Below are 288,358 nucleotides of genomic sequence, written 5' to 3'. Positions count from 1 at the left end.
TACTTTTAAGGTTGACGCGGAACACTGTCTGTGTGCTGAACACCCATGATGTCGCTACTTGTATTTACACGTTTCCGATTGTAATCATCCCACTCCGCCCTCAGGATCGACGTAGATATGGTAGCAACCACGCTGGGAAAAGTTAGCAGAGGCTGAAGGCAGCACAATCGAAATGCACTAAAGTGTGGTCAGGTGAACAAGTCACTTGTGAAGGTTGTTGCTTGCCAGGCACATGGTCCCGCCTGCAGGACAGCTCTCACCTATCAAGTGCTGCCAACCGATTTGTTTAAAGAGTAAAAATGAATAAATACAAAAAAGCCAATTGATGCGAGCAAGCTGAGTTAAATTACTCATTCGCTACTCAGTATGCAATTTCCAACTACAATTGCTTTCCCGTATGTTTCCCCTCGATTCGTTATCTCCTAGGTAATCCAAATAAACTAAATATCGTGAATGTGCGCAGAAGTCATACCATTTTGTAAGCATGCGCAGCGGTTGCAGAGAATTGTATATATGGTGTTGTCTAACGTGTAAATGTTGTACGAAACATGCCACACTTCCTATGATACCTAAAATAACTGCGAACAGTTGCCCTCTAATAAAATACGCACTGAGCGCCGACACTTATATAACCGAGGACTGGTACTCCAACAAAATATTTCTCGGCATAAAGACTTTATTTCTTGTTGCTGCGCTAGTTGACGTCGTACCTAGCTTCATAACAAATCATAGTTTGTTATGCATGAGATGACCTTCACTTTGTAATTTTAGTACAACAGCTATACAAAGTTCAACGTTCGTCTTTTAGATCACCGCGATGTGGAGCTTCTTTCCTGAACCTTGTTTGCTTAACTTCGCTGCGAAACACTGCCCCTGCGTTCTTATAAACATGAAAAGGCATGACATTATACTGGTAGTTATAAATATTTGTGGAGCCCTTAGATGTCCCATTCACAATATCCAAGCGAATCGCAAAATCTAGCGAAATTACGGCTCAGGGACACGCGCGTGCAATGTACCCGAAAATGTATTTAGTTGGCCCCTTTCACGGACAAAGTAAGCTGACTGCTGAACTTATCATAATGATACCAGAAGTGAGGTAACGAACGAAGTTACCACTACGCTTTCAAACAGAATGCGTACGCATTTACTACTCCGACATGTGCTGAGCTCACCGCTGAACTACTTTTCCAGCTTGATTGCGTCTCCGAGGTTCATAATATTTTTGAAACTTCCTCCTCTCCTTGGAAACACATGACGTCATTACTGAGGCAAACACTTTTGGTTTCCTCCAAGCTTTGAGCAGCAAAAAGAAAGGACTTCAAGACAGAAAACACGGTGCGATGAACAAGCCTGCAAAATTCTCAGCGAAAACAATACTAAACTCATTTACCAAGTGCCGAAACAGAACTCTAGCTTGAACATAATAGGCAGTAAAGCGACAATTCAAAGTCGCGAGCATTGGTTGCACGCCAACAGACAAAGTGACAGGAATGTTTTGCCTTAGCTTCTGTCAGGCGCCAACTTAAGTAAGCGTGCGGAGAAAAGTGACGTGGAAATGTCCTCAATATAGGCCTATTGTCTCAGTCAGCTTGACCTCTGCCTAACATGGAATTTCCACAATTTTTAGCAGCTCTCACGTGACACCCACCAATACACCATATAAAGCAGAGCAAAAATTTTCCGGTGGCTACTTACTGTGACTGTTTGGAAAAACTGCTGTACAACCAAGGCCTGCGAGGAAAAAATGGCACGTAATCAATTGAAAGTCTGGTACGATAAAAACATGCAGATCTGATGTCAATCTCAGAATTTGTCTTAAGTTAACATTTGTTGAGCGTTGAATTAAAGCTACAATACTACATGTTAAGCGTACAGTATTATTTTTTCACCATATAGAACGTGTAGTCTAACGCACGGTTATGTACATGGGATGCACATGTCGAAACTATATTGTAATGCAATGTTTATGCGCTCCACAATTATAAAGCCAGGTAGAAATGTGAACGCAGAATAAGGGCGGATTTATGCTGTGCGACGTCGAATCAGTGAGGTCATGATGGCTAAGGCGATGTTTAATGTTTGTGGAAGGAAGAATTGAGTGGATATGTATGTACTAATAAATGCCACACATAAGGAAGCGCATGTAGGTTTGCTATATCCTTGTAACCAAGGGGCATATACCCAGTGCTGCCCACCGTGAATTCCCTTGAATGGCCTGTTTTTTTAGACGAGAAGAAAGGAGGTTAACACAGGGGCCCGTTTTTTATTAGTCATGTCATAAGAAGCCAACAAACACTGACACCAAAGGCAACATGGGGAAATTACTTGTGCTTAATAAATGAAATAAAGAAACGACAAAATAATGGAAATGAAAGTGGATGAAAAAACAACTTGCCGCAGGTGGGAACCGAACCCACAACCTTCGCATTTCGGGTGCGATGCTCTACCAGTTGAGCTACCGTGGCGCCGTTTTCCCATCCACTTTCTTGGGAATTTATGTGTCCTAGTAGAACCCTGGCAGTGTTAGCCAGGGCCACCACTCACAGACCTAGACGGCGGACGTGGAACGTACTTTTCTACCGCAGGCGTCATGAGAACGTGATCTTTTTGGGTGAAGGCGACTGGTCAATAAACCCACGCATGCTAGCTGAAGGTATCGATGTTGCCGCATTCGAGAACCTCGTTATGTTATAAACGAGAAGAAAGGAGGTTAACCGAGGGGCCCGTTTTTTATTAGTCATATCATAAGAAGCCACCAAACACTGACACCAAAGACAACATAGGGGATATTACTTGTGCTTAATAAATGAAATAAAGAGACGATAAATTAATGTTGTTTTTTGTTTTAAATAAAATAGGTTGTTTTTTCATCCACTTTAATTTCCAATAATTTATCGTTTCTTTATTTCATTTTTAAGCACAAGTAATTTCCCCTATGTTGTCCTTGGTGTCAGTGTTCGTTGGTTTCTTATGATATGACTGTTTTCTTTAGAGGTATGTAAGATTAGATCTCACATTTGCAAGTTTCATGCTGCTGCGTGATCACGTGACGTAGTTAGGTAGAGCCCGATCCGATGCACCCAACCACCGTGCAAAAGTATGGTGGTAGGCAAAGAAAGGTTGACTTTAATAGCAACTTGGCACGACAATGTATGTGATGCTATAGATATATAGATCTGTACGACTATAAATATATACGAGGCCGCGCTACCTCTGCGACGACACATACCTGATTCGGGTGTGTTCCCACGCATGTCGATGCCGTGGTGTTCAAGCACTGCGAGTAAATGTCTACATCAGTAAAAAGGGATTGTTGGACGAATATGTGCAATATCGCAGCTACGAGACACAGCGGTAAAACGAAAGTGGAACCAGTTGTAAAGTATTGGACAAGGGCTCACCTAGAAATTGATCGTTTATTGAGCAACCACATTCATACGCACTAAAACGGCCTCCTTGCACGACCAGACAATGATTTATCAATCAAAGAAAACAAAATTCATAGAAAGCTACTAGTTCCTTCGATTAACTCAGGTTCACAAATGTTTCATCGATGCAATGCAACTCATTTCTATTGAACGCGAAATGTGCCACTGTCTTCTTTTTTTTTTTTGCTAATAGTGTAATCTTGCGAAAAAGCTACGCGCAAGGTCAGTCGTGCCTCATCGTAACCTTGGCTTGCCATGAGTTGAAGTAGGTTCGAAAAGTATGTGGCGCGCAGTTGTTTTTTCAACACCCTGGATACTTCGTCGGGATTGTGCAAGCATCCCCGGGAACAACAAGAACCCGCCTTGTCAAAACAGAGCCTCCAAGCTAATCACGCCAAGACTTTCGTGCCTCGGAGTTCTCTATGCGATCGCGCAATCGTTTGGTAAGCAATACATTGTGCACACAAGGTGCCGTGTAAATTATAAGGGCGTGACAACGTAGTGCCACTGTCAGCATTAAGAGCTTGCTCACTTGCGACAGCCTTGTACCGACTATATGGAATGCACGAGGCTTTTTCACAATATTGAAACGTTAGGAACTGTGCGGACACAGTGGTGCATGAAATATCGGATGCATTTAGACACATCATATTTTACAGTCACTGTCAACAAGAATGCCAGACAAAACTACAGTCATAAATCTCCGCGTAAACCTGCAGCTACGCAAGCATTTGGCTTTTTTGGAGGTTTTACGTCCTATCATTATCATCAAAAGCTGCCATTCACTATTTTGATTATCGTCCATTTTTATAAGCGCTATTGTAGAGGAATGGCTGCTACGCATTATAACTGTGACTCTTGTTCTTTCGAAAACTACAGGATTGGTGAGCAAGCGTAATGCGTATTCCTCCATTTTACCAAGCATAGCAATTCACTCCTCGACAGCGTCTAGTTACCCATCTACGCCGAGATGTGCAGTGCACCTAAAGACAGTTAATTTGGACGGCACCCACTCTTCCAATGTTGAACTCGCTGGGGAATTGGAGGACGACCGGCGCTCCGCACATCACCTCGCCTGCAACGCTCAAGCCCGTGCAGTCTCCCAGTGGCAGGAAAGCGGTGGCGACGTCAATCATGGGCCCAAATATGCCGCCGAAAAGGCTCTTGCCGACCTTGGACACTGTGCCCACCATGCCGCCAACGCTCTTGCAGAGTGAGTAGATGGCGTTGACCAGAGGACCTAACAGACACATGGAAGGTACGCGAAACAGAAAAAAAATAATGCAGATCCAACCGCACATGTTGCAATCTTGTGTACGCAATGCTTTAGTCGAGCTGTAAAATTTAAATATATATATATGTATATAAGACTGGTCATCATATACATCGTGGGGTGCAGTGTAGCGATCACTTGCATGCCCAGCATGAAGGCGAGGCGCGGCGATCCCGAATACTTCATCGTCATTTCTGCAATTTCGTTGCGCTGAAGCAGCTTCCTCCCGCCCATTTGTGTAATACCTCCGTGAGGGCCGTCAGGAATGAATAGTATTATGTTCTGCACACTCGATGTCGAGAAAGAACCAATATAAGCATATTTGCTAGTTGGTTGGTTATGCTGGATGAACTTAAGGCGCAAAGCGGAGCACGGACTGATGCTTCCCTCCGTGTAACATTCTTCGCTGTAACCACTTTCAAAGACGCAAGGACAATCATTGCGAGCAAGTGCTTGTGTGCTAGGAGTTGATCGTTTAAATAAAAATGGGCTTCATTTATAAGCTGCCGTTTGGTTCAACTTGTGCATTCTCAACGCTTCGATCGTAACATAACGCCAGCGCCATAGGTTTTAATGTCCGTCATGGTATAGGCTCTACGACAAGCTCTTCCGTATTGAAGAAAGGTGAAGGTTTGAACCCAATATGTGTTTTCATAAGTGGTCACCGAGACGCAGTTACATTCCTCTTGCGTCGTTATTACGTTTTTGAGCGCATATATACATTCTGGACTTGAGGGAGGCAGTCAGCTACGCCCAAGGCGTGCTCGGTCCATAGGAAATTGAGAAGTGGGGAACGTGCTTATAAAGTAAGAAAGTGAGTCAGCGCCGAAACAGAGATAGCTAACCAATGTTTAGTGTACTTACGGGACACTACACTTGTAGCGCTTAGACAAGAGCGCATTTTACAGGTGTTTTTTTTTTCTTTACTATAACAACTGTGAATGATTAGCTGTCCTTTCTTGAGGAAATGCCCATGATCACATGTTATCTTTCGTTCTTTTTTTTCGTGCGATGCGTCACATGTGATATCGTTAAGAAATGTGTGTCTTTTGCAAACTACTGTATGTGTGCGGAAGCCTTTGTCAGGCGCACGGAGCGCTATTTACTTCTGTGCTTTGTGTATTTTTGCGCTAAAAACACACAGAAAGATACTACTACTGCTGCTACTACTACTACTACTACTACTACTACTACTACTACTACTACTACTACTTCTACTCCTCCTCCTCCTCCTCCTCCTACTACTACTACTACTACTACTCATACTACTACTACTACAACTACTAGTACTACAACTACTACGATATTAGCTTCTTCGCCTGGCTGACGTGTCACCACGTTCAGGTTGAACATAGCTGCTAGATTGCTGTGGTGATATGCTCAAGGCGTACCCAGTGAACGGTTCAAGACTCACCGTATCCAAATCGTTGCAGCACTTCGGTAACAATGCCTTCTAGTAGAAACAGCTGGGATCCAATATCGAAGTTTGTGATCCCTTTGACAGCGCACTGAAAATCGATAGTACAGAATAGGTTAATTCATTTTTTAAAGATTGTCCAATAACTTCTAGTGAGCTACTAATTAGTTGCCTTGGGTAAATTACGTTATTATTTAAATTTTTTTCATTAACAGTAACTGTTACAAAGCGTTCGTTATTAGCAGTTAAGGTCTATAACCTCGCTCAACGTGATGACATGAAAATTCTTGGGATATAGTTCGAGGCCAAGTGATAACGGATATTTAAAGTTATTATAGGCATTCAGGCCGTATTTCCCCTGTGATGTAAGATAAAGCGGTGAGGAATTGCCGGACGATTGGCCTGCATGCAAAGCTGTAGCTGCTTTTGCATGCAAATGTGCTATTTTATTAAAGCTCTCTTGTTTTGAGGCTTCGTAGAGATCTTCCGTCTCGTTAAGTGTAAAGTGCGACATTTTTCTGGGTCGCTTTACCCATATGCCCCCCCCCCCCCCCCCCCCCCCAGACAGCGATGCATTCTATGTAACATGTAGTTGGTTCTTTAAATAATGACTGGTCAGACTTTAGTGCTCCATCGAATAGAAAACAATCCGTTATTTTCGAAGGGTCTTGTTACATCAAGGTCGCCCACTTCATTACTCTAGCTTCCTGGTAATCGTAGAAGAAACTATTAGATTTACGACGACATGCTAAGCAGACAAAATTACGAGTGCAGTCATTCTAGTTGTAAGCTCCTCAATGAAACTTACTTTTCATACTCAGAGCTTTCAGATGAGATTGTTAACATAACAACCACTTTAAGTTGAATTTTTCGGTAAGGAAAGCTTCACTCAGCTGCTTTAATTTTTTATTGCCGTCCAAAATTTGTATATTGGCAGTTGAAGATGCCCGTAAAAGGAAAGGACTTCAATGATAAGTGCAGGAACAGTCGGTATGCCGTTCCTTGCATGAAGCCATGTAAAAAAATACTGGAGGACGCTTTAGCTCCGTCTTTAAGAGGGGAACGCGATAGCATTCAACGATCTCTGACTGCTTCTCTGGTTTCCCGGCCACTGCAGTTTATATAAACGCAATGTTTACCGGCAAACGTTGGCAGCGAACGCTGTGCACGAAGGCGAGCTTTCTCGTAGAAACGCGGGCTTTTGCGTGGATGCGTGGATGCTAGCGCCATCTGGATGGTATGGCAAGGAACCGGGCACAACGCTGTATGTATGCTAGAAACGTTGGTAAAGGGGTGGTTGTTTGACCTTCAGCGTAACAATGATATCTTTTCTTGTATATTCAAACTACAATCCGACGCTATTATTTCTGTAGGTTGCACGTAAGTTGTACTCTACGAATTTTCCGGCGCATTTTACTTTGAGAAATTTAATTTGTTCAGTAATCTGTTTGCGCTAGACGGAGGGCCTGCGTGGTAGGGTATGCGTGGGTTGGAATCAATTTTCGCTCACACGATGGTTCACGCAGGACGACGACGCCGTATTTTCTGTGACATGGGGCGTCGAACACTCTCACGTTGAAAGAGCGGCGTTCAGTTGCTCAATTCCTCTAAATTAGAACCATTATCTGACAATAGACAAGGGCGCACACAACTACAGAATCAGCTGTAGCGTGAAGGTGAAGTGAGAGTCAACAGTAGAAACATTCATTTATCACATGTGCGAAATTCCATCGTTGACCAGTGGCTACCGTCTTAGAATGTGCACCGCACAAGAGTATTCTTAACAAGCTCTCGCAAGGCCACACAAAACACTGCAAGAGCCAGCAACGTGATATGACACTTAGCGGTTGTGAGACTGGGAGTGCGAGCTGATCCGTACGGCTTCCTCCGCGGGAACGGAACAATGGCTTTGGTTAGACCTTACAACTGTTAAGGTTTACGCAATATTCCTGAAAACATGAGAATTTCATAGCTGTTGGGTAGCCAATTGTTTTTCTTTACTATGGGGAATTATGATACTTATAAGGACATCGTCCCACACAGGCTCAGTAATTATTTAATACATATTGCATTGTTTTCTTTTCGACTGATTGCGGCTCCTGAATAATGCGCACTATTAGAGCAAGTGTATTCGACTACAGATATTACGACGCATGCTCAAAATTAAAACGTTGGAAGCTGGTAACAAATAAACGTGCTCTACGCTCACATATATGTCAGGGAAGGGTACGTTTAAATGTAGCCATATTATGAAACGCAAGGCGATTGGTCGCAAACAAGCTTTAGACTACTTGTGATCTCACTACATTAAACGTTCTTGACCAATACATATTGGCAAAATAACGCAGGGCTCAGAGATAATCCGATCTAATTTCAAAAATGCTGAAGTGACATGGTTTGATTGTCGTACAAGTTCCAGTGTTAGAAGTAGCGGAGACATTTTAATTTCTTTCACCAGTGGCTTTAGCACTGTTGTGGCGATTAATTTGCACCTAAATGTTTTTTAGCTCTTGAGCTTCGAAGGGTATAGTTTTTATTCGCGGGTCACGACACGCGAGATATTGTATTGGTTAGTGTAATCACTGTTCCAAGGGTGGCGAATCTCAGACTCACCCAACGGGTACACGTTTCCTGTAATACTTTGATAGAGTAATGTTGATAAAAGGTTCTGTAAACTGGGCGCATAGATTAAATTTATAGGTGGCGCTATCTCCACGCAGCAGGCTTGCCTGTGCGAATACCTTGCACGAGAACATTGCCGGGAAACTGCAAAATCTTCGTAGTTAGGTTATGATCAGTATGCCAGTTCTATGAATGCCGAACTAAAAGCGAGACGCTCTCATGTATTCGTATGCTATCTCGGCTTGAATATTTATTCACCGATGTCTGCCCTTACTTAATCCCTTCGCAATATTTTCTTAAGCACAGTAAGAGCGCCATGTCTGTCATTACAGACCTGTGTTTGAAAACAACCTAAAATTTCCAAAAAGGATACCATTCCTCAAAGCATAAAACCTTAGTTTCGAGTGGTCGTGTAAGCGTTCTTCGCGTCAAAGAAGTGTTCAGGTAACTTGACACATCGACGAGATTTACGGGCACAGCTTAGCCCCTTTAAGTTTGCAAGCGCATTATAAATGGTGTCGGTTACTTACAAGAAAAATGTTTTCCGTGAACTGCACCGCGTTCGCCTGCAAAATGAAACACGCCGAAAGATTACATTTAACCAAAAAAGTGCCACTCACCTCCAATGTGCAGCAATTGAACTCGTGCTCATCCATAACCATATATTGGAAATGGCCGACTGCGCTTAGCGAAATGCAGTCGTCCGTTGTTTTCGACACCAGTTGCTTTTGTCCTGTTTAGCAATCTCATAAAATTGACTGGCTTGAAGTACGAACGCTTTATGGTTTCGTTAAGCACCATATTTAATGGGCAAGTTGGCAATTGATACCGTGCGGCGAGGTGCTCTAAGCTACCGATAACCAAACCGTGGAGAAACGCTCTAGTAAAGGAATTCATATTGGTACGTCCACAGAGTCAGCCGCAGAGAAATGTCCACTGTGGCTGACTCTATTATTTTTCTTCTTTCTCCTACTTATCTATACCTCCCCTTTCCCCATGCTCAAGTGTAGAGTAGCCAACCTGGCACGTCCTTGGTTAACCTCCGTACATTTCACTCTTCGTTTCTCTCACTCTCTTGCCTATTCGTACAGTCATATTAGTACATGACCACAGAGCAACGTGACAGTCACTGTCCACGCTTACTGCTGAGTTGATTAATTGTATTTATTATTACGGCTACAAGACCGATGGTGTAGTATTAAGTATTAAACCTTCGCTGATCATGGCTTTCGCTTCGATAATTTGTCTTTGTGGAAGCTGTTCGTGTCGCAATTTGTGTAAAGACGAAATTATCAAGTCATTACAATATGTTGACACTTGGCTGTATCGTTAAAACAGGACATTTTCTTTGTGTAGCCTTAGATGAAGCAATTAGTGGCGCTACATGAGCTAGGCTAAATAATATAGATGCGTCGGCAATATTGGCGGCTTCCTACAGCTCGCATTGCTCAAGTGCCGTTTTGTGCATACTTACATATATACATATTAGTGTACGCAATTTCTTTTTTACCAGAGGCCAAACTCACAAATCATGTCGCTCACTATTACTCTGTACCATTGACCGGATGGCCTCGCTAATGTTATGTCCCCCATCAACATTGGCTAAAACTTTCTCTTACGAACAATTTCAACGTAATGTGATTTTGTGAATACGGGCCCAGTTCTATCCAGTGGTGCCAAAGAAGAAAAAAAAAACACAGGAACCAAGCTTCGGGTAAACTGAAACCTCTGTGTACCTAATGTGTCATCAATTCACTTCAAGGTGCTTTACATTGATACTCAGGATAACCGAGCTCAAGCACTGTTATAGTTGAAGGGATGTTCAACGCGCCGCATTTCGTGAACAATGGCTCAGGAATAATTTCTTTATTTATCATTATCATCACCATCATTAGCCTATTTTATGTCCACTGCAGGACGAAGGCCTTTTCCTGCGATTTCCAATTAGCCCTATCTTGCGCCAACCGATTTCAACAACCACCCGCAAATTTCCTAACTTCATCGCTCCACCCAGTCTTCTGCCGTCCTCGACTGCGTTTCCCTTCTCTTGGCATCCATTCTGTAACCCTAATGGTCCAATGGTTGTCTAACCTGGGCATTACAGGACCTTCCCAGCTCCATTTTTTCTCTTAATGTTAATTAGAACATCGGCTATACCCGCTTGCTCTCTGATCCAAAGCGCTCTCTTTCTGTCTCTTAACGTTATGCCTAGCATTCTTCGTTCCATCGCTCTTTGAGCGGTCCTTAACTTCTTCTTAAGCCTCTTTGTCAGTCTAAAAGTCTCTTCTCCCTATATCAGCCCCGGTAAAAGTCACTGATTGTACACCTTCTTTTTCAATGATAATGGCAAGCTTCCAGTCACGAGCTGACAATGTCTGTTGTATGCCATCCAACTCATTCTTATTCTTCTATGAATTTCCTTCTCACGATGAGAGTTTCCTGTGATTAATTGACCTCGCTAAACGTACTCCTTTACCGACTCTAGAGGCTAACTGGCGATCCTGAATTCTTGGTCTCTTGCCCGGCTATTGATCATTATTTTGTCTTTTGCATATTAATCTCCAACCCCACTTTTACGCTTTCTCTGTTAGGGTCCTCTATCATTTGTTGCGACTCGTCTCCAGTGTTGCTGAATAGAACAATGTTATCGGCAAATTGAAGGTTTCTGAGATATTTGCCGTGCAGATAATGCTACACTGCATTACTTGCAGTAATACATTCAGAAAATCATTGACTGGTCCGTCTGCTTTGAGCTGCCGATTTCATTCGTTTTGTGAATTATTGCCACACGACTTTAAAGCAGCAGCTTTACAGCTGTTCCTTCAAGATTGAAGGTCAGCTTATGGCCTGCATTACGGCAAATACGAAGCCGGAGGAGGAGTCATGCATGACACCGAGTGCGACCGCCAGCAAGCGACGACTCCGGAAGCCGCTGCTCTCGCTTCCACCACCGAAGGTGCTTCTAGCGTCATGCACCATAAATATTTATTGACTCTTGTAATTTGAGGACTCACTGGGCAAATACACCCCGACATTTTGGCAATAGGGTCTCCAGCCCCTTGAAGTAAGAATATTTAAAGTTGACACATTCATTGCCAGTTCGTCATAACACTCAGCTGTACATTTTTCTTCCGTACTGTATGGCCACTGTCGACTACTTGAGGTCTCCATCAGCTTGTTAATCACTGCGTTGTTTCAATTTCTACTGCAGTAAGCGCCATAGACAAAGTCGTGAAATATTGTGCTGCAATAGCACATTCGATTTTTGCGGAGTTTGCAGCACAAATTTTCATCAAAGAGCGCAAAGTGCAGCATGCCTAAAATTACGTGTTTTCCGGGCTTGAAGTATTATATGTAGGTGCGTAATTTGAAAAATATATTTTTATAGCTCTACTCAAGGTAACGGCGCTTTGATAAGACATTTATTGCAAAATTAGTCGTTTAGAATGCATGTCCTGACATGTACATGAGAACCTAAACTTTATGTGTTCCTTGCTTGCCTACACTTGGCAGCTGGTTTTCATTCTTGTCACTGTTCGCCACTTGAAATGTTCAAGGAAAGTGGCGATGCGAAGATGTCAGAAATGACATTTCCTGATAGCCCGTTGTGGCAGTTATTTAGGCTCTTCGGGCAACTGACAGGGTAGAATTAACAAGGGTATGTTGTCAGAGGTATGCCACAAGGCTTTTATTGACCCAAGAGCCAGATATGGACACCGAGCGCAATGAAAGTGGCGATGAGTTGTGAAAGAAAGAATTAATTTCGAATGACATATATAGCATGGCTGTAAATAAGCCATAAAATAAGTCTCTGCAAATTGCATATTATATTTACGTACTAAAAGTAAAGCAATCACTATCGTGAGCTGTACTATCAATACACATAATACAAAGCCACCAGTGATATCAAAGTTCTCAGCGGTGCTAGTTAGGGGGTAGTATTAATGCCTCAACAGAGCCATCTATTCATTCACTCATTCATTCATTCATTCATTCATTGTACCCTTAGGGCACACAATCAATTAGAGGCTGGAGGGGCTATCATCGCACACATATGAAAAAGCAGAACAGAATGAGCTAATAAACACTCATGTAAAATGAATACTTTGTGCAACTGAACTGGTGTACGTTTTAGACGTACAAACGAAGAATAAAGAAACAAAAGAATCCGTTACCTGACTAGATAGGAGCACAAAAAAAATCTCTTATACAGATTATGCTGCCGAGTGATGGGCGGAAATGATCACTGTATGAAATGCTGGCTAACGAAGCAGGAAGGGGGTTCCCGTCGTGGCATGTTTTAGGCACGAAGGACTGGGACTAAGTGACAGTGTTATACGCGGGATGCTAACTATTGACATGTGATCTGGATACCGTGAAATGAAGGGAGCTGGTCTGATAGAATGTGCGTTGGATAGTCAATTATTATGATACGCTTTGTGAAAGCGACGAGGCGCGAGAGCTTTGGGTGAGTAGCGAGTACAGGAATGTTTAGACTGGATTTCATGCTAGTTACGCTAGCAGTGTGATGATAGTTGGAATGACAATGGAATGAGCGGAGCGATTCTGTGAAACACAGTAAGACAATGAGACGACGACGCAATGTCGAGGAAGGCCTCACAACGGTACGAGGACGTTGGTGGGATGGCGATGGCGTGATGAGGGTGTCATAGTGACAGTCAGATGAGGAAGCTAGAGTGACGACAATGCAACGACAATTACGGTGATGATGCAGTGCGCACATGCATTTTGGTGCAAGCTATTGTAAGAGATCGGGCAAGTGGGCGGGCTTAATAGGCGTGACGACAACGTCATGAGGAGAGTCGGAAGCGGAAACTGCAGTGATGATGAAGTAAGGCACACGACGGCATCCGGACGACGAACACATACCTAGTGGCACAAGCAAGTAGAAAACGTAGACATTCAGTTGGCGTAAGAGGATAGATAGAAAGATAGATTACGTAAATTGCCTGAGGTATGCAAGGTATCCTAATCGCAATAAAAATTGGATGTAGTAGAATTCATGTAATATGAGATGAGTGTTAGTAATAACGAACTGAATCTATGTAGATTTAATCTGCAGTATCATGTCGCGACCAGTTTCTATATATTTGAATCCCCGACCGAAATCTTAAGCACAACCTCACAGCCTTTGTTATTGATTGTATCAATGAGGAAAAAAGAAAACTTTTCTGTCACAATTGCTGACCGAACTAGGCGTGTCTAACACTCCGTAAAACAGGATAGTAGCTTAAGTAATTTCGTCGGACGTGGTATTGATATGGGCGGCAAAGCGAAAGGAAATCCCACAGGGGTCTATTCTAAAAGACGTTGTCAAATACCGTCATCTTGTCGAATTCGCCTTCTTGTCACTTTTGAGTCAACCAAAGGGCCGCTACAGCAGCTCTGATGGGCTCGGAATGTGGCTATTGCATAAGTTGCCAATATGGCAACATTTCAGTATGTCCAGAATATCATCCAGTATGTGCAGGGTTTTGCATTTATTACCATATTATTTCTTGCCACCTTGAGATAAAGGCGATAAAAGATGGTCGCCTGCCGGAATGTGCACACCGAGATTGATTATTTGATTTTTGTATGTTTTATTTATCTATATACGGGCGCATGATCGGTGTGTGTATGATTTACTTGAGGCTCATATGCTCGTCTCCGGCTGACTATGGTAGGCTGTGAGATAAATTAGTCAGTCGATGTGTCTCAACACTTTTCAATAAACACTGTTGCCAACGATGACAGAAGTGACAACTTACCGGGTTACTGCACATGTCTTGAGGTTGGCCCAAGCACTGAAATGACGTAGAATGTGCATAAGTGAAAATTTATTGCGCATAAATTCAACGAAGTGGTGCCTATTGCTTCGTATTAGAAAGAAAGTGTGTATACCGGCAAGGATTGGTAGAATCATTCTGAAGAGTGAGTGTTTGTAAAAACCGCTAGATACCATTGTGTGTCGATTGATCAGTTTGTTTGTAACGTACAATAAGCACGCTCCTGAAATATTCAATTGGCTTTCAAGCGAAAGACATGCGTAATAGTATAGTGCAACTATTTCGACAAACAACTGTGCGCCAACTCGGAGATAATGAATTGCACAGCATTATAGGTGATAGAATTCCTAAATAATTTTTGAATGCCTTGATCAAAAACATCTGGGATATGCTAACACTCCGCCCCCAGAAAAGTCTTTGAAGGTGGCCTTTATATTCTGGGACGCTTTCTGCACTTCTGATTCTTTCTATATAGAGATGTCATATTCGAAGGACGTAAGATGTTATGAAGCGCGACATAGCATCTTCCACGGGACAACCGATGTCGCTGGTGAACAAAAAAGAAATAACAAAAAATTATACAGTAGGGAGAGTTACTGCTCACATCTTGCCCAAAGGGCAACACATTATAAAGAAGCGTAACTAGCGTATCGCCGTGTTCTTGCGTTGTAAATGTCTAGAAATGAAATGAACTAACTTGTAATAGTCTTCGACCGGCATCCTCGTTTACGGGATGCGAGCTAAATTACGAAAACGATGTGTTCTATTTTTGTCTTTGTGAGCTTGCCCGTGCACTGCATTATTCACACTGCGTTCGGGCAATTATATGACGGCGAAGGATTGACTAACATTTATTGTCGGCATCGCTCCGAGAGGCACACATTACGAAGAAAGCAGCACAAACGTGGTACGAAAGGTAGTCAGCAATGCGGCGGTTTCACGGGTTCCGCCTTTCGCACGTTTTTCGCGCTCTGGTGGGGAAGAAAACGCTTAAAGGGACCGTCAAATGATTTGGACGATTTTGTACAAATAAACTTAGTGGTTTGGGTAGGTCCTCATGACCATTAAATGAGAGGTTTAGGCGCGCCGTGTAAATTTGGTAATGTATTACAAAGTTTAAAAATGTGCATGCGCTACCGATCGCAATGGCGCCTATTCCCTGGGTTTTCACAAAGGCCAGCCCGTTACCATCTACGAATTGGGCTCGCGTAACGTCCGTCGGGCTAACTGTCCAATTCACTGTTCAAGTTCTACTCGAGTCGTACTTTACAAATTTTGTGAAACATTTTACTTTGAAAAATTCAATTAGTTCAGTAACGCCTATTCGCCATGCGGAGGGCCTGCATGGATCGGTAAGCGTGGCTGGGGATGATTTTTTCTCATAAGGACAACGTTGCCGTCTGCGACGCCGAACTTTCTGCGACACTGGGCCTTTAATGCCATCGCGTTAAAAAGGCAACAGAATGAGAACACAAAACAATTCATCACTACACTAGAGCACTTCCAGCACACGGAAAGTGTCGTCTGCTTGAGCTACAACGTGCTTCGTGTTCACGCGAGCTGCGCGGCCACAGTTGCTCTCGAGGCTTCTTTTCGCGAGGACCACGAATCTGCCTTGTTGCGTTATGGGCTGCAGACGTAGCCATTGGAGACATGTGAATCTGCGACATCCTATCTCTCTGCAGGGTAACAGGCGAGCAGAGTGACTGCAGTGCAACGGACTGTTGGTATCCGATCGTCGCCAGGTGTAGTGACGCCTTTGAGGATGTCACTACACACCGGAGGAGTGCTACCACAATAGAGAGTCTTAGCCTGTCCAGTATTCCGGTAAACGCAGGCGAACTGGGCGTTTGGCCAGATGGACGGAGGCACGAACTTGAGCGTCCTGCACGGTGCAGCTACCTGGCAGCACAGAGCTCAACCAGACAAGCACAGAGTTAATATCGCAGTAACCAAGTGTACTCTACGTTGCTGCTGGTGTAAATTTCCCGCAGCAGCGTAATCGGGAACACGTTGTATCTCTAAATGTTTAAAATTGTTTAGCCTTGCTTACAGTAATATTAGTTCTGTGTTTGGCTGGTTGAGCTCTGCGCCACCAGGTGTATGCACAGCGTGGACCACTCAAGCCGCCTCACGCTTACGCTAAAGCCCTTTCATCACAGCCGCAGTAGTATGGAGGGTGTTAAATCTGTGCCTATGCCTAAGCATGAAAAATCTCAGCATGCCTGCGGTTATAGGAATACCGGACACGCTCGGCACTGCGACAGAACGCTAGCAGCAAACGCTGTTAGGATAGGGTTGGCGGCCAGGCGGCGCTATACGAGAGATTTCAGAAGCTTCGTGCGTTGGCTTCAAAGCATCGGATGCAGACGACAGGACGTCAAATCGTGACACAGAGCCAATGAAGATGGCACTCCACCTCGATCACTCGATGAACGAGTTGAGGAAAAAAGGCAAGCCTAGGCCGAAGGGTAACTTCTAAACACCCGTAGCTTTCTTAATATGAGACGCTTGACTTATATTGAGACGCGGATTTTTTGCTGTTGCCCTACCCTACGCACCTACAAGATTTGTCCGAACTATTCCAGGGACGCTTTAAAAAACGTGCATAGAGATGTTGTCATTTTAGACGTTCATCGCATAACATTGCTGAAATGAACAATCAAAGCATCAGCAGCTGCATATAAGAATTTACCTGATGAGAACTCTGCAGTAGCCTATCGTATAGAGCAATAATTTCTTATTTTCTGATGTTCAAACTAGTTCTGAAATGTGCATTCGTAATCGCAAACAGGAGCACACAAACAACGAGACCGCACAGCCACCATTCAGCGTGTAGGCCGAGAGATTCGCCAGCTGCACACCACAACAAGCATACATACTTTACCTGAGTCGCAAGCAAAGTTCAGCTTCCTTTTTTATACTGGTCGGGCCACACTGCCTCTAATACCATACCAAAGAGCCAACGAGTTAGGATTCATTTTTTCTTACTTAGATTGAGCTGAAGTAGATCCGTCTAATCTGGGATTGAAGTCACAGTTTTCCGTTGGCATTGCGTTGTTTGTCATTCGCTAGCCGCCTTCACTAATATATATGTGCAGTAGTAGCTGCAACGAAAACTTGCTGTTACAAACATCTGTACTGTAACAGCTTTTCTGTAAATACTGGCCCTCGTGTACAGTTTGTAAGTTCCTGAGCAAAGCCGCTGAATGGCAATCGATGCTGTAGAATTGTCGTATGCACTACGGCATTACTTACCGCCAATTCGTACCACGCCAAACTGCAAGGTAACCGCTATTCTTCGAGAATGAGGTGTCGTCAAATTAACTTAGTGATTATTGGTTTGTACCTGTGAAAGCGCTGTATTTTTATCTTTCGTATTGGTCCATTAAATATGTCTTAATTCTAGAATCATGCATTCACTCCCTTGTTTGGCTGGTGCATTGTTCTAATGTTAAGGTATGTCGTTCTCACTGCAGCAATTTGTCCTCAAGCTACGTTTATGAACATAAGAGGATTCTGCAACGGCGAAAATTCAACGTAAGGCCGAAAAGAATCGTTGGTGTGTGGAAGGTGCACTTACCGTGCCAAAATCCAAGATATTCGGGAAAGTGACTTTTATACATGATGCTGCAAGCAATACCGAAAAGAAAAAGCCAGCATTCACTTTATCACGAGGATTTTCACATTCAATGCAAAGAAAAGGTTTCCTTGTAGACACGAGTTCTCTGTTTCATGTGGGTATTTTTGTTCTTACTAATTTTACTTATTGAATTTTCATGATTATTTTATATTTTAAATATATTTATTGCATACAACGGACAACTAATTCAGGCATGCAAATTACATATGGGCAGTAATGCACCAGGTGAACAAGTGTGTGTGAGTGTAAACTATATAAAACAACCTAACCTTTGGAGTAATATTTCACTGCAAAGAGTAATAGTTATATCGTTTCATTATCCTGTAGATACATACGCTGTATATAGAGCTGTGCGCTCACCGTTCACTCACAATAGGGCACATCGGAAGGAGGTTAGTTGGGCATATCCCTCCCGTATCACGACTCCGCAAACACTTGCGGAAACGCTTTGGGTGGAAATAAAATACATGTTACTGGCTCATGAGAGCCACGCAATTTATTGCGTGGAATAATCAGTCGATTTGAATTTACTTAATTTGCATACTTTGATGCCTGGTGCGTTACCTAAGAAGAAAAAGAAACTAACCCGTCACTTCGCTATACTGCTTTCTAAACACGAGTACTAGAAGAACATATTCATGGTCTTTTTGCCGGTAGGTAAACTACGTGGTCAGGGCCACATGGAGTAAGAGCAAGAGTAGTGCCCATTCCACGTCATGTTCCTATCATTTGCGCTATTCTACTTAGCGGAACATATATGTCCTGGCGCTATCGTGGTTAAGTTATCGTGGCGCGTCGGGCTTCAATCCCGTTATTTCCGCTCTGTTATGACGCAATAAAAGGCACGTGTTGATGCCGTGCACGCAGAGTGCCACAAGTGCCTCCTTGTCACGGGCGAGAATAATCAAGGCAAAACCGAAGCCAGAACCCACTAATTTCCCATGACGTGTGCCAAGGTGTATCAATGGAGCGATGGCAGCAGCTGTCGCCCCTGTCCACTTCAATAGGGCACTTGTGTACGCGTAAAAGAACCAGCCCTGCGAGTGTTGGACATTGCAGTTGATGACCTCGATAGCAGATGAAAAACGTCCTGACGACATCTCTTCAAATCTAGCCCTGAAGTGTCAGCTTGCACACAACCATAGTGGCGGATGTAGAAGTTCATCTCACCGCAGGTGAAATCCTGCTCCGGGAATGTTAGCGAGTGTCACTCCCGCCTTCGCGAGAGGCGCGGCGCATCACGTAGGCAAAGTCGCAGGCCAATAACCCTATGGCTGAACGACTGTTCTACATCCACCAGTATGGTCCTGAGTGACGCTGATGTAGCTCACTCACAGAAACACCTGAGAAAATACAAGGAGAAAAGCCATTGCCGTAGCCTAACTGGTAGAAAATATCAAGTGTCATGCAGAGGTTCTGGGTTTGGCTGCCAAATTTCAGAAAATTTCAGTAAATTTTGTTTAAAAACGGAATCTGATATTGATTGATCAGACATTAGGCTGTATAAGCGTATATGCCCAATAATTCAATCGTCCTCCTTTCTTTCAAAAATGAACGGTACGCAAACGCTCCTTGGTGCTCTCGGTATAAACAGCAAAAAGAAAGAGAGTTCCGGGCGCTCTCTTTGAGGGAGTGCCCGGAACTGGGAATTATGGGACATGGCTTGTCCCATATTTCACTCTCTTTTCGAAAGTAGACCGACCCTCTTTGAGAGACAGTAGCGCAACTCCTCCTGACAGAGTTTTGTTACTTCACCACAAGGGAGTGCTTGTACTCTTCCGCAGAGTGCTAGTACTCTCCCCACAGGGAGTGCTAGTACTCTTCCACAGAGAGCTAATACTCTCCCCACAGGGGTAGTAGTACTCCCCCAGATCGAGTGCTTCTACTCCTCCAAGACGAGTGTTTCTACTCCCCCAAACAGAGTGCTTGTACTCCTTCAGAACAGAGTGATAGTAGTCTTCCCAATAGTGTGAAAGCCTGATGTAGATCCATGGTCACGTTGGAGGGATTCGAATAGTTACATGTGGGGAACATTGGATTCCTTCATAAGCAGCTTCTGCACTTATGCTTGGTGAATGAGATGTAATCTGTAGTCGCCGAGTTACTCATACGAAACATTCTTTCTCTTAAAAGGTCAAAATCTTTATTGATCAGTCACAAGATAAAGTGAATAATAATTTGAGAAACATACTGACAAACGCATCAGATTAGATTACAATGATGCCCATGAAATTTAGAACACACCTTGTAATAAAACATCAGTATATTCTCTAAAGTTTCATTAGTATTACAGTGTATGAATATCCTTTAATTTCAATTGGCTCCTTCTTTTTAAAAATAAAGTATACAATAGAAAGTTAAACATAGAACAAACGTGTGCAAACTCACAAAGTATTCACACTGTGATCGAAGAGAAATATACGCCGCATTACTGGCCAGTAAACGCATTTCTGGCACAAAACGAGTGCACTTACATGGCGGAGGTTATCAGATGAGCTGCTATGCATGGGCCTCGTAGTGTAGACAAATTTTGCAAGAAACTTTTTTTGCGTGCCATATTCTAAGACCGCAGCTCATTTGATAACATCCTGTACAGCATAAGGATGTTCCTGACTGAGAGTACAGTGGATTTAGAAATGTGTCGTAATACCTCATGTAAGGCTGCAAGTCTATCTAGCCTTTCTTATATTTCACACAAAGTTATTCATGTGTTGGCTGCACCTCATTGTTTCTAAGTGTGTCTTGTCGTTGTTCTTCAGCAATAGTCTGCCCTGTCTCAAACCGGTACACAGGCGTATGGCATTTCCTATTCTGTTGCCCTCCTCACAAAAGTAGTTTCCTGGTGCTGTTGGAATTAATTCGTTACACTTTCTCACAAATAAATAAGCTTACGTTTACAATATTGTCTAGTGTGCAGCATATGAGTATAAAACTGTAAGGAGCATTGGCATTAAAATCTTGCGCAACAAATTTCTTGTCATATATGGTAGCTTTTCATTCCCATTACGATAAAAATGTTATATTTCTCAGGAGCAGCTTGCATAATTACATGATCAATTATTGTGGCTTGCTGAATATGCATTCTAACTGAAGTATAGCATGGATTCAGATGTGAACCAAAAATCAAATGTGATGAATATGATGCAACAAAGGTGCCATAAGCATAAGTACAGGCAGGGAAGTGCACGAAAAAGACAAACAAAGAAGCAAAAAAAAAACTAAGAATTGCACCATCCTGTTTCATATATCCCTTCCATGCACGTGGATTTTGCATGCGACTATGCATATACTTGCACAATGAACCAACTACCTGAAACCAAAGCGCTGAAACCAAATTATCGCGTTTACAGAATCTTCGTTTCAGAACAAGTACATCTGTGTCTAGGAATATTGATACATCACCTCAATGTGCACTCTATCTTAAGTCCAGAAGAATTATGTCTGCAGAAGCCATGAAACTAAGGGGATTTTGTTTAACACTATATGTTCACATCCGCCAATTGATGATAAAGTGTTCTGCTCAGATGCTCTCAGTTCTTTGCATTGAACGCATCTCTACCTCCACTAGCATACTTCGTTGGCAAGCGGATTCAAGAAACCACAATTTTACATTTTTAAGATAATTTTCAATTCCAAGTGACTCTCTGGCTTCTAACACGTAAGGTGTGCACCACGGTGTAGACACTTAAAGGCCTTAATTGCTCCTTGCTTTCGCTTTGGGAGGCACGAGCGGTTCTAATGAACTGGTTTCGTGAGCATGCACGTAAACGATAATGACTTCTTAAAGTTCGGATTCTCTTCCCCCAATGCTTCCCCTTTCTGGAACCTAAAGGAAGCCATAATACTAGAATTAATTGTAAAAAAATAGATAAAAAGGAAGACAGGAAAATCTGCCTGCTTCATGTCGGCATTTACAGTACAGAATCATAGTGGTTTCTATTTGCACCGTTGCATTCACATGCTGTTAAATGTAAGCTATTAAAGCTGTTAAATGTTTGTAAGCACCTAACCAAGCATGAGCTTTTGCTTTTTACAGTGAACACAGGCACCATGCTCATTGCAGGTATGTATCATGTCACTAAACAAATATGCAATTTCATCATACAACTATTTTGTTATCACATGAATATATCTGTTGAGAGGCAAGACAAAAAGCAGTCACTTCTCACAACTCATCAGGTTTTTTTTTAAACACATTTCTAACTTTACCATGACACTTGCTCCTATGTGTTTTTCTCCAGAGAGCATACTTGGTTTTGACTTTCCCATCAGAGACATTACATAAATATACTACGTTAATATGACTCCCTAGGGCACGTGCGAATTTTTATCTTCGTATGACATACTGTATTTTGATTTTGTTGATATTTAGTCGAATGGTACACCCCATATACCCACATTCTACTTTTCTTGTCCAAGTTACATGGTAATGTATTTTGATTCTTTGGCATGCGCTCCTCTGCACTACGTGAAGTCGTGCTGGGCTGGCTCTTTGACACCCTTGTGTCCTTGCAGCTGCCTTCTTGCGTTATATAAAGCGGGTGCCTGAAAAATATTGTGTGCAAAAGTTAACACGAGCACATGGTGTAAACAACATCAAGACAGTCAAGGTCATGGCACTAAAAGAAAGTCTTAGCTCTTAGTCTTCCTACTGAAATGTATGCGAAACGTCTAAATGACTGCAACAGTCAACTGCTAAACTAACTTCAACTTTTAGACAAAAAAAAAAGAAATAACGGACAGTTCATCCTCGTTCAGCACGAATGTTAAAATACTCCTGGTAATAAACAGAATATTGGTCATTGTCAGATGTCATAGGTCTGACATTAGTCTGCTGTGTCGAAAACACCACTTGTGACACATCCTAAGCACGTGCCCAGTGTGCCCTCCCCCCCGCACCATCTCTGGTTGTGTCACTGATCAAGCCATAATTTGAGGATGATATCTGCAAACATGATGCTCAGTAGGGATGCAAATATGGTCCTCCAGTTCAGTGGATATGACTGGACGTGCCTATAATAAAGGGCAACAAGGCTTGTTATGGCAAGCTTACCCGCATTTCAATAATAACAAGAAAGTTCACGGCGGCCTGCATCTAACCTTAATAAAAGGCATGAATTTATTTTCATTTATGAGGTGCGCAATGGAGTTCATTTTGACAGACTCGACTACTGCTGCAGTTTGAAATCTAGCATTTTGCATTCTTGAAGGCATGTAAAAGTTGCACTTAGATTGCAGTTATTAGTTTATTACACCAACTCTTTGAGGGAAGAAGAAGCGCCGAGCAGTGCAGACGTGGAAGCATCGGCTCCGTTTCTTTTTCCATGTTCCGCTCGCCAATTTTGAGAGAGCAACGAAAACAAGCGTACCACTGGATCCGCGAAGCGACGGCGAATCTACTGACATTAAGATTCGAGGTGGGGCTTCTTTTTTTTATAATTTTACGGAACGTTTTGTGCTCCTTAGTGAGGAGTAGGGCCTTTGTTGGGCCTAGTAAGCCCACCTGAACGCAGCCATGGCGGATACAAACATGGAAGATGAATATTTTATTCGAAATGAAGGAAACAATGGTCAGGACGACTACAGCTGGCGAGTAGTGGCTGGCCGAAGATCACGAGCTAGCACAAAGGCTGTGGATGAGGAGAGCACATTGCCACGTAATCAGCGAGAGCATGGAGTCGAGGGAACCGCCGTCTGTGGAATGGTCAAGACTTGGATTATGAAAGCTTCGAGGATGCCTCAACTGCCCGAGGACCACAGAAAGATTATTATACGACCTCGAGGAGGGCTCAATTTGAACAAGGTGAGCACCACCACGATTGGTTCCGCAGTCATCGAGGCGTCCGGCCTAACGGAAGAGGAGGCCCGTGAAGATGTTGTCTGCCCGAACTTCACTCAAAATATCATCGTAGTCAGCACACCTCAGCCCGAACATGCTTCGAAGTACGTTAGAATCAAGTCTTTCAAGATTATGGAAGCGGAATACGAGGCAAATGCATACGAAGCGGCACCACATGCCACATGCAAAGGCGTCATCCGAAGAGTGGACATCAGAGACTCGCAAGCTATGATAACAAGAAACATCGTGCATGACTTGAACCCGCTTGCGCTGGCTGCCAAGCGCATCAAGACGTCGGGATCAGTCATCGTACTTTTCGATGGACTCAACGTTCCCAATTTTGTCAGGTACGGATCCACACTAGTGAGATGCTACCTCTACCGGAAGCAATTCGACATCTGCTTCACCTGCGGAAGGTTCGGGCACTGCTCTGATGTGTGTCCAACACCTGACTTTGTTAAGTGCAGGGGATGTGGAACCCGCAACCCAGGAGATGAACACGTGTGTATACCTAAGTGTAAATTTTATGAAGGCGATCACCCAACCGGCGACAAGTTTTGTAATCAAAGGTTTCAAATCCCTTACGTCGTACGACTTCGTCGAAGAGAGCGCAACAGGACTCGGTCGTCAACAAGAGTGCAGTCGGAAGCGCAAGCTGGCGCCCAACCATCGCCCCGAGGACAGGGAGCAGTCACGTTCCAGGAGTCGCACCAGATCTAGGCATCGTTCACTATCCAGGGAGAGAAAGCGCTCCAAGTCAAGGGAAGCGCATGTGCGCTTCGTGCAAAGGGACTCAATACCTGGCGAGAAGAAGACACCAGGAACCACTTGGGCTGACAAAGTAAAAGGTATGGCGAGAGTTGCTGGGAGCGCCTCTGCTGGTGTGGGTGATGACAATGATGCCAGAATAGAGCAATTCATTAAAGAAGTAACTTCTTTAAGAAAAGCTAATGAAGAATTGACCAGGCAGGTAGTAGAGCTTCGTAAACAAGAGCAGTCGAGCCCTGCTAGAGTACAGATAGATAGACCTGTAAGCAAAAGCAGCGATCCAGGGGAATCCAGCTCTCCTGCCCCTAAAAAGAGGGCGGTGAGTTCCGAGGATGAATCAGTCGTCTCAGCCCTCAGGGAAATAAAAGATGCAATTAAGGCGATAAGAGAGACAGTGGAAACGACTAACTTTAAAGCGGACAAATTGTGGAAATGAAGGCTAACGGTGGAGAAAGGACTTAGAAAAATTGAGACGCGATGGGATGACGACGATGAGTATCTGCCATCGGAGGCGGATAGTATAAAGTCCATTCCTGGATAGTCGTGGGCCATCACAAAGAAGAAATTTGTGGGTAGTAGAAAGGCAGCCTCACCTAATAACAATGGACAGTAATCATGGATTTAACGTGTGGCAATGGAATTGTCGCGGGTTCAAACACAAAAAAGCAGCACTGCGACAGGTGATCAGGTCATCTGAGGCCAGGCCAAAAGTAATTATGCTGCAGGAAACCTTAGCGGACGAAATTATGCTTACTGGGTACAAAGTTATATGTAGAGACAAGAAAACGGGGAGGGCGTTGGCGACCCTCATTGACAAAAAAGTTGCTATACATTGAGCATAATATTCATCTTAGACATTCCAGGTTTGAATTTATTCTAGTTGAGATAATACTTAAAAGGAACACAGGCAAGACGCAAAGCATTTTCTGTTTGAATATTTACAGCAGTTCTAACGACATGAGACAGAGGTTTAGAGCACTCTTCAACAAGGTGCTTTCGGTTGCCAAAAACTCCCCGCTCATTATTGGAGGGGACTTTATTGCTCCCTATCACACATGGGGACACACTTGGAGCATAAAGAAGGGAGAGGAGCTATGGAGTCTTGCCATGGATCTGGGGTTATGCTTGTTTACTGATCCGGCGTATCCCACCCGTTGTGGCACGTCCACATGCAGGGACTGCACACCAGGTCTTACTTTTGTAAACAACTCAATAGGAGCCAATTGGGAAAATTCAAACATGGGTCTCGGGAGCGATCATTATATCATACACATAACCATACGAGACAGGAAACTAGAATCTTCAAATTCACTGATTGGGATCAGTTCAGGAAAATCAGGGTGAACAGAAGGAAAGTGGGGCCTCTAGATGCCGAGCAGGATCCCCTTCAGACGTGGGTCATCCAGCTCAGAGAGGACGTGAAAGAGGCCACTAAAGAAATCAGGACAGAGAAAAATATTGAGGCTATGGACAGCAGGCTGGCGCATCTGATTGAGGCCAAAGAGTCTATTTCACAGAGATAGAAAACGCAGACTTAATAGAAGGCTAAGGAAAAAAATTAGCGGAATTAAAGAGAGAAATTGACGATCTTCGAAGACCCTCGTGAAGCAACAGTGGGATGAGATCTGTAATTTCGCTTATGGTAGACTCAAACATGGAGCTAGCTGGAGCCTCCTGAAGCACTTGCTCAACGAGAATGAAACAAGGCCAAGCAATAGAACAGCTATATCTAAGTTGGTTCATCAGGAAAGCCAAGATAAAACAACGAAAGATATCATGGATAGTCTCGCAGCCAAATATATCCCACTTAAGCAACCAAACGAAGACGAGAGCCCCAAATATACGGGAGGCATATGTGAAGAACTTGACCGGGACTTCCCCGAGAGTGAAGTGAGGGCGGCTCTTCACAGTCTTAATAGTAGATAGGCGGCTGCACCTGACGGAATAACTAACAAGATATTAAGAAATCTGGATGATCTATCAATTTCCTATCTAACTGAACATTTCAATGAATGTTGGAGAAAAGGGGTATACTCAGAGGAATGGAGGGTGGCCAATACTATCCTCATACCAAAGCCAGGAAAACAACTCACTCTGGACAACCTCCATCCTATTTCCTTAACGTCATGTCTAGGCAAAGCTATGGAACGTGTCATCTTAAATCGACTCACTAAATACGTTGAGCAGAACGACATCCTCCCATACAACTTGATCGGCTTTCATCCCGGGCGGTCTACTCAGGATGCTATGCTGCTGATCAAACACCAACTTATACAGGCCAGCCCAGCGCATACGAAAGCTCTTTTGGGATTGGATGTGGAAAAAGCTTTTGATCGTATGAAGCATAAGGCAATACTTGGCGCCCTCTCGGAGATAGGGTTAGGTAAGAGACACAGGTAAGACACTTAGGTAAGAGACACAGCATGTTTACAGGAGGTATTCAGAGACCTGGATTGGGAAGAATTGGGGATAAGAGTAAATGGAGAATACCTTAGTAACTTGCGCTTCGCTGATGATATTGCCTTGCTTAGTAACTCAGGGGACCAACTGCAATGCATGCTCACTGACCTGGAGAGGCAGAGCAGAAGGGTGGGACTAAAAATTAATCTGCAGAAAACTAAAGTAATGTTTAACAGTCTCGGAAGGGAACAGCAGTTTACGATAGGTAGCGAGGCACTGGAAGTGGTAAGGGAATACATCTACTTAGGACAGGTAGTGACTGTTGATCCGGATCATGAGAGTGAAATAATCAGAAGAATAAGAATGGGCTGGGGTGCGTTTGGCAGGCATTCGCAGATCATGAACAGCAGGTTGCCATTATCCCTCAAGAGAAAAGTATATAACAGCTGTGTGTTACCAGTACTCACGTACGGGGCAGAAACCTGGAGGCTTACGAAAAGGGTTCTACTTAAATTGAGGACGACGCAACGAGCTATGGAAAGAAGAATGATAGGTGTAACATTAAGGGATATGAAAAGAGCAGATTGGGTGAGGGAACAAACGCGTGTTAATGACATTTTAGTTGAAATCAAGAAAAAGAAATGGGCATGGGCAGGACATGTAATGAGGAGGGAAGATAACCGATGGTCATTAAGGGTTACGGACTGGATTCCGAGGGAAGGGAAGCGTAGCAGGGGACAACAGAAAGTTAGGTGGGCAGATGAGATTAGGAAGTTTGGAGGGTCAACACTGCCACAATTAGTGCATGACCGGGGCAGTCGGAGAAGTATGGGAGAGGCCTTTGCCCTGCAGTGGGCGTAACCAGGCTGATGATGATGATGAAGGACTTTCTTAGAAATCGAACTGCACAACTCATACTGGGTGAGCTTAAATCAGAAGCTAAGAATTTGGGAAATAGGGGCACTCCAGAAGGGGCTGTGCTCTCACCCATGCTATTTAATTTAGCAATGTGCAAGGTTGCAAGAAATCTGGAGAAAATTGAGGGTATACATTATGTGGTATATGCCGACGACATAACCATATGGAGTGCCAAGGGTAATGCAGGACAGACAGAGACCAGATTACAGGAAAGTTTATATGTTGTAGAGAACACACTGAAAGGCATGGGGTTGAAATGCTCGGCAGCCAAATCAGAACTCTTGGTGATTAAACATCGCAGAAAATCTCGCAAACCTAGAGGTTACATTCCCGATGATGAGCCAAGAGTATGCTTATACACTCATGAAGGATCCGCAGTCAGGCTAGTTGAAACAATCAAGGTTCTTGGGTATCACATAGACGGAAACAATGCTAACTATAGAACAATACAACATATCTCGAATAAAACAGATGAAGTGATTAGGTTACTAAGGAGAATTACCAATAGACACAGAGGCTTTAGCAGAAGACAGCGCTTTGAGGCTAATACACGCCTTTTCTCTGTCACTTAACTTATGTGGCTGGATTATTCAAATGGAAGCAGGCAGAACTTAACAAACTTGATGTGATGCTCAGGAAGCTCGTTAAAGTAGCCCTAGGGATAGCCAGTAACGCTGCAACTGACAAACTCCTGAGTCTAGGGGTGCAATAGCATGCCATATACACAGAATGTGCACCTAAGTTAGAATTCACTTACCGTGGAGGATTTGTTATTATATCCAACGAATGACGAACGACTGCCGTGTTTTCGTAGCGACGCGAGATGGCTGACACACGAGCTCCCTTGGAGGGCCTTCGTTGCTGCTCGCTGGACGGGTCACCTTTCTGCGGTGCTGTGTTGCAGCGCGCGCGCGGTGGAGCAACTCCGAGCGAAAAAGTAGAGCGCTCGCTACGCGTTCCTTTGAACTGTGGCTGCCTGTTCTCTTAGAAGCAAAAGGGTGTGGTCTCTGCTCAGCGTGCGTGAGTGATACATCGCCATGTTCGGGGCCAGCCTCCTACAGTTGAAGCAGAAGATTACGCTACGTTTTGTTCTCTATTGCCGCAAGGGTAGAAAGGGCATTCTACTCTCTCTGAAGGGAAGAGTGAAAATCACATTTCACTCTCTTCTTGGTGACGGAGTGAACAATGAATTTCACTCCACTCGACATTTTGAGAGAGTAAAACAACTCTTTGAAGAGCAAATCGGCCTCTTCACTCCTGCGATACCCTCTCTAGTTTTTAGAATGTAGAGGGGTGTTCTTTTAAGAATTTGTTAATCTGTATATTGTATGGCTGTTTGAACTTCCAACAATTTTCTAAAACACGGGGGCAGGCTTATCAAAGCATTTTTTAGGTATTCTCTGCCATTGATTTTCCGCCTACGCTAATGGCATGTATAGCACCAGGATGCTGCACAATTACAATTAAATACAACTAATTGAAGCGCAATAGACTTTTGTGGATATGGGCCCAGTTTCGTAAAGTGGGCTTCGATAGCAAGCGTAGTTGTGAACAAGGGAAACATAGTGACACGGCTCATCATGGCGAGAAGTGGTGCCTCATTTTATGCGCCTCTGCTAGCGCGTTTGATGCCTAAAAAGATTCGTTTCTTTACCGAGCACTCAAACGCAGACGCATGAACGCGCTTCAACGGGTGCTGACAATGACTGATGGCCAAAGAATATATACAGTGGCGGAGGTAGCCTGCCTGAAGAGACAAATTGTGTTGCTGCACCTCACTGATTGAGCTACTCACAAAACGGCACGCCGGCGAAGCACTTCGGAATAGTCTGTACTTACAGTCAGCCGCAGATGGCGCAGCGATGGCTGAAATTACCAGTGCAGCCGAAAAGGCAATTGTCTTAAACGCAATCATTTCGTGCATAGTATTCGGACGTGACCTGGTAGAGGAGAGAACGGCGTTTTTAACTGGACTCTTCAGGTCAGCGGTGTTTAAATAGTGGATTTCCTGTCCAACGCTACTTCTCCTATTATCGCTCAGGGCGTGGCTGGGACCAAAGACAAAAAATTTGCCAAGACCGTCGTACATAGCGACAGCGCTCATGTCGATGCGTTTAACAGCACTGCGTTTTCCCTCTTGCAAATCTCATCTATGCATTTGAAACAGCCAAATCTGACAGTTGATGGACGACTATACCAGAGCTTTGAGGAGGAGTTAACCGATAGCCGACGGGCATGAATAAAACTGCTGCGTGACATTTCGCTTAATTGCAGTGGACGTCGAGGGATGTCTTGCAGTTATAACTTATGATTGTTGTGTTCTATCGCTGTGAATATTAGACACTGCATCCTCTAGGAGAGTTATCGGACAAGTACACACGTGTACACTAAGTTGAGAATGTCAATTTTTTTTTACTTCATGAAGCAACGAAGTTTAACGAATTAATTTAATGACTATGCCCTGAGTTCATGTAATTTTTTTGTTGATGTTGTCTTTATTAAATGCATTTCAACCCTCATTCACTTGTCCGTATAGGGACAAGTAAGTGAGGGTCACACGGTCCTTTTAAGGCGTATGGTTCGCCTCATATGTTTCACAGCGGCTGAAAATCCTAAATTTACCGAAAAGTGTCTCAGCTCATACAGCTGTATATAAATACTTGATATCTGTACATCCCGCTTCCGCATTGGTATAGGAGTGGTTGGAAGAGCTTTAAAATGTCAACACAATAACAATGAAAATAACAAAAAAGAAAACAAGCTTAGCATTCTCTTATGGTTTTAATGATGTCGCACTCCGAAATGTAACCCAGTACAAATATCTTGGTGTAATAATAACTTCTGATCTCAGCTGGGCAGCTTACACGGAAGCTATAACCGCGAAAGCAATGAAAAATTTTTTTTTCCTTAAGCGGACGCTGTGGCACGCTGACCGTGACACTAAGCGTTTAGCGTACACCCCACTTGCCCGACCGATTCTAGAATACGCCAATATAACCTGGTTCCCTTTCACAAGTAGCGGTATCTGCATGCTTGAAAATGTGCAGCGCAAAGCGAATAGATTTATTTTTAACCGCTATCGACTCCTTGATTCCCCGACAGAATTGCTACGCAGCGCAGGTTTGCCCTCACTCCAAAGTCGTGCTAAAATCCATCGCCTGAAGTTCTTATATATGCTACTGCACAACTATTTTAAGATAGACCACACAACATACGTTGAAACTAAACAAACAAGGCAACTACGTCACGCACATGATCTCACACTACAAGAATATGCGTGCAACAACAATACATTCTATTATTCTTTTCTCCCTAGATCCATTCGGGAATGGAATACCATTGACCGACTTATAGTCGAACAGCAAAGAATTGATGATTTCCTTGAGATGTTACATAACTCGCTTAATACGTACTCATCAACCTGATGTCATTTATTTGTACTCTCTATATGATTAGTTGTTTTTTTTCCATTAGCATGCTTGTCAATACTCGTATTCATACTTACGGTTGTATGTATATTTTTCCTTCTTATTTGTGCTTGTTTAGCATACCTACCCTGACAATTACTATTATTACTGTTTCTTTCGGTACCCCACTCCTGTAATAACCCTGTCAAAGGGTTGACAGTATGTTGAAATAAATGCAGGATTCTGCGCGAAGCGCTCATATACATTTGGTATTCGAAGTTTAGGCAACTAGAATTTGTTGTTGCACTGCATACCGGCCAATATAAAAATATAAAGAAATGACGGTCACAAAGCTATATGCTAATGTAAACTCAAGCGGCGTGACAGAAAAATATTTACGTTAAGTCAATTGCGTATCTCCTTAACAGCAAAAGCTGTGGATAAAAAAAAGGATATCCATGCTGGGAAGTGAGCACATTGGTCTTTCCCAAATAGTAAGACATTGCCGAACAGTGCCACGGTTGTGCAATTGCTAGTGCGGCCTGCAAAAATCGGTCCCCTGAACACTCTCTGCAGGTTTTATGGCTCTAGCAGCAGACGCCCCTCAGTTCAGTATATCTGATGTCAAGTTTGTTCCAAGGAAGTTCTCTTGCTCGAGCATGTCATTAAGTCTCATATTCGATATAGAAAAGGTACGCAGATCGAACACACATATTCGTATCTATTCTAAGTGAATGTTTCGTGAAGCTGTTATTAAATGCTATACAACCTAATGTGGTGAGTGCAATTGCCTTTGTTCCTTTGTATCCAGCGTGTAATCTCCTGGATTGTTTATGCGCAGCACAGGGCACACCTTCATTGATAGAATGTCAATATTTATCGAATACAGAGTTTATAAGCTACGCTGCAATACAAACAGAAGTTAATGCGATCGCGCATCATGGGAAGGCGACGCAGTGATGTCACGTGGACGGAGGTAAATTTTGCTGTTTGTCTCGTAAAGAACGGCAAGATGAGTTGTACGCAGAGGAGCCCGACGCGAAACAATCTGGCTAAATTCAATATTGACCGCCTGTTTTATTCCTGCATTTGCTGGAAAATGGTAACTGACACGCGTGCATATGCTTTCTGCGTTACTTTTCTCGCGCTGCTGTACTATGCAATATTATGCTCTCACGATTTGTCTGATGGAGCTATTGACGTGAGCAGGAGAAATGTAGGTACGAGATCAAGAGAGAGAGCAGGGAAGGAGGAAAGACAGGAAGGTTAATCAGACTGAGTCCAGTTTGCTACCCTAATTTTAGGGTACGCGATCAAAATCCATACGAGAAACAAGGTTGTGATTGATTAGAGTGAACAATTGCTGCCCCGCGGAAGTAACTGAAAAATTACTGAAAAAAAATAATTCATGACTACTACATTATTTTCTTATCAACGTTTATTAACAACGCAAGAAATAAATCAAACAGAACCACCTCCCCTGGCTTCTTCAGTGCGTTCTCCGCAGCTTTTCACGCGTTATCTTCCCTAACAATTGCTTTCCGCAATTTTCCTCAATCTGCTTCCTTCAATTTCTCGTGAAGAGGTAATCAGCCACACTGAAAGTTCACTAGATGCGCGCAATGGAGGGAAGGTTGGCATGCACTGTACGAACACCTTGAAGGCAACGGCGTGGTTACTCACTTCCGCGATGCACGTGTGTAAGTCCTCTATGAAGTGCAGACTTCATGGTCACTGATACTCGGTGAAGGTGCTCGCTGTAGAGACAGTGAAACGCTGGAAGCTGAATCTTCCGTAGGCCATTTACTGGCAAAGATGCTCTAGGTGGCGACCAATTTTGTGCATAAATTAGCACCAGCTTAATTTGGGGGCTAATAGCTGGCGCAGCCTTACCAGGAGCCAAGCGCCCGGATTTGCATGTCTGATTGTGCGCACCCACGCGTCTGCTGCATGGCACGACAGCGGGCATTCTGCTGTAGCAACCGCCAAATTAAGCTGCTCAAAACTGTGTCTCATGTTACAGTTTGTCTCGTCACTAAAGCAGCCAGTTTTATGTTACTGACAGCTGAAAAAACGAATTGATCATTCAAAGCGATCGTTAGCGAGTAAAAAAGACGATCTACCACTCGAAAGACTACCGAACAATATACCTGATTACAAATAAATATACCTCTAATCTGTTACGTACAGGTGGAGGGGGAGATTCGCCTAATGGTTGTAGCATACAGCTTTTGTGATACGAGACGACGCATAATCTCACCACCGGGTATGTATTTTTTTTCTCCTGCGTGTGACCTGTTCGGCAACACCTTGGCCGAAGCAGCCACGGTCTGCGAAGTCAGGGACGGATCGCTAGGAAACCTCCGCTTTATTATTTGGCCATCTCCGGTTTCGTGATAACCGGCTGAGACTAAACGCGTTCGCTCTGATGCAACAACTTGGCAACCAGACCGTAAAAATAACTGCAATGTATTCAATAGAAAAGTGCGCAAACTTACAGACAGAGATTGATCCATCATAAAACCGTTCATTCCTACTCAAACCTACAGTGATCTGAGACACAATTAAAGTGGCTAAACGTTCTCCTTCTGAAATACTACGAAGTTATTCCCTAATACACAAAATCGCAGGCGTTTACACGGTAAAAAGCGCACGTATATTACACTCTCCTACATATTCTGCTTGATGGCAACACGAAATTCTGCGCTAAGACTAGCTCCCACTGTATTGGTTTATGCTTACTTGATACTAACAGTGTGACTATTGCTATTGTGACTACGGAGTGACCAGGTCACTTGCTAGATATCCTTTTTGTTGGGGATTTGTCTGCATTATTGCTTGCATGTCACAAAGCTGCTCTTGAAGCTTGCTCTTAGAATGCATTTAGCTGATGGCGGGGGCCTTCACACAGGGACGTTCCCTATCTATCCGCTTATTGCCGTACTTCTATCAGTTACAACTTCCAAAATACAACTATTCACTTACCATGTCATTTACCGGTTCGCAGTTGAAAGTAATTCGCTCTACAATGCCCTCTATTCTATTGGCAGGTCACCTGAAAATATTTAGAAATATATACCGTCCGTCTTCAGAAGCCTTCATCCACAGCATGACTCCTTCCTGGTGAAATTTAATGTAGAATAGGTGCATTTCATTATTTCGTTGGTTATGACACGCGTTTAAACGCTTACTGTGCGGTCGACGTCCTTTTGGATTAGAACGGTGTTGTAGCTTACGAGTGGCGTAGCCAGAAATTTGGTGCGTGGGGCGGAGGCGATCACGTTGCAGTTCGGCCTCCTCCTTACAAAATTCGTCAAGGGATCAAATACATGAAGATAACTGCACTGACATTGCCAAAGATGCTGCAAATGAATGCTGAAGCGCGACGCGCTGCCAGGACAAGTAAATTATGTATTTTTTCATAAAAGAGTACACTCGTAAGTCACAAAATTTGCGCCCGGAATAACTGATATGGATGCTTGCATGTTTTTTGTCTAGTCTATTTATTAGGTAAAGAAAATATCACACGAACTTTAGAACCATATCAGTTGGAAACTAGCAAAGCAGTGCATGCCACTGATGCGAAAATATAAATGATATAAAATTAACAAGTTGAGGACAAATATGTTAATAAAAGTTTGTCATTCAAGAACCTTGTTTAGATTTTTTTACATATGCAACCGCCAGGGGGAATTCTCAATGACGCAGTCCTTTGTTCCAATCTATTGCGCAGGAGCAGCATTCACCGGCCATGTATTGTAATTGCATCGAAATTATAGTCGCAAGAAAGAGCACATATAGAAAGCAGGAGTTCTGCAAAATGTACGAGGGCGAGTCAAATGAAAGAGAGCAATTGCAAATAAATGACAACGAGCTACATTATTTAAAGATACTCTTTATGAGCATTTATAAATTTGTCTCCGCGATTAAGGAGTAGCGTGATTCCCGTCTCATCAAACTCCTGTTTCACGTCATCGTCCGACACGAATCTTGTTCCATTGAGCTTGTCACAATGTAGCAAACGATTGATAGTCTCTCCAGGTTTAGAAAATACGATCAGTATGGCCCCTACCGATTGAGACAAAAAAGTCAACAGTACCTTCCCGGCTGAAATGACCACCTTTGCTTTCTTTGGGGGTGGTGAATTTGAATGCTTCCACTGTAAGCTTTGCTGTCCTGTCTCAGGCTCGTAGTAGTGGTACCATGATTCCTCCCTGGTCACAAGTGCAGACAAGAAGTCGTCACCCTTATTTTGATACCGGATCAAATCAGTCAAGACGGCGCCGCCTTGTCGTCTGGCGTTGGTTCCTCTCTGTCTTCTGGTGTTGGTTGAAAATCTTGGGCATTCATTGCGCACACAAGAGCTGATAACCAAGACGTTCATGAATTAGAGTGTGAAACGAACCATGACTGATGTTCACAAGCTCTACCAATTCATCGATGCTTATTCTCCGTTCTTGTCTAATCAGCTCATCAACCTTTGCAATTGTGTTAGGAGTGGTTGCACGGTGGCTTTGGCCCAGGCTTGGATCGTCTTTGCACTCCGTAGATTCCGCGGCATCTGGAGATGCCGCGACGAGTCCGCTCGCCACCAAAACGCCCTTGAAACTGTGTTGAGATGGAGCTCCTTGGGGGGTCATGTGGCTCCTGGTGTATGGGTGTTGCCGCGAAATCCGGTCCGAGTTCGCAATGTTCGCGCTGAAATAGCTTTTCAAGCGTGAAAAAGACATGGTGGACAAAATCCGGAATAGATTTCCGGCGCCGGGGGTGGTTTTGGTCGGCAGTGCATGAGAGCACGGAAAAACTTGGGGCGGGGGTGGGGGTGAGACCCCCTAACACCCCCGCCCCCCTTGGCTACGCCCTTTAACTTACGTTACACGGTGTACTTGTACAGGTTTCCGTCAGCGCTTTTTTCGTAAACTTCAATAAGAAGGGAATAAGATATTCAGCCAGTGCTGCCGGCGGAGGCTTTAAAGTCTAATCTGTTACTCTTCGCGAACAAACCATTGGCACTACTTCCTAATGAACTGATGTTTAGAGGACATCATTAAGCAGAATACGTGTTTCGGCACATTTCACTGTTTTGTTGTTGTGAATAAACTTTGGGTGCTCATAGAACTCCTCATTATAATTTTAAGATATTCGCGCACCAGCACCACTGAATATAGAGGCAGCAACCTACAAGAGTGCTGGCTGAAATGTGTCTTGGGAGAAGTACGCGTTGTAGCCCCGACAATTAATCGGGTGTAGGCCACGGTTGCCGAAGTTCTGGGCTTCCGCCTCGTCGACGCAAAAAAAAAAAAAATGCGGAGGCTTGTTTCTAACTGTGACAGGGTGCACAAAAACAGTTGGTGCTAGGCTACAACATCGCAGGGCGCAACATAAGAAGTCGGGCATACCACCACTGCCACCACATGAGGTGAAAATCTGAGACTTCACAGGTGTTTATGAGGCACGATTTAGTGGAGGGACTCAGGACTGACTTTGACCACCTACGGTTGTTTAACGAGCACCCAATGCACGGTACATTGCCTTTCTCTATCTTCATTAAAATGCGACCACCGAGGTAGAGATTCCAACTCGCGACCTCGTGCTCAGCACCAAAACACCAGAAGCAAAGGGGGCCACAGTGGATATGAAACGCGAAAACTTGTCTATGTTCAACAGGCACTCAACAACATGCCCGTTATGATATCGCCATATTGCAATATTTGCTGTCCAACTTCCTTACTTCGTGTTCCTTACTCCCACAGTTGCTTGCCCGTTACAATATATATTATTAACTATTCTTTGGGGAGTAGTCAATGTTCTTTCGTAATTTTACACATAATGTACATGCTGAAGCGTATAGGAGGGCAATGATAACCGCCACTGTGCAACATTACACAAACAGTATGTAGCCCTCGTCACTTAAGTTGCTAGTTTTTATTTTTATGCACCGGTTCACATTGATGAAACCTTCTTATGTGCAATCAAGGTAATAAACAGCGTCTGATTATCTCATCCACGGGCAGCTTCAGCGGTAGCACTTTGCCAAAGAGCAACAGTTCTCTCTGTAAATAGTTCGTGCACAAGCAACAATGTATTTTACTTTCCGGTTATCTCAGTGTGAGCTACACCCCAATAATGTGGGCCAGTCTCAGCCAATATATTGGTGTGCAAAAATCACTTTATGTAAGCCATTTCTGTACTCATTCATCATCTACTTGGTAGTTTTTGTTAAATTGCAGGATCATGCATAAATACATTACACGATGGTTCGAGTACGATTGTAACAGTTCTGTTCATTGCCTGGTTTAGGCGTTCGATAGGGTTAGATTGATTGGTTCATTTCATTCCCTAAATGAAATGATGACATTGCGTTCTCTGTTTGGAAGATAAACAAGGAAGAAATGCAAATGTGCAATTCACACCTGACGTGCCAGATCACATGGATGGGAAAGGTGTGTGTTTTGTTTTTCTTAGATTATCTTTGGAAGCTTCTGGCAGGCCATTGATTCTGGACTTCAACGCGATTAGTAGTCAACCAATGTAGCGCGACACCTTATCGCCACCTTCTAAACGCGCATGTACGAGCAGCTTACTCAAGACTGGCTCTTCTCTCATGCTTTTCTGTGGACAAATTGCGCCATATACCAGCGCGCCCGCGCAGTCGTTCTTTTACGTGATCTTCGAGATCCGTGCCAGCACTGAGCTGTAATTCCTCACGGCCCGCGGGTATTAACGCGCCAGCGCTGAAGCATCCGGCTGCTGTGCTTAGGCAAAGCCGTGTGACGTAGGTTCAATTCCGTCCAGCCGTGTAGCAATTATAGAGACGTTTATCTAGTCCAAGGGTGGCGTAAAAAGGCTGATAGATGTACAGAAACTGGCTTAGGCAGGCTATCAGGCTATGGGAATGCTATTCTTATCAATAATGAAATTTTACGTCTAGAGGCTGCGCAGTGCGTTATGAGGGATGCGGTGATGGAGGACTTTTTTTTTGGGGGGGGGGGGGGGGGGGGGGCTTCGGGTTAGGTTGGTCACTTGTGGTTTTTGTAAGTTGTACCAAAAGCACGGTACACGAGAATTTTCGCCTTCCATTCCCATTGGGATGCATTCACCGTTACCAGGAGTCTAGAACTGAAATCACAAAGCTCTTCGTTCGTAAGCGTTCTTTGCCAGTGGCTGGCCACTCTCGCTAATTAAAATTTGGGCGTAAGAATTTTAAGATGATCACAGGCTCTATCTCAAGCTCGGCAGCAGAACGCGCCCGCCCTTGAATCACCGGTCTGGGAGCGGAGCGGTCCTTAAATAAACTTATTATTGGTGTTTTACGTGCCAAAATCACAATCTCGTTAGGAGGTGTGCCTCGTTGGAGGAGTCCGGATTAGTTTTGACCACCTGGAGTTCTGTACAGCACGCGCAATGCATTTTAAACTGTTTTTTTTTTCACTTTGCGCACATTGAAATGTGGCCGCCGCAATTCGATTTGACGAACTCGTGCTGATGAGCGCAATGCCATTGCCGTTAAGCCACCACAACGCGTGTGCGAAAGTTCGTTGGCCGTTGACGAACGCTTAATCATTTAGGTAGTATCTTGTGTCAAGCGTCAGAATTTCTCTTCTATATGTAGATGTATTTTGTGTAATCTATGAATCATTCGTAGGAGTTCTGACACAATGCTTCGTTTTTTTTCTTCTGTGTATGGGACGGAGCGTATCATATGTACGATATGACAGCTGAGTAGTGGCTTAATACAGATTGATCGCAGCGCACTATGTAACTAGTGCAAGCGTTCGTTGCCCTTTCATGAGTGAACCTTTATCGTAGCGGCACTGAAATACAATAAAATAGCCAGGCACGTTTTTTGTTTCGATTGTAAGTTTACAAATGTTGGAGTCTTCGTAATATATATTGCACGCGCCGCGGGCGATATGGCGAATAAAATAACCCCCGTCTTTTGCCATGCTCTTTGTTTTACTTATTGTGGGCTCCTACCATGCAAACTAAAATTTTGACGGATGTTTTCCCTGGTGCTTTTTGCTAATTGTAAGACGCTAAAGACACTACGATTGCTGTCATGAGGTATGCAAATATCCAGCAAACACTATCCCATTTAGCACACATAATGTTTCGGCTGATACGACCGCATCAAGGCATGACATCGGAATGCAAACTAGAGATAAAAAGACGTGTACTCACCGCAGTACCAAAGCATTGCCGAAATAAAAACTATCAATTTCTATTGCGGTGGTGCAGAACTAGCTAAATATAATGTTCTTCCTCTAGAAGAATTCTTGGGTAATCCACGTGAATTCAAATAAATTGAACATGACGGTGTGAGGATGAAGTTTGAAGGTTTGGACGACCTGTTACGATGTAAGCCCAGAAACGCGTAGTCTTACCTGAGGAGTAATTCACTGTGTGTCATACCGGCCGACAGACACAGGGTCTTTGTGGTTTTTTTTCCTATAAATAATTCTTAGAGAAAGCTGGTCAAGCGACTTCTGCAGTGTTCAATGAATGCAAGGATGTATCACCTACGAAAATAGCAGCAAGAGCAAGTGAAATTTGTCAGAAATTGAACCTTGATAGACTACGGGAAAGGATACTGAAATCAGATACGAAAGTCCTTGATGAATTTTTATTGCTAAGACGCAGAAGAAGGATATTCCTTTCGCGTTATAATTTCCGAAAGCGGCACATGGCAGAAGCAAGCTGCAATGTAGCTGCTTTGAAAGCTCAACGTTCTCGAGATTGGTAACATGTTTCTCGTGAAAGATTCTGATGAAATCCTTGATTTTGTTAGCTCTCACCCCGAAAAAGTCTCCAAGGCTTTCTCTGCTGATGTTGGAGTTATAATACATCATCCCGCACAATTACCTTCTTCAATGTGTCGAGGATCGTATTGACAGATACGGCGCCACAAGGTTTTCACAGGAAGCAGCTGTTTCAGTAGAAGGGTATTTGGATTTTTTGTTGTTTTACCTGTCGTCAACAGTAGAACAATAGGCCGGAGCTGCGGAAGGAAAGCATCTGTATAGGGTCGTGTCTAGCTTCCTTCCTTAGCAACCTATGCTTAGCACATTTAGATAGGCACATGTATGTACGCCTCAAGGGAATACAAGGTTTTTAGACAGCTTATAGATTTGTCGAAGATTTTTTAGTGTTTCTAGATTACCTTACTAAGTGTTCCTGAGAAAAATATGGTAATTCCTTTACAATTTTTCGCGAGTGTGCGAGGCCTCTTGACGTGACTTTTGAAGTGCCTGTCGACAATGAGCTATGGTTTCTTGATGTTAAGTACATCTATGCTGATAGTAAGACCTGCTGGGCCTACAGCCGACGAGCTAACAAACCTCTTCTCCAATTTCATTCAGTCCATCCGATGTTGGTGAAGAGGGTCGTGACTAAGGATGTTTCAATAACACCCATAAAAAAATCATGCCTACACCTAATGAAAACTAATCTCCAGCAGCCATGTACGCGTCTTAAGGAGGCTGGTTATCCTAACCATATGTTGGTGTCGGTGGCGGAAGGGTTGCTAAAACAGCAACGTTCTAGAAATTGCCCCGTGAGAACGCCAGAGCTAGCGGCTGCGAGCAGATGGAATCCGCCGTGATTCCGTCCATGCACCGGGTATTACATAACCTGAAAAAGATAGGAAGTCGCGGTAAGCTGCGGGTTGTTTCTTCAGTTCCATATAAGCTAGCCACCTTATGCGAAACCACTAACCCAATGAAGACAAAAAGGTGGTATGTGATAAGAATCACAAAGATCCGGTCGTTGGATGCGTGGAAGGGGTGGTCTATTTATGCCACTGTCATGTGGTAAATGCTACATCGGCCAAACCTGAAAATGCATCAATCAGCGCTTAAGAGAAGATAGAAATTAGTGTCAGTGTGTATCAGGTGACTGTTTTCTTCTTTCTCATTGCAAAACATGTCCATGTGGGCCAGGTTGCGCAATTTCAGAAGGTACCACTTTACTAGACAGGAATAAGAGCGAGTGTGTACGATTAATAATAGAAACTTCGCAATCTTCTTGGACGCTGAGGAATGCATCATCAAACTGTCACTATCACCGCCCGCGAGAGAATTACATTATTTGCGCATGGCATTTGAATGCTGACCACATTTGCAATATTTCATTTAGCTTTTCTTGTGTTTTTTGATGCACCAGTTTTAAATTCTTTTCGCACCCTCGTGTACGCGTATCTTCATGGTGTATATCGCTGTGCACCTAGATGTTTGGGTGTGTAAGTATGAGCGATCCTGGAAGTTTTCATTGGTGATAGTTAGCACTTGTCTTCGTCTTCATTACTTGTTTTGTTGTGCTATCCAGATGCCTTTTCCGATTGAATGTTCCATGTATAATACATCAGGACTAAATTGTTTACAAATGTCACCGTAAGCAGACACATTATATAGATCTTGGTTTCTAGACATGAGAGTTCTCAGGATTTATTATTTTTTTTATTACTCCAGTCCCCTGCTTGTGGATTTTAGTAGATGGGTTAGACAAACGCAACTTTAAACCGGATTTGCTACAGGAACAACGAATGAATTCATAGCAGTGATAAAACGTTTTATTGAAAGATCCCGTGCTTTTATGCTGTCGACTTTAAATGAGAGCCGAATTCTTTTTAGATGATCCTTGTATATCATTTTTTTAACTGATAGACGAATTTCATAAGGAAACACCGGCTTCAACCAGTGGTCATCTACCAGAGGTGGTACATTAGGAGCAACGCCTTGATTCAGCGGAGTTGGTTCATCATGATAGTGTTCACATATAGTAGCACTAAGGGCGAAAAGGAAGAGAACACATACAACCGGACGGGGACTGGCTGGAGCCATCCTGTCATATGCGTTCTTGCCTGCCACGTCCTTACCCCTGTTTTATATGAACGCCGGCAGATTAGCTTACGACAATTTTTTTATTATTTAAGTGCAGCCAAAATAATTGAGAAATCAAGGGAATCTTCTTCATGGCACTCTTTCTATAATTCGATATTTGTTTTAGTATTATGGTGCAACATCTAATATCAGATTTCATGAGAAGTGCTCATGAGTTGTAAGGTTCTGCGAATGTTTTTTTCTGCCCCTCAGAGAGCAAGTGTAACAATTGTATACCTCTAGCACATTGTCCGCCTGCTTGTGAATGTCAGTGGAAATGCTATCTTAGCTCATGCGGAAGGACTATATTAATGAAACGCCGGTGGACACAGTGAAATACATAGTGGATCGCACCAATTTTAAAGTCTCGATCCCATTTCCTTCTTGCTTCAATCGCCATACTAACTGAAAACAGACGGGTTGTGTGCGTTGATGAAAGTAAAGATACTACCAAAAAGCGTTTTGTCAGAGCTCTTTCCTGGGCTCGTTTTGCCAGTATGTAAAGCGCTAGGACATGGTATTGAAAGCTTGTTTAACATAAATATGGTATAAAATTACAAAGTACCGACTTTTTGTACGCAAAAGAACTTGTTGAAATGTCCCTACCGATCATTATTAAAAAAAACACTTCTATGGCAGTTGCATTTTCTGCTGCAAAGTCACAAGTTACGTTTTATTTTTAATTAAACTGTGTTATCTTCTGTGTTATTTACGCTTGCAGAATACTACAAAACAAGTCCATTGAAACGGGAGACATACAAGTTCGACTGCCCGTGTAATAATGCACACTGATGCATAGCAATCAAACCACGAACATGTTAAAGCTATAACTGTGTGAAAGCTTTCGTTTTCTTGCTCACTTATATATTACGTTGAAAAATAATTAAGACCTGAGCACCTGCGTCGCATCTGAAAACACTAGTCCTCTGTTTCAATTGCATCGCATTATTCGCTGAATAAGGATGGTTCCGGCGAACTGGCAGAGATTTCGCAGGCGATCGAGTGGAAACATGGGACTGAACCTTTCCATCCATTGATTATTTAATGTTCACCCCATGCACGGTGCAAGGGCTCCTTTTGCTCCTGGAAAAAGTATGTTAGTTTAAAGGCAGTCTCATGATTTTCAGATGTCCTTCAATGCGCAGATATTGAACTGCAGCTTTGAACCTCGTATATATTGCCGAAGACAACATACTAAAGCGAGCTGTCAACAAGGAGATTTCTTTCGCTTTTTGTCACAGGAGTATTCACTGCCTTAATTATTGTGAAATATTTGACTGTTTTGAATAATTTATTCAAGGTGCTCTCATATTCTAGACATATCTGCCGATTGGCACAATGGAAGCACGTAGAGAGCCTCATCGGCCAAAAAAAGAACAATGAAATGAAAAGAAGAAATTAGGCACCTCTGAGGAAAAAAGAACTGAAAGAAATAAACGAGACATATCGGTTGTTTGATCCAAGCAAGAAAGTTGCGGAGCACAGACACGTCCTGTGGGCGTACGAATCTGGCAACCAAAACCTCTGTCCAACCGAATGGCCATTACGATTATGGCTTGGTGACTTCCAGCAACAACTGCTTCTGAACGACATCGCAAAGACCTGGCATTTCTCGCAAGTGTGTCCCTCTGGGGTTTCTCACTCAGGTGATTTTTATTCCGATCATTTTTATTCAAGACACGCTAAGAGGGACTTATTACAAGAATGGAAGCAGGCCATTTCAATAGAAACCAGTCATAGAATATAGGAAGCATGGACAGCGCTTGACAGCGCAGTTCTAAAACTCTTAGGCTGTGCCCGCCTTTTCGCGATTCAGTTTCTTTGTTCTCACTATGAGATACTCAATTGATTTGACAACAGTGTTCTGATATTCTCCCTGCCTGACGCCAACGATCAGTATAACACTCATTAGAAAAAGTAGTACTTGTAGTGTATTGGTTCATCATTTCTTGTTGAATAAAGGGCTACGTTTCCTGCCAGATAGCTAGATTTCAAAATGCCGCATTTGCGCAACAATAGAGAAGTGTGGGTGTAATTGTGAGCACTGTCTATAGCTCGTAAAAAGCGGTTTTGTAATATGTTTCATTCCTGGAGCTTGACCCATGCTGTTCTCGAGCCATATAACAATAGTTTATTTTAGATAGAAACAAAGTATAATACATAATTTTCGTAATGGAATAAAACGCACAACGCCAATAGGTAAAGCGTATTATACGAAAACTGAACGTGTCGGGGCCCATACAGGTCCATTGACCACATTGAAAGCAAACGCCGTGGCTCTTGTTTTAATATGGGATAGGTGGCGCAGTGCGGGTGCTTTGATTTTGAGTATCTTCCCACGTGTTCTATCTATCACATGCTGCGTCGTCTTAATGTGCAGCGATTCTATCATTAGTGCACTATCATCTCTGTGGCGATAATTGATGCCGGGTCCCTGTCTATGCAACGGCCTGTGCTTTCGTGGTGTTCCGATAAAGTGTTCGAAACTGAGTTTCCCCCGATGACATGCTGTTGATCCTATTTTATGCACATATTTTCTGACTTTACCAATTTCGTCACATAGATCACATCACATTCTTTGCGAGGAATATTGTACAGGACGCCTGGATACCTTGACGTTTCCAAGGGGTCTTTTACGCGCTTAATTTGACCACGTAACTTGCCGGAAGGGACATGTGTCAATGAAACCTCAAAAGTGTGTTTAACTGAGCTAGTGGGTTCATTCTTTGAGGATTGCAGCAGAACTTAGAAGAAATCAGTTGACAGTGCAGTCGCATCCCCGTCTAGTCGTTCCTTCTGAGTCCGTGTTCCATAAGTTGTGCTGCTGGAATTCTCGAAGAACCAAACGTCATAGTCACTAAACAGTCTTGACAAGGCATCACTCACGCCGTGCGCATATGGGTTCGTTTCACGCTTGCATTTGTTTTGTTCGCTTGGCGATTGGGCCCTGAGGCACGACGTTCCTGCTCCCCCAGCATTTGCGGGGGTGGCGGGGGGGGGGGGGTACGCATTCCTGGACAGGACCTTTTGTACCGAGATCAGTTCCACTCTATATCTTGTAGGCTTCGAACAAAGACGGAAAGCGCGATCGAGCAGTGAAGAAACGGCCGAGCGCTTGTGGCCCTTGGGGTCTAAAGAAATAAAATCGAGGTATTTCCCAATATGCATGAGCTTTCCAAGACCGTTGTTGCGAAACCTTTACTGGGACGTTTCATGAGAACATCAAGGAAGGCCAGGCGGTATCTGTTAGCTTTTTCTGCACGTGGAGATATTTACACAGTGCCGGCGAGGAAGGAATTACAGTAACTTGAGAGTTCCATAAAGCAATACCTTCATTTATGTGTTATCAATAGTTTTATTTCTACATCTACCCTCGCGCCTTGATTCTGTTTAGGCTTGTTTTATGCCTCCGTCACTTCAGTGTCCAGAAAATAATGGTTTTCTAGTTTTAGCATCACCTATGTTAAGACGTGATTTTGATAAACGAGCATGTTTATGCCGTTTCTGCCAGCTGGATTTCACGTTAGTCTACTGTCAATATGAATGTATATTTAGGTCTTCTTGCTCGGGAACAGGTGCCCGAGAGCGGTTTGTTCCCTCAGTAATTGATGAAGCTTCGTATATGTGTTCGTTAGACAATAATAGAGGCGTTTTCCCTATGCCACGTAAATAAAAACGCTCTATTACCCCGAGAAACGCACGTTCCGTCTGCGCGTCCCGTCACATTCTGATGGCTATAATAAAAAAAAAAACATGCGCAATTCTGAGGACTAGCGAACAAAAGAACAATATACCAGCAAGAAACTAGGATCATGGGTGTGGAAAACGTGTCGTTTCATGTGATCGCAAATAACCTGCCCTCTGGGTTGGCGCCGTGAAGCCCAACCAACTGTTTCATATGTTCCAGCGAGGCAGTACTACATACTTATGATAGCGATATTCATTATACGTATGCTAGAGGGGAATTTTTCCCGTCGTCTTGGCTGTCATTCCGCCGTGATGTTCCATCTGAAGTCCCAGGGCGATAACACCGTCACCGCGCGGTATACTGTATTTGCTAGTGAAAAGGTGCGACGATGAGCCAACGATCGCGGCTCAGGTGCGCAAGGGAGGAAAGCCGGTTGGAAGCGCGCCGTCTTCAGCCGCGCGCATGGTACTGGGGGGAGGTAGGGCACGCGTTGTGCTTTGGCAGCAATTGCACGCGGGCTTTATCTTTAAAGCGATCTGCTTTGGCGCAGCATCTATGTGGGCCAACGGCTCCAAACTTTACGGGTGTTCTGTTCTCGCCGCTCAGCTTTAGTTGAAGTGATAAACAGCACGAAGGTCACCTCCCTCGCTGCTGCTGCCCCGCTTCCTCACGCCAGCGTTTTGACAGCGAGTGTCCTCGGTCATTGAGTGTGATGTGTGAATCCTTACCTGTACGCGGTGACATCATGCTTCTTAGTTTAGTTAGTAAACGCATGTTTACAAGCTTATACGGCAGATAAAACTACTATCCTTACTTCGTATGGTTGTCTACTAATTTGATGCTTCGCCTTTCGGGCGAAACTGCAATTTTTTATTTATTTACTCAAGATACGCCAATAGGCTATCATTACGTGAGTATTGCATGGGGGGAGAGGGGCTCAGTCTTACAGGCATTGGTCAGAGATTATATACATCGTGCTAACAAATAACAGAAAATAAAGCACAAAATAATACAGTGACAACTTAGGTAATGTACAAAATGAGTCACAAACAAAGATTGCCGAGAACGCATCAGGATATGTTAGGAGAAACACAACGCCACCGCATTTATAAGCAAACAGTAACATCGCCGGAAAGAAATATTCTAAAGTCCAAAGAAAAACCAATAATATTATTACGAATAGGTGGCATGTCGTGAGCGAATTCGATATTGAATCTTAGTTAGGTCGGGTTCTCTGCCAATGTCTGTTGATAAGGCGTTCCATTCAGTTATTGTGCACGGTGCGAACGAATATGCATAATGGGATGACTGGCAGTTAATGTCTATGGCTTTATATGGATGGTGACGACGCGGAAAAGTAACTGGTGAGGACTGAAAGAATTCATAATGAAGTGAAAGATGGTGATAAAGCTAATGAAAAAGTGATAGGTGGCAAATTTTATGGTGAAGTTCCCAGTTTACAAGCTTTGACAACGTGACGCTGGTGTAATCTGAATCATACGAAAAAATGAATCCAGCAGCATGGTTTTGCAAGGCTTTGAAGTTACTGATGATATCAGTTTGTTGGGATCGACAATGACAGGTGAGTATTCTAGTTTAGGACATTTAAATCTGGTGAAGCTAGCTTTTTTATATCCATTCTGGCTTCTTCAAAATTACGTTTCAGAAGTCCTAGTGTACTGTTAGCATACGCAAGGTTAAGATTATTATGACTATTCCACGACAAGTCTAACTGAAAATTGATACCAATGTACTTGCAAGTTGTGGTGGGTTCTAGAGCGCTATTATCAATGGTCGGAATTCGTGCCCTATTGTTGCAAGACATACGTTAAGTTTTGGAAATATTAATGGTATTAACCAATTTGGACACGAATGCACATGTCATCTCAAGGTTAATTGGTAGTAATTGGCTATCAGTTTTATATGGTGCACCTCGATAAAGTACACAACCATCTGCGAGTAGTCTGATTTTTGACATCCCACAACTGTGCAAATCATTATTATAGGTTATAAAAATAAAGGTCCAAGTAAACTCCCTCGTGGTACTCCAGAGGTAACATCAGCTTAAAATAAGCAAGAATTGCTAACTAACGTAAACTCAATTGCATAGAGACAATCGGTGACTTATGCAATTAAGTTGCGGTGAGTGTTAAGTTGCCAAACTTTAGGTAACAACCTATAGTGTGAAGCGCCAATAAATTCCCAGAAAAAATCTAAAAATAGTAAATCAACTTGAAACCCAGGCTCTATTAGTGAGTGTAAACAGTTAATAAATTCGGAAATCGGGTGTCGCATCAGTAGCCTTTGCGAGAACCACGCTAATGCTTGAAACGTATGTTATAGATTTGAAGGTAGTTGATGAATTGAGTGTGTGTGATTCGGTCGAATAATTTCCAAGTTGTGTTGGTTAAGAACCTGGGACAATAATTAAGTGGAGAAGCGTGATCACCTGATTGGAAAATTTATATTGTTCTAGCTATGACGCCAGCCATTAGAAATGCAGCCACTTGATAGTGAATGGTAAAATAGAGCGATTAACATGGAACAAATACTACGTGATGTAGTCATTAAATGTCACTACTAAAGCCTATATGATCGGCAGCAGAAGTCGTTTTAAGATTGGTAAGTAGAGATAAAACACCACGCTCGCTGATGGCAACCCCATGCATAGTTAGTTGCACTAATGCACTTAATGTAGGCAATGAGCTAACGTTTTGATGAGCGAAAATTGTTAGAAATGTGTCATGAAGAAGTTGAGTGCAATCTGAATCGGGGATAGGAACACCACTAGAATCAGTAAGGCTGATGTCAGCACGAATTCCTGGGATCACCACACGCCAAAAGCGATGAGTGTTATTTTTTATCATGGATGGTAAGTCACGAGAAAAAAAAATGGTGGCGAGCAGGTTTTAGCAATGCTGTATAATTCTTCTCACATGCTTCGTATTTATCATATGCACTCGGAAAACCGATCGGTTTTGCTATCCTGTACAGTCTTTTCGTTTTGCTATTAAGCTGCCAAAGCTGGTTGGTGAAAAAGAACTGATTTTGCAGATAATGAAAAACAAGACTGAAGTTGTCGATCAGATCACTGAGACCAGCTATGAAGAGGACCCAGTTCTGTTCAATGGAGCGCAAATGAAAATGATGCAAAAATTGATCTCAAAATGCTGTCAATTCCGGGATAATTGCGTGAAAACTGGTTTTACCAAAGCATCATATGTTTCATTAGGTTGAAATCTACTCCAAATTCCACTTAGAATACATAGAATCCGGCTTTCGCTTTCCACCTAACAAAAGTCTCTATAAGAGAAGGGCCTTCTTTTTACTATTTACAATTTCGGCCTACCTAGTCACACACAGAGAACCAGCTGATATTTACATGCTCAGTATTCCGTGATACGGCGACTTGTGTACACAATCCGTATGTGGAAGAAGGATAGTTACCACTTTCTTTTAAGGAGAACGTTGCAGGCCAGAAACAAGTCAGTGATGTGCCATATTGTTGCGACACAACCAAAAGTGGCGCCAGTCAGAAGAAGACGATTTGAGATATAAAGGTGGAATCGGTCTCGACAGCCATCTTGTTTATGCATCCTTGTCTCTCTAGTAAATATTGTAAATATGTCTTTATATCTGTCTTATGCAACGTAACAAATTGATGAGAGGTGCAGCGTACCTACAAGAAACAACATCGGAGCTCCGCAGTGGTCGTCACCTCGGACTCAAGAACATGACGGACGAAACAAGGCCCGACATGGCGCGGCCCACATCAACGCCTACAACCTGAACGGTTGTGCTGGCTCAGCCACGGAATCCAGGAACATTCTGCGGCACAGATCATTTCGATGCGGAAGACTGGATCGCCACGTATGAACGTGTAAGTGCCCACAACAAATGGGATCCGACGACTATCTTGGCTAACTTGGTCTTGTACCTACAAGGCACGGCGAAGGTGTGGTATGACAAGCACGAGGAAGAGCTTAACGACTGCGACACGTGCAAATAGATGCTGAGGGTCATGTTCGGATGTCCAGCCGGGAGGAAGAGCACCGATAAGAAAGAACTTGCGACCGGTACCCAGATGTTCACAGAGTGATACGTCTCTTACTTCCAGGACGTGCTGGCTCTCTGCCGTAATGCCGAAAGCGATATGGCTGAGTCAGACAAGGTCGGGCATGTACTGAAGATGATCGCTGACGATGCTTGCAACCTGCTCAAGAGCGAAAATTGTGAAACAGTACCGAACATCATAAAAGAGTGTCAACGCCTTGAGCAGGCCAAGAGCCGCCGCATTGCAACGCGGTTCGCACGTCTGCCTTACACAGCTGCGACATCCTCTTGTGATGACTGGCTAGGAGTGCAGCGACCATCATCATCAGATGACCTGACCTGGATAGGGCGGCGAGAACTTGAACCGTGGCTCCTGCAGACCTTCGAACCCATGGCTCCTGCAAGCCTTTTTTCCCGGCCCAGTGAACCGAACCACTTCCCTACAGCACCATTTGTGCAGGAAATGGTCTGCGAAGAACTTGCTAATCGTGTAGTTCATTCTGCATGTGCCGTTGCCGCTTCACTGCTGTCTCATGCTGCAAGTTCGTTGACTGGTCCACGGTATCCTGTACGCTACCGAAACCTAGTCAAGTGGCTAACCACAACGATAGGCCAATCTGTTTTGCCTGCCTGCGTATCTGTCACATTGCTCACCACTGTAACAACCATACTGTCTCCCCCGCTCTGGGACCACCATTCACCATTTATTATCGTTGCAAAACCTGCGAGATGAATCCTGCAAGATGTTTATTGAGATGAATATTTCTTTTAGGAAGAACGTTTGGAGCCTATTATTTGCCTGCTATTAGACCTGCCTTGTGCTTAAATGTGTTTTGTGCAATGTGCGCTTATATGGTGCCAGGTGTTCTAATATTTGTGCTCTCTCTCGTTTCGGACAGACTTGTACACGTTAGAGAAAAAAGTGATAACGATTTCAATTACTTCTTTCAAAATACGTACTTCATTACAGCTATGAATTTCTTTCCCACAAATATAATTTCATTAGGCAATTACTGAACAGGAATCGAGAACATTACCATTATTTTCCTCTCTAGATTTATTAAAGAAGCACTTACGCAAAACTTTTCCATCTTGTTTTTTTTTCTGCTGCAATAAGTAGCTAATGGCCCATTAATCACGGCACGAAACATGATTTGCTTCAGAGCGCGACAGGTAATTATTTGGAGTATTGTCTGAGGTGACCAGTCGAAGTCTCGGTTTCAAAGAGCAACGAGATGGCACAAAGAAGGAATGTAAACACAGCTGCGCACGTGGTCGCACGAAACAGTGACGGGCGCACGCCAGCGCGCTCGCAGCCGCGCGAGCTTCGTGTTGCTAGTTCGACTGCGGCGCCTGCACGTCCTTTGCGATGTCCTCGCCATCGTCGTCGACCTTGTTTTCGTCCTCCACCGGTGACTATATCCTGCAGGCGGGAGTCATCGCTGTATTAGGTGTCGCCAACTACTTTTTATTGGATCCTCTACAAAGCAGCGACTCGAAATTCGCGGCCAGCGACAGCTGTTAATCTGCGTACGCACCGCTACATGTAGTATGAGGCATTAGTCGTGGGCGCTTTGGGAATGAAGCATATTTCGGAGCAGGACACAAGGCGGGGTAAAAGTCGGCACGGCATCAGGTTTGGGGGTACGTAGCCTTAGTTAAAGTCATCGGACTGCTCAAAGCTAGGCGGGTTTTGCTTATACCAGGCACGCTCTAAATGAAAGGAGCCAATCTGGTTGTTCTTCTGCGGAATCCATTCTAAGCGACCAGCTGCACGCATGAACGCGGACCACTCCTGCCACTTATCCACGCCGACGGTAGCGAACGAACGAGCCAAGCGAGCTGGCGATCACTGGGAAACGGTATAGGCTTAGCTCGCTGGCCTACGGATTCGAGGCCGACGGTCCATGATACCAGTCCGCAGCTCGTAATAAAGCGCCTATGTTCGTCAACACAAATAACGTTTGCACATATGTGTCGCTCATAGGTGACAATACAAGTAGTCTTCCTGACGCCGTTGGGAGCAATGAGAAAACACGCTAGCTGTGCGAGGCGCCTCGCAGAGATTATTGCAGCGGCGGCTGCGCATTACCCCTTGCGAGTCAAAATCGCGCCAGCAAGTTACTCTTTGGCGCAACGTTTTATAACATTTACACTTTCTAGTTCACTTTACTCTGAGGTATTTCGTGTCGGAAACAATTTTTACCTTATTTTCGTGCTGCGATCAGCAGCGAAAAATGAAAAATAAAAACACCGGGGCGATTGGATGGCAGCGCAAACTCGTGACGTAGCGTTTTCTAGCTTGTTTACAATCCTTCCTTGATGTCGATGTCGCGAGGTGCTGCGTTTCGCGGTTGGCTGCGCGCACGTACTTTAAGCTTAAGTTTAAATATGGTGCAAGCTATATTCGCGGCTGCTATTTTGCCGGCGATGTGTGTGTGCGCACATAAATCAATCTCATACGTTAACTCGACTTCGAAAGCTTATGTCAGTGCTCCTTTAACATTGCGCAGACATAGCAAATAGAACCAGGTGACCTGGCTCTTTCAATGCATCCTCGTCAGATGTTCACACGTTGTTTACGTTCACTTAGAATTGCTTTCGAAATTGATTCGGTAATCTTCTTCTGTTTTGCTTTGAACATATCAGTAGTGACATTGAAAGCACACTCGATGTTCGCGCCAGAGGAGAGGGATGTGTTGTAACGTACGAACACATTGCTGATAATATTGTGGTTACTCATTGCCGCGATACTCAAATCTGGGTCCTCTATGAAGCGCAGCTTTTCATTGTTGCTGGGGCTAGGGGAACGCACTTCTCATAAGGCTAGCGAAAAATTGTCTATTGATGATTCCCTGCAAGAATGTCCAATGTGGCCATCACTATCGAGTCACGCAAGCGCCGTTTCAATTTTTTTGGTAAGCATCTGCTCAACCTCCTTCCGGCATACTTCACTCGGTAGCCATTCAGACGCCAACGGCTGAATGAAACAGACTATAGCAAGGTATGCGACCAGGCTGGTTGGTGTTCATCCACGATGTTTGACAGCGCGAACTTGGACAAAGAACGGCGAAAGAGGCGACAAACGGAGACCTGCTCTTGTTTCCGCTTGTCACCTCTTTCGCCGGCCTTTGTGCAGATTTGCGCAGCCAAACATCGTTGAAACAGACACCGCGAAACGTTCACATTCCTCCAAAGTGGCCACATGTAAATGTAAATTAAAATAAGGCAGCATGTTATTCATCCTTAAAAATGCTTTTTGTTTGTTACAATTACAAAAATATCTTTTCCTTAGGTCATGTATCGTTCACAAAAACGTGTGTTCAACTGCCGGAAACTTCTATATCAGAGTAGACATAGACAGCTCTAAGCGAACAACTGAGCCACAGCTATTACCGCCTATGACGCCTGCCTGAAAGCCATTCTAGAGAGAGAGATGCATAAAGTCATTATTATAGAAAGGTTATGAGGCCACGCTCTTAAAAGCAATGTGCCTTATGCAGACCTGCCATGTTCAGGTGACTGAGGAATGGCTGCAGGACGCTGATTGTGGAAAGCGCGTGACCCATGTACATGCTGTCATCCCTTTGGACTATAGTTTCCTGCGCATTTAGCTATTCAAAGCTGCATCAACTTTTCTAGCTTGTTTCGTCAAATATGTAGCTGGTTACATGTAATTGGTTACTGAAAAAAATATTGAATTACAGTGAGCATTACCGAGTAAAAAATGATCGCTAAATTATAAAATTAAGCAAAGTCGTACTTAAGTACATGTGAACCATTACGTAGAAATGTGGTTGTGAATAACCACTCGGTGTTCCCAATAACAGGAGTAGAATGTTTCTCGATGGACTGGCTATTCGTAGCACCCATCGTGTATCCCGATATTTGCATTTGCAACTGATCAAATGAGCGTGAAAACTATTCGACATGTTGCTTACTAAATGATACGCTCGTGATACGACAAAAATTCTAGCAACTGCATGAAAACGAGATATTTCCGATGTCTATAATGCCCCGATAATTATACATGTCAATGCCTGCTCTCCTTGGGTGCCAGCCACGAACATACACTTGCGAAGTAAAACGTCAAACAGAACAGGTTACCTTGACGTACAAGCTCAAACTGACGTACTGCCATGCTTCTTTTTGTTGCCGAGGAAGATTCTGCCGCAGCCCCATTATGTTGGAGGACACGTACTCTACGTGTTGTCCTGTCGCCCTTCAAACTGACCTCGGCGCTTGTCAAAGAGACAAGTTGGTTGCGGACATGTTCTGAGACTTCCCCTAGCTATGCATACAAAACACAGATGCTGGGAATTGCTTTAGATAGTGGTATAGCGGCGATTATTCCGGGCTACAGCTAGCTTTAAAAATCAGCAAAGCCTTTAGTGTTGCAAAATGGGACATGTTATATTTTGGCAGCAATAGCTTATAATTTCGCAGCTATCAATGAACGCACAAACCTAGGCGTAAGAATGACAAAACGCGTGGTATTTATTGCTGAAATTTTTTTACATTGTATCTGGTATTAGGGGTGGGAGGGATAGCACGGAAACATCGAGCAGACCGTTTTAAAAATTATTTTCACAATCAAAGGACACGCTGACATTTTGAGTGCTGCTTTGACGTATTTGTTTATCTTGGCGCACTGACGTTTTCTTTTTTACCGCTGGAAACTGTCCGTAGTTCTTCCTTTATTTAAATCTGACAATGCTTGGGATGTGAATAACTTTCGGCCAGTGGTCACTCATTTGTTGTTTGTCTAAAGCTTTTGAAATGGTAATAATGTACGAACGCATGAGTTCATGTTTCAAACAAAAAATATCATGTTTACAACACAGTTTTTTTTAAAGGACGATCCGTAGAATCAAATTCATGCGCCCTTCTTGGGTACAGTGGGCCTCATGTGTTCATTCGCGGTCAGGTAGGCACAATATATTTTGACAAGTGTAAGGCTTTCGACACAGGTTTCACATCAGGTACTTCTAATGAAGAATGAAAAATACGGACAATGCCCCATGTACTGCAAACTGCTCAAAAGCTATCTTGGCAGCCGTCAAAATCTGGTCAGATTTTCTGGCTGTGTGTCCGACGAATTTGTACCATCATCGGAAGTGCCTACAGGTTCCTACCTTGGACCGTTATTGTTTCTAGTTTTCTATCAGCGATTTGCCGCTACATGTTCTGAACTCGAGGGATTGGTTCTGTGCAGATGATTTAAAATTAATCTGTAAGATCGAGAATTTAGAGGACTACTGCGGTTTGCAGGCTGACAATGGCGACATCGAGAAATGTTGCTTCATGAATAGGTTTAAACTGTACATTGAGAAAACTTCTATTTTGTGTGTTGCTAGAAAGCACGACACAGTTATGTTTAATTATACTCTTCTTGGCGCAAAAATATCTCGTGCTGCCCATGTGGGAGACCTTGGTGTTATTATTGACTCAAAGCGTGATTTCCGGTTGCATGTATCTTAAATTATTTTTGGCGCATTGACACATGTTGGTATTATCTTTAGGTTAATAAGAAAATTTAATTGATACGAGTGTCTGCATACTCTTTACTGTGCTCTCGTGTGACCACGACTCGAGTTAGCGTGAGTAGCCTGGAATGATGTCTCCGTCAGCTATTCAGTCGGATCCAAAAATGCTCAGCGTAAGTTCGTGCACATACTGTATGATACACATACTCGTACACATACTGTACAGTCGCCATTATTTGTATAACTATGATTCACTCCTAGCAGACCTTAGTATGTATACTCTTCATGACAGGTGACTTCTGCGTGAGATGCAGCTTCTTCATAAAATTTTGCGTGGCTCCATTAATTGTGACCACGCATTGAGGTCACTGCGATTTCGTGTGCCTCATGCAAAGGACCCCAAATGTTGTGATACATTGTATCCTGAGTTGGGTGCAATTTGTGCTATGACTCGCTTGCAGATCACTTAAAGTTCATAATTTCATAGCACGGACATATTTGCGTAAACTGCGGTTTTTTATCGCTCCTTTCAGATTATTGTTTTATTGTTTATATTCATTCGTGATTTCCTTTTTCTACAATATATTTGGTGCATGTCATGGTGTTTGTATCTGGCCTAATGCGCGCTCGTTTGGGCCAATGGCTGTTGAGGCAGACACAAGATAATCTATCTATCTATCTATCTATCTATCTATCTATCTATCTATCTATCTATCTATCTATCTATCTATCTATCTATCTATCTATCTATCTATCTATCTATCTATCTATCTATCTATCTATCTATCTATCTATCTATCTATCTATCTATCTATCTATCTATCTATCTATCTATCTATCTATCTATCTATCTATCTATCTATCTATCTATATGCGAGCAGTGAAGGAGCAGCTCTTCGCTGGACTTGTGCGGAGCCCACCGAAGACTGTCGCCGAATTTTTATCAGGCTGTAAGTGTGGAGAAGATACTTCAGCAGCAGTCGAACTTCTACGAGGAGCAAGTGAACGCAACATCCACTTGTGACATTTTCACAGTGACCAGAAGCAACAATAACAACCTCTGAGAACTCATCGGCATCGTTGTACGTGAAGAAATGCAGAATATTTACGGCGCGTCACAAGCTACGGAAAACTCCATTGTCAATGTGGCAAAAGATGAAGTACGGAAAGCGCTGCGGTCCAGCTTTCCTCTTGCTAACACTGCGCCTGCACCGACTGAATACCGCCGTGTGACCTACGCAGAAGCCCTAAGACTCCCTGTTTCGTCAGTCCCGCTGTTTGTTCACGCCGCCCATCGAGTTGCAGTTTCACCAGCCCAACCGGTGCAATACATCGCCGAACGACGCACGCCTCCAGCTTTTCCGCCTGCCGCTTGTCATCCACACAAAAGCACTGATAACGCCCCAAGCGCCGAAAATACTCTCTGTCACTCCTTCCTCAAGGCAACGCCGCGTCCAGATCATCTGGGCCCCTGGTCACTCGGGTCTGGGTGGAGACAAGCCGCCCACGATGCCGCCCGAGCTGTCGCACACTGGGCGCATCATCCTTCTCCTGAGTCTTCCGATCCCGGCCAGCCCTCTGTTCTGCATTGCGGTCACGCGCGGGACCGAATGGTCACGTTCAGAAAAATTCTCCGCCACTACCGCAGAGAGCGGTTACGCTACCCACCAGCACACAAAACACTGAATAAATATCAATCCACCGCTTGGCGACTCCTTCAGACGCGAACTTTCCCGAACCCCGTGCTTCATAACCGCATTTACCCCGATGCATACTCCCCACTCTGCAAAGCTTGCGAGGCCTCTGACCTCGATCCCATTATCTGGCAATGCCCCAAAGCCTCACCCACCAACACCTACCGCACTAACACACGCATCATAACTACGGCCGAGAAGTGGGAGACTGCTGCTCAGCTTGGACCCAGAGGAGCAGCTCTGGGCCGTCTGAATGGCCGAAGACGCCGCCAGAATGCAAGGACTGGCCACCGTCTGAGGAAGGGGGAGGGGGGGGGGCTGGGGGTTAGTCTCACGACCCCCGCCAACCCTGAATCCCATCAAGAACCTAATAAAGCTATGCATCTCGCTCCTCATTCATCTCTTCTGCCGGAGCAGCCAGTGCGTTTCACCGACGATCGACGCATGCCCCCTCGGAAGCCGGATGCTTGGCTCGCACCGGACCACAGTCCTCTGTGCTTCCACTGTGGTGAAGCAAATCACTTGTACCGCCAGTGCCCATACCGACGTTACGGGTTGTGGGACTTTTCAGCCTACTCGCCGCCACCCCGACCTGGCCAATGACCCCAGAATAATGAACATTATCTAGCTCAACAGCGCACGTCACCACCTCACGTCAGCCGTCGCCAAGGCGATTTTAATCACCACCGCAGCGATATTCGAGTGCATGATCCCCAAGTTCCCGCCGGGAAAACTAACTACAGTGACCTTTGGGGGTGAGCCCGCTGGAAGTCGACGCACTGAAGACCTCCGATCGAGGCGAACAAGGAAGGGCGCCGATCCGACGTCAACTGCAACTCAACGGAAGGACCTGTTTTCGCTCGACATACCGGTGGCGATCGATGGTTAGGCGGTTAGCGCTTTAGTTTAGGATAACAGTGCTGACTTTTCAATTATAAGTGGGAAGATGGCGATGTTTTTGAAGAAAGTAATTACCCCTTGGCATGGCTCGCAGATTCGGACGGCTGGTGGTCGCGTCGTTACTCTTCTAGGAAGCTGCACGACTAGAGTTTGGATTAGAGGATTGACATTCGTGGCTAGCTGCTTTCTCCTACTCGAATTCTCCCGTGACGTCAGTCTCGGGGCTGACTTTCTGCAAGAAAACGGTGCTGCTATTAACCTATGGAGAGGTGTAGTCACCTTCTCAGCCGACTGAACAATCGATGGTTACGACGACAACCGATGTCACGACGCCCTTCGTGTTTCCGCCGAAAGTCTCAGTGTTCCTCCACGAGCCCGTGCCCTTTTCGAAGTTATGTGCGGTGGAATGTGCGAAGGTGAAGTGATAGCAGAAAGTAACTTATCACATCTACTGACGCAAGGTGTTTGCGCGGCTAGGAGTGTGCTCCAGCTTACTGATGGCGTTCTCAGTTGCTTGTCACCAACTTCAGTAACAAGATTCCACACCTTTGCCGAGGTACCTCGATTGCGTTTGCCGACGAAATAGAGAAGGTGAATGAATTGTTTGGCTCTGAAGCAGTAGGGATGCTTGACAAGTCAGTGGGAAACATCGACGCTAATTCAGATACCGCAAGACAACCAGGCAGCACTGCGCGAGCTCTTGCTTGAATTCAGAGCATGTTCCGCAAGTTCTTCTAAGGTTCGCCAGACTTCAATAACAAGGCACAGGATCACAGATGCGACGACGCACGCCCGATACTCCAGCAGCCTTACGACGTGACGGCGAAAGAACGCAAAGCGATTCGTACGCAAGTAAAAGGGATGCTTGAAGACTCCTTGTTATTGATGTCTGGCGAACCTTAGACGAACTTGCGGAACATGCTCTGAATTCAAGCAAGAGCTCGCGCAGTGCTGCCTGGTTGTCTTGCGGTAGCTCTGAATCTTCCAAGAGCTCATGGTCGTCTCGGGTCATTCTTGTCAAAAAGAAAAACGGAACACTACGCTTCTGAGTCGACCACAGGAAGCTCAACAACGTAACTGAAAAGGACGTGTACTCATTGCCACGTATCGACAATTCGTTAGATATACTGTGGCACGTCCAGTATTTTTCGTCACTCTGTTTGAAAAGCGGATACTGGCAGAGCGAGGTAGACGAAGGAGACCACGAGAAATCTGCCTTTGTGACTCCCGATGTCCTCTGTGAATTTTGAGTGCTCCATTTCAGCTTGTGTTCAGCTCCAGCTACGTTCCAACGAATGATGGATACTGTCCTCCCGGGACTGAAGTGACAGACTTGTGTAGTGTATCTCGATGACCTAGTAGTCTTTCCTGAAACATTTGAGCGACATCTTCACCGCCTGTGGAATGTGCTAGAAGCGATGTGATTATCTGATATCACGCTTAAACCAGGAAATTGCCACTTTGGCTACGAAGAGCCCAAGTTTCTCGGCCACGTCGTAAGGGCTAGAGGGGTCCGACCCGATCCAGACAAGCTTGCCGCGGTAAACGCTTTTCCTCCTCCGGCCGACAAGAAGGCCTTGCGGCATTTCCTAGGTTTGTGTGCGTATTGTGGCCGTTTCAGTCAAAATTTTTCCCAGATAGCGGAACCCCTGACTCAACTTGCAAGGGATGACACGCCTTTTGGCTGGAAAAATTTGCAACAGGTGGCCTTCGCTAAACTACGACAACGCATGCAGTCAGCACCCGTCCTGACACATTTTGACGACGACGTTCACACCGAACTACATGCTGGCGCCCGTAACATCGGTCTTGGCGCAGTACTCGTACAACGTCAAGATGACAATTAAATAGTAATATCTTATTCTAGCCCCTCGCTGTCTCGTGCCCAGACGAACTACTCTGCCACAGAAAACGAGTGTCTCGTGGTTGTGTGGGTGATCACAAAGTTTCGCACTTATCTCTACGGCCGTCCTTTCAAAGTGGTGACCTACCACCATGCCCTATGTTGGCTGGCAAACATACGCAATCCTTGAGGACGACTGGCACGGCGGAGTATGCCGCTACAGGAATTTGACGCACTATCGTTTACAAGTCCGCCTGTAAGCACGAAGACGTTGACAGACTGCCGCGTGCACCCATCAAATTTGTCAGTCGAGAGTCAGAGGACGATTACGGCTTCCTGGGCGCCATTACTGCATCGGACTTGATAAGACGGTAGCGAGACGACGCCTAAATTTACCTATCATCCACCGCTTACAGGGCCGGCCAATAGCCATTCCGAGCCATCTATGTCGCGTATTGACGTACTTCTATCTGCGAAACAACCTGCTTTATAAGAAAAACGCCCGTTCAAATGTCCGAGCCTATCGGCATCTGTAACGCGCCCGCCACCTTCGAACGAATGATGGACTCTTTGCTTCAGGGGTTCAAGTGGTCCACCTGTTTGTGCTATCTGGACGACGTCATCGTTTATTCGCCCACATTTGACACGCATCTAGACCGTCTTTCAGCGATTCTTGACGTGTTTCGCCGCGCCGGTCTCCAGTTGAACTCGTCAAAATGTCACTTCACTCGCCACCAAATCACCGTCCTTGGACACCTCATGGACGCCAGAGGCGTGCGACCTGATCCGGACGAAATTCGCGCCATTACGAACTTTCCTGTTCCGAAGTCTACGAAGGACGTTCGTAGTTTCGTAGGGTAGGGCTGTGTTATTATTTCCGACGCTTTGTAAAGGATTTTGCGACTATCGCACGTCCCCTTACCGGCCTCTTGAAGAAAGACGCCCCATTTTCCTTGGGGACTTGACGATGCCGAATCTTTTTCGCAGCTCACTACTCTCCTTACCACGCCTCGAATTCTGGCCCACTTTGACCCGTCTGCCTCAATGGAAGTTCGAACTGATGCCAGTGGTCACGGCATAGGAGCAGTATTAGCACAACGCCAGCGTGAACATGACCGCGCTATAGCCTATGCCAGCTGAATTCTATCAGCCGCTGAGTGCAATTATTCAATCACAGAACGCGAGTACCTCGCTCTTGTGTGGGCTGTTGCGAAGTTTCGTCCATACTTGTACGGACGCCCCTTCTGTGTCATCACTGATCACCACGCGCTCTGCTGGCTATCCTCACTCAAGGACCCCACGGGACGACTCGCTCGCTGGGCGTTACGCCTGCAAGAATATACCTTCTCCGTGGTATATAAGACGGGCGCTTGCACCAGGATGCCGATTGTTTGTCCCGCTACCCCGTCGACGAACCGGCTGATGCGGACGCCACCGCTTGCGTTTTCCCTGTGTCCCAGTTGCTTGAAATCGGCAACGAGCAACGCCGTGATCCTTCATTACAAGCCCTCATCGACTATCTGGAGTCAACGCCTAGCGACGCCTCTCTCCGGATGTTTCTCCTTAAGGACGGGACATTATACCGCCGCAATCTCGATCCACACAGCCTTCACCTTCTGCTCGTAATTCCATCACACCTGCGTACGACTGTCCTCCAACAACTTCACTACGCTCCCTTGGCTGGACACTTGGGCGTCTCGCGCACATGCGACCGTGTACGCCGTCGATTCTTTTGGCCGGGTCTTGCCCGCTCCGTGTGGCGCTACGTTGCCGCTTGTGAGCCCTGTCAGCGCCGGAAGAAGCCCTCCACAACTCCAGCTGGCTGTCTCCAGCCGATCGACATCCCACCGGAGCCCTTTTTCCGTGTTGGTCTGGACCTTCTTGGACCGTTTCCTCTCTCGCGCTCCGGAAATAAATGGGTCGCTCGCTACTGATTATGCTACGCGGTACGCAATCACCAGAGCCCTTCCGACAAGTTGTGCTACTGACGTTGCTGACTTTCTGCTCTATGACATCATTTTAGTGCATGGTACTCCACGCGAATTACTCACTGACCGTGGCCGCAGCTTTCTGTCGGCAGTCGTCGAGGACATCCTCCGCTCCTGCTCGACAAAGCATAAGTTCAGCACGTCCTACCACCCATTGACCAACGGCCTCACGGAGCGCCTCAACCGGACCATCACCGACATGCTTTCAAAGTACGTTGCGACCGACCACCACGACTGGGATCTTCATTTACCATATGTGACATTCGCGTATAATTCATCGCTTCACGACACCACCGGTTATTCACCATTCTATCTCCTATATGGCCGAGAACCCGCGTTTCCCTTGGACATATTGTTGCCCTCGGCCACACGTTCAACCACTGAATACGCCCGCGACGCGATCGCACACGCCGACCACGCGTGCCAGCTCGCCCACACCCGTCTCGAGGCCTCACAGGAGCATCAGAGACGCCTCTACGACTGCCACCATCGCGACGTGCACTTTACTCCGGGTTCTCTGGTGCTTCTCTGGTCACCCATTCGACGTGTGGGCCTTACCAAAAAGCTGCTGTCGCGCTACACTGGCCCATACCGTGTGGTGCGACAAGTGACTGATGTCACGTATGAAGTCATCCCCGCCGACCTGTCAGCGTCATCGTCGGCTGCAAGTGACATCGTTCACGTGGCGCGACTAAAGCCATACTAGACACCTTTCACCGCGGATGTGTAGATTAAGCACCGTGGCGGTGCTTCTTGCGCCGGGGGTGATGCTACGGAACAGCCGCCACTGTGAGGCTGCACTGAGGAGGAAGAAGACAACGTGGGCCCGCTTGATATAGGTCTGGTCTGGTCCCCTCACCATTATGCTCATTCTGTGGCGAAGCGGAGACAATCGACCATTTCTTGTTGTCTTGCAGACGGTTTTCTATTATAAGAAAACGACTACTCGAAATGCCGCTTCGCTCTATTGGTCTAACTTTATCAGTGCCTGTGATCCTATCTTTTGGAGCCTCCATTGTTGGGTTCAGCCACAGAAATGTTTGCTTGGCGATCCAAAATTACCTAATTGAAACCAATCGTTTTCCATGTTAGATTGATCGTTCTCCCTCCCTACCATCGCTTTCTTTTATTTCTTATCTATTATTAATTATTATTGTAATTATTATTATTATTTTCTTATACCCGGTTTTCATCTAATTATCTATTTTTTTTTTCTCCAGACACAAAACGTTTACTTTTAAGCTCACACGCCCAAATTGTTAACTCCCTTGTTTCATTATTATTTTTAGGCACCTAATTAAACCGCCCGATTCTTGGCCAATCCCCCACTGTGGGTATGTGCCACGGCCACATAGGACAACAACAACAACAACAACAACAGCGTCGCCATTTTCGCCTTCCGTTAGTTTCCCTGTAAATAAATTGTATATAGTATTAGGCTCCAGCTACACGTAACAATATCTTGCATGTTGATGTCCATTTTGCACCATTAGCAATCTTTGCCTCTCGAAAATAATGCTACAACATTACAAAAAGTTCGTTGCGAAATCTCTATTTATTGTCATACGCATTTTCCCTCGTACACAGATGTTCCGTAGTGGTTCGCTCTCCCATTCTTTTTTGGCATGTTTGATTTCGTTGGTATTTCAGTTATGCGAAGACAGCATGATTAGCATGATTAGCTGCACATATGCACATAAGGAAGTGGGGTGGAAGAGAGCAGGAAGATAATGACAAAGTCAACAGCCGCACTGACAACCGTGGTGTCGCCTAGTACTCCAGCAGTGCCATCGCTCAGAAATCTTTATGCAGAGATTGCTTCTAATGGGACTGTACGAATGTTTTCTTAATGCGCTAAACAAACAGCGAATTGGAACGCATAGATATGGTGCGTCGTTAAGACGTAAATGTAATGACGTTAATGAAACTATTCTGGCACTTTGTTACACCTGCACTGTCTTTACCTTGGAGCGCAGCCAATTTGGGGAATTTTTCTTCAGCGATATTACAGGAACCATTTTACTAGAATAGCTCATTTCTAGTAACGTGGTGACCGAGATCATATTGGCACATCGATGCGATTTTAGAGGCCACGCCACTATTGTAAAGTTCTGTAACGTAGCACTACATGATATCCATTGTTTAAATGCTGACAATAATGTGTTCTCCGCCGAACGTCAGGCGGGGCAAACATCATTTTGGCTGTGGACATTGTTCGGTATATAAATTATGGACATACCTAGACAGGTGATGCTGACGAAATTGAAGCTAAATGTATTTAGCTGTCATATGAGTGGCATCCTAGTGCAAACATTCTCGCCTTATTATCGAGATGGCAGATGCTCTCAAGATTGTTTCCAATCAGGGCACTGCTTTAGAGGGCTTTTTCTACCGACAGTAAAATAATGCGTAGATGATTGATGCTGCAAGACCGATTGTTACAAGATGTCTCCTCTGATCAACATTCTCATAGGCGAGTAGACATTTGACACTGTATTTCTCTACTATACGGCACAGTGCTGCCATAGACTTTTTTGTTTATTTTGGGCATCAGGCAGAAAAACTGCATTCAATGAAAATACGGCATGAGTTCGAGCTTATTCTTAAAAAAAGGCGACACTGCGGCTTGGTTATAACATAGGGTAGCGTGAACAGCTTAGCATGCCAGCAATCTTGGTGCGTAGTAGTTCAGGATTGGGATTCGTTAAGGATATGTATCCTTTGTTCGGGCGCAATAATGGAATGTATCATAGCATGCGATCTCACCATTGTAATTAACTTGACAGAGGAGCTTTAGTGCAGATAATTTTTGGAAATCCATATGCCTACATTCATAAACTGTCAATGTAAAGCAAGGTTGCAAAAGCAAAAGTTTGTCTTTAAGCCTGCAAACACATCACAGAGTCTTTGCGATTACGTCGCCGCATTAGAGCTCTGCTATTTTTGCCCATTCGGCGTAAGGTTGTGTGAATGATTGTTGCCGTACCTCCGAACGGTAAAATTTCTCTCCGATTGCCCCGAGTTTTTTTGTTTGACCGACATTGTGAAGGGAAAATTTATTTTTTTACTTGTGTACGTCCATTTAACGCTGCATTCTTGTAGCGCAATTCTTTTTTCTCGCACACGAGAAAGAAAGCTTCACTCAATAAAAAAGTGACGTGAGTTAGGTTCCACTCCAAAAGAAAAGATCAGTACGGACTGACGTGAACATACGATGGCATGATTGACTTGCCGTTGCGGCACTGCTTTGTTAAGGGTGCTCGCAATGGTATTTGTGCTTTTTAATAACCTTACAATTAGGGATGATCTATTAGTCCTCATGTTAAGATTTTTTCAAATAAATGAGAAATACAAGTATATATTTGTGAACTTTGCATGAGGTCATACTTACGCCTTTAATTTCAACATCGCATTGACAACAGCGTCTTCCTTCATTCTATTGAAGATCAACAAGGGTTTCCTGTTTGAAAATGTAGACCTGTACACTTCACTGGGCCATTCATTGTAATACAAACTGCCTGAAATTATCTTTTGTTTTACTTGCTTAGGAAATAATTGATCCACTTTTATACTACACAAGGACAAGAGGCGACAAGTAGCTTAAGCATGATTGCACATTTGTTAAGAGTGCAAGGGAACACAGACAAAAGCTAGAAGCATGAGAACGCGGATGCTGACTCACAACTAATATTTATTCATGAATCAGTTCACGCACGTGTATAGAAACCAGAGTCCAAAAAAAAAAACAACCGGTACATGTACTGTAGATATACGGTTTTCTGCAAAAGATACGGTAAGACTATCCGTTATAGAGCAGAAAAAATAAAAAAGAAATAATCAGGCAAAGGACAGATGTACAGTGAATCATGTGAAAAAAATATATTGCATGGGCGAAAGGGGTTGTGTGTTTCAACCCGCTGAAGTGCAGTAATGTGTTGCAGAACGCCCGCTGGCACCTTCTTTTTGCGAAAGCAAAATATGCTCGCTTTTCATTGCGTTACAAAACATTTCACACAGGTACTAAACGCTACATATTTGACGAGACATCACAGACCGTCAAAGAAAGAGCATAGCAATCGCATTATCCCACGAATATAAGAACTCGCCCTCCCATCCCACGTAATAATCTGTCTTTTTCAGTAATTTTCACGAACATACGAAGCTTTCTGCCGAAGCGTGAACACGTACCAAATCTTATGACATCATCTGCCAGTAACAAAAGAAATCAGTGAAGCAGAAGACCTGGCCCATCTTCCCAACTTCGACGTTTATCGATGCGATCGGAGAGACGCACCGTGGTGGAGGTGTTCTGATTGCCGTGAACCAACAATTGCCCTGCACGGGAGTTAACATTGACAGCCACTTGGAAACAGTGTGGTTAAAATGTCAATGTTCTCTACAAACAGTACTGCTAAGTGTTTGTTATCGACTCCCTCACCATCAACCGGACTTTTCTAGTCTCCTAAATAACATATTAAATGAAATTACTTCAAACCGTCCGAATGCTATTATTCTCCTTAGTGGAGACTTTAATTTTCCTGACATTAACTGGCACAATGGCACTGCTTTACTAACAAATCAAACTGAAGCGAGCGACGTTATAGAAATATGTTTAAATTACAATTTAACACAGCTAGTACTGGAGCCAACCCGTGAGTCGGGGACATCTGCCAATAGTTTAGACCTAATACTAACCAGTCACCCTGAAAGCTTAACATCCCTTACATATCTTCGTGAGATTAGTGATCACAAAGTTATTCATGTTGCCTTCACTTTCGCTCCCCTACCCCGCGACATGCACGAGAAGACAACTTGTTTATTTGACAAAGGTAACTATGAGGCTATATATACTGAATTAAACGCATTATTTTCTACCTTTGCAGATGAATTTAACAACCATGCGGTTTATGATACCAGGCTGTTGTTTAAAAACAAGCTATGTGAACTAAAGAACCAATTTATTCCCAGGATAACTATTCAATCCAATCGAGAAAAACCATGGTTTACGAGATCCTTAAAACAACAAGAAAATAAAAAAAAAGCGCTTTATAGCCACGCTAAGTTGCCTGGGAGAAATATCACGCTGCTGAAGCTGCGTACATAATCGGAATTCGCGATGCCAAGCGAGCCTTTTTTCACTATGACCTGCCAAACATTTTACTTACTAATCCAAGAAAATTCTGACAGGTGATAAACTCCAAAGAAGCGCGTATCAATAATCTTACTAACGAGCTGGGTAAATCAGTGACAGATTTAACCGGCGCTAATATGTTCAACAACGCGTTTTCTTCAGTCTTCACTAATGAAATGGACACACTTCCTCCCCCGCCAACCACAAATATACAATGCAACGTGTCAGCCATCATATTCACAGTACGCGTGCTCTTATCTGTGATAGAAAATATTAAGTTGCCTTCATGATCTGGCATCGATGACATTAACTCTAATCTACTAAAAACACGAAAGACATTTCTGCAGAATTTCTCTTTATTATTTTCACAGTCGCTTTCCACAGGCACCATGCCAGAAGAGTGGAAGATGGGGAAGGTTACTCCAGTCTGCAAATCGGGCAACAAAAATTCTACCCTAAATTACCGCCCCATCTCATTGACAAGTGTTCCCTGCAAGATCAAGGGGCATGTAATCTACTCTCATATTATGAACTTTCCAGACGCTAACAACTTCTTTCATCCTTCACAGCACGCGTTCCGCAGGGGCCGTTCTTGCGAGACCCAGATTGCACTATTTCCTCATGACGTTCATGCGAATCTTGACCGTAACATACAAACAGACGCCATGTTTTTGGATTACGAGAAAGCATTTGACAACATAGGTCATCAACGCATATTACTAAAACTTTCTCGTTTGCATTTGCATCCTGATATCCTAAAATAATTTTAGCAATTTTAACTAACCGCTCACAGTATGTCTCATTTAATAACCACGCTTTAAACATTAGACTCGTCACATCAGGCGTACCACAGGCGTCCGTCATTGGCCCCCTTCTTTTCTTAATTTACATTAACTACTTACCTTTGCATGTGTACTGCCATATCCGTATGTTTGCCGATGACTGCGTTATTTACCGCGCAATCAATACCATCACTGAATAAATAACTCTTCAATCTGACCTTAACATGGTAGAAGAATGGTGTGATGTTTGGCTGATGACACTCAACTCTAATAAATGCAAACTTGTCTCATTTACCCGTCGTCATCACCCTCTTCACTTTTCTTACCGGATTGGTGACGTCACCGTGGAATCAGTGGAATCCTACAAATACCTAGGTATCACCTTGACTAATGATCTAACCTGGAATGCGCATGTTACTAATGTTATTTCATCGGCTAAGAAAACATTGGGATTTCTAAGACGTCGCCTTCGCCTCACTCCATTACATGTAAAAATGTTACCCTATACATAATTGGTAAGAACGAAACTCGACTACGCATATGCCGTCTGGGATCCGCATCAAGCATATCTCGCCAATGCCCTTCAGGCAGTTCAAGATCGCGCCACCAGGTATATTTATGCCAAATACTCTTACAAAGTCTGCATATCATCTTTAAAAAAAGAATCTTCCTTATTGCTTCTACCCCTTCGTCGCCGAATTGCCACCCTTTCCCTCTTCCACAGGTTCTACTATTCGACGATCGATCACTCAATCGATCACCGTACATTGTTCTCCCAGCGCGCCGGTCACAACGCATTGGCCATCCCAAGCAGGTAGCACAACCACATTCATGCACAAATGCATTTTCAGCTTCATTTTTCTACCGAGCATCTAAGGACTGGAATGGCCTTCCTCATCCAATCGCTGCCACCACCTGCCCTTCACAATTTCTTCAAGATGTAACAACTTTTATTTCGAAGCAATACTACTTTAGGTCGCACTTCAGCCCGTTCCGTGGCGAGGCGGTGGTAGGCACCATTGACCTTTAGCGTGACCTCGCTGCGTGACGTCACACCACGTGACCTAGAGTGACGTCACACCAGCTGTGTAAAAACGGGGCCCCATCTCACGCCGTCGCGAGGCGAGGCGGTAGCCACCAACGGCGGCCTAACTCCCGCTCCTCTCACCAGGGGCGCTACGGTGTAAAAACGGGGCCCCATCTCACGCCGTCGCGAGGCGAGGCGGTAGCCACCAACGGCGGCCTAACTCCCGCTCCTCTCACCAGGGGCGCTACGGTGTAAAAACGGGGCCCCATCTCACGCCGTCGCGAGGCGAGGCGGTAGCCACCAACGGCGGCCTAACTCCCGCTCCTCTCACCAGGGGCGCGTACAACAAACTGTATCGCATTTTGGACGGGGACAATAACCGCAACATTTATTACGGCGTAACACTACCCTACTTTAACGAACGCTACTGCAAGCACCGAGTGGGCATATCTTACGACGCGGAGAAAATGGAATGCTACCGCACCGTCGGCCAATCGATACTGGAAGATCTTGTAATGGGCACGCTGGTGAGGGAAATGTTTGTCGGCATACACGGATTCGACGGATGACTTCCTCTCAGATGATTCACTGTAAGCCGTAACACTAGCATGACCCAAGACTACCACCAGCCATACTACCAGCTGATCCGAGAATAACACACTATTGCTTCGCAATCACCAGACTTAAACAAGCTAAGCCACGGCCGTTTTTTTTTATCTACAGAATTAAATGCATTGTAACACTTCTTTGTATATGTTGTATTCCCACCCCTTATGTAATACCCCTACTACGGGGTCTTCATGGAAATAAAAAGAAATGAAATGAAATGAAGAATATAGGGTCTTGTAGTGTTCTATTTAATATATTATGAGACAGAAGTTTTCAATTGTTTGGGTAGATGTCATCAGAGATGATTTGTAGACTATCTTGCAGGTCAAAAACAGGTGGCACGTGCCGAATATGTACATTTATGGTTTATTCAATGTTTGTACAAAAACCACCTGTGGTGTATGAAACTGGGGCTAGTCTACTGCGAAGAATAATGCGGGCTGCGAATTGAATATGTTTTCCAATCTTCAAATAGGAGTTTTGTACATATTGTCGCGAGAGTAAAAGGCAAGCAGTCAGTTCCAAGCAAACGGCCATTTACTGATCGTTGCTGCAGCAGCAACCACGCACACCTCTTCATCCTCGGCTTCTAGCATAACTAGCGCATGTCATTACCCCTCCCTCCAAAAATGAACAAAAAGAATAGAGACTATTTCTCCATGCGAGTAGACGAAAGTTAGCCCCTCCCCCCCAAAAGAAGAAAAAGTTGGGGAGGTGTGAAATGCCGCAAGGAGAAAATAAGGAGAGTGATCATGAAGATCACTCTCTGTAACCTTGATTTGTAAACCCACCCCTTATGTAATACCCCCTAACCGGGGTCTTTAAGGTAATAAAGTGATGTGATGTGATAAAAGAAATGAGAAAGACAACGGACGTGACGACAGGGGCCGCACCACTAATCTTGTAGATGGAAGTGAGCGCGAGTGGTAGGGCTTCATCCTGGTAACGAGAACAATGTCAGAAGAACGTGGTCTTTGGTAGTGGTGCGAAGTTCGGCTGAAATAACTTTGTAGTTGACAGGACTTCGACGATGCAAAACTATGTAGGGTCCAAAGTATCGGCGCAATAATTTTTCTGAGCGGCCTCGTTCACGTATAGGGGTCAAAACCCATACGAGACCTCCCGGGTTGTATGTGCCGTCTTCATGGCGTATGCTGTATCGACGAGCATCTTGACTTTATCTGGATTGAATTCGCTGCCGTGCAAGGTGCCACGCTGCTTCGGCACGCTGAACAAAGGCGTCTTTATCTGGTGTGGTTGAGACGAAGTTGGTAGCAGCATCCCGTCACGCATAGTGGTGATGTCACGTCCGCAGACCAGGCGAAAAGGAGGAAACCCGGTGGTTTCTTGAAGCGCAGTGTTATACGCGAATCTCACATACGGGAGCCGTTCGCCCCAATTTTCATTATCCGTGGCGACCTACATAGAAAGCATATCCGCAATAGTTTTGTTGAGATGCTCAGTTAACCCGTTAGTCTGCGGGTGATACGCAGTCGCCGTACGGTGCATTATTCCACTTAGCTGCAGAACATCGTGGACGAACTGGACGGTGAAAGACGTACCACGGTCTGCGATGACGACTGCGGGAGCACCATGTCGAAGGACGATATTTTTGACAAAGATGTTGGCTATATCTGAAGCAGTAGCTCGCTGTAACGGCTTGTGTTTCGCAGTATCGAGTGAGGTAATTAGTGGCGACAACGATCCCGTGGTTATCAACCAAAGACTTGGGAAATGGGCCGAGTAAATCCATCCCGACTTGTTCAAAAGGTGCACAAGGAGGTCGTACAGGTTGAAGCAGACCGTTTGGTTTCTGTGTTGGAACTTTGCGACGCTGGCAATAGCGACAAATTCTGACGTACTGCTTCATGGTTTTTGTGAGTTTTCGCCAGTAGTAATTCTGCTTGATCCTTGCCAGAGTACGCGTAAAACCAAGATGCCCGGACGTACGGTTCGTTGTGGCATGCACGTAGGACGTCGTTGCAGAGAGGAGCAGGAACAACAAGCAGGAAAACGGTTGCCGTAGGGTGAAAGTTCTGCTGGCATAGGACGTCGCTGCGTAGGCAGAAAGAGGACGCGTGACACGTGAACTGCCGCGGGGGTTGTGGGCGGCGTCCTTCAAGGTATTCAATCAAACTTCTAGAACTCGTAATCTTGGCGTTGCTGTTGAGCTAGGCTTAACGACGGATGAATACAAAGAAACCGGAAGTCGTCGTCATTACCTAGGGGCGCTAATTCGACGGGGGCTCGGGAAAGACAGTCGGCATCCGTGTGTTTGTGGCCAGACTTATGGACGATTGTCACATCAAATTCCTGCAACCGAAAGCTCCATCTTGCGAGACGGCCTGAAGGATCCTTGCGATTCGCGAGCCAGCAGAGAGAGTTGTGGTCGCTGACGACGCGGAAGGGGCGTCCGTATAAGTATGGCCGCAACTTTTCGAGAGCGCATACGACTGCCAGATATTACTTTTCAGTTGCTGAGTAGTTTGTTTTCAGCAGCAGACAACGTTCGGCTGGCATGCACAATAACGCGTCCAATACTAGCTTAAAACGGTACGAGTGTCGCTCCGAGACCAACGTTACTAGCATCAGTATAGACTTCTGTGTCGACCTTGGTGTCGAAGTGACCAAGGATCGGTGGTGTCTGTAGGCGTCACTGAAGGTCGTGGAAGACGTCGGATTGTGCCGCGCCCCAAACGAGGATGACGTCGTTATTCATGAGTCGTTGCAAAAGTTCAGCAATCTCACAATAACTGAGCACAAAACGGCGGTAATACGCACAAAGCCCTAAAGATCGGCGGACTTCGTGCTTTGTCTTCGGTATCGGGAACAGAGTAACTGCCATGGCTTTGTAAGGGTCAGGGCGCACACCAGTGCTGCTGACAATATGACTATAGAAATTTAAACTCCTCGTAGCCAAAGTGACATTTTAGGGCTTCAGAGACAGGCCGGCGGTGCGGACGGATTGAAGTACCACCTCAAGCGCTAGATGTGCTGCTCAAACGTGGTGTAAAAACAACTACATTGTCTAAGTAAACTAAACATGAGTGCCACTTGAGGTCACATAAAACTGTGTCCATCCTGCTCTGAAATATGGCCAGAGCGGAACACAACCGAAAAGGGAGGACCGTGAATTGATAGAGAACATCGGCTGTTAAAAACGCTGTTTTTTTCTTGGTCCCGTTCACCAACTTCAATCTGTCAGTACCTATTACGCAGATCCATTGAAGAAAAGTAACGGGTATGTCGTAGGCGATCCAAAGAGTCGTCAATCTAAGGAAGGGGGTAAATGTCTTTTTTCGAGATCTTGTTCAGTTTGCGATAATCGACACAGAATCGTAGTGAACCGTCCTTCTTCTTAACTAATTCAACACGTGAAGCCCAAGGACTTGTCGATAGCTGAATGACATCATCGTCTAGCATTTGTTTAACTTGATGACGAATAGCATCCCGTTCTCTCTGCGACACGCGATAAGCGTGATGGCGAACAGGTTGGACGGTTGGTTTAGTGATGAATCTGTGTTTGGTTAAAGGAGTCTGCTTGACCTTCGAGGTGGTGGCGAAGCAGTCGCTAAATGACGAGAGCAGAGTGAGGAGCTTCTCCTTTTAGGGTTGGTCTAGCTGTGGGTTGACGTTGATGGGACTGGTCAAGTCCACATCGTTTGGTTCCGGAATCGAGATTGTCGTTACCGAAGCACAGGCGTTGGACACGGCCACTGTCTCAAAGTATGCCATGGTGGTATGCCTCGCAAAGTGCTTGTATACGCCACTGAATTTGGTAACAAGGATCGAGGTTTGCCTATCTTGGAGCTCTACGAGACCTCGTGCTACGCCGACTTCTCGATCCAGCAATATGGTGAAGTTAACTTCGGCGATACCTATTCCTAGTTAGTCTTGTGGGCATTCAACGAGGACGAAGATGCTATTTTGAGACGGTAACGCCACGTAGTCATCGATCATGCGTGAAGCCGCACGGTGGTGTTCATCGTCCACACTCGAATCCGCAGAAACATAGTTACAAAAAGTCAAGAACAAGTCACGCAGGTTAATGATCGCCCCATATTCCTGGAGAAAATCCATGCCCAGTATAACCAGGTGAGAACACTTGGGCAGCACAAGGAAAGACACTACGAAAGTCGAAGTACAAATTGCAAGGCTGGCGGTGCATTGTCCAATGGGTGACACGAAGTTTCCTCCAGCCGTAATCAGATGTGGGCTGTCCCACGCTGTCAGAACACTCAACCAAGTAATCAGCTCTCATATCGAGAAGTGCAGTTACCGGATAACAGTCGACAGAAACAGTAATAGCAGCGGAAGTTCTTTTGGTAGGTTCGAATGAAGGCGTCAGCGGTACGTCGCGAGAGGGTGGCGTCGGCGGAGGATATTTGACGGCTCGCATGACAGTGGCCTCACCCTCGGAGGTCGCCGTTTTCAGTTTCCCTGGCGCGGGCTTCCACAGTTGACTCCAGCGGAATCAAAGGTGGGTCGAACGCGGTTTCGTGACGTGTACTGACGAGGTGATGGCGACCGTGACTGTCTTCGCGGCGGGGCAGGAAAAAGCCGGGGACTTCCCAAGTATTCCTCGATTTCATGCCTGCGTTCGCCATACCGCGGGCAACGGCCGTCCAGGTGGTATCCCCGCAGACCAGTCCGTCGGTACTGGCAGTCGCGATACAAGCGACCAGCCTCCCCACAGTGGTAGCACAACAGACTGTTGTCCGGAGCACGCCATACTGTAGACTTGCGCGAACTAGCATGAAAGGCTGCTTGCAGATTCGTGCGGTGGATTGAATTTGGGAATCGTCAACGAATCCCAGCCGGTGGCTGCGAGAAACGGCCCGTCGACTGCGCGCCAACCCGAAGAACATCCGCGTACAAGAACGTCAGGGGTTTAGTACTTGTTGGTGGCGAGGGGTGAACCACTTTGCAGATTTTCTCGCGAATGACGTCCGTAAGAGCCGCGGCACTCTAAGGTGCCGGAGTCAATGCATAAGACTTCTGCAGATCTCGAACAATATGCCGTATTACTTCGGTAAGGAACTGCCTATCATCATTCGCAAGTACAAGAGCGCTTGCAGCAGTCATGGTGGTCTGGCGTTCATAATGCGAGAGCCGCTGCCGAAGAATACGTTCCATGAATGTTGCCTCACGAACGAACTGAGACACTATTGTAGGAGGATCGCGCACGAGGCCCGCGAAAAACTGTTCTTTTACGCCTCGCATTAACAGACGCACCTTCTTATCGTCTGGCATTAGTGGGTCGGCCTGTCGGAACAATCGCGTCATGTCTTCGACGAACATAGCAAAGGTTTCGTTCGGCATATGAAACCTCGAAGCCAGTGCCTGTTCGGCTTTTTCTTTCCTTTCGGGGGTGCTGAAGGCGTCGCGAGGGAGTCAGTAAAACTCCTGCCAGCTGGTAAATGACGCTTCGTGGTTGTCGTACCGTACTCTTGCCGCGTCTAAACGGGAAAAGTAGACGTTCTTCAACTTAGGGAGATCGTCCCAGTCGTTAAAGGCAGCGACCCGGTCGAAATGGTCAAACCAGTCTTCAACGTCTTCCTCAAACCAGACTTCCTCAAAGGTGTCGCCGTGGAACGGGTTAGCCGTGCGAGGCGCGTTGGCAATGCATGCTGTATTGCGGCAGAAGACGTTGGAGGCGACGGCTGCTTCGCTGGATGTCTGCCGTTCCCGAGGTACTGACGTCGGTAGCTTCTGTTTCAGGACGAGTAGGCATAGGGTGGATGCGCAACCGGCGTCGCCACGAGTGTGTCGCGAGAAGAAAAGGCAAGCAGACAGTTCCAAGCGAACGGCCGTTTACTGATCGTTCCTGCAGCAGCTACCACGCACACTTCTTCATCCTCGGCTTCTACCGTAAGTAGTGCGTGCAAATATTTAAGAACGTTTGTACAGTCTGCATGCGAAATTCGGACCTGGCTTTTTGATATCACACGTAATTAGCAACAAATTGCGGTACCCCATAGTATAATCGCTGGGATTCCCTCTTAAGCAGAAGGGGGTGCAATTTATAAGCTGGGCCATCAGAAAATAACACACATCCAAATTATAAAATGGGCCACGCATACATTTTATAGATCATTAGTAGTGGCTCTCTCCGTATCTCCGACCGACTGTTGCATAACCTAGGCAGCATGCCAACATCTCTCACTCCTTTGTAACTATATGGTCAATATGGCCAAGAAAACTGAGGTAACCGCCATAGACTACACTGAAGTAATTCATCGACTGAACTTGAGGTATGGTCTCGAGACGGTATGATAGCGATACATTTGAGGGATCATTAAGACGAGAAAAAAAACAATATTGAGCACTTTCTTACGTTCAGTGAAAGGCAAATCTTTCTTAACCAGGTTTTTATGGTGTAGAGGTACTTCTGTAGTCGATAATATAGGGGGTGAATGTCACTCTCTGATGCACAGAAAGCAATACAGTCAGCATATAGATAGGTTTGTACATCTGGACGCCGAAGAATGGAACTAATCAGAGAGTTAAATAATAATGGCGACAGCTCCTTTTGCCACACCTCGTGAATAATGATGCACGATCGAAAAAAAGCATCTTAGCTAGCAGTAGAATTCCCTCGCAGTTAAAAATTCACATATACAGTTTGCGAGATGATTCGGAAACTCTATATTTCCTAATATATATATTAGTATTGCGTAAGCTACACTATCATAGGCGTTGGAGATGCCTAGTGTCACACCAGCACCTATCTACCTTTGGCACCGGGCAAATTTTATTCTACTTTCTAAGTACATGTTAGCATGCCAGATTAAACATGATGGTCGGAATCCAATTTGGCAGGGATTGAGCTTCTTTGTTCTTTGTAAATTTAAGCATACAAGCATATAGGACTCGTTCAATTAATTTCACCAAACGTGAGCTCAGCGCGATTGGTCTAATGTTATCTATTGTATATATTTTTTTTTTTTTAAATGTATATCCTTCCCCATGATTTTAAGAAGACAAGCGTACTTCGTTTTCGTCTTTTTCCTTGCTTGCTGCCGCTTTAGCGTAATACTCCTCATTCACAGACAAAGCCCGCTGGCTAATAACTGTTACGTGCACTCTGAGTGACGGGGAAGACTGCGCTTCAGGCGGGTGACGTGAACACGCTGTGTCCTTTTAGAACGGTAGCCATGAGAAGGGATATGAACAATTCAATAGGTCTCATAACTTAGGTGATAGGTGATGGCGAAAGGCCCGGTGTAACGAGCCAGAAAGTTCTGGCACAGGCCGGGCTTGCGAAGTTGTGACCAAAGTCATACCGTGTCTCCCTTTGTCGTACCCCACATCCTTACGCCGTGAATAGTAGCTGATCGAGGAGCGGTCCTGGGACACCAGCGTACGGAGTGTGCTATGTGACGTGCTTCCTCAACGTGGCAGGTCGTCTGGGTGATAGAAGAGTCCGCATGAGGAGTAAAAGGCAGAATGGTGTAAAGGAAGCTGTTGGGTGGTCTTACATAAAGGATGATAGAAAGGGCTGTAGTCGGAGGTTTTATGCTTTGCAGCATTGTAGGCGTGTGTCATAAAAAGCAACATGACATTCCAATTGTTGAGTCTGGAATTGACAAATACCAAACGCAGGTTGGTGCGCTAGACGATGCGATTTTCAGCGGGTGATACGGGGCCACGTGGCGAAACCGGCAAGGACGGAGCCGCAACAGCTGTTCGACTACATCGGCCACGAATTGACGCCCACGATCTCTCACAATAATATGAGGGGTTCCATGACGCAGTATAACGGAGGACAGGTGGGAGCTCGAAACATATATAAACATATATAGCCGTTGGCATCGCTGCCGTTTCAGCATAATGCGTCAGATGGTCGACGCAGACTATAATTGAACGGTTGTCGTTTGTCGAACGCGGGAATGGGCCAAGAAGATCTACTCTTACTCGAAAGGAGATGATGGTGGTGCTACAGGGTAAACGAGTCCTACCGGAGCAGTATTAGGGCGCTTGAATTGTTGGCACTTGTCACAACTGACCATATACTTTCCTATATTCCGTGCAGCGGCTTTGAACTGTCATATTTGGTTTTTGCTAAGACTGTTCGTGTTTCTGAGCACGGGCGTTAAAATTTTCAGGCATACTTTGGTAATTTTGAAATCACGCGCGCATCAACACCATTGAGCCTACACATTCGCGGTGCATAAATAAATCTCACAGACGCATGCAACGAACTCAGCCAACCTTCAATCCTTTTAACTATTTCCGTGCTTGTAAACTGTGGAATAACACTTGTTCAGTAAGAATGCTGGTACATACCGAAAAAGAATAGTTTGTGAGCAATCGCAAAAACAACACTTTAAGTTAAAGAGAAGTACGTTCATACTAACCGACTGAATGGCTCGCTTTTGTACAAGGAATAAACTTGTCTTCCATCTCAAGTTCGCGTACAGTCTCACTGGACGAGGTTGCTTCGAAACAGCGGGGTAGCGGCATTACAAGAGGCAATGCGCCAGTAAATCGCTTAATGATGCTGAGGCAGAATTCTGATCAGCGCAACCTTGCAGCTTTCTCCAAAATTCTATGAGTGGGGTATTTTCCTCCTACAAAGCTTGGTTTAGCGAAGGGTATTTGACGAAGATACGGTGAGATATCTGAATTGTATCCCAGAAGACAGCTCCGACTTGTTGAAGGAAATTTCATCTTTACATGTACATTCCTATTTTCGCTCATTTATCACATGTACGAGTACCGGTGGTTGCGTTTAACCTTTACCCGAAGGGCAGTCATATTTTCGTTCTGGAGAGAACAATCGCCGAGCATCCTGACTATTTCTGCCGGCGTCGACCATGAACCCATCGTGACCCGCGAAGGTCACTTCCATGTCAACAAGTGCAGACTAACGTCAGCAGCCGCAAAGCGCAGGTGTACCCAACATTCCCCGCCAGCCACGTGCATAATGCATGCGCCAAATGCGCTGCACGTGGCCATACGGGTTCTTGCTGCAGCTGTGCGCTAGGAATTTCGCCTTCTCGCAGCAGTACATTCCGTATACTCCGCTTTATACTTAACATGCAACTCTGTAAACGCTACCAAAGAAGCACAGTCGTACAAGCCTCACTCTGCATGTACCGCAATATAGTTGTTTTTGAACTGCGATGCTTTCAGGGAATAAAAAAAAGCTAATATTGTAGGACTACAACATGTGGAAGTAAGGTTACGTCAGATTACGCATTGCTTGCGCACCCTCGTCCTTTGAATAGGCAAGCGAGTGTATATTGGTCACGATCGCTTGCGATAGTCGCATAATTGTGCGCCTCCGCTCATTAGGTGCTAAATACGCTCATATGTGCGACACCTAACATATTGTCACCGAGTACACTGTAAGAAAAATCCCGGGGTAAACGTGATTAACTGGGCAGTTAGTCCTAGAAAGGGCGCTTTCGTCCCTCAAGGGACTAGCTGCATGAATGGGCTTGCCGTGTGCAAATTTGGTATAGAGTAAGTGTTTAGTCCCTGGTCAGAAAGAGAGCAACGGGAGGACGAACGACAACAGTTACTCCTCATGCGCTCCGCTGTTTTCGTCCGTGTCCGGAGTGATGCGGCAAAAACGGTATTGTAAATAAATCGTGAATAGTTCGATGTTCGTGCGCTGTCTATTGAACTACATGCAAAGCAGCACTCTGCCTCTTAGTGAGAAAATTGCGTGAAATTTAAAAGCTGCAATGCGAAGAGCCATGCCCTTCGTGCGCACACCATAAGTGAGCGATACGCACTAAACGCGCAAGTAATTGATAGACTGCCAGATTTTCCTGGTCAATAGTGCCTAAGTCCCTGCCGTTCCAAGAAGATTACGAACTTAACTCGTTCCAAGAAGATTACGAACTTAACTGAAGCGATGTGTTTCTCAAACGGCACGCGCTAACCGGCAGAGAAATTGCCCTTCTCTGTCGTGTTAGGTGCCCCGTTTCAGCTCGCTACACGTATACATTGGGTATTGCCTCAGTTTAAATCACCCTAAGAATACTCGGGCAAATTTCATTTCGCGCTCTCTTATGGTTGTAACTACACTCAACGCTGCACTCTCCCCGCACAGCATACACAAAATGCCAAGTCGCTTTCATATTGCCGCACCTGCGTTCCGATGCTTAACCTGTCTCAATATCCTGTCGCGTCCACTGAACTGCCGTGGTGCAGCAGGGGGGGGGGGGGGGCGCAAAAGTCCGAAAACTCCAAAAACACGTTCTTCTCACATATTATGGTATCCGGTTCCTTCCTTTCAAAAATACAGCTAGTAATACACCATATGCTTTGTTTATGTTATTAGGACTTTATTCGTTATGGAGAAATCGAATGATCGACACACATGCCGAGCCACCTCACTCGACAAGGTCTCTCTTCCGAGAAGAGACTGCGCAAGTGCGTGGTGTGGTTGCTACCTTTGATCCCGCACCTGAATGGATTTCGCGTCTGGACGCTTGTGATTGTTTGGAAGAATTTTCCACTTTTATTGGACTGCATACCACGTCAGCATTTGTTTCTCAAGTATGTTGAAATGTAATGTAACAATATTGGTTTGACATTTTCTTATTGTATGGAATTATGAGTAAAGAATCTGCCGTGGTGCAGTGGTTAGACTACCTGACTTGTAAGCGCGGGGACGTGAGTTCAAATCCTACTTACGGACACCTTTTTTTGTATTTTTTACCTGAGTTATTTTGTTATCAGGGTATAAATGCCTATTTTCGTGAATTCCGCCCTTGCGGAGCATCGGAAATAATGACCGTTACGCCCTTGAGGAGCATCGGAAAAGACCAACTGTTATTCTTTGGAGGAGTAACGGCATGAGGAGTAACAGTTCATCCCCTCGCACTAGCCCCCTAAAGGGAGGAATGGTTGTGGCAGATCCGTTCCTCCCGTAAATGACTACCCTAAATACCCCATTTCCTCCTTTTCATCTTAGAGTGTAGTGACGGTGAATAATACCGCGGCAGAACTGTCAATGACAAAACTGACTTTTTGTTGGGCAAACTTGCGCTCACTAAAGCAAGTTACATGATAGTGGCAAACACGGTCGGCGATGATCGAAATCTCATCTGCCGGTCAAGCGCGTCGGCTTTTATATATGAGTCATTGAAAAGGACAGAGTAATCGCTGAGGCCAGCGTGTCATCCAGAATGTTCTACATAATTCGCGCTGGGCATGCAATGAGATTACACAATGTTCAGGGATATTCGACAGCAGAGGGAACCATCGGCAACATTCGATAAACTTCCTATACAAGCGGGTGCGTCCCGCGCTGAGTGATAACATTCGTTAGACCGTGAAAAGCGGCCACCCGGAAAAGATAAACAAGTACACGTGTCAATGCCCCCCTCTAGAAAAGTATCGTCTCGTTTCTAGGAGCATAATAGGACAGCGAAAAAGGAAAGGACACCTAATAAGCAGAAGTATTAAAACAACAAGAAACGAAGTCCACAGTGCCACAGTACTAAAACAAGAGAAAGCCCAAAGTTCAGTTATGCAAAGTCCCAGAGTTCGTTAGCGCTGCTAAAACGGCTTAAGTCGCAGATGGACTATTTCAGCTCGTGAGCGGCGCTGCGGTGATAGCGAAATGCTGAATAGCTGAATGGACCTCATACTCGAGTCCTGCAATGCGTCGGATGATCTTGTAAAGTCAGAAATCACGGCGTAAAAGGTTCTATGTGGCCGTCGGCGTATCGGGGTTCCAACCGAAACACGATTTCCAGGCTCTTATTCCACGTATCGTTGTCGAAGATTTTAGTGCCATGTAAAGGTCCTCTACCGATTCCTAATGCACAGGCGCGCGAGCTGTCGGGGTTCTTCGGAGTGCTACAGATATGCTGCAACGTCAAAATTCTCTTCGTCAGTGGCGTGCGGCAGCATGGCGTCGAGAGTCGTCGTCGGGAGCTTGGGTAAACCAACCTTAACGGCGTCATTTGAGTTGTTTCTTGTACTGCCGCGTTATAAGAGAAGGTTGTGCATGGCGGCACCGCATCCCGCGTCTTGTGCTCGATGTCGACGTACATCAGTAGCATGCTGCGAGGGTCTCGTTTAGGCTCTCCGTAAGGCCATTGGCAGCGTTTGGTAGGCAATTGTCCTGTGGCTTGCCTGGCTGTACCGGGTCCTGAATGTTTGGCTGCGTGTGTTCAAAAAAAGATTTTGCGCTCACCGCGGCACAGTTCTTGCTCAAATTTTGCAGAACAATCGCATTTTGTAGTCTGCTTCGTTTAGCATAACATCTTGCACGATTTGTGGCCTCTTGTTTAAGACAAATATTATAAACTATTGTTGCGGGTGGAAAGACACAGACAGAAGAGGCTATTTACAAGCTATATACACTGGAGCCAGGCAGCCAGACCGACACTCACTCGCGCTAAGCGCACCGGCCAACTTCATCGTCGTTCTCGCGGCGGCTCGTCTCTTGAACATTGCTCGATGATATCGTAATACTACCCCCCCCCCCCCCCCTTCCCCGGTGGTAAAAGCACCGTCACGGTGCTGTTAAATATCCAAGGCGCGTGGCGAGTTGTAAGGCTTGAGTCGGGCGACCTGGACAATGTCACTGGTTGTCACAGCGGAGGACGTAGTGGGCATGGCTAGAACGATTTCATAGGTGACATCGGTCACTTTGCGGAGCACGCGATATGGGCCTGTGTAACAAGGAAGCAGTTTCTCACAAAGGCCAACTTTACGCGAAGGTGACCAAAGCAACATGAGGCTGCCGGGCACAAAATGGACATCACGGTGATGGAGGTCGTAGCGTTGCTTCTACTTGTCTTGAGACACTTGTAGACGAGCGCGCGCAAGTTGGCGAGCGTGGTCAGCATGGGCGATGCCATCACGGGCATAATCGCTAGCTGAAGCTGTGGCGGACGGAAGCACAGCGTCCAGTGGTAGCGTTGGCTTGCGGCCATACAAGAGGTAAAACGGGGAAAAGCCATCAGTTTCGAGTCGGGGCGAGTTGTATGCAAAGGTCATGTAAGGTAGAGCCTGGTCCCAGTCACGGTGGTCGTCGGAAACGTATTTGGATAGCATGTCTGTAAGGGTGCGGTTCAAGCGCTCACTGAGGCCGTTCGTTTGGGGGTGGTAAGAGGTGGTAAATTTATGCCATATTGAGCAGGCACGCATGGTGTCGTCGATGACTTTGGTCGAAATCGTACGGCCACGGTCTGTTAGCAATTGACGCGGAGTATCATGCACCAAAATTATATCATGTACTAGGAAGTCCGCAACATCAGTTGCGCAACTGGTCGGAAGAGCACGGGTTACGGCGTAGTGGGTCGCGTAGTCCACCGCGACTGCAACCCACTTGTTTCCTTATGTAGATTCCGGAAATGGGCCGAGAAGGTCTAAGCCGACACGATGAAAGGGCTCGGCAGGAATGTCGAGCGGCTGCAGGTAACCAGCGGGGAGCTGGGAAGGCTTCTTGCGTCGTTGACAAAGTTCACAAGCGGCGACGTAACGTCGTACGGAACGGGCAAGGCTCGGCCAGAAGAAACGGCGGCGTACACGGTCATAGGTTCGAGATGCGCCGAGATGTCCTGCCGTTGGTGCGTTGTGGAGCTATTCTAGAACGGTGGGGCTGAGGTGTTTAGGCAATACAAAGAGGAACTCAGAGTCATCCGGATGAATGTTACGACGGTACAGAGTACCGTCGCGGAGGACGAAGAGGCGTAGAGTAGCATCCGCCAGAGATAGCTCAAAACGGTCGATGAGTGCTCTGATGGAGGCGTCACGGCGTTGCTCGTCGGCGAAATGAAGCAGCTGTGATACAGAGAATACGCAAGAAGCACTGGCAATATTGGAGGAGTCAGAGTCGTCAACAGGGTAACGCGACAAGCTCTCAGCGTCTTGGTGCAGGCGGCCAGACTTGTACACCATGGGAATATGAAAATGCTTGTAGCCTCAAAGCCCATCGACCAAGAAGGCCTGTAGGATCTTTTAGCGATGAAAGCCAGCAGAGAGCATGAAGGTCAGGGACTACGGAAAAAGGGCGACGTAAAGATAAGAACGGAACTTCGGAACCGCCCAGACAACCGCAAGGCATTCTCGTTCCGTAATGGAATAGTTGCGCTCCGATGGTGCTAGGAGGCGGCTCGCATGAGCAATAACGCGATCCTGGCCACGCTGACGCTGGGCTAAGACGGCACCTACGCCATGACCGCTGGCATCTGTACGCAATTCTGTAGGGGCATCAGGGTCGAAGTGGGCGAGAATGGGTGGTGAGGTCAGAAGAGTGACGAGACGAGAGAAGGCGGCGGTGTCTCCAGTGCCCCACGAGAATTGTACGCCTTCCTTCAAAAGATTAGTTAGGGGTCTAGCAATTGTCGCAAAATCTGGAACAAAACGTCGTAAGTACGAGCATAGCCCTACAAAACGTCGAATGTCTGCGGCTGTCTTCAGAACGGGAAACTCTCTGATAGCGCGAGTTTTGTGGGGATCAGGCTGTATTCCGGAAGCGTCAACGAGATGGCCCAGAACAGTAATTTGCCGGTGGCCCAAAGAACATTTGGACGAGTTACATTGCAGCTTCGCCTTTAGAAATACATCAAGTAATGTTGTGAGACGTTCAAGGTGAGTGTCGAACGTTGGCGAGAAGACGATGACGTCGTCGAGGTAGCAGAGGCATGTGGACCATTTGAAACCTTGGAGCAACAAGTTCATCATACGCTCAAAGGTGGCAGGGCCGTTGCATGATCGAAACGGCATTACTTTAAATTGGTATAGGCCATCAGGTGTGATGAACGCGGTTTTCTTTCTGTCCATATCGTCAACAGCAATCTGCCAGTATCCCGAACGAAGATCAGTAGACAAGAAATAGCTGGAACCGTGCAGGCAGTCAAGGGCGTCGTCTATACGTGGGAGCGGGTAGACGTCCTTCTTAGTAATGTTGTTCAGATTTGGGGAGATGCGGCGAGATGTGGCGGAAAAGGACTGCCGAGGATGAGCAGGGCCGCTAGAGAACTGTGGAACGCTGGATTGAGACGTGGAACACACGGAGTTCAGAGCCATGTTCTCAAATTCTTGTCGGACGACGGCCTGAATTATCGCAATGGTGGTTGCTGGCGGATCGGGAGTCGTCGAGGAGAAAGCTGGCGAACAGGTGGCCTGGAGTTCGCGGCGAACAATACGGGTGACGTCGTCACAGTTGGTGGTCTGACGTGGTCGACCCTTACATGTCGACGTAGCAGCAGTGTTGGGTAGCCGCGTGATGTGGTGTGTGATACGGCGGCTCTTAGCTTCTTCGAGGCGAAGGCATTCTTTGATGATGGTGTCGGTAGTGGAGACGTTGCCGAAAACAAGCAAATTGAAAGCGTCGCGGGCGATGCCTTTTAGACCATGTGACACTTTATCTCCTTCGGACATAGCATCGTCAGGTTTGCGGCATAGAACCAAGACGTCGAGGATGTAGGAAACGTACGGCTCCGTAGATGACTGAACACGAGACGCACGAGCCTTTCGCGTGGCAGCCTTGCGCCCAATGGGGTCGCCGAACAGTTCCCGCAGCTTCTCTTTGAAACTGTCCTAACTGGTTATCTCGTCTTCATGCGTTTGGGGCCACACGTGTGGGGTGCCGCCGAGATAAAAGATGACATTGGCGAGCATAATCATTGGGTCCCCCCTGGTATTAGCACTGGTATTAACATCTTTTCCCTCCAGGCCAGAGAACACACCTGGGTTGCGATATGGGGCGACCGTGACGATTGGAACAGTGGGACAAGCCGAAGCCGTTGCAGAGGTGGGCACGTCACCGGGAGGCGTGGTGACAAGCTCGGTGTGCCGACCACTTCGGAATTCCGTAGTGAGGATGGGGATCGCTGACCTCCACCAGAATGTTGCGTGTGGAAAGACACAGACAGAAGAGGCTATTTACAAGCTATTTACACTGGAGCCAGGCAGGCAGGCCGGCACTCGCTCGCGCTTGAGCATCGTGCGATGATATCGTAATACTATTTTCGCCTATGGAAAAAATGGCACCTGAAAAACCGGCCCTGGCAGAGACTTGTGTCGCCGCCTGGCGGCAGCAGCAAGACGGAGCTGCTGTCCCGTAAACGGTCGATTTCAAGATGCCGTTCCGTCTGCGAAGCAGTTCTTTCCTGCTGCTACCGGCAGGTGCGACACAAGTCTCTGCCAGGGCCGGCTTCTCAGACGCCATATTTTCCATAGGCGAAAACCGTTTCTCCTTTTTTTCTTAAAAGATAGGCACCTAATCGTGCCAAATTTTTTTACCAAATGAAGCAGACAACAAAATGTGATTGTTCTGCAATATTTGAGCAAGAACAGTGCAGCGGTGAGTGCGGAATCTTTTTTTGAACACACGCAGCCAAATGTTCAGGGTCCTGCATTGCAGGATAGCTTGGGAGGGCTCTGCTGTGAAGGCGGTTCCCATGTTGGTAATAAGGACTTCTAGGGCAGCATGTCGAAGCAGGATATACTCTAAAAAGTATTTCGCCACTTCGACTGCGCTACCTTTCGGCAGAGCTTTGGTTTAAGCGAAGTGGGTTGGGGTGTCCGTGGCCACGATGATCCACTCATTTGCAGATGTTGAGGTAGAAAATGGTCCCAACGAATCCATCCCGACCTGCTGAAATAGTCGTCAATGAGATTTCATCGGCTGTAATAATCCTGTTTGCCCTGTTGGTGCTGTCTTGCGTCGCTGACAGTCTCAGCATGTCTTGACGTAACAAGGGACGTCGGCGGTCAGGCGCAGCCAGTAACACTTTTCCTGTATTATCCATAGCGCTCGGAAGAATACGAGGTATCCAGGGGTCGAATTCTCATGTATGGTGTGCGGTACCTCTGGACGCAGTGCTGAGCGAGCAACAAGGAGGCCGTTGGAGCGTACTTGTGAATTCTTTACCAGTAGGTTGATTCGAATCGAAAAGCAACACAATCGTCGCTTAAATGCCCTAGGGACAACGCCAGTGTTCTCTTCGAAATACTCGGTGAGGCCTTTCAGCTCCGACTCTGCTCGTTGCTGTTCAGAGGTCTTCTGCGGTTATTATTCCCAGGAAAGCATCGTGATCTTCGTCGTCTTGCGGCGGCAGGTCAATCGGGGTGCGTTATCGGCAGTCGGCATCTGAGTGTTTTCGTCAGGACACTGATGTCAGTGATGATTACAGTGATGTCATATACTTGCAGTATTAAGCTCCACCGGGTCAGACATCCTGAATGGTCCTTCGAATTCGCTAGCCAACACAATGCGTGATGGTAGCTGACGACTTTGAATAGCCTACCATTTAGGTAAGTCAGGAATTTTTCTGTAGCCCAAATGAGTGCAAGGGATTGCTTTTCGGTCGTAGAATAATTGCCTTCCGCTTTTTACAGCGAGCGGCTAGCGAAAGCAGTCATCCATTCAAGTCCGTCTTTCCTCTGGACAAGGGCGGCATTGAGGCCTAGGCTATTGGCTTACGTGCGGTTTTTTCTATTGGCGTCCTCGTTGAAGTGCGTAAGTACCAGTGGAGACTGCATGCGGTGTTTGAGTTCTTCAAATGCATCGGCCTGCAGCGTTTTCCACTTAAACTGGAATCACATTTAGTTGGATGTGTCAGCGGCTCAGCGGTGGTGGAAAAGTCATTGATAAAGCGCCTGTAGTAGGCACACATGCCAAGAAATCTAAGCACTGCGTTCTAGTCCATGGGTAGCTGCAACATTACCATGGCAGCTGTCTTCTGCGGGTCGTGGCGCACTCCAGATTCGCTGATCACGTGGCCAAAAAACAGAAGCTCATCGCAAGCGAAGCGCCCAATTTCCGGTTTCAGAGTGTGCTCTGATGTCTTGTTGGCCTCTAGTACTGTCGCAAGTCACCTAAGGTGATCGTCGAAATTTCCCGCGAAGACAACGACGTTATCCTAGTAAGCAAGACAGTTCTGCCACTACAATACGAGTTCCAGCGTGTCTATCACGTGCTGGAACGTTGCAGGCACCGAGCACAGTCCGAATGTCATGAGATTGAAATTATAGAGGCCGTATTGCGTGATGAAGGCCCTCTTTTCAAAATTCTCTCGTCGACTTTCATTTGCCAGTAGCTAGGCTTAAGATACATCAACGAGAAATATTTAGCGTTGGAGAGCTGGCCAAATGCGTCGTCTATCCGTGCGAGGGGGTATACTGTCCTTCTTCGTGATCTTGTTCCATCGACAATAATCTATGCAGAAACGTGGGGTTCGTTCGTTTATCTTCACCAAGACAAGAGGAGATACCCACGGACTTTTCGACGGCTGGATGATGTCGTTCAGCTTTTCATCGACTGGTTGTCTTATAGACTCAAGTACTCGCGACGATACTTGGTAAGGGCTCTGGCAGAGTGGTCGAGCGCACTCTGCGGTTATTATGCGATGCTTCGCAACGGCTGTTTGTCGAATTCTCCATGACGTCGAATAGCAGTCTTTGTATCGCCGGTGAACACTTCTGAGCTGTTGATGCTACTTTTATTTATGTCGAAGTCTGGTTCGGGAACTATGGTCGTGGGGTATATGCGGTATAATGCGAGAAGACAAATGCATCCCTGGTTTCTTCAATTTCTTGGATGTATGGGTTCGTCCTACCCTTGCTGACCTGCTTTACCTCCTGGCGAAAGTTGGTCACCGTTACTTTCGCTTTGCTCTATGCACCCGAGCGATCTCTCTTGCGACGCAAACTTTACAATCGAGCAGTAGACGTTGATCACCCTCGATGACCCCTTCCACGTCTGCAGATGTTTCAGTTCTGTCGAAAATAACAATGCTGGAGCGAGGCGGGAGGCTCCCTTTATCTTCGAGCACACTGTATGCGTGGTTACCAAGAGAGCACTCCGGTGGTATCGCTTAACTTCCGACAGCGTTATCGACTTGGAATTGATGTCAATGACGTCTCGTGAACACTGCTGGAGGATAACAAATGTGGCAAGGTAAGTCCGTTCATGAACGGTTATTCTTGCCGTGCACATTCTAGTCGGCCTTATTAGGTACCCTGCAGCGGTCGGCACTTTAGTGCCTTTTAATGCAATCTTGACTTTCTTGAACGGGGCGCCGATGGGTCCACTCATGACGGAGTAGTTGGCTCCTGTGTCCAGTAAGGCAGTGACTGCGGGGCCGTCGAGAAGCATGTCGAGGTCCATCGTTCTTTGTCTCGCGTTGCAGTTAGGTCTGCTCTTGGCGACGGATCACGACCGCCTCGTGTTGACGTGAAGCTCCAACTTCGCGTTGTCACGTCGTCTTTCGTCGGAGTATTTTGACTTTCAGGCTTCGTCGGCATGACGTCGTCTCGTTTATACGTCTTCGTGCTAGATCTTCAAGTATTGTCGTGGTCGGCGCAGAATCTTCGGTATTTTGGCTTACAGCCAAAAGTCGGTTGCTGCTTCTAGTTTTGCGGATATGGACTTCCGGACCCACTTCGGGCTCGGCCAGTGTATGGTCGGTGCTGCGTTGACAAGTAGCGTTCTAGTGACAGCAAACGGGACGGTCGTCGAGAACTCAGATGAGTGGCAGCGAGGTCGTCGGCGATGTCACGAAGGCGCTCTCCAAGCTGCAAGCATGGCGCGTTGATGGTGAAGCCTCGCAGTCCCAAGTCGCTGTATGGGAATCTTCGGTACACATTGCCGGCTTCTCTGCAATGGTAACAGAGCGGACCGCGGTTGGGGCCACACCAAATGTCTGTCTTCCTCGGGCAGTTTCGCTGGCCGACAGGTGGGCAGGTTGGCGACGGCGGCGGCGTCTGGCGAAGAAATCGCGGCGTCTCGGGGCCTGGCGCGGGCGCGGAGCGTGAATCTGGCTGCAGGCGACGGCAGCGTATATCATCGTTTCCGGCTGGGGCTGTGGCAATGGCAGTTGCACTTCAGTAACCACAAGTGATTACTGAACGTCTTCTTTAACCATTCGACGATTGAGACCACTAGACGCCGCGACCTTGAAAAGAGCTGTAGTTCCTCGCGAGCGATCGCTGATATGGTGTCTCGCATGTCGTCGCTGTCAATTATTTGAGCATCGGTGTAGTTTCGATGGTTACAATGTTTTGTCCACACATCAATCGTCTTCTCAATGGTTGTGGCCTCGGAGACAAATTCAGCAACAACCTTGGCCGGCTTTCGTAAGAATGCGCCGAAGAGGTTTTGCTTGACACCCCCATCATTTTTCTCTTCTGACATTTCTGGGTCGGTGTGCCCGATGAAATGGGTCATCTCCACCGTGAAGATCGCGATGGTCTCAGTGAGTAGCTACACTCTGGTTTGTAGTTGAGCTTGGGCTCGCTCTTTGCGTACGACGCTTGTGAATGTTTGCAGAAATTCGCTCCGGAACAGGTACCGCATCGTTAAGGTGGCTTCTCGATTCTTGTACCACATTCTTTCGGCGAAAAAGACGCGTCGCAGCTTGTCGTCGTTGTTCCAGCTGTTAAAGGTATTGACCATCTCATAGGTCTTCGACCAGCTTTCCGGATCTTCGAATGTTGAACCACGGAACGTCGGTGGCTCCCTGGGCTGCTCCAGCACGATATGTGCAGGCGACACTGGCGCGGTCATTGTAGCTGCTGTCCTGGCCGGGCACTTCCTTGTCTTCTCAGGCAAAAGTCTTGTTTGCGATGGCAGTCCTTGCGGTCTCCGGCTACGTCGCTGGTCCTTGGCGACGCTGGTGTTGTATTCGTGCCTCGGGCTTGGCTCACAGCTTTGGGAGGGCGTTCGGTACATGAGCGCACCAGCACATCCGCTAGATGTCACGTAGTGGTGACAGTTAGTGGTACAGCGGCAAACCTGCGAATGACGAAAATAACTTTTACTGGGCCTTCTTGTGACCCCAAAAGCAAGTTACATTCAACGCACAGCGATAGCGGCGAACCCGGTCTGCGATCGTTGAAATCATATGTGCCGGTCAAGCGCGTCGGCTTTTATACATGAGTCATCGAGTTTCAGAATAATCCCTGATACCCGCGTGTTTTCCAGAAAGTTCTACAGAAGTCGCGATGCGCATGCAATCATATGAATCATGCTTCGGTGACAACAGACAGCAGATTGAACCATTGGTAACATTCGAGAAACTTCCGATACATGCAAGCGCGTCCCGTGCTGACCGATAATATCTGTTAGACGGTGGAAAGCGGTCACCGGAAAAAGATAAACAATTCCATGTTCCATATTATAATTATGTCATATTTAGCAAAATAAGCTTATGACGCCTAATGTTACATCGTTCACATGACACATACGTGTATATTTCCCCCATATATGACCAACTATTATGGTCGCCAAGCGGAACAGTGAGAGAAGGCTGTAGAGCCTTCTTACCGTTGCCTGCTAAGTATGGAACGTCTATAGTAGCAGCGTTATCACATGTCAAAAGCAATTGAAGAAGTAAAACAATAGCTTACATTGAACATCATACCTTGCTGGTGAAGCAGCGCACTGACACGGACACAGTGAAGACACACAAGAAAAGACGACACTCGCTGCACTCGCAACTATTTTATTTCAGAACACATACTTCATATTCATATACCTGCGCACCCTCCGGCGTCAAAAGAGAATCAAGGCAAGATTAAAGGCATTATTTCTTAATCATTTGCCCGCGCCTACTCGGCCGTCAAAGAAGTGACACCTATTTATCATGGTGTGCAATCCTATCGTATTTGTTGCGCCCTATGTTGCCCTAAATATATATATATATATATATATATATATATATATATATATATATATATATATATATATATATGTTGTTGCAGAAACAATATTTCTGGGCCGTAGAAATCGAAATAGCGGTTTTAAATGCGTAAGCATTTCTGTGCCCGCTTAATGAGGAAAACTGTCACTGAAAATTGACGCTCAGAAGCCGAATGTCCTATACCCGTCTACCATGGCACCCAGAAACTCTTTTGGCGCGAGACTTCATAAAGGAGTTCGACCTCAAGGAAGTTGTGGTTGTGTCGGTCATGTCGCACGGATAAAAACTAATCTTGAAACGATGTCGCTGCAGGCACATTTGCCACATTTACCGGTGTTTGGTTTTTGTAGCTGTAGAAGTATGTAACTTCTAGTTACACTTGTAGCTATTGTAATTAATCGCCTTCCATGAAACAAAGTCGCAGTTCCGGCAGAAAGGCAAAGCATCGATTGCGATAGGAAAAGTTGGACAGCTATGGAAACGAAGTATAGTAGTTTTATCGCCTGAATAAACTAGTAAATATGGGCATACTAAAGAAATTAGCGAGCATGGGTTCACGCGCGCGCGAGCGAAGGTGAACGCATATCACTTGATGAGCGAGGAAACTCGCTGTCAAAACGCTGGAGTAAGGAAGCGCTGCAACAGCAGCGATCTAATAGACCTTCGTGTTAACCCTCGTATCAACACTAACTAAACTGCGATAACAAAGGGTACGGGGGACTCTGTCGCCGTCGCAGACGGCTCTCTAAATGCAACAACACGGGTGGGCGCGTGCGGTTGCCCTGGCTGCCCACAGTAAAACAACCCCCCTGCCTTTCCTACCCCCCCCCCTTTCGGAGGCATAGACGCGAGGGAGACGTAGCTCTTGCTCTCCACTTTCCTCACCTGCGTGCGCGAGATTCAGCCGCGATCGACGGCTCACCCTCGCATGCTTTCATTCGCAGGTACAGCACAAGGCGCGCGGCAACGATGTTGTCGCCCTTGGACTTTGTAGAGAGCTTGCCGAAAGCGACTCCGACGGCAGAAACGCGCGTGGAGTGTCGATATAATTGCTATTGCAATAGAATAATACTGGATCTATTTGATGCGCGACACATACACCTCGTTAAAAATCAAAGTGTGCTCTGTAAAGATAGCAGTGCTGACAGCTACGTTTGTGACCCCTTGCTTATCTGCATTCTCCATTGCGGCGCGGCGAGTAGGTTCTGCGTTCTGCGGTCCAAGGAAACTGTACTAGACGCGCAACATTTTGAGCATGGTGAACTCGTGAGCTTGCCTATTATTTTACGTGCTGTGCTGTGCTGTGTTAGTCATCAGTGGACACACAGACCACTGCACGAGTAGCCCGACAAAGGCTACGCTCACGTGAACTCCACGCGAGCGGGTCGAGCCAGAAATCTTCTTGACCGAGACTGACGTGACCACGTTTGCATGAAGTCGCGTCTGAAGAGTCGAGACAACGTCGGCACATCGCATCGAGCCAGACATAAACGCGTTCGAACTGCGCTTGCGGTTCCTGCTGCCGTTTACAACAGCTCTATTTCGTGAGTCTTATTGCTACGATGAGGTTGGATGGCAGAGTGCTTGTCTTTGACTTGTCCTGATGTTATTCCTGCTTTCGGCGCCTAAATAGCGACGTCAGAGTGATCCTGCCCAAGTCTCGGCGCTGACGGGCCCGACCCGTCCGCGTTTACGTGCGCAGTGCAAACGCGTCGGGCTGGGTCAACCTACGCCATGCAGTCGGGCTTATTGAGCCCCACTCGACGCTTGTCCGACCTAACCGGCTATTGTTTACATGAATCTGGCATGCCTATTCCAGCCTGACAAGCCGAATCGACTCGCTTCTGTCGCACTCGTGTAAACACCCTGAAAGACGATAAGCAGATGGCGCCAAGCGGCCTAGATCGAGAGTATTGTGCAGTAGCAAGCTTAACTGTTTCTGAATTGTGCTTCAGCTTTTATTTAATTCAGTAGAAATGTTCTCGAGACACGAAGCTATAATTTTATAGCAAATAATCATTGAATTCTCAGTTTTACACCAGCTAGTTTGGGCACCAGGATACTCGTGTAGCACGTGGCGTGTCTAGCTCGTCTGGTACCCGGGGCCCATAGGTCTTCTGGCACGCCTCCCCCCCCACACACACACATTTACTCGGGTGCAGTCAGGCAGGCGACGATATCGAAAATTTCGGGGGAGGAGGGGGAGGTTCTTGAGCTTTAAACACCAGCAAAGCCACCTTGGCTACCGCGCATGTCGCCCAGGGCCCCCCTTCCGCTTTCTTTCACAGAGATCGCGAACATAATTAATTAATTTATTAATTTAGTTATTCATTTATTTATACTGTCGATCCCATCAGGGATCGTAATAGGAAGGGCATTTACATAGTTATCTTAGAATGTAAAAATAATAATTAGAACAATATTAAGATTACACGCAATAGATAGGCAAGTAGGAAAGGCAACCAATACAGTATACTTAAAAGTAACGTAAAAAAACGTAATAATACTACCAAAAAGCAAGAGGTAATTAAAAAGGTAGACAGTTTATAAATGTGAACCAAGTGGTAGGCATTAATTACACAATAATACATGGAAGTAAATTTAGGAGTAACAATGGGTCATGAGATAGTCTGTAAAAAGGCAATGGTGGTACGTAAAAATTACAACAGGAACAGAGGTAAAAAATTTCATAAATAAGAAATAGTACTCATTAATGGCAAGTAATACAAGTTATAAAAGTTAGGTATACACAAGAGGTATTAATCCATAAGATCCGTATCCGGTGTCGTTAACAAATTGGGATTATGTACACAATATAATGAAGTAAAATAAAATGGCACAGAAATAAAAGGTGACACAGGTGCGTTATAATTGTGAAGCATGCATCATTTTCCGCTAATGTTAAAAACGTAGATAAGGTTGGCGTGTTTGTAATACTAGAGTCCAGCTTATTCCATTCGTGCGTCATTAGAGAGAAAAACGAATGCTTATGACTTTCCATATTAAATGGGTGTTCGTTTAATGATTGGATGAATCGTGAGTCGTGTTTGTGCTATAGATGAGTATTTGGAACTGTCTATTGTTAGTTCTTTAAGAAAAAGTTGATACATAAGTTTTAATCGTGCAAGCTTGGCTCGGTTTTGTAAGGTCAGTATACGGGCCTGTTTCAGCAATTCTGTGGGTGAGCCTGTTAACCCATATTTATTGTAAATATATCGTAGTGCCTTCCTTTGAATTGCTTCTAGTTTGATAATAAGTTCTTTTGTAAAAGGAAGCCAAACATCGCTAGCATATTCTAATACAGACCTGACAGATGTTCTTTATGCTATTAGTTTTGTATTTGGGGGTGCTAGTCTGAGACGTCTGTTAAAGAAAAAAAACTTTTTTTGTGCGGTCGAAGTAACGTTGTCAACGTGGTGCTCCCATCTAAAGTTTTGTGTTAATGTTAAGTCAAGGCGCTTGTACTCTTTCACTTTGTTAAGTGTGGCGTTATTTATAGTTTAGATAAAGTCTGGTCTGCGATTTTTTCTGGTAATTGATAAAGCAGCTGATTTTTTATTGTTTAAATTCTTGTGCAATTCGTTACACCATTTTTACAAGTTAGAAAGCATCGTTAAAGGCCACCAGGTCAATAAAACAATTGATTACGTGATACAGAACACAATCGTCAGCAATAAGTCTAACATTGACTGGAATATTAGAAGGCAGGTCGTTAATGTATATGAGAAATAACACTGGAGCCACAATAGTCCTTGTGGAACTCCGGATCTTATGCTAGATTTAAACGAACATTGCTGGTTAACTTCTAAAAATTGTGTGTGGTTAGTAAGGTAGTCTTTGATCCACTTGAGAATAGGGCCTTTTCCCGAGGTAAGTTTGAGTTTATAAATTAATTTCTTATGTGTTACGCGATCGAAAGCTTTTGAAAAATCTAGAAAGGTTAGTTTGATTTCTTTGCGTAGATAAATACTTAACCATACATCGTGAACAAGATCAATTAGTTGTGTGACCGTGAAAACTCCTTTGAGAAAACCATGCTAACAATCTGTTAATATTTCTTCTTGTTCAAGGTGTTTGGTTATGCGCTTAAAAATAATGTCTTCTCCTAGTTTCCAGACTGTGCATGTTAGTGAGGTTGACCTGTAGTTGGCGGGTTCTATATTACTTCCGAATTTATGAATTCGTTTCATTATAGCCATTTTCCTATCCTTAGGGAGAATGCCTGTGGATATTGATTTGTTAAAAAATTATTAAGATGTATTTGGTCATCCACTCAGCGTATCTGCGAAGGAATGTATTTGGTATACTATGAGGTCCTGATGATTTCTTTCGGTCTAAGTTAAGTAGTAAGTTAAGTATGCCTTTTTTTCGGTTAATAAAAGTCGCTCTAGCGGCTTATTTCTAGGCAAGCCTGCTGGTGGTGGTGTGCCGTTGTCCTCAGTGAAAACGGAGCAGAAGCAGTCGTTAACAAGTTAGCGGAGTTTCTATTATCTTCATTTCATGCTCCGTTGTAGTTACGATTGTTTTGGTTATGTAACTCCACAACTTCGTGGCAGCACTTTTCAAAAACTTCGTCAGTGTATTAGAAAAGTAGGACTGTTTAGCTGTCCTAATTTTGATTTCATACATTGGATTGCTGCGCTGAAATTGTCATGCCTAAATTTAATGGGTACTGTTCAGCAATTTTTTTATTCGGTTTACTCTACGTTTTGCATGTATAACGTCACGCGTTATCCATGGATTGCACCTGCTAAGTTCCTTTTTTCTAGATGGCATGTAAATGGTAATACAATGACATATAGTGACGTTAAACGTGAACCACAATGTATTGATGTCCGTATTTCTCTTATGTGAATGCTGGAAAAGCAAGTCGTATTCATTAATCAGGTTATCCAGTATACTAGCGTCGTTAGCTTTACTATAGTCGGGGTAAGCAGTGATTTGCTGATGAGTAAGGATGTCATGAAGGGGTAAAGTTTAATAGGCAATTTTGCGATCATAAATACCATCAAGTAATTTATTAATCTAGTTGCATCATTTATTTATTATTCATCAATATTAGATCTAGTATGGAACAGCTGGATCCCTTACAAGTGTAGGTTCAGTTACAGTGTGACTAAGGTTTCATGACAACATAAAATCATGTAACACATCCGCACAGGGTGAATGTTGCTGCATATTCTGCTAGTTCACGAACGTTAAAATCACCTCCGATTATTAATCTGGACTCTGATGTATATTGCTCAGTGTGTTCATGCAACCGGCGCATATTGTCGAGGCCCGGAGAAGGACTGGGATAGAAGCAGCCTACGACTACAGTGTGGAAGGCGAAACGCAGTTCACAAAAGATAGCCTCGATTCCCGAAACATCCGGTAACACTAACTGGATTTCTTTATTCACTAGAATGGCCGCGCTGGCGCCTTGTGCTGTCCGGTCTTTCCGGATGATAGAGCAGTTGGCAGGGGCTATTTCAACATCTTTAATATCAGCTGTTAACCAAGTTTCTGTTAGTGTTAGAAAGTCAGGTTCATATGCAAGAATCAAGGCTGAAATGTAGCAGGTACACGCACTGTTTTCTTTTCTGTACGAAATAACATATGGTGCTGCAGTGATAACTTCTAATAAGCGCATTTGAACATTTGCTGTCAGACTGTAAGGCTTCGCAGCCAATACAGATGCGGCATCGTGAAAAATATGGCTCACAACTAATGAAAATATCTCAATAAAGTTTCCATTACCGATTTTAGAGGCACTAGCACTATTGCATTTCCGAAATTGAAGCCCGACAGTCATGTGTCGCCCAATAACTTCACAAAATTCGTCGTGGATACTACAGCGTGCGGTTTTTTGGCTGTGGTAAGCCCTGCACCCAAACTAAAAAAATAGCGTGTCAGTGACGCTGATCTCCCCTCCCTATTAGAAAACACCACCTGCTTCCCTGCTGCAGTGGCGCCAATGCTATGACAATTACGACTTCACTTCATTCTGGTCCATAAACGTTTCTTTTTTATTTGCTGCTATTGGGAAACGTGATTATCAGAGTGGCGGTACCGCCAAGCGACTGGGAAGGGAATAGAGGCCGCTTCGTGTGGATTACTGGTGCCACCATGCAAAAAGAAAAAACGAGGACACCGTGATACAGTCCGTGCCAGCGGATGTTTGCGCTGCGGTTGGTATGCGCTCGCAATATAGAGCATGGAGATACCGACGTCACTGGTGCGCTATGTCATATTTCTTTGGTACTGTCATACTGGACCGCCCGCAGTGCCAAAACACTGCAAGCTCCAAGCACCCAAGAAAATATTGTAACGAGAAAAATTTTTTGTTTGCGCTCATAATATGAACTTGGGCCAATTACTGACTTGCAATGTTTCCTCTGTAATTCATAATTAAGCAGTTATATGAAGTATTCTTATTAATTATCTGTCATATTTTGCACGATATCGAGTTTCAGGTGGTTACAAAGGCACATAACCTGTTAGAATGTCGCAGGATAACCTCACAAAATTAACTATTTTATAAAGTTCTGTGCAGCGGAAACAACACACGGTATTTGTGACATGAAGTCGTACAGCAACAAAATGGTAAAGAGTCCGCTAGCTATGACTAGGTTACAGTGTTCTTATTCAACACCTGGAAAGTGTTAAAAAAGTAATTCAAACGACACAAAACTGATAAATGGAAAACTGTACACATACTGATGACACAAAAACATTTCGCGAATAAAATTTTTTAGCCCACACTTTCACGCAATTATTACGTAGGGTGTTGATAAAGCTGCATCCGACAATTCTGCGGCACTATTCATCGGGTGCATGAGCTCGGGCTGCTGGTTACCGGAGCATTCTTTACCACTTAAAGGCGGCGGAATGAGGGGCGTCTTCAGACATATATGAAATCCCCCATCGGAACTGGCACCTGGGGCCCACGGCCCCCCGCCACCACCCAGCTCCGTTACTACGCCACTGCATATACACTGTAGTCGAGGTAGATCACCGATTTCCCTTGACCAAATGGTAGATTAAACACCCTAAGCGGAAGGGGGACCCTGTGACGCCAAGTGCCACTCCCTCGAGATAGAGGACGGAGTTAAAATTAGTTTGCTGGCACCCGTCTGACCGTATGTGTGCGTGGGGTATTAGCCACCTCGCTAATCAGCCGGGCTTGCACAAGGCGAATATATCTCAACTATATGAATGTGTTACCGCGTTGTCTGTATTGTCACGCAGCACCGACGGAGAAGCAGCCAGTGAGTTGACAAGCATGATAAGGGGTCTTGAGGTGGTATATGGGTGCGATGGTGGATAATAATAATTTGACGCAGATGAATGAAGCGTTAAAGAGATTTAAGAGCGCATAATGGCTGGAGCAATTTTCATAGGGATGATAAGGATCGGATCAATTTCGGTAATGCTTGTAGGAAGAACCATTCAGGGTCTCATCATATTCGAGAAAATTGATAAAGACAGGTGAAGGTTTATAAGTGTCGGGTCAATTCCGATAAAGTTCATAACGACCAATAAGGGTAGATAAAGGTCGGACCCAATCAAATCAGGTTGCTAAGAACCAATAAGCTATGATAAGGGTTTATATCGGTCGGATCAAGAGCCAAAAAAAGCTACGAGGCAAACAAAGGATAGATTTAATTAACCATCTGCTGCTTCGATAATCACGGAAACGAACATACTTCGCGTCGCATGCACACAGATGAGCAATTGGCGGAACGTTTGAGGCTCATTCTCACCGGCGACTGACAGTGGTCGCTTCACCAAGTTGGGCCAGTGCTCGCTGATAGATATTCAGTCGTGAAACCATGGTCGCAAACCTACTAAACCGAAAGTTATATTAGCAGGTGCTTTCATCGGGTGTCCTCCTGCGTCCCACAATATACAAATCCCGCCCCACCATGGCAGACTACAGGAACTTAAATGGTGTCTTTCCTCCGGATGTTGGGGTACAGCAGTTGCAGCAAAGTGTCGAATGTACGTGGTGGCATTAGCAGAAAGCTAAACAGCAGTAAAAATGCACCAAAATAACGCACCGATTCCCAAGCACCGCGAACTAGAAATTACGACCTACTCTCGATAACACTCCTCGTCATGGGCGCGGAGGGGGGGCAGGAGGTGGCTTGCATGATACATCAGCACCGTTCCGACTCCTCCCTCTTCACTCGAATAAAAATTTATGGCTGTTGCCGGAACCCGAAAGAAGCGAACTGCGCGCTGACTGCGTATATTCATAGAGTTCTCCCAGAGAACGATAAGCTCGGGGAATTCGAGCTGCAGGTCGCGCTCAACCCGGCCTGCCGGTAGGAGCATCGGTCGGCTTCAGTCGCTTTCTTGTCACCACTTGCAAATGGTCGCGGGACCTCCTCAGGTAGTCGGTATGATTGAGCCTTTACGCATACTTAGTAAACTCCAGTGATTCGAATTGCGGCCTAATCTTATTACTAGAGTGTGATAGATAACTGTAATGTTTGGTGCTATAATTTTCTTTCGCTTTGTCAACTGTCCGCCTGAATGAATGTAGCTGCAACATATCCCGGCTGCTTCTATGTTCGCTTTCCCAATCAGCATTCCACGAGGGTGAATAAGTACCGCCTTTAGCTGACTGCATGCTGGATCTATTTTTTCCTAATTGCCACTTATAAAATGACACAAATTAAGTGCATTTGCTTGATAAACTAGCACTACCTTTTCATTCATGTGAAATCATCAAATGGCCCATTGAGCGAGGAAGCCGGGCTGTGTCGTCTTGAGTAAAGAAGCGGCACCTAAATTCCCATTGCCTGCAATACCACCATTACTAAAGGACGCAGAGCAAAGAGCATACCATTATGCTTGTAAGAGAGCAGCCAGCTACATTGGAAACGGAAGCGGTGTTAGTGCTCTACTTTTGCACTCAGAGTTGCCCCACCGCGTGCGCGCCCAACATAGTGGAACAGCACAGCACCGGAGACAGCGGATCCGTCCGGTGTGCAGGAAACAAGGCCATCTAAGGGAGAGCATGTGTAAGGCATCTTGCGCCGCCGCGAAAACAAGACAGTCGTTCATGATTCGTTGGGTATAACAAGAAATCCTCCATGGTAAGTGAAATCTAACTTACGTGCACATTGTGAGTATGTGACATGCTAACGTCAGGCCGTCGTCGCGACACCTGGCCACCGCGATGGACAACGTCTCTCGATGTCAATCGAAAAAGGCAGACGTCGCCTTTCCTGCATGTGATAGTACCACTTGCCACTATCCGCAAGAACTTTGAAAATCTCAAACGCTGCCTGAACCTTGATATGTTGAATAAGACCAGAGACGCGAGGACGCGTAAAAAAGTTTGTTAACCAGTCAATGATTCTGAGCCTATGCTGGTTGCTCTGAGCATGCGTTTTGTGTTTGAATTTATTGAGTTTCGCAGTCTACTGTGCACGGAATGTTGTTGAAAGACGGAGTCAGATAACATAAGGCGTCATTTTGCTCGCAGCACGCTTTCATTATAATAGGGCGCGCACTTGACGGTGTTTTTCGCGGTAATCTGCGAACACTGAAGTTACGTGCAGCGCCAGTGGCAGTTAGAAACTTGCCGCAGGCATTCAGTTGCACGCTGTGTAAGGTCAGTTTGGCGCGTAATATTAAACTTACTGAAAACTTATTAGGAATTCATATTTTGCGCTGAACATGACCTAGCTGTTCTTGCTGATGCATTTCGAATGGTGGGATTATATGTCAGAAGTTATGTCTGTTGCGGTTTTCGAGAACGGTGCGAACGTGAAAGGGCGCTCATGTGTACAAGCTCGTTGACTTGTAAAGAGGCGAGTTATGAGATTGAATTGAACGGCTACTTTTTAGGGATTGTAGAAGCAGTAGCGTTTTGCATACGTTTACTGTTTTGGACATGCCTGTGGATTTGCTAATAGGCGTTGTCACTTCAGAGTCAAGTCGTACGAACAATTATACCACCGTTCCTCGGCGGTTCGCAAGAGCAATCTATGCATTTTGCTATTGCGTGGCAGATACGAATGTGGTTAACGTTCGAATATTTTTGATGGAGAAATAAAGTGTCAATATAAAACGTTGCCTTCCGTGTTACCAGTCGTCTATCATGCAGAAAACAATGCTCTAACTGGAATTTTTACATGCCTTCAAGAATATAAAATGATAGGTTTCAAATTGGAGCTTGAATCGAGTCTGGTAAAAATGAACTCCATTGCGTAAAATTTCATGTCTTTTAGTAAGCTTAGATAATGGCTGCAGTGAACTGTTTCTTGTTAGTCTTGAAAAGTGCGTAAGCTTGCCATAAAAAGCCTTCTTGACAATACTTATATGCACACACAGTAATATTCATTGAAGTGGAGGACTGTATTTTAATCTCTCTTGAGCATCATGTTTGTAGATATGATCCTCAACTTATGGCTTGCGCAATGATGCAACCAGTGATGGTGTGGCGGGCACACTGGCCACATGCGTAGGATACGTCACAAGCGGTGTTCGTCATATCATAGGAAGCCAACAAACAGTGACACCAAGGGCAACATAAGGGAAATTACTTGTGCTTAATAAATGAAATAGAGAAACGATAAATTAATGGAAATTAAGATGGATGAAAAAACAACTTGCCGCAGGTGGGAACAGAACAAAGCAACCTTAGCAATTCGCGTGCCATGCTCTACTAATTGAGCTACCGCGGCGCCGTTTTCCCATCCACTTTCTCGTGTATTTTTGTTTCCTAATAGAATCCTGGGAGCGTTAGCCAGCACCACAACTCACAGACGTTGGCAGCGGATGTGGAACATCCATTCTGCCGCAGGCGTCACGAGAACGTTATCTTTTTGGGTGAAGACAACTGGTCAATAAACCCACAAATGCTACCTGAAGGCATCAACGTTGCCGGATTCAAGACCCTCGTTTAATAAACAAAAAGAAAGGGGGTTAACCGAGAGGCTCGATTTTCATTAGTCATACCATAAGAAACCAACAAACACTGACAACAAGGACAACATAGGGGAAATTACTTGTTTAATAAACGAAATAAATAAACGATAAATTAGTGGAAATGAAAGTGGATGAAAAAACTACTTGCCTCCAGGTGGGGAACGATCGCAGAATCTTCCCATGCCAAGGTTATAGGATCGTTCACCACCTGCGGCATATGCCTTTGTACGCATTTGTACCGCTTTAAGACTGGGCAGGATATTGCTGCACAACCACGACATGACGCGCGCATAGAAACAAGACGTTTCTGCCCATGCATGAATGACTTTATGCGAAATATTATGACCTAAACTAGACCTGCGGTCTCAATTGAGAATAGAAGCATTTCTAAATGCGCCATACTATCAGTCACGTACATGAATGCCTTGTACAGAACGTCATAAAATGAGGTCTGCTTTAGAAGATGACACGAAAAAAAGGTTTCTTGGACAATTTATCTACGTTACGAGCTTCATGCATAGCAGCTCATGTCGTAACCCCTGCCATATAAGCTTATGCGTTTTGTGTTAGAAATACTTTTGCTGACCAGTAATGTGGTGCACACTTCTCTTGGATCGTAGTGCCTTTACCTTGGGAGTTTGCGAATGGTTTGTTCTGTGTAAGTTACCATTGTATACTTTATATTTGAAGAGATAGAGCCAATGGAAAATATGAGATATTTATACACTGCATTAGTGATGGAACTTTATAGAATATAGGTAAGTTTTATTGCAAGATATGTTGTAATGTCCATGGGCATCATTGTAATATGATTTTGGGTGTGTGTTAGTGTGTTTCTTGAAAAATTATTCAGTTTGTCTTGTTACTGATCAATAAAGATTTTGACCTTTTCAGAAATGAAATGTTTCATTTGAGTTACTCGGCGACTGCAGAAAACGTCCAATTCGCCAAACATAAGTGCAGGAACTGCTTATTAAGGAATCAAATATTCCCCTCATGTAGCTATTGCGAATCTCTTCTGACGAGACCGTGGTTATACATATTGAGTGCTTTCCCACAATTCTGAAGAGTACTAGCACTGTGTTCTGAAGGGGCAGAATCTCTTTATTAAAAGGAGTACAAGCGCTCTATGTGGGGGAGTTAAAACATTCGGTTTGGAGGAGTGCAAGCACGTGGTATGAGGGATTACGAATACTCTTCAGGGGAGCACTATTGATCTTGTGGGGAGAGGGTATTGGCACTCTGCGGAAGAGTACTAGCACTCATTAGCGTTGGAGTACTAAAATTCTGTCGGAGGAGTTACTCTGCTGTATCTCATTAGGGGTCGATCTACTCTAGAAAAGGTAGTTAAATATGGGACAAGCACATACTCCCTCAAAGAGAGTTCCCGCAACTCTCTGTTTTTAGAGTGAATGACGTCGCGCCACTGGACAGTTCATCATCTGGCCCTTTATTTCGTGATCCCACGTGAAACCGTACTTTTCAGCCACCTTCTTGTGTAAATAGCCGGCGCCGAGACCGTGCTCCGCCAGCTTGGGAGGTTGGATGTTACGACACACTTCCTTGGAGTGACTGAGACGACGACAATCGCCGGCACGTTGTGCGTGTTCAGACATCTTGGCCATTTTTGTTAGTCAATACTTATCAAACGTGCTTCGCTTTCGTCTATTTACCGCCCCATAACAATGTAAATATAAAAGTAAATAGATTTGAAAGCGGGCGAAAAAACAACTTGCTGTCAGACTGCGACTTTTTGCTTTGGTATGTGTGCACGTCTACATGGTTAGGTCCTATAGTAGTAGCTAGTACCAGTCGCTAATGTAAAACTTGCTTTCCGCAGGAATCGTTTTCTTCTACGTGAACATCAGAGCAGTCCACCGAGGAAAGCACCAATTGTGTAATATCTCGTGATATCTCTTACATGAGAAAAAATAAGAAAATTTTACGGGCCAAGTTCTTGCATTCTTAGGACATTTGACACTCATTCTGGTGTGTATATGTCTTTTTTGTATGTCTGTCTGTTTAACTGCTTTTTGGTTAGCGGTTTTGGTCTATTTAGGACATCATTAGGTTGCTGATCTGTGGGATACCGGTTCGACACCAATCGTCCGACCAAGTTGGGTCACTGGTTATGTGACAATGGGTAGGGCGCGCTCTTCAGAACCTCTTTGACGTGAAGTTCTGTTTCTAGGTGGAACGAGAGAGAGCGATAACTTGTTCGAAGACAGGCAAAGACGTTGTCCTGAATTAGTGTGCTTTGGGCTGATAATCTGCACAGGGAAAAAGGAAAGGAGAGAAAATGAATTGTGGCAGAACCGATCTCACGACAACTGTCGATGGCATTGCGTTCAGAATTAAAACAATATAGCACCGCAGCGTATTGTCACCGTCGAAACTAGTGATGTATGGGCTTGTACCGCAGCGGGATTCCTCATTTTCACTTCCCTAAGAAAATTTCTTGCATTCTAGCGGCACTGCATTGAATCCGGCACATGACGTCTGAAATGTAAGACGCGCCTTGCGCGAGAACGCTGAGAAACACGTCATTCGGCCTTCGGACTTCCTTCTTGCGCTTCTTTCTGCACACTGCGTCATCTAGTGGCACGGCACAGAAGACCGCGCCTGTCCTCCGAGGCGAGAAGCGTGGTGCGCCGTGGGATATGTTTCGTCGCTTGCCGCACACTCAGCGGCACAAACTCAGCTAGCCACGTTGGCGCGAGGTTCACTGAAGGTATGGCTCATACATAGTCGATTCAAGGCGCAGCTCGTTGAAGCGTTGGCATGAAAGGCGTCCATTAAAAAGCAGCAGATACCCAGTGCACTGGTGGCGCAGGCTGTTACCACTACGACAAGACGTTAACAGGACAACGACGGGATGACGTATACGGCATGATTACGATTGAATGACGACGGTGAAGCATGGAGATTGCATTACGAGCCGGCGTGACCCTAACGGAACAGCGGTTGGGTCAAGACGATTAATTCACGACGACGCAAAGATAGTCGAAGGACTGACGATGAGAAAGTTGCAGCGATAGAGCGATGAAGAAAGCACCGCAATGACGAGAGTAGAATTGAGGCAGCCAAATGAGGATCGTGTTGCGACGACATCAGAATGTAGGAAAAGAACTGACGAAAATGGAGTATATCAGGTTGGGTAGACACCTGCGCTTAGTTTCATCAGCCGCCGCCCGAGAAGCGCCTCAGTTTGCATTATGTCATCTACAGGTTTGCACTATCTCCGAGACTTACCCACAGTACAAGAGATTCAACGAAAGGTTGTAGAAGCAAATCAAGCGTTCTTTTAGTGATATTTGCGACCTGTAACTGAAGTTTGTGGTACTCTATATTTTGGGGCCAGCTCCACTACTTTCTCAAGAGTAAACTAACGGATCGCAAGCAGTACCACTTCATAGACGTGTTAGTCATAAAATAGTCCATGTCGCGAAGGCTGGTAAGCTAATCGTCGGATAACTGTTGACGGACGGGGACTACAAACGAAAAAACACAGTACGTGGAATGCGGGTCAGCACAGCAACTCAGCAAAGGTGCGCTGTCGTTCGCCAAGGTCACAGCGCTCCTTTTTTTGAGCTCAGGTAGTTTAGTGTGCTTCCATCAATTCATCTAGTACAATGTTCTTGCCATGCTAGACTCACCCCGCTTTTATCAAGATCTATAATGGCGCACTTACTACGAGCGCTTATTGAAACCACGAGGAAAGATGCTTGTTCGCCTTTCGTTGTCGGGCGCAACAAACTCAAGCTCGATTTTAGCGGCTAGAGGGTGCATAGTGATTTAATAATTGGGCCCAAGCAGGGAGGTAATTCTGACAATGTTTTTATCAAGCTGTATGGCTGCATGGGCATAGAATTATACACATTCACACTGTGTTCTTGTTTTTGAACCTGCAGACACATCACAGTCTTGCAATTACGGCGCTGTTTTTGCGCAATCGGTGTAAGGTTGTGTGACTGATTGTTGCCGTACCGCTGCGTGGTGAAATTTCTCTCCGATTACTTCGGGTTTCTAGTTTTTTTTGACCTACAGTGTTATGGAAAAATTGACTTTTGGATTAGTGCACTTCCATGTAAGGCAGTATTGTCGTAGCGTACATTTTTCTCGCAAAGGAAACAAAATGTTCACTCAATAAAAACGCGACCTAAGTTATGGCCTACTCCCAAACGAAAAGTCGGTACGGATTGACGTGAACATACGATGACATTATTGACTTGCTGTACGGCAATGTTGTGTTAAGGGTGCTCACATTTGAACCGTATTCGTGCTTTTTAATATGTTTCCTATTACACATGATATATTAGTCTTCGATTTAGGATTTTGTCAAATTTACGAGAAATGTATATTTGTGAACTTTGGAAGAGCTCTTACTTACACCTTTAATTTCAACATCGCGTTGACAACAGCGTTTGTCTTGAAGCTATTGAGGATGCACAAGGGTTTGCTGTTTAAAAATGTAACCCCATAAACTCCACCCGAAAATTCATCGTAACGCAAACTGCCTGAAGTTGTCACTTCTTCTTCTTGCTATGGAAGTTATTGATAGACTCTTAGACTACACAAGCACAAGAGGCGAAACAAGCAGCGTAAGCAAGATAGCAAGTTGGGCAAGTTGGTTAGGATTCATCGTACATTTGCTAACAGCGCAGAGGGACAGCGACGAAAGCAAGAAGCACGACAACACGGACGCTGACTCACAACTGATATATTATTTATGAAGCAGTTCATACACATATATCAGAACCTTAGTCCAAAAACACCGGTACAAGTACGGTAGATCTACTGTTTTCGGCAAAAAAGTAAGCTAGGATACATCTGTTTTAGAGTTCACAAAACGCTACCAAATAATCAGGCAAAGGGCAGATGTACAGTGAATCATGCTAAAAGATATATTCCACGGACAAAAGGACTTGTGTATGTCGTTCCACTGAACTGCGGTAAGGAATACGTTGGACAAACGAAGCGCTGCGGTAATGTCGTGTGTTGGAAAGATGGCCGAGCACGCCATGCTTAACCGCCTCACTGACCATCTCGAGTCTAACGAATGCTATACACACAACATGATTGGCTTTCGGTCGGGGCTTTCGACTCAGGACGCCATGAGACTGATCAAGCACCACATCATTGACTCTACCTCCGCCGACACTAAGGCAATTCTCGGCTTGGATCTGGAAAAGGCTTTTGACAACATATCGCACGCCTTTATTCTCAAGAGCCTGACAGAGTGTAACGTTGGCAAACGGGCGTACAATTTCGTGCGCTCCTTCCTTTCCTCAAGGTCCACTAGACTCAAGATTGACGAGTTTTTGACCCACGAAATCCAGCTTGGGCCAAAGGGAACACCTCAGGGGGCGGTGATCTCTCCGACGCTGTTCAACATCTCCCTGATCAACCTGTCGAGGGCCTTGAACAAAATCCCGAACATTAACCACACAATCTACGCGGATGACATCACCATCTTTTGCTCCAGTGGATGTGAAGGGCAGGTCGAGGGTGCTTTGCAAGAGGCCATCGATGTGACGGAGCGGTATGTTATCCCCACCGGGCTAAGGTGCTCGCCCGCTAAATCCGAGCTCTTGCTCTACAAGAAGAGGCCCAGAGGCGGTTCACACCGGTCCTGGAAGCCAGCAACAGAGAGCCGCATTACGTTACTCACCGGTAAGGGCTCCCCAGTACCGCGGGTAGACACTATCAGGGTCCTAGGAATGTTCATCGAGTCGAACGGGGCCAATGGAGCCGCCCTCAAACGCATTTGTTCCAAGACCGAAAGCGCCCTCGGCCTGATCCGAAGAATCGCCAACAGGTATCGCGGAATCAAGGAAGACAATCTGATCCGGATTATCCACGCCTTCGTGTTATGCCACCTCGCTTATTCAGGGGCTATGCACAACTGGCTCGTATCGGAGTGCAACAAGATCAATGCCCTAATCAGAAGAGTCTTCAAGCTTGCCCTCGGCCTTCCCATCCGAACACACACAAAAGACCTCCTCAATTTGGGAATTCACAACACGTTCGAAGAAATCGTTGAAGCCCAAGAATTTTCCCAGTTTGTCAGACTTTCCTGTACCCCAGCGGGCCGAGCCATACTTGGCAAGCCGGGACGTAACCCCACGGTCGTCAGTCTCGACGCTGTGAAGCTGCCTAGCGACGTAAGGTCCAAGATTTACATACACCGGTTGCCACGAAATATGCATCCCACCTACAACGAAGGACGAAGACGAGCCAGGGGTAAAGCTCTGCTCGCCAGTGCCCGCTTGAACAAGGACCGAACATGCTTCGTAGACGCTGCTTCGTATGTTCAAGAAGAGGCCTTCTCCTCAGTGGTCATCGACGGTCATTCTAAAATCCTTAGCTGCGCTACCGTCCGCACTTCTAATTCCAGCGTTGCAGAGCAGGTTGCTATTGCTCTTGCATTAACGGACAGTGTACACGACACGATTTATTCTGATTGCAAGGCCGCTGTCAGGGCCTTTCAGATGGGAATGGTGGCTCCCCAGGCCCTACGTATCATCCAAAGTGCCAAAGACATGAAACATCACTCTTTGGCCTGGTTCCCTGCGCACCTTGGAACCATTGAGGGTGCCTCGATCAACCCCAACGAGGAGGCGCACTCGGCTGCACGAGGTTTGACTGACCGTGCGCTGGGCAACGCGTCCTCTCCTGGGCGACCCGAGCCTCTCTGCTCGTACAACGAAATCTGCAAATATAATTATATGTCAAGAAGACTCCTACCTTCGCCGCACTCCTCGCTGTGCAGGGCCCAGGCAGTCACTCTAAGGCTTCTGCAAACAAGCACTTACCCGAGCCCCACGGCGCTGCACACAATGTACCCCGAACGGTTCCCAAGCCCGGACTGCCCTCTGTGTGGTGATTATGTTGACTTCGAACATGTCCTGTGGGGCTGCGCCTCTGCCGGTCCCCCTTTCACTCAAGAGGAAATGATGAAGTTAATTAAGGCCCAGGATCAGACCTCTCAAATCCTGGCAGTCCAGAGGACTCGCGAGAGGGCCGTCAGGTTTCACCTGATGGTCCCCGAGTGGGCCTAGCCAGGTGACGTGGAGCTTGCTTACGTCTATAGTGGACCGAATAAAGTTGTTTCTCTCTCTCTCTCTCTCTCTCCTAGAGAGCATGAATTATCATTCCAAAAACTACACTGCTACATCTTGCTCTGCATTGCGAATCATTTGGTTGTGTCCCTATCTCTAAAGAAACTTCAATTATATTCATACACACAAGGCTTATGGCAAACGAAAAGCAGAAGCATACAACATAAAGATCACGGAGAGGGTGGATGAGCATGTATAAGTGAACCATCGGTCATTCTTCAAGAGAAATAATTCCGTTAATTATATCAATAATAATAATTACATGGAAGCGTGTCAATGTCCTGTGAATGTAAAGGTTTCTGTACTTCGGTTCCTTAGATGTGTGCGAACTTCCTGCATAAAATATCATTTATAAGTAAGGGCCCGTGTTTTCATGTTAGCAGCGTTAAATTTTGTGACAATAGGAGTGAAGGCCTCAGTTGTTTCTGGGACACATATAGTTCGCGATAGTTTTTGTGAGAAACCTTTGTGAGTCCTATTCGAATGCGCAGATTCACGAGAGAGCTTCTACGTGACCAGGTCTCCACTTCAGTTGCTTAGAAATTTCTACCCACCACCGACGCCTATTGCCTATGGTGCTGTACTGCTGAGCTAGAAGTCACCTGTTCCATACCGTATGCGTTGGAAGCATTTCAATAGGGACGAAATGTCAAAAGGCTGCTATGCTCAGCTTTCGGTGCAGGTATGGCGCAGGCTGATGTGCTTAGCTTTTGGCAAGGCAAGTGGTCAAAATTATTCCTGAGTCCACCACGATGGCACGCCTTAGAATAGCGAATTTGCTTTGGCGAATAAAGTTCCTGATCTTTTTTTGTTGTTGATGATGAAATTTGTTAGAGTGCAGAAGACTGACGTCATGCCTTAGTTGCGCGGCAAAAAGCAGATACGCAGAATTATTATGAAATAAAAGGCTCACGACATTCAGTAGTAATCGCGCATTACATAAGTGTGAGGATGTTTCATTATGAGTTCACGCAAGGTCTTTTCTCTTCTGTGCACTTCAGAAAAACCAGCAACAACCAGCACCTTGAAAGATTTGTTAGCAGAACATGGCGCGAAAATTATGGACTGGGTTATGACATTGCTGTGTTTGTCATTTGTCTGTTTAAAGAAGTCGTAAAATATCTCCTTATTTCTGATAACACTAAACGAACATTGTACTGCAGTATATTCTTCTTCTATCTGAAATCCCGGAAAGCCAAGTTTCTTTTCCTTTCATTACATCAGCTTCCTTGGGTTCCTTCACTTGTCTTAGCAATTTTGAATCAGTGACCAGTTATTTACAAGCATCGAAACAACGTTTCGACCCTTTATACTCTTCAAGTGAACAGCTAACTTGTTGCAGTTCAATATGTTTTCCATTTCACAATGACATATTACCAGCTGCTGCAAGTATTTCTAAGTCCGCGACCGCTGGCATAGGTGCTGCCGATGTCACTGGTCTCATTCAGGACCGAGGCAAGCTGTATTGCGTTGCGTAATTTCGGCTAACGATACGTGTGCTTTGCCAGAAAGATTTCTTGGATGACATCTATTTTCTGACCTTCCGCAAGGCCGACGAATTCGTTTCAGCAACTCTTTAAGTCAACCGTGCGACCAGTAGGTTCAGAAAAGTGTTTCTGAATCTCCGTTACTTTCGTGACGCTGTTTCTAACCGGTTTCATTCTTACAATGGTTTAATATGGGCGTTACAAGCCCCATAACTTCGCGCTCGAATTTTCTTTACAACACCTGCGCAATAATTGTCATGACAGAGCGGTGCTGTCTCTATAGAATTTTCTTTTACGTCTTCAGAGCATGCATGCGTGGTAATGCCATCAATATTTTTTTACTCAGCTGGCATTAGTGTATAATGTTGGGAGGTCCACTATGTATTCTATTCAAGTAAGGAGTTCGGCATAACAATCATTCTAAAACTCTTGAGTGTCGGAGAAAAGTGTGCATAAGTTCGGCTCTAAAGAGTATAATACACGAATGTAAGCCTGTTCACGGAGAACACCATGTCTGGCTCTAGCAAATAAGGCGTCCACTACTTTCTCTCGAAGTTCAACTTGTGTGGCGACCCAGCACCTGTAGCAGTCTGTACAGCACATCGAGGTCTTTTTTTCAACCACAATCTGCATAAGATGTGCTGTCATCAAATTCTGCCTGTATGAAACCTCATGACAGCAAAATCATATTCCTGTATACAGTGAAAAACAATAGCGACAATATGTGGTTCAATTTTAATGCCTGAACATTTTCGAGTTATCTCCGATCGGCATAGTCTAGCGGCATCCCATTGTATGCCATTATCAATGGATGGTAGTCTTCTGATATGACTTCTACAACCCTAATCCTGTTTCCCTGCCGACTGCGTCCATTGTATTGATCTGGCAGGCCACCCATTATTTCATCTACGCAGTACACGCGTTCTACAATGTAATTTATTTATCTCAACTAGATTATCTAATGGCGATGTTTCCTCGCTAATCCGTATTCCTGCCTGGCTGTCTCCGAAAGTGGTGCTACGCAATTTTGGTTGCATCCGATCAAGGAGCAATGCGGAGCTTTTTTTTTCTACTTTGCCCGCCGCGTTGCAAATGCTCGTCTCTATGGATAAACCCATCCGGATCATCTAATAACAGTGCCTATAATAAGAGATAAACACAGAACAGACACACACATCTCTCTGATATGTTCGTAATTCGTTTTCCGCGTTGGTATTACATAGCCACAATTCTCGCTCAAGTGACAACGTCTTTAGTATAGTTTTTTTTTCAAGGATTACCACAACTATACACAATTCATCATCTACCTATAGACTATTCATTCTCTCCTAGCAGTATCCCGAGCATCGGCGTTCATTTCTCTGCTGCCAGCTCATTTCGCACTTAGCCAGTTGTTTGCCGACGCCACTGAAAACGCCAAATACGAACGCCAGCTTCGCAGGCCGCCCATGCATTGATGACGACGCCAATAGGTTAACCCAAGCAGGCATCTACAGGCCTTCCAAAGGCCGTCGCGGCACTTCTACTCCTGCTTCCCACTAATACGAAAAATAAAGTAGGTCTAATATGAATGTACGGCAAAACATTTCCTAGTGTAATAAAAGGTTAGGGCTATTAAACACCCTCTCACAGAGCCCATATACCCTATAGAAGTCTCATAAGCAATACTCACATACTTCCCTAAAGATACGCACTATGTATAGTGTCTCCAAGTGTTAATATGAAATTACTGAAAGCAACTAGTTTTATGACAAGTTACCGCTCTTGTCCTAATTATTCTTAACATTCTCTCGTGGCAATTTACCGACGCGTCAGGACACGTTCGGACGCCCAATTGCCTCAATAAATATTTGATCAGAACATCTCACGATTGCGCAGTTTGCTTTCTGATATAAGTACACTCTTGCTGCGTCGAAATTAGGAGTGCAAGTCATCACTATTGCTACTTGTTCCCCCCAGCGCTTCTGCTGCTATGCTTTTTATTCCGTGCACTTTGAGAAAATGCAGCCGATTCGTCTATACTGCTAAACACGTTTACTTTTCTTTCAAGGATAGCAGTAAATACTCATGCTGTTTTAATAAGAAATAGAAAAATAAGACGCAACGCAACGAAAACACAATTTGGAGCATTACATGTGTGGCGATCCGCTTATTTCTCTGTGCAGTTTTCTGCCCGTCATAAGACAGCATGGGCTTTTCCAGGCCCAGGACCTGGAAATCATCTAATGGTGAAAAAACCAATGAAATTGACTTCATACTTTCTGCTGATCCCAGCATAGAGCAGGATGTAGAAGTGATAGGTTGGGTAAAATGCAGTGATCATAGGTTAGTGAGGAACAGCATTCACCCCAATTTTAACAGAGAAAGAGCAAAATTGGTCAAGAAGGAACAGGTCAACCTTGAGGCAGTAAGGGTAAAAGCAGACAAATTCAGGCTGGTACTCGTAAACAAATATGCAGCCTTAGGACAGAGAGATGATGATGACATAAAGCTAATAAATGAAACTGTAAATAGGGTGGCTTCAGAGGCAGCAATTGAAGTGGGAGGCCGGGCGCCAAGGCAACCAGTAGGAAAGCTCTCCCAAGTAACAAATGACCTAATAAAGAAACGACAAAAAATGAAAGTGTCCAACTCAAGAGATAAGATAGAATTCGCAGAAGTGTCAAAAATTACCAACAAGGGGAAAATAGATGATATTCGAAACTATAATGTGAGAAAGATTGAAGAAGCCGTAAAAAATGAACGCAGACTAAAATACGTGAGAAAGAAACTTGGCATAGGACAAATCAAGATGTATGCACTAAAAGATAAACCCGGTAATATCATCAGCAATCCGGAAGGTATAGTAAAAGCAGCCGAAGAATTGTATACTGACCTGTACAGTACGCAGAGGAGTCAGGGTACCTCAATTAAAAACAGTAATGAACAGAATACAGAAATTCCTCCCATAAATAGCGATGAGGTCAGAAGGGCCCTGCAAGACATGAAACGATGAACAGCGGCAAGAGAAGATGAAATAACAGTCGATTTAATCTAAGATGGAGGAGACATAATGCTTGGAAAACTGGCGGCTCTTCATACGAAGTGTCTATCGACTGCAAGGATCCAAGAAAACTGGAACAATGCAAACATTATACTAATCCACAGAAAGGGAGACGTTAAAAAATTGAAACATTATAGGCCCATTAGCTTACTTCCAGTAATATATAAATTTTTTACAAAAGTAATCTCCAATAGAATAAGGGCAACACTGGACTTTAGTGAACCAAGGGAACAGGCTAGCTTCAGGAAGGGATACTGCCATCCATGTAATCAATCAGGTTGTGGAGAAATCCGCAGAGTACAATAAGCCTCTCTATGTGGCGTTCATAGCTTACGAAAATGCATTTGGTTCAGTAGAGATACCAGCAGTAACAAAGGCATTACATTATCAAGGAGTACAGAACGCTTACGTGAATACCATGGAAAATATCTACAGAGGTTCTACAGCTTCCTAACTTCTACATAAGAAAAGCAGGAAGATAACTATAAAGAAAAGAGTCAGACAGGGAAACACAATCTCTCCAATGCTATTTACTGCGTGCTTAGAAGTATTCAAGCTACTAAACTGGGAAGGCTTAGGTGTAATGATCGACGGCGAATTTCTCAGCATGTCTTCTGTACGATTATTTCCTGTCGACTGCATTGTATACCGTTCGATTAACTGTTCCGCTGAACACGTGGCACTCCAAAATGATTTTGCACATAGTAGTGATTTGTGTGGTACGTAGCTAATGTCCCTAAACGTGTCGAAGTGCAAAGTAGTTTCCTCTTCTCAAAAAACCGTTAACTCTCACTTTTTTTTATCATTTGGATTATAACATAGTTGACCACATCACAGAATATAAGTATTTAGGAGTGCTCCTTACTCACAATCTTTCATGGACTAATCACAGCACCTTCATTTCACCTAACACCTCCAGATCATTACGATTTCTGCGCCACAACTTAAGAACTACGCCTTCACCACTAAGAAAACTAGCTTACATAACTATTGTACGGCCACAAATTGAGTACACCTCATGTATATGGTCTCCTCATCAAAAATAAATCATCTAACTCCTGGAGAGCATCCAGGATGGAGCGAGCCGCTTCATTTAAAAAATATATAGTCAAGTGTAACTCAAATAAAAGTATTTCGGTGCAACCACTAACTACTCGCCGTGATATTGCCCTTATATTATTATTTCATACATTCATTCACACAGTTGGCCTAACCTTATCAAACCTAAAAAAAGTATCCTCGACGTCACAAAGACTGAACAATCAGTTCAACCACACCCAAATTTATGGCACCACATGCGCTTTTAATTTTTCACCTTTGCCCCGTGCGGTCTGTTTCTGGAACGCTCTACCAGAGAACATCGCTTGCCAATATAAACACAGTGCGATTCGCAATCTTCTAATCGATCAATATGCCGTTTCGACCGTATAGCACGTCTTGCCTTCTTTTAATTTCATTCCTGCATTTTTCTACATGTCAATAAAATAATTTCAGTGATCCTTATTTTTTATTATATTTACTAATGTATACATGCAAAATCGTTTATAATCTTACTATGCTATTATGTTATTGTGTTTACCGCTTATTGTTATTGCTCAACATATTGGATTTGCTAATGCCGTATTAATTTTCCATATTGCGTGCATATTCCTTTGATTATACTGATGTTTATTTTGCCGATTCCATACAAATATGTTACCGTATTTCCCCACTTACGCAATGCCTTCTCGAAGGACTGTAGGGTACATATAAATAACTAAATAAATAAATAAGTAAATAAATAAATAAATAAGTAATATAAACCTCCAGTTTGCTGATGACATTGTTCTATTCAGCAACAATGCAGACGAGTTACAACATAAGTTGAAGACCTTGACAGGTAGAGTGTAAGAGTGGGGTTGAGTATTAATATGCAGAAGACAAAGATAATGATAAATAGCCGGGCAAAGGAACAAGAGTTGAAGATCGCCAGTCGGCCTGTAGAGTCGGTGAAGGAGTACATTTACCTAGGTCAATTAATCACAGGGAACCCTGATCATGAGAATGAAATTTACTGAAGAATAAAAATGGGTTGGATCGCATACGGCCGACATTGTCAGCTCCTGAGAGGAAGCTTACCATATTATCGAAAAGGAAGGTGTACAATCAGTGCATATAACCAATGCTGACATATGGGGCAGACTTGGAGACTGCCAAAGAAGCTTGAGGACAAGCTAAGGACATCGCAAAGAGCGATGGAACGAAGATTGCTAGTCATAACCTTAAGAAACGGAAAGAGAGGGGTTTGGATCAGAGAGCAAACGGGAATAGACGATATCGTAATTGACATCAAGAGGGGAAAATGGATCTTGGCAGGTCATGTCATGCGCCGGTTAGATAACCATTGGACCATTAGGGTTACAGAATGGGTACCAAGAGAAGCAAAACGCAATGGAGGACGAGAAAAGACTAGGTGAAGCGATGAAATTAGGAAATTCGCGGAAGCTAGTTAGAATCTGTTGTCGCAGCACAGGGGTAATTGGAGATCTCAGGTAGAGGCCTTTGTCCTGCAGTGGACATAAAACAGGCTGATGATAATGATGATGATGAAGACAGCATGGTACCTTTCCATCACGGTACCCAAACTACATGCCGCATGAGTGTAGCGATTGTTCTGGGTCACTTTCTTCAGTAGCATATTTTCCATTGATTCCACTGCTGGCAATAATTCTATAAGCGTTTGAGCGTTTTCATGGCCAATTTAATTGTGCCTTTAAGTTGTAACGATCATGCAATGGCGAGCTAGCTCAGAGTATCCGCAATTCAGGCGGATAATGGAGGCCTCGGAGGGATGCTGTTTTTCTTTTCTTTACGGGATTACGTTGTTACTTTCATTGAAATCCCTCCCCTACCACCTGTGTTCGACAACGCGACTTACTGAAGCGTGCTATGCCCGTCAACCTGACGTCTGACTGCTAGCCGGATATCGTATTGAATAGGGTATAAAAGTCTGCCACTCCACTACACCCATTACAATTGTTAGATTCTGGAGCTGCATTTCTGTGAATCTGTGAAAGCGATTGGCAACATCATCCAGGTAATGTTTGAGTTTTCGACAAGAAAGCTGTCTGAGTTAGAGCAGGGAGACCTCTGTGGAAATAGAAGAGAAACAATGTAAAGAATTAAGGAGAAATAACTCCACCGCGTCGCATAAGTTGCTAACAGATATCTTTTAATTCAGCTTATTCACTTTCTCGCAATATAGATTCAAGAAACCTATTTTCGCTGGATATAAATTTTCTTTGCGGAGCCTAGGGTGCATGATGCTGCCTATGCCTGGTGTAATCAGAGAGAAAGCGATCACGATTAGTAAAGGCTTCGGTAGTAGTTCACAACCGTACTTAAGCCGTCGGACAATACGAAAGAAGAGCATAGCCGATCTGAACATTTTTTTTGTATTGAAGTCATAATAATATTAAGCGAAAATTAAATTTCTGGCTAACTTGATACGCCCATTAGATAAAAATTTTATGGTGTGTCCGTGACAGCCTCTTTTTAGTGTACGTTCTATTCACATTTCACGCGATGTCGTCCTGTGAAGAAGAAGGTTCATCTCGTATTTTTGATAATCGTTTATTTCGTGTACCTGAATGACACTCGGCAACCTTGACTTCAAATGCGATTGATTTTTTTTATTAATTTTCCGCGAAGTCTGCGTGGCAGCAGAACTTGGAGCGCGATCCGTTTTCCGTGTCCAGCATGAACGGTCTGCGTACGCGCACAACCACTGTCGGTGTGTGGCTATCTGCTACTGCTTGTGTCGCGAGGATCCGAGGCCGAGCTGGCCGCACTGCAGACGTCGAGTTAAATTTAAACATAAATAAGAGCACAAGATTGTGCAATAGAGGTTTCTCTTGCATATGTGAACCTTAATTAAATGCCATTGTTGTTCCTACACCTCAAAACTTCAGTCCAACATCAGTATTGGTCACCCTGCATTGATTTTACCTGAAGCGCAGCGTCATAAGGAGATGCTACTGCAGCAGACTTATCGGATATGCTACCTCCAGTAAAGTTGGCCCTGTCAGGAAGAAACCAAACCTTTTCTGTTCGCTGGGTAGAAAGCAATGTAGTTGAAACATGCGCAGGCTCTCCAGCCCCTCCAAAGTATAAAATGCTGTAGCACTCTGAGCAAACACCTCTTTTGTTTCCCGTCTCTTCCCCTGCTATCACTGCTCTATCAGCGTAATGTGAGAAAAAGAAACATCAGATCCAACGGGTTGGAATCCGTATATAACAAAACTTTCCGTGAGTGTCCAAACAGCCGAAGCACGAGTGTGTGTTTGTTCAATTTTCGTACAAAGTGACACGGAAGACTTTATTTAGACAGTGTAGAGAGCCTAATGCAATCTCCTGTACATGAAGCACACACAGGATCGGTAGGCGTCCTGACGTCTTGCTGGCTTTTCTTTTTGGCCCGCCCGGCCACCACCGCCGTGATGATATGGTGATGGTGATTTAATTGAATTACCTTTGAAACGGTGCAGGGACAAGTGATCCTGAAGCTTGCTTGGGTTACTCAGGTATGCTATCATTACTTTTCCTTCTAGCATTCTTGCATACATCTCTTCAATCTTCTCTACCTACCTTCTACGTTCATCTTAAAGGGATACTAAAGCGAAACAATAAATAAGTTTAGACTAATGAAGCATTCCTTGAGAACCATGCAGGCCATCATTTCAAAATAATAGTTTGATTATTAGATGAGAAAATCAAGGTCCAAGTATCAGTATTCGAATTTCACCCCGAAACCCCAGCGCCGGTGCGTAGCATGATGTCAGGGATTACAAAGAATGTTTTCGCATTTTAGCCGCGTTGACTGAGTAGAGGTTCCCGAAACTTCCCATGTTTAATATTTGGTTCCTTTAGAACATACTGTAGTCAATCTGTACCGCTATATAATTAAGTAGGCCCTAGAAGATGCCCTAGAGTAAGGTGCCTGGCGCGGTCTCGTGCGGATGCCGTCCTCTCCGTGAGCGCATATTCCCTCATTTCTTAAAAAAAGTTTTTTCTCGGTGAGCGCATATTCCCTAATTTTTTTTGAAAAGCATTTCCCTCGCAAACCATACTTATTTCAAGGGAATTTTCCATGTTTCTATAATTTCTATCGTCGTATTCGAGTGCTGATTGCCATGTTATCGGTTGTTAACGAAGCTTTCTCTCAAGTCTCTAACTTTATTAAGGCAGTTTGTCGCATGCGTATCATGGCTACGCACGTTTATATCTCCTTCAGTTTCTCTACCACGGGAGCGCTTTTAAACCACGGCGCTGCAATTATGCTTCAGAAACTTTCCTTCCCTTTTTTCTTCTCCTCCCTTAAACTCGTTCTCTTACCTACTACACCCAGAAACAAAGCAGCAGCGCTCGCATTCGATCCAATAGATGAGATGAAAAAAAAAATATATATATAGAAAATTATCAGTCATAGGACTCGTAGTACAGCCCTTTCTCTTTTCAAAAGTAGTCTTATTGGAGTTATAATAATTACACAAAGGTATTTCGCTCTCGTGAGCAGCAGTCCTCGAGATAGTTACTCGGGCTAGCTTCCCACACTAAGGGTGCCGCGCTCGCCTAGCCCCTGATGAAGCTTTTCCTAGTCTCTAGAGCCGCTCGAGTTCGCTCTTATCCACGGGTGGCCATTTTCGCGGACAACATCAGGCTCTTTCCACGTAAGTATGAGGCTCTGGACAGGAGCTATGGCGCTTCAATGTAACCTGGGGCCTGATGAACCAACCGACAGAGCTATCTCTCCGGGCAACATCCGAGGGCCACGAGTTAAAATCCCCTGTCGTCTTCCTCTTCTTTTTTTTTTCTCCCCTTTTTAATATAAAAAAAATATCTTCTATTATGTAGGGCCACACATGTACAGGTCTTAAATACCAAGTTTCTCTAGTTGAGTGCCATGTGTGCGGTTTAACCGAGCTCAGATTGGTCAACCTTGACTGATCAAAGAAGGCACCACTGTAGGTTAAATGAGGCGTACAACTCCTGCGGTGGCGGTAGAGTATCCGCCTCGCGTTCAAGAGGACCGGGGATCGAATCCCGCTGCCACACAATTTTCCACCGAAAAAAAAAACGTGTGCTGAGAAAATTGCACAAACAGGCCTGGAGTGCGGCCTGATCCCGGTGACCAGAACCGGTGACGCACTCTCTCACCAGAGCAGGATTGGCCACCCTGGTGCAGTACTGGGCCGCAACCTCCTATATGAATACAACAATAAAAACCCGGGCCCTCACTCCCCAGCAGCCGCGAAGCTACTGAACACGGGGCCGGTCAGATCTGTGACGCAGCAGAGGGTGCTAAGAATACCCGGCTCCGGACAGGCCGCCATTGGAATCTGAACCTGGCAACGTTCAAAGTTAGAACGTTATCTAGTGAGGCGAGTCTAGCAGTATTATTTGAGGAATGAGAGGGTAGTAAATGGGCTATGCTAGGGCTCAGTGAGGTTAGGAGGACAAAAGCACATACAGTGCTAAAAAGCGGGCACGTACTGTGCTACCGGGGCTTAGCGGAGAGACGAGAACTAGGAGTCGAATTCCTGATTGATAAGGAAATAGCTGGTAACATACAGGAATTCTATAGCATTAACGAGAGGGTGGCAGGTCTTGTTGTGAAACTTAATAAGAGGTACAAATTGAAGGTAGTACAGGTCTACGCCCCTACATTCAGTCATGATGACCAGGAAGTCGAAAGCTTTTATGAAGACGTGGAATCAGCGATGGGTAAAGTCAAAACAAAATGCACAATACTTACGTGCGACTTCAATGCTAAGGTAGGCAAGAACCAGGCTGGAGACAAGTCAGAGGGGAAATATGGCATAGGCTCTAGGAATAGCAGGGGAAAGTTATTAGTACAATTTGCAGAACAGAATAATATGCGGATAATGAATACCTTCGTCCGCAAGCGGGTTAGCCCAAAGTGGATGTGGAGGAGCCCAAATGGCGAGACTAGAAATGAAATAGACTTCATACTCTTCGCTAACCCTGGCATCATAAATGATGTGGACGTGCTCGGCAAGGTACGCTGCAGTGGCCATAGGATGGTAAGACCTCGAATTAGCCTAGACTTGAGGAGGGAACGGAAGAAACTGGTACATAAGAAGCCAATCAATGAGTTAGCAGTAAGAGGGAAAATAGAGGAATTCCAAGTCAAGCTACAGAGCACGTATTCGGCTTTAACTCAGGAAGAGGACCTTAGTGTTGAAGCAATGAAGGACAATCTTGTGGGCATCATTAAGGAGTGTGCAATAGAATTCGGCGGTAACTCCGCTAGACAGGATACCAGTAAGCTATAGCAAGAGACGAAAGATCTGATCAAGAAACGCCAATGTATGAAAGCCACTAACCCTACAGCTAAAATAGAACTGGCAAAACTTTCTAAGTTAATCAACAAGCATAAGACAGCTGACATAGGGAACTATAAAATGGATAGAATTGAACATGCTCTCCGGAACGGAGGAAGCCTAAAAGCAGTGAAGAAGAAACTAGGAATAGGCAAGAATCACATGTAGGCGTTAAGAGACAAAGGCGGCAGTATCGTTACTAATATGGACGAGATAGTTCAAGTGGCTGAGGAGTTCTATAGAGATTTATACAGTACCAGTAGCACCCACGACGATAACGTGAGAGGGAATAGTCTAGAAGAACTTGAAATCCCACAAGTAACGCAGGAAGAAGTAAAGAACGCCCTGGGAGCTCTGCAATGGGGGAAGGCAGCTGGGGAGGATCAGGTTACAGAAGATTTGTTGAAGGATGGTGGGAACATTGTCCTAGAAAGACTGGCCCCCTATATACACAATGCCTCATGACTTCTAACGTACCGGAATGTTGGAAGAACGCTAAGAGAATCCTAATCCATGAGAAAGGGGACGCCAAAGACTTGAAAAATTATAGACCGATCAGCTTGCTATCCGTTGCCTACTTGCAAATAGAATCAGGAACACCTTAGACTTCTGTCAGCCAAAGGACCAGGCTGGATTCCGTAAAGGCTACTCAGTCATAGACGATATTCACACTATCAATCAGGTGATCGAGAAATGTGCGGAATATAACCAACCCTTATATATAGCTTTCATTGATTACGAAGAAGCGTTTGATTCAGTCGAAACCACAGCAGTCATGGAGGCATTACGGAATCAGAGTGGAGATGAGCCATATGTAAAAATACTGAAACATATCTACAGCGGCTCCACAGCCACCCTAGTCCTCCATAAAGACAGCAACAAAATCCCAATGAAGAAAGGCGTCAGACAGGCAGATACGATCTCTCCAATGCTATTCACAGCGTATTTACAGGAGGTATTCAGAGACCTGGAGTGGGAAGAATTGGGGATAAAAGGTGATGGAGAAAACCTTAGCAACTTGCGATTCTCTGATGATATTGCCATGCTTAGTAACTCAGGAGACCAATTGCAATGTATGCTCACTGACCTGGAGAGGCAAAGCAGCAATGTTTGCTCACTGACCTGGAGAGGCAAAGCAGAAGGGTGGGTCTGAAAATTAATCTGCAGAAAACTAAAGTAATGTTTAACATTCTCGGAAGAGAACAGCAGTTTACGATAGGTACCGAGGCACTGAAAGTGGTAAGGCAATACACCTACTTAGGGCAGGTAGTGACCACGGATCCGGATCATGAGACTGAAATAACCAGAAGAATAAGAATTGGCTGGGGTGCGTTTGGCAGGCATTCTGAAATCATGACCAGCAGGTTGCCACTATCCCTCAAGAGAAAAGTGTATAACAGCTTTGTCTTACCAGTTCTCATGTATGGGGCAGAAACCTGGAGGCTTACGAAAAGGCTTCTGCTTTTATTGAGGACGACGCAACGAGCTATGGAAAGAAGAATGATGGGTGCAACGTTAAAGGATAAGAAAAGAGCAGATTGGGTGAGGCAAAAAACGCGGGTAAATGACGTCTTAGTTGAAATCAAGAAAAAGAAATGGGCATGGCCACGACATGTAATGAGGGAAGATAACCGATGGGTCATTAAGAGTTACGGACTGGATTCCAAGGGAAGGGAAGCGTAGCAGGGGCGGCAGAAAGTAAGGTGGGCGGATGACATTATGAAGTTTGCAGGGACAACATGGCCACAATTAGTACATGACCGGCGTAGTTGGAGAAGTATGAGAGAGGCCTTTGCCTGGCAGTGGGCGTAACCAGGCTGATGATGATGATGATGATGATGATGATGAGAAGATGCCAGCAAAATCTATGACGTCAAAGCGACTAGGTGCGGGAACTTCATGGAGGCGTTGCCACCCGCATTTCGTTTTTGCGCTTTTTCTAGCTTACCGAGAGTCTTATCGTTGTAAAAGGGATGTCTTTGGTGTTGTAGAAAGGTAATTTACTGATGCAGAAGAAATCATTTTTCACTTTAGTGTCCCTTTAAACAGCCCCTTAATATACACGGACAAGGATGAGCACAGGGCCCGCGCGGCCTTGTGCTCTTCCTTGTCCGTGTTTTTTTTTTTTTCAGCTATTTAAGACGAATGACCCGTACCAACCAGCTTGCACCCATACCCTTCTAAGATACCTTGTACCGCTGTCTATGCCTGCAATGCACATGTTCCTATCAGTCTCGTTCCTGCTTTTTTAACACCAGTACTCTCAACTTTAGTCTCTTGCTTATCGCGATTGCTGGCCGGTTGACGCTTCCATCTACTTTAAATTCGAGTGCTTATGAAAGTTGCTCTTTACGTACTGGTTTCGCTAGGTGAATCCCTTCCCATTCTATTCGGATGTGCTGAGCTGTTTCCGGATTTTCGCTCCAGCATGCAAATGCATCATCTAATTGCGAATATTTGTTCCCGTTTGTTTCTGTCCATAGGCAACTTCCCCGAGCGTCAAATAGTAAGGCATTTCCATTCGTGTGATTGTACTAATTTTCTATCCTAGTTTCTTTTTGTTTCATTTTCTTCACATCTCAGTGATATTTTTTCGTTTCCACTATTTGCACCGAATTCGCTGTCTCTGTTTCACTCACTGTCATTCTGATTACTCCTGGTTGTCTACCGACACTTCTAATAACCCTGTACTACTTGGTTGCCATATTTCGTGACGTCTTGTTCCCATCTCTGCGCATGCTTTTAGCCTCATATACTTGCGCACTTCTGCCGCTCATTCATTGTGGTCCATGTTCCCGAGCAATACCTCAAAATTAATGTTCCTCTGTGCTTCTATGCCTTCAAATGAAGCGCCTACCAATGTCCGCTTGCCCTGGTTCATTTGTGGTTTTGCTGTGGCCTCCCAAAGCCAACCGACCCACTGATGTTTGGTTACCTTCCAAACCTTACAATAAATCAATTTTATGCACAGAATGGCATTTGCAAAAATGTGCGCTAGCGCCATGACACCCTTCCAGATTTCGCACGCTACCTCATATTTATTGTGACACCAAAGTGCCCTATCTATCATTATTGGTGCATTCCCCCTCCCTTTTGTTTTCAGATTATCTTGGCTGGTGCTTGAGTAAGTTTTTTTATTGTTTATGTATACGCCGAGGTACTTATATTGCTTCCATATGGGTATGGCTTGTTGAATCGACACCACATATTTACTCGTCCCTTCATTAAATGTCCCAATTCCCAATTCCTCTGTGCTAAATTTAAGGCCTAGATATGTCGTTTGGTGGCCACACATGTTGGCCAGTGTCTGTAGGTCCCTTGCATTGTCCGCTAGAAGCACTGTGTCGTCCGCATGCATCGTTGCGCTCGCCTCCGCGCATGCGCGTAGGCGAGGACCATGTGGTGGTGGTCCAAGGAACCGAGCGGCGGTGACGTCGATTGCGCATGTCCTCCGCTGTTTATTCTGATTCTTTATTTTCTTTGGCCGGCACGGCCACCACTGCGGCTGCCGCGAATGCTTACGGATGAGCGCAGCTGAGTGCAATCTGGTGGTAGTGCAAGGAAATCCAGCGACAGTGACGTCACCCGCGTCCTCCGCTGTGATCGGGTGGCCTATTCGGCAGGAGAACAGCCACGCCGGAGCACTCAGTCGAGAAAACCCGGAGAAGTGTGCGAAAGAATGTTTCGCTTTTAGAACGGACCAGGAATTTTAAAGCCATACAGGCCGCTGAGGTTGGCGTGCTAGGTAATCGTCGATGCCACCCCTTCGTGCTTTGGCGGTTTTGAGCAAAGAAAATTAAACCTTACTACGTTGGTCAGCATACTGATCGAAAAAAAAAAAGTTTAGTTCAGCGTAAACGAAAAGTATCCCTCGTTATGGATAGAACAGCCACAAATTGTTTATCCGTATGCCTGGGCAGTCAATGTTAACTAGAACCTCCCGACGCCAGTCATTACAACACAATCGAAATAAGTTCTTTTTTTTTTTTGGATGACCGTGCGGCGTAGTAGGGGCACCGCGAAGGGCTCTAGCATCTCCAGGTAAGCGACTTATGCAGACGGAAAAGCTCGAGCGCACGAGCTGAGAACGCTTCTCTGGTAATGAGGGACTACCGTAGGGCTAGGAATTCATAGTAAAATATTTACGCGCACAATTGACAAGGACACAGTGAAGGCGGACATATGAGCGCTTTGTGAATTGAGCTCCTTGACAGTAGGAATTTCGATTCAAGCACTTCAATACCTGCTGAGCGGCATATTGAGTGTCGATATACACAGTTATTAAATAAAACTTGTTCGCAGCTCCGAATGCGCATGTCGCAAAGCATCAAGGTTCGTATTGTAGAGTTAACCTTTGCGCGCTAACAAATGCTTTCCGACATTTTTGGTACTCGTGTAAGGGAGTACAATTGTGAATCACTTTCGGAGGTGTATAGTGCAACTGTGTTTCTCTCTTTATTAGTTTTTCTTCCAAGGCTATCATGGAGGGCGATGACATCGTTATCACTGGCTTCTCGGCCTACTTCCCGCAAGCGGATCACCTGGTCGAGTTTAAGGAGAAGCTGTACGCAGGTGTCAATATGGTCACCGAGGATGACTTGCGCTGGCCTCCAGGTATGTGTGAGACGATTTTTCTAAATAAATGATGACCGTTACGTAACACGTAAAGCCAGGGACTAGAGCGCTGTGACAACTTCAAGACAAGCTTTCTTTTTCAACAATAACTGCAATGAAACAGTGTTGTCAAAGTTTCCTTTATCAAACTAATAAATGTCCGGAAATACATATAGCAAGTATTTAGGTGTGTTTCTGCAGATTTACCCGCTCTCTACAGAAATCAAAACATTGCATGACAGAAATTATTCCAGAGGTATTGCGTAATGCGTCAAAGTCCGTTATAACGACGCTAAACATTTACTTTTCAGATTTTCTCTGCAGTTTAATTTTCAACAAATTATGTGGGCACCCCAAGAGATTCTGGTGTTATCGATTTGAATTGCCTGCAATATGTTAATTACGGGTGGTGTTGCATAGTGTACATTTACGCAAAATATGAAATTTGGAATGCACCTATGTTCTTTTTGTACTGTTCATTTGACTTACTAGACCTCGCACTCAGAAAGAGCAGTGCTTGTCATTCTTATCTCGCCTAGTTGGCGTCATGGGAAAAATCTACTGATATCTAATTGTTTATCCATCTGCATGCTGTAGGAGTTTGACCTCTCATTGGTCATACAAAAACTACGAAAGAACTCATCTTACAATGACTGTCGATAGTAATGCGATTAGAAGTCGAACAATATGTAGCGACACCACATATTTATGAAGTCACGTTTCTTTAACGCCTGCAGCGGTCGTTCGATAGTCACGTTGCTTCGGCTTATGCGGCACACTCCGGTATCGTCAAAGTTTGCTATGGCACACGCTTGCCAAATCGCCTATGGGTATTGCAGCGTTGCAAGTACTGCATGAAGCCGACGCAGTGACGGCTAGGAGAAGATGATGAAGGAATGGCGCCGATGCGACAACAATGGCGGTATGACGAGGACGGCATGACGACCATGAGATGACGATTTTTATATGATTACGATGGTATACCGACGATAGCTTGGCGACGGCGTCTTGAGGGCACTGAGATAACGACGAGTGACGGAGGACAGTGGCGTAATGACGACGGCATAATCATAGACGGATGTAGAAGATGGAATATCGATAATGGTACGAGCACGATGGCGTGACGTTGACTGTTTATCAACTGATGCACAATAGATGCGGTGTCACGACGACGCGATTGCGATAATGGCATGACTACGGCAGGATAATCACGAATGAATGGCAATAACATGGTTGCCATAGAATTAGGAAATATGAATCTCGTCTTTGGACGTCACAAAAGCGTTATGACGACGACTACATGGCGACAGTCAGATGACGTTGCTGAAGTGATGACGACGGTACGAGGGCGGCGCGTATGAGGACGGCGTGAAGACAATGGTGTGATGAGGAGAGCGTGACGGCAACAGCGTCAAGGCGAAGACATGACGAGTGCCGGATGCTGAAGACAGAGATCCACGATTTGATCAAGAAGCTGCAGTGACAAAAATGCCATGACCCGATGCCACTGCGACGATGCTGGCGGTGTAATAAAAGGTCAATGTTAATGATTCTCTAAAAAATGACGCATTTCTGACGACGGCATAACACGATCACGATTGCGTGGAAGCGCATATTGCAATATAGTAACAAAGGATTCAAGTCGGTGAGAAGACGAAGGCGGAGTGACGACGACACCAGGGGCGCTATAACGTAAAACTATTTCAAACATTTCTATTCCAAAGGCGCTATAACGTAAAACTATTCCAAGCTTTTCTGTTACAAGGGCGCCATAACGTAAAACTATTCCAAACTTTTCTATTCCAAGGGCGCTATAACGTAAACTATTCCAAACTTTTCTATTCCAAGGGAGCTATAACGTAAAACTATTCCAAACTTTTCTATTCCAAGGACGCTATGACGTGAAACTATTCCAAACTTTTCTATTCCAAGGGCGCTATAACGTAAAACTATTTCAAATTTTTCTATTCCAATTCTACAATCAGCCCACCGCGATAGGTCACAAATTTTTTTGAACCCCCCCCCCCCACCACGTCACCTGTCTGTCACGCGACGTCACGAAAACCGCGATAACTCCCCAAGTGATATGACGTGTCGACACTGATTATGCCTAATTTTACACAACAAAAGAAAAATAGCTATTTCTGACGGTACGATAATGCATCGCCTCTACCCGACGCTGCACGGCTACCTCTGCCCACTCTGCAACCTACCCGACACTCTGCAACACTTGCTCCTGGAATGCCCGGGGCAGAAAGGCAGCGAAATGCAACCAGAAACGCACGCAAAACGAGCAATAGAAGCAAAGCAGCTATTCGAAACGTGGGAGGCCAATCTCACCCTCGGGGAGCTGGAAGACCAACGACAACTCGTCGCCAGGGCCAAGAGGGCAGTCGAAGCCAGAGGGTTCCTGGACTAAGGAGCCTTCCCACCTCAGGGTGATACGAGGCCTCGCTCGGCACACTGTTTCGTATAATAAACGTTTCTTTCTCTCTTTCTCTCTCTCTCTGATTCGACGCCTTTTCATCCTTAGCCCTCGGCTATTGGTCAAAAGTTTTCGGGCTCCACCCACTTCACCTGCCTGTCACGCGATGTCACAAAACCGCAACAACTCACCTCGTCAAAGTGATGTGTACGCGTTAAAAATGCATTAATATGCTGAACAAAACTGATTTTTATTATGAATAGCTGCAGGCGTCCGCGTTCCAAAAAGAATAAAAGATGGCGGCCGCTGATCGCTCAGGCACTCGCTATTCGCACCTACCGGAGAGCATGGGGTTATTTGCGTATAATAAGATTTTTGCTTGGCCGTGTAACGTTTTCGAGCACTTTCAGCACGTTTACGACTTCGTTTTGCGAACTCTTCTTTGCTGAGGATCCGTTTTAGGGCATACATAACCTTCGGCTGCATTCCGCCGCGATTTTCGACCGGTCACCGTAAGGTAAGTAAGGCGAAGCAAACCAATTTGCAGACGCCGGCACCACCGTCTTCATCTGGTGATCGATTTTCAGTGCACTGGCTCAGCCACATCGAATCCATGTGCACTTGAGCGTGCTCCTCGCCTCTTGCCAGTCAATTAGATAAGACAAGCCGCTCAGTGTAGGCAATGTTATTCTTTTTTAAGCAAACAAAAGTGACCTCCTATGAACGAGGAGAGCGTTTGATTGGTCTGTTCAGACAATCCTGTGGGTGACCGGGCGATGCTTGCGTCGGGGGTTACGCAGTTTGACGTTGGGAGATTAGAATAAAAACATATTGGAGTAGTTTTACGGTATAGTGCCCCAGGACGACTTTGCAATGACGGTGCTGAAGTGACGACGACGGAGAAACGACAACGTGACGACGACGGCATGATGACAATGGCGTTCCGAGAGTGGAATGATGAAGTTGGAATGATGAAGATATGGAATCATGGCGGCGGCATCACGACAACAGCATTCATATATTTTTTTCCATACCCTCCATCGCCGAGGCATTGCAGAGGGGAGTGGGTGATAGTATACAAAGAAGGAAAAGAATAAAATAGACCTGCAGCATTTTACAATATTAGCGACCAATTTATAAATGTGAAATAAAATATAACAGAATGATAGCACTAAAACAAAAATTGCTCAGAACAGAGATAAACAGAGCATGCTGTACAATATTAGCGGCAAAACATCAACGTGAAAAATATCGGAAAGAGAGAAAGAAAGAGGAGAAGGTCAAAAGCATCGAGACAAATGTAAACAAGAAAAGGAAAGCGACGGGGGGAAGACATATACGAGATGATGAAGCAAGGTCGTCACAATGTAGGTGCCCACATGGACAATGGCAAAAAAGAGAATGATGAGAAATGGAAACAATGTCATCAGGCAGGCGGTTCCAATCGTTATATCTGTGCGGCATAAAGGAAAATGTGCTTTGTTTTGCAGAAATTGCCTTCAACTTTGTGTTTATTCTCAATCTGTGATGAGCGATAAATGGGTGGCGTGATAAGCTGGGTTCGTAGTGATTAATGATGGAAGACATTATAAAAGGGGCCAAGGCGAAAATACTTACGACACAGTGATAAAAATCGCATTGATAGAGCGTTATTTATTGCAGTAACGCTTGATATACGAAGGTAATTAAAAAGAAGGAAACAGGTGGCATTAATTTGCGTTAATTCTAGAGGCAAATTTAAATTTGCGTGATGAGGGCTCCACATAGCAGCGGCGTATTACAACCTCGAACACACAATAGTTTTGTATCGAAGCGTTTTGACGAATTTTTGTCAACGGCGCAACCTCGACTAAGGCATATATTAGTACAATGTTATGGCGAGTATGAAAGTGCCGTGACGACGAATGTGTCCCGATACCTGTATGACGACGATAGCAAGAGAAAAGTCGGATCAGGAGGATGCAACCACTATGACCGCATAACGAGGAAGAGCACGTACCTAGTCGCCAAGCTATTGGCTACTTGCGCCACTGCATCTGCATAAGCGGATTAGATAGATGATAGATGATCGATAGATAGATGATAGATGATCGACAGACAGACAGACAGACAGACAGACAGACAGACAGACAGACAGACAGACAGACAGACAGACAGACAGACAGACAGGCAGGCAGACAGACAGACAGACAGACAGACAGACAGACAGACAGACAGACAGACAGACAGACAGACAGACAGACAGACAGACAGACAGACAGACAGACAGATAGATAGATAGATAGATAGATAGATAGATAGATAGATAGATAGATAGATAGATAGATAGATAGATAGATAGATAGATAGATAGATAGATAGATAGATAGATAGATAGATAGATAGATAGATAGATAGATAGATAGATAGATAGATAGATAGATAGATAGATAGATAGATAGATAGATAGATAGATAGATAGATAGATAGATAGATAGATAGATAGATAGATAGGCAGGCAAGCAGGCAGGCAGGCAGGCAGGCTGGAAAGACCTAAATAGAGAAAGAATGCTCATTGCAACATAAGTGGGGAAGAAAATTATGTTCATATACTGGTCCTTAAATAGGAGCGTTAGTCATGCATTATTGTGGTCAGATATTGTTTCCAAGCCAAATGTAGCGTTCAAAACATTCACACGACACGCCGCCCAGTGTGCGTGACCTGCGTTCCGAGTGCACTAGATCCTGGGATAATTTACCTTTGTGCTATGTGCACCTAGTGGTCAGAATACGTGTTTACATCTGTAATGTGTTTCCTGAACTCTTTAAAGTGCTAAGTAAGGGGAATCTTAGGGTGCCTTTTCGTTTGCGCATTCTTTGTAGTTAGTCTGCGGCAATAGTATTATTTATATTCATTCTAAGCGCTCTGAAATCGACTGTATCTGCATGGTGGAGTCTTTCATCCCTAAAAATCCCCAGAATTAAACATCTGGATTTAGAGACCACATCACCGCTGTCTTTTTTTACTTTCTATAGCAATTATACAGACACTCCAAGCGCATTTTGCCGTCGCTGTTGCGGTGATATTCCCTACAAGGTCCAAAGGCCACAACACAGGCGCCGCGCGTCGTATACTGTATCTGCGAGCTAAAGCACGCTAGGCGAGCCAGTGATCGCGGCTCAGTCTGGAACGCGCGAACGAAGAAAGCGGAGTGCAAACGCGCCATTTACCGTCGCGCGAAAGGCGGCGCTGCGCTGTGCACTTCGCGACCGGGAACTGATGACCGCGGCTCAATCTCGCGCGCCATACATGGAGGAAAGCGGGGGAGGTGGGCAAGGCCGGAGGGAGGGGGCGGCGGTTTCGACTTGGCCAAGTGTGTACTCTGAGCGGTCGCGCGTGGTAGCGCGCGTCGTATTGTGACCGTACTTTGAAAATAGCCTGTAGACAGCTCATACCTCTGCACGATGTGTGACGCCGCTCTAGCGTTGAAGCAGTAGACCGCACGAAGGTGAGTTCGATCGCTGCTGCTGCCACGTTGCTCATGCTGACACCATCGTTTTCACACCCAGTGTCCGTGCTTATCCTAAAGGCTCAATCACATCGGCGACTTCAGGAGGTCGCACGACCATTTGTGACTCGCGACCAAAAAGCGACTGAAGGAGACTGATGTTCACACCGGCAAGCCCGGCTGAGCGTGACCCGCAAGTCCCAATCCCGGAGATTATCGTTCTCAGCGAGAATTCTTGGAATCTTTGGTGGCATGCACTTTGTATTTGCAGCAACGCGGAAGGAGGCCGGAGGTAGACACATGAAAGGTCACCTGCGGTGCACCGTTGATTGGTTTATCAGTTTTGCGACCACGGTCGTGCGACTTAAATAATCGAGCAGCGAGTGACTGGCCGAAAATGGTCGCTTTTTGAGAAAAGCGACCATTTGCGAACATTTGCGACTGGTCGCTTTGCGACCAACTTTGTCGCGCGACCACCGTCAGTGGCCGGTGTGAATGAGCCTTAAGTGATGTCTTCATGGTTTCTTGTGCGCGCGGACACCGTACGCTTGTTAATTGAGCTAGTAAGCGAAAGCTTCCAAGTTTATACTGTTCATAAAACTACTATCCTTACATCACATGGCTGTGCACTCATTTGCTATCGCAATGGATGCTTAGCGTTGCGGCCCAAACTGCGACTTTTTTTCTCGTGTAACACACAAGGGACATCCAAGTTTGCACTTACCTAATCTTTTCATCGACATAAGGATAGCTACCACAAAAGACGGAACCGGTGCGGCAATAGACCACTGGGAATAGCAGGTGGTTCACGGGCTCCTTTGCAATTTGTTCGTTAAGAAACAGCTGGCCATAATTCGAAAGACGTCACCTCTAGCGGAGCTGTTGAAATCGTCATATACGTTTACCATGCATTGTTGTGCAAATCGATATCTTGTTAACTGAAATACAAACCAATATAACACTTGTTATGCATTTGGTATTTCTCAACACTTTCGAATTGATAGCGTACGGACCGGCAGATGAAGTCAGCTTGAGTTAACGAATTATTTTGGCAATGCCTCCAGGGGAAAATGCGACACCTGGCATAACTGGCTGATGAAAGAATGGAAAATCAGGGAGGCCAGGGTCAGGTTCTTTGGCAAAAACAGAATTTTGTGTTTGTGTTAGTGTGACATCGGAGAAGGGTTTCACCAGTATCGTCTTTGAGATTCACGGACGTTTCACTGTGTACGATTGATAAATTTTGATTAGCAAGCAATAATTTGGGCCATGCGAGTTTCACGAAAGAGCGTTTAGTTTGGGCTAAAGTAGTGTCATGGGCAGTAGCTGCAGTGCGATATTTTTCCTACGCGCACGAGTCAGAGGAGAATTTGGCTTGCCCGAAATGCCAGTTTTTTAAATTCTTGAGCCCCTTTAAATTGAGATGGAACCAGGGTGAAATTTCACATTCATTTATGGAGGCCGTGGGGATATATTGTTTGATAAGCCTGCGCATCTTCAATTTAATAATGCGACCAGTTTGTTTCAACAGAGCGTGAGAAAAAGACAACTGATAGGAAATTCCCGAACTCAGCGGCCCGTTCATACCTTCGTAGTTACTTTTCTTGCATAGAGTTATCACTTTCCTTGATTTGGAAGCAGCTACAAGTCGACATAGGAATGGTCCGTGCTTGGTTGCATGTTCACTTATTGCATGAAGTGAGAAGTGGTTTGTTATCGGGATCTGACATGCAATCGTTCCCCACCTGCTGCAAGTTGTTTTTTCGTCCACTTTCATTGCCATTATTTGTCATTTCTTAAATAAATTACTAAGTACAAGTAATTCCCCCTACGCTTTCCTTAGTGTCATTGTTTGTTGGCTTCTCATTATATCTTTTCAGCAGTAAGTCTCTCATGACGGAGGTTCGACTCCATAGGCTGTGATTTCTTCAGTTCTATCAGGCGTTTACGTTTCTCACCTAGCACCTGACTGGCCCGTAAACGCCTGATAGAACTGAAGAAATCACAGCCTATGCAGTCGAACCTCCGTCATGAAACAAACTCTGTTGAAACAAACTGGTCGCATTTTTAAATTGAAGATGCGTAGGCTTATCAAACAATATATCCCGACGGCTTCCATAAATGAATGAGCAATTTCACGCTTGTTCCATCTCAGTTTAAGGAGGCTCAAGAATAAAAAAACTGGCATTTCGGGCAAGCCAAATTCTCCTGCGACTCGTGCGCGTAGGAAAAATATCGCACTGCAGCTACTGCCCATGACACTACTTTAGGCCAAACTAAACGTGCTTGGTTGCATGGTCACTTATTGCATGAAGTGAGAAATGGTTTGTTATCGGGATCTGACATGCATTCGTTCCCCACCTGCTGCAACTTGTTTTTTCGTCCACTTTTATTGCCATTAATTTGTCATTTCTTAAATTAAATTACCAAGTACAAGTAATTCCCCCTACGCTTTCCTTAGTGTCATTGTTTGTTCGCTTCTCATGATATGTTTTCAGCAGTAAGTCTCTCATGACGGAGATTCGGCTCCATAGGCTGTGATTTCTTCAGTTCTATCAGGCGTTTACGTTTCTCACCTAGCACCTGACTGGCCCGTAAACGCCTGATAGAACTGAAGAAATCACAGCCTATGCAGTCGAACCTCCGTCATGAAACAAACTCTGTTGAAACAAACTGGTCGCATTTTTAAATTGAAGATGCGTAGGCTTATCAAACAATATATCCCGACGGCTTCCATAAATGAATGAGCAATTTCACGCTTGTTCCATCTCAGTTTAAGGAGGCTCAAGAATAAAAAAACTGGCATTTCGGGCAAGCCAAATTCTCCTGCGACTCGTGCGCGTAGGAAAAATATCGCACTGCAGCTACTGCCCATGACACTACTTTAGCCCAAACTAAACGTGCTTGGTTGCATGGTCACTTATTGCATGAAGTGAGAAATGGTTTGTTATCGGGATCTGACATGCATTCGTTCCCCACCTGCTGCAACTTGTTTTTTCGTCCACTTTTATTGCCATTAATTTGTCATTTCTTAAATTAAATTACCAAGTACAAGTAATTCCCCCTACGCTTTCCTTAGTGTCATTGTTTGTTCGCTTCTCATGATATGTTTTCAGCAGTAAGTCTCTCATGACGGAGATTCGGCTCCATAGGCTGTGATTTCTTCAGTTCTATCAGGCGTTTACGGGCCAGTCGCGTGCTAGGTGAGAAATCCTCGCTAACAATACTGCCAGGAACATTACACTTTCTGCTAGCGTGAAGAATTGGTTCTTCGTCTTTAAAATGAGTCATCTTGACTAGAATGGGTCCGTTTGTTTTGTCAGGGGTATGATCCAAGTAAATGGGTGCCTTCAATTTCCTTGGGTTCAATTGGTTGCTAATGTGGTTTGAACAAAGAGAAGTAATTTTCTTCTCATTCGCCCCAGTTTTCGCCCTTCACATCATCTAGCCCGAGAAATACCAGATTGCAACGATGCGCACGATCTTCCGCGTCATCCAAAGGGGTCATGAGAGTAGCAATCTGGTTTCGGTTGCTCTCGGCGAGCGCTTGCACCTTTTCCACCTGAGTCTTGATTGTGTCAAGTGAGCTGCAGTCCTCAATTTTGTGGAGTCTTTGATGAATGCCATTTAATGTGCCGTCATTTATTGGCCTCTTTACCTCGAATCAGTTTAACGTCCAAAAGAAGTTGCGCTTGACCATCTCTCAGTGTTTTATGGCTACTAATAAATAAGACTCTGTGGGCTCATCGCTTGCAGGAGAGCGTTTAGGAGGTTCAGGATTTTGCTCGTTATCACCCAAGTGTGATAAGACTTGCGACATGACGGAACGGCAATCATAAATATTGCAAGAACGGTGCGTGGGCCTGGCAGCACAATTAAACAGCATAGTGAGTACGCTTAGAAAACAGGCGGTGACGATTGGTTACCTGTATGAGAAGAAATGGGTTGCGTTGAGGCATGCTTCTTGCTTGCGTGCCACCAAGACCACAGGAAGTGTATACTGGATAAGGACGCGTTTTGTCAAAAGAATGCAGGAAAGGAGGCAGATCAGACGCTACAGGCGCACTGATTGACAGGCGCAGGAGGGTGGGTGGAAAAGAGTCGTCCGGTGTGGGGCACTGATGCTGTACCGAAGGCTGGTTGTGGATTAACAGCCACGGATCGTACGCCGAAAGGGCTACAGATTGACGATGTTCAGGCGGGAAACTACTCGACACTGTAGTTTCCCCGAAGACCAGGCACTACAGGCCATGGTACGGGGGCACCATGGAGAGGTACCAGCTTGTTCTGCACGGTAGTATGGGGGGCGTACAGCAGGCCAGGGTAAGCAGCTGCATCATAAGAAACGGGTTGCATAGAGGCATGCTCATTGCTTGCGTGCCACGAAGCCCACTGTATGGACTGTGCCTTTTCTTGATAGGTAACTTTCTACTTTTCTTGTGGAGAACCAAGGTGGCTGTGGAATCTGTAGCTATTTCCCAACATATTTAGGTATGCTTCCTATACATCTTTATTACGCCATGTTTCCGAGACTACTGGTATTTCTACTGAGTCAAATGCATTTTCATAAACCATGAAAGCCACATAGGGAGCTTTATTGTACCCCTCAGATTTGATATTGTACATTACTTATTTGTGGCATAAGTGCACGCAAACAATGAATGTTATCAAGCTCTTATCTTACTGCACGTGGGGCATAGACACATGATGCCTAATAAAGGGAGGTGAATGGATCCCGGGTGAATTGACTACTTGTCTGCGTCCGCCACCCCCTAAAAAGTCTAATCTTGTCTGTCATTGAGGCATAAGACTCGCTACTGGAGCACTTCGGAATACCCCAATTCCTTATTTGTATGCTGAGTTATATAGGTGGAATATTTAATAGTACGGAACCTACGCGGAAGTCACATCAGCTCTCCCAAAGTGAAGAACCCTAACAATCACTTCTTTGTGATGCCTACCCTAAACAAATATTTGAAAATCGAACGTCTTTTCCAAAGCCATCCTCTCTGGTTGTGAAGGCACGACAGATAAGGTTCAGGGAGCTTCGTAGAAGTGATGAAAATAAGTTATAACAAATTGCCCCTATTTTCTGAGAAATTAATAGAGAAGTGCAATACAGTTGTGGCAATCACACAACATTTTATGCTTGGAGCACAAATCTATATCAACATAACCCTTATGAGATATGTCCAAGCCTGTTACAACAGTGTTATGTGTAACGCATGGTTAAAACTTTGAAAGCTCCCAGAAGATGAACAGCTGTATATTAACAGCTGAAGATGGCAGCAGTTTCTTAGCAGTCAAACATACTCCAGAAAACAACATACAGAGTAGTTATATGCACCGACTCATTACGGGTGGCAGCCGCAGTGTTTTCAGGAAGACACTCCAGAAACCCGGCTTTTAATCTCTTTCCAAAGGATGTCGGCAACTTGTACGAGTTAACTGGAACCATTGTGATATGCTAGGTGGCAGGTCACTGCCGTATAGTACAAAACGAAATAGCAAATTAGAATACGGCAAAAACTGCCTTACGTACAATGGCAGATGTGAATCAGGTTCCAAGTCAAGGTATCAAGATGTTTGTCCACCGGAGACTCTGAAACTACTGGCAGAGCGAGTGGCATAAAGAAACAGAAAATAAATTGCATTCTGTCAAACCAGAAGTGCGCAACATCCCTCCAATGAAACTTCCTATGCTACCAGAAGTAGTGCTCTATAGGTTAGGTATAGGAAACACACACGCACCACGCACACAATTTTATCTATAACAGACCTACGAGCCTGCTACATATGAGGAGCGCAGGTAACCGCTCTACGCATTTTAATTGACTGCTCTAATATTAATTTCAAAACAGCACCATGTTTTGAACGCATTCTTACATGTCATATACCTCCTCTCCCTTGCCAGTTTTTATCAGAACAAGCAAGGTGTTCCCTTGGACCCCCTTTAAAGAATTAAATTTTTTTAACCGTGTCATTTTTCATCACCGTCGCCAGTCACGTACTCACATGTGCGGAAATGTTGTAATCACATTGCTTTAGCTTTGTTCTATACTCTACTATTCTACATATATGCCCTTGTACGGGATACTGAGAGTCCATCGTTTTCCAGTGAAACCTTATAATGCTAGATTTTCCCACCACAAATAAATTTATAAAAAGCGCGCAAAAATCATGAGGAAATTCCCATCGTAGTTGTCTAAGTATGTGTAGGTATTGTGCCACTTGCTTATCATCTCCACGCTGCTGGGTGTGATTGTCAATGTAATGAAAGTTGATCCAGCAAGTATAGACCCTTATCAACCCTCAACGCTTATAGGGGTTTATTAACCTTATCGAAAATTCTGCGACCAATATAATGTCTTACTCTTCTTTAGCACCTTATCCATCCGCGTCGAACGATTATCAACCGTGACGAAACGCATATTTATGTGTACATTTATTGTACCCACTCGGCTTACAATGCATTAGAGAGGGGAGGGACTATCATCACACATTTAACGAAAGAAGATGGAACACTAAGCAAGGAGAAGACACTGATCAAGTGAACAATCATTCTAGCAAATAAATTATTTGCGCAGCTGAAATGGTGTTTTTAGACGTCAACAAAGGCAAAGAAGCTTAGAAAGAATGTGTAAAGTGTGCTGATATGAGCACACAAGAAACGAAAAACGATGTTATATAGATAATGTGGCCGAGTGATGTGCAGAAATGATCACTGTCTGTAATGCTAACTTAGAAAGTGAAACGGGTTCTAGTCCTGCAAGTTCTAGCAACGAAGAATTTGGAATGAGCGATAGCCTTAAGACACGGGATCCTAAGATTAGCCTGCGTTCTAGACACGGTGAAATGAAAGGAGCTCGTCTGATCCAGTGCGTGTTGACCGCGTTAATATTGCGATACATTTTATGAAAGATACAGGCGCGCGACAGCTTTCCTCGAGTAGCTAGTAAATTAATGTTTAGACAGGTTTTAATGCTGGTTACGCTGGCAGTGCGGTGAAAGTTCAACATAACGACGCAAGATGAGCGATTCTGTACGCGATTGGCTTTAGATACTGTTGAGTCAACATGTAGTATTCAAGAAACATTGTTAGTGGCATGTACTCTGAGGCATTTATGGGCAGTTACACAATTGAGTGAAATATGGTTAAATGAAAAGAATTCAAGGCAATTCCTCACTGCGAAGTTGTATAAGCGGCCTCCCCATATAGCGCATGCACCCTACTAACTGCCTAATCGGTTCTTTGCGCAGGCGCTCAAATTCAGCGGATGGCTTCCTAGCAGCCACCTGTCACACCGAATGATTGGTGCGCGCTTCGGCCATTAGCGCTCCTTGGGCGCCACCAAACAGAGCAGCTGGCTAAGCCAGGAGTCGGGGTCGCTGTCAGAATCACATTACGTTCACGCTTCGCAAGATCGCGAACGTTACCAATCACCGTCAAATCTTCCTCGAAGCAGAGTCTATCGCACATCCCACAATTGAATCCGAGATGCCTGTCCAGAAAGCTCCTATCGAATTTCGCATACGCCGACTTGTGCTCCTCCAATTTACTGGAGTGGTAGCTGCGTCGCTTCGCTTTATTCTCCGCTTCGCGGCATCCATGCTCCTGTCGAGCCCATCGCTTACAGGCAGCCTCGCAGGCACGACCTTCGCTGCTACTCACCACCCGTATCTTAGATTTCCTCTTGCTACGCCCCGTGTCAGCACATGCCATACTGGTTTGCTCAGCCTAATCGTAGAGGGCAGCGTAACGTAGCATTGGGTGGTTTCCTAGTTTTCCTCTTGCTACGCCAGGCGTAAGCACATGTCGTAATGATTTTCTTAAAATATTCTTCCATCGGTTTATGTTGTGACCATGGCGATGGTGAGCCCCTCGTGAGGCTGCCGTCATGGCATGAGCAACCTGTGTGGCTGCAGCAAGTGAAGCTTGTTACAGAACTGTCTCAATACCCTTATCTTCGACAGCACTATGCGTGTTGTTATTGACATTATCATCGACAAACAATTTGTTGTAGCGGATCTGAAAATTGCTGCTTTTTGCGACCTCGACGCGTGGCAGGAGAAAAGCCCTCGCTGATATTATTAATGCTACTTTACTTCAGCAACGCCCGTTTCAAAAGGACGCCCTCTTTAGTTTTGTCGACAGCTAACTTGACAATTACCTGCCTGCACCTACCTGAAACAAAGAAACAAATTTTATGGCATGGAATCAGATTCTAATTGTACATACAGCTTGTCAGAAGCAAATGCGACAATTTCTTCTTGTTGTCCGTGAAGCCAAAGCAAAGCACGTTACTGCGCCATGCACGGTCATCTGCGCCGCAATGTGAGTGCAAAGGGTTAATGCATCATTTTCTCGGTCTTTGATGTATGCCAATTTTGCAAGCGCACTTGAATACCAGAGATGGCCGTGGACAAATCGGTGTGCAAGTTTAAGTTGAGCAGTTACCTTTGACATGTTCCGTTGATTGGATTCTATTTGAAAACAGCGCTCGCAACTTTCTTTTAAGAATATCAGGAGCTCCCTCATCGCAATTTTATCGCCAAGGCAAAGGTATCGTTCGAGAACACTGCCCATAACGAGAAATGAAGCATCGAATCGCTCAAGCGCTGCTCTTGGGCATGGATGCGCAACAATGAACAGGTCGTTAGCTTTGCAACAGAGAGGGCATGCATCGGAACGATGACTAGCCTACGCAAGAACCAAGATTAGCATTTCCACGGCACACGGCCTGAACAGTTACGAGGCACAGACCGCTCGAACATAGAAGACGTTTATTTAGGGGCGTGTGATAGCTTTTATCCCCTGAAGTGGGAGCAGAAAGAAGGAACGGATGTATACTGCGCATGCGCAGAAGTAGCATCACGAAGAGAGAACACTGCCCTCGCCTCAAAAATGGACCCGTTGCACTGGCTTGCGCTGCCTCGTTGACCGGCGTAGGACTTGCTGCGAAGCTTCGGCCGGACTCAAGGTAGTTGGAAGAGGAGGGGTGCGAGGTCGAATGCTGTCGTCCGCAATTTGGGCTGTATCTGGAGAATTAACTGGGGCGACCGCTTCCAAGGAAGTGGTTGCATTGGTGGCCGTGCTAGGACCTGGCGTTTGGTTGGACCCTGGGCCACGAGCAGTCGTATAGGTGTCGGGAAACCTTGGTGATGAATCCGAGCAGCGGCGCACCTGATCGATGTGGCGCTTGAAAATGGCAGTGGGAGTCTCTACGGTTACCATTCGTGCTCCGGTCGCCGATTCGGCACGACCAGGGATCCACTTCTCTCCCTGTCCGTAATTGCGGACGTACACGCTGCTGTCTGGCGGCAGTGTCCAGTCATGGCTGCCCTCAGTTGGACCTGCAACAGTCAAAGGGAAGCAGGTGTCTAGACGCGATCTTATTTGATACCCGAGGAACATCTCTGAAGGCGATTTCCTGGTCTTCAGAGGTGTTCCTCTATAACTGAACAGTAGCCGTACCAATTTCTCGTCGAGATCACCTCCCTTTATTTTCTGAATACCCTCCTTTATCGTTCGCACCGCTCTTTCAGCAGCTCCGTTTGACTATGGATGAAAAGGTGCCGCGCACAGATGCGTGTTTTTTTGCTGTAAATGTGGCAAATTCCTTACTCGTGAACTGTGTGCCGTTGTCCGATACTATTGTACGTGGCACACGAAAACGGGCAAATATGCTCTTCAGAGCCCTTATTGTGCTTTCCACATTTACATGCTTCATAGGAATCGCTTCGATCCATTTGGAGTGTGCGTCCAGTACAACTAGGACCATCTTCCCAGTTACGGGTCCTGCGAAGTCGAGATGAATCCGACACCACCATTCTTCCGTCTTCGGCCAGTTTAGGGGAGGTGCGGCCAGTGGCATAGGTAAATTTGCTATGCAATTCCTACATTTGGCAGCGCGCTGCTCTATTTCACAGTCAAGTCCTGGCCACCAAAATAGGGAGCGTGCCACGGCTTTCATAGCTCATGATCCTTGGTGGGTTTCGTGAAGAAGTTGCAGGAAACGCTCTCTGGCGTCACTTGGCATGACGACGCGATTTCCCCAGTATACAAGGTCGTGGGCCAAGGACAATTCTAGCCTAGGCTCATAATAAGGTGCTAAATCGGGCTTTATGTTTGTCTTGCTTTTTGGCCAACCGCGTAACACGTAATCTTGAACCTTACGCAATGTCAAGTCGACGGCCGTTAGGTCCTTCAGTTCACGCGTTGAGACCACACCTTCATCCAAGCTTTTGAGCGCGAGGATGTACTCCGGGGGCTCACCTTCACCTCCGTCTCCGTCTCCGTCTCCGGTGGTCTGCTGCGGTAGTCTGCTGAGGGCATCCGAGTTCAGTAGTTGTTGAACATACTGAAACTTTTATTTGTAGCCTCCGAGGTACAGTGCCCAGCGTTGAATTCGCGCAGCCGCCATAGTCGGTGTCTGGCGGTCGGGTCTCAGCAGGCTGACGAGTGGTTGATGATCCTTAACCAATGTATACTCACGACCTAGAAGATAGCCCCGGAATTTTGTTACACCGAAACCCAAAGCCAACGCTTCACGTTCTAACTGGGAGTAGTGCCGCTCTGCTTGGGTCAGTGTTGTTGAACGAAAACCTATAAGTGTAATTACGTTGTTGATAGAGTGAAACAGAACTGCTCCGACCCCCAGTGACGACGCGTCGCACTCTAGCTTGAGTCCCTTTGCAGGGCCGAAATATACGAGAATTGGAGCATTCTTCAGACTTTCTTTTGCTGCATCGAAGGCAGCCTTTTGCGGTGCGTTCCGTTGCCACCACGCGTTCTTTTCCAATAGGTGATACAGCGGTGCTAGGTACGTTGACATATTTGGCAAACATTTCGCGTACAAAGTCAACATTCCAATGAATGACTGCAGTTCAGTCACGTTCCGCGGATGAGGCGTACACAAGATAGCTTCCACGGTGTTTTCTATTGGATGAAGGCCCTCGCCGTCAATGCAATGTCCGAGGTATACAACTTCCGGTTGTCGAAATTTAGATTTGTCATACCGTAACTTAACCCCGTGATACCGAAAACGCTTAAGACGGCTTTCAATCGCTCTCCATTATCGCCTTTCTTCTTGGACACGATTAAATCATCAAGATAGGCTTGAACGCTGGGTAAGCCACTGATAATCGTGTCGATTTTTCTCTGGAAGATCGATGGTGTAGACTATATTCCGAACGGAAGCCGATTATAGCAAAATAAGTCTGTGCGTATTGATTACGGAAAGTTTGCGTGCGGCTTCCCCTAGAGGCACCTGACTGTAAGCGCCGCGCAAGTCGAGGGAGCTGAAAGATTCACCGCCACTTAAAGCTGCGAACATATCCTCGATTACATGAATGGGATACTGTTCGATTGCGCAAACCGGGTTCAATGTAAGTTTAAGATCGCCACAAATCCGCAACGAGCCATCTTTTTTTTAAAACCGGTACTATGGGCCTTGCCCAATCCGAATGGCTGACTGGCGATAAGATACCAAGGGAAACGAGTCGGTTCAGCTCCAAAGCTGCCTTATCGCGTAGAGCATAAGGAAGACATCTCGCCTTACAAAACTTTGGTATGGCTCCATCTTTGAGGTGCAGGCTTGATGGAGGACCCTTCATTAGACCGAGTTCCGTGGTAAAGATGTCCTGGTAGTCTGAAAATGGCATTGATCTTGCACGTGTCCATTTCATTCGTTTTTTGTGGCTCCGCAGGCAGGTGTCACATGTAGCACCGGTGCACCAGCGTTGTTCAGCAGCGTAAGCAGGTCCCTTTCGCATAGGCTTGGCCCTTCGCAGTCGAGCACTTTGAGGGGACAGTCCACGAGCACGTCTTTGAAGTCCACACGTAATGTCAGGTCGCCCAGCACCGGTATCCGCCCTGCGTAGCAAGACAACTTCACACGTGACGGCTTCAAGGCAGGCCAATGGTTTCGATGCTTCATGTACACTTCCCGAGAAATGGTACATACTGCCGACCCGGTGTCGACTTCCATGGCTACTTGAACGCCGCCCCACATAAATGAGCGGCGGATTGGCGGCTCGAGAAAATTTTTACGCACCAAAACCAATTTCCAAAGGTAGACTTCCTCACTGCCATCGTCCTTTGGCGTTGTTTCCGTTATAGCCAGTGCATTTGCGTACATCGCTCTATTAGCTAACCTTCCGCGGTTAGGGTGGCTTTGACATTTCTTAGCAAGGTGTCCCCGTCACCCACAGTGGTAGCAACCTGCATTTGCCCGTCCGCAACTGACATCATCGTATTTTGAGCTGCCGCACCTTCCGCATTCTAGATGTTCTTCAGCGTTTCTCTTTTCCCCAGAGGGCGTTTTTCGAGCGGCCTGCAATTTCAATAGAGCCTTTGGCTCGGATGACATTTTCATAGCATCATTCGCGGCAATTTCAGCTGAAATTTTGAGCGCTTCAGCAGCCGCTAGCGTGACGTCTGCCTTTGCCAGTAATTGCTTCTGCAGGGCTCTTGACCGCACACCGCACACAATACGATCCCTGAGCATCCGCTCCACGGCGTTCCGAAAATTGCATTTATTGGCTATGCTGTGTATTTCCGCCAGAAACTGCGTGCCAGATTCCCCTTCCATCTGGCAGCTAATAAAAAACTTGAAACTTTTCGTTATTTCATGTCGCTTCGGATCATAGTACTCGTTTAGCACCTCGACAACTTGCTCGAAGCTCAACGCGTTTGGGGCTCGCCGTGCGACCTTGCCGGCTAATACTTGCACGGTTTGCGTGCTCAATGCTGCCACGACAAGTGCTCTCTTTTTGGCGGAATCGGTGATTCCATTAGCTTCAAAGCAGGCATCTGCCTTAATGAGATACGGCTTCCACTTTTCTGTATCTTCGTTGAATGCAGGGAGCATATGATGAGCCATGCTTGTCGTCGGCGAGGCTGCCTTCGTGGTTGCCGATTCCGGGTCTTCTTTCCTCGAATGGGGGGTATCCCGGCTCGTCGCCACTGTAGCATTTCCACGGCACACGGCCCGAACAGGTACGAGGCACAGACCGCTCGAACATAGAAGACGCTTATTTAAGGGCGTGCAATAGCTTTTATCCCCTGAAGTGCCAAGGGAAGTGGGAGCGGACAGAAGGAACGGAAGTATACTGCGCATGCGCAGAACTAGCACGACGCAGACACAACAAAGATGAAGCTGACCACGTCATCCTGCCAGTGTTTCCATTCCCGCTAGCCAGGGAACGTTCAAAGATTGCTTTCAAGTGGGACGCTGCAGGTACAGTCACTTTCGATGCGTCTGGCCAGAATGGACTGCTCAACAGGGGAAAAGGCCGAACGAATAGCGAAGGCGGAGTGCAGAATCCAGCGGAGCTTGATTCCGTCACTCCAGCTGTGCACGGCTCTAGTCCGCCAAGCGAAGCATGAATCCCAGTTACTGTCCGGCTGTCGCAGGAACCAACGTCGATGGCTTTTGCTTCGTGGAACGGTTCGGACTATCAACGGAATCCGAGCAGCTGCGCAATTAACAAGATGAAGCATGAGACCGTTATCCTGCCAGTGCTTCTATGCCGAATCAGCATCACTCATCACTCCTTATCAGCGCTATATGGTCATTTACTGCATATCTGTCTGTGTTGCTTGACGTGAAGCGCATGAGCTGTCCGAGACTGGTGACATTTCGTTGGGCGAAGGAACGCCCAACGGAAGGCGACCACAAAGGTGAATCGGGGATATGTTGCGTTTTGCAATAGATTTTCTCAAAATCAGAATTTTTATGATGTTTGCAACACACCAAGTCGGCTATACAAGTGGTGAAAGCCAATCATGAAACTGCTCTCTTCTGACATTTGATTCTTACCGCCGGTACAACACACTCATGTGGTTAAGATATATTCACGTTCGCCAAGCTTGGGTGTTTAGCCCAGGAGGCAAGTGTTTGAGCATGGGGTCCTACGTTCGAAACTCACGACCGCCAGCGTTCTTCCTTGGGAATTTATTTTGTTTTATATATTAATATATAGCGATTCCTCTCACGGGTGATACTGACGAACAGACACTTTACTCGTAGGGCAGGCACATAAATGATTACCCATTTAACAACATTTCTCCCCAAAGTTTAACGTTTCGTGTGGAGGCGGCTACCGCGATGGATCATCCATTAAATCATCTGAGGATATCCTGCAGCAGAGCCATCGCATTACGGTAACAGATGTTTTCTGTGGTTATACATGTGGCGCGGTGGTCAGATCATAGCGGGGGTTTATTGTAGTGCGGAATGTCTTCGCAGGGTTGCAGCAGCTAATCATGAGAACAAGGAGTGGTGTAGGCTCCTGAGAAATGTGTATAGAATGATACGCAGGCAGCGATGCTTACGCACGACATTCGCTCATGCGTGACGTGAAGAACTATGTATTTGCATGCTTTCGTCTTTTTTTTTTCGCGGAAGCTTCCGTTGATGCATGAATAAATTGTACTATAACATATACCACACGCAGCCAGCCAAAGTTGCTTTTGGTCTTGCATTCCCAGAGAGGCGGATTCTACAGAGCCTTGAGCAGCGGGACCTCAATATGTGCTTTGACTCATGTGTAGCACCTTTCGTTAAAATAAATAATATTATTGAGTAAGGAATCTTTAGCTGTAGACTTCCTAACCGGGATATGTCAGACCGTTTTGCTGCTTTTCCAATTGGAAGCTTTGCACTAAACGGAACACTCTATAAGTTGAATAAGTGGTGCTTACTTATTATTCTATTACGCAGGATACAGAACTACGACGCGCGTCATAGTATTGTGCACTAGTATAGTGATTTCAAGTAGTCTACTGGTGTTCAATTATTGTATTAAACTATTGTCATATGGTAGCCATCATGCAGTACGTTGCCTACTACTATACTGCAACGGCACATCTTAAAACCTCGGCTTTCTTCAGCTGCGATATGCCGCATACGCTTTGCGATCACTCACGCGAATAAACTGTAACAACGTACGTGCACGTATAACGGTATCACGGTTCATTCTCCCACATTAAGATGCCCTGATTGCGGCTATCCAACGCCGTAGTGAATTAGACATAGCATCGTCAAAACGAGGGGGCATGCTGAAGTGGTATTCATTCTGAGTATTTATAGAAAAATGCAATTGAATAGAACAAAAGAAGGGGTGGTATTTTCAAAGCCAACATCGCGCTTAATTTGTCTCAATTACGCAGGGTTGAACGGTATGCCAAGACTGCATGGCAAAATCCGAGACCTGACCCGCTTCGACGCGCAGTTCTTCAACACGCACCCGAAGCAGGCACACGTGACGGACCCGCAGTTGCGATTGTTGTTGGAGACGTCGTACGAAGCCATCGTGGACGCTGGCTACGACCCGGAGAAGCTGCGGAAGCGCAAGATCGGTGTCTTCATTGGCAATTCAGCCTCGGAGTCAGGCGAGGCGTTCAAAATGGACCCGGCGAAAATGGATGGCTACGTCATACTGGGATGCCATAGGGGCATGTTTTCCAACCGAATTTCATACTCGCTCGACCTACAGGGTATGTAGGCCTTGCCCGTGAATGCCTTGTAGTGTGAAACTCTGGAATACAGAAGATTGTTAAGTGTACAGTAAACAATCATTGTTAAGTGTACTGAGAGACAGCCGAATATTGTTACGAGAGGAGTGCAAATAATTGTTTCCTGAAGGTATTTGCTGTGGCTTGCTTTGATGATGAAAAACTTGCTTATCAAGGCATTGGGTCTCGACTGATCCTTCCCCTGTTTGGCCATTGTTACGCGATTTGTATTATTATGGTGAGGACATATCGCCTAAGATCAACAAATGTAGATAGCAGACACTTCGAGAATAGTTCACCACTTCAAATAGTTCAACGAAGTCGCTGAGTATCATTGCGAACATGAATGGCGAGCTCGTCACATGACACCACACGAGAAACCACTCGGGCACAATGAAGGCGACCCAGTAGTGCTGTTGCTGCAAGGCTTTGTGTCTTGTAGCCTTGCCGTGATCTTAACTGCCAGAAACATTCCCTTCAAGCATGAATTGAACGAAATGAGCTTGGGATAAGCCAGACTGTGAAAGCTTGCTGCGCCTTGTTCATGACGCTACACGCAGTGTAGATTTTTCGAAAAACCAGCGACGCCCAACGAAGTCTTGCATCTGGGATAACAGCGGCGCTATCCTGGTCACCGTAAATTAGACGTTTAGCAACGCACCTAGAGGGGGGTGGGAACCGAAAACGTCAGTATTTCCTAGAAAACATTCCATGCTCACCAGCATTGGAAGAATACAAACATATTAGCGCGCTTCTTGCGAACGGAGAGTTTATCTACGGACTTCTACGTTATGCGGTGAGCAAGGTGGCGCAGCAGCATAGAGAGAGAAAGCGTAGCGTCGAAGCCTCTCGCTTTAAGCGGAGTTCCTAAAACGGCAGAACGCTAGTCCTTCCGACGAGCCGAAGTTTCGCACATTTACGATAATTCTAGTTAGGGAAGTCCAGCACACATTTTTTTAATAGTTATTCAACAGTATTACCTCGTCTCTTTTAAATGCCTCACTTAGGATAAATACTGCAGTTGTGGCCTGAAATCTGGTTATGAATAAGTCTTGCCTATTCATCAGCAATCCTTAGACTGCCTCAACTTTGAAAGAATTGGTGTCAAAAATACATTTTAGTACGTTCTCATTTTACGCACTTCTGGTCAACGACGGCTAAGAGCAGAAAGCAGGACTAAACGACAGGAAGAGGAGAAGGACGGATACCACAGCGCGGTGGTTTCTGTACTTCTTTTCGCCATGTCTTATCAGCGCTGCTTTCTGCTCATAATCATTGACCAAACAGCACAACTGCGTGTCCTTCGGCAATGACCGATAAATTAGGCGACAACGATAACGTACGGCAGCGCACAGCTATACAAAACATGAGAAAATGATGCCAGCCTATGGCGTTGCAAGTACATAACGAAGGCTAAAATGTAACTGATAAAACTGAATAACTTCAGTTGTGACCCAACCTTCACTAATATTCGCCGTTACTAAAGCCACAGTTTCCAGAAAGGGGATGTCTACTGTGATATCTTCATACGAGTTAAAATTTTGCTTACATAGTCACGCATTAGCCAGAGGTAAGAACATGACTGGGGCAAAACAAGCCAGGGGCCAGTGGCCAAGGTGAAATAAGGCACTTAGCTGCGTGAAACATGCCCGCCAATAGCGCTGCAGAACAATCGTGACTCCAAATCCTACAAATTCCCTGATTCATAATTTTCTACGCCGCAGGGCCTAGCATGACTATCGACACAGCCTGCTCGTCAACGCTGGTAGCCCTGAACGAAGCCGTGCTGGCACTTCGTGCGGGACGCTGCGAGGCGGCCATCGTGGGAGGAGCAAGCGTCACCCTCGATCCCCACGTCATGACCAACTTCAGGATGCTCGGAGTCCTGGCACAAGACGGCAAGTGCAGGCCCTTCGACTCAAAGGGTGAGACAAATATTAAATACAACGGCAGTGAGAAAAAAGAATAAATGCTGGCGAAAGATTGAGGAGAGAGAGAGAGAGAAAGGCAAAGGAAAGACAGGGAGGTTAACCAGAGATGATCTCCGGTTGGCTACCCTGTACTGGGGGAGGGGAAAGGGGATGCAATAGGTGAGAAAGAAAGAAGGATAAAAAAAGAGGAAAAAAAAAAAAAAAAAACCTAAGCACACACACGCACGTACACACGAACTATTTCTGTGGGCACTGTCACGCAACCCGCAAAGGCATTCCTAGTCTTACGCAGTGTCACCGTACAGTCCTGCGCCACACAGTGTACTGTCACAATTTGTCAGAAAGTCCCGTGTCTTTCAAGTATCGCAGCAGCGCCTTCATAGCGGATCGCGCTGATGTTCGCGTAGGCCAGGTTCCAAGGATCTTGCTTTCTGTCATTGGGCGCTTGTCCAGTTTGTCTAAGGTGGCTGAGAGGACAGTTCTTTGTGGGTTAAAACGAGAGCACTGACAAAGAAGATGCTCGATCGTTTCGTTGCACCCGCAGAAGTCACACAGTGGGCTGTTGGCCATTCCGATAAGGAAAGAGTAGGCATTTGAAAATGCTACTCCAAGCCATAGACGGATAAGAAGGGTGCAGTCACGTCGTGGAAGCTCGGGCGGAATATGGAGCTGTAAATTAGGGTCCAGAGTATGGAGGCGTGTACTTGTGAAATCGGATGAATTCCACTGGGCTAATGTCAGGTCACGCGCAAGTGCGGCAAGTTTTTGCGCTGCGTCGGCTCTCGAAAGAGGAATGGCAACGCAGTTGACGCCGTCATGGGCAGATCGGGCAGCTGCGTCTGCTCGATCATTGCCATGTATGCCACAGTGACTAGGCAACCACTGATATATTATATCGTGTCCTTCGTCAACTAGTCGATGGTGGACTTCTCTGATCTCTGCAGCGAGCTGCTCATGTGATCCATGGCGCAGTGCTGAGAGTACACTCTGTAGGGCTGCCTTGGAATCACAGAAGATTGACCATGCGTGGGATGGTTCCTCCTTAATAAAATGAAGAGCCGCACGCAGGGCTACCAGTTCAGCAGCTGTCGTTGAGGATACATGTGACGTCTTTAGCTGTATCTTGACGGATCTTCTTGGTATCACCACAGCGGCAGCTGCGCTTGCAGATGTGACTGAACCGTCGATGTAAACGTGTACGCGGCCACTGTGCACCTCATGTAAAAGTTCTAACGTGGCCTGCTTAAGGGCAAACGATGGCATGTTGGCTTTCTTCATGATTCCTGGGATGGTGAGGCGTATGTCAGGTCTGTGCAGGCACCATAAAGGTAAGGATGGTCTTGCTGCAGGCATGTAGTTCGATGGCAGTGAGGTACGATTGGCATCAATTAAACGACTGAAAGTTGTGTGTGGCCTTTCTGTGGGTAGAGCGGCAAGATGGTGAGAAGGTAATCGGGCAACGTGCCGAATATGCGCCCTGAGAGCGTCGGTTGCCAAGTACGTTGATATTGGGTGATCTCGAGCTATGACAATCGTTGCCGCTGTAGACGCACACCTCGGAAGACCGAGACACGTCCTTAGGGCTTGAGCTTGTAGTCCCTGGAGTACACGCAGGTTTGTTTTGCAGGTGTTCCCAATCACAGGGAGGCTGTATCTTGCGAAACCGAGGAACAAGGCGTTATACAGCTGCAGCATTGACCGCACCGAAGTGCCCCATGACTTTCCGCCGAGAAATTTGAGGAGATGTATTATTGTCAATAATCTCTTCTTCAGGTATGAAACATGCGGGCTCCATGATAGGTCTCGGTCAATAATTACCCCTAAAAAGCGGTGTTTCCGTGCATTTGCTACTGCTTGCCCATTGACCTTTACACTGTATCGCTGCATTTCCTTCCGAGTGAATGTAATAAGGCAGCATTTCTCTGAAGACAGCTCTAAGTTCTGTTTTCGCAAGTACAGAGATGTTATCGTAGCTGCCTTTTGTAGCCGTGCTCGTACCTGCAGTCGTGTTACGGCAGACGCCCAAATGCAGATATCGTCGGCATATATTGATACCTGAACTGTGTTGGGCAAGCATCGGACTAGGCCAACGAGCACTAGGTTGAATAGCGTCGGGCTCAACACTCCGCCTTGCGGTACTCCACGGCACGTTTGGTGTTGAGTCGTGGCGCCATCCTCGGTCATCACGAAGAAATGCCTGTCGGTCAAATAACTGCACAGCCACTGAAAAGTGCGGCCACCGATTCCGGCTTCAATAAGAGCATTTATAATGGCATAATGTGCTATGTTATCATAGGCGCCTTTTATGTCTAGGAATAATGCAGCAGTGAGTCGTTTCCGGCGTTTTTGATGCTGAACAAACGTAACCAAATCGATGACATTATCTATGGATGAGCGCCCTCGCCGGAAGCCAGACAGAGCATCTGGGTACACGTTGTAATTTTCCAGGTACCATTCCAAGCGCGTCAAAATCATTCGTTCCATTATTTTCCCTATGCAGCTGGCCAGAGCGATGGGGCGGTACGATGACAAGTTTAACGGTGATTTACCAGGTTTGAGAAGTGGAACCAGGCGGCTGCACTTCCAGTCACGTGGAACCAAACCGTTGCGCCAAGACTCGTTATAATGGTTTAGTAGCATGAGTCGTGCTTTCTGCCCAAGATTGGCGAGCGCCGCATAGGTAACCCCGTCCGGGCCAGGTGACGAAGAGCGCCTGCAAGTCGCCAGTGCCGCTTCAAGCTCCTCCAGCGAAAAAATTACATCCATGCGGGAATCCCGTGGCACAGGAGTAGCACATGGTGTAATTGCGCGTTGGAACTGCAAGCTGGAAAGTCTTGAGCAAAATTCTTCAGCAATGTCAATTTCGCTGCGACCTTGGTGCAAAGCGAGGGCTTTGAAAGGGACACGCTGTTGTGGTGGTACGCGAAGCCCACGCACGGTTCTCCATATCTGAGATAATCGCTGACGTGGATCCAACGACTCACAGAAACGTTTCCATCTTTGAGATTGTAGCGCATCGATGCGACGTTGAATCTTCTTTTGCATCCACCTTGCCTCTCGGAGATCATGGATGGATTTAGTTCTCCTGTATCTTCTTTCAGCCCGCCGGCGAATTGCTCGTAGTCGCTGCAGTTCTGCTTCAAATTCCGCATATTTCGGGAAAGGCTGGAAACTACGCGTAGACTCTTGCATGGCTTTTTGAATTTCGTGTTCCGGACTTTAATGGTTCCCTTGCTGACATACTCCCTCCATGTGCGACCGAAACGCCGACCAGTCAATTCGCCGGAGCGTCATGGAGGAGCATTTCGATAGTCCCTTGATCTTCAGGTACGTCGGAATATGGTCGCTTCCATGTGTTTCGATGTCTGTAAACCATTGCACGTTTCTTTCAAGAAGCCGAGAAACCAGGGTCAAGTCTAGGCAGCTGCTGTAGGTAGGCCCACGTAAATATGTCGGACTACCATCGTTGAGGCAGTAAAGGTCGTGCTGTGTGGCAAAGGATGCTATTCGCCTTCCCCTGGAGTCCATCTTCAGGCTCCCCCAAAGCGGATGGTGAGCATTAAAATCTCCTGTGAGATTGAGGAAGATAACAGAATACACGGGCGGTAGGCCGAGTTATTCAGCCATCTTTTTTAGCGAAACTCATAATGTTTCCAGCTAAACTGTCACGAAGTTCTCCACACAATCATTTTGCAAGAATCCTTTAGAGACGATTGTCTAGGCTAAGACAAGTAGAATTCATGTCGTGGAAATATCTATTGTGATGATGACAAAGATAGTTATTCGCGCACAGACACACACACACACACACACACAAATATATATATATAATCCAATTCCACCAATATTGATATATAGTCTTAATTAAATAATCATCTTCTCAAGTAATAGAGTCAGATGGAAAGTGCCCAAGAGAAAGCTTCAGAGCAACATAAAAAACTCCCGATACAGCTTTCAGTTCCTCGATCCGTGCTACATAAAAGTGTTTTTCCGAGCTTGAAAGAAGCCCTCGAATACACGCAAGGTGCCTCCAGCAAGCAGTGGCGCGGCCATTTTGTCGGCGTTTGCGGTCTCCTCTCATGGTCGGAAAAACACTTTTATGTAGCACGTACTGAGCTACAGAAAGCTGTATCGCGAGTTTTTCATGTCGCTCTACAATTTTCTCATTGACACTTTTCTTCTAACTGTACTATACTATGCTAATTGACTAATTGGTTAAGTCGTGATCTAATCATGTGGAATTAGAAAACATTTTGAGCCTCTCCGAGCGACGGCAAGCAACATTACCTTTGTTCTGTCCAGCTACGCGCCTTCTGCGTAACTTTTATACCCTGACTACAGTTAGCTGGGACACACTCCATATCTAAAAAAATATATACCGTGCGGGATACTGATCGGCCGGCGGACCGACCAACGGGCATGGCGCCGTGGTGAACTAGGCAAGCGAATTATAGCCTTAAAAAATTCAGCGTTGTTCCCTCCGATGCATGCTCACACGTGCACTTGTATTTTTGATTGCAGGCGTTGGCTACGTTCGAAGTGAGAGTGTCGGCGCGTTCTTTCTTCAACGCTTTTCTGACGCCCGACGCGTGTACGCAAAGGTCGTCAACGTCAACACGAACGCAGATGGTTTCAAGGAAGAAGGTGAGCAGGTTTGCGCTATCTTATCTTCGCATTGGGTTGGATTCGCCGACGGCCGCTGGTGAGAAACGTGCGCTCAGAGCTGATAGAGAAACTCGCCTTTCGCTATCTTAATGCAGATTTCGCCATTAAACTTGAGAGACTATCACTGCGCGATCTGTTCGGGCGAAGTGAGTCAGCGATTTCTGCTGCAGATTAGCGCCTCCACTTGCACGCGCAAAGCGTTTACGCGGATGTCTACCGATAACGGATATATTTACCGCACCATTTCCCCCCCGTTTAGGTTGCACACCGTGCTGTACGTAAGCCGTCGAAGACAAGTGTTGACTTCACGTTTATGCGCAACGTTTTATTCCTGGAGAATCCGTTACGAATTAATCTTCGTTACCGTAAATACAAATATGTGCGCAGAAGTGCTAACAGCTTTCGCATAAGTGTGCAGGCATATTTCACCTACATCACCCGCGCTAGTACGTTACCTAGTTGTCTGCGGACGTCGACATTATGCTGACGATTACGTGGATTGCGACAACGTATGGTGGTTATGCAGGGCATAACTAATAATGATGTTTGGCACCTCTCTCAAGCAATTGTTAGCCTGCTGCGACGCAGCTCAACTGGGTAGGCTTGTGAATTGAGATCTGTGCACTCTAAGAAAAGGTTACACCCTTTGGAGTGTACATTTGACACAAAACAATGATTATCATCTGTCTTGCCTGCATTTCTTTTCTTTTTTATTATTTATTTATTTTATTTAACAATACAGTAGGCCTTTGCACAGGCCCAAACAGGAAGTGGATTGTAAAATGCACATGAGCATGGAAAAAACAGGAAAAAAAAAAATATAAAAAGCAAGAGAAAACTGCCATACAACAGCACTGGTATTCAACACAAGACAATTTCTTTGTTTCTCATGAATCAAGGAATAACAAAAGGTGCTCAAAACAATTGCAATATTAGTCGTATACGATTCTTGTAGTTATCGTGGATCTATAAAACACCACTATTCAGCACATTGCAATATTTACATTTGAAATCATAAGGCAGTATGCAATCACATGTGCACTAGTGTTCAATCACCCAAACAAGGCATTGACTTTAAACTACGCACTCAAATACTTTCATGAGCAACCAAAATATGGCTCCAATTTTGCGACAAAGCCATCCACGGAATCTGATTCCACAATCTCCTTTGGGAAATAATTCCAGATTTCGATTACCCATGGGAAATATGAATATCTAAACGTGTCGCACTGTGTCGGATACTGCCTGATGTGTTTATTATGACAGGTTTTATTGGAGTGTCCGTGTGGTGGCTGCACGTAATCTCGCTTATCTATATTAATGTTCGCATTACATAGCATAAAAAGAAATTTTAGGACAGCCACACGACGCCGACAAACAAGGGTAGGCAGTGCTGCCTGGCTTCTAAAAGCACTTACGCTTTCGTGTCGAGAATACTTATGGTATATAAATCGCAACGCTTTATTTTGAATACTTTCTAATTTCTGTGAGAGACCTTTCTGGTGCGGGTTCCACACTACGCTACCATACTCAAGAATTGGCCTTACGAAAGTTTTATATGCTGTTAGTTTCACATAGGATGGTGCTGCAGTTAATTTTCTTCGCAAAAACCGAGTCTTCGGAAGGCCGTCGTACATGTATTATCAATATGGGTATTCCATTTTAACGCGCTCGTAAAGGTTATGCCTAAATATTTTACTGTGTCAGTTTGTATTAAATCGTTGCCCATTAATGTATAATTGAACCTAAAGATTGACTTTTTATGAGTTATGGTAATATACTGTGTTTTCTTAAGATTAATTTCCATTCCCCACATGTCAGACCAGCGGGCTATATTGCTTAGTGTAGCATTTAGTCTAAGCTGGTACTCGATTCCTTGCACGCTTCTATAAATTACGAAGTCATCGTCGAAGAGCCACAATTTTACTCCATTTTCTGCACAATCAGCGATGTCGCTAACGTATATGAGAAATAATAATGGCCTCAATACAGACCCCTGTGGTACCCCTGGATAAACTTAGAGTTGGTCCGAGTCATAATTATTTATGGTAACATATTGAGTTCGGTTTGACAGATAGGCTGCTATCCATTCTACTACATTGGGTTCAATTCCGATAGACTTTTTCTCGATTTGTTTACAGTGCACGACGCGATCATGAGCCTTCGAAAAATCAATAAAAATAGCATCAGCTTGGAATTTGGAGTTAATTATTGATGCGAAGTCATGTGTTATTTCTAATAATTGTGTTATAGTTGACAAGCCTTTTCTAAAACCGTGTTGTTTAGGATATAATACGTTATTTTCTTCTAAGTATGTCGTTACGGCTTTACTTGCTATGTGTTCCATCAATTTGCAGCACCAACTTGTTAGTGATATTGGTCTATATGTTACCGCGTGTAATTTATTGCCTTCTTTATGAATGGCGAATACTTTGGCACATAGCCAATCCTTGGGAAGAGAGGCTGTACTCAGCGATGCAGAAAATGTAATCTGCAAAAAGGGAGACAGCTGCTGCGCATATCGTTTCAAAAATATATTTGATATATTGTCGGGCCCCGGCGCCTTCTTGGTGTCTATTTCCAAAAGCAAGTTTAAAATAGCCGGCTCTCTTACCACAACTCCGCCCATCCGGCTGTCAGCGGCTGTCACGGGCGCACTCGAGATTGGCCAGCGCGTGAAAACGGATTGGAAATAGGTGTTGAATGTATTTGCTACAATGCGCATATTTGCTACAACCTGCAACTTCTATTTTACTGCTCACGCCTTCTGGCTTGGACAAGTAGCGCCAACATTTTTGCGGTTGATTCCTTATGAAATTTGTTAACTTATTTGAAAAGAAATCGTCTTTTGCAGCTTTTATTTCTAATTTCAATTTGCGTGTGAGCTCTATTATCTCCGCAGAATTTATCCTTTTTCTTCGACGTCTTTTTAGTTTTCGTTTTAGGTGTATTATGCTCCGCGTGATCCACAGTGTTTTCCGCTCAGTTGTCTTGAATTTTGTAGGTATGAAATTATTTTCGCAATGCATTATAGACTCTTCTAGTTTTATCCAAAGGCCATTAACGCCTCCGCAGGATTCAGCTGAGGAACCATCCAAGGTTTCCTCTAAGTAGTCAATAACACTCTCATCATTAGCTCGGCTGTAGTCCTTGAAAGCTATTCGAGATGGTTTGGTCTTACACCCAGCGCTCATACGCAGAGTAAAACATGTTAGAACCAGCATCTTATGATCTGAAATCCCTTCTTCAACGCGTATATGTGGTGTTATCGACTACGATACTAAAGCAAGATGAAGTACTGAACAGGCATTTCCTTGGACACGCGTAGGTTCTTTAACAATATGTGATAAAGAAAAACTAAACATTATTTCAAACAGGCGCTCACGGTTTTTTGCATCTCTGTTGCCGATGGTTAACTTATTCCAATCTATCCCAGTTAGATTAAAATCCCCAGTTAATAACAGCTTTGTACGGTTATTAATTTTGCTGTGTAGGTAATCATGCACTTTCAAAAGGTATTCCTCAGGCGCTCCAAGGTGTCTGTAAATAGCACCTATTAACAACGACGTATTATCAAACTGAATTGTGCACCAAGCACTTTCATGGTAGCTATTCCAGGCTCTTCTTGAAATGTTAAACTGCTTTTCATCATAATAGCTACGCCGCCTCCGTGGCCGTCACGATCTGTGCGTATCTATGAATATGAGGCAAGGGCAATTTCAGTATCATGTATATGGGCATGTTGCCATGTTTATGTAATTATTACAATATCTGGACTATACAGTATGATTATCTCTTCTAATTTATCAATTTTAATAATGACACTTCGAGAATTCAAGCACAATATCGAAAGCGGCGCAGAAATCCGTTGTGTCTTGTTACCTTGTGATTTCTTTCTGCGTTCTTTCGAGCTACCCTGTGCCGATGACGAGGTGTGGGAATCACTTAACGTAGGTGCAACGTTTCTTGATATTTCTACTCTGGTGCGCTTATCGGGATCCCACGTGTAAATACGTCCGTTTAGTCTTAGTTTATCAAATGGTAGTGAGGCTTTTGCACAGTTTGCCCGTTCAACTGCCGTTGAACGCCACAAGTTAGATCGGACGTCTCTTGTTCTTTTTGAGAAATCTTCTGATACTGATATCTGTGTGCCCTTGAGTTTGTTACAGCAAGAAAGAATTTTGGTTTTTTCCCTGCAATCCAAAAGTCGAAGAATGATTGGGCGTGGGCGCTGACCGTAACGATAGCCAATCCTATGAATTCTTTCAATAGATTTAACTTCAAGGCCGAGAATATCCTTGAATATACCTTCTTTTATTTTGTTTTCTAGTGTTCTCGCCTCCTCGTCTGAGTCCTCAGTAACGCCATAAATTACTAAGTTATTTCGGCGACTTCTATTCTCCGTATCATCCACTTTAATAACGAGTTCATGCATTTGTTTGTTCATGCTTTTGCAACAACTTTCGCATTCCGATATTTTTTGTTCGCATTGCCTCAATCGAGATAGCTCATCCTCAATGGCCGTCATTCTTGTTTGTATGCCGGCTACTGTTTTTCCCACTTGCTTCAAGTTAGAAGCCAAATCCTTCAATGTCTTATTTGTTTTACTTTGTTCTTTTAGTATCTTCTTCAGCAAGTCAGTGTTCGTGCTTCATCACTTTCTGAGTCGGAGTGCGGTCCTGGATTAAGTTCTATATCTCCTGACATTAGCAGTAGCAGCCTTATAACATCACTTGAAAACGCTGCGCTCGTTACTTTCCTGCCGGGAATGCTATGTCATGCTGATAACGTGCATGCCGTTCGTTACTGGAAAGTACCGGGCTCGCCGCGTTAAAGAAAGGAAATGCGGACAAGACAAATGACGATTATTGTTGCGTGGCAAATGTACACCCCAAAGGGTGCAACTGTTTTCAGAGTGTAGTGAAGAAAAAAAATTGACATATAAGAACTTCGAACAAATACCCACGCAATACGGGTTTATGTAGTCAGTAAAGGAACAAAATATTTTTATTGCGTTTGTGAACAGTGGCAGACAGCAAATTCCAAAGGCGTTCGTCCAAATCTCAGTATAGTTAAAAAGAGTACAATTACAATTGCAATGACTGAACGCGAGAGTTGAGTGACATGTGTGATTAGATAGTATTGGGGCATTTTACGTGGGAATATCGCAATATTGTTATGAGGCAGGCCGCAGTATAGGTGACTCAAGATTAATTTTGAACACCTTGGGAACGGGAACTCAATGCATGGCACACTGGCCTTTTCATTTTTTTTTTCGCGTTTCACACACGTTGAAATGCGGCAGCCGCAGCTGCTGTTTCATTCCGAACCCTAATGCTCGGCAGCACCACGCTGAATCCACTACGTCACCACTGCGTTCGTGCGTGATAAAGCCCGCTCCATGGAAGGTGGTGTAAATGACAGCCTACAGAACAACTCAATCACGTATATGCACAATATCATCTAGTGTGCAATCTTCACGATGCTTCAGAAGACATTGCTTCTGGATTATGAAGCCATGATGACAACATATTATTACACCAGCAGGAAAAGAGGGGTTGAATGTAACGCCACAGATGCAGAAACGGTGTATTCGACAGGAGCCACGCAGAGAAAGCCTGCTATGATAGCATGTCAAAGAGTAAAGAACCCAATCAGAACAAACAGTACAAAAAATGAAAGGGTGGGTGCTGTCATACTGATAAAACGATATGAGCGAGTGTGAGGACCTTATAAGGAAAACATTTCAGATAAAGCAAACCGGTCGAACATTCAAAGCACTTTTGTGGAGACAAATAAAAGACGCCTGGGTATCGGTGGCTGCCTAAGAGCGATAAGAAGCGATAACAAGGAATAAACTGAGCTTTTTTACAATGATTTGCGTAGCCTTCCGCATAACGATACGTTAAACCCTAAGTAAAACAGTTTTCCTGACGGCATTGTTTCAAAGGGAACGACACTAGGATCTTCGTCTTTTTAATCGCCATCATCAGCTCAGACACATATTTTGTCGCTTCGGAGCGTCCGAAAAGCATGAGTTGGGGCTAAAATGTACTAGAATATCTTCGCGCCGCAGCATGTGGTCGACATGCTGAAGGAGTAAACACTAGAGCTCAGAAAGCGGAGGTTATTGCACTGAGAAGTGAAGATTAAATGTTAACGGAGTACGGATGACCACTGCCACAATAGGAGAGAGAAAAATTGCACAAGAAGCGCGAATGCAAACGCGACGGTGCTTAAATAAAAGGTGCGTACGTATGTCATTTGACCCTGTTCCTCTCAGGTGTACCATTTCCGTCGGCCGAAGCGCAGGCGAAGCTTTTCCGTGATATATTCGCCGAAGTCAACGTGGACCCCCGGAAAGTGGTTTATGTCGAGGCACATGGAACCGGAACCAAGGCTGGCGGCATTAGCGAGCTTGAGGCACTCAGCGAAGTGCTTTGTTCACCAGGGCGCGAGAAGCCACTCATGATCGGATCTGTCAAGAGCAACATGGGACATTCAGAGAGCGCTTCAGGTAAGAAAGTGTGACTACTAATATATGTGCCCGTAGCAGCTCGTGAAAGAATGTTAGCCTCCACATTTGTCCGTTAAGAAATAAACCCGCAAAGATATGTGCATCTCTGATAATATTAGATGATACTTATAGTGTTTGAGGCTGCACAGCTTGAGAGTGAGCCTCGATAGGCGTCTTATGCTTGCATGCTTTCATTCGCACATGCCGCATACGGTAAGGGGAACAATTTTATCACCTTTAGACTTTATACGGAACCTGGCGGCGATTGCGATGGCGGAAATGCGGGTGCAGGGTCCATATATTTGCTGTCGCAATAAAACGATACTACAATGATGGCGTCTTCTTCATCGTCAAAATAAAACGGAGAGACAAACGGGGGCACAAAATGCTGATTCACACTGATGACGTGAAAATAGGCACACATCGAAACGCGGAAGCCGCGAAATTCATTTCGGCGTTTCGGTTAAGTCATTAAGACATGGAACAAGTTTTCGACTGATTTTTGGCAATAGCGCAGGAAGGCTTCATCTCATGGTGGCTAGTGCCGTAAAGAGGAATGCGACGCTGAGGGCAATGGTGCCTCAATGCCGAAGTAAGCCTACATATGCCACATTGGCGCCAGGGGTGGCTAGCAAAGTGAGAAAGCCGGCCGGCGCCGTAGCCGAAAATCTCCCCGAAACATGTTCCTTATGGTTAGGCTGTACGTAAACTCGGACGTCTTCCTCCGCGTTTTCGTGCATCCTTTTTTGGGGGTCGATAAACTTCTTTTCCCAGGTGCAGCCTTCCAATTCTTCAAAATATTACCACGTGAGCGTGGACTAGCGTCTACAATATATCCGTGCTTTAAACTGGCGCAAGCAACATGATCAGCAAGAATTAGCTCGCATGCGGAACGTGGAACCGCAGAGCAAGCAGCGTCCACCCCGCTCTTCCCAACAGCATGGCACAGCAACTGCCACGGGTAACTTGTTGGTTAGTTTCCCCGCCAATAGAATATAATTAGAGTGGGTGTAACTGTATTGACACTAACTGACATCTTATTGACTGACACTGTAGCTCACATCTGACAGTTAACTGACAACTAACATCTGTAACTGACAACTACACTGTAACTGACATCTGTATTAACTGACTGTAACTGTATTAACTGTGACTGCCATCTTACTTGAAATCAAGAAAAAGAAATGGGCAGGACATGTAATGAGGTGGGAAGATAACAGATGGTCATTAAGGGTTACGGACTGGATTCCAAGGGAAGAGAAGCGTGGCAGGGGGTGGCAGAAAGTTAGGTGGGCGGATAAGATTAAGGAGTTTGCAGGGACAACAGGGCCGCAATTAGTAAATGACCGAAGTAGTTGGAGAATTATGGGAGAGGCCTTTGCCCTGCAGTGGGCGTAACCATGATGATGATGATTATGATGAACTGTATTGAGCTCATTGGGCAGTTTACAATTAGCTTCAGTGTTCATGCAAAAGAACGCATTGCACAAAAAGCGCAAAGCTGTCATAAAGCCTATCATAGGGGCGCTAAGGGTCAGCACACGAGTCGATAAGTGACAGCTTTATATTTTTCACCACATGTCATAATATATGTGTGAGGCATGCAGGAATGCTTATAGGGCGCAACTTGCGCTGGACGCGAGCATTCTTTGCATGCGCTTATTCTTGCCCATCTCGCTGCTTCACGCAGTTGTAAGGCTTTGACAAGCCGGCCTGTCGATGATGGCCCGGTACTGTTAAATAATGGAAAGGTCGTACAACGTACAACGTGCAACTGTCCAAGCAAGAAGTCTTACCAACGTGGACGTTTGCCTCGGAATGCGGCATTACGTTTGGCACTGCTCAAAGGTTTTCCACACAGCGTGTGCTATAACTATAAACGGCTCTGCAGAAAATTAACGCAGCTGCGCTTAGTCAAGTTATTCGCTTTCATGTATTCGCTGAACGGTGGATGCTAATAGAAAGTGGTTTCCTGCTTGTTCATGCTGGCATATTTTTTTTTTATGCTCGGGACACACTTTCCTCCAGGTGTCCCCTCTGTGGCCAAAGTTATCCTCGCCATGGAGACGGGAACCATAGCGCCCACTCTGCACTTTGAGAGTCCTGACCCGGACATGCCGTCTTTGCACGATGGACGCGTGGAGGTGGTTCACACGCCGACGCCGTTCGACGGCGGCATGGTAGGCATCAGCTCCCAGGGCATCGGCGGTGCAAACGCGCACGCAGTCTTAGAATCCAATCCAAGTCCGCATGTGGACTCCCTTCCGCGGTTGAAGCCGGAGCTTCCGAGGCTTGTTCTTATGGCTGGAAGGAGCAACGACTCGTTAATGGTGAGTTTCGTTACGGTACGCCCTCTCTTTTCGCTGGAGGGCGCATAGCTGCCCCGGACTCTTTACAGTACAGAGAAGCCTTTTGACACGTCTTTACTTATATGGAAATGGAGAGAATGGGGCAGTGTATTGTTACGTCTTTGAACTGGTTATTTAAATGCACATATGGTAGCTGCCAGAGCATTTTTCTGTTATATTCTACGATTGTAAAATTTTAGTAACCTGATATTTTGGTTTAGTCACGTATTTGAAACAATCCTGTTACTTCCTCTAGATTTGTCTGTATTTAAAGTTAGTAGCGTGATCACACACCTCTTGCGCAGAATGTTTCCATTCCTTCTCCTTTGTCGCCCATGCTTGGCGCGTGTAAGTCTAGAAGTAGCTTTTCTTTTGGGGGGGGGGGGGAGGAGGGCAAGCTGATTCCTATAATGCCATGAGGCGCGCGGAGCCTTTGACCGAATCGTATGACCAGGCGTCTTCGGCAGCGAGTTCTCCGATTAAACACTGCACCACGCCTAGTAGTAGCAACCTCATTAGTGAGACTGATTGCTTTCTGACATGGAGGCATGTAGCTATGCAGTCACATGTGGCCAGATACCAACTCCAACGGCGACATGAACGAGAAGGGGCCCCTCGTCCAGCTGCAGCGAGGACACAACCTGTGCTCAGTCACACTCAGTAATTTGTGAGATCTGTGACGAGCATTAAGGTCAAAGTCCTATCGTCGAGGCGTGAGTAATGCCACAACATCAACTTTAATGACAAGAAAAAAAAACTGGGAGCATGCTTAAGCTTCGCCTTCAAGAGTGGAAGGCGCTAACATTCATAGATCCCTGACGGCTTCTGAAGCTTCCTGGCAGCTGCAGCTTACGTAAGCTTAATGTTTACCATCAAACGCTGGCGTCAGACGCTATCTACGAAGCAGAGCTATCTGATAGAAACGCGGCTTCCTGCGTGGGCAAATACCAGTGGTTGTGCACAGCCGCGCTCAAGAAATTACATCGTTTTCAGGTTTGTGTTATTGTTTTGCCATTTTAATATTTAGGTCTGAGAAGGTTTAACATAACAGGCATGTGCTGTCGGTGCTTTGTTGCATGGCATTTGTTTGTGGGCCGTCATTCTCAAAATTGCAAGGAATTATTTTGTGAAGAATGCAAGACAACATATGAGAAATTTTTGTGACGGAATGGCGTGTCTATATAACCCGCATATACCGCTGTGATATAGCATGGCATGATATATACAGATACCTAAATATCGGTCGCTCACGGACAGTTCCAAGGACGCCTACAACGGATTTTCTGCGACACGGCGCCCTTAACGCTATCGAGCCTAATATGTGTTTCGATCTCTTCTACAGGCAATGTACGCCTCTCTCAATAATCTATATAGCTCAAGAATAAGAGTTCTGCTATCTGCCACAGGCGAAATTTTAAAATTCCGTAAATCTTAAAGACAATCACCCTGTATATTGTACGGTGGGAAAATGGGACAACGTCATCGACGGGAACGACGACGAAGTGGCAGCAGCCTCTCGGGATTCTCAACTGCTGTTTATGTATCTCTCGTAAATACATCGTGTAAATAGTTTATGCCCGTGACATTTTGGTGCACGTGCGGGGTACGCGTCTTCACCACGGAGCTCCGCAGCGGATTTGTCACCAAGCCTGGGAACATGGGAGCAGCGGTGGCGTAGAGGTAGAACACCCGCCTCGCGTGCAAAAGGTCCGTGGTTCAAATCCCGGTGCCGCGCAATTTTCCACCGGATTAAAAAAAAAAATCCGCGTGTTGATAATATTGCATAAACAGGACTGGAGTGTGGCCTGATCCCGGTGACCAAAACCGGTAACGCACTCCCTCACCAGAGCTGGATTGGCCACCCTGGTGCAGTACTTGGCCACAACCTCCTATATGAACACAGCAAACCTCCTGGGAACATGTTTCCAGTGGAAGGCCCTGCTTCTGCAGCTGCAATGCCGACTACGCATACCCAGTATCTTGCCCTGCCTCCGCCGTCACACTCCGGCAAGTTCACTTGCCTCGATGGCGTTGACGTAGAACGGTTGCAAATAAATTATGAGGTTTTACGTGCTAAAAGCACTTTCTGATCATCAGGCACGCCGTAGTGGAGGGCTCCGGGAATTTCGACAACCTAGGGTTTTTTAACGTGCACCTAAATCTAAGTACACTGGTGTTTTATCATTTCGCCCCCATCGACATGCGGCTGCCGTGGCGGGGATTCAATCCCGCTACCTTGTGCTCAGCAGCCCAACACCATAGCCACATGCAACCACGGCGGGTTAGAATTGTTGAAGATGTATGAGCCCGTCAGCAAGGTGAGCAGCTGGGATCTGACCATGATGCTGGCCAATGTATTGTTCTACCTTGACGGACCACGGTGAACGTGGCTTTAAACATACGAGGAAGAGCTAACCTGCTGGGATTTGTTTAAAAAAAAGCTGTCTGACGTTATTGGCAATGTGACCGGTCCACAACTTGCCGCCAAGCAGCAACTCGCCCCGCGTGCCTAAACTGCTACTGAGTCATATGTCTCCTACATTCAGGACGTCTTCGCCCCCTGTCATAAAATCGACACGCCCATGGCAGAGGCGGACAGGTTGGACACATTATCAAAGGCATCGCGGACGCCACATTTAATCTTCTGGTCTTCAGAAACTTATAGAATCTCGATGCCATCATGGACTTCTGCCGCCATTTCGAGCAGGGGAAAGTCACCATATACACAATCAGTTTACATAGTTTCCAAATACTGCAGTGACCTCTTATTGCACCGACTCCACCGTCCACTCAAGCTTGCCACCACCAAGCGAAAACGTGACCCGCAATGTAAGCCGCAAACTCAAAGTAGCATTTCCGGCGTCGCCTCAACAGACGTCTTGGGACAGCCCTGCTGAGACGATATCGCTGATAGTTCCATGGTTCGCCAGGAAATCGCTAATATGGGTCTTCCCACCCCCTGCTTCTTGAATAATCCTTACACCGGCCCTGCTCCTATGCCTCGGTCCTATCGCCGTCCACCCTACCATGCCCGTTATCCCTACATTGCTCGGAATTCATAGGACTGGCGTACACCTGATGACAGGCCGACCGGTTTCCGGTGCGGTCGAATCAATCACGTTTTCCGTCACTGCCGGAGCCGTTGGCCATCCCCGCCTCGAAACGCCTTCTGGAATTCATCGTCGTCCCGAAGTTCTTCACCCAGTCGCTTCTGTGGCGCTTCCGACGCCACTACCTCGCGACTCGCCGCTATGCTCACTCGCCCTCGCCTCAACGTCGCCAGCCACGTCCACCCCAGATTCACCCCTTGCCCTCGTCGTCCTACCAAGGACCGTCCCAGAAGGAAAACTAGGCAATGCGGCACCTTGAGGTGGTGCTGCAATGTCGGACGCGCCGCAAGATCCTCTTTTGACGCCGTTTAAGAGACATAAGCTTTTTGACGTCCAAGTTGATGGCACATCCGTCACATCACTCATAGATACCGCAGCACACAAATCGATTATGAACAGGCTCCTAGGCCGTCATTTAAGGAAAATTGTGACGCATGTCGCTACTGGGTTCGTACGTATCGCCGACGGTAGCACAGTGACCGTTGTCGGAATGTGTACTGCTCGTGCGAGTATTTCCGGCCTCCATACTGTCCCCCTTTTCACCGTGCGTGACGAAATTCACTTGGTCTAGAGTTTCTCTCTACCCATTCAGCGCTCACCGTTGGTTCCTCAAGTACTGTGCGTGTTGAACTGCCCCTACTGGACGTTCATCCGACACCTCACGAAATTCGCCTCAGACCGACTGATTTCGTTCACGTTCCACCACAGGTCTTGACATACATCGAAATGTTGCCTTCTACGACAGTTCCCGATGGTGATCACATCTCCGCTCCTTTAACTGCCATCGTCCTCATCCACAACGTTACTGTCGCGCATACAATACTGAGGGTCACAGACAATCACACGTATCTCCCTTTAGTTAATTTCGGGCTCACTAAGCAAATTTTGCCTAAAGATATCCCTCTGGCTACGATCACTGCATTAGAAGTTAGCTACGTTGAGACTTTTGCCCTCGACGCTTCCTGTGAGCATTTCCGGTATACCCATTGGACTGACAGCGACATTCGGAAGATGATCGCGCTGAATCTCACACCTGCGAGGGCTGAACAGCTCTGCTGTGTACTGATTTCGTACAAGGACATATTCGACCTGAACATCGAAACCTTAGGCCAGACGTGACCTGTCAAACATCGTGTTCATACAGGCGATAATCCGCCCGTCCATAAGCGACCCTGGCGAGTTTCAGCTTCGGAACGCCACGTCATCGAAACGGAAGTATACAAGATGCTAGCGAAAAATATCATTGAGCCATCGTCAAGTTCTTGGGCGTCACCTGTCGCGCTGGTGAAAAAGAAGGATGGCTCATGGAGCTTCTGCGTCGATTACCGCCACCTCAGCCACATCACGAAGAAGGACGTCTGCCCACTACCTCGTATCGATGACGGCGTCGGTTGCCTATACGGGGTACAGTATTTTTCTTCCATCAACCTGTGGTCTGGAGATTGGCAAATCACTGTCGGTGATGTAGATCGTGAAAAGACCGCCTTTATAACGCCAGATGGTCTTTACCTCTTCAAAGTTATGCCTTTTGGCCTGTGCAACGCTCCGGCGACTGTTGAGCGTATGATGGACTCATTACTCCAAGAATTCAAGTGGTCGACTTGTCTCTGCTACATAGATGTTATTATTGCGTTTTCGCCCTCATTCAACACACACATTGACCGCCTCTCAGCTGTACTTGCCGTTGTTCGCAAGGCCATTCTACAGCTCAACTCCAAGAACTGTAATTTCGGCCACCGTGAGATTACTGTTCTTGGACATGTCGTGAATGCGACTTGCATCCAACCAGATCCGAAGAGAATTCGCGCCGTGAAGGAGTTCCCTGTTGCACAGTGCGCAAAACCTGTCCGAAGTTTCGCGGACATTTGCACTTACTTCCACCGCTTTGTTAAAGATGTTACCGCCATAGCTCGCCCTCTAACAGATCTCCATATGGTGCCTCTCAGGCCCCCGCCTTTTCTCACCTTACCGCAATGCTCACCACTCCACCGATTCTAGGACACTTCGTTACTTCAGCCCCTTCAGAGCTGCGCGCCGATGCCAGTGGCCCCAGATTCGGTGCTGTCTTGGTACAAGTGTCATCGCATACGCTAGCCATCATTTGTCACTTGTAGAGCGGAATCACTTCATTGCCGAGCGCGAATGTTTCGACCTAGTGTGAGCAGTAACGAAACTCGGCCCCATGTTTATACCTCACGGCCTATTTTTATTGTAACGGATCACCGCGCCCTCTGTTGGCTTTCATCCTTAAAAGATCCCAGATCCCACAGGGAGTAATAAATGAAGTAATAAATTACTTTTCACTGTACATCATATGCAATTACGTTTTTTAAGAAAAGACACATCGACGATAGAAAATACATGAAGAAAGGTGAGGTACAACCATAAAAGTAACGATAAAAAGAACGATGATTGAAAAGAACAAGATATAGAAGTAATATACAATGTCGATTTTCTTTATATGTGTTTCGTATAATACGAAGTACAACGAAGTCAGAAAGGTAAAAACAAACAAAAAATAAAGGAAGGAGATCCCACAATAAGTGCAATCTCAGAACATTCATTCAAACTGGGCAAATCCCTAATTCGGGTGCGAGAAGAGGTATCGCATAAAGTTAAATGCATCTCTTTAAGCATCAGAAATGGCCATCAGTGATCGGCGAGTGCGTACCATACGTGATATTGTTCCGATATTTACGAGGATTGTGTGAGTCGTACTAAAGAGGGGTGTAAAATACATAAATTTTGTTTGAATATCTCAACAGCCGCTTCATAAAAATTGCGATTGCTTTTTTGTACTCTGAACATATAGAATTTTCATCTTGATGCTTCCGCGTACAAAAATTTTATGATTTTGAATTTTTTTTTTCATGGCGACTGAGTTATAATAGTGCTGGCTACAGTCGGTGGAACTTTTGTTTTAAATGAAAGAAACATCATCAAAATGCGGTGCATTGGATGCCGCGTATAACAATTTCTCATGTCTGGTGTATTTACGAGGGGAACTGAAAAAGTAAAGGTACTTTTCAGAAAAGGTAGATTTATTCTAATGATAGAAAACTAAAACATACAATATTTTTATACATAACCTCGCTTTATTCTGTCGACAAAAAAAAGTTTTCTTGTTTGCACCTGCAACCAATTTTGCACAGATTAATGACCTATGAATCGGTTGCAAAGGTTTTTTGCCCTGAACGCGGCCTTCAATGGTCCCAACGTGTGAAAATCGCTTTGAGCCGGGCCTGGACTATATGGTGGTTGTTCCAGCAATTCGAATCCCAACTAGGTTATTGTTTCGGCCGTCCATTTGGTAAAATGTGGCAGAGCGTTACCTTGTTGCAGGATGACACCTCTTCCTAGTTTCCCACGATGCTTAGGCCTGATTGAAGGTTTCAGTCTGGTTCGCAAGACATCACAATACTTCTCAGTATTCATAGTTTTGCCTCTTGGAGTGAAATGAACGGCTACCGCACCTTCCATATCCCAGAATAGTGTTAGCGTAATCTTACCAGCTGATGGATGACGTTTCAATTTCGTAACGTCTAGTGATGATGAGTGTTGCGAGGACATGCTCGCAGCCTTATTTTTGGTCCGTGAATACGTACCAAAGTTTCATCTACAGTAAAAATTTGCTGTAAAAATGCATCTCCCTCGCGACGATAACGTGCCAAATGTTTACGAGAGATGTCCAACCTTTGTGCGTTATGCCGCACTGACAATTATTTTGGGACACACCTTGCACCACTTTCCGAAAATTTACCCTGTTGTGTTATATGGAATACGCTGAACCATGCTGATATGTGAAGTATTGGTGATTTCGACCACTGTGAGTCGTCTGTTTTCCATCACCATACCCTAAACGGCTCTAAAATTATCCTCGGTCAGGTTGATGACCTGCTCTATCTTAGCTCGTCACATAACGTTCTTCTCTACTTGAAACGCTTTATCCATTCGTAGATCTTGTTTCGCGATAAACAACTGTCACCATACTGCTCTTGCACTCAACCAACAATTTCCACAGGTTTAACACATTCCGCATACAAAAAGCGAATCACTGCTCTCATTTCCTTCTTGGTGCAGATCGACAATGGAGCCGTCATGTTTATTGCTCTGCTACACTGTAACAACTAACGCGGGAATAAGAGTGACGCGCTCCATAGAAGGGTTGCTGACGACACTATTTCATTGCTGGAAACTAGCAGCGTACCCAAACACTGCTGCGAGAAATTGCAAACCCTTTCACTTTTTGACTTCCCCTCGTATATCTCAGCCACTCAGAAAAACGTTCTTGTTAACAAAAAGATTAAGCTCGGTCTCAACAGCAATAGCGCCTATTCGAACACATGTAAAATGCAGAAACGCTTTTACAGGAAACACCTCGACTGATTTGAATGAAATGTCTTCCATTTGACAAACAGTGTAAGCGCTAATGACCGTAGCAGGCAGATTTATTATTATGTATGAATGTCTTACCAACATTTCCTAAAATCGGTATGTTTCAAAATTGACGCACGAAGCTTACAAATCAGTGACTCCATACCAAAAATAAATATGGAAATTTTGTAAACGGCACTCCATACAGCATCCAAGGCAGACAACTTGATATAAAAATTTTCAGCCTACTTAATTTTGTTACAACGCTTACGATAATTTCGCAAACGTTCTGCTCAAATATTGTGATATATATTGCATCAGTTTCGCCCGCGTTACAGATATTTTAGGTGCAGTCTGCAGAAGTGTTATACCAGCTTTAATTGCTAACGTACCCAGCTGTTAACCCGATAGCTTCGTGTTTCATGATTTCGCTATGTTGGCGAGCTTTAATTAAGACATCAAGAGATCATCTTGCTACACTAACTAGATTTATTTTATCTTTTCAATGCAAGAAGAGCCTTACCAAGTTTCGTGCAATGGTTGCCGATACGTACCGTTTCTCCTTCCCCATGTAATACAAATAGGAACGCCTCAACTAACACTTCCTTCTAGGCTAATGAGCAAAGACATTTATATGTACACTATAACGCATATCTCAAGAAGCGTTTCTATAAGTTCAAGCTTGCTTTCCAAGTGACAAATTATCGTGAAGCACATACTCTGGGTTCTCGGAGGCATTGTCGTGTAGGGAAGGGCCGAAAGAACATGGCGTCAGCGGCTAAACATAGAATCACGTACATATGTTTACTCAGCGCTGAAGCCCAAGAATGATTTTTCGTGCCAAAAGTCGCGTTCAAAACTGGACAGCATCAGGCATGGACAGTTTGCGCGATGCACGAGCAACCCAAAGGAATCGCTACCGCTCAAGAGGGACGTCATTGACGGAGGCAACTTTTTTTTCCTCTGATCAAGCTGCAAGTCAGCAGATGGCTTAGATGGCCGCAGAAACGAAGCGAGGATAAAGGAAAAAAGGAATACTCTGGTGCATTACTTGCGGAAACCACAATCTGATATCGAGGAACGCCGTGGTGGTGGAGTCAAGCATAATTTTTTCTACCTTTTGCACTTTAACGCGCACCTACAGCATAGCACACGAGATTTTTTGCATTGAGTTCGGTTCGGAAAGCCGCCACCGTGGTCGAACCAGTGACCTCGAGCACCACAGCGCAACGAAGAAGCCACCGACCTATCGCGGCGGATAGAAATAGACTGGCCAAGTGCATTTGTTCTTTCTTAGAACAGTACGCAACGTTTGCTTCACCAGGTGTAGCCAAGGATCAACACCTTCTTTGTCAAACAATATTCAACTCATTGTGCGTTACGTGAACTGTTTTCTGAAAGGTTGCCCACTACTGTGTTTTGTTTTCCTTGGCATTGCATATTGAACGGAATTAACATTCTTTGGTAACTTGATTCAGTCTACTGTATGTCTGCCTGCGTGTCTGTCCATTGGAAAACTGTTTCACTCTATCGGTGACCACTGTGCGTGGTGTAATTGGTAGGGCATAGGATTGTTGGGTTAAAGCTGACTTCGTTCGAAGCCAACCGTCACGCCAACTTCAGCCACGGCCCATGCTACGCCCTTCAACGAGCCTTTATTGAGAACATTATTATTTGCTTCTCGTCAATCAGCCCATTTCACATAAACCTGGGTCGGTGTGTATGTGCAGATGTTTATTAATATCTTCTTACGCCAACTTGTGTCAATCGGCGTGTAATTATTAGATATGTGCCGCCATTAACACCTTTCCCACCAACTTGGGTCACTGCGCATGTACCGCTGGGTAAGTGTCCTCCTCCAATGTAAAAAAAAAAAAAAAAATTGACGAATCTATCGTTAGGAAATTACTGTCGGTTCTAATGCGATTGGCGATATATCCTAAGAGTGTGTAATTGTTGATTATATTTTTTTACGTAGTGAACATTATGAGGAGTGGCACATGCTCTGTGACACACAACCAGTTACAGAAGTTGGCATCAAACAGGTCTATGTAGAAGTGGCATATATGTGCCCATTAAAACTTAACCTGTGACCCAGGCTGGCAAGAAACATATTCATTTAGCAGTGACACATACTAAATTCGTCTTACCCAGTGGTCCAAGTTGACATAAAAGAGATTCATTGAGGAGCAGCACATGCCCATTCTCACATATAGCGGTGGCTCAAGTTGGTGTGAAGCGCATTCTCTGAAAAGAGACATATACGCAGTGTTCCTTAATCAGTCACGCAAGTTTTCCCGACGCTTGCTTTTGAACCCACTTTATTATAGACTACCCATTGACAGAGGTTGGTGTGAAAGAACACAGGCGCTAACACACGCAGCTAAAACACACCAATGCTAATGAATGCTGCCAACATTTAAAAGTCATCTAAATTGTTTCTGTTGAAGGGCGGAATGAAAGCCGTGTCATAGATGTTTATACAGTACTGTGTGAGTCTATATTCAGACACGTGCCATGCGCAAACTTGGTGGGGGCGCCGCCACATCACGCAGTCTGTCCAGAGAAAGGCACGAGGGAACCCGAAGTGTAGTGCGCAGGTTATACATGAGGCGTTTTGGCTGTGGCAACGCAGTGTCTGGGTATATTTCTTCAATGGTGATCTCAATGACGTTAAAGTCATTTTAGAACACTTGCCGCCGGAGTTTTCTTTTTTTCTTTCTTGAGTTATATGATTATTTCTGATCTTTAACTTATGTAGCGTTTTATGAAATCCTTTACATCCTTACACTCTAGCACTCAAAACTGTATCGCCAGTGTCACGAGGCACATGAAGGTAACAAGGACCGTGAAGGGGAGTGCAGTTCGATTTTTTTTCTTTGTAATATGGTATGAACGAACCGTTATGTTTATTTCATTACCGTCATCTTCGCAGCGCACATTGGATCGAGTTGAAGCCGAATCACCGTACCCAGACTCCGGGTATGCCCTCCTGAATCGTGTCGGTCAGCCAAGCGTGAAGCTATTCCCGTATCGAGGCTTTACAATTATACCCGTGGACAACTCGGACAGGACGATCGTTAAGGTAGCCGAGCGGGCTCCGTCCAAAAAGCGACCCCTCTGGTTTGTGTTCAATGGCGTCGGCTGCCAGTGGAACGGCATGGCGCGCCAGATGATGCATTTTGAAGTCTTTGCTGACTCTATCCGCAAGTCCCACGCATTGCTCAAAGAGCAACACGGAGTCGACCTGATCGATCTGCTGACCTCCGACGAGCCCCAATGCAAGACACTAGGAGGATCTTTTGCCTCCATTGTTTCAAGTCAGGTGCGTACCATAATTCATATTAAAATTCGTTTGGGAAAATCTCAACTGAGTGATGGCCGTGCGATCTCACAATGCTCTTTCTCGCTCATGCTTTCTTGCGGATGGATTATTTCTAAAAGGTGCGGACAATGAGGAGGGTCAACATAACGTGGCGGATACATTTTGTAGGAAATGGAGAGGGTATCCCACATTTTCCAAGGACCTTTCAAGAAAGCAAACAAAATGAATTATAAAGTTTATCATCTAATACCCAAAAAAATATGTCATACATATGGGTACAAGTCTTTTAGATCATTTAAACCTAGCGAGGACATATGAAGCGGCATTTTAATCATGTGAGCAGCCACGACCAGATGGCTGTTCGGGACAAGGCTGGCTGTCCGCAGGTATCTCGAACGCACTTTCGATAGCCTCCAGCATTTTTCACAACTATTGTCACGTTTGCGGTATTAATGATGTTGGCGGAAAACGGGCATGATACGGCACGCTCTTGCTGCGGCCCGATGTCCGTCGTAGCCGCCGCAAGCGCATCTCCGACAAAATCTGCGAAGGCTCCTCTTAGTGCTTGACTTCGCGAGATCCTGGTGTACAGCGAAGTATACGTGACGCATGTTCTACTGGCGAGACAGGCTCTTTTTCATAGCATCTGAAAAAGAGCGCGACTTGTATGTGGCGCGCAAGTACCGGAGCAAAGCTCCAAAAGCGCTCACATAGGATAGCAGAAAACGCAAGTCCTCCAAAACCACCCACGAGCATCGAACTCACGCCGCTATGGCAATACCAAAGTAGGAATCGGATACACTATTTTCTAAGTTATTGCGCAACCCGCGCTCCGAAATGATTAACCAGAATGTGGAAGAAAGCCTTAGGAGCTATGCAAAGGGGGAAGGCAGCTGGGGAGGATCAGGTAACAGCAGATTTGTTGAAGGATGGTGGTCAGATTGTTCTAGAGAAACTGGCCACCCTGTATACGCAATGCCTCATAACCTCGAGCGTACCGGAATCTTGGAAGAACGCTAACATAATCCTAATCCATAAGAAAGGGGACGCCAAAGACTTGAAAAATTATAGACCGATCAGCTTACTGTCCGTTGCCTACAAAGTATTTACTAAGGTAATCGCAAATAGAATCAGGAACACCTTAGACTTCTGTCAGCCAAAGGACCAGGCAGGATTCCGTAAAGGCTACTCAACAATAGACCATATTCACACTATCAATCAAGTGATAGAGAAATGTGCAGAATATAACCAACCCTTATATATAGCTTTCATTGATTACGAGAAAGCGTTTGATTCAGTCGAAACCTCAGCAGTCATGGAGGCATTACGGAATCAGGGTGTAGATGAGCCATATGTAAAAATACTGGAAGATATCTATAGCGGCTCCACAGCCACCGTAGTCCTCCACAAAGAAAGCAACAAAATCCCTATAATGAAAGGCGTCAGACAGGGAGATACGATATCTCCAATGCTATTCACAGCATGTTTACAGGAGGTATTCAGAGGCCTGGAGTGGGAAGAATTGGGGATAAAAGTCGATGGAGAATACCTTAGCAACTTGCGATTCGCTGATGATATTGCCTTGCTTAGTAACTCAGGAGACCAATTGCAATGCATGCTCACTGACCTGGAGAGGCAAAGCAGAAGGGTGGGTCTGAAAATTAATCTGCAGAAAACTAAAGTACTGTTTAACAGTCTCGGAAGAGAACAGCAGTTTACGATAGGTAGCGAAACACTGGAAGTGGTAAGGGAATACATCTACTTAGGGCAGGTAGTGACCACGGATCCGGATCATGAGACTGAAATAACCAGAAGAATAAGAATGGGTTGGGGTGCGTTTGGCAGGCATTCTCAAATCATGAACAGTAGGTTGCCACTATCCCTCAAAAGGAAAGTGTACAACAGCTGTGTGTTACCAGTACTCACATATGGGGCAGAAACCTGGAGGCTTACGAAAAGGGTTCTGCTGAAATTGAGAACGACGCAACGAGCTATGGAAAGAAGAATGATGGGTGTAACGTTAAGGGATAAGAAAAGAGCAGATTGGGTGAGGCAACAAACGCGGGTAAACGACATCTTAGTTGAAATCAAGAAAAAGAAATGGGCATGGGCCGGACATGTAATGAGGAGGGAAGATAACCGATGGTCACTAAGAGCTACGGACTGGATTCCAAGAGAAGGGAAGCGTAGCAGGGGGCGGCAGAGAGTTAGGTGGGCAGATGACATTAAGACGTTTGCAGGGACAACATGGCCACAATTAGTACATGACCGGGGTAGTTGGAGAAGTATGGGAGAGGCCTTTGCCCTGCAGTGGGCGTAACTAGGCTGATGATGATGATGATGATGGAAGCGGTCACGGAGAGTAAATGCGTTTGGAGGTGTATTTCCAAGGAAAGCGCAGGCGGTAGGCACACGCAGAAATGCGAGCTGTCTAACAGTGGTGAATTCTGTGTCACTGGTTCAATGACTGGTGATTGACTGGTCAATCAGATATCCTAGTAAGTCTATAAAGTGTTTACCTATAACTTATCCGCAGTCATTGAGCGAAGATATGCCCTTCGCCGTTGCAGATATCAAATCGTGAGTCAAAAATTTCTTCCACTATTTGTTTTGTCGAAAGACCAATCCCCGCCCATTATACTGCTGCTGAAGACCTCGCCATGAAAACAAACGTATACGCAAAAACACAATACTCTATGAGGCAGCTCTCCTGACCAAACTGTAATATGCAAAATTGTAAATGCATGTCGCTTGCAAGGCCGCTCTGATATATGATGACTCAGCAGGTGCGTATGTGCACACTCCGAAATTGTGCTGTGAGAGCTGCTCATGGAAGACAAAAAAAAATTGGATTCCTGCTATTGAACTGTTTTACCGAACTTTAGGTACTACCCTTTTTGCCGGTCAGGCGCAAATACTTCGAAAAAACATGGCACAAAAGGCACGCAGAACCATGAAGCACTTTTCTGTACCTGCACGTCTTCATGTATTACCACAGCTTATCGGCGTGCATTCACCCCGGACCAAAAAACTGCAATTTTCATCTATCGCTCGTTGTTTTTGTTCGATGTTGTAACTCACACAACTGCAACTAAAATATTCTTTATGGCAATTTTTGGAAGAATAATTTTACATGTCATCAAACTATTTCATACGTTTCAAACCAGTCTTGTTCATTGCAAGGAACTGTGTACAGATATCTCATAGACAAAATCTTATACAGAAAAGTGTACCGGAAACGCTGTTTTGAGGGTTCGCATACAAGACCACTTTGAAGATCAAATTTGAGACAACGAGCCCTGATGCATTGAAAGGAATTTTTAGGCACGAAAGTAGGACAGGATGTGCTTAAACTACACCCGACCCTAAGGTTGGACCCTTTATGCAGCGGCGAGTGGCCACACATTGTATGAGCTGGCACTCGCCGTTATATTTAGCCACTGTAGTGTGTATTCTGTAAGCAGGCTTTCTGACTTCCTTTGGTGTTCTTGGTTCCCGATGAACATGCGTAGAGCCTTTATTTGGCCTAAACCTCGGCTATTAGTCAATAAATTCAACAATTTTTAAGCATGTTACATTTGTAAGTCCAAGCTAAAAAGACAAACAAAGAAGCACATGACGGACAAAACGAAGCGTGCGCAATGTAAACAGAGAACATGAGCAGGCGTCGCCGAGCCCTTTGCTGAACATTTCAACTAATTGCTAAACACTAATAACCGAAAAAAACTGCTTCACGTACCTGATATCTCGTAAATCCAAATTTAATAAACCGATACCTGGGCATATCAATATTGTAGGTAAATTGAACATTCATTTGGGTTTCAAAGCCTTACGCAAGGGATGGGAAACTGTCTAAGTTCTGAACTGGCTCAAATAGAGACATAATCGTTTCCGCTTTGGAATCACTACCAGATACGCACTTTCGAAACATTAAAAAACAATAAACAAGATTAGACTACATTGAAAAATCTGTTTTCAAGTGAAGCCATTTACCTTAAATGCAGGTTTAGAATTGTATTGCATAATTCGTTTCTATCAATCGTATAACCTACTCCAGAGCGGCCGCGTTCCCTCCTTTCCTTCAGTCACCCAAGCTTTCAAAAACACTTGCCACTTGAGCCAATCACGCGCCCTTACCTTAATTTCGCCCAAATAGGGGAGTTATTCCATACCAGGGCGACTGTGACTACCGAAACAAAGAATTCAGATTTCGTTTTTCCTTTACATGCGTGTGCTTCTTTTGCTAACGGCTTTTCACGTGCCGTTCTTTCGCAGGTTGCGCTAGTGGACATGCTGCAAGCCTTGGGCATCGAACCGGACGGCATGGTGGGGCATTCAGCTGGCGAGGTTGGCTGTGCTTACGCGGACGGAGGCCTTACTGCCGAGCAATCCGTTCTTTCAGCCTACTGGCGAGGCCGCTGCATAGAACAGAGCTATGCCTTCGATGGTGCCATGGCTGCAGTAGGCAAGTACTGCCACGTAATTTTGTTCTCGAAGTTGTTACTGACACCGCGGGCGCGCATTGGCCTCCCCCTTTTCCTTGACGGGTGGCTAAATGACATATCCACTGAGCCATCGCGGTGGTCCTCGATACATTTCACTTCACGAATTATAGCTGTCTCAGCATCTTATTCTAGTTACTGCATTTTATGTTCTCGCCGCGAAGGCTCAATGAATGCGGCTTTCCGCGGCGCGGCATAGGTCATGAGTTCGTTTGCCAACCGCGGCAACAGCACCCTCCTAAGCTGGAATACAATGAATCGGCGCAGTTAGATTTAGGTGCACATTAAAGGACTCCAAGCGGTTGAAGTTTATCCGAATTTCATTGCTAAGGTGTCTGTCATATCATTTGTAGTACGTTGGGAAGGTAAGACTTATAGTTTATCTGACTACATTTTATCTGGAACGATAATGTGGCGGCAAAAATAGGCCGCAGATGTTATGCTTGAGGAAAAAAGTGTTCCTTCAGAGCTGCACTTTCTCGTCTGTGATATGTAGTGTGTAGCATATTAATAATAGACAACAGAGGTACTTTAAGAGGTCTGTAAGTGGTGTTCACAAAGTTAGGTCAGAGTACAGCTGCCAATACGCTATGACAGCTTCGTATATAATGTGGAATATGCGCTCATGTACAATTCGCTCCACGTATAATGTACTCGATTCAAATAATGGACCAATTTGGGGTAATGCAACCTTGCTGCGGTAATATTAGTAGAAGTAAACTACCTTCAGTACATACGTTGTTGTAAAATTAATCGGCTGCCATCAGTACTAAAATACGCATGTTTTTAATGCTGCAATGAAAACTTCACAACCGAACCATTCGCAGTCGAACGGGGCCATACATTTAAAAAACAGCTGATGGTATGCAAAAATGTACAGGTGTGATACTTTGAAGAATCTTTTTTGCGTTCATTACACTGTGGCTACTTCGTGAGTTTACACTGGCTAATATTTTTTAATATTTTCCAACGGGGTATTCGCCTCGCAGCAATAGCTTTAAAGCGGTGAGCTGAAACAAGTCGGTCCTGTAGCCAATGGGCAAGCAAGCGCTTCTAGTCGTCTTCTTATTTTCATCAGCACCATGACCTCTGCCCCCTGCCTTCAGTACAATCACTCCCCACCGAAAGAGTAGCCATCCTGGCAACCTTAGGACAGGAAAACGCAGGGGTCTTGGCACTGCTTGAGCCGGGAGACGTGGACAATTTCCTGGCCATGACGATGCTGGTCGGAAGACGCTTCCATTGGCTCGATGAAGGAGTTTACCGCGGATGTTTGTTTAAGTATCCGATAAGGACCGTGGTACTTGGAGAGCAACTTGAAGGAAAGACCTGGTGGAGTAGAGGGCAGCCACAACCAGACCAGCGAGCCAGGAGCAAAACACATAGCCGTAGTGGATGAATCGTGGCGATGCTTTTGGTGGCCACTGGTCCAGGGACGTGAACAAATGAGCAATCTGGCGACATTCTTCGGCCTATGCAGCCGCTCTAGAAACAGTCGTCGGCTCCGAAGCATCTGGCCAGTAATGTAGATCGTTTCTATAGTGCATGAATGTTCGTGTCCTTAAAGGAGAAAAAAAGGGGACGGACCATATTTCATCATGGTATGGTATGGTAGAGGTATGGTAAAGGTTGCAAGGGGCCGGTGGCATGTTGAGGTGGCGTCTTGCGTCGTTGGCTTGTGTGGCACGACCGGACATACTGGCGAACGAGGCGGTACATACCGCGCCGGTAGTATAGAGGCTAGAGGCAAGAGTATGTCTTCAATACACCAGCGTGGCCACATTGTTGGTTGCCGTGGAAAGTGGCGCAGATGTTGGAGCAGAGGTGCCGGAGTTGCTACAAGAAGCAACCACTTGCACCCGCTGGAATCGTAGTTGCGGCGGTACAGCAGGGTATCCCGAATGATGCAGGGCGCCGCTTGGCGACCGAGCATCCGAGAGTTCGGCGCTGGCGACTGGCTAGACAGGAAGTCAATAAGCAAAGAGATCCATGTGTCCTTGCGCTGCTCTGATGGCATGTCGGAAATGTGGAGGGCAAAGGCACCGCAGGAGAAAATAGACGATTGGACAGGACCAGAAGGCAGGAGGGACTGGGATATAGCGTCTGCATCTGAATAGTTTCGGCCTGAGCGATAAGCAACGCGGATGTCTTATTCTTGTAGGCACAATGCCCAACGGGCGAGCTGAACAGGTGGATCTTTCAGTGAAGATAACCACCATAGGTCATGATGGTCGGTCACGATGCCAAATGGACGCCCTTACAAATAAGGATGAAATTTTCCTATAGCCAAATTGATGGCCAGACATTTCTTCTCAGTAACAGAGTGGTTCGCTTCGGCTTTGGTAAAGGTGCGGCTGGCATACGCGACGACGTACTCTTCGAAGCCATCCTTGCGTTGTGCCAGGACAGTGCCAAGCCCGACACCACTAGCGTCCATATGGATCTCAGTCGGAGCAAAGGGATGGAAGTGCCGCAGTACTAGAGGCGAGGTGAGAACGCGTCGTAGTTCTTGGGATGCATCGTCACACGCCGGGGACCAGGCCGATTGGCCAAACTGCCGGTGCGAATCTGAGTCAAAGGGGCAATGATAGAGGCAATGTTACGGAAGAAGCACCGTAAATATGAGCATATGCCCATGAAGCTGCGAAGTTGATTCGTCAGGGTCGGTTTAGGGAACTCGGATACTGCGATAAGTTTCGTGGGTACGGAAGGACACCGCCTTTTGAAAATGCATGGCCGAGAATAGTAAGCGTGGGAGCGCCGAAGTGTAATTTCTTTACATTTAGTCGCAGTCTTGCCGTAGAGAGGCAGGAAAGGACTTGCTCGAGTCGGCTGAGGTGCGACGCAATGTCTGCGGAAAAAAATCAGTGTCATCTAAATAACAGAAGCTCGTTTTCTACTTCAGCCCTTGAAGAATGGTGTCCATCATCCGCTAGAAAGTGGCAGGCGCGTTGCAGAGGCCGAAAGGCATGCCAGTAAATTCATATAGCTCACGAGGTGTTACAAAGGCTGTCGTAACACTTGGCACATGCCAGTATCCGGAGTGCAGATCGAGCGAGGAAAATAATTCCGCTTCCTGTAGACTGTCCAAGGCATCGTCAATGCGCGGCAGAGGATAGACTTCTTCGCGCGTTATTCAGTTAAGGTGGCGATAGTCGACGCAGAACCATATGGAGCCATTTTTATTGCGAAACAATACTGCTCGCACTTTCAGCCCATCGGTGGTCGTGGCGCCTCCTTACACAGCTGCGCGTCACGTGACCGTGTGACGTCACGCCAGACCGAGAGACGGCGCCCCAGCTCCCGGCATCGATGGTGGAGGCGAAGCCTTGCGCGCCGCTGCTGCAGCACTACCGAGAGAGGGCGCTCGCTGGTTTGACGTCACGCTAGGAGGATAAATGGGGCTACAGCTCGGCTCCTCGCAGTGGTCGGCACGCTGCCTTGCGCTATGTCGGATGATGTATAGCCATAAGTTTAACGAAGGGCAAGCATGTCCACACCATCAGCCGAACCAAGGCGCAGCCAAGGGTATTGCTTTCGCAATCTTCCAGGCTTAACCAAGCTAAGCCTTCAGCCAATTTTTTTTTTAACGCGGGCAACCGGAAATGCCCAGGGACTGTTTGAGTGCTGGATGATGACACGCTCCAGCATGTCGTCAACCTGCTTGTTAATGATCCGGCGTTCAGCGGCCGACACACGATACGGAAGCTGGCGCAAGGGTGTTTGTTGGCCGGTGTGGATACGGTGAACGACTGCGGACGCTCGGCCCAAGAATGGTTGATCGATGTCAAATGAGGCACGAAAACGCTTGAGGAGCTTTATAATTTCTGTGTGCTGCGCAGGTGTGAGTTCTCCGTCGATGGAACGAGCGAAGACGGCTACAAGGACATCGGTCGTGGTGGCAGGAGTGATGGCAAAAATCGTAACTGTTGCCGTATCACGAAACATTGTAGCCGCCAGAACGAAATTGAAAGCTTCAAGGGTACCCAGGCACTCGCTGCGGAGTAGATATGATAGGCAAGTGGGTGGATTACACACGTAAAGGGCCGCAGAACCATCGCAAAGATTCCTGCTTCCGTCAGCAAACGGAAGCAGGAAGTTCCGGCGGCGCACACAAGTGGCCGATGACGTAAACAGAACAAACGAGCTCGCAGCAGAGTTACATGGCACAGGAACCAGAGCAGCGGAGAATGGTGCGATGTGGATGTCAGAGGCGGGAACAATTTAGGAGAATAGTGGTCGTCAGTGTCAAAACATGGCACTGATAACGTAAGTTCGGCACGAGCGCAGTCGACAAGAGCTTGATTGCTGAAAGGAAATTCCATCTATGAATATCGTCGTGCGAGGAACCAGATAGGACGACAAATTCGATAATATACATAACGCTTTGAATGACGACCGGGGCTGGGCACGACGCTGAAGGCTGATTGCGATGCGAGGTTGCCGTTCGCAGAGAAAAAGAGGTAAGGGGAGTTGTCACTTTGTTCAAATTGCGGGAAAGCTTCTCACTGATATTAGAAACGGCCGCTCCGGTGTCAATAAGTGCGTGTACGGTGACGCCGTCTACGGACAGTTCCATTTCGTTCGCCGGGGAAGAATTAGGCATTGAAATGTTCGACGTTATGCAGTTCTTGCCTATTAAACTGCGACTGTCAGTTTTCCTCTCGGGCTGCAGGGCTGGGTCGGCGAACCGTTGGGGAAATGGATCGGCGACGCGGGGAAGGCGACCGGCATAAATCGAAGGGGTGACGACTGTAAGCCGAGTCCAGAGGAGGGTTAGATAGATCATGACGCGGAAAGCGAGCAGGCCTGTAGCTTGAGGTGCCCCCACTGTCAAGTAAACGGAGGCTGCAGCAGCAGCACAATCGTGCTACGTGGCCCGGAAAATGGTAGGAATAGCATATTGGTCGGTTATCAGGTGTCCGCCAGGTGTTGACGACAAGGGCTACAGCGTCCGAGTAAGGGACGACAAGCGGACAAGAAGGTGGCGGCGGGACATGGAAGGTACCGGAGGAGAGTAAGGCCGGGCGACAGCGTCAGCGTAAATTAGCGCTCCAGCAGCATGCCGCAGAGGAGGGGCAGGTGGCAGCGCCGCGGCAACCTGCCTCTGAATTACGTGACGAAGCGAAGGAGCCAATGTTGTCGATGCATCGGGTGTACTAGGCGCCAGAGAGAGTTGGCGTGCGACTTCCTGGCGAATGAACTGTTTTATTCGGCATCGTGGCGACCGAAATCCAAAGGAGATAGATCCGTGGTGCTCTGCAGAGCAGCGCGTGTTGAGGCATGCTGATTGCGCTGCTCGTCACACTGCTGAAAGAGCTGTATGACCTCGGCAATCGTTTGGGGGCTCTTCGAGACGAGCATCTGGAAGGCATGGTCATCGATGCCTTTCATGACGTGCTTTATCTTGTCAGCCTTCTCCATAGATGAGCTGATGTGCTTGCAGTGCGAGAGCACGTCTTCAATGTAACTGGTGAAGTTCTCGTCCGGGCGTTGAGCTCGACCCCGCAAGCGCTGCTCAGCACGAAGCGGGCGAGCGGCGGGACGGTCGCGGACCTCTGCCAATATTCTCGTGAAAGCCTTTCAGGTAGGAGGATCGGATTCATGATAGCGGAACCATAGGTTTGCCACGTCAGTCAAGTAAAATATCACATTAATGAGCTTGGCGCGGTCGTCCCACTTATTATAGGCGCTTGCACGGTCATATTCGGGCGAGCCAGTCTTCCACGTCGTGGTCATCTGTGCCGTTAAATATAGAAGTATCACGCTGCCGGATGACGCCAGAGCAGACGATGACCAGGGGCACGGGAGCAGCAGCCTGGGATGGTCCCAGATCATCCATTTCAATAGCTGGTGGCAGCGTCCGACTGCAGAGTTGCAGGAAGTCGGAGAAAAGCCCAGAACCTCGACCAAATGCAACGGGGGTGTTGGCCTATCAGCACTAGTTCTAGGCTTGCAACGGTAGGCTGAAACAAGTGGGTCCTATAACGAAACCGGCAAGCAAGTGCTTCTCGTCCTCTTTTTTTTTTTTCACCAGCATCGTGCCCACTGGCCTGTGCCTTCAGTACAACTTCATAACTTACAAGAAATAGAAACCATTTTCAGTATGGCGCCGCTGTCAATATCCCTGCTATTTATCGCAAGTTAGCGCTGTTAGGATGCCGGATTCCCCTTCTTTGTAACTTGCCCTCCGGTGCTGATAAAAGATTCGTAACCGGGGTTCAAGTGTCATAGGCATCACAGACCAGGCGATCGGGCAGGAACGACGAAAATTGGCATTGCAAAACTTGACGATTTATTTTCATGAGGCAACATTGAGACGAAAGGACACAGAGAGTTGTAAATGGCTCCAATGTGACAATTGAAGCAGTCATCGGGCCTCGAACAGGTGAGCTGTTTGCTGAAAAGGGGTGCTGTCTTCGTTCTGATTGGCCACGAAGATGTGACTGGAGAAGACTGTTCCTTTTCTTTGAGGATGTCATCCTGTTGTCCCAGGTGAATAGAGCCCTCTTTCCCTGGAGTGTTTACTACTTCCGGATAGGTGGAAGAATTTTTAAAGCTCACAAAGAGCACTTTACGTCAGAGGCGTAATCTTTCGTGGTAGCGCCTCCATGCTACAAAAAGCGCACACTATGTGTTCTTTGCAGGACGAAAGGAACGTTCTCCATCGCCACGTGGCAATTATCACCTCAAAATAATCCTGTCGGCCGGAAGGCCTTTCAAGCAATAGGATAGCCGTCTGTTTCATGTATCCAGAAACATGATGAGTAATTACCCACCTATCTCTATTCTGCCATGCATTAGCCAAATTTTTGAAAAGCATCTATTACTTACCATGACGAATTTTTTGAATACGCACAATGTTCTATCACCTTGTCAGTATGGCTTCATACCAGCAAAAGAAACAACATATTTTCTTGAAGAATTCTGTGACATTGACATACTAAATTCAGCTTTTGATAAGAATGAAGTCGTATGCTCCCTTTTTCTTGACGTAAGCAAGGCCTTCGATAGCATCTGTCATGTTCTTCTGCTTGATAAACTTTCTACATTGGGATTTCGAGGTTCGTTTTTATATTTACTTACTAACTTTTAAGAAGATAGGCGCCAATATGTGTCGATTTCAAGATTCCATAGCGATTTCACGCCCAATTACTTCCGGAGTCCCGCAAGGTTCTATATTGAGTCCTTTCTAATTCAATCTATATGTTAATGATCTTGCTAACAATGTGCCTGTTTCATTGTTCCAGTATGCAGACGACAGTGTTATTGTTGGGCGCGCAAAGAAATACACTGATTCTGTAACAGCATTACAGATGGCAGCTATTAAAGCCATGGACTGATTTAAGTCTAACCTTATCCATGGGAATACTTCTAAAACGCAACTGATATGTTTTTATAACCCTTTAAAAATATTTGAGTTGAGTCATCCTGTTTATTTGCATACTTCCTCCTGTTCTCATTGTAACTGTGTACCAGTAAAATATGCGCATTGGTCAAATGTCTTGGCCTGATCTTCCACAGTGATCTCTCTTGGAACTCGCACCTTTCTTTTGTTTGTCAAATACTTCGTGCTGTATCTTGTGTCCTGTATAATATTAGATATTTTATGCCTTTTTCTGTCCGTAAATGCGTTACACACGCTCTAGCCTCTAGTGTGCTTAGATACGGAACCACTGTTTATGGTGACTGCACGGTTCGCTGGCAGCGCAGGGTGAATTTGCTTCTGCGTTTACTTTTAAAGAATATTCCCTACGACCTGCCCATTCGTAATAACATTGAGATTTTTAGAAGATTAAAGCTTCCAAATTTTAACGCTTTGTTAACAGAAATTATTGTGCTTAAACATTTCTGGTACAGTCAGTTCACCATTCCATATGTTCCTGCACGTTATTTAAGACCAAAATACCGTTACTGCATTCCTCCTTCCTCAACCCGGTACGCAAAGCGCACACGTCAGTACTATGTACCTGCATGTTTCAATAGTATGCCACCTAGTGTATTCCGCATGAGAACAAAATACACCCTGAAAAAAATTTTGCGGTATGTCTCCGCGTTGCTTCCTGCCCCATAAGGATTTAATCGAGTGTTACTGTCCTAATTTCGCATTGCTGTCATCCCTTTTGAAGTTGTAATAGTTATGTCTCTATATCTGTCTCTCTGAGTTGTTAAATTTTTCTTCTTTTTTTGTTTGTCGAGTTCGTTGCAACATCTCTATTTTTCCTTTGTTTTGCTAATGTTCACTCTCTGCCAGGCGCTGCCACTCAAGCCCTTGTTGAGGCTTTGGTAGGCCTGATTTTGGTGTACGAGAATTGATATGAATAAAAGTACTATCTATCTATCTATCTATCTATCTATCTATCTATCTATCTATCTATCTATCTATCTATCTATCTATCTATCTATCTATCTATCTATCTATCTATCTATCTATCTATCTATCTATCTATCTATCTATCTATCTATCTACTAGAGTAGGAGATTTAGGTCAGCGCGCGATCACACATGATACAACACGCACACTATTTCCGGCTATTAGCGTCTCATCGACGACCGGAAGGTTCTTCTCTACTGCCACTAGAAACATAAAAAGTCGCCGTTTTGCCTAGAAGGCGAAGCACCGATACTAATAGTAATATAGCAGAGAGCTATACGAAGTAAGCTTCGTAGTTTTTTCAGCCGTATAAACTTGTAAACATTTCCTAACTAATTAAATTAACACGCACTGTGTCACGCTCGCACAGGTAGACATTAACACATCTCACTCGATGACCAAGAAACTCGCTGTCAAAACACTGGAATGAGGAATTGCGGTCAGAGCAGTGATCGCATTGACCTCTATGCAGCCTCTTGCTTCAATGCGAACTAAGCGTTGAAAGCCCAGCGCATACAATGCTACCAGCACTCGGCGCAATTTGTCCACATCGCTGATTGCTTTCTGAGATGAAGACCGTGTGACCGCGCACTTTGTCCACAATGCAGATCCTTTTTTAGATAAGGCGCCTGCGCGGCTGTGCCGTAAGCAGCAGCTGGCGGAATAGAACGCCCTCTTCCCGGTCCCTCCCCTCCCCCCGATACTTTGCGCGCGACGATATTTGGCGCGATTTGTGCCCGTTTTCTTCCCTTGCCTGCGCAATATTGAGCCGCGATCGTCCGGTAATCCTCGGAAGCTTCACTCGCACATGCAGCTACGTGGGTGGCGGTGCTCGGTGTTTATAGGGAACATCCTGGCGATGGCTAATGCGACGGCAGAAGCGCGCCTGGAGTGCCCATAGAATTGTTATTGTAATAATAGAAACACACCTTGTAGAAATCCATTTTGCAGTTAAATAAAGCTCGCAGGCCAGCGACATGCCACTACCTACAAAGAATGAATCACACCTGACTTTTGCGAAAAGCCAGTAACTGTGTCAATAAAATGGCATTCAGCTAATTAGCACTATGCCTTCACTTTGATTTAGGACCAGGGCAGCCATTCTGATAGAGACAGAATGCATAGGAACTCGTGTACCAAGTGCCGTTTCGAGGTTGAAAAATTCCTGGTGGCGTAAGCAAATCTAAGCTACCCACAATGTCTTCTCCTAAATAGCCGGTGTTGTTTATGAGCGTAAATTAGTGGTCATTCAACAAGCTTGTGATTCGCTATGGCATTGGAAATCCTAGATAGTGCTGGCCGTAAGCCCTGCAGGCGACTGCTCACTGTCGGTCCGTCTTTGACAGTGCGGTTTGGACTTCAGCGAGTGTGTGCTTCCAGAAAGCCATGTTCTGGTATTTGTGGTCGTTGTTTATCTACAGCATCGTTTCTGACGGTCTGATAGATTTTTTATGATGTCATCTGGGGACTAATTAAAGGAACTTAGTCTTCCAACACATATGGAGTAACCCTTCTGAATATAAGCCACGTATCCTTGCTTGCCAAGTTTGCATCCTGTATCATCATGTAGTAGCTGATGCCGGACAAATGTGATCAAAGTGACAGGATTACTAACGCACCATAGTATGTATTGACTGCTGTATCGGTGGAGAGACAAAGACTAAGGATCATACCTGAAGCAAACAAAGCATTTCCATACACTGTTTAGGAGTATTAGGGTGAGCCGGCAGAACTAGCCAGGCAGCCTGGACCAAACAATGCGGCAGACCGACGTCGCATACGGTCGATGCCCAAGGCTAGCTATGCAGTCCATGCTTTGGAATAACATAAGGATCGTACGTGAAGGTAAGACCCAGGCGAAATTCCTCTCCTATGAGAAAACAGTGGATCTTATAGCTACTTAAGGTTCAGTTAGCATTGCTTCTAGGTCGTTTTCGTAGACAAAGACATATCCTACACCTAGACTCGTGTCCTGGAAAGAATGCGGGGAAGGACCCGTTTTCAGAGAGGGTGATGAGTCGCTGCAGGCCTTGTGGCACAACAATAGCCATTGAGTTCTGCAGCTAAACTTCTCCAGGTATTCGCTGAGTGACACAATTCACCGGCACAAGTGTTCTCAAACTGCGGGTCATGACACCCAAAGGGGCAGGGGGCTTTGTTTCTGGAGGTCATGCATGGATGGTCCAATTATGGCTCATTGTGGTTGCGGAAACAGAGAATACATTTCAGTCTCGCTGCGCATACTCTTTCATAGCAGTTTTACTTCAGCAATTTGATCGTTTTCCTTAACCCCTGAAATCAGTTTTGTCCACAAGGTGGAAGGCGAAACGGTAATACCAACGACGTTTTAAACCTTTATTCGTCACAAAGAAAACTTCGTTGCACAGAGCCTCGAAACGGCAGCCAGTTTTGCCTCAACCAAACCGCAGAATTGGGGTTCCGCAGATGTAGTTGTAAGAAGAAGCAAAGTACATCATTTTCAATAAAACACAAGAATAAATCAATCCGTGCTAAAACGATTACCAAGCATCTTGGACGTTTTGTCGGCTGTGGTTAAACTGTATTAAATAAATAAAACAAAAAAGGAGCTACGTCACTGAAAAAATTTTAATTTTGAGCCTGCTTATAAATATGGGTGAGGGGGCAGACCATAGCAGGTTTGGTAGTAGTAAACGGGGTCATGTACTGGAAAAATTTGAAAAGCACTGGGCTAGCGGATGGAGCGGCCTTATATTTTATTACCAATGATTCGACTATTGCGCCTTCATAACTTTTCATTTTGACTTGAAGGGAAATTGCCTACAAGACATTATAATGAAGCCCATGTAAAAATATGTCTTTCATTTTTCAGACACCTATCGATTTCTTAACGCCATTGTGGCTTGGAATCTCTCGGAAGAGTGTTCAACGACTTGTTTTTTTTACACATGTTCCTAGACGTCTCATTTTATTTGTCTTCACTTCCCATTTTTGCACCCTACTGCTTAGCAAACAATTTTAGACCAACGGACCACCATTCGTTTAAACGATATTCACATGATGTAAATGAGTGAAAAGCTTACATACATTTATTTTATAAAACTGACCCGGGATGTAATTTTAGCATTTCTGCTGATGGAAGATTGACGTTCTAAAACTTCTTAATGAAGGAACGCATTATTCATTACGGAAAGTTTTGTTTCAGGACTCACGTGGGAAGAGGCGAAAAGACGTTGCCCTCCTGGTGTGTCCCCCGCTTGCCACAACGCGGATGATTCTGTAACCGTGTCTGGTACCGCCGAAGCCGTAGAGGCGATGGTCACGCAACTCCAAACTGAGAACATCTTTGCCCGCAAGATTGACAGCATGGGCGTGGCTTTCCACAGCAAACACATCGAAAGCATCGGCCCTGCCTTCCGGGAAGTCCTAAACAAGGTGATCTAGGCTGGGAAGTGACATATTAGCGCTGGGGCGGCCAAGTTTAGAGAAGATGGACATGGGATGGGTGGGGAGGAGAGGGACTTGTGACGTATGGGGCGAAATGCGAAAACACCCGTGTACTTAGATATAGGTGCACGTTAAAGAACCCCAGGTGGTCGAAATTTCCGGAGGCCTCCACTACGGCGTACCTTATAATCAGAAAGTGGTTTTGGCACGTAAAACCCCATAATTTTTAACTTGTGACGAACCAGTCTGTACTTGCAACAAAGGTAAATATTTTTATTCCTACCAGCTCATTTCTACCAGAGGGTGCTCATTTACAAAAAATCTGCACTGAAGTTGCCTGGGCAGAACCTACAGGAAAACTAGAACTATGACGAAATTGAAATCGACTTTATGACAACGCAACAGAAATCAAACAAAAGTACCTGTAGCTGGTCTAGCTGTCAGGTGGTATAAAGGGAAATTTGGTTCATTTGTTCTTCAGTGAAAAAAGCCAAGTGAGGTTATTTGGTCATCACGACAGGGTAAATGCTGTGCTGGGATGTTACTCAAAGCTCAGGACTGTGACGCAAAGTCGGTATGCACGCAACACTATTCCCTTCTCGACTTGGTTTCAAGCCAAGCAAATCGCAAATCGGATATAAATTCGTGGGCGCTGTAAAGTACGTTGCGCATTGGAAAATCGGGTGAACCTTTTTAAAGGAAAACTTAAGCCAGGTACGTTTTATACGCGTCACGATTTGGCTTCGCTTCTTCAGTTTGCATCGGAAACATGCTTGATTCATATACTCGAACTGATGTTGATACTCTGCTGTAGCTGAGATGATACTCATTTCTTGTTCAGTAGCATTTTCATTTTTATTTTTATGAAATAAGGTATTCGTAATGTGCATTGGGTGCCAAAAATTACTCGCAATAGCTGGTCCATACCAGCTTGAAATATAGGCGGAGCACTTGATACGTTGTGTGGCCGCCCTTTCAATTTAAAGGGGCACTAGAGCGTGTTCACTGTTGAGAGTATTTGGGCTTGCATACTAAGCCGATGTTGAGAATCGGCCTCATTGTTCAGGAAGTGTGAAAGCTGTGACTCCTAGTGCACACGAAAAAATATTCTGCTCTAGATTAAACGCTTAAAAGTCCCCCTGTATTTACGGAAGAACAGTTAATCTGTGATCCGCTGTGTTCCTGACACAATCCTTTTTCTTTGTCTCGATTACTAAATGGGTTGCCTACTCACTGTGCTTCACTCGGTGCCTGACGTCGGCCCTCTCCAGGTGGTGTTTCTTTCCGACAAACTCTACAAGAAAGAACAAAAATGATCTAGGCTTAGAAAAAACTAGAGACATATTCACCTTGAGAAAAATTACCCCACTGAGGTGCAAGGTTGCCCCTGCCATTCTTTAAAACACTTGGCGTTTGTTCTTCCATGGCACACTCCTCTGCATGAACGCCATCCACTGCTACTACTTCCGAAAAGTTCAATTTCGCTTTGGAGAGAAAACAACGTGTCCGGAATGCAGCACTTCTCAAACTCGATCCATGTCCGACTCTAACAGTTCTTTTAGACGACATAAGCACGTGTCGCCTTGAGGGAGACAAGTCCACTTGTAGAAACCTTGGCTCCGCCATTCACCTTGTCGATGTTTTACTCATCGTCTTGAATTTCGATCTGTCCCCTTTCTCGTGTTTTCCTCGGATATGAACACAGGAAAACAAAGTAAATCCCAGTGCAAAACGAACTATATTTGCACTAAAAGCACTTCCAAATATCAATTACAGCCGTCTTGAAAGACCAGAAATAGTGACATGCACTATCGTTACACATAACATAACATCAGAATGTAACCAATTACCAAGCAAGTATTTCTGTTCATGGAGTTTATGTAACGCAAAAAACGACAAGAGGTATAGCCTCCTATTTCCACACACATAAGAAAACAAATAACCGAGAAAAGGCATGTGTCTGTTACGTCTGTACAAAAAGATGGAACTTCTATTTCATTACTTCGAACATAATCTTGCACGTGTCTAAGTTAAATGGGATTCTGCTCTAGCATTTGCAGCTTGTTGACTCCATGAAGCCCAAGTAAAAAGCCCATGTTCCCTTGGGTACCGGTGCGCTGTGTTCTTTTAAGGATACGCTTGGTTTTAGAAAAAAATTCTCAACTTTCCATTACAACATTAAATAGAATGCGGAATGGGACATTGTTCAATATTTTCGTCCCTGATTATGGTTCATGTTTTCAAGGCGGGCAAATAGGAAGCAGCGTGGTCAAGCTTAGAAACGTCACACAGTGCTCCCTTCTGTAATTTTAAAGTTTTTGTAGATTACTTTGGCGACTTCGTTAACCATACTAAGCTAAGCACGTTTTTCAAGAGTCACCGAATGCATAGTACGCTTGAATCTTGCCCTTTGAATGCAGCGCTCGGCAACGGGAAATTGCACTCATTTCTTGTACCAAAGTTTTACGCACATTCAGTATACGAATATCTGTTTTATTGAAGAATACAAGGTAAAGTGAATCCGAGCTAAATGTGCAGTGAAATTGAATAGATTTGATCACCGGTGGCCTTTCTGTGAGTTCTATTTTCAGAACTCAATCTTTGTCAAAGGATTATATATGTTACTTTTGATTTTGCGGCAGTAATATTAAGGTGGCTTGAAAATTACCTAACATGTTTTATAAAGCCTTTCAATGCATTTAGCTTCTAATAGAGCATCATTAGAACCAACAAAAAATGATATTTGTGAAAGGCTCGGAGCCAATGCAATTCTGAAATACATTTCTCAATAAATTTGGGTATCGAGCAGGCCATACCCCAGCCAAAGCCACGTAGCAAGCGCTGGATCAGCACATCGGTGCCAGAGAGTCGTTGGCACGAACCTGGCTCGCAGCTCTGCTCTGCGGAGTACCACACCAACAATTTCTTGAACCCCGTGCTCTTCCGGGATGCCCTCAAACATGTGCCCAAGGACGCCATCTTGCTGGAGGTCGGACCACACTGCCTTTTGCAGGTGAGTGCGATGCTCAAACGATCGCCTACTCACCGCGGTTCGTCGTTACGCTGAAAGCGCTGGTAGCGTGCGCTCGATGAAAAAGTCATGAGCTAGATGGTGCAATGCTACCTTCGAGCGTATCTCTCTCCGGTTCGTTCTGGCCACTGTGGATTTTTTTTTTTCGATTTTGTTTAGACTTCGATTACCGAATGACAACGTTGGTGCTGAAGTGCGGTGTACGTACTCGTAAACCAGTTATTAGCACATTGTGCTAGGCATGTTAGCTAACCAGTAATGTCGGTCTACCTTGAATACGAGCAAAAATTCAACTGTTTTCATTCTTCCTATCAAATAATATGTAGCATGAGGCCTCGCTCACTACAGTGAAAGAAAAAGACATCCATTTTTGTGCTCCCAGTTTTCCTAAATATGAAGGTGGCGGGCTGACTACGACCAATGAAGGCTGATGAATGGACATCCTTAATAAACTACTGCTCCCTTCTTAGAAATCTGTAATGGTGATGCGAGCAAAGCGGTGCATGGGAAATTTGGCATCGAAAATTATTTTTTACATTTAACCCCTCTGAGTACTCCCTGCGGGCATTCCGAAGGTTATAGCTATATAGTGTCCAGCGCCGTATGCTTAAGCAAGCGCTAATTTACCCGTACAAAAATGACTGTTGATTAACCATTGATATATTGTTGGGGAATTGTTGAAACAACGGACTTCAACAAATTTTCAAAAGCAATTAAGTTCGCTCAACACTTGCACAACAATATTACCATTGAATGTTCTCAATAAACAATTTATTGGGTAGTTTGTGTTGATTTTTGTAGTTGTTTTTTGTTGTGTAGCAGTTGAGTCCAGTATCAATAATTCGGACTCGCATATGAAGACATTCCAAAAATTTAATGCGAAGCGTTCCAACCTCATTGCTGTCGCTTTGCGGCAGGTAGGTTCTTCTTTCGCCTCGTTTTCACAAAAAGAAAATAATGTGTGACCGATGGGGTGGCATTGAACGTCGGCCGTCGAGCCCAGTGCTTTAACCATTAGGCCACGAACGCTCATGCTCCTCTCGTTCAAAAGCCAATAAGTTCTGAAATGCTTGGCGCGTGCGCAGCGTACCACTTCCTCGTGCTGTCGCTAGAGCGGGCGCTTTCAAGCGCCTATCTCCGGGAACGCCCCGCTTTCGTAGCCGTTTCCTCTCTGTAAAAACTGCAGCCTTAGACTAGCTTCAAGACCGCTCAAGTTCTAACGATTTACTTCTTCGCCGGTGTACAAATGCCATCGTCGTTTTAACATACACTAGATGACATAGCAATTGGTACGATCCAAAATGAGCGCGTTTCGGGGAGCAGAAGAATGCGAAGTTCACTCGCAAACACGGTGACTACGCGCATGTGGAGTTCCCCAAAAGTAGGCACGGCGGCAGCGCGGCCGGCGATAAGACAGGCGCCGACACGCGATGACGCTACCTTCGAGCATCCGACGCGCTGTGGGAACCGTAGGATGCAAGCGGTGCACTCGCTGCAAACATACACGTGAGAGATCTTCGAATTTCCTGCGACGCACCCTTTGTCCGGAAAGTAAATATAGCTTTTTTTATCCAACGGCCGTGGTACTAGAGATCAAACAACGAACACGCTTTGAGATCGCAGCGCGCAGCCGCTATAACCATTGACTTCAAAGAACTTCTGATTCAGAAACAGCCGCAACAGTATCGCAGCTAATCGCTGTATCTGCGGCTCCTTCCGACTCTCGGCTTGCAAGAAGCATGCGATTTATTTGAGCCTCGCCGAACTGTCGTCATCTCGTCTGGCAAGCCTGCAGAACAGGTCCCGTATGTTCAGTTGAATAGAACAACACCAAATGGAAATGAAAGAAATACAGGTAACGGACTCTTATCACACTTTACTTGTCACCTCGTCATCTGCAAAGATGCTATAAACTATTCTAGTAGCGTTACTTTTGTAAAAATAATAAAATTAGTAGTAATTTTTATTTCTAGGTCGCGCTACCAACGTCAAGGTAGCGTTCGGGTGCGTGTGTGTGTGCGCACGCGGTTGCAACCGTTGTAGCTTCGTTTTGAGTACACTTTTGCAACAGTACACATCGTTACCGCTAGTTTCGTAGCGACATATATTGGTCGTAGTATTTGTTGTTTACGCTACAAATTAGGTTCTTCTTAAAACTTTATGTAGGTTAGTGGATGAAAAGTAATTACTAATTAATTAGTCGTTTTTTCGTGCGGTTGTTTTGTGTTTGAAATGTTTTTATAGCTCCATACGATAGTGAAGCTGTGAACGGCTTTCGGACTCAGTTAGTTGCGTGGTTGCCATGTGTGGTGGTTCACGCCTCGTGCTTTTTGATGACAGTATTTTTTTTCTTTTCGGACATCATAACGCGCATTTTAGTGAAATGCTTTAACGATGATAAGTGGGACGTTTATCCGTCGAAGTCATTGGCTGACTCAGCTACTAGTCTTCGACTGATGTGCGAGCCTGGCTGTTTTGATGAGTTGCGCGGCAGAGTTCATGAGGCCTGTTGGAGAGAAGGCACCCCGAAACAGACGCAGCCGAACTTCTGCAGATAGGTAAGCAATCTCGTTTTCTTGGGCACGTAGCCTTTTTTCTATTTTGACATTGACAAGCGTGAGATGTGAAGCACACCGTTCACTTTCTTCAAGCACACCGTATGCCCCGGAGCGAAAGCGCGCGATACTAACGCTCGCTGCCGCCGTCACTTCGTTTGAAACAATAGTAGGCGAAGAGGCAGCGGCTCACCACGTGCGTAAAATTGCATTGCTTCATTTGTTCCTCCCTAATGACCTTTCCTTAATTTGTATGAGAGAACACAATTGGAACATAATGATCAGCTTCTCTGAGCAGTGATAATTTTGTGCAGTGGCCACGCCATCTTTCATAGGGGCTCACGTGGGCCGTCTAAGCGGTTGTTATCGCGTTCCGATACGTGAGAGGCGCGCTGCCTTTCAAGGTATTTAGGCAGACACTACGAGCTTAGTAGAACCGCGACAAATAATTGTGCAGCAGGTGTGCAGCTGTGCTACTTTTGTACCACACTCGTACCGGAAGGCGGCGTTGCACGTCACGCTTACGCATTTCGTAACTATGGCGGCCGCCGTGGCAATTTAGGGCTCGAGGTCGTGGATACGATCCCAGCAGCGGCCGCATTCCAAAGGAGCGGAATGCAAAAACGCTCGTCCATTGTACATTGTATGAACGTAAAAATTTCCAGGAAGTCAAAATTAATACGGAGTCCCCAACTACGACCTGCCTCATAATCAGATCGATGGTTTCGCACGTAGGACGTCATAATTATTTTTTTTATTCTGTAGTAGCTCATCGTATACCATACGGTTAGTGTGATCACCTTTTGTGCCGTAGCGGTTAAACGCGCCTCGATTTACGTTGCGCCTAATGGTGCGGCGCACCGCAAAATATATTTCGCCTCTTTGGGATTTGCGGAGAACGGCCTACCGATAAGTCGCAGCCTCCGCGCGGTGACTGTACACGTATACACAGCGCAAATGAACAGAGGTGTGGTGACGACGTCGGCAAACACAACCGTAGACGGGCTCGCCTTATCGCCTGTCACTACCAAAACTACCGCAGTAAGCATCTTTATCTAGCACGGCGCGTTTCTGTTGAAGGCGTACTGTACAATTTTAATTGGCGATAACCGAAACATGCCACCGTTCTCTGTTGCCTCTTTGAGCTGGGCCGATCCGAATGTGCTTTGCTTGCAGAAGCGAAAGGAGCGTCACTCGGCGCGTTGTCGCCTCGAGCACCGTTTGCGCGGTGAAGAATGACGCGTGCATGAAACTAGCTCACTGCGCAGACGCTACCGCGCAAAACGCGCAAGGGCGTGTACGCGACGTTCTGCACACAAATCGCGTGGTATGATCGGAGACACGCCGGAGCGGCTAGCTTCAAAGAAGCGGTGCATCGTCTCACTCGTACAGGCACGCTCACGCTCGCATCGCTCTCGGCGTATCTTTAGGCCATTCCTGCTGCTGGACTTCTACCCAAAGATTCGATATCTGCTTGGTGTCGGCTATGCACTGTCGCGTGGTCTTTGGTTCTGCGAGAGAGCCGAGAATATTTCTCCCCGCTATGAAACATCGCTGTGCGTGTCTTAGCTGACATTTACCGTAGCAACCCATTTCTTCCGTTTCTAGACAGCACTCGTAAAGAGTCGCAAATTTTTACTTGCCAGTATAGTGTGTACTTCTATTTTGTGCGTAGTTATGTGCAGTGTGTGGCAGATTCTGAATCCGCGCAATCTAAGTTTCTGTCCGCATTCCCTTCTCGCAGGTTACGCATGCAGCAAATGCCCAGATGCTAAAGTGTTCTACGTCAAGAGCAGCTTCGCGTCGTGCAAGAGACACCCGTTAATATGTGGCTGATCACTAGCAAACTCGCATCTCTGTTGCCACTCTCCATCAAGTGGGATTTTTAACTATTTTTTGTGCTGCTCTCTGGTGTACTAGCTGCCGCATGGACACTGTGAAAGCTTACTTTCGATTTCCTCTGGCTTTTAATAGGGAAGGATGGGCTACCTTTTGAGGGGAGGTATTTCCTTTTACTTGCGAGAATGTTTACAAGCCCAACCAAGCGATACGTGCGTACTGTAAACAGCAGCACGAACAGAGGCGGACGACGAAATAGGTAGGAGCACACTCGAGCGCAAGTTCAACGAAGTTTATTTTTGAAGACAGAGGTATTAAAGACGCTGGTCAACTTGACAAAGGTAAAGAGCCGTGCATGCGTGGTAGAAACAGCCACGAGTGACAAGAAAAAAAAAATATGAAAGAGCCATGTCATGTAGAATAAACGTGCGTGAAAAATGAGAACTATCGGACAAATCTTTCGAAAAAGCGAAATATTTGTCCGATGAGTGATTCTAACCAACGAGAAATACACTTGAGAACTGCAAGTCTTTCCCACTAAAGGGCAACAGATACCTTGGTTATGCACTTGTTTCGTTTGTGATCAAGGAATATTGCTTCTGGAACTCCTCTGGTGTTGAGGTATAGAGCAGAAAGAACGGTTGTTTCATCACAAAGACCAGAACACAACAGGACTTATGGAATAATTATTGATTGATCACGAAGAAAAATTCATAAGCAAGATTTCTGTGACCCTTAGTGGAAAAGAGTTGCTGCAGTATTTCTCGTTAATATCACTTACAGGACAAACCTTTCAGTTTTCATGTGTTTTTGTTTTTGACGCACATTTTTGTTCTACAGAACATGTCTTTCGGTCCTTTTTTGTTGTGCCGGGCTGTTTCTGCTGCACATCCATGGCATTTTCTTTGTGAAGTTGGCCAATGCGTTTAAAATCTTAGTCTTCACGAATAAACTTCTAGTTGAGTCAGCGTTCATGTGTGTTCTTACCTTAATTCATCCTTCTCGTCTCTGTTTGGGTGGTTGTCAAATATAAATGTACACCGAATTGGCGAAGTGTCCATAGAATTGATACATAACACATTTGCGCTGTTTATTTCAGGAAGAACGCTATAGGGTCTTATCTTCTCTGTTTTTAACACTGATGTACATTTTTCTAGTCAACTTCAAGGAGTCCTCTGAGGAAGCCAATAAGAGTGATGGTAACTTCATTTGTGTGAGATTTATGAATTTCATCCATTCAAGGCATGACATGTCACATGCCTGTAGGTATGCAAGTATTCGTACTTTTTAAACATAACAAGCTCTACTTTTCGGTTATAATGACGCTGCTTTGTACTATGCTGCATTCTGCAGGCGCAGGAACCTTCTTTTATGCCGTCAGTGCATGGGTTCTTTTTGCATATATTGCAGAAAAAATTGTCTTCAGCTTAAATATGCATGTATATCACTTGTAATTTTTTTTTCATCACGGGTGCTGTACCTCCCTCTGTCTTTGTTACTGCTTTGTCTCAATTTTTATGCAACTTTTATATATATTATGCAATAACATTTTGGTAGCATTTTAATAACATTTTATCTGCGCAATTGAGGTCATTGGTTTTTCGTTTACGCATTTATTTGCATTTTTCACTGTTTCACCAATCTGGCTGTCCAGTCATTGAAACCTTTTCCCATCCTTTATGACGATTTCTGGGGTACTTGATATTGCAAGTGCAGGTGACCATCTATTTGGCTCTTTGGAATTCTGTTAGCCGTGTGTTACTGCCAATTTTCTGTGCTAAATAATTGTTTTCTCTTATCGTTTAAGGTATTAGCCTTGCCTTATCTCTCTATTGATTGAGATACCGCTTAGTTGCTGGGTATAGTGAAAAAGGCCCCGAAAAGTGCTCTAGTTAGCTTTGTGCAAGTCCAGAAAAATTAACTGAAAATGAGCTCACTAAATTGAGAAAATACCACCCACAAACTCTTCTGTACCTCAATTTAACATATACAAATGGTGTACTATTGCAAACCTGGCTCGTCAAAAACATGATTCAGGTGTTCACCATGCCCAACAACTTTCTAAATGATGTCTCATCAATTAATAGCTAAGTTGAGTGATCTTATTTTATAAAATAATTGGACAACCTGAAAATATACACATCTCGAAGACAAAAAGCTCAGACAAGTCTACTTTGGTACTTCATTAAATTTTAATTGCGTTGAAAGACGTGTGCTAAAGCTTGTATATATTTACGTGAAGTCATTTGTTTCAAGTCTTATATTGCCTTCTCATAGTCAGCCGGAACTGTTCCTGTGATGGGTTGGTGTGCGAAACATTTTAATGTAACGTATTCAGATGTCTTGTGTGTATTCACACGCAAGCAGCTTCAAGTGTTCATGTGTTCAATGTTGGTTTTTAAAAGGGTATGCTTAAGCGCTGCTTTTTGGGTCGCTTCGCCTTCTAGTCATAAACTTAAGTCGCAAGGGAAGACCAGAATGATAGTTTTGATTTAATTCATATGTATAGGTTTTTTCAGATGTATTTACACTGTTAAAAGTGCTGTAGGTACTAGCCTATGTCTCCAGGTTCGATGTAGTGGTGCCTCATGTACTGTAATATTGTTTCATGGGCACGCATGTTTGGTGTAAATAAAGGTACTTCAAATTGATCAGTCTCTCTTTTGCTTTTGTTTGTGTTTGTGAAAGTTATGAGCAGGCACCGGGGCATGCAAGTGTGAATAGCAAAGCAATTTCAATATATGAATAAAATCCACTAGCCCAACGAAATGTCAATCATATTTCAATGGCCACTTCTGAAATTTCAATGCCATCTCAACTGGGCCACAATGTACTTTTCAGTGCTGTGACAACAATAACGCAACAACAGGTCAACAGAACTACCACAACGTCAGTTCAATACAGCGTCAGTGGTAACCCAACAACCGTTCAACAAAATGTACACAGCGAGCCGTCTAAGCGCAATAGAATTTCAATGGTAACTTGACAATTACTCGAGGATAGGATATGAATAACTTTAATAAAGTGCCGGCAAACGACGATTTAACGAGTCGTGACGCTGGCCAAGCGTCGACCCGGGGTTATACCCTACTCTGCACTAGCCCAGTTGGGCCCGTTTGTAGTGGGTCATGAGGCTTGTGCTTTTTGAGTGCACCCCGGGCCTGCTGGACGGCCCATAGTTGTGAGTCCTTGTCTGCTGACTGCAGTGCACTTTGAAGTTCTGGCGGGTAAGTCCTGGAGGTTGCTGCCGTCGGGAACCTGGCACAGTCCCACATGATGTGCCATTGGTCCGCCGGACCCGCTGCACAAACACCGCACAGCCCACTCGGATAGAGCTCTGGGTGAAGCACGTGCAGCATTGCGGGGGCGAGGAGTGACGCGTTCTGGATTTGTCTTAGGATTACGCCCTCCTCCCGACTGAGTGCCGGGTGGGGAGGCGGCATTGTCAGTCGAGCTAAGCGGTAACACTTGGTTACTTCGGCTAACTAGTCAATCTGTCCTTCGTTTCGAACCACCACACGGAACGGTCACTCTCGGGGGCGCGGAAGGGAAGCGCTCGCGCCGCCGAATGGGCCGTCTCGTTGTGGTTCGGTGAGGATGCACACTCGCCGGCGTGCGCCGGGAACCACTTGATACGGACGGTGCTGCCGCGGTCTTGAAGTTGGAGCTTGCCGATGATGGCGGCCGCCGGCGCGCATATTCGCCCCTTGGCAAAGTTGCGCACGGCATTCCTCGAGTCGCTGAGCACGGTGCGACACTCGGCCTCGGTGATCGCCAGAGCGATGGCAACCTCCTCGGCGTCTGTGGCGTTCGTGCACCGCACGCTCGCTGCCGTTGTCTTGGTGCTGGTATTGAGACCCAATGGTGTTTCAATTAAATTTCAGTGGCCAATATTGAAGAACACTCAACAGTCAGCCCAACAATTCTCCAACAAAATTTCCACAATTTCTCAATGGAAAACTTAACATTGACCAATAATAATTCAATGCCTTCTCAATAATTTTTTTTGTACGGGTACTGCCCACGAACAGGATGAACACTGGACAGTCATACATGTGTTGGTAAGGCAAACATCAGCATTCTTTTGTTAGAGGTGCAAGAACTTCCAATAGAACCGAGGCGTTGGTCAGACTGCATCGGTTATTTTTATTAGCGAAACTGCATGCAAAAGACAGTTCGATAAGAAGAACGAAAATTCATCTCGGTGAGCTGTAAAACCTAAAAACAATGTAGAGTTCACCACCAAGCCGGTGCTTTATTATGAAGCGTTGATTCTGAACTTTCGCTGTTGGAGCTGATTCCGTATCTTGACAAATTTCTATAGAATCAATAACAGTTTTTTAATCCGCCTTAAAATCTGTTAAAGCGCTCAAGTAGTCACATTTTCTATTCGAATGTGACGCGTCCTAAGAGGCGCACATTCAGTATTTGTCTTTATTTTCAGATGAAGCATCCTTTCTGCGAATTCTGACCTAAACAGAATACGAATGAAATCGGCTTTGCTATTTGCTAAATATTCGATTTGAGAACTCACTATTGCAGAAGATAATAGATTCGCTTCTGCTCAAATATTTCTAAGTAATATATCTCATTGTCTTGAGTTGAAAGTGTCAAAATATTATGACCACTTTAAGTGATCCTGCACCAGGAGAGACGCGGTAGTTCCGCAGCCGCACTACATATGTTTAAATTAGAAAATGAGGCCATCCGTGATACCAGCTGCTGCTGACTATTTGAGGGAACGCAGTAACTAAGGACTTCTAAACCATGTTCCAATCATTCAAGACAAATGCCTAAGTTTTAGGAGCTCAGCGAATTCATTTAGTGTATTGATTTAAAACGGGATTTGTAATTAAGCAAGTCACTCGAACCACGTTTACATTGTGGGATATTACATAGTATCACACTCCACCCTCTTCAGCGAGCGCCCCACTCAAGGTGGATCTGGTGGCATGATAGTTTCTTCTTTCGCTGCTGTGATTATCAAGAAGCACAACAATTATCAAAGGAGTCGTTTTACATTGATAAACTCGTAGGTTGTGGGTGGAACTCAGATGTATAAAATATTATAACGCCAAACAAACTTGCTCGCATTGTTATATTGGGCTCTGTTAACGCCTGGTATTTGAGCCTACATTTGATGCTCACGTTTTTTTAACGTTCACAGTCATTTTAATTTGGAAGTTTACTATTCACACAACTAGTGTTTCAAAAGTATACTGTGCCGAAATTCCTCTGAAACCATGGTGTCGGACTTTCAGCGCCCTTCGTGAACCGCTAAGCTTAGCGATAAGTATTATTTAGTGAAATGTGCGATCATTTAGGACGTCTGGTAACAGTCGCTACTGTAGTCGCTGAGCGATAGGCTGTTTGGTGTAAGAATTTGGGTGAAATAAAATAGCTCCTCTAATAGCTTTCATGGTTTCAAAATTCAAAGGACGAAGACACATTATATTGTAGATTCCACTGTCACCTTTCTTCGTACTGTTTAAGAAGGAGAATCCTTTGTATGCAGGTTCTAAAGTGCAGGCGCTACTGCTTATTGGAGGTTAAAGGGTAGCGAACATTTATTACGCCTACATACCCTTCAACTCACCACAGGCGATCCTCCGACGTGCTGTAGGCCCCGACGCTACTTGCCTGGGCCTCATGAAACGCGACGCTGACAACCTGCAGTATTTTCTCACCTCACTGGGCCAACTTCACACTCTTGGGGTCGAGCTGGACTTGTCGGTGCTTTATCCTCCAGTTCCGTGGCCCCTGCCCCGTGGTACGCCTAACATCGGCCACTTGGTCAGCTGGGATCACTCCCAAAGCTGGGATGTCGCTCAATGGAAAGATTTTCCTTCCCCAGAAAAGGTATTTGAGTATTTCGTTTATTAGAACACGCAGTGTTAGATATGGTGTTCAATTGAACTTGATTTTTCGCTTTCCTACCCTTAATAAATTGCCAGTTTTTTGGCTCTTGTGACATGTCCTGGAGCTATTCAAAATTTAATCCATAACACAGCAGTTAGATAAATATCGCTCTGATTGGCAACGACAATTACCGTACATCATTAGTGAAAGCTAGAATTCTTACAAAATTGATGGCGAATCTATAACGAGGGCTAAAAAGATTGCATAGCCATCTGTGGGCCTATGGGTGGCTCTCGCTAGGTATTAAGCCATGAATTATGTGCCTGATGACGCTGGGTTTCAAAGGATGCCATGGCGGCAAACCATCCAAATAATGTAAAATACCGCTAAATATTCTAATGCTATGCACAAGAGAACTTATTAAGCAATCTTGGCTGGTGCGTTAACTGACTAGCCATGGCTGCTTTATCAGTTTTGATTAGAAACAACGGATGTATGAAGAGGACACATGTCAAGTGCCATCAATTTTCATGTCAAAATCGCTCGCGTTGTGAGTTTTCAATGCTGGTTTGTCCGTTCGGGCGCTATGTTTTCTTTTGAGATAGCAATTATATGGGCCTCCACGCGAATGCTCACCGTAGGCGTCAGCGTCGCCGTGGTGCTCGGCATATATTTAAATATATTTACGTTATATGCTTGTCCATCTCACCTATGCGCGTTATATCACTACACTACTCAGTCACCAAATTAACTGATACCAGGCCATGCGTTCTTGATTAAATTACTTTTCAGGATTTTGACAATGACAGCCCACAGATAAATGTAATTACAGAGAATGTGGCCAGCGCACGCATTTTATCTGAGATATTCTGCGACTATACAATATTAAAAGCGTAAAATTATATCAGCACTAAAACTGAAAAAAAGTAGTTTTACTGTCGCGGATTTTTGTGGAAAGCGTAATGGCGCAGTGCGATGTCGCTACAGGCCCTACGTGGCGTGTTAAATCTTTTTCGGTTGCCATAAATTTTGGTGCACCCGCGTGTGCCACGTCCACGTTTGTCGGGCTTACGTGTGGTTAAAAGACAGTCCGAGAATTTCAAGCGCAACGCAATAACCTTGATATCGCAGTCAGCACTTCGCCCTTCAGGGTCGAAACTGCGAATTTTAGTCTACGAACTGTACTGACCCTGCTTACTTCAGTCCCATACTTAGAGCTGGGCGAATGTGACCATATCCGTATCGAAATCAAATAACAATAATAGGCATGGCATCTCCAAACGAATATCGAATACTCAAACGCAGAAACATGTAAAGCAGGAACATTTATTTTAATGTAATTTGGTGCCACCCTATATTGGCAAGTGCCAAAAAAGAAGTCAGTAGCAGATGACTTTTTTCTTGCTCAATAATGACCATTTACAAATAGCAAAACCGAATGAATAGCCTCTCAAAAACATTCGAACGTAGTAGCTAGCAAGCTCTCTGATAAAGAATGGCTGCTACATGATTAGCTTCCTAAAAGCGCTAAATATTTGGTTACAGAAAGATATATTAGAAGTTGTGGCAAATAAAGACGCTTCTGGCGGAGATGTCTGGCCCAGGTACTTGTAACAGATCTTGTTGCGAAGAAAACATCGCTGGTTGTAGTGAAAGATAAAACTTCTGCATAGCTATGTTACTGAAGCCTACTTTTTCTGAGGAACATAATGATAAGCAGCGTTCGTTGGTGTTATTTATTTATAGAACAATAATTTTACACGCGACAAGTAAGGTTGAACAAATACAAAATGTTATATTGCCATCGCACACAGAAGTTATATTATATGGCTGCCAAATGGCATTGTGTCCTTGAAGTCAAGATCTGCAGTGGCCATGTTCACGAGCCATTCTTTATCTACCCGGGCAACTATTGTTGGCAGAAGGTACACTAAAATTATAGCTGCATTGTTCGGACTAATTGCAGCTAATCAGGATAGTACTACGAATAACAAAAGTGACCATTTTCGTCCATCAAGTAAGCGGAGAGAAAGCAAGAGCTCGAATCTGGTTTGTGTTCTAGCGAACAACGCGTATTAGGCGCAGCCGGGTTAAGTTGTGCAGTGAGTACAAGGTAAGTAGGGGCTATTCGACCACTTCTTCGAAAGTTTATGGCTACATTGCCGTTAGCACATGTCCTGCCCTACTTGTGACCTCTGTCACGCCTGCTTTACGCTGCGGACGGGAACGAGCGAGGTCTACCACAAATGGCGCCGAATGCGAGGGCCGTTCCTTCGACCTAGAGATTTAGTCTTATTCTGTACCGCCTGAGCTAGTCAGATACTTCGGCGCCGGACCAGTTTTTGTTTGCACTAAATTTTGGGGTGTCGACTATAGCTGAGAGGATGTGCACGATTGGACAGGCCCGCTACCTAGAAGCTCGCACCGTGCGTTCGTTGAACTGCGTTGTTGCTTCCACTCTTTCTATGCCAAGGTGCTGGAGGGCTTGCTGCACGGTGACCCTAAACTGCCTCCGCATGTCCCCTGCCAACTTTGCAAAATATTTAACTGTGGGAAGTGGCGATTCTTGGTAATAGTCATGTGGGAAGCGCCACTTTATTTCCCTAGCGAAACTGCATGGGGCTTAAGCTCGTCGAACTGTTAAGCCCAGTTCGGGTAGCGAAAGCCGGGATCGGTACTCTAGAGTCCTAAATCTTGTGCCGGGGCTGTGCGGATGACGAGCAATGACTTCATATTACAATTCGCGGTTCAATAAGGCTTGCTGGACAATGACAAGCTAACGTGCTTATGTGATAAATTCTTATAGCGTTCCAGCACTATGTGAGCAATTTTCTGATAGATGTGTGGCATTGTTCCTTATTACGAGCGCCGGAAAGCTAATCCTAATGAACATTCCAACAAAGCAGTCCGAGCGTTTCGGTTATGTCAACTTACGCAAGGCAAATAGTTTAAGCTAGAGAGCGTTTATACTCACCGATTCTCGAGCGCTAAACAGGACCTAAGCGTGCGTGGAAGGCTCCCAACGTCAAGACATCAAGAACGCGGTTACCGCCAAAGACAACGCATTTAGGCCGGAGGTCAAAAAAAGACAGAATGACGACAGCAGCTCCAATCTGCTTTCGTAATGGAATTTCGATAAGCGGCAAGGTTACTGATTACATACCCTTCTCACTAGCAATGCGTGGACGGCCATAGCGCAGCGCGTCACACTCCCCACAACGTCAATATGCTACACACATGATCGTAAGTTTTCTGTCCTGAGGAATGGACAGTTACAGCGCTATCCTGGTAGCACTTCATTAGCGGCTTACGTATATTCCCTACTACTACCACGCCAAATGGGATTTGATCTGTGTTGCCTGCCTATGCAGTACCACGCAGTCCAGTATTTTTCTTCCGAGGTCGTAGCAGTAGGTGTCCGCGTTGCTTGCCGTGCTTAATAATATAGGGCACCAGCATTACAAACACCTTTCCGGAAACGTCGTCACCCTGTCGTGCTCTAGATAGGTTTTCCTAGTTATGAATGTAAACTATTCGCGCCGACATGTGCTGTCGTAACTACATCAATTGACTCGGGTACTACGTGGCTTTCCAAGAAAGTGGCGCAGGAGTGAGGATAGCCTATAGGGTTGGTAGCTGTCCTCCTAATAATGCACTCACACCGCTGCAACGTCTTTGCCAATATCGCAATCTACCTGTTAACCAGGTACTTCGGAACGTTTAACCGATGGAATGGCTGGTGGTCCACTTGAACAACAGGACGGTGCCACGCAGAAATTTGGGAAAGAGGGAAACCACAAAGTGTATATATATATATATATATATATATATATCCAAGTGCACGCTTTAGGCTACTAAAGAATTGCGTTTAGAACTTGTGAGCGCATGCCTCGCGAATGCTACGGGGACCAGCAGATATGCGCATTCCCGCAATAGGTATTCAACAAGTCCTAAATCACTGGCGTCAGCCTGCTGTACGAACGGTTTGTTACGATGGGGAAGCTCAAGAACTAACTTCAATAAGGCGCCAAGATCACTGCTGAGTTTTCCAGCGCTTATTTACCCTTAACGTAGGAGATGGAGCTGCCAGTAAAGTGTGTGTGCAGTGCGGGATAAAGTGTCATGTAAAAAGCGGCCATAAAGGCAAAACACCACAAACCTTTCCTGTTTGGAGGCGGGTGCTGAACAGTGATAAATGCTTTCCCTGGTTCTTACATTAGTGTGTCGCTGTACGCAGGAAAACTCAGCACACTGACTTTGCTGGTCGGAAGCTGAATGCGTTCCAAGGTGGACCTATAATCCTGTGCTACGGATTTCCTCTAAGATGTACAAATGCTCAAGATATTATTCAAACGTACTGCGATATTCACTAAATCTGGTGATACTGAAGCTTTGCGTAAGTTAGCATAATGCTCATTAGTCCGTGGCATGAACACGGGATATTGGGGAGGCTAAAGGTGGGCAAAGAAAGTCTAATTGCACATGATTCGCTAGGTTAGGTGAGTAATTCATTGTAGGGCTTCATTACGTGGATGGTTTGATTCGTGTACTTAACCTTATGGTAACACATTCCATGCTCACGGCACTCGCAGACGTTCGAAGATGTTATGGACGTTGACATCGGAGCACACAGCGAAGACAAGTACTTGGTCGGTCACCAGCCAGACGGACGTATCTTATTCCCTGCGACTGGCTACTTGGTTTTTGTTTGGAAGTTTTTGTCCAGCCGCCATGGAAGACCTATGAACGAGACACGTGTAATCATCGAGGACGTGAAACTGCAACGTTTCACGATCCTGCCTTTAACAGGTAAGCAGAAAATATTGTTACTCACTGTTGGCGACTGTCGTCAATCTGATCAGCGGGTCAAGCGTGCCGGCTTTCACACATGAGTTGTGGAAGGTTCCAGGGTAATCGCTGGTGCCCGTGCGTCTTCCAGAAGATGCTATGCAATAACCCTGGCACAACTAGTCAGCTTACACAAGGTTCGATGATATAAAACTACCGATAGAACCGTTGATAACATACGATGCGCTTCCGATACATGCAGGCGTATCTAGCCCTGAGCGATAACGTTTAACATTTGTTAGCCGGGGAAAAGTGGTCGCCAGAGAAAGATCACCAGGTACTCGTGTCAATATTAACAGGAACCTATATGCACATCCTGCACTGTTACTTTTGACGTATATTCATAATGCCGAGTTCACGACTGAAGTATTCTTTAGAAGATTCTTTTTCTGATTTTCTCTACTTCCTCAGTGTCTCGGAGGTGATTCCATCACAAAAAGCGTATTTTACTGCTTTCACGACGTTAAGCAGCAACTAGAAAACTTTTCATTTTTTAAGACAATTCCCCGACACATTTGTTTGTCGACATATTAGACTTCCGCTCAGTAGAATGCTAACGTTGAATAGGGTTTAAACAGGCAATAGGGCTTTCTGAGTTGAAAGTCATGCGATGAAAATTTGTTGGAGTTATACAAGAACATGCTCTTGCATGTCCAGGTCGCGTGCGCTTCCAGATTAGCATGATGCCTACATCTGGGGAGTTTGAAGTGTCCGAGGGCCGAGCCGTGGTTTGCCAAGGCCGGATCCGCTTGGTCGAAGAAGGCGAGACGGTTCTCCTCAAGGACCCTCCGGGAGCACCTGCTGAGACCGTTCTGTACGATATGGACTGTGCGGACGTTTACAAGGAGCTGAGACTGCGTGGATACCAGTACTACGGTGCCTTCCAGGCTACGCTCAAGGCTTCCTCGGAGAGTAAGCGCGAACTGGGCTTTAAAGTGCAGCGTTGCAACTAGATCTATGGTTATCGCAAGACCCCTTGCCTTGTCGGTATAAGTTGGGCAAGTAATATTAGGAGTTTTGATAAATATTTTATTTCGAAACTGGGGCATTCTGGGAAGTATTCTGGTGTAAGGTAAAATGTAGCAACAGTAAGTTCATTAATGCAGCAGTTTACACGGGCATTCTGCTTCGATTGAATTCGTGGAAGATTTGAACATGTTTGTCTGTGCTCATGTGAATCAAAATACTTAATAAAGGCTGGCCACTTCAACTAGCCTCATAATGATTGGAAAGACGTTTGAATCGTTCGGTCAGGCAGAGACTGCTAGGGACAATGTGCAGATAGAACACATGCTTTCCCAAAACTTGAGACAAATTGTAAAACATTTCGAAATGGTTACTCGTGCGTGGCAGTCATTGTTGGACTTGGATTCCATATCAAATAAAATTTCTGGTTATGCCATTTTAGTCGAAAATGGCATATCTGGCCAACAATTCAGTTCTACCGACCTGACGTGTTCCACCAGTGTACAAACAAAACCTCATGTGTATACTTATGCTAAACACGTAAGTCACGCAGGTGATACATCTATTCTTTGTTGTGTAGAAATGTAACTTGATATTGAGAGCTTGTCAGAGCTAGAACCTCTTGAATAACTGTGGAAATGTTTTAATGAAATTGTTCAACAATATGTAGGGCACGTGGCACCCACACATTCTAAAAGAACAAAATCACGAAATCGGTAAAGAAGGAAAACCATTAGACACTTGAAACGCAAAGTAAAGATATTGTGCGTAAAGAAACGCTGCGGCAACTAAAATTTCAACTGCAGAAGGAGACCTAAAGGCGCAGTTAACACAATCTAAGCAAAAAAATTTGTAAATCAATCACCCGCGTTCTAAAATGGTCAAGGAAATTTTGGCTTTTCTTTAAAGACAAGGATGTGTGACTTCAGCTGATATTCGATGGAACGGAATCATAGCGCACCAGAGGGATATTGCTGGCAAGTGCAGTGAGTACGAGTAAGTGTTCACTAGTGACGCCGATGATATCGAAGGATAGCAGATGGCTTCTTTATCGTCATGCCAACGGGGGATATTCGCATTGGGCAAGGAGGGATATTTATTGAACAACTGTTGTTAGACGCAAAATTGTCTCCTATTATCTGACTACATTGTTTCAAAAATTGTCACGCTGTTGCTTGTTGCCAGACGGTTGGCACAACACATTCGGGGTTCAGATATTCAACATTAACAACCGAGTGTTATTGAATAAAGGCAGAAGCGTCCAGTATCTCCTACATCAGTGTGCTGTTTGTTTTTTCAACGTATAATATCAAAGCATATGCGCCAGCTTCTGAATAAAATGGGTGATTATGCCCTTTTCAGCATAAAATCATATAGAGTAGTTCCACTTCCACACAGCTGATTGTAAACGGTCATGATATTTGTAACGCTCTAGATGCAACACAGCAAACCTACAATTTATGTAGTGTGTTCGTAAAGTCACTCGACAGTCTCCCACCACAAACCTTTTGTAAACTTCGCTATGCAGTAATCAGTACACATGTGCTTCGTTGGATCGAAGCAAACTTCTCGTATTATCTGCTATTAGTTTGAGTGAAAAATAGTATATTGTGTATTGGAGAAGTCCATTCAGGGGTACCTCAATCATCCCCGTTGGGGTCACTCTTGCGTCTGCTATACGTCGATGACATTTCTGTAGTTCTTAAATGACCTGTTGAAATCAAGGTTCCTGCCGACGATTATTTACTTTATTGTCCTGCTGCTTGTAGAGAAGATCACAATAAAATAACCAGTGCTTTAACTCATGGAGCTGATGGTGTGCCCAATGATGGATGGAGATAAACTTAAAAAGATCTACTTACACTCATATAATATAAAAAGTTCAGTTTTTTTGTTACAATATATGATTGGGAACAAAATTCTGGATAACGAGAATACTTTCAAGTGCTTACGCGTGATAATCAATAAACTAGTTGGGCGTCAGCACCTAGTAAAAAAAAATTGGAGGGCGCTTAAGCTTCACCTTTAGGAGTGGGACACTATAGCATTCGAAGATTCCTGACTGCTTCTCATTCTAATGTTTACCGCGAAACGCTGGCGGCGAACGCTATGCACGAAGGCGGCCTCTCTGGTAGAAGCGCGGCCTCTCACATGGGCCGCGATGGGGCGGGGGCGATCGCCGTCTCTGGGTGTTGCAAAGAAGCGGGCGCGCTTATCCGCGGCCTCCAAGGTATTGGCGCGCCGCAAATGTAGGACGCCGTCGCCGGTTTATGAATGGTAGAAACGCTGGAAAAGGGGCTTGTTTGAGTTTTTGCGTGACATAATTCTATTTTCTCGTATATTCAAATTACAATCCGAAGCTTTCATGTCTCCAGGTTGTGTGCAAGTCGTACATCACCGTTTTTCTACGTGTGGTATGTTGAGAAATTAAATTAATTTCGGTCACTTACTTGCGCCACATGGAGAGCCTGGGTATGCGTGGTTCGAAAATATTTTTGCCAGAACGTCCGACAGCAGACGCCGGGCGCCGTCGCCGGATTTTGTGCGACATGCGTCTCTTAACGCTGTTGCGTCATTATCTGCCAGCGTATGAGAAATTTTGCTTTTAACAGGAAATTACGCCTCGTGATTAAAGAGCAATGGATTTCAGGGCTTATATTTGTCCGCTCCTAGAAGATACAAGTGCCGTTTGGAGCCCGCATTGGAAAGTTCTAAAGACGAAATTGGAACGTATAAAGGGAATCTTAGTATAGGTGCACTGACTCGGGTAATAGCCATAAGGGCATGTGAGTTACAGGCGCTTGAATTAAGAATGCCGACGTGTATACTGAGTCCGTTGCTTTTGTTCAAATATTGAAAGGGAATTTAAAAATAAAGCGATAAATAAATCAGCGGCTTCAAAAATGATGCCTGCGAACAACCGACTCTCTCCTAATGCAACCAATACGAACCTGTGCTAATTTGTTTCGTCTTTCTTTTTCCCTAAGATTATAAACCTATTGACTAGTTTACGCAACGTTGTTATGCGGAATAAATATGTATGGGATTTTGAACGCTGCCTAGATAGTCATCTTGATAAGTGTGTTTTTGCTTGTTAGTTCGTCGTCGTAAAAATATCTGTATTTATGCAAATTCTATTTATTGTGCCCTCCCTCTAACCACCCTCATCAGCGGGTTATCATTACAACTAAATAAAGAAAAGTCACACGATTCGTGAAAGTAAATATTTGAAGAAGACATGCAGCACGTTGGCGGCCTGACGCCAATTTATCCTTGAATTTCCTGAAGCATATGTGGGGAGGATCACCTTCAAACGATGTTAATGAATGCTATCGTTGTGATTCTTTCCTTAGCTCAATATTTCATCGGTCCTATTCATGGTCTGCATAGTAACTACACGTACCTGTGCTTGACTGTCGGCGCCATTTTCCTCAACGCAGTAGAATAAGTGGCTTATTCAGTTGACCATATATTTTGCAGAACCATATGCAAAGTTGAAGTGGGAGGACAACTGGGTGACCTTCCTAGATGCGATGGTGCACATGGCCTTCATCTGGAAGCCGAAAAGGTGCTTTGTCTTGCCTGTGAGGATGCAGTCGATCCGCATCGACCCCGTTGTTCACGCACGGATCACCGAAACGGTCGGGGACGCCGGTGAGCGAGCTTTTTCTTCAGTTGATTTGTTGAAACATTGAAATGGAAATTTTTACACGGAAATGAATAGCGGGACTGTGTCTCGCATTTAAGCGCAGTATCTGTAAAGGAGTTAATGCGTTCACCCCGGGTTGTTTGTTCCCTTCTCAGCACAGACGATATAAGTGGCATTTTACAGTAGAAAGTAAGCGTGAGCTGGGTAATGCCTCCATCGGGTCCTTTGACCATGCTTTCGGTCAGACACAGCGTCGCGTAGCGTAACAAGAAATAGCGCCGAGCTGGTATAACTTCGAAATAACCAGACATTACACTGCTTTAAGCCTAGATTTTTCAACCCGAACACCATGACCACTTTCAGCAAGCAAGCATTGCACGCTTGCATTGACAAAGCGTCTTTTCATGAGTTGGAAAATAAACGAGGAGCAACATTTACAATCGCGCGCACATCATGCTTTTTGGAAAATACACAGGCCAGGAATTTAGGGTCTCGAGTATTAGACGTACACTCGGCCACTAAGTTTCACGGAACACGAATTCTGAGAAAGAAGCTGAATATCTGGGCAGCATCACAACGCAACCTAGCGTTTGCGTTTACAGCCTCTACCCGCATATGTGAACACCATTGTGATGCTTACGCATACTGGCTGCTCAAAAATTGTACGTTTTCTGACATACTGGGGTGCGTTAACTTTTGCGGTTGAGTATTATGTTACGGTCTCGCACTAAAAAACTGGCAGTGTACTATGGTGTAGACTTATCGCGTGCGTCTTGCTACTTTTGTTTTTTGTCCAACAAGTACTGTAAATCTGCTGCTCGTGAGGGATCGCCAGCAAGCCCCAACTGGCACCTTAGTGTCCGGAACTTGTATTTATGTGACATCGTGCGAGGGTGGGTTCTTGGTCCTGTCTTGCGATCCCACACTTAACAACCCTGCGTACGCTGCCCACTCGCTGCAACGTATGAGCCGTGTGATACTTCTGCAACATGTGTCATGCGCGAATACGTGCAACCGGTGTGTTCACCACCCGCAAAGGCTCTGTGCTTTCGAGAAATTACATGAAGCCTATACATCATGTGTTTAATAGCGCAAGTGCTCGAATGAAATGACGTTATCAGTGTAGTGCGCACCATTCGTGAGTACTTTCTAGTTCATCAACTGGCACTGGTGTTATCTCGTTTACATATAAGTCTCACATGTGAATGAATCGGGGGCGCATGCCTCAAGTTCGGAACATTTTAACTGAGGAACCGAAAGAGTTTATCTTCTCTCGGACTGACTCCGAAGTTTTTATGCACAAGAGCCAAATTATCCTCTGCGCTATTATTTTTTGCTAAGAAGACTCTGCCTTGCATCTGTCTCGAGAAATGCACCACGTAATGCAATGCTGCTCGATAAAATACAATGGCTATTGCACTTTAACATCTGAAAACATCAAGAGTGGCCGTGCATGTCACAGTATATATACAGTCCAGAATTATCAAAACAGGCGGAAAGTATAGACTTTCTAAGAAATGATCAACTGTTAAGTACTTGTGCACTTCAAAAGTGTAATTGCAACAAACCTCAAAATACAAAAATGTGACTAGTTAGTAAAAAAAAAATTGTCGCATAATAAGCTGTTTGCGATTACCACGCAAATTGTAATCAACATCGTTGCGGTCAAGCTTTGATGGACATACTTTGAACGTTGTGACAGGAACACCCTACCTATTCATGTGCTAGTGCCTTCCTAGTCTTCCTTAAAGAAATTGCTGCTATCTTTGCCTACGCTCCTGGCTATGGCGTAGCTGTTGGCTGCTTCAGCGTCGGTCAGTATTTCGCTGGATATATTCGTGAATATACGACGGTGCTGTCTTGCACGATTGTCCGGTACAGCTATAGTGTGCATTCGCATCTGATGTAGCACGAACCATGGTTGCGCGAACGTGAGCTCTACGACAAACACGTCTTCGTGTTCATGCCGTCGTTATCCTCCTGTCACCGTCCTTTCATCGCCTTCGTAGAGGCTGTGATAATTACTTCGGTGTCATGCCGTCGCCACCGTTCGACCGTGTGCGTTATCCCCTCATCGTTGCCGTGATCCCGCTTCTGTCGACACGCCCTGATAGTTTCACTGCCCTCAATCCGTCGTTGTCAGTCCATGGCCATCATAGCCGTCATCACGCTATCTCTATAAAATCGTTCTCAGACCATCATAAACACGTCATTGGGATTGCATTATCCTCATTGCATCGTCGATTTGTATTTTTCTCATTCATAATCATGGTCTTAACGTCATTGTGATGAAGTTGTTGTCATTGTGTTGTCGTTATTCTAGCTTCATCAGCCGATTGTCGTCATGCTTCCGTCGCCACGCTATTGTCTTCAAACAGTCGTGCTCCTACCATCGTCATCACTTGAGAATTGTCATCTGAGTACCGCTGCTGCCTTCCTATCGTCCTCCTTTCTTCGTTATTCGGTTTCTCGTGAATGTGTCGCCATCACACAGTGATCATCAAAGTCTCATGTTTGTTAAATCATTGTGATTCACTCTTTCCTAGTCATTGCATACTTGTGAAGCCATGGCCGTTATATCATTATCCTTATTGTGTCGTCGTCTTACAGTCGTCCTCGTCCATTCGGGCTTATATCGTCGCCGTGATGCCGCTGTATTTCTTCTCTCATCATTATTGCAGCTTTGCCATCTGATTGCCGTGATGCTGCCATCGTCGAGCTCAAGCCATCATACAGTTCTCACCATTACGTCATCGTCATTCTATCTTAATAATTTCAGAATGTTTATCCAATTGCCGTCACTTCGTCGTCGCTTCACCTTAATTATAGCTTCATCGTCATGCAGTCGTCCCCCTGTTGTCATCATTATAGTACCTTCGACCTTCTTTATTTGTGATGACAGTTTATCGTCGTTACTTGATCCTTTCGCATGGTCGAGGAGGTTGCGCAAGGATTTTCCCGGTAAAAGTCTGGTCGAACGTTCTGTTCTTCCAATTGGTCAACAACCGGCGTGGGCATATATTCGAAATTTTCAATGTGAATGTAAATCGTTAGTGTATGGTACTTTGGTCCTACTTCTAAATGAACTGTTCAGTTTTTTCATATACAAAACTAATCACCTATTTCCCAACAACCGCCTATTTCAACAATCGGTAATTATAGAAAGTGTGACACACGTCCGATATTCCCGAACCAATGTGCAAACAAAATGCGCAGTTGAAGCGTTGTTTCTGGTTTCGGGGCGGAAGCTGACATTACAGTGCGTAATTTTTCCTTGTAGTCTGTCGTTTAGTATTTCTGGCAGTACAGATATGTAGCACTTCTTCCTTTTGCGCTACAGCCACGTCATGTTTCCCTCCAGCGGGCCCTTTACACATGTCTATGGAACCCAAATCCTTTAGCAAATTGCCCCTTCCCAGCTTTTTATTTTTCATGGGCAACCATTTAGCTAGCGCTTTTGCTAACTTAGTCATACAGCAGCGATTCTTTCTCGGAAAGCGTGCTTGCTGCGAGGCTCTAATATTGTTGATAGGCTGGTAAAGCACTTTTTCTATGAGATGTTGTGGTTTTGTATTTCAGTCTGATCATTTGTCCTTGAGAGTTAGCCGTATTTCTTTTACTAGTCTGTACAGCGTGGTACCTAAATATATACCTATATAAGTATACAGAATCATATAAGTACTACGTAATGAGCCTACTTAATTACTGGTAGTTATTCCTAATTCCAAAAATTTGATAATCGCCCTTCTCTAGTCGGAGAACAAGGACATTGTTCTTAATAAACACTAACCTGACATGAATTTCTGCGGCATGTGGGATCTGTATTTTTGCCCGCTATCGTTGCTTAGTGGCTACGGTGTTGGGCGGCTAAGCACGAGGGCACTGCGGCCACTGCGGCCGCACTTTGTTGGGTGGCGAAATCTGAAAACACCCGTGTACTTAAATTTCGGTACACGTTAAAGAACCCCAGGTGGTCCAAATTTCCGGAGTCGCCCACTACGACGTGCCTAATAATGAGAAAGTGGTTATGGCACGTAAAACCCTATAATATAACTGTTTGATCTGTATTTTTTTTGCTTCTTTACTGACAGCTGGCATTCTCCTGCAAAAATCATTGTACTAACTCTCCATACTAGCCACATTTATCAAGAATGTATGGTACTGCATCTTTCTTTTCTTTCACGATGTCCTCAGTAAAGCCCGAAACAGATGAAGCTGCCAATTTCTTCTAATGATGTGTTTTATGTTCTTCATGACTATCTAATTAATTCCAGTTCTTCAGTGCCGTCTGATATGAGTTCAGAATTTATTGTTGACTGGTTTAATATTGAACTAGCCCCACCAAATGTAGCTATGGTATTGAGTGGCGTTTTAAATTTATTTGACATAGGAAAGTTATATAAGGCTAGCCTAAGCTGAAACTGAAGAACGCAAACCACGTGTTTGTAAACGTCTTTCTTTTTCACGCTACACACTGCTGGTGCCAAAAATATATCATGCAGACGCAATTAACGGCATATGAGTGTGATATTACTTGCAAGATGTCACGCTTCTGCATAGTTATTCGGCACAAAGCACGTAGTTCCTTGAAGTGCGTAGAGTTGCTGGGACATGGCCAACATAAGGGCGTAAAATGTGGGCCCTCACAAATATATTCGCCCGAAAAGGGAGCCAGCTTCAGCGATAACGTTGGCCCAACACTGGTGTAAATCCACTCCATGTGCGAACAGATCCTCTGCAAATATTTGCGGTGTACACAGTGCATTTTATCAAGGTTCTTTATTGTATCCATTGTCTATAAAATAATGCTGATGTAACGCACTGCTCATTCCTTGAGGAGCTTCCTCTCCAAATCATGCTAGCTAATATATGCTCATATCTAGCTGACGTCGTAAAATATAGCACTTATGTGATGCGGCTGTTCCTGATCTTAAAGGGTCGTCCGCAGGTTTTCGACACTATTGCTCAAGACACTGGTGATAATTACAGCTTGAACAACTATGAGCTGACATCACACACGGTTCGCTGGCATATGTCCGTGCGTTAAGAATTGTTCATTAAAGTAGCGATTCTTAACGATGAGCCGTTTGACAACGCTACTACAGGGTGTATAATTGATTCACCGCTTTTTTACGTCTTCTAGCTTCCTGACCAAGCGGATTCCTAATTTATTAGATCATGAACTTCTATTGTTGTACTAGGTAATACCTGAAGTTATGAAAGCGAGAACACTAAGCGGTTCGTGTTGTGCCTTTCTGCAAGTCTCGTTTGTTCCATGCGGTAACTTCCCAAAATCGTGCACATATCTTTGGGCGCATGTTAGTAAACATCAGGGTGCACATTCAAAACACGTGCTTATACCTCAAATTGTTCATCGTAGCCGATGCTACCCAATTCCTGTATCGCCTATATTTTTAGAGCACATGATCGGCCGATATCAAAAATCACTTACGACGGAAATTTTCCTAAACTGTGGCCTCGTGTGGTTAAGAATATTCCCACGACTGAAGTAAAGAGTATCTCTGAGTCTTACTTTGAGGCCTTAAATACGACAAAGGAGTCATAGTAAACACGTTCTTTTTCTCAAAAACGTTTTCTCGTGGTCATATATGCAGGAGTGGATCTCGTCTGTAACCCTCACCACAACATCCGCCGTGCTGGTGGCGTCGAAGTAACAGGCATAAAGGTTAACAGCATACAGCGTCGCCCAAGGCTCCAGACGCCAGTCATTGAAGAGTATCGATTTGTTCCTTACCTGGATAATGAGGTGGTCGGTAGAGAGCGTGAGAAATTTTGGCGAGAGTATGCTGACGTGTGTTCCTGCATCAGCCGACGTGTCATGGAGAAGATCGAGGACGAGAAAAGTCACTCCGACAAAGCTTCTCACAACTTCATCGACGTACCAGAAGAAGTGCTCAACCGGTACATCGAAAACATTGCTCCAAATCAGGGCTTACTCCAGCTGCTTGTTACCGCTGACAAAGAAGGCAACGACGCTGCCTCACTGACTTCCGCAGTGAAATCGGCACTGCTTACCTCCAAGAAAGCTATCGAGGATGATATGCTGAACACCGCAATCCTAGCAGAGGACCCCCTCAGATATATTCTTGATGTAGTGCTCGAAAATACGAGCTCCAAGAAAATTCGTGTGCTAGAATTGGCAGACAAAGAGAGTGTCACAGCCATAGGTCCACGGGTGTCAGCTATTTTATCCATGTACGATGTGCACCTCAAGACTGAATATACTGTCACACACATCAACCCAGACAACCTCGCACCGGAAGAAGCCCCCGAAGGCAAACTAGCGATCACACATGATCATCCTTCGGTCCCTGGCTCAGAAACGTTGCCTGATGCTGACTTGGTGGTTGCTTTCTGCGGTGTCATGAGTGCCTCTGTTGACCTGGATACTTTGGCTGAAAAAGCGCACTCGCAGTGCAAGGAACACAGGTTTGTTCTTCTCTGCCATCGCGCAGCGCTGACCCCGGCCGAGGCGCTCCTGTCGCACGTGAGCGGTGTTCCCTTTGCAGTTTACTCCGAGAACGCGATGACTACCGTTCTTACGGCTCGTGGATTTAGGTTGGTGGCACAAAAGTCGAATAACATATCGGCGCTTCTGCTGTTCAGGAAAGTTACCGTAACCGTCGATGCTACCAAGCAGGTGGTTGTCGGCGTGCAGAATGCACACTTCGGATGGGTCGAGTCGCTGAAGGAAAAAGCTGTTGAGCACGAGAGGGAGCCAACTGGAGAAAACATCTGGCTACTCGCAGAAGACGACGGCAAAAGTGGTATCCTGGGTTTAACCAACTGTCTTAGAACGGAGACCGTTGGACGTCACATTCGGTACGTATACATAACGATATCTCACACAGCGCACTTTATTGCTTCTTTGACGAAAAGTCTGACGAGTGGAAAAACGTTTACCCTTGATATCGCAGTTTCTACAGTCAGATGCCAGGTGGAGCCTCCGTGCATGAAATGTTTTGAGTATCTTGCGGATGCCTCGAAATCTGTATCCATAAATGATCAAAAAGAGCAACATATCTATTTGAAACCGTTCTCGAGAAGACGGTGCTAAAACAAACTAACCGGTTTCTGGGAAAAAAATGATTATTATGTTCTTGCCGATTTTTCTACCAAATCGACGCAGTAAAATAAACTCTTCCCTTGCCTACCTGGCTTAAGTCTTTTAGAAAATCGTAGATCATTTCAAAAGGGCGTCTGCATTTTGGCTGTCAAGCTCTAGGGAACTACATAATTATTCTACTGTTGTTTGTTGCCTAACCATAGGAATGCCTTAAACAAGCAGGCAGCTCAAAAAGCAACCTTTTCTAATCTAGTCGACAGGTACTTCTATAAAAATCTACGGAGGACCCTTTTTTCCACAGAGTCGGATATTTATATTGCACATGTAGCAATATCCTCATTGTTTCTGATCACAAGTGAATCATTTGATGCAGGGAGGTTCGCTTTGTATTTCGGCCCAACTATTTAGGAAACCAGTTCGCGGTCTCTACTCATCTTGAATTTGAATTCGTACACGTTCGCGTTTTCTTGTTTTGTGGTTTATGCCACATGCCTGCTACGGGAAAGCCCTCGCGAGTAATAACGTAACTGTGATTGTGAAAAAAAGCACAAATGTTTAAATACACGTGTCTATGCGGCAAGGATTGAATATACCTTAAAATGAAGCTTTACGAATTAAGAAAATATGGGAAAGTAGTGTTTTATTGATCAACTCAACACCTTGATTTGTCAAGCCCCTACAAGTAGACGTTCGCATTTATCTTCCAGTATTCTTTTCAACATCATTTTTACTCTAATTGGTAGGAATATAAAAGCCATGGCACTCTCCGTGAATGATTTTAAGCATTAACTGAGAGTAAAGGGGCAAAAGTCATTGTTGTACACACGAATAGTTAGCCCTCAGTGCTCATATCGTCTTATCGTGATTTGAGATTGATGCCTCTTTTAAGAGGAAGTTTTAGCTCGGTGTGCTGTCTAAATGCAATGAAAACAACAAGTAGTGTTTTAAGGCGACCACTGCACCAAATATTAGGGGTTTGTTCCGTTTAAAGGCAAAGCGTTGAAATCTACTGACATTTTGTAGCGAATTTTTCCATTGAGGTTGGAATTGTCCGCAAATATTGTTCAAAATCCTAAATTTTCGTAAAACTAAACTATGATGTTTACAACTGGGTAATTCAGCAATTGAAAAGTGATATCGCGATTCTGTAAGTTGCATCCAATTATTCGTCTAGGGCGCTCAATATTGATGCACTATATATGGCTCTCGAAAAGACCCATAATATATGAGTAGGACTTTTGCAAAACCCCTGCAAAGAATTTAAGAAATTCTTAAAAGAGAAGAACTGACATATCAAATTTGTCAACTTTCAATGCTCTACGGGATGCAGTTTGCAGAAATTCAGTATCTTCTAGGTGCAGGGCTAAAAAATTTGTAAACATCGTGCTTCAAATTTTCAACCCTACCCGTTTTTGAATATTCCTTTAACATTTATGCCCTGAGAATGACGAAACTAACCCTTTATTGGGCGAACTTGTGCCCTCAAAAACATGCTACACTCAAAGAACGGCGACAGCGGCGAACACAATTGGCGATCGTCGAAAATATTATCAGTGGGTCAAGCGCATCAGCTTTTATACATGAGCTATCGAACGTTCCAGAATAATCGCTGGTGCCCGCGTGTCTTCCAGAAATTTCTGCACCATTCGCGTCGCGCACACGTGCGATTAGATTAAACAAGGTTCGGCTACAACAATCAGCGGATAGAAGCATCGATAACATTCTAGAAACTTCCGATACGTGCACGCGAGTCCTGCGCTGTGAGTAACATTTGTTAGGCGGCGAAACGTAATCATCCGATAAGGAAGTTCACGTGTCGATGCCCCCCTCTCAAAAAGCATTGTCCGGATGCTACAAACATAACAAGACAGTAAAACACAAAAGGATCAAACATAACAAGACAGTAAAACACAAAAGGATGCTCTCTAAACCAAAGCAACAAAACAACACAGAAGGAAAGTACAAGGTAACACAGTTCAAGGAAAGTGCAAGAATCAGTTATGCAAAGTCCCAGTGTTCATTAGCGCTGGTGGAACGGCTTAAGTCTCACAACATGGACTGCTTCAGGTCGTGAGCAGCTTTGTTGTGATAGCGAAATGTCGTATGGCACGACCTCATAATCGAGTACGCGAATGCGCGGGATGATCTTGTAGGGCCCGGAATAGCGGCGTAAAAGCTTCTCGCTAAGTCCTCGTCGGCGTATAGGGGTCCAAACCGAAACACGGTCGCCGGGCTGGTAATCGACGTAGCGTCGTCGAAACTTATAGTGCCGGCTGTCGGCCCTGTGCTGGTTCCTGAATCAGCAGGCGGTCGAGCTGTCGGGCTTCTTAGGCACGCTGGAGATACTTGGCGAGGTCAAGATTCTGTTCGTACCAGAAGTGCGGCAGCATGGCATCGACAGCCATCGTCGAATTCCTGCTGTAAACCAGCTTGAACGGCGTGACCTGTGTTGTTTTTTGCCCCGCCGTATTCTAAGCAAAGGTTACGTACGGCAGGGCCGCGCCCCAAGTCAGGTCGACGTACATTGCTAGCGTGTCGGCCAGGGTCTTGTTCAGGCGCTCCGTAAGACCATTCGTCTGCGGGTGGTAGGCAGTTGTCCTCCTGTGACTTGTCTGGCTGTATTGCCCAATCACTTGCGTGAGCTCTGCTGTAAAGGCCGTTCCTCTGTCGGTGATGAGTTCTGGGGCACGATGTCCCAGCAGGATGTTCTCGAAAAATGTCCGCACTTCGGCTGCTCTACCTTTCGGCAGGGCTTTAGTTTCAGTGATGCGGGTGAGGTAGTCGGTCGCCATGACGGTGCACTTATTTTCCGAGGTTGATGCCGGAAACTGTCTCAACAAATCCATCCCTATCTCCTGAAAAGATCGGCAAGGAAGCTTGATCGGCTATAGCGATTCCGGTGGCTTTGTCGGTGGTCTCTTGCATTGCTGACAGTCTCGGCATGTCTTGACGTAACGGGTGGCGTCGGCGGTCAGTCACGGCCAGCAATACCTTTCCTGTATCCTCGATAGCCTCCAGGAAAACTAGAGGTACCCAGTGGTCGGATTGTCATGTAGGGCGTGCAGTACGTCTGCACGGAGTGCTTAGGGAACAAGAAGGTAGTTAGCGCGGACTGGTGAGAAGTTCTTCACAAGTGTTTTGAAGGGTGAAGGAGAACAATCCGCGCCTAAATGTCCCAGGGACAACGTCGGTATTTCCTCCTACATATTTCACGAGGCCTTTTAGCTCCGGGTCTGCTCGCTGTTGTTTAGTGAAGACTTCCGCGCTTATTATTCCAAGGAAGGCGCGGACATCCTTATCGTCTTGCGGCGGTGGATCTATGGGGGCGCGTGATAGGCAATCGGCACCAGAGTGTTTTCGTCCGGACTTGTAGATTACAGTGATGGCATACTCTTCCCTCTGAGGCTCCAGCACGCCAGCCGTCCTGTAGAGTCAGTTAAATTAGCCAGCCAACACAACGCGTGATGGGCACTCACGATTTTGAGTGGCCTGCCATATTGGTAAGGGCGGAATTTGTCTGTAGCCAAAAGGATGGCGAGGCATCCCTTCCCATTCGTAGAATAATTGCCTTCCGCTTTTGACAGCGACTGGCTAGCGTAAGCGATCATCCTTTCAAGTCCCTCTTTCCTCTGGACTGTAGGATGTCACCGAGGCCGATGCTACTGGCGTCAGGGTGGATTTCTCTACCGGCATCGTCGCCGAAGTGCGCAAGTACCGGTGGCGACTGCATGCGTCGCTTCAGTTCTTGAAATGCGTCTATCTGCGGTGTCTCCCATTTGAACTCGACATGACAATGGTGAGACGCGTCAGCGGCTCAGCCATGCTTGAAAAGTCCTTGACGAAGCGCCTATAGTAGGCACGCATGCCGAGGAATCTACCCAAAGCCTTCTTATCGATGGGCTGCGGGAACATTGCGATGGCAGCTGTCTATTCCGGGTCAGGGCGGACTCCAGATTTGCTGATGACGTCGCCTAGGAACAGAAGCTCATCGTAAGCGAAGCGGCACATTTCCGGCTTCACAGTGAGCCCTGATAATTTGATGGCCTTAAGTAGTGTCGCAAGCCACCGAAGGTGATAGTTGAAATTTCTGGCGAGGACGACGATGTCATCCAAGTAAACAAGACAAGTCTGCCATTTCAATCCTGCAACAACCGTGCCCATCACACGCCGGAACGTTGCAGGCGCCTATCAGAGTCCAAATGGCATAACCTTGAACTCATAGAGGCCTTCTGGCGTTATGGAGGCGGTCTTTTCGCGATCTCTTTCGTCGACCTCTATTCTTCAGTAGCCAGACTTCGGGTCCATCGACGATAAGTATTTAGCGTTGCAGAGCGCATCCAATGCGTCCCGTATTCGTGGGAGGGCGTATACGTCCTTCTTAGTGATCTTCGTCAGTCCATGGTAATCGACGCAGAAACGTAGGGTTCCCTCCTTTTCCTTCACCAAGGCTATAGAAGATGCTCACGGGCTTTTCGATGGCTGGATAATGTCGGCGCGCCGCATTTCGTCGACTTTTTCCCTAATAGCTTCTCGTTCTGGCGTCGAAACTCGGTAAAAGCTCGGGTAGAGTGGTCGAAGACACTCTTCGGTTATTATGCGATGCTTTACGACTGGTGTTTGTCCATTGTCCAATCATCGATGATGTCGAAAAGCGGTCTTTGTATCGTCGCAGAAGAGTTCTGAGCTGTCGCTTCATACTCATGGGGAGTGTTGGATTTATGTCGAAGTCTGGTTCAGGAACTATGGTCGTCGAGGTAGATGCGGCTGAATCCGAGAGTACAAACGCATTGCTTGTTTCCACAATTTCCTCGATGTAGGCGATTGTCACGTGCCCTTGTTGATGTGCTTGAACTGCTGGCTGGAGTTGGTTAGCATCAATTCCACTTTCCATCCGTGGAGTCGCGCGATATCTCTTGCGACGCAAATTTCACGGTCGACGAGTAGACGTTGGTCGCCTTCAATGACGCGTTCCACGTCTGTGGGTGTTTCGGTGGCGATGGAAATGACAATGTGTAGAGCACGGCGGGATGCTCACTTGATCTTCGAGCACACTCAAGGTTTGAGGGACTACGACAGCCCTCCGGCGGTGTCATTTGATCTTCCGACAGCCGCATATATTTCAACTTCAAGTCGATGGTTGCGCCGTCTTAGTTCCGGAAATCTATGTCGTGAACACTGTTGTATGATAACGAAAGTGGCATGGTAAGACCGGTCACAAACGGTAATTCATGCCGTTCAGATTCCAGTCGGCGGAATGAGGTGTCCTCTAGCGGTCTGCATTTGTTGACCTTCGCATGGAGTCTTTACCTTCTTCAACTGGGCGGCGATGGTTGTGCTTGTGACGGAGTAATCGGCTCCTGTGTCCACTAAGGCGATGACTGCGTGACTATTAACAAGCACGTCAAGGTTGGTGGTTCTTTGTCGTGCGTTACAGTTAGGTCTTGGCGTCGGATAACGGCTGCGTCGCATTGACCTGTGGCTAGTACATGGCGTCGTCAGGTCGTCTTTCATCAGCGTATTCTTTGCTTCTAGAGTTCATCGGTATGGCGGCGTCTCGCTGATATGTCGACGAGACAGGATGTTAAGCGTCCTCGTCACCGGAGGAAGATCTTCGCCAGTTCGACGAGCAGCAACCGCACCACAATCAGTTGCTGCTTTTAGTTTTCAGGATATGGGCTCACAGGGTGGCCCCGGGCTGGGCCAGTGTATGGATGGTGCTGTGGTGACGAGTAGCCGCCTGGTGATGGTGAAGGCGCCACTGAGTAGCGGCGAGGTAGTTGGCGACATCGCAAGGGCTTTCGTTCACCTTGCTGCGGGCCGGGGCGCTGACGGCGAACCATCGTTGTCCCGTTTCGCGGTATGGGCTTCGGCGGTAGACATTTATGGATTTCCAGCAGTGATAGCAGAGCGGGCGGTGGTCGGGGATGCGCCAAATGTCCGTCTTCCTCGGGTGGCTGCGCTGGGCGTCGGGTGGGCGTGCAGGCGGCGGCAGCGGCGGTGGACGACGGAATTTCGCGGTTACAGGGCCCTGTCGCAGTCGTGTAGTGGGAATTTGACGACAGGCGACGGCGGCGTAGGTCATCGCTTCCGGCACGGGAAGTGGCGATTCGGGCCTCACTTCGGAAACGCCCATTGATCGCCAAAATTCGTCCTAGGTGATGTCAGTGACTGAGGACAGCTGAGGTTGCGAGGAATAAACATATTGATTAGTTCGCGCACAATGAGCATGATGGTCTCCTTGAGGTCACCGGAGCAGAGTGCTCGGATCGCGCACTGCAGCATGAGCACCCGGCGGTAATATTGCCTAGTGTGCATTTCTGGAGTTTTCTCCATCGTCGCTGCCTCAGTCAAAAACTCAGGTACGGTCTTTGGTGGGTGGCGGATCAGTCCGGCAAAAAGTTCTTGCTTTACGCCACGCATCAAGCGAACTTTTTTCTCGTGGGACATTTCCAGGTCAGATGCCGCGAAAGACGGGTCATCTCTTCCGTGAAGATGGCGATGGTCTCATTGGGTAGTCGCGTTCTGGTTTCCAGCAAAACTTCGGCCCTTTCTTTTCGGACAACGCGCGTGAACGTCCTCAGAAAGTTGCTGTGGAACAGGGCCCACGTTGTAAGGGTGGACTGCCGGTTCTCGAACCAAGTCCTCACGGTATCTTCTAAGGAGAAGTACACAAGTCATAGCTTATCTTCAGAGGTCCAGTTGTTCAAGGTCGAGATCCTTTCGAAGGTTTCGAGCCAGGTTTTCGGATCCTCCGACGTAGCTCCACGGAAGGTAGAGGGCTCTCTAGATTGTTGAAGCATGATATGTGACCCTGGATGTCTCATTGGGATGTTGAGCTGGTCAAGGTGTTCCTGGTCGTATCAGAGAGAAGTCCGTGCTCAGGGGCCAGTACTTGCAGTCTGCGGCTACCTCACCGGTCTTTGGCGATGCTGGCCTTGTCCTCGGGCTTCGGTCTTGGATCCCTGCTCTGTGCGGGCGTTCGGTACATGAACGCACTAGCATCTCCACTAGATGTCACGTAGTAGTACCGGTGAACAAAGCAGCAAAACTGGGAATGACGAAACTAGCGTTTAATCGGGCAGACTTGTGCCCTGAAAAACAAGTTACACTCAATGAATAGCGACAGCGGTGGACACAGTAAGTGATCAGTGGGTCAAGCGCGCCAGCTTTTATACATGAGCCATCGAATGTTTCAGAGTAATCGCTGGTGCCCGCGTGTCTTCGAGAAAGTTCTACACCATTCACGTCGTGTACACGTGCAATCAAATAGCACAAGTTTCGGTGACAACAGACATCGGATAGAACTATCAATAACGTTTTGGAAACTTCCGATACATGCAGGCGCGTCGAGCGCTGTGCCGTAAGATTTGTTAGCCGGGGAAACGTGGCCACCCGATAAACAGCTTCACGTGTCAATATCATGCCCGAAAGCTAAATTCTGTAGCTAACAGTCACTAGAGTTTAACTTTCCCTCGCCAATATAACAAGCTTCATTAAAAACGGCCCCTTGGTTACCTTAGAAAAGCCTTTCCGCGTTTTACGTGTACTTGAATAGGCGGCATCAGAGTTGGTCCCGAGCGATACTTGCATCTTAAGCCCGTCCCAGTAAAAGCGACTGCCATTTCGGAATGCACTATGTGTCTTCAGAAAGTGCGGAGCGACGACTGTGTCGTCTGTTCCAAAACGACAGCCATCATGCTTCGTACAGTCTAGCAACCAGTGGCGCAACGTGGATTTCGCCGTTGAATTGTGCTCGCGGTTATCTCACTCGTGCGATAACAGTAACGCATGCTGTCTCGCGATGACATCAAAAATCCACATCTGAAAACAAAAGGACGCATTGTGACCGTAACGTCTTCGCAGATCCTTCAATGTATCTGGGCCCTTGCAGCACAGCAACATGAGACTCGGGTTTTCCTTTCGTTACTGCGACGAAGCCGTTGCTTTAGAAGCAATTTCCATTCGCCACCAGCTTGTGCTGTCAGACTGCTGTGCGGTCAAACAGGCATAAACAAATTCATATGCAAATTTTCAGCCGCGCCGAGTGCGCTTCACTTTTGCCAGCTTGGTGTGGGACGCACATGGCTTAATATGCAAAATTTCGTTGAATCTGAAAATTTGGCGTCTTGGCCTCTTTAGGTTGTTCTCTGCTGCCACGCGATGGTGGTCGCGAAGAGGTATATTTAGCTTCAGGTAAAAAATATCAACTCCATTTAATGGCCATCTAGCGTGAAAGTCGTGCGCCCATGGCACCGAACGCTTTTTAACCTACCAGATTCACACTACACGTTTACAGACGACAGTTGAATGTGCACGCACTTATAACATCGAACTTAACAGTATCGTATGAGGCAGTGTGGTACTCAGTGACATAAGCGATAAGAGGGAACACTGACTTCACCCAGCGGTGAAATATCTGATTACAACCGCTCAGTTTGCTCTGTAGCAAAGGCCGGGAGACTTTAATCGCTTCTGCAAACTGTTTAAGCTACTGTCGCTGTTTACAGTCATTTCGGCGGTATGAAAACTTCCGTGAAAAAAAGAAAATAGCAGATGGCAACCTCTTGTTTAAGTAATCGACGGCGACTCAGAAACCTAATAGTACTAATCTAATCATGCTAATTTCTGGACGCCGACGCTTCGCTTCTCATCCCTGACGTACTCCGTCTTGAGCAACGAGCTTGTACCTACCATTACAAGCGCTTGCTTTCGTGCATCTGGCTGTTTTCCACGGCCTATACTTTCACCTGCGGCTGGGCTTCTCCTCACGCCATCCCTGCTCATCTCCTGGCCTTGCCGTCAATCCGACGACGGCGTACTCCCACGCCCTCCTCTCTCTCTTCGGGCTGCGGAAGCGGTTTCTGGGCGCAGGTCGCGCGCCCCACTACCTTCCAGCATAATGATATCGTAACAAAAAATAAAAAGAGCACTAATAATCTTGTATTGCAAGGTGCGAGGCGTCGCTCGCGCGTTTTTCTTTGCAACACGATGACCAAAGCCTCGAATAAAAAAATACTGCGAAGTCTAGTGGCGGGGCACGCAATCAAACACTCCGGCTCTTATAATTCTAGAAGCTCCAGCGAAACCTAAATGGTAGCGACGTGCTGCAAGCACTCATTTTGCTATGGTTGTCTTAATAACAGTTAAAATTGCTTTCATCAGCATTGGACTGGACATGTTATCGACAGTGAACGTTTATGCACGTTAACCACAGACTTACCGCAGAGGACTTCACGTCGTCTTCATGGTGAAGTGGACAGATGGTCAAATAGCCAATTGAAATACTATTTTGAAGTCTGCTTGCAACCGCGTTGCTAGCGGTCTGATGTGCCTTGTTTTCTGCTTTGTAAAGAGAGAAAAAGATGCGTCACTCACATTAATCTAAATAAAGAAGCACAAAATTATTAAACACGTATAGTTGACGGACGTGTTCATTCTATTTCGCACAGGTGCGTATTTGACGCCGACGTTAAAGGTTCCAATAGCGCAGCCCTCTTCAACCCAACCAACCCTGCCTATAAGGACATAATAGAGAAGGACCTGGTCATGAACGTCTACCGTGACGGACAATGGGGATCCTACAGGCACCATGCTGTCCAGTGGTGTAAGTTGTTCATTGTTGTTTGATGTCTTTGTTCATTTTTTTAAAGACTAAAGCCTTACTTGCCTATGTTAACGATTCACCGTCGCGATGATGTAACCAGCGCAAGAGTGGACACGGGACACTAGTAAGCAGCCATTACTAGTACTAGTGACAAGGAAAACGCTTGCCGTTATCGCCTTACTAGTGTCCTGGACATGGGACACGTGCATAAGTTTGCACGTGCAGTAGTGAGAGGAAAATTCATTTCTTTTGGTAGAAATTTCCGCAGTCTGTAAATATACATTCATTGCTGTTACATATGTCAGATCTTCACATGATGGAGAAGATGACGCCAAAAACGCTGAGGCGACTCTTTCATAAACAGTGATAATTTGTGGGAATAGCAATGTGTTTTCGCAATAGACTAATTTTCCTTAGAATTAGTGAAAGATTTCGAATCTAAATATGACCTTTGTCTTTTTTACTCTTATTCCTGCGTTATAATTTCGGTTTTAACTGAATGATTTCTCGCTTGAGCAAAGAATTTGGCTTTCTCGCATTTTTTACCTTCGTAGGAAGATAATTATGTACACAATTATTGACAATACCTTTAAACTTATCCTACAACGTATTGAGCTCAGCTACCCCATCGAACGATTCCAGTGCCATCCCCATGTAATTTAGGATGCTGACAACATCTGCTGCAGCGAGATTTTTTTCCCTGTATTGTTTCTCCCTTTAGCTTGCCTGACAAAACCTTGAATTGCGATAGCAATTATATGGATACTACTGGCGCATTTCTGCCGTCGCCGTTGCCGTGAGGTTCCGTGTCAGTGAAAGAGTGTGAGGGCGAGCCGGCCAAGGCGGCTCAATTTTGCATGCGCGAGCGAGGAACGCGACGCGAATGCGTGCGGCCCTCTCCTGTGGGGCGCGAGGCAAGGGAGGTCTCGCGAGAGAGCACGGGCGTTCTTCTCCGCCGGCTGCTATGGTGTCTGGATGTCCTTAGCGTCCACCGCTCCGTACAGAGTGGATACAACCGCGGCGTCTACTACGGCGTTGGCCCGGCGATTCGCACACGCTGCAGTAGACGCCTTTGGTGGACGCCGTAGGGGCGCGTTGCCGGCGCTCTTGCTCCTTGAAAGTGATCTGAAACGTGGCCGCAGTGCGCGCCAACACGGGCCCCATCTTCAAAGTGATCTGCAATGTTGCCATAGTGCGCGCAGTGCCGGTAGCTTCGTCAGCACTGTGTATACGACGTTTAATTCGCCTTGAAGTGACAGATACACGGCGGTCAATTGGCTGGCGGCTGTGACCGAGGTTCTAAATCGCGTTTTCACAGGCAGTTTCCGCTGTTATCGAGCAAGATGTGTGTGGGCCGGACACCGTACTGGTTAATTTAGTTAAAACACTTTGAGGAGCTAGTTGTCTTGAATTCATGGTAGAATGTGTAAGCGTGACTGAACAAGGAGGTTGAAAGAAGCAAACACAGAGACAGCGCTGCCTCTGTGTGTCTGTTTCTGTCTACGTCCTCGTTGAGTCACCGCTTACATATTCTGTCATTGTTAATTTAGTTAGTAGGCGAATGTTTACAAGGTTATACGGCTGATAAAACTACTATCCTTATTTCGTGCAGCTATCTACTAATTTGCTATCGCAATCGATGGTTCGCATTCAGGCGGTGCTGCGAATTTTTTTTGTCCACAATAGGGAAAATTTATGGTCTAATGGTCCGCAATTAACAGAGAAGGAACAATCAGTAATGCTGCTGTCTGTAAATGCAAGATCCTGCATGAACTGAATAGTTTCTCAAATGCTGGTTGCTTGATTACCAACATGCGTCAGATCTGTCGTAAATACCACGTCAAAGAAAAAATCACAGTGTTTGAAGTCCCGTGAGCTAATCTCCGAAAACATCCCAAAGAATGTCTGGCAGGTTAAAATCACCTGCTATAATTAGACGCCTGTTTTGAGACACATTGTCAGCTAGAAAGTATTGAATTGGCTTTTGAAAGGCAACAGGGGCATTAGGAGCTCTACAAACAGCACCAGTTACCCAATGTGAGTGACCCAGCATTGACCTACACCAAATACTTTCGTTATCGGGGCATTCGCGTAACATCAAAAGCTCAGTGTCCTTTTTATAAACAATCGCTACGCCGCCACCACCAGTTGCACGATCCTTATGAGTGATTTGATAAGAAGGGGGTATTTTGTCGCTTTCGGCTATGTCCGAACGCAACCAGGTTTCTATCACAATCACAATATCGGAATTATAGAGGAAGAAAATTTAGTGGTCTTGTTTACTATGCTGGGAGCATTAAGATCTTTAATATTATTATAATATTTAATATGCCTACCGCAGTTCCATAAGCCTTCGAATAAATACGTAGAGAGCGAAGATAACGAGTGAAGGGCTATCACAGAGTGTTAAGCCGCAACAACCAGCGCTGTACTTGATTTGTTTGTGCCTTCGAGAACTCGCGCAAAAAATACAGGAGTCAGAAAATTGACGGAAAGTTTAATTATGTATTTCGCGTAACAAGGAATTTCCTTTCCTAGAGTTTACACCTACTATATATTTGGAACACCAACGCTGTGCCTGTGCGAAACTACCTGAAAAGAACGTGTTGCTTGCGTTGCCCTGCTGATATAAATTTTCTCCTTTCGTACATCAATAAGAGAGTCCATGGGGGTTACAGTTCGATAAAGCAATCACCTTACTCACCACTCTCCTCCAACGTTTGGCAGACGAAGAGTCGAAGAAGACCACGCCGTACGCTTACCTCAACGTCCAGACGCGCGGAGACCTGTCGAGCCTCCAGTGGTACGAGTCTCCGCTGAACTACCTCTCCCCTTCCGAGACAACCGGCTCCGAGGGACTATTCGTCGACGTTTACTACTCGTCTGTCAACTTCCGTGACATCATGCTTGCCAGCGGAAAGGTAAACATGGACACGGCACGTGGTGAGTATTTTCTTGAACTTGACGCAGTATTTCACCCTCCTACGGAGTCATCCTGCTGTGTGGCGCGGGTAACCTAAGCAAACAGGTTCGCGTGAATGTCACTGCACACTTAACTGCTTATAACATTTCCAAACAAATACATCGGCAAATAGGTATCACGTTTCTTGCGGCAGCGTTATGCACCAACACCGTCCATCACCGACCTCCGTCAAATGAGATTTTTGCTGTCATTTTCCTCCCGCAGTGTACGGAAATGCATCTAATAAGCAATAAACATAGTGTCACGGGTATAAAACTATTTGCACGATGTATTCACGTGATACATAAACAGCAGCTAATAATTCACAGAGGCTGTTGCCACTTCGTCGTCTTTACCGTCGTCGTCATTGTCCTTCTTTCCCACCGTAACACGACGCCCGGTAGAAAAAGAATAGTCCCGGCGCTTCAGAGGGGGTCATCAGTAAGTGCATAGGAAGGCTTAAGCCGAGAGGCGTGTACGACGTCAAATGATGTGGAACCTGGTGGCATGACGAAGGTCACGGGGGTTATCACGTAAGTGGCACTGGTCACTTGACGTAGAACGCGGTAAGGGGCTTTGTAAGGCGGAATGAGTTTCTCGGAGAGCCCCACTCGGCGGACAGGAGACCAAAGTAATACGAGAGAACCTGGTGAAAAGTATGTGTCACGATGGCGGCGACTGTATGCGTGCCACTGACTTTCCTGAAATGCCAACAAACGAGTAGAGGCAAGCTGGCGCGCATGGTCAGCGTGGCCGACGGTGCCGTAGGCATACTCGGTTCTGGAATCCCGCACCAAGGGGAGTGAAGCGTCCAAGGGTAGTACATGGTCACGACCGATGAGCAAATAAAAGGGGGAATACCCAGCAGTATCATGGCGTGATGAATTACAGGCGAACGTGACGTAGGGCAGCGCCACATTCCAGTCGCTGTCGTCAGGTTGAACGTATAGGCTGTTTCACATGCTGCGACTGCAACGACGAAAATCGGTGCTGTCGCACGCGTCGCAATGCGAATTTTTGAGGGCTCATTTCACATGATTGCGATTTCAACAATGCGACTGGTGCGACGCCCAGGGTTGCTTACTGCCAGGCTTCGTGGCACACGATGCATAATTCTTTTATTGTAGTGAATAAAACGTTTACACTATAATATTATTGACTTCTCTTGATTAGAAGCAAATAATATGTACGTTTACTAATTTAAAAACGTTAGTTAAGATTTGTCTTGGGGTGCGCGACGGCGGTTTCTGTAGTTCAGTGCGACATCACGCACGTAAACAGCTGTTCGCAGGTGGTTCGGCGCTGTGTGTTGTCTTATCTACATTCTATGACCGTTTCGTTCTGCCTGCGCTATAACATTCTACAAGATGACCTATCGACAAGTTCATATAGCTACCCTCACCGTATATGCAGTATTCGGAATTCGGCTGCCACGAAGTTGTCGTGTCAGCCCAACAAGATCCTCGCGCTACCCGTGCTCGGCGTCAGCTTCTGGAGAAATGATGCGTGTATATTGCCCGTCATTGCGCATATGTGGTGCCTGCTCCTAGCCATATTCTTACGCCAAACGCAACAAGAAGCACCAACCCGAACGCCCGCGTGTGCCCCTGAACGAAGCCTCAAACGATCTGTGTGATTACGACGTGGAATGAAAATCGTGTTGTGAAATTCAACCTTAGCGCTAGCCTGGTTCGTCCATCGCCGTGCCTGCGCTGCGAATATATATATGGGAGCCCTCTCTAAATATTTCTAAAGGCGCAAAAGCCGACGCATCAAATGTTTCGAGCAGTTACCGTCACTTTTGTAGAAACCTGTACGTTGTAACATAGCATTCTAAAAGACACGCTTCTCGTCCACTTTGTTGTCCCGTGTCTCGCGCTGGTAGTATACTCGGAACTTCTAACAAGAAGACCGTATCAATACGCGCTATTCGTAATGCAGGATCGTAGGCCCACGGCAGGCGCACTTGCCGTAGAATTTTTCAGCTGTCTGCTCAGCCTCGCACGCCTCTCACGGTTAGCCTGTTTTGTGGAAATAAATATTATTATTATATTATTAATGTTATTAGATATTATAGTTTTTTTCACTAATATATAGCAATCATCCAGATTTCATAAGCTAGTCATGCATTTAACCTGTATTAGATCAACATTGTTACGACATGCTTATGGGAGTCATTTCAAACTAGATTGCTCAGCCAGAGAAAGTACAAATGCAAGCCTCAATGTTTATTCCAATTTGGTATTCCTAAACAGATTATATTGGCAGAATTTTATGCCTGCTTGCATTTCCTGCAATTCAATGTTCAGAGCTGGAAAAACTGATTCCTTTTCTAGCTGTCGAAAGGCTGCTTCAGTGTCGATAGCAAGCTATAATTATGCATTTCAAAAGTGTGAAGCAATGACTATATGTCTAAGCCTATCAATGCGTTTTTGTTCCATGAACAAAATGAATCCATGACGTGCTTATGTACTTATTTATTTATATACCTCGCAGGCTGCAAGGTTGGAGTATTATGCAAGGGGGATAAAAAAGTTGTTACAAAAGGAAGAAGGGCACAACATTAAGAAAAAAACCAGCAAAAAAAGCAGTACCAATACATTGCACCAATTAGCCCAACGTGTTTTACTGGCACAACATTATACAATACTTAACAAACAATGACAGAAAATGTTACTGCCCATGCACCCTGTAGAGACGGTGAACCAGCAAAGCTGAAATGTGCAGCCCCGGTGTTTATCACTTGGTTAATTCCAATGGTTTATTCAAGTCTTTCTATATTATTGGTTATGTCTGCGTTTCTTAATGAGGTTATGCACATGTTTGGCTTGGGTTTATCACATTCTTTATTTGGAATGCCACACATCGCACTTTGCAAGATCACCATCATAGAAAGTGCAATGGAGTGGTTCATTGTGTTAATCCAGCGGGTCCATCAAAGTCTTTCTGAATTATGTTATGCACTTGTGTTTTGTAATGCGTTAATCATAATGTTTATGACTCAGTTATGCACTGTAGTTACGAAGTGACACACTGGGGCTGCACATTTCATTTAATTAAATACAGGGACACATTTTCGAACCTATTGGGAAGTCGGAGAGACTGCTGCACGTGCGCTCTGCTGCTAGAGAAAAACGACGTCACTATCTGTCTAGCCGATGGCCCACCACACCTTTGCTGTGATAATAATGACATCATGATCTTGTCTTAACCCCATCCCCCTCTGTGTCCCTTCCCTGCAATAATACGTAGATAAATGTATGTTTGAAATGCATAAGCATTTCTATGTCTACCCAACAAGAAATGTCTCCGTCCATCATGCAAGACGAATGCAATGGCTCATACCCCTACACTAGGGTTTTTGGGATCGGACCATGAGTGTTTCGCCTAGGCATATACAGCTTCACTGTAAAAAGAATGAACGCCTTTCTGCTAGAGACCAAGAAAATCATGAGGTGTATTAACAAATGAAAGTTTATTGAACATGCCGAGTGAATGCTGTTCGACAAGCAATAAATCGAAATTACACAAGAAGCAGAAGCAAGATCTAATGTGTGTCCATACAGATCTTGACAGGAAATGCATCCATCTCTGAAAGTGTAACAGCGGCCATGCTGACACAAGATTCTCCCAGTGTATTTGCATCTACAGCATCCGTAATTTATCTAGGCAGCCGATCTCCACAGAATGCTAGCTTCTTCCTCTACAATGCACTCTCCACATCTGAGCTTGCATTGTAGAGGAAGAAGCTAGCATTCTGTGCAGATCGGCTGCCTAGAGAAATTACGGAAGCTGTAAATCTAAAAATGCTGGGTTAATCTTGTCAGCACGGCCTCCGTTAGAAATGGATGCATTTCCTGTCAGGAAACGCACATGAATTTTCGCTTCTCCTTTTTGTGTATGTTCAGTCTATTGCTTGTCAGCGAGCATTTACTCGGTGTGTACATTAAACTTTTGGTTGTTAGATCATCTCGGTTTTCTTGTTTGTCCTATGTGTTCTCTGGTGCCATTTGCAGCCAGGCTATTCATTTTTTTTTAGACTGCAACAAGTCACTTCAATGGCCCTCATGATACCTTATAAAATCTTTTATTTGGCCAATGTAGCAAGAATGTACAGTGTGAAGCAGTAAGAAGAGGGTATGCTAACTTCTAATTAAAAGGTTTATTGTGAAAATGCAGTGATCTATAAAGGTTACCACAAAGTAGTACAGCAATAAAACCTGATAAAGACTAGTGCTTGATGAAACCAAACATAAAAGCGGGAAAAGGAGAAAATACATATAGATATACAAGTCCAGGGGAAAAATACATTGTGATCACCAAGTGTGCATGTGTCTACCTTCCAGGAAGCTCATTTTTTTCCCAATGGCATGGGACTGAAAGAATGTGCTTGCATAAGCAAGCTGTCAGTCTGTCTATTGGAATAACAACAGTGTTTCTTGAAAGGTGCTGGCATGCAGGATTGGCAAATGTAATGATTTTTTCCTGCACTTGGAATTTTTCTGTATTTTCTTTCTGCAGCATTTTTAGTTAAGTTTGGCTGCATCAAGCACCAATTTTTATCTATCCTTCAAAGATGTCTTTCTTTTTCTGGGGAAAACTCGGGGAAGGCGGGAGATGGATATTCAAGACTATGAGCAATACAAGAACAAGGTGAAAGTAGGAGCCAACGTTTCCACAAGTGGACCTTGAAGAAGACAAGTCCACTTGTCGAAACGTTGGCTCCTGCTTTCACCTTGTTCTCGTTTTGCTCATCGTCCTTTTTTTTTTTTGTCGGGTAATTTATACAACTCGCCACATTTTTACAAATGAACCTCAGTTGAAAGTTAGTCCTCATCCATATCTAGTGTCATCCTGTTGATACTGCTTCATGCTATGCACTCTTGCAACATTTGTGTGTGTGTGTGTGTGTGTGTGTGTGTGTGTGTGTGCACACGCGTGGATTTGGATGTGAGATCGGGCCCTTGGGCAGAGGTATCATTCTTCTCCTGTGCAGCCTTATGAATTCATTAACTATAGTGCAACAGAAATGCGATGGACAGGAACAAAGTGAACACACAGAGCGCCTCGTTCTTGTCTGTTGTGTATCTGTTGCACTTTAGTTAATAATGAATGCACACAAACTCGTCTAGTTTTCAGTTAATATGTCGGGCTTATAAGCCCGCTTGTGACCTGGAATATCTGCATGGCTATGTATCCTGTAATTTAATTTCTGGCCATGTGCTTGCAAGTCGCGTATCAATCTCCTCATTTTCCTGACAATCTTGTGTGATATGCAGGCCCAGACAGCTTATGGTGAATCCATACAAGGTGTTGTGCAGGGTGTAATCTGCACTACAAGTGCTGCTTTGATTGCTTTCAGTTCAGCTTTTGTAGGTGTAGGATGACCTTGAATGGTACTCACTTATATGGGGTTTAAGTTTATGTAGTGTCATACTACTGTTACACTGCTATTGCCAGATCAGTGTACTATATGTGCCTTATGTTTGCTTGCATCTTCATGATTAGCAACCTCCTCTGTGTGTTTGGCAGTTGCATACAGTCTCCTGGCCTAATTGTTTGCCCCCATATTCCACGGTATGGGCCTGTTATGTTTCAAGTTCAGGTACTCCCGAGGTTGTGTTTCTGAAGGGAGGGGTAGTCGTCTTTGCATCTCATATGCTAGCTGGCATAGTATCTTGGGACGAGGTTCTGAGCTCTTGAGACAAAGAATTTGTGCTGCAGGCTGCAACTCTACTCTGTCTAGGTGCTTGTTCGTTAGCTCTTTCTCATAGAGGTCTTCAAGCATGGTACAGTTGGAAAGACCTGTTATTACTACCCGATGCCTGTATTCGATGAGTTGCCTTTTTTGTGTGCTGCTGGTAATTCATACCGTACCACACCTTGGACATAAGCACAGCATCTACGATTTTCTATAGTATCCACTCGTCCACCCCCATTATTTCGAGATTATTCTTTTCACCAGGTGTGGAAGTTGCGCCCAGGCATTGCATAATTGTTTCACCCACGTGCTGGCTCTGCCGTCATGGGCTTACACTAGCTGAAGATTTGTGGATGTTGACTTGCGGGCATATTTGTCCAGCTATGTGGATCATAATGTGCAATCTGGGGTAGTTCTCAATTCTAGTCTTTCTTTTTTTTCCAACGTCGATATGAGCTGACTTATCAGAAAGCGAGAGGCCAGACTGGCCAAGAAAGTCTGCAGTGTTGTCGAGGGCTTGTTGCGTCATTCTTGATTTCTGTATAAGATAGCTTTCCCATAGACTGTAATACACCATAGGCTGTAGTGTTTCTTGTAGTATGCCTGTGTTGTTGGTGTGTGTGGGCCTAATGTACCTCCAACTCTCACCTGGAATTTTCTGTCTTTCAGAAAGTTACTGTTTAAGTGCTCTACCAGAAATGTTTTTGCTCATCGTTCCTCTTATTAGAGCAGCATGAGCTACTGCTGTTAAAAGCCTCTTCACTCTCTTCATTCTTTCATAAGCGGTATTACACAATGTCCTGCAATAAAGTTTCTGCTGCTTATGGCCCACTCATATCTGCCAGAAGGGACAACTCTTGAAAAAGGTTTTTTTTGTGCTATGTGTGCGACGTAGTATGAGCATTCATGCCTTGACATTTATACATCTGTAGAACCAGCTTCCTGACAGAGTACTTGCTATACCTGATCATGCTTATTTGTGCAGTGCTGTTGAACAATACATATTGATGCAATGAATATTTACACACTCGAATTATCACGAAAGATGGTTGTTTTACAATTCTGCCCTTTGCTTTCTATTGGTGTTAGATTTTGCATAAGCATGCCCCCCTATGCAATAGTATTTTGAAGTGTAAGGGTTCAATAAAAGGTGAACTAAACCTAAGTGCAAGAGCTTTTTTTCTCACCTACGACTCCCATCGAAATGTGACTTCCATGGCTGGCAAATCAACCCCTCGCCTTGTGTTAGCAGCAGATTGCTATAGCCACAGTGGCAGGTGAACAAATTGAAGAACAATATTTCTGTCTATAATTTTTTTTCTTCCCTATATGTAAGTAAAGTTTGGAATAAGTTTGTCATTGCAAAAAAAGCCCAGTTTGTGGTCTTTTATTGAATAACCAACGTATTGTGTATAGTTGAAATGCAGAAATTTGTTCTAAAATCCTCGGGTGATATATGTTCTTGCAAGTAGCATGGTATTTCATTACTTACAAAGAAAGTAATCGCAGCGGATATCGTTATATGGGTTTACACACTAATATATGTGATCACAAACTTATTAGAAGCTTACTAGAAACATGTAAGGCATGAATGTTTCTGCACACTTGATCAGCTGTGAACATGCAAGAACTGCTTGTACTGGCTGACTTCACTGCACAGTTTTGATTTACTTTTCTTCAGCGTGTCGTTTTATACTGGTTTATCCCCACAAGAACAGGCCGTTTGCCTGCATTTCGCATTGTTGCACGAGTTCTGCATATTTGTGCAGGAGGGTACGTCGTCACTTTGCCACTATAGCAAGCAATTTAATTAATCTACTAGCTGTACAGTTAATTACCTTGCAGAGCAAGTGTTCATACAGATGCAGTAAGGATACAAAGTCCGCAACATAGTCTATGTTTATTGGTTTCTGTGCAAGAAAAAAAAAATTCTCCAGAGAAGAGGTGCAACTTAACGTGGATGTAATATTTTATTCAAGCCACGGATTTAATGCTATCGTAGCAAATTCATTACGATAGCCTACACTATTGCTCTGTCAAATTTAATAAGAGGCAAGATAAGCTTTTAAGATGCATCGGGAAATTCATGCTTGAAAACCGACAACAAAATGCAACTGAACGGTACCGCGTTCAGCGCAACGTTGAAACTTCGGGTACTTTGCTGTCTCGTCAGTTGCCCTTGCCGAGGTTGAAATAATTCAAGCTGCTCCGTAAGCGCGATTTTACAAAAGAAAATTGTGACGACCTCGTCGTCTGCTGGGGATCGAACACCTCCTAGCACTGGCAACTCGCAAAGGCGTACGAAGCAAACGTGAAAATGCACTTAATTTGCTGTGTAGCGTGTCAACAAACGCATAGCAATCGGAGAATGCAATCTGCGGTACAAGTTTTTTTATTCTCCCTTCGCGTACGTACCGAATTCGACGATCCACGTCTCCGCGTATTGCACTTGTCGTACGAGACGCCATTTTCCAAAACAAACCGGCGAAATAGCTCCGTTGACAGCTCTCCGCGCAATTTCGACGGAAAATCGCAGCGATCGGTGCGACGGTGCGACTGTGCGACCAACCGGTTGGTCGCAGCCGAAAATCGGGGGGTCGGCACTGCGACTGCGATTTTCATCGCAAACGACGGAAATCGCACTTCCGGTGCGACGAAAATCGCATCATGTGAAACAGGCTTATTTCGAACGCATGTCAGTAATGTCCGATTAAGTCCCTAAGTAAGGCCGTTGGTTTGGAAAAAGTAGGAGGTAGCCAGTTCGTGCGGGGTAGAAGATGAGCGTAGGATATCGCCGAAGACTTGGGAGAGGAAAGTGCGGCCATGGTCGATAAGGAGCTGGCGCCGGGCGCCATGCACTAAAATGACATCCCGGAGTACGAAATCTGTGACGTCGGTTGCGCGGAACGTGGGAAGTGCCCAAGTGATGGCATAGCGCATATCGTAATCGGTACCCACAGCGATGCACCTGTTGCCGGAGCCGGACTCAGGAAAAGGGCCAAGGAGACCAATCAATACCCACGCGAAAGAATGGCTCAGGTGGAATGTTGATCGGCTGTAACTACCAGGCAGGAAGCATTGCTGGCTTTTTCTGATGTTGGGAGGGCTTGCAAGCAGCTACATAGCGCTGTACGGAGCGTACTAGTCCAGGCTAGTAGAAGTGGCGGCGCAGGCAGTCGTATGTGCCCGCAACCCTGAGGTGTCCGGAAGTTGGCCGTCAAGGAACTCTTGAAGTATGGTTGAGCGGAGGTGTTGGGGAACGACAAAGAGAAGGGGAGGACCGTCCGGAAGAAAATTGCGTCGGTACAATATCCCGTCATTGAGGACGAACCTCCGTAACGATGGATCCGTAGGAGCAAATTCTATGCGGTCAATAAGGGTCCTCGAGGTGACGTAATAGCGTTGCTCGTTCGCCATGTCCAAAAGCTGGGAGATCGAACACTAGCGGAAGCGTGTTCTTCGGGCGTGGGTAAAGTGTGACACGTCAAGCAGTTGACGTGCTTGTGCACGCGGCCACACCTGTACACCACAGAATAGGAATACCCTTGCAGCCGCAAAAGCCCATCGGCCCGGCTTCCCTGTTGGATCTTTTAATGACGAAAGCGGACAGAGTGCGTGGTTGTCTGTTACGATATAAAAGGGCCTGCCGTATATATAGGGGCGGAATTTCGCTACGGCCTACACTAGGGCCAACCATTCGCGCTCGGTAATAGAGTAATTGCGCTCCGCAGGTGACAAAAGACGGCTAGCGTACACGATGACACGCTCATCGCCGTGTTGAACTTGTGCCAAGACGGCACCGATTCCGTGGCCAGTGGCATTGTTGCGCGCCTCCGTAGGGGCTGAAAGAGCGAAGTGTCCAAAAATTGGTGGGATGGTGAACATGGCGGTAAGGCGAGAAAAGGCGGTGGCCTCAGCGGCTCCACATCTAGATGGCGCATTTTTCTTCAGGAGGTCGGTTAGAGGGTGTGCTATGGAAGTAAAATCTTCCACTAAGCGGCTGAAGTAAGAACAAAGGCCAACGAAACTTCGAACATCTTTTGCGGACTGTCGAACAGGAAAGTCCTTCACGGCGCGAATTCTTGCGGGTCCGGTCGGATGCCAGTCGCATTGACAACATGTACAAGACAGTAATTTAACGGTGGCCGAGGTTACATTTCTTGGAGTTGAGCTGTAGACCGGCCTTGGTGGAGTTTAGGTGAAATATGTTCTTGTATGAAAGCAATAGACTGCAGAGCTGTGCAGCCTCCGCAGGTGAGCGATTCAGAACAATCATTTTCCGAATGTCGTCAGTACAATTAGCAGACCGGAAAGGCTCACATCAAGCGCCTACGACAAAGCCTCGATGGAGCTATTGTGTATAGCAGTGAGCGTAGCCAGGCTGATATCTTTAGGCAGAATTTGCTTAGTGAGCCCGAAATCCACCTCAGGGAGATACGTGCGATTGTCTGTCACCCTCACTATTTTATGCGGGATAGCAACGTTGGGTGTGAGAACGATGGCAGCTATGGCAGTGAAAATGTAATCACCATCGGGAACTGGTGTAGAGGGTGACATTTTCATTTATGTCAAGACCTGTAGTGGAACTTTACCAAAATCAGTCGGTCTTAGTCGAATTTCGGGAGGTGTTGAACGAACGCCTAGTTGGTGCAGGTCAAGACGCACAGCACTTGGGCAACAATCGATGAGCGCTCAATGGACAGAGAAAATGTCTAGGCCCAGAATGAGGTCATGGGGGCATTGGTCCAGCACAGTGAAAAGGGTGACATTATGGCTTCTGGAAATGCTCACACGCGCACTACACATTACGACCACGGTCACCGTGCTGTCGTCGGCGATTCGTACGAACCGAGTAACGGCAGGCGTAACAATGGCGGCGAAGGCGGCTGGTCATAATGGATATATGTGCCCCGGTTTGTATCGGTGCTGTGACGGATGTGCCATCAATTTGGACGTCAGGAATTTTGTGTCTCTTAAACAGCGTTAAAAGAAGGTTATGCGCCGAGTCGGAAATTGCAGCACACCCTCGAAGTGCCACATTGCCTAGTTTTCCTGCTCGGATGGTCCTTGACAAGTCGGTGAGGGCGAGGGGTGAAGCACGGGCATACGTGACCGGCAACGTTGATACGAGGGTGAGTGAGCATAGCGACGAGTCAAGGTAGTGGCGTCGGAAGTGTCGTAGAAGCGACGGGGTAAAGAACTTGGGGACGAAGTTGAATTACAGAAGTGTTACGAGGCGCGGGTGGCCAACGACTCCGGTAGTGACGGGAAACGTATCCGATTCAGCCGCAGCAGAAACAGATCGGCCTATCGTCAGGTGTACGCCAGTCCGATGGATTCCGGGCAGTGTAGGAATAACGGGCGCTGTAAAGTGGACGGCGATAGGATCTAGGCATAGGCGTAGGGACGGTGTCCGTACGACTCAAGGAGCAGGCGCTGGGAAGAAACACATTAGCGATTGCCTGGCGAACCACGGACTGGATCAGCGATGTAGTCTCGGCTGTGTTGTTTCAAGACATCTGTTGAGGCGAAGCCGGAAACGCTGCTTAGAGTTCGCGGCATACAATGCGGGTCACGTTTTCGCTTGGTGGTGCCGAGCTAGATTGGTCGGTGGGGTCGATACAAGAAGAGGTAGCTGCAGTATTTGGAAGTCGTGTAAACTGATTGTGTATACGGCGACTCTTCGGCCTACTCAAATCGGCGGCATTCCTTCATGATGGCTTCGACCGTCCATAGGTTCCTAAAGACCAGAAGGTTGAATGGGTCGTCTGCGATGCTTTTACTAATGTGTCCAACCTTGTCCGCCTCTGACATGGACGTGTCGATTTTATGACAGAGGACGAGGACGTCCTGAATGTAGGAGACATACGACGAGGTAACAGTTGGGGTACGCGTGGCGAGTTGTTGCTTGGCGGCTCTTTTAGACCGGTCGGATTAACAAAAACGTGGGACAGGTTCTCTTTAAACAACTGGCAGCTGGTTAGCTCTTCCTCGTGTGTGTAAAACCTTTCTTGCGGTGTTTCGTCGAGATAGAACGCGACAATGGCAAGCATTATGGTCTGATCCCACCTGCTCGCCTTGCTCCCTCCGTTATACATCTTCAACCATTCTTCTACGTCAACACCACTACATGTTGCATGTTGCACATTGCATTGCAACACCATTGCAACACCAGCATGTTCCCAGGCTGGGTGAGACGTCGGCTGCGGAGCTCCCTGGCGACGACGCTCACTCCGCATGTCCACCAAAATGTCACGGGTATAAAACTATTTACACGATGTATTTACGAGAGGTACATGAACAGAATATGATAATCCCGAGAGGCTGTTGCCAATTCGTCGTCTTTACCGTCGTCGAAATTGTCCTCCTTTCCCACCGTAACAACAGAAACGCGCGGTATGCACAAGGGCTGCCTCAATGAGATTATGTTCCGAGTGAGACTTAACACGTCGAAAACAAAATGCCTCACATTTACTAACAAGAAAAATCCACTTCATTTCATGTATATTCTACGAAACACTCCACTCGTGTAAATGCAATCAGGTAAAATACTTGGGCCTTATAATCACGTCGAACCTCAACTGGGATCCTGACATCTCCTATATATGTCGGACCGCTAGAGATAAACTGTCCTTATTAGGAAGAAAACTGTGCAATACTCCACCAGAAGTCAAACTAAATGCCTACAGAACACTGATCAGTCCATCAGTGGAATATGCTGATTGGATCTGGTGCCTTTATCAAAAACGCCATAATTGATAAAGCAGAGTGCATACAAAAACTACCAATCAGAGTCATCCATTCTGATTATTCAAGACAAACCACTGTCTCTGAACTATTATTGAAAGCACATTTATAACCGCTGACACAAAGAAGAATAATCTCAAAATTTATATTCATTTACCTTTTCTACCATGGCCACTTCAAAAATCCGCAGTCACGTTACTTACTTGATTAATTTTTTACAGTGATCAAGAAGTAACCACATTAAGGTGGTTCGCCAACTTCTAAGCCGCGTTATTATACATGCATATTCACTGTTTCCCTCCGCTATCTCTAATTGAAACGACTTACCTAACAGTTCTGTGTGTGGTAATACTGTGGAATCTTTTAATCTAGAAGAGAGGGGGTTAACCGAGGGACCCGATTTTATTAGTCATATCATAAGAAGTCAACAAACACTGACGCAAATGACAACATATGGGAAATTACTTGCGCCTAATAAATTAAATAAAGAAGCGATAAATTAAGGGAAATGAAAGTGGATGAAAAAATAACTTGCCGCAGGTGGGATACGATCCCACAACCTTCGCATGCGAAGGCTGTGGGATCTTCTTGTTTTTACACGAGAAGCTTACACCACGAGGATTATTACACCAGGAGGGTCTCGAATCCGGCTACATTGATGCGTTCAGGTAGCACGCGTGGATTTATTGACCATTTGCCTTCACCCAAAAAGATCACGTCCTCATGACGCCTGCGGTAGAAACGATGTTCTACGTCCGCCGCCAAGGTCTGTGAGTGATGGCGCTGGCTAACACTCCCAGGGTTCTACAAGGAAACATAAATGCCCAAGAAAGTGGACGGGGAAATGGCGCCGCGCTAACTCAATTGGTAGAGCATTGCACGCGAAATGCGAAGGTCGTGGGATCGTTCCCCACCTGCAGCAAGCTGTCTTTTCATCCGCTTTCATTTCCAATAATTTATCGTTTTTTTGTTTTATTTATTGGGCACAAGTAATTTCCCCTATGTTTTCCTTGGTGTCAGTGTCGGTTGGCTTCTTATGATATGACTAATAAAAATCAGGCGCCTCGGTTAACCCCCTTTCTTCTTGCTTATTAGAAAACGAGGGTCTCGAGTCTGGCAACATAGATGCCTTCAGGTAGCATGCGTGGGTTTATTGACTGGTCGCCTTCACCCAAACAGGTCATGTTCTCGTGACGCCTGCGGCAAAAAGGATGTTCCACGTCCGCCGCCAAGGTCTGTGAGTGGTGGTACTGGCTAACACTCCCAGGTTTCTACAACGAAACATAAATAATACGCCCATCTAAGTCTCTTAAAAGTTAAAATATTAATTATGTCGTTATTACTTTCACGAATATACCCCAATCGTGGAACTGAAGCCCAATTGTATGGTGAATTATTCGTCAATAACAGAAATTCCTCGCTTAGTACCATGTTCTAAAGGTGCGTGGAAAGTCTCTGGTGCTAGCTGCATTCATGTTCGACTTAATTTATGTAGAGATGGTGGACAAGGAAATCTCCTAAGTATTTAGGAGAATGGAGCGTTGACACTAACGCAAGGCAAAGTGCCAGTCCAAGCAACCCGCTGTAATATTTTTAGCTGTCGGTCTTAATGTCACGAGAGTAAAAGCTCGCGTGCTTCTCGATAGGGAAGGGCAAAGCTCCCACTTTCCGATTCGGATTTCTCATTCAGGTGAAGACGTCGCTGACGAGGCCTTCCTCGGCATGGAGTATTCAGGCCGCGACCGGAACGGACGGCGTATCATGGGAATGGTCAGTGGCAAGGGCATAGCAACCGCAGTCACTTCCGACCCGATCATGGTGTGGGAAATTCCCGAAAGCTGGACCATGGAAGAGGGTGCTACGGTCCCCGTGGCGTACTCGACTGCCTACTACGCTCTGGTGATACGCGCCGACATTCAACCTGGGCAGTCGCTCCTAGTCCATAGTGGCAGCGGAGGCGTCGGACAAGCCGCAATCTCCATTGCTCTTTCCATGGGCTGCACGGTCTTCACCACTGTAGGTGAGTTGAATGCGCCAACGGAAAAAAGAACTGCGAGTTTGCTTTAGACTCGCTTAACGTCCCGTATTCGAATTTGTAACACAGAACGACTGGAAAATGGTTGAACTCAGTAGACATTCGGCTTGTGTCGTGTTGCTAAGTCCACAAAAACACACTTGAAATATCATTGACCCGTATTTGAAAACTTGTTGGTAACTATTGGAAAGTGGCCACCGTGGAACCATTGTAACTTCATATGTATGTGGATTTCATCGGGAATTGTCATGTAATTAACATCCTATTTTAATTAAATGTAAAGTAGAATGTAATATGAAAATTATCAATTTTAAATGTAACTGCAACGCTAAGTCGATGGGTGTTTATGCTTCCCACTGACGCATTGGCACGCGTTGGACACGCTAAGGCTACCCTTTGCAGCTTTTTATTTGAAAGCACCTTTTCTGTGTGGTGATGTGCAACCAACTTTCAACTTGGCAATAAAAAGTCCAAGTTTCCCCCGAAACGCGAAACATCCATTGCGATAGCAAATTGGTAAGCAGCTATACGAAGTAAGCAAGAAGTTTCATCGGCCGTATAAATTTGCAAACATTCGCTTACTAACTAAATAACGTGTACGGTGTCCCGCGCGCACTGTGAAACATGAACACACCTTTCTCGATGACCACGGGAACTCGCTGCCAAAACGATGCAGTTATTAAGCATGGCAGCTGCAGCAGCGAGCGAATTTACCTTCCTGTTGTATCTTGCTGCAGCGCGAACTAAACGTCGAAAGCACTGCGCACACGAAGCTACTGGCACCCCGCGTAATTTGTTCACGTCGCAGATCGCTTGCAAAATGCGGCGCCCCAGCCGTAACCAGCACCCGCCGGAGTAGAACGACCCCATCCCCCGCTCCCTCGCCTCCCCTCCGTGCCTCGCGCGCGACAAAAGACGGCGCGCTTCTGCTACCCCTTCCTCCATCGCGCGCGCGAGATTAAGCCGCGACCTTCGGCTGACCCTCGCAAGCTTTCACTTGCCCATAAAGCGTACAGCGCGAGGCGATGTTATCGTGTTTGGACTCAATACAGAACCTCACAGCGACGGCGGAAATGCACTTGGAGTGTCCATTTCATTCCCAAGGCAACAAAAGAAACCGTTCGAATTCTTTTTTGATCAAGGTTTTGACAAATACATTTGCCCTTCATTTCGCTGACGCGCATCGAAAGCCGACTACTTCTTATGCTGATACGCACACGCCATGGGATGTTGTTGCACATGTGCTCTGGTAGGAAAAAGAAAATGCCATTACTCAGACATGTACAATTTCTAAAAATTGTATTATTCATGACAGGGACTGCTTTAAAGAAATACTACATGCAGCTCCTACGCAGTGAATATTTATACCTTTTTATTGGATTATACTGCACTTGCGCGTCAGATATAAAGGTGCGCATGACTCCTTATATTTATTAGCAAGATGTGGTGAATATTCGAAGTACTGAAGCGATTATTTTCGCAAAAAAAAAAAAGGGGGGGGGTTTCTGGTGTTACGAGCCAAGAGCACGTTGTGTGATTTTGGCATGCAGTAATTGGAGTCTCCGCAATAATTTTGAGCCCCCGAGTTTCTAGAACGTGAACACAAATGCACAATAGAAGAGCGTTTGTGCATTCTGCCGTCACAGCAACGCGACCGCCTCGACCGGGATGGAGCCCGGATCGTCCAGCTCACCAGTGCATTGTAAAAGCCACTGGGCTACCGCGGCCGGTCGGGGATTAAATACTGCTTTACCTGCTCTAATGTCACATAAATGATTAAATGCTTATTCGCTCACAAACACTATCTTTGCAGAACTAAAGAAACTTTGAAGGTTAGATAAACTGCTCATCATATCAACTCAGTCAGGAAAACATAAAAGCAGTAGCAAAGCACAGTACGCTCAGACCATGTTGAAGCAAGAGCCAGCACGAAGGTGCGTTCTCTCGCTGCTGCTGCGACCCTTGTTCGCTGCTGTGTTTTGACAGCCAGTTTCCGTGGCCACAGAGTGAGGTGCTTACGTTTCGCTGTGCGCGTGTGGCACGAAACTGGTTAATTTAGTTAGCAAGCGAGTGTTTACAAGTCATTGATCTCACGTAATACTAAAACAAGGAAAAAGAAAAGAAACAAGCAGCCCCTCATTGCTTGCTTTTATTGTTTTCTTTCATTTTCTTTACTTCTATTTCTTTTTTTACGTGAGCCACAGCACATACTTGTAATTACTAGGGTGCCCGAATGCTCTTATTCTCGCCCACTACGCACAGCGAGTGAGATGGAGAGAACGCAGGCCCCCCGACAACCACACCCTCTCTTCTCCTCCTTACTCCCAGCTGCCCGCATGCTTCTGACCGGAACGTCCTCGCGTTCGTTCAGAGCGAGGGTGTATTTTCGGCGTACCTTGTGGTAACCAAGGGTTTCCTGCCCCACGTGGATATGTCACCTGCGGTCCCCTTCGCGCCAATAGCCGCGTCCTCCACTTAGGAGCCTATACGACGAGATCGATTTTATAGCAGGGCGGGAATTCTTCGAGAGATTTGCAGCACTCACATAAGCTCTACCACACAACAACACAGTATACCTCATCCTGACTGATGTCCTTGCACTGAACCGGTGCAGGGAGAGAAGGGACGCAGGAGCGTAGTGTGCGCCACCCGTTTCCTGGCTACGCCTCTGAGGACAACGGCCTCTAAATTGAAATGTGTGAAACATTCGTCTGTGGTAATAGCGAACAAGAAAACGTGATGTTGACAGTAAGCGACGAAGCCGGCCTTAACTTCATTTCATCCCACAACTGATCTAAAAATTAAGGAGAAGTAAGTATAACGTCATCAACAGCAATGAGCAATGCACAACGGAAGTTATTCTCGACATGCTGGCTCAATAAGCTTTGAAATTCTATCCAATTTTACTTGAATCAATGAAAGTACAACGAATGCACAACGGAAACTAAACCCCCATTTCTCAAGGGAAAGCATATTAACGCATATGCTTGATTAGGTTTAAGGAACCTAACCTCAATTTTGCCTATTGACGCCAATGCAACTCCTACTACTAGCCAGACCTGCTTTGGCTTTGCGCTGGTCAGCGCGAGGTTGCGGGACCAAATCCCGTTCAAGGCGGCCGCATATCTATGGGATCGAAATTGAAGAACTGGGTAACATTATGCACGTTGAAGAACCCCACGTGGCCAAAATTAATCCTGACTCTCCCATTACGGTGTTCATCAAGATCAAGTTGACATTTTACATGTAAAACCCAAAAATTTCATTTCGCTCAACGTAATAAAACGCCGCCATCTATCAGCTAGTCGTCACTTCCAGGCAATTCCGATGCTCACGATCTTTGCAATCTTTTACTGTTTTTCTCGTTCTTGACTCACGATGGCTCGATCGCCAGGCAGCTGAGGAGCCCGGTACTTTCGCGTCGTGAAGTGCCACAGCAGGGAAAATAACACGTGGGACACGCAACTTTGCGAGAACTTCTAGTTTGCCGGGTAAATTATATCAGCAGAAACGTAAGTAGCCATGGATAAACGTCCTCCGCAGAATCAAGCAAGTCAGAATTTGAAAGAGTGGCATTTTCCTAAACGCTTGATCTCATTCGCGCTAGCGTTCTCGCTTCGCTTTCTAGCACAGTCAGAAAAGTTCACTCATGATGACGAGACTATCGCTACAGCTTTAATTTAACATGCTCGCAGTAACGCATAACGCGCCGGCTGATTCACGCATGCGACATACATTGCGTTTTCTCCGGTAAGTTCACTTCCGAGTGCGGTAAAACTCGGAAACCATAGAATTGGATATACACGTCTGTACTCTCCGCTTCAGCCGTAGCCGTGACACACTCTTATTGTGATTTAAGCACAATTGACATGCCTGCTTGACGAACCATGAATTGTGCTCACCCTGCATGGCGGACTGACCAAGAACCAGTCGGTGGGACCTTGAATCACGAAAAAAACGGTATTTTCATTTGTACATTCACGAATATGTGTTTGCCAAATTTATGTAATCTTGTGGCTAGACAATTACACTTAAGTATTTACAGACTCAATAGCTCCGAAATGGCAATTTAAGAATAATTTGGCCAACTTCTAGCCTGAGTAGCATTGAATGATACGACAGCGTTTCATAAGTCAATAAATAAATCAACCGATTTAATCATTTATAAGTAATGCTCTTCATATCAAAATCAAACACGTGAATTTAGCAACTGCTGCTTTATTTGTTTTTAAACAGAACTCTTACCCTAGCTTCAAAATCTATTCCAACCGCTCTTTTGCTCTGCAGGATCTCAAGAGAAGAGAGAATTTCTCAAGCGACGCTTTCCAGTGTTAAAAGAACAAAACTTTGCAAACTCACGAGACCTGTCCTTCGAAGAACACATCATGTGCGAAACTAAAGGACGGGGTAAGTACGTTTCTTGACGGTCAAGTGAAAACCAACGTTCGGCGATCACGGCTTACACTATAGACTGAAGAAACTGTGTGTATGTGTAACTGCCACTCATGCACAGCCTTATGGATGTAGATATAAGCCGACTGGACCAAGCGTTCCCTTTAACGTCTGGGGAATTAATTATCAAGATTGACTAATCAAACAGCGGTTTTAACTGGATTTCTATACTATGACAAAGCGCATGACATTTACAAATCAGCATATTCAATAATATGTTTCTCATTTATCATATGTATTTACTTCATATCCTCTATAAGAACATGAATGAAAAGGAAAATGATCGCGTCTCCGTAATTCGTAGCACCGCTCATCTTTCTACGAGACCCCGGGTACAGGAAGTAACTGACAAACCTAAAGCACTAGAGCAACATGAGAAGACCGGTTAAAGCGAGAAATTAGGCGCAATTACAATGATCCTATGCTCTCTCATTGTGCTGTCGGCCACAAAACTAGAGATTGGCAGAATGGCAAGAGCATGTGTGGCTGCGTATTGATGTTGTCTCCGGAAGCCACCACTGAGAGATCACAATTGTGTAAAATGGTTCTGAAAATTTTGTGTACCCTATTGAACCCAGTAATCAATAAAACATGGTGCTGGGCTAGTTGGTGATGCATTCTTTAAAGCTAATGGTAGCGCTTAAAAGGACGAACACACAGTGAAAAGACGACACGATGACGTTGTCGTGTCGTCTTTTCACCGTGTGTTCGTCCTTTTAAGCGCTACCAGTAATCACTCGACCAACAAGCGTACCTTCGCAGTTTATACCTAAATAATAATGGTAAAAACGACATTTTGCCCCGTGAGAAGCCGACTGCCAATACGCCAATAACTAGGCCGCAGAATGGAGCCAAAAGTCTTCAAAAGTAGTGTGCGCATAGCGCGCAGCCTATGTAATATAGCTTTCTGTAAACTGTTAATAACTTTCTGTAATATAGCTAAAACGTCGTACAAACTTTTCTGGCTCAGGTACAGGGTTCTCTATAGCAACCAGCGAAATAGAAATGTCTTAGTTGATTCCAAGAATCTCATCGAATCATAAAAATATCGCTCATTCGAACTAATTTGTTCAAATTGGGCGAATTAACAAGAAATGAATCATATCGTACTAGTTGTAGTCCGCCGATGAAATAATGGAAATAATCAAACAGGGGTTGAAAACTAAACGTGTTCTTGATTGAAGTATTTCATGAATACCAAATACATTTGATAGCATTTATAAAGGATTCTTTCAATCTATGTAAAATGCCATCGAGCGCTTGTTCTAGAAAACTTTTTGTAGGGCTAAATAGGAGCTGATGTACACATGTCCCTGAAAATGGGAAGAGATCAAAAAAGAATAATATTGAGGAGGTTCGCAGTACTTGAACCCTGGTGATTTGAGCAGTCTGTACAGTGAGCGCATTTCATACAATTACAAAAAGGTAGGACATTTGGCATGCTCATTTCAGCCACCCGCTTCTCTGAATGTGCCATAAAAACACTGACATGAGTCTTGGTCCATTTTTGATGTGTGAACCTACTTGACTCCGCAGATTACTTGAAGATAAGCTGACAGGTCTTTAGCAGACTTTAGCACAACCCCCAATTCTTCAGCAGTAGACGATATTAGAAGAAATTTTCTTGTGAATTTCACTTCGCAGATCCTCTTGTTCCGAATCATTAGGCGATTCGGATGCTTACTGATAGCCACAAAGTCCTTGCCTCTCAATGTCAGTCCTTCTGCAGGAAACTGCGGATTTAAGGCATCGAATAAGCGTTTAAAAAAAGAGCAAATAAACAGTCGATTTGACATTGTGCAGTTTAGGTGCTCTTATCTGCGCACAGAACATTCCAGTCATTGGCCAGATCATTACTAAAACGTTACGCGGCCAGCTTTACCATTATCGGAAAGATGAGTGAAGTGTTCACATAATTATATGTAGAATTTGGACACACTCGAACTTTGCCCCCATGCTTTTCTATTTACGACAGAGGCTATTGTAGCGTAGCCAATTTATGAGCAGGCCCTTTTCTCTTCTGAATTTTCTTGCCGTACAGATAATTCCGAAATAAATTGAAAAGTATTGAAGTGACTTCCAGTGTCTGGAAGAGATTCGCTTTTCTCTATGCATCTGTTGGGTGCTGCAATGTATTCATGGCCTTCCCTATAGACCGTTTCATCGGGCGAGGAGGATAGGGCGCGGGGAGAGCCTTTCCTCCTCTCTGGCTTGGGCGATCCGGCGCGGCGCTGCTTGAAAGTATTGCTGTCACGTGCTGCGGAACGATTTCGAGATGTTTTATATCTTACTTTGTGAAATTTACGCCATGTTCGTTCATATAAGGTCATCAGGGAAGCCTTTCGTTGCATCAGTAGCTATACTGTAGGCAGAAATATGTCTTGAGGGCGCAGAAAATGTGACGCGCATAATCAGCCGCGGTGTACGCACATTATCAGTCGCGGTGCGTGTATGTGTTGTTTACTATTTTGCTTATATCGATTTTAATTTAACAAAGAAAACCAGCGTCTCTGTATTGCCAGCATTAAATGGTAAATCAGCTCACTGTCTGATCGATTGGCGTAGGCAGTAAAACATAAAACATGAGAGCGCATGCTCGTGCACGGCCAACCTAAGGCATCTGAGCGGCAGGCGCTATCAAATATTTGTGATACACTGGCATCGTCCTCCCGCATTTTAAGTCTAGTATGCTTGAAATTACCATACGTCTACGCTAGCTTTGCTGCATGAGGCCCATGGCGCTGCTCAACACAGCGATCACTGCGGTTGGTGAGCCAGCACGATACATATATAAGCGGTGTGCTTCGGCATTGCCTTTTTGGCCTGTATACAGCCATAATATATGAGAGGGTTCGCATAAAAAGAATGCGATGGCTATTTTTGAGCGCAAAATTTCCGTAATACGTGTGAGCGCGTCGTAGAGAAGTGAACGAACACAACCGAAAAAAAAAATCGGTTATTATCCTTTTTCTCTAAAAAGCAAGAGAAAATGGGTTAACGCCGTACAACGTTTCTAAATATATAACCGCTGGTGCCGTATGCTTGGACCATGCGCTATATAGAACAAAGATATCTGTAATCCAGCACCTACTACTGCTTAGGACGCTCGCGCAGTTCGTAAACGGTCGCTTTGCTGGACAACCTTAATTCAGACTCTAAGGTATGCTGCTCTTACTAGCCAAAACTATTTTATTCATGGGTGGAAGCCTCATCCATCTAACCAAGTAGTCCCGCAATGTAACCTGCAGCGAACAGTTTGAACGCTTGTCAAAGTATAACAGCACAGCTCCTATCGTAGCAGAACGGTACCCACGCTGTTAAGATCGTCGCGTGTTTCATGGCTCATAAACCGCAACTTATAAAAAGAGGATAATACTGAAATAAGGTCACATTAGTGATTGGAACATTCAGAAATACACAACTGATCTTCGAAGCTGATTGTAGGCTCAAATATGCGCGCACACCATCGCACTGCGTGTTCCGTCCAGCTCAACGCCAGCAGAAATTCCGGCCATGACGCCTTAAACCACTTCGGCACGTCTCACAGAACCGTTTACCACGTAGAAGACGCACGTCATACTAAACAGACCACACGACCGTGAAAACAAACGCCAAAACCTACCGCCGAGCGTATACCTGCCATGCAAAAGACCGCTTTCACCCAAGCCAGTATGGCGCTGCTCATAGGCGGCGCCACTGCGTTCACAATATGGCGGCGCCTACGAAAAAACGGTCTAAAGCGCCGCTGATTTCCAGCTCCTTCCACCTGGCTATATTCGTGGATGCGTTGCCGCAAACACCGTTGATTGCAATACCGGCCCCATTTAAGTGCACAGTGCATTGAAGCAGCAGTTGAGGTAGCGGCGTCTCCTTTTGTTGGTACCTTCCAGGAATCTACTTCTACGGCTTCGAAGTATTTCCCATCAAAAGCTGACAAAGCATTGACAAGATCGACATCCGCTAACTCGTTGTTCTGAGACAGCTGTCCCCGTGTTGAACCAGACCCGTATATGAAATTGTTTTCGAGGTTAGAATTCTCAGATGTCAGAATAACTCAGATACTAGAACCCAAATGCCAGAATAACTCCCGTTCTTCTTGTTCGAGCGTTTAGTAACATACGCGCATTTTTCGGGGAGAAGCAGCTGTATTGGAGGAACGGCAAGCTTATGCAGCTTTTCTTTCACCTGTTCGTCCTGTAGCTTCATCATATTGTTTCTGCTGTCCTGGAGTTGTTTTGCAATTAGTTTGCTGTACATTAACTGTCGTGTGCCTGACCACTGAAATCTCTGCACTAGCTTGACACAAAGTTTCAAGCTTCTGATACTGGGATGGCAGTTATCGACGCTGATTGGCCTAGCATGTTGCCTATTCCTAGCTCTAGCAATTTATCGATCAGAATAAATCCTCAGAATGTCAGCTATTCCGCTGCATGTCCGACAAAGGGCCCCTGCAGATGGCAACAAAGTCCGTTTGATATACCTCTACTTCGCTTGAGAATCAGTGTAGTCTAATTCTGGGTGTCACAGCAAAGTAGTCCTAGTCCTTCAAGCTTTGTCCTCCACAGCGAAAATTGAAATTAGCGACCGTTTGAATCACGCCCATTATTTTGAATACCGATTATTCGAGCGAAAGGATGCTGATAGCATCAGAAGCAAAACCATCCACCTGGACAGCCGTGTCGGTTTTTACAGGCAAATATTTCCTGTTACACAGCACATGGTGTTCATCGCAGCTGCTGTAAAGGACACCAGTGTCAATAAACATGATTTCTTCGTCAGTTTCATACAAAACCCATTACGGTGTCTCCTCGTCATCAATGCGGATGCTTCATGCCGATGCGAACACTTCTCGAAATGATGACTAATTGGGTGCCCCGATTTCTTCACTGATATGGCCGCCCTCATCGGCTCATTCCCTGTCTCGCCACTGTTGTTCCCGCCTGTACAACTAGTGAACACTCCATGGCAAGATTGTCGCATTGTTATTTTGCATCAAGTCAAGTTGCGTTTACTTTCTTTCACCAAAGGAAACAGCAGCGGCATGAAATCTGCTACATACTGTACTTTCACGGGGAAGCTTCCCCCAACGTTTGACACCATTGTAAAACAGTATGCACTTCAGTATTTTCTTCTGCATCAGCAACAGCATGCTTTCGGATGAGCGCACACGATAAAAACGCCGATATAAGTAGCGGGAGCCGGTGGTAGATTTGTTACCATTCGAGCAGTCATACAATGAAGACATGGCAACAAAAGAAAGCCAATATTCAAATAAAACGCAATGAAGATGAATATACAAACTTCCCCTAGGGTCAAATGATAGTGCTAAATGCGGGCACGTTTATAGGTATAATTCATGAGGGCCACAGAAACGAACGAATTTGAGATCTACAGTACATTTTTTCAGAGAGGGCATTTGGAAGTGTGTGTAACCTAAACTGAAATATTTATGCTCAATTATATGTGGGAAGAGTCCCAATAAGCCAAGGCTCAGTATGGTGTTTCAAAGCGTAGCTTTCTTTGCCCAGCGCTCCATAGTTGCCCCTGGGTCGTTCAGTCGCTGGGTTGATTCTCGCCAAGTGGATTCGCATTTACATTTAAAAGCATGAAGCGTGTCTGGCCACGTGATACGAAGCGTGGCCCCCCAGCACGGCAGCCCGATGGTCTAACCATTATCCCAAAACCAAAGCTACAATTCTTTAGTGGCAGCAAAACCGAGCTCCTTGAGGTGATCGGCGCATGCTGATGATTACGGTTCTCATGCTACGCCACATACCAGCAACGGGGACTCATCCATGAACCTTGTCTGCGTGTACATTATACTACTCATTTTCATACTATGGACGTACACGCAACGGGGCTTGGCCAAGAAGCGAGTGTTACATATGGTGCCAATGCTACAACGTGAACCCGCTCTTTGAGGTTATGATTGAACGTAAATAATCGTTATGATTTCCATACTATGGCACAAAGCCACTATGGGAAATGAGCCAATTGTGTCCGCATGGTAATTGTGATGATTTCCATACAATCGCACATGGCCACAACGTGGGTTTCGCCAAGAAGTGGGAGGAGCATGTGCCAACGCAAATAATAAACCAAAAAGCATGTCTGTCTGTTGATTATCATGATTATTATCATTTGGCTACAACGTCGCGTACTATGCGAAACGGGGTAGGCCAAAGGCGAGCTTTGAATGGGACATGTCCAAAACGGGGGTTGCCCAAGCAGTGGAGTGTGTACGGGATGTTCAAAATTAAGCTTTATGATTTTCTTAAAATTATGCACTGGGAGGCATGAGAAGACCACCTGCGCAACTAAGTTATGTGTCCAGAGGCACGCAAAGTGACATGATAATTATTGCTGCCAGTAGCACAACAAAGTAAAATTGAATAAAAACCTTTTTGTTGACTGCAGTGCGTGGGTTTGTTTGTATCAAAAAATTAGAGGCAGTCGTGTTTGTACAGAGTATCAGTTGGCAGAATTCTACTAGCGTGTTTGTGCTCCGAGATATCCGACTCTAAATTTTAATTGTCGTTTGCAATATTTTACCATGTAAGAAAGTGATGATCGGTGTAAAGCTCCTCCCAGATGTGGCGTGGCTGTGTGGCGTTTATTCAGACAACGGGGCAGAAGCATAGGCAACGATGATAACTGTTTCCCTTCCCGTCAGAGCTGTACAGAATGTTCCAAGTTATTCAGAAAACTGCCTTCTGCAACATTGCAACTTATTGATATTTTCGGCCTTGGTAATTGCTTATACAAGAAATCTATAATTGAAAGCAGATGAAAAGAGAGAAATATATAACAGGAAATTGACTTATGTAGGAAACGTTCAGCAGTATCGTCACATGAAAGCGACGGTACGCGATAGTTTTGTTAAATGTTCAACATTCACATCCCGTATCATAAGTAGTGAAAAGTTACCCCGTAAGTCTTGATAAGCTCGATAATATTTCCTATATCTCTTATTTCCTATACTGGTAATATCAGAACAAAACGTCTCAAAAGCACTAAGACTATCTGGGTACGAAGCCTTTATGGCGTCGATGTGCAGGCAATCTAGCAAAGTATTTGGTTACATCTGTACAGAACTAACTCATATTCCCGACTCGGTGCAGCCTCATGATGGAAGCCAAAACGTGTGTCTCTGCATTACAAAGAATAAAGTGGCCTTCACCCTTATCGGCGCCTGCATCTCCCCTCTAGTCGGTTCGACAGCGACCGACGGTGCGCGGCCTTGGCTCGTCCCCGCCCCACTACAGCCACTCTGCGCCCTAGCCCTCCATCAAGGCCGCTCGCATGTTGATATAGCGGAAGATTTCTCTCTGAAGAGTGCGAGTAGTGTGGTCACCATCAATAGCGAAATTCGGGGTGAGGTTCCTGCGACTCGCTTCTCAGAAATGAATGTGTCCTTTTCACTTGAGGATTTGGACGCTTCTCTGGTCACATGCAGGCGCCCATCGTCGCCAGGACCAGACGGCATCACCTATGCTGCTTTATGGCACCTAGGTGAAGATGGCTGAGGTCGACTTCTGTAATGTTACAATCAGTCATGGAATGATGGCATCGTTCCTGAGCAGTGGAAATCCAGCCGCTTGATACCAGTCCTGAAGCCTGGAAAGTCGCCACTTGACCTAGCGCCCTACCGGTCTATTGCGCGGTCCAGCTCTATTGGGAAGGTCATGAAAAGAATGATCCTCACACGCCTAGACTGGTATCTTGAGCGCCACAACGTATACCCCGAGGCCATGGCTGGGTTTATCTATCTATACGTTGGGCCGTGGTGAAGACGTAGTGGCAGTTGCTTCAATCACCTTCAACTGAATTCAATCATAAAATGAATGAAATGACTCCATGGCATTATATCCACGATATCAATTACATCAATTTCATGATCTATATTCATACGCCATCGTGATTACATCCGTTTCCTTAACTGTATCATAAAATAATATGTGTAAGAGCATGGCATGAAGAACATGATGTGACAAGAATTACACAGATTAATGACGTGCACAACATGTATATTATTACAAAATAAGCATGACATGGCTCATGAATCATAGCATGAATGACATGCATTTTTATGAAGGTATTTATGTCGTCGTTCATGTCATGCATTGCTTTCTTGGGCCACCATATATGTGCTCGTAGTATTGCATGTTATGACATGTCACTCACATTATGTGGCACATGCGTATCATTCATGTAATGCATTTGTTGCGATGCGTGCTTATGATTTGTGCCTTGGGTGTAAGGTCGTTCTGGATATGTCATCACGTGCCATGTCACTGATGTCATACATGCATGCATTGTCATGGTATGTCATGATCTGAACGAGATATCGTCCTTCTAATGCCTGTATTTCATGTCATGCATCTAATGTCATTTTTTCATGTCAGGCGTATGATGCGATGTTACTACATTCCATGTAATGCATACTACTCATGATGTCATGTCATTTGTGCGATATCATTTATCTGATATGCATGCGCGTTATTTATGCCACATGATTATATTCATGCAATGCATCCCATTTGTATCACGTCACGAGTAATACAATAGCAAGGGATCGTTACTCTTATGACATTGAAGGTAACGCGATGTCCACGCCATGTCCGTTAGATTTAGTTCTCTGCGGCTCGGTGGACCATTTAGTGTCCGTTTGGACGACGCGATAGCACATTGCGAGTATCGGCGCGATATATCGTGTCATCACGTCTCATGTCATTCATACCGCGCACGCATGTATTGTCATGTTATGTATGCCATTACCTTAATGTGATGTCATGTCGGCATGTTATGTCTGGATTGCATGATGTGCATGGAATGTCATTCGTTTCTCCCGAGGCGTGTCAGCTGATATTACTACATGCCACGTGCAGCTATTCACGATGTCATATCAACCGTGTCATATTCTTTAGGTTCTGGTATGCCATGCATGCATATTATTTATGTCACGTCATGCTAGTCATACATTACATGTCATTTTTATCATATCACGCGCGTTACAACAGCAGCTGGTTGCATTATTTTCGCATCTCGGCGCGGTGCCCGTGAAGTTCGCTTCTCTGAGGCTCGGTGGTCCACTTGACATTTATACCACATGATGGTCCACTCAAGTATCAGCGCGAGCGATGAGGGGAAGAAGACTGAGTTTCGCCGGAAAGCCGAAGCATCGATTGCCATAGCAAATTAGTAGACAGTTATGCGAAGTGCGAACTGTAATTTAATCGGCCGTATTAGCGTGTCAACATTCGCTTACATCAAGCAAACATGAACACATCTCACTCGATGACCACACACACTCACTGTCAGAAGTCTGGAATGAGAAAGTTCGGCAGCAGCAGCGAGCGAATTGGCCTTCTGCTGCTCCTCGTTTCAACGCGAAATGAGCGACGAGAACACAACACACACGAAGCTATCAGCAATCGGCGTGTCTTTATCCATCGCAGATTGCTTCCAAGACAGGGTCCCGCGACTGCGCTATACGCAGCTGCCACCGGAGCAGAATTCCCCCCTCCTCTCCTTACCCTGATGTCTTGCACGCTTCCTCCCTGCTTCTCTTCCTTGTGTGCGTGAGATTGAGCCACCAGCGTCGGCCCAGCTTCGCACGCTTTCACTAGGACGTGCAGCATAAGGCGAGCAATGATGATGTTATCGCCCTTGAACATTATACGGAACATCATGGCGACTAGAGTCGCCGGGATGTTCCGCGAACACCGCGGTCAATACACCTGACATGTCCATATAATTGCTATCGCATTAAATAGTAGGTGAAACTCTGCTCTCTTTAATGCCACATACAGGCACACCAGTGCTTGAACCGCGTCTCCCCGCAAAGCGCCTGGTCCGCGCCATTCGCTCACACCACCTATTCTTACTTCGTGGCTCGGAAGCAGCACACGGCTCATACGCATCGCCGCGCCGACGCTCCAATCCTAGAGGCCACGCGATCTTGGCAGACACGAATATAATTCAAAGGCGGGTGCCAAAATAGCGCAGCGCATCTAAAGGTAAGCGCGAGAGAGCAGTCCGGCTGTAGTTTACGCCTCATACAAGACGCGTTTCGACGGTGGTAACACGGTGTCCTTGTATTGCTTCACTTCTATCACATTAGGGTCAACATTGACCGCAAGATAAATTCTGCGTCAATGTTTCATATGCGTTATCCGCGGCCTTGCGTCAGCGCAAGCGCACTGCAAAATGTGCTAGGTGATACATTCCGAGGCAAACGAGGCATCAAGCTCGGATGGTGTATCACGCTCGTGCTTTTCAAATAAATTTGTGCGGGACGTGTTTCCATCTTGCTGTTTTGTATGTTTTCTGTGTATTTTGTCTTTGTTTTCTTCAATGACGCTCTTCATACGCGTCAGTTATTGTTTAGATAGGGTGAAGTATTAAACATTGCATTTCGTACTCAGCACGCCGTAGATGTCGACGTTATTTTTCCTGTTCTTTCTGGGCTAATTTATGGATTACGTTGTGTCAAAGCTCAACGTACAGCTACGTCACCCGATGATCGCTTATAGATAGGCTTCTCTTTAGACGCGATCGCATTGCCCGCGTCAGAACTGACGTAACAAAGTTCTTATCGACGCTTTTCCATCTCTCTCGCCTTCATATTAGGCGTGGACTTGGTGCTGAACTCGTTGTCGGAAGACAAGCTGCAGGCCAGCGTGCGCTGCTTGGCAACTCACGGCCGCTTCGTGGAAATCGGCAAGTTTGACCTATTCCAGAACAACAATCTGGGCATGTCCGTCTTCCTCCAAGACATTAACTTCCACGGGGTCATGTTGGACAGCTTGCTGCTCCATAACACGGCAGCTATGGCTCACAAACGCCGTCTCAGAGAGCTTCTCGACGAAGGAATAAAATCCGGCGTCGTGCAGCCGCTGGATGTCACCGTGTTCACCCGAGAAGACAGCGAGCAGGCGTTCCGTTTTGTTGCCTCTGGAAAGCATATTGGCAAGGTCTTGATCAAGGTGCGTTATGCAATAAAGGGAGCGCGTTTGAATGTTAACGAAGTTGAATATGGTGGAATATGAAATATAGCAAGATGTGATGTAAGTAGAATAAGTTACCACCGGCACGAAAAGAAATAGTAACAAGACTGTGTGATTTCCACAGGGCTGTAACTTAGGTGTTTTATGCCGCGCTATACAGAACCTGAACCGACCTTGTCAACGGCGGGAGACTCACAGTTTCAAACTGAATCCTAGTTTTTTGCTTCGCAGTTTAGAAAAAGGCATGTGACGGCCACTCGCCAATGATACTGTTGGCGTGAACGTAAACTTGCTAATGCAACAATGATTAGAGTATTGGAGAGATCCGTAATGGCGACATCGTGAAAGCGTCAGTTGTGGCTAAATGACACGACTTCGGGTGTCGCTGTCTTTACTGCGAAGGCATATAAGGATTTCAGAAAACTCATGTTGTTGAACAAAGCAGCTTTGTTGCTGTTCGCGGCCTAACCGCCATGTCGCCTCTAGTTTTTCTCAAACATCTGCTCTTGGCTAGAACACTTGAATGAGACAACACTGATGCAGAATGCTTACAGATGCGGACGGAAGAGAGCGAGCCCACGACTCGCGCGCCTCCGCTGAACATAGAAGCAGTGGCGCGTCCCTGCTTCTACCTTCACAAGTCCTACGTCATTGTCGGTGGCCTGGGTGGCTTCGGTCTGGAGCTCGCCGAGTGGATGGTGTCACGTGGCTGCCGCAACCTGCTCCTGGTCTCAAGGAGTGGTGTGCGTACGGGCTACCAGAGGCTTTGTCTTAAGCGTTGGAGCCACCTGGGGGCCACTGTGCTCGTTAGCAACGAGGATGTCTCTACGGAGGAAGGCGCTCGCAAAATTGTCGACCACGCAGCAGCCATGGGTCCTGTGGGCGGGATCTTTAACTTGGCCATGGTATGTCAGCTGAGCGGCGCATCAGCATCAATATGTTTAGTAGAGCAATGAACGGGGCAAGTTGGTGGACGTTCATGATTATATTGCGCTTAGTGTTACACTGACGAACGTTAAGGACAGGACGCGCATGTACGTAGCGCTACGTAGGTCGGCGTCCTGTCCTTCACGTTCGTCAGTGTAACACTAAGCGCAATGTAATCATGATCATTATGCTATTTTCTTTAACGATAACATTCCTTCTACCCCTTCATCAGCGTCACCATCATGCTCGTTACAAACTTCTGTTGAAGTACGTTCATTGAGATCAGGTATTCTCAGAGAAACCAGTTAATTCGAAAGAAACTTATATTCGAACAAAGTATATTGGCGCGCTGAGAGGAACTTCCCAATTCTTTAAAATAATTAAAGCAATCTTTCAACGCATTCTGTGAAATGCTAACCTGTCGGCCCGAATTAGGAAATATAGTGAAGACTCTTAGAAGAATTATCTAACGAAAAATGCTCATCGTTCCTTGAAATGTGGATAGAATGGCAGTATACGAAGTGATCACTTTAAAGTTATACAGAAATTCTAAATATGGCACGTAGCAGATAACATATTTCCAGACCTTGAGTTGGATTATTCAGAGATTTGGCATTACTTGCGCAAGGAACGGAAACTCATATTCAACAGATTTTTATGGAACATACTACACCTTGCGGATTATAGTCGCTGACAGCCGCTGAACGTGCAAGGCGTATCCATATGGAATTCAAATGCTCAATGACACCAGTTTTGAGATATGCGCACAAAACTCGCAGTAAAAATGCGCTGTTGTTGCACCTATTTCTTTTTTCAACGAAACGCTCTTTTGGAGCAAAAGCAACTGGAACGCGAATGCACTCAGTCTCGCACTTTGGAAAATAATACCTCGAAGCTGTTGTCTTCCTCGAAATTTATTTAAAGTGGATGCGTTTTGTAAGCTGCCCGGCTACTATTCGTACATTGCAACATGCGCCATAAAGTAAATAAATGGCAAATTAATTAAGTTTTTTTCATTATTCGCAGACATGTATCGCCTTTTTTGTTGTAGTAATGTCCGCCTCACCTAATAGTCCAGCTGAAGAGCAACAATTACGCTATCTGCCGCAGGCGGTATTTAAAAATTTTGTAAATGAAAAATGATCATACCGTACTGTGGCAGCAAGCGAGCTATGTCCTATTCCCCGTCCAAGTTCTTTGGAAATTCTTAAAGAAGCTTGAGGGGAACAATCATGGATTGTCCAAAACCCTGCAGCTTCAGAAAGGTTTCCATACACATTCATATACAGCTGTGAAATGCTGCCCCTAATACTCTCCAGAAATAAGATCACGCTCGAGAACAGCCTTGACGATAATATCACACGAAGAAACAAATAAGTACTCTCCAGAATGAGTTATCCTTAGAATTTAAAATTTTATATTTCGCTAAGATCCCCATTCACTGAGAATTTTAGAACCACCTGCTTCTCGGTGAATGCTCCTTTATCGACGAATGGTCCCTTTCTGCATGCAACGAACAAGATATAAATACAAAGCTTAAATATGAAACTGAATTCGAATACCGTATCTCTGCCATTACAGAAATTTCTAGAAACATTTTTTTTTTTTAGTTTCGAAGAACTTTCTGTGGGAGCTTATATCGCCCATACTTGACAAATATTCACATCGTCTAAATTCCACATCGTCACAACTATGTGCCACAATAGATTTCATGACTGTTGCACCCGGAACGGCATAGCGCCTGTCCTCTCTGTGACCTTCCTATTGGGCCATGTCTCCAGTTTGTGCTTTCAAAATATTTGCAAAACATTTTTTAGACCGCCTTTAGAATATTTTTATAGAACCTACCAAGAGTTATTAGGAATCGTTCCAAAGGTCTTTAGGCATCCTAATGACTCCCTTGTGCCACCCTACATACAGTTGGCCACCAACACTATTTTGAATAGTGTTTTTCGTCTGTCTGTCAACCTCCTGCTTACAATCTAGTAACGTTTTTCTTTAGACCTCCTAATAACACTCAATAAATTGCAGTATGTTCATAAGCTGTCTTTCGGCTTCTTACTAATGGTCTAGAAACACTTTTCTTTAGACCTCCTATTAACATTTACTAAATTGAAGCACGTTCCCACGTTATTTGTAAATATCCTATTAACAATTCCCTAGGGCTTTCTTTAGACACCCTAGTAACATTGTGCCAGCTACTGGCCACCTACATTGAAGAGGAGGGTGTCTGTACACTTTGTCGACATCCTACCCGCCGTCTATAAACAGTGTTTTAGGCCGTATCGAGTATTTTTCAATTGATTCAAGCCTCCCACCAACGGTATGTTTTTAGACATACTATAAACATGGTCCACAATCGCTCACATTTTTTGAATAAAAACATGTTCAACGCTGCTTATATATTTTTACCAACCTGCAAATTTACAGTTTGAAAGCACCCAGTATACCACTCTAGAATGCTCAAAGCCGCAACTATTATTTTCATCTTTCTGCGGCTTATTAACATTGCGCGCCTTATGCATGTTTATGCTATCTTACTGGTATACTTACAAATAATAAGCTCTTGACGTGCTGTGCAGCTGAAGCCACAGAGTGCGAAAGGAGCTACTCAACATAAATGTGTTAGAAAGTGGAAACTTTACGAAGACTGCATCATACATTAATTACGTTCAATCAGTCAAACTTGGGGACCTTACAAATGAGACTGTAGTTATGCGAAGCTGCTTCAGCATTCTGGGAGTTACCCGCAGTCACACTCTCGGCCATAATGGATATGTTTCTTTTTGTGAGCTTGTTTCTGTCAGATTCTGGGCATTGTATCTTGTGAATAGCAGTCAGCTATGCATTAGTGTCCGATACTCAGATGTGTGCTTTAAAAAAACTAAGAAAGAAACATAATTATATAGGCTTGCAGGCGTGAACCTTTATATAAGCCAAATATTTCGCAACCTCACATCCTGTACCACCGGAGTAAGAAAGTCCAAAGAATGATTCCTTGATTATAGATTATTTACCATACATTAAGTCTTTGCGCCCTCTGTAAAACGTAGTGTTTATGGCAGCTTCAAGCGAGCCGCATGACGCAGCGTAGTTCAAGTATGTAAGAAAATCAATTTAAAACATTTTACGTCACTGCAGTCCGCCATTGTAACAACTTTCCAAAATGCAGTATAAAAATTAAAATCAGACACAATATGCTTATGAAAAATGATTGAGAAGCACATACCTTTTATTGTCATTCGTAGACGGACAGTACTAAGGCGCAGTGCAGTCTTGAGGAACCGCTGTGCGCTACTGGTTCAGCGTGCAGTTAAAAAGCACGGACAGTGCCAGAATTAAATCACTATCACTTTAAGCGACAGTGCATAAATTGAGGTTCAGGCTGATGCTTGCAGCTGCTCACCTTGTCCCACTCAGGCTCAAGCTGAAGCCTGTGCTTAAGTCTCATGCCTTCTAGTCGAATAATTACGTGACACAGAACTGGAAAGAATGCCGGCTGAGATTTCATGGCCAACGCCACCTCCAATAAGCAGCTTAACGAATGAAACAACCACCACTTCGACTCATTCAGACTCGCACTTTCTTGTACTTATTGGGAGCCCTTAGACTCATTGGCTACTCACAATTTCAGTCTTAGTCAGTTGGCTCGTGGGTGAGTTTAGCAATGTATAGACGATGCTCAGTGACCAACACGACACTGTCAAATTCAATGAAAACTTGTGCGGAAGGTCCTGCCACTTTGTTTGCCACTGCGGTGTTCCCACGGCAGAGGCAAACTTCTTTCAGTACAGGATCTTCTAGTAAAAGGGCAGAAGAACATCGAAATAGGCTAGTTCGTTCATCATAAACGAAAGTTTTCAGCGCGCACAAGGCAAGGACGAAAGGACACACATAAAGCAGGACTTCTGTGGTCTCGTGTGCTTCCCCCTTTCTTCGTCATGTCCGCGCTGAAAACTTTCGTCCTCTAAGGGGCAATGTTTTCGAGCCCAGAGACACAGAGCAAAGGTACAGGGCAGTTTTGTAGGCGCAGTTCTCAGACAATCATCAGGTTCTCAACGACTATAAACTCTGCTGCTGCCTATAAAGGTTACGATGAACGCCAGTAGGACCTTATGAACTCCTGGACAGCAAGTACTACGTAGCCACTCGAAATATGAAACAGCTTCTACGTATCTTGTATGCACGATGAAATGCGCTCTGGTTCCTGCCCGAACGATTGGCAAGTAAAATATTGTGTACGGTGTCGATAAGCAAACCATCAGTGAAAAAAAATTTAATTACTTCTTCACTCCTTCCTTATATCGCTTCCTTGCACATTCACTGTGAGAACCCACAAATCGCACTGGCAGCAAGTACAGCGCAAAGTGAACAGCGTTCGACAGAATGAAAATCGCGCTGCTTTGCCTTTGCACATTGCAGGGACCCGCCGCGGTGGCTTAGTGGCTATGGTGTTGGGCTGCTAAGCATGAGGTCGCGGGATCGCATCCTGGCCTCGGCGGCCGCATTTCTGTGCGGCCGACATACGGAAACACTGGTGTACTTAGATTTAGGTGCACGTTAAAAAACACCATGTGATCCAAATTTCCGGGGTCTCCCTCTACGACGTGCCTCATAATGAAGTCGTGGTCTTGGCACGTAAAACCTCACAATTCTTTTAAACATTGCGGGCACCGAGTCCCAATGAACGCTTTGTTATAGTGTATTTTAGCCCGACGGAAAACATTCACCACTTCTGACGGTGTTTGCAAACGCACTAAGGAATTATTACGCGACCGTTTGCAAGAAACATCCTAGGCTTAGTCGTCTCAAGTGTCTTCTTGAAATACCGTGATTGATCGGTCTAGATGTGCCTGCTGTGATTTGCTGCTTTTTACGTCGTAATCCTGTGTATGATTCACGTTCGAATGAATTTGATCGGCAGACTTATCACATTGCTCTGTCGAAGCAGTGCCGGCGCCCAAACACCTGTCCATTTTTTGTTCGAGTTTGCGTCGCGTTTCCACACGCACGATCGTACACTTCTGTGGAATGTTCTTCCTACTGGCATCGATACAAGAACGTTTCAAGGCATGCAGTAAGACTTTACTAAACGTACTTACGACATTTTTTTTGATGCGGTGAAATCATAACGAAGCTCTACCGAGTTGGGATTCGTGACTTGCTTTCAAAATCCTACTGCATCATTAGCTTCTTGTCTTTGATGTCTCTATATTCCTTACCTATGCTCACGCAAAAGCTTAATGGGAGGAAACTGAAATCTCTAGCAATGAGTAGTTTATCAAAGCTTTGTAAATACCGGTGCACTTTCAATCGAGTGCTTCAAAGGCCGGTTTCTTCATTTTATATTTGCAGGTTCTTCGCGACGCCTTAATTGAGAACCAGTCGCCCGAGATGTTCGTTGATGTGTGCAAGCCAAAAGTTCTGGGAACTCAGTGTCTCGACGATGTGTCGCGAAAGGGTTGCCCTGAGCTCGACCACTTCGTCGTCTTCTCCTCCTTGGCTTGTGGTCGTGGCAACGTTGGCCAGACAAACTACGGCTTCGCGAACTCCGTCATGGAGCGTCTTTGTGAGCGCCGTGTGGCGGATGGATTCCCCGGTAAGTTCAATGGCCTTATTGTCGAGTGCACCACTCAAAGCCGCGTTACTTATGATGGTTTGAAGGTAAAAGGCAACATCACTGCGTCATCTTCTCAGGGACTTCCTGGCCCAATAATCCTGGAGGAAAATTTCGTAGGTCCAATGCACTTTTGCAGTACGGACAGATAATTGAACTGCGTTATAAGTGCGATCGCCTTAACAGATGCATTTGGCACGATTGGAGAAACTGTAGGTTTTGTTATGCCAATAAACAAAAAACATAATTCGAGGTTCATATTTCTGCTTCAAGCATAGGAAACAAAGGAACTATCAAAGGATGAATACGTCGAAATTCCGTTCGCTTTAACTGCACTGGAAATGAGGTTACTATAATCTATTATCAAAGCTAGTGTATTACGATGAAGCCTAATACGGGGTATTTCTACGAAAAACTTAAGCAAATAATAAAAATAGCCATATTCAAATATAGGGAGACATGTCGCCAGCGGTGTCACCTGTCACCGGGTTGGGGAGGTGGACAAATGAAACGTAGCAATTAGTCAATGTATAAGACAAACTGAATAAATATTTTATAGACTTTTCAGCGCGCTCATCGTAATGGGAATATTTAAGCAAGCTCTGCGTACTGGCCCACTCAACTATTGCATCTAGAAAATTGCAATTACCCGCGGAACTTTGACAGGACGAATTGAGGCTGTCAGAACGTGCGGCAACGACACCGGGAGGCGGCAGCGAGCGCAGAGGGGCGCCGCACGAGGCAACGTTCTGCTTACGTCAAGCAGCAGCGGGCAGCCAGCACTTTGCAACAGCGAGGATACCAGCGCCACCGCGTGAAAGGAGACGAGGCATGAACGTGTCCCACTCAAGAGATGAGAGATAATTCGAGGAACTGTCAAAACTTATCAACAAGAAGAAAGTAAAGGATGTTTGATATTATAGCGTAGGAAAGATTGAGGAAGCAGTAAAAAATGGCCGCAGCATGTAACCAGTCTGTAGAAAAGTTTCAAGAGGCCAAGGCAAGATATGTGCACTGAAAGATAAGCAGGCTTTTGTCATCAGCAATTTCAGGGATACAGCAAAGACGGCAAGGTCCTGCTCAGTACCTTGGACAGGCACACTACCGTCATTCAAAGCAGTGATGAACATGATGCAGAAGCTCCTTCTATAACTAGCAATGAATTTATGGGGGTCTTGCATCACGTGACCTGGGGAAAACCGGCGGGAAAATTTGGAATAATAGCCGATTTAATCAAAGATGTAGGAAATGTCATTGTAGAAATGTTTGCGGCCATTTATACGCAACGCCTCACGACGTAAGCAAACCAGAGAGGTGTAAGGATGCAAATATAATAGTTATCCATGAGAAAGAAAGCACTGGAGAATTGGCGAATTATAGGTCCATTAGCTTTCTTTTAGCATTGTGTAAAATATCTGCCCAGATAGTTTCCAGTAGAATCAGGGAAACTCTTCACTTCAATCAACCAAGAGAACAGGTTGGCTTCAGGAAGGGATATTCTATAATGGGTCATACCTATGTCACCTATCAGGTAAATCTAAAATCTGCGGATTACAATCAACCTTTCTATACGTCTTTCAGAAATAATGCAAACACATTTGAGTAAATTGAAATAACAGAAGTCTTAGAGGCATTGCATTATGAAATAGTGCAGGAGGAACACGTGGATATCTTTGGAGATAGCTACAAAGATTCCATAGCAACCTCGCTTCTCCACATGAAAAGTATAAAGTAACCTATGAAAGGTCAGGTAAGGAGACAGAATATGTCTTATGCTATTAACTGCATACTTAGAATTGTTCAAGCTATGCTACTGGGAAGCTAAGGAGTGGGATCAACAGCGAAAAACTCAACAACCTTCTGTTTGCAGATGATATTGTCCTGTTCAGCAACACCTGGGACAAATTACAACAAATGATTGAGCCTTTTACCCGAGTATAAGAGTGGAGTTGCACAATAATATGCAGAGTACAAAGGTAATGTTCAATAGCCTGGGAAGGAAACCAGAACTCAGGATCGCCAGTTAACCTCTAGAGTCTGCATATGCGTACGTTTCTCTAGGGTAATTACTGTCCCTGGGCATTGATCATGAAAAGGAAATTACATAAGAATAAAACTCAGTTGGAGGGCATGCGGCAGGCAATACCAAATTTTGACTGAGAGCTTGCCACCGTTGTTGAGAAGAAAAGTGCCGTATCATTACACTCTACAGGCACTAACATATGGGGCAGCAACTTGGAGGATTACATAAAGCTCCAGAACAAGTTAAGGACCACGCAAAGAGCGATCGAACGAAAAATGCTAGAGGTAACGTCACGAGACAGGAAGAGAATCGTGCGGATTAGAGAGTTCCAGTTCCCATCAGGAGAAAAAATGGAGCTGGGGAAGCCATGTAATGCTTCGAGTAGATAACCAGTATACCATTAGAGTCACAGGATGGGTGTCAAGGGAAGAGAAACAGTCGAGGAAGGCAGAAAGCTAGGTGGGTTAATAAGATTTTAGAAATTTGGAGGCGCTACTTTGAATCGGCTATCGCAAGACGGGGGCAACTGCAGATCTCAGGGAGAGGCCTTCTTCCGGCACTTGACATAGAAATAGGATATAGCTCATGACGATGTTGATTAAATGCTAACAGATTAAAAGCTAACTACATCACAAGTATTAGACGTGATTTTTATCAATTACAGTACACCGTTGCACCGCTGTTGACCTCGGCGACCATGTGTCTGTGGACTTGCCAATTGAACAGCATGCTACTTATAAATCTTCTGTGATAACTGAGTAAAATAGTGTATACCAACATGAGCTTGATTTATTCAAAGGTATCATTGTTACTGCGAACTGCGGTCTCATGAATCACGGTATACCACAGCGCTAGTGCCCATAACAGGTTTCGCGCTCTGTTACCTGTTGATCGAGCCTGCTTCACCGCCATTACCCTTACAACATTTCGGAAGACTAAACTATCAGTAACATCTTGCTATTTAAAAATCGTTAAAAATGAATGCAATATCTTTGTATCCCTTGCAACAACAGAGGACGCTAACGTATCTCCGCGGCATAAAATATGGCGTATTTGACAGAATCGTGACAACATTTTGGATACGATACCATAATAAAGCGAAGCGTTCTTGGCCAACCTACCGGACTTTTTCAGACTGCGGTCACTGGTTAATTGGGGGTCTCTGCGGTCTTTCCGAATACTTGACACTCCCGGTAGGTGGCGGGAGGCATAAAGAGCATAGAAGATTGAATTACGTGCCCTGTGCTGGCTCAAACCTCGACCCGCAGCACACCAGCCCAACGCTCTAACCCTTAGGCCACAATCGCACACACGCTTCAGTCGTGCCAGAGCCAACGAGCCCTTTGAGACAATTACCGCGTGCTGTCTACGACGGTGATTTCCATACTACGGCACATATCCAAAATGTGGAACTGGCAGACAAGCGGGCGTTACATTTAAAACGAACGAAAAAAAAAACATATAGGTAAATACTAGCCAGTGTAAGTGTTGTTATATTGTTGTCATATTCCGTGGTATGGTTGCGCGCACACGCACGTCTTTTGCGCCAAAGGTGCACGAATGGAATTCGCAGTATTAAAGCATGGTATTAACGCAAGTTGTGAATCAACGGGAAGACGAACAGCACAACTTTCTGGTGCATCCATGTTGGTTGTCAACACAAAAGTTATTTTTCTCAAATGAATGTAGATGTGGGAGGCATGGAAGTGCTCGAAAAGCTTGCGACTGACGTATGGTAATAAATGACGCGGTAGTTTTTATGTGAACGTCGCTTACCATCTCTAAAAATGGAATACCCTTGGCTTTATTTCACTCAGTGGGCAGTCGATTAGTGACAAAGACTGATGAAAAATGTGGTACTATATTTGACAGGACCAACCCGATGTGTTTGAATTATTTTAGAATATTTGTTATCGATATCCCATGTTGTGAACACCTTTAAATCTTGTATACATGTTGATACACCTTAAATTCTCACATCCATCGGAAACATAAAGGGACCTTCAAGTTCGGAAACACAGAGTACAGTAGAGCAGCCTTTGCACCTTAAACGTACAATCCAAAAATTTCATTAGCCTATGTTAATTGTTTGGTAGCATTATCGTTTACATTCTCTTGCTAGAATTAGTCAGGAAAAATGGCAGGAGGGCGATAGACAAGCCTTTTTAATGCGTTCAGTTTAAAAAGAAACGCCCGGTATGTTCATGTGCAACCGAAAACACGGTGTGACATTTTGTATACTCCGAACGCAAGAAACGACCTGCTGAAAGGTGTTGTGAAGTATTTCAATTATAGTGAGGATAAGAAGATTTGAAATAGCATGTCGGGCTGTATGGCTGTGTTGCAAACGAAGAACCATGTTTATATGCACATGTTGACCCAGGCTGTGTGGGCGAATAAAAAATGGGTCGCAGCTAAATGTCTCACAGATACTAAGGCAGCTTGTGCGCTGCATCCCGTACTCCAGACTAATACTTAGTAAACCCCCCTAGAAGCGTCCTTCTCGCTCCGTTTGACCACAACTAGCAATTGCAGAACGCTCCTTCTCGCAAATAATGTAACAACACTGCTTTATTAAATGTAGACATGGTTTTGTTTGAAATCCGTGGTTCTAGCTTAAATGGAACCGCCGTGCGAAGCAGTGTAAGCATTCAGCGTAAGCAGTGTAAGCCGTATAGAGCAGCGTAAAATTTTTTAGGTAAGTGATAACGTGTCAACAATACGCAGCTACACCGCGTAGAAACATCGTTGTGAAAGTTGCAATGCTTACAAAATGAATGAAATTTTATTATTCCTCGTATTTTTAGGCTTGGCCATACAGTGGGGCCCTATCGGAGACGTTGGCGTAGTCCACGATGTCTTCGGCGAAGACGCGACAGTTGCTGGGCTTTTTCCACAGCCAATAAAATCTTGTTTGGAGGTGTTGGACTACTTCCTGAGCCAAAGCCACCCCGTCGTGTCCTGCTTTGTCAAGAAAAGCCAGTCTTCAGATTCAGACAGCACGGAAAAGCGAGATCTCATTCAGAGCGTGGTTCACATACTTGGTGAGCGCTGATGGCTTTCTACCTAACTATATGGTAATTGTAGTTCTTTTTTTCATTCACGGATTTTCAAAGTCCGAAGACACCCAAGGAGTTATTATGTAAGGCGTGGGTTGGTACACAACAAAGCATATTTCTCGCAATGATTGCACGCAAAAGCATATATGTTACGCTCGGCGTGAAGCTTAAACGGCAGGTGATATTATAGTGATGTTGTGGGAAAGGCGGTCCCAGTCTGGCTGCACAGGGAAAAAAAAATCAAGCAAGATTTTTTTGAAAGCGCGAGAATGGACGCGTAAATTTTGGTGCATTGCTTGTGCGATTAGATATTTAAAACTGCGGATATAATATAAGACACGTGCTTACGTGCAGAGCGAAATAACTTATTAAAGAGAGACTCAGGTCCAGTGCTTCACTAAAACACAAAGATGACATGTTACACCCGGCTTTGCGAGATAAACGCTGATTCCACATGAATATGAAGCATGAATAAATCTATCGGGACGAGTTTAAATGGATTCAAGGGTTTTTGTGAGACCTACTTCGGTTATCGCCCAGATGGAAGTTGCATACATCGACATACACCTGACTAAGGATTTGTAAAAGCTAGATTTACATGTTTCGCAGCGTTACCGAAATGGCGCGTTAGGAAGCGCAATATTTTGTTCACCGATGCCGTCACGTTAGCAACGCCGTGATAGATCTTTCTTGGCTCCACTCTACAAAAGCTCTTCTTAAGTAAGACGAAATGTTCGCCACTGTCGACATCGGCTTTTCTGTTTTATTTATATATTCAACCAGCCGGCATAACTGATAAAAAATTACTAACTTGAAACAATGTTCCATGTTATAAGATAGTTTTAATGCCAAGCGTGTAGGAACAGCTATAATATTGTTAGTGGGACTTTCTATCACCGTTGACAATAAAAAACGCGGGTAAAGTAAAGCACTTACCGAGCGTGGACATTGCTCGGTTATCCACGATGGATAACTGTCACATAGAACGAGAATGGGAGTATGCGTTTAGTAAACATAGTAGATTTTACTTGAACAAACTTAAGACGTGCCATTTTGTTCATATGCACGGAGATGCTACTGTAAGCATGCAGGCGTTCGATGTTACCGAACAGTGTATTTCTCGGTTTCGTGAGAGGGCACTTGCCGGTATAAATGTTCTACAAGATTTATCCCACAACTACACTTTTTTGGTGGATTCACAAGGCTGACCATTTAAAGCAGGAAAAATTACAGAGTACACTAGGCTGTAGAATGTTTGCAAATAAAGACTTCCAAAAAAAGTAATATTACTACAATCAAAGTGCAGCTTACGTTGCAGATAGGTTAGTAGGAGCGCCCCCTATAGGGGAGATAAGGTGAAATACGGGTCGCTGATTCATACATGAAAGCACTGAAGCTGCGCTCTGTGGACACTTCTAAACTTTTCTTCCTACATCTTGTGCAGGGATCAAAGACCCATCGAAGTTGAGCCCGACGGTCAGCCTCGGGGAGCTGGGCATTGACTCCTTGATGGGCCTCGAGGTAAAGCAACTGCTGGAGCGAGACTACGACGTTGACCTGAGTGCGCAAGAAATTCGGCAGCTTACCATCAATCAGTTAAAACAGATCAGCGAAGCCTGCAGCGACAATTCGCCAGTGCCTGAAACGGCGGCTCCGGCCGAAGGAGAAGGTACGCCGCCCTCGATAGGACATACATTTAGCTAGGCGTCGTTGCCGGTCCGCTTCGGTTAGGTTTCACGCAATAAGGCACTGCAGAGTGTCGCGCTCATGTCCCGGTGTCGATGTTGCATGCGCAGCCTGCGAACTGAGGGTTCCATGTGATCTGATCTGCTATAAACGACAGGGAGGGCGAGAACCTATATGGAACTTAGACCGAGTTGGTACACGTTCGTTCAAAAAGGTATGGTGCGAAAAATGCAAGGGCGTACAACCGCGGACGCCACATACGCCGATACTCAACTATATTTGATTGTGCAAATGTTCATACATATATAAAAGCACTATTAGTCGTAGAATAGAGCTAGTGCATTGGGCGCGCGTTAAAGAGCCTTAGTTGGTTACAATTAACCCTGAAGTCCTCGCTTCTATGTGCTTGATCAGCAAATGGTCATTTTGGCAAGCAAAAATGCCAGAATTTAATTTGCCTTCAGGAGTAAAGCTTGTGTTGCGCACTTTCCTAATAGTGCATTTTCTTGACCTGTACCCTGTACCATGAGCCCGACAAGGCTGTTTAGTGGCTCGTTTCATAAGCGCGTTACGAAAAATGGTAACGACGCGCAACGAGTTGGGCTGCAAGAACAAGTATGCCAAGTAGATGCAACCATAAGCTCCGTTCGATCGGCTTCGCATAGGAGCCAGTGCCGTTCTCCCTTCCGCTGGTGGCAAAAGCGTTCTGCGCAATGCACACAAGTGCTGGTGTTGCGTAGCAGCAGAACAGACACTAATCCTTAGGCTGCAGCTATCTGCACATTTACTGCGCGCTCACAAACGTGGTCGGTTTCCACTAGGTGTTCCGTATTGGGACCATCGATGTTCACCGCCGACAGGGCGAGTCACGCGAGCATTTTGAGATGCCTGGTATATGACAGACCGCTGTTTTCGGTGCGCATCACTAGTTACCTCGCGTGCTGTGCCGAGACGAAATGTCACCTCTGCGTATTGTTAAGATGATGGTTCGAGGAGCTCGATCGATACGGTAAACCTTGCGCTTGGTCATTCACCCTTTGGAGGAAACTACGATGTTTCTTATTATGCGAAATATATTTGTGAAGAATTTAAAGTTGAGCTACTTGGTGTACATCCGTTGTGGCTGAAGATCGCAACGAGACACGTACACTGGAAGGAAGAGAGAATACACGGCGCTGACTTTCAACTACGTTCATTGCCACATGCACGCATAAATAGATTGACTATCATCAATGTCGCATAAAACCATGACGAGAAAAACAATACAGCTCTTTTGTCCCTTCTTCCGTTTGTACGTGTTTCCGTTGACTCTTTATCCGCAGTATATGTATGCGTATGTATTAAGACATCATAAATATGTCGTCATTGAGACCGGTATATTGTTGCAGAGCCGGCGCATTGAAAAGCTACGCATGATATAGATTGGCTTACCTCCAGCAACACAGTGGAAGCTGTGCAGAGGGTATGAGTCTGACGTACGGTTATGCATGTAAATACTGCCTATATACTTAAAAGGAAAAGGTGCGGACGCCGATCAGAATAGTCTAAAATATATTTACGTTTCGGTTCTCCCACGGGAGCCTTGTTCATTACCTCTCGCGGGTCTCCCGGGGGGGGGGGGGGGGCGGAGCCAACACGTAAATATATATTTTAAACCCCTTTGCTCGGTGTCCAGACCCATTCCCTTTAGGTACGCATCATGCTGACCAGACGAGCTTCCGTCATACTCTCGACTTAATACTGCCTATAGTTTCTTCATTGAAAAATATGTATACACGGCAACAACTTTGACTGCGTAGACAAAGGTACGGAGCCAAATCAATTTTTTTTTTACTGGGCATGTTCATGTAGTCCGTGAACTTAAGCAACTGGAGGCTATGTAGCGTAAAAAAAGTTCCGGTTGCTGCATTTATGTTATTGCGATAACAATTATACAGACACCCTAGGCACAATCCTCCCGGCAGCTTCGCTGTCGCCGTGAGGTTCTGCATGAATTCCAAGGGCGATAAGATGTTCGCCGCGCGTCATGTGCTGCTTGCGTCAGTGAAAGCGTGCGAGGGTGAGCCGGCGATCGTGGGTCATGCTCGCGTCGGCGCGATTCACAGCAGCCGTCGCCGACCGACCTGACAGACGTCGCGCGCTACTCTGTCGCCGTTTTGTAGCCATCGCCGCCGCACTACACTTTTCGTATCACACGTTCGCCATACCATCCTCCTACACATTCCGCCTCATGGGTCCCCCTCAAGCACTCCGTCTTCTCTTTAAAGGCCGGGATGTACGCAGCGTTCTTGCGGCGGCGAGTCTGCGACTTTCACCCGACGTCGCGCATTCGACGCCCGGCGTCGAGAAAAACGGCCCGCGCCGCTGATCAAGACCCACCAGATACTTGACGTGCATCGTCGGACGCTGCCGGAAGCGGCCGACAAGGGCCGCCAATCATGGCTCACTGGCCGCCACGCCATCACTTCCGTCTTCTTCGCCAGCACATGCTTTTCGGGCGCGCGCTTCTCTGTTCGCGGCCTTGGCCCTTTGTGTTTGTGACATGGTCATGACTTCAAAGGCAGTTCGCGCGAAATTTAACGATAATCTTATCTGCGTCGTGCAGAAGCGTTCCAAATTGTGGGATAGTGGGAGAGTCGATTATAAAGATTATAAAGACGGAGACACGTCTGTACGTCAATCTTTTCTTATTACGCAAAGCGTGGCTATACCACTTCTTTCCAGCGCAATCACTTCGCTAAACAGGCAGACAATATGCTGATACATTATTCAAAGCAACTGAGCAAGCTACACAGAAAGTATTAGGATTTTTCATTTGTATTTTGTTGCAAAGAAAGATCAAATGTCTAAAAACTGAATTTGCGCTTTTCACGTTGACTAAAGCAGTTTTGCCTTGTCTGGCCACACTGAGGCTGCACCAACCGCTTTATCGCTTAATGTATCAGCAGCCAGCGAAAATTGAGCGTAACGCCACAGTGGAGTTCTCTACTGGGCGACATTCGTCGAGAAATATTCTCCATGTATGCCGGCCTTTACAGTGAAGCAGTTGGAAGCTCGCTGGGTTTCTCTTGACGTACACAGCTTCGCCAAGCTGGGGGAGAGAGTGCTGAGACGGAGTGAAAGCAGAGTTAATAAATAGCATCGCGCAGCATAGCGACACGGCGTTGGTGGGTGTAGCCTAACGTGGGAGAAGGAGCGGCGCGGCGAGGACACAGGTGGTGTGACGTCATTGCTTTCCGATAAAACGCGTGCGCTCCTTTCAGCGCTCCTGTTTCTCGCAGTGGAAAAAAATTATGCTTGACTTTGCTATCGCAAATACCAAAGACCAGCCGAGCTGGGCGAAGCCCAGGAAAGCTTATAGACTAAGTGTATGGTTTGGCACTACTTTATTTGGTCTTCACCCACCTCCGCTGGTCTCTTGTGTTTGCGATAGCAGAGCCAAGCATAATTTTTTTATCTTTCGCTGTGCTCGTTCACTCAGTTACGCCGGCGCTCACCGCAGGAAAGGGCGTCTAAAGGTAGCGCTCTAATAAACGCTCGTGTTCTGAAAGCGCAGGCAAAACTGAAACCGAAAGCGCCAGCAAACCGACTGGCACTTCTTGGTGTAGTAGCATACAATGAATAGTTCCGCATGTGCGAGCGCGTGTGAGTTGCTTTGGCTGTGATGCTAACGACAGTTGTCGTCGGGTAGAGTGCAAAGTATTTTTTTCGCCGTTTATGTAAAAAAGGTCTATATGCCTGCATTTTGGCTGACGTCATCTTCTGTTTATTTTTTCTATTGCGATGCCATGATGAAGAAGCTTCACCTGGAAATGAGGAGGAGGAGGAAAAGGAAGGAACAAAAGGTAGGGAGGTCAACAACACGCACGTCCGGTTTTATACCCTACAAAGGGGAAGTGGTTTAAGAGAAGAAATAAAGCAGAACTCCCGTATGTCTATCTTCTTCAAGGAGGAGGATAATGTTAGCGGGATGCGGATGTAACCTTGTGATATCGAGCCGAAAGAACATTGTATTTAAACGTTGTTCTTGTGGTGTAATATGATCACAATTACGTATCAATGCATTGGTTACGTTGTTGTGGCAGATAGTTGATATCTGGCGTTTCGTTCATCTCTATTCTCTTTTCCCTTTCTCTTACCAGATATGGAACGGAAAGATTGAACTCAAGGCGGTGAATGGCTTTTGCGAAGACCCACCATAGGAAGTGTGAGCACCAACGTGAAGATACCATCAGAAGAGCGCAGCCGGAGAGTTACATCGATGAAGTTCAATAAACTTAGGCTTGAAATTACATCAACGTGACTTTTTGGAAGGAGGCAACAAGAAATACACGAAATTATACTGGCCGCCACCATTTTCAACATTTGCGGATGACGGAAGTTGTGATGGTGCGCAAAACACCCCTTACGCAATACTAAGTTCTATACGGACAAACGAACTTTGAAGGAAAGAAAGGTTTCTGTTCGTTACTGTGTCAGAATCATGAAGGCGCGTATTTTCTGCAAGGGGGAACTTTTGTTTATTAGACCAAAGAAATTCGTGAAGCAGCGGGGACCTTCGGCTTTCCTCCTGAACATTGGGAACACATGGAATGCAGTGCATATATCAAAGGTAACCGGGCCTGGAACTACGCGCTTTTGCCTTGAACCTTGTGCATTTTGGGTGCTTGCTGGTCTTGGCAGGAATCTCCTTTTCCTGGCCCGCCCACTGTGCCTGCGCAGCCGCTCGATGTACGCACGAACGTCGCATACAGGAACCAAGAAACAAACAAAGACTGCTTCGTTTCTTCAAGGTTAAGACTACTTTTGGTCTTTTGTTGGCATTTACAATCACTTTTTAACATGAATTCCTCCATCCTTTGCATGGTCATCAGGATATTTATATATCGTAACGGAATCCCGGCGCCTTGAAGGTCTTCCGAGATATGCACGTCACACCCAATTTTTAACCGTTCCAAGAACAAATAATCCATTGACCCACTACGACTCTATCCTTCCTGCTTGCCCTTCTGTTCCTCTTCTTTGACTTGTGGCGTTCTTTGTTATTGTTACACTAGCCGCCGCCTCTCCCCTCGAGTCCGCGCAGGAGTAAGACAGTTCGGTACAAGTTTCACGAGGAGCGTTAAAGGCCAAGTGCAATGAAATTACACCTGAGCTAAGTCGACTATAAATATTTAGCCTACACTCTTAAAATAATCTTGGCAAAATCACAGGGCAGGTAATTGCTTAATTTTGTTGTTACCAGCTAATTTTGTGTTACCAGCAAAGCTGTAGCGATGCAGATGTGACGCACATTGATGAACAGTACGCAACTGCGCCTAACGGCAGCCAGGCGCATTGCTCGTTCGTCATTTACGAGTTCACGCGCGTCTCTCTCAGCGAGCGTTGTCCCTGTTGCGCTCGTGATTTGATCTGTTTTAAGAATACCGGTGCGTTGCGGGGCCTTGGGGTGCTCGAATACGTACTCGAGCACGAGCCGTGGCTGTGCAGCACAGAGCGCTGAGCAGAGGAAGGCCGAACACGCCTTTCCTGTCTGAGCTTTCAGAGCGCAACTATGCACCGTCGCGCCGCAGGCAGGTGCGACGCGGGCCAGGCAACCCGCACTAAGCACGTAAAGTCCAGTTGAAGAAGCTTCACTTCAACAGCACAGTCACTTAGTCATCAAGATCTGCTTGGCAAATGCTTTTTCGAGTTGACTATAAGTTCTATATGCCGCGATGGCACACGGAAACCAAAGGTAACGTTCAAAGGTAAGCTGCATTCAAGGGCGATATTCGCGAGCGGTAGTGCATCCTCTTCAAGATGTTTCGCGCGTCTGTACAGCGGATGTGTTGAAGTAGACGAAGGAAATCCTTTCTGACACAGCCCGAGAAACGAGCAGGAACGGCATGCTGCATTTGTCACGAAGGAGAACGCGACGCGCTGGCCATGGTGTAGATGCGGCGGCAAAAAATGGAGGAATTCAAAGCCACCACAGCGAAACGGGCGAATATTTATCACGGGTGCAGTTCACCTGAACATCGCCCCCGAGTGCTCCGTGATCGCTGCGCATGCGTGAGCTGAGAGAAGGTGAGAAAGGAGAACAACTCTTTTTCGCAGGATGTGACGTCACATTGTTGCTTGTTTTTACTTTTTTGAAAGAGCTACTCTCGAACGTAGATTAGCCGTAACGTTGGATTAGCCATTGCCGTCGTGTCGGCTGCAAGACTTTCTGCGCGTGCTTTTGTGCATGTCGAAAGCGTATAACGTGCGCGATATTCGTGCGAGCGCAGTTTGACTTGAGCAATCGTGGGTTTGGACTCCGTGACATTTGCTTTCGTCATATGCGAGTATAGGGGCTTGCCGACAGGTAAACCGCCGCTGTACTTAGGTGAATACCTTGTTTTTCGTGGTACTGAAATAAATAGCGCTTCGCTGCGATGGTGACTTCAATCGAGTGCGGTAATTGCTGAGCATTACGGGCGATTTAATTGCACAGTACGTGCTGCATTATCGGTGCAGATAGAGAAAACTTATCCTGTGAGCCTTACTTCCGTCAGTCAGTCGGTTAGATGTTTCGCTCTTATCCAGTTCACATTTCTTGATATCCACTAATGATCTGCTTCAAATATCGACGAAGTGTCTATTGATCGTGCAGATGTTTTTTTTTATTATTCACACAACTGGCGATGGGCAGCAGCGTTACGGCCGTGAGTTTTCCTTTCGAGCAAACGTTTTCAAATTGAAGTTTTCGCTCATGTTCGCGAGATAGCAAATTTAAGTGTTACACCCGCTGCTGTATTTTTCGATTCCATGTGACCTAGATTTAAGCTGCCTCAGGTTGTATTAACGCGCGCAGAGGCTTTTCGAAAAATAGTTGTCACCTGAGAAATCAATGCAGTGTGCCAGTTCTTTTGGAATGGTGCTATTTGTGAAATTGATCATATTTCCCCTAGTCATGCTCAACTACTTACTGGTCAGATGTTTGAACTTCCGAAGAAGTATTTGTAAAGTTTCCCTTCCAACTCAGCATTGTGACTGACGCTTCTCGAAAGTATGAGTGGTATTTGCCCCTGCAACACTGCCATGAGTTCAAGTTCAAATTGTGCCCACCGACTGTCTGTCTGTGTGCCACTAAAAAGCAAAGAACTCATTTCTCAATTGTTGCAACATTTCTTTTTCATTCCATCTTCAAGAAATTTGTTTACTTCTTTTCCTGGTCATTGTGGACTTGCACACATTGAAGTTTGGGATAGTTTGGCAAAAGCATTGCATAGTGGGCCTGTAGGGTTTTTTTTTTGTATTTAGCGCATTGCTCTTCTGACTGGACAAATTAAGTAACTGCATTACAAATATTTCACTTCCTTCGAATGTCTGTTCCATGTGCCTCATAACAGTACACGGTTGAATTTGGCACATGCACCTTCATATGACCAAGTGTAGGTTTGTATTGCAATGGAAATAAGAACATGAGTGCTTCAATTGTCTTCATCACATTGCTGATGCCTTCAATGTGTGAAAATGGCTTGTAACAATATTGCTGTGTTTCATGTGAGGATATGGAATAGAATAACTTTCTTCTTTTATGCTGAAGGTATTCACCCCTTTTGCCTGTTGGGCTTCAAATCTTGTAGAAAATGGTGTGAGCAGCCTGGTGTGTGCCTGAAGAGCAATGCTAGTTTGTACATGATCATATTGTTGCTGCTGGGAAGATGACATCTTAGGCACATTTTTTTCATACAATTAACACAAATGTTTCTATCTTCCCCTTGTGGCTCAATCGTAGTAGACCTGTTCGTTTTTCAGTTACTTTGTTGTTTATTTTTGTTACATATCAGTATTATGTACTATCAAGTTAGTGGGAATATAAAGCTATTTGATGTTGTATTCATGGGGAATCCTAGCCGATCCCTCGTCATGGGTATGTGCCATATGTCACAGGCAACAGTCATTCTAGTCTCTCTTCTTGTGGTTAAAGTATCCCAAAGCCTATTTTGTATGCTTGCAGATGAGTTGAGATTTACACATCAATGCCAGCTCACAAAGCATCTAATACGGCAATCAGCCAGCCACCTCCGCAGATGGAGAATTCTGCAGTTTCCAATCATTCTGTTTCTGTTGTCTTTGGCAGAGAGTTTGATTGTACACGGCGGGAATAAACTGTAGGACCATGAAAATTGTGATGACAAGGGCCATATATGGTGGAAATTATAGTAGATTATGACCAGCATTAGCTCAAGCCCTGCTAAAGGTCTGTGGTATCTAAAAAAATAATAAAGTGCTGGTTTTCATATCTATAGCTGCTGTGTGCATTAAGCTCAAAACTCCCTTCTTGGCAACATAACCCAGGAATGCCCACTCCAAACACTCTTGCACATGCACTTTCACAGCATCTGCTTTGATCTACCTAATTGCATATCAGTAAAGATGGGTCTAGTTCACTAAAGACTGACAATGCTGCATTCAAATGGAACCAAACCGTTCTCGAAAAGTTCTTGAAACCAGTCAAGCAGGTTTTTGAGAACTTTTAATCTGGCAAAATGACAAAATGAAAGTTATTTGAAATAAGTGATGCAATGCTGATGAGGTTTGGGCATGCATTTCAAGGTGCTTGGCCTTCATTATCTCTAATCATAGTGAACCTGCCAAATTGGCAAGGATCTTGAATGAATTCTTCACTAGGCCCAACTATTTTGTTGCTGCCCTATATTGTGCACTCTTCCTATATAGGAAGAGTGCACAACAAAAATCTTGTGGCTTCCTGTTATCATAACACCCTATAACTTCCTTAGATGTGGGCCATTTGATATTCACCAATAAATACTTCCACAGGATTTAGATGATGCCTTTAAATATGTGTCCCTCATGCTTACATGTAAAGGAGCACTGACATTAAACTTTTGGACTGAATTTTTTTATATTAATCTGGTTCCAAATGGCAGCTTTTATGGCCACACCATGCCACTGAAAGCTGCATGTGCTTTGAGCGATTCTTAATGTGTGCTAAGACTTGCTTCACTAAATAAATTTTCTTATGACTCTTCTCAAACATCTAAATTAAAATTAATTTACTTCTAGTGTTCTATAAGTCACAACCACGATACGATTACGAGGCATGCCATAGTTGCGGACTCCGGCTTAACTTTAATCGCCTGAGGTTTTTAACATGCACCCACTCCACAGTGTGCACCAAGACAGAAAGACCAATGTTGTGCTGCATAGTGGTCCTAACATGCTCAGTTTTCAATGACCTAATAATGGCATGGCTTACTCATGAACTGCAGCGTGCATCATTTGTTTGTGACCTACCATGCAATGTTGTCACCAGATTATGGGGCCACACTGCCTTTGGCACATGTTTAAATGTTGGCGTTAAGGATATATTTGTGGCGCATAGAAGGAATTTGAAGTTTTGTAGTGTAGTTAACTGAATGACAGCTACACACGCATCAGAAAAAAATTGCGCCAGGACTACTTAAACTCTGCAGTGTTTGAGTTTGACCAATTCTTGCGATTTTGCACATTTCGGATGACTGCAGGTCATTCATTACAGTTATACCAGCTTTTGTACTTTTTAGACATGCTGTTTGCCCCGGTTTTATACAATGATCATAGATAGCCACACCACACCATGTTGGTAGAAGAATTCAGAATTTTAGTAAAATGGGGTTGCTCCATGTTGAGGTGCACCAGCATGTCATAGTAAGTGGAAGCCAGAAGCAGCAGCATTTTAAGGTATTGTGCCGCACCATGTAAAGTCAAATTATTGTGCCCCCCTCCACTCTCGCTGGCAAAACCTGCTGGTGAAGCATTGTGAGCAAGCTTTCGAGGTACGCTGCGCTCTTTCCAAAACAGCGTCCGAGGCAGCCATCTATTTTGCCTACAGGACGAGAAGTCCCTGGCCAGGAGTGCATCGAACATACGGAAATATCTGTCAATTGTGCTGCTGAACATCTAGAGATTTATAGTTTTGACCTCTGGTTGCAGAACACAGCAATGCTATAGCAAACAGTGTAGTGAAAGCTGTTTCACGGCTCTACCACGGCATAGCCAGCACTGCATGCATATACTATACACAAGCATGAGGTTTTAGCAGCAATACTTAACAGTAAATGGTATTTGTACAACTTCACTCTGTCTTTAACACTGCCAGGCTTTAAAATACATGAGAAGAGGTCACTGTCTTTTATTTGATGTGTTTATACAAAAAAAGTGTGTGCATGGAAGGGGTTAATTAAGGCTCCTTTGTCAAGCCAAAATGCTTCCTGGCATGATAAAGTGAAGCCTTGTGCATTTCAGTCTGCAGTTGCTCACTGCACTTTCAAAAGCGCAATCAGCACAGAGAGCACAGGAAAACACACAAGCAATGGTTCAGCAGTTTATTTGAAACAAATGCAACTTTGTTTTACAGAAAGACCACATTCCAAAAAAGCAACCACATGCTTTGCAGACAATACAGCCAACTTATGTTAATTGTACAGATGTTAACATGCCCTGCCTTTATATGTGGAAATGTTTCAAGTCTCAAAGTGTGCCCCTACTTTGTAGCTTGTCCTTGGAACAATGGATGATTCAAACAAATGCTAAATTTAGCAACATTGCCACACTGATAGAAGAAAACTACATATTGAAATGGCAACTTCTTGGAGAACAGAAAAGGGTGTATAGTAAACTTCCAATAATCTGACTCCGGTTAATTTAATTTTTTCAGTTAATTCGATCCTGGCCGACGCCCATGCATTTCTATGGGATTAAACATTCATTATTTCGATCCTAAAACTGGCATTCGCCGGATAATGCGAACTTGACCAAACCCCAATAATGACCCCTTTTAGTGGCAGCCCATGTCTCAGTAGAGCTTAGGGGACAGTGAATGCGTTAAACAAATGCCATCTCTCTGAAATGCCTATTTTTGACCCACCCGTGAAAGATTTTCAAGCAGTAACGGTAGCTGACGATGTCCGATTGTGGTACTTATCTGATTCTAACGAACACTTTTTGTTTTCAAAGGACATTGAGACGAAAATTGCCTAGCTGTGCAATCGATTGCGAAACTAAAACCGTGGTTGCACCATTCATATGCTTTACCACATATCATGGCTGTAATACGGCGAAGCTGGCTTTGGAAAATCAGCTGGCATTCTAAAAAATGAGGTACGCGTAGGTTTCTACTTTGGTTTCGAGTTAAGTCATTTCTACTTTAGTTTTATACTGTGGACAAATAGAAATTTGATGCACGTTCGTTTCAGAGGCGTGTTACTCAAGCACATATTGCCAAATGAATCAACGGTGCATCAGCAGGTTTTTGCATCTTAATTCGACCCGTCAGTCTCGTGAGGGTAGAATTAATGGAAGTTGATTGTATAAATTGCGTGATGAAGCACCAAGAAAGTTACCTTGCTCAGGTAGTGAAAAAGCATGGAGAAAGTGCTTCACACAACATCCACCAATGTTCTGTTGCAGATGCAAAAGCTGCCTCCCTTATCTGGAACAGAATAAATTCCTTTCGAAGGCAAAATAAAAAACAGAAAGAGAAGTCATCAAGGCATTCCACATCCATCTTATTCAGTCTTTACAGTGTTGCTACATCACCATTTGCTTAGCCTCCTATGCCAAAAAAAATTGTCGAAAATAAAATGACCTGATTCCCATGTTTTTCACCACCCAAGCAATGTTTACTGTCAATTATTACTGCTTTCTGTAACCTCACCTGTAAATACTGTATGTTAACCTGTATGTTAACACTGAGCTATACGATAAGCTTAGTGAAAGTTAAAAAAGAATACTGGATGTTCATTTCTGTTTTTTTTTTTTAGAGATAAGAAGGGGTGCTTAGAAGCGAGCCACATTTGCAAAATGCTTGAATAAACAGCAACTACCCCGGTCATGCGCTAATTGTGGCCATGCTGTCCCTGTAAACTTTTCATCCGCCCACCTAACTTTCTGCTGCCCCCTGCTACGCTTCCCCTCTCTTGGAATCCAGTCCATAACCCTTAATGACCATCGGTTATCTTCCCACCTCATTACGTGCCCTGCCCATGCCCATTTTTCTTGATTTCAAGTAAGATATCATTAACTCGCGTTTGTTCCCTCACCCAATCTGCTCTCATCTTATCCCCTTAACGTTACACCCATCATTCTTCTTTCCATAGCTCGATGTGTCGTCCTCAGTTTAAGTAAAACCCTTTTTGTAAGCCTCCAGGTTTCTGCCCCGTAGGTGAGTACTGGTAAGACACACCAGTTATACACTTTTCTCTTCAGGGATAATGGCAACCTGCTGTTCATGATCTGAGCATGGCTGCCAAACGCACCCCAGCCCATTCTTATTCTTCTGATTATTTCAGTCTCATGATCCAGATCTGCGTTCACTACCTGCCCTAAGTAGATGTATTTCCTTACCACTTCCAGTGCCTCACTACCTATCGTAAACTGCTGTCCTCTTCCGAGACTGTTAAACATTACTTTAGTTTTCTAGAGATTAATTTTTAGACCCACCCTTCTGCTTTGCCTCTCCAGGTCAGTGAGCATGCATTGCAATTGGTCCCCTGAGTTACTAAGCAAGGCACTTTCATCGGCGAATCGCAACTTACTAGGGTAATCTCCCATTAACTCTTATCCCCAATTCTTCCCAATTCAGGTCTCTGAATACGTCCTGAAAACACGCTGTGAATATCATTGGAGAGATCATATCTCCCTGCCTGACGCCTTTTTTGATTGTGATTTTGTTGCTTTCTTTATGTAGGACTACGGTGGCTTTGGAGCTGCTGTAGATATCTTTCACTATTTTTACACATGGCTCGTCTACACCCCAATTGCATAATGCCTGCATGACTGCTGAGGTTTTGACTGAATCAAACACTTGTAATCAATGAAAGCTATGTATAAGGGGTGGTATTAAAATTAGATCTTTCATCTCCTGCGATAGCTTACTGGT

The 288,358-nt window shown here is 45.3% G+C and overlaps 1 protein-coding gene and 1 pseudogene across 1 annotated transcript; one reads left to right on the top strand and one right to left on the bottom strand.

The window, feature by feature from the left end:
• Positions 1–140,466: 140,466 nt before the first annotated feature.
• On the bottom strand, positions 140,467–143,837 carry LOC140212944 (uncharacterized; annotated as a pseudogene).
• Positions 143,838–146,883: 3,046 nt separating this feature from the next.
• Positions 146,884–279,739, top strand: LOC126526148 (fatty acid synthase-like). The gene is made up of 26 exons (XM_055067997.2): positions 146,884–147,199; positions 148,942–149,142; positions 153,670–153,792; positions 160,097–160,330; positions 162,359–162,675; positions 172,924–173,487; positions 177,763–177,956; positions 181,832–181,911; positions 189,548–189,777; positions 192,599–192,802; positions 202,816–203,073; positions 207,666–207,882; positions 208,579–208,833; positions 212,368–212,541; positions 218,152–219,379; positions 229,073–229,227; positions 231,955–232,170; positions 246,328–246,657; positions 250,960–251,079; positions 261,757–262,112; positions 262,688–263,038; positions 268,416–268,659; positions 273,508–273,744; positions 275,204–275,428; positions 279,243–279,290; positions 279,588–279,739. The coding sequence occupies exons 1-26, from the start codon at positions 146,884–146,886 to the stop codon at positions 279,605–279,607; spliced, it is 6,897 nt and encodes a 2,298-aa protein (XP_054923972.2). The 3' UTR covers positions 279,608–279,739.
• Positions 279,740–288,358: the final 8,619 nt, after the last annotated feature.

Source organism: Dermacentor andersoni, chromosome 8 (assembly GCF_023375885.2).
Source record: "Dermacentor andersoni chromosome 8, qqDerAnde1_hic_scaffold, whole genome shotgun sequence".
Lineage (NCBI taxonomy): Eukaryota > Metazoa > Arthropoda > Arachnida > Ixodida > Ixodidae > Dermacentor > Dermacentor andersoni.
This window is presented reverse-complemented; position numbering and strand designations above follow the sequence as displayed.

Bases quoted from the DNA above. Each gene is read 5' to 3' on its own strand.
- LOC126526148 (XM_055067997.2), top strand. From the start codon at position 146,884: ATGCCAAGACTGCATGGCAAAATCCGAGACCTGACCCGCTTCGACGCG. The intron at 162,676-172,923 runs GTACGCCCTCTC...TAACTTATGTAG, and splicing joins TAATGGTGAGTTTCGTTACG to CGTTTTATGAAATCCTTTAC. The intron at 181,912-189,547 runs GTAACTGTTGCC...GTTTTGTTTCAG, and splicing joins CAGGAGTGATGGCAAAAATC to GACTCACGTGGGAAGAGGCG.